The following is a 269,830-nucleotide window of genomic DNA, read 5'->3' as shown; positions in this document are numbered from 1 at the left end:
GAAATAATATTCCATTGATTTACAATGCTATGTACTTGTATGTTTAAGTTGTCACTTCCCACTCTAAATTTTTTGATGTTGTTTCTGATGTTAAATAGTTTGTATTTTGTATTTTTGACGTTGATTGTTTTTTGATGATATATTTTATAGTTATCTTGACATGTATTTTAAACTGCAGGGCGCCTTTGTAAAGCAGTTTTAAGACCTGAACAGGCCTACCCTGCAGTATAAAATAAATAAAATAAAATAAATAAATAAATAATAGGTAATGCTAACTCAACATGTTCAGGGAGGAATTAATCGTTGTATCATTTGACAATTAGGAGAAAATTAGAATATTTCATATAATAAATACAAAAGAAATAGTAAGTGGATGACGTCATAGTCTCCTCAGTTGCATACCAGCCAGGATGTGTATATACCTGTTTTGAGAAATTAAGCGAAACTTTAAAATGTCATAACTTCCTTATTTCACATCCGATTTTGATGAAATTTTTAGTGTTATGCTTGTTTGATTTTTCTCTTTTTATTCGAATCAACTTTTTGTTGGGTTGGGCTTGTCCTTTAAATTGGTATCTTCGAAGACCTTGATTGAAATAAGCAAATATGGAAAGTGGGCACTGACACCCATTGGCGGCGGAAGCAAAAAATTTTAGGAGGGGACAACCAAAATTTTTTTGACAAGCAAAAAAAAAAAGGTTCTCAACCCAAAAATTATAGGGGGACGTAGGAAAATAAATTGACAAGCAAAAAAAAAAAAAAAAGGTCATCAACAACAAATTTAGGGGGGGGGGAACCGTCCCCCCCGCTTCCGCCGCCTATGCTGACACCCAAAACATTTTCTCCAAACAGTCGCTACACATTTGTAAGATTTTAATATTGAATATTGTATATCGCATGGCCTCTCTGAAAACCAGCAATTGGCTGATCGAGGGCTTTTTACCATGTTTAAATAAAATAAATAGATCAATCAATCAATTAATTATGGGCCCTTTACTAAATTTTCCTATTTCACCAAGTATTGATTTGTATGTGGCATATTCTGAATAAATATCCTTTTCATCTCATTGTGTTTGAAATCAACATACTTAAAATCTATTTCAATATTTTTTATTTGTTCAGCCATTTAAGAAAAAGGATGGTAGAACAATTCATGTATAAAAAGAAAAGATCATCACGGTCAAGATGAACCAACCCTATGCAATTTGTTCTCTTCCCACTGCCCCTTCTCATTCTTTCTCCCCGTTTCTCTTTCCCCCTCTCTCATTCTGTCTCTCCCGTTTCTGTCCATCTCCGTCTCTTTCCATCTCTCTCCCCCTACCTGTCTCTTTATCTTTCCCCGTCTCTCTCTACTTGTCTCCTTTCTCTCTTCCCCCTGTCTCCCTCTCTTTCCCCTGTCTCTCTCCACTTGTCTCCCTTTCTCTCTTCCCCCTGTCTCCCTTTCTCTCTCTTCCCCCTGTCTCTCTCCATCTGTCTCCCTTTCTCTCTCTTCCCCCTGTCTCTCTCCATCTGTCTCCCTTTCTCTCTCTTCCCCCGTCTCTCTCCATCTGTCTCCCTTTCTCTCTCTTCCCCCTGTCTCTCTCCATCTGTCTCCCTTTCTCTCTCTCCCCGTCTCTCTCCATCTGTCTCCCTTTCTCTCTCTTCCCCTGTCTCTCTCCATCTGTCAGTCTGTCTCCCCCTCTCTCTTTCTATCTCTTCCTTACCTTTCTTTTCTTTTATTGTACTTGCATCGATTTTATTATATTTTTATTCATTTGTTCTTAAAAGATCAAAAGCAATGATTAACATTAACAACATTGACAAATGACATTAAATTTAAGTTGATATTATTCATATATTCTTTATTTTCAATTATATAAATAAAGACTGAAATATTTACAGGAATAAGGAATTCCATTTGAAATATGAATGATTCCATCATGACACAAACCATTTATTCGTTAGGCAAGGGGGGGGGTGACAAATACCGGTATAAAGAAGAAAAAATATTTTTTGACATGATTCATATCAAAATAAAAAATATACCAATCACAAGAAAATAAAATTCATGTGAGTTTTGGCTCATTATATTCAGTGAATTTTACAATAGTGAAAAGGCATAATTAATATTACATAATGTTTTGATGGGAGGCTGTAAGGGAGGCTACATCAATCCCCCAAATTCAAGGAGAACCCTGAAAAGAACCAAAAAAAATAAGTACACATCTGACCCCACGCACTGTTGCCACAAAAATGTACTGGATAGCCACACCAGGCGTTTTGTACATTAACCATCCAGATCCAGATGGCAATGAATTTATCTTCAATTGATGTGCACATTCAGATGAAATAGTCCTGTATTTTGGTCTATTCCATGAAGTACATCCAACTTCCTATACACTGAATGAAAGACCTTCCTGGAATTATTTGTATCTATTTTATATTTCTCATGAAAAATCGCAATGCTCTCAACTGATCATGACTTGGGAAGGTCATGAAGAGAAATAATATGAAATGAAACATTGAGAAAAACGAGGGTCAGGCGTATAAAAAGGTTACAGGTCATGTGGTTAAGGGGTTATTAGAGCATTGGACTCATGATCATGAGGTTGTGAGTTCAAATCCCTAATCCGCTGTTGTCTCCACTTTAATTAAAAGACTTGTTAGTAATTTCTTTCCTCTATAAAGTCAGCCACTGTTGCTGATAACCAGAGATGTCAAATGTTTCCTGTGTAACTGTTCATACCAACTTGGTGTTAGGCAGCAGAAACCTCTCCTGCCATAATAGAAACAGAAATAGAAAAGTTGATTTCCTTTTAAGGAATTGCCCCATGCTTTCAAATTGCTACAAAAAGCTAAATGATTAAAGCTCTTAGAATTTGAAAACTGGAATGTATATTTTGATGAAAAAGGACAGCTTTCATCTTATCACTCTAAATATTACATGAACATGTGAGTACATTTTTTTTACAAAAAATATTGATGAACATTATTTTTAACCACATTAGACATATTAAATGGTCAGTAATCTTTATAAGAGTTATAAGCAATGGGTTGAATCTGAAAAAAAAAAGAATCCCCAAGGCCCATATTCACAGAAGTCACACTATGCTTTTGGGGTGATGACATTAAACATTTGCCACAAGACGACCATAAAACAAAGCTTAGAAATTGATAGTAAAGTTGATATTAGCTGATTGCACACAATGATCATTATAATCCATCATACAAAAACAAGGTCTGTAATAAATTGACAATGAGATTTCACAGATTTCTGACTGATATATTCCTGTAAAACACCTAATAATATCTACATGTAGGCCTACCATCACCAATCAAAGCCCAGTGTCTTCCAATCTTCAGAAACTGTTAAATACCTAGAAGTTACAGCTTTGTGAAGCTTACAGTTCAGCAATGACGAAGAAATCTCATACTTGAAAACATTCAGAAGCATCTCTTACTTCTCAGTCCTGGGTAATCTGTTGATGACTCTTGGCCATCAGCCACCTATCAAGGTCAGAATAAAACCTTAAGAATTTGTTATACTTCTCAGCAATGGAAACTATGTCGTTGATAAATCGGCCATCGTAACTTGGGGTCTTATTTTACCTGAAAAACTTCTCGGTAATGGATGCTCTGTTGAGAACCAAAAGGCCATCCCAACTCCGTATCTTCGACCTCGAAACCTCTAGCAAGGAATCATGTAATTCTTGGCTCTTGGTGCTCTGACCACAATGTGACCATCGCAACTCAGCATCTTTACCTTGAATACCTAAAGCAGCAAGGAATCTTATACTTCTCAGTTCGTGGAGTTCTGCTGACAACCAAACAATCATCACAACTCAGAGTCCTTATTACTTGAAAAGCTCTAGAGAAGAATCTTATATTTCTCAGCCCTGGGTACTCTGTTTATGACTAACCGGCCGTCGTAACTCAGTGAGGCAAAGAGCCAGGGATCAGCTGTTGACCATTCAGCGGCATAAACACTGTCTTCATGCTCCTCGTAGGTCGCTATTACACCATCCTTTATTGGCTCCTTAGTCCTGCAAACAAATTTATAATAATAATGATGAAAAGAGACGTACAGAGTACCAAAGTGTGACGTCAGTTGCCATGGTGTCGGGGTGTGCTGGTTCTAAACAGAGTCGCAGCTGACGATTGTCCGTACACATTTGTATTCGTCTGAGAAATAGGTTGCAAGCAATCAAATTCTGATAGCAGCCATTTTCTCCTATGAGAAACACACGCTTTACTTTGGCAGGTTCATTTGTTTAGAACCATGCCGCCATGACACCATGGCAACTGACGTCATCGCTTCCAAACTCTATAGTAAGCCTTGAAAGAAATACCAATGGGTGATTAATGCCACCTCAACTCAACAAAGTAACATTAAAAATAAATTAATGTAATTGCAGTTAACACTGATTTTAATGAGAAAGTCTGAAAAAGCAAGTTAAATTGCTACTACATGTATATTGTCCTAGAGCTAGCTCTTGTACAGTTACATAAAATGAACTTTGTGAAATCATAATCTAAGCTGAAAAAACGAACACACTGAAGACTGCCAACACAGATACGCACACGTGGGACAGTGTATTATTATTATTGTTTGGAAAAAGACCTGATAATTTGATGGGTTTCTATGTTTATTTCACTAATTTCTCAGCAATTACTTCCAGATCCTTTCTTGGCACAGATGTTTTATTCATACACAGACACTTGAGTGGTCAATTCCTTGCATTCTGTATCAACTCATTTTGAAATCACTACAACAGTCACCATTTATCTTTAAATATTCAAAGTTAACACATTTTTCAAAATACAGAAAGTAAAGTATGTGTATATCATATTCTCATCATATCAATAATAATCATCCTACTTGTTTTTCTCCTCACTATCCATGACGTCCTCATCCTCCTCCTCCTCATCGTCATCTTCGTCCATGTGACCAAAGGGTTCAGATGAGATAGATGATGCGTTGGTCAGAATAACTCGACTATCACTACTTGAACTTAGGATGAGTTGATCGTGAAATTGGTTATAACGAACGCTCCAAACCCTGAAGAAAAAAAGGTTTATTTCAAATCATCAGATGGGTTTCTCAGAGGGATAATTCAACATAGGATACGAGGCTAGAGGAATTGTTTGTATAAACAAACACTATAAACCCTGAATAAAGATAAATGATAAGCAAGTACTTCAAAGGAAAAGTCCACCCCAACAAAAAGTTGATTTGAATAAAAATAGAAAAATCCAACAAGCATAACACTGAAAATATCATAAAAATCGGATGTAAAATAAGAAAGTTTTGATATTTTAAAGTTTCGCTTGATTTCACAAAACGGTTATATGCACATCCTGATTGGTATGCAAATGAGGAGACTGCTGATGTCATCCACTCACTACATGTATTTCTTTTGTATTTTATTAATATGAAATATTCTAATTTTCTCCTCATTGTCAAAAGAAACAATTAATTCCTCCCTGAACCTGTGGAATTAGCATTGTTTAATACGATATGGTTCAGTTTAGTTGGTCCTTATTGTCAAATCGATAAAAAATGAAATATCGTATAATTCAAACAATAAAAAAAAAGAAACAGCTTATCATGAAATGGATTACAGCAAACACTCCTAACCTTACAAAAAAAGAGAAATCATATCAAAATATTTAAATCAACAGACTGTATATTTCATATAGTTAATTTAACCAGGATGAGTGGATAGTGGAGTTTAACTTAAAGGTCAAATCCACCCCAGGAAAATGTTGATTTGAATAAATAGAGAAAAATCAAACTAGCATACACTGAAAATTTCATCAAAATCGGATGTAAAATAAGAAAGTTATGACATTTTAAAGTTTCGCTTATTTTTCACAAACGGTGATATGCACAACTGAGTGACATGCAAATGAGATAGACGATGTTGTCCCTCACTCACTATTTCTTTTGTTTTTTTATTGTTTGAATTATACAATATTTCATTTTTTGCAGATTTGAAAATAAGGACCGACTTGACTGAACCATGTAGTAGTAAACAATGCTATTCCACATGTTCAGATAGGAATTAACCGCCGTTTCACTTGACAATTAGGGAAAAATTAGAATATTTCATATTTCATGTAATAAAATACAAAAGAAAAAGTGAGTGGATGATGTCATCAGTCTCTGCATTTGCATACTGACCACCAGTCATCATGAAAAACACTGCTTCCATCCAAAACTTATTTCAAATGAAATGTATTTAAAACCTAACTCCTTGCAAAGAGGAATAGCACTTGCATTCATTTCCATCTTTAATCTTGTTTTATTTGCATAATTCACATTAACCATTCATATATCATAATTATTCGTTCATTTTCAAAGATTTGCTCATGTCAGATTTTTAGTACATCAACTTTCCTTCCATCTTGGCTTTAAGTCCACTAACACAGCCTGAAAAAACTTTGTAATGCTGTGAAATAGTGACCACCACTAAAATGGGTCTAGCTAGAACACCGACTGTCACTGGAGGGAAAGTTTGTGAAAATGCAATCATTGCCCTTCATCATCCATGCTGAAGGATGGGTTCAAGAAACAGGTGACAATGGCCCGTATTCTGAAGTCGGGTTTAACTTAAACTCAGGTTTAAAGTTGTGGTTTAAGTATGGAGAGCCAATTGTTACATAAATCAATAACAGTAGAGATATCATACTTCAGCTCATTTGGCTCTCAAATCATTCATAATTTTCTAGAAAAGTTTAAAAGGAAAATTGTCTTCACCATCGATGAATTGGGAAAGAGCACAGTAAACATAAGGAACATACAACTTAATAAAAAATTATGATACTTTTGGTTTCCCAAACTTAAACCACAACTTTGAACCTGAGTTTAAGTTAAACCCGACTTTAGAATACGGGCCAATGTCTGATATTGACTGCCTATCAAAATATCAGGGGCCCGTTTCATAAAGAACTTTACAACTGTTGTAACTTTGCCATAATGGCAACTACCATGCTAACAGGGCTCAGCAGCCAATCAGAATCAACGTTTCCATTGTAGTTACCATAATGGCAAAGTTACAACAGTTGTAAGTCCTTTATGAAACGGACCCCAGGCCTCGTAACGGTTAACAGCGATCTCACGCTGCTCCACTTACCAATGTGAATGGTCATTCTGGACCATGACGGGCCATCCAGTGTTGCGGACGTCCCAGAACTTGACGCTGCAATCGTCCCCGCAGGACGCCATGTAGTATTGCTTGTTTGGATTGAAGTCCAGATCTCGTACCAACTGGCCGTGGGCGTTCTCTATCATGTATGTCTGTCTGCAGCGTATAACAATAATTCAACGTGCTTATTCATTCGTATTTGCAGAGGATGCGTGCTGCTTTGCAATTTTTTTTTGTCAACGTACAGTTAATTGATTAATTTTCATTGATTTTTTAAATTGCAATGCAATTTTGATTTTCTTACAATGTACTTGTCATAGCTACTGTTTTGTCATCTTTGGACAAATAAGTAGATAAGAGTAAAAGCATTTGTAATTTGGCGATGGACAGCAAAGAAATCCCTATGGCCCGGATTCTCAAAAGTGGTTTCAATTGTACCAAGGCACAAAACCATGGACTATGATGATTTGCGTACATAATTACGCTTATTTCATTGCATGCACTAAGAAAAGTCCCATGGAAATGCATGCTTTTAGCAAAGGGAGCCTAATTGAAGCGCAACAGTATATGAAATCTGCATAAACCATAATTTTGTATTATGGTATAATTGAAACCTCTTTTGAGAATACAGGCCAGTGGGTTCACTGAGAAACTGGGCTGTGGCGTGTGCCATAAGCACATCGTTTTGACGTGTGTATGGACTCTGGATCGATCCAACATAAACTCTTTGCACTTTGTACCTTTCTAAGAACAGGCGCTATAAAAATATTATTATTATACTTGTCGCTTGTGGGAGACGGCCAGATCACCGTTACATACAGTATCAATGTGCTACTCACTATACTAAAATTGATTGATACTTTCAATATCACTATATTATCACACCATCGGACAAACCAAATGTAGAAAACTTTGCCAATATCATTTCCTCAATGCACACTCTATGTGCATGCATGACATAAACTAACATAGCAACTGAATGGGTCAGGTCGATCCAGGAATTGTTCTGGCTCAAGTTCACCAGTATTTCTGTTTCCAATTTTACTGCTACGTTACTCCTGAAAATGGGATTAATTTAAGAGTCTGAGCAGTGTTGTCCTATTGCCAAGAGCATGATTACCTAAACAAATATCATTTAATAAAGGATAGACTAAATTTCCCATACTAATAGTTCGCAATGAAAAGGCTATTTCATGGATGCTGAACTGCAAAATATGTTTCCTGAAGTATTGTGATTAATGCTAGATAGTGTAACCTGCTGCCGGTTGGCATAAATCTCTAGAATTAGGTGATCAATCCATCATCACATTTGGCATTCCAATCATGACAAAATATCTTGAAATAATGAATACAATAGTTTTCTTCCTCATTACTTTATAAGTAGGCTACAAGAAAAGGCAAGAAGGATTACAGGGTAAATGAATTCTTGACACTCATAGCTTCCCAAAATTTGGGCCTGGACTTAGACCATGGTCCAAGTCAAACTGGGTCCTGTTGCATTAAAGTTATATCATGGCAACTTAACCATCCAATGGTAACTTCTATGGACTACTTGATTCTGATTGGCTGTCCAGAATCGTCAAATGGTAGTTACAAATGGAAGGCACAATCACCACTATAACTTTTATGCAACGGGGCCCTGGACTTCAGAATATGGGCCAGAAGTTAAAAGCCTTACTCCATTGATCTGAGATCCCATCCTCTGATGGTTGTGTCGTTCGCTGATGCAACCTGGGAGTTGTTATGGTGAGGGTTCCAACGAAGGGAGGTGAACTTTGGATGACCTTTGCCCTCAAGGGTTGCTGAACTCGTCATCTATTATTAAGATAAAAATAATGAATAAAATGAACATGAGTATAAGTCATTAATTATAGGTTTCAAAATCAGAAGTATTTTTCACTATAAGTTGCATGCACTCTATAAAGAAATGCGGGAGGCCTAAAAAATTGTTATGTTTCCCTCATCTCTGAAGTCATATAATCACACTGAAGATCGCCAACACAGATAAGCACATATGGAACAGTGTTATTATTGTGTGGAAAAAAGGGACAATTTAGTGGGATTCAATGCTTATTTTCTCAGCAAATTACACAATATCTTACAGTTAATAATCCTTTCACAGTTTTTTTTTTAATATTTACAGACTCATGGGTGGCCATTTTATTGGATTATGTATGAATTTGTTACTTTGACCCTAAACTGGCAGGGGGGTATCAACACCCACAACATTTTCTGCAACTATTCCGCTACGTGCAGTCTTTCGACTGCGCCGCTCGCTGACTTTTTACTTTGAAGTCTTGAGCATCTTTTGAGACCAAATATAAGATGCCCAAGTATGCGGATGAAAAATTGTGCAACATTACGTAAGTGCATGTCGGACCTTAAATTGGTCCAAAACGTGATTTTGTGTACAAAGTCAATGTTTTCTCATGTTATAAAAAAAAAAAAGATTATTTTTAACTTCATCAGCTGAAATTAATAATTGCTTTAAGCATAATTTTGCTTCACAAAAAGGTTCTGCTATACCGGTATACTTGGCAAAAAATCAAAGGAAAACTTAAGGCAAACAAGTGGAATGCCTCTGGCCGTCTCACCTGCATCACGCGGTTCAATATAGCAGCAGTGCTGACTTTGAATACTACTCTAACTCGTACAAGATGTTCTGTGATACATGGTTACTCTTATGTCCACTTTTTATGAACTAGACCAATAAACTTACAGAGATATGATAGTTATTCAACAAAAAACCCCAACATGGCCAAAGTTCATTGACCTTACATGACCTTTGACCTTGATCATGTGACTTGAAACTCAAACAGGATGTTCAGTGATACTTGATTACTCTTATGTACAAGTTTCATGAATCAGATCCATAAACTTTCAAAGTTATGATGGTAATTAACAGATACACCCAATTCGGCCAAAGTTCATTGACCTTTGACCTTGGTCATGTGACCTGAAACGCGCACAGAATGTTCAGTGATACTTGATTACTCTAATGTCCAAGTTTAATGAACTAGACCAATAAACTTTCAAAGTTATGATGGTAATTCAACAGATACCCCCGATTCGGCCAAAGTTCATTGACCCTAAATGACCTTTGACCTTAATCATGAGACCTGAAACGCGCACAGAATGTTCAGTGATACTTGATTACTCTAATGTCCAAGTTTAATGAACTAGACCAATAAACTTTCAAAGTTATGATGGTAATTCAACAGATACACCCAATTCGGCCAAAGTTCATTGACCTTTGACCTTGGTCATGTGACCTGAAACGCGCACAGGATGTTCAGTGATACTTGATTACTATTATGTCCAAGTTTCATGAATCAGATCCATAAACATTCAAAGTTAAAATGGGAATTCAACAGATATCCCCAATTCGGCCAAAGTTCATTGACCCTAAATGACCTTTGACCTTGGTCATGTGACGTGAAACTCATGCAGGATGTTCAGTGATACTTGATTAAACTTATGTCCAAGTTTCATGAACTAGGTCCATATATTTTCTATGTTATGATGACATTTCAAAAACTTAACCTCAGGTTAAGATTTCGATGTTGATTCCTCCAACATGGTCTAAGTTCATTGACCCTAAATGACCTTTGACCTTGGTCATGTGACATGAAACTCTAATAGGATGTTCAGTAATACTTGATTAACCTTATGGCCAAGTTTTATTAACTAGGTCCATATACTTTCTAAGTTATGACGTCATTTCAAAAACTTAACCTCAGGTTAAGATTTGATGTTGACGCCGCCGCCGTCGGAAAAGCGGCGCCTATAGTCTCACTTTGCTTCGCAGGTGAGACAAAAACAAAGAAATACATGAGGAAATATATGAGGATTACTTTTTGTAATTGTTATGAATGGTATGAAGAATATAAACCCCCCCCCCCCCCCGGCTAGCTCACGCACAAAACACAAAATAGCCTGGCCTGGTTTGGGCTAAGTCTCACAGAACACTTAACATCCCTTCCCACTCCCTCCTGTTTAGACCAGTCACAAGCCTGTATTACAGTAATTATCTGCTGGTACAAGGCTGCATAAATCAGACATGTTTTTCTGGATGAATGATTTCACCTAGCAATTATGAAGAAGTATACCAAATATCCATATTAATTAGACTTGAATAATCAAACAACTTACTCTAGCTTTGCTTCCACTGGCCTCTAGATCCCACATGAGAAACTTGTAATCAGTTAGAGAGAGGATCTTGTTCCCATCTCCTTGAGGCTCCCATAATACACTGTATGAAAAGAATGGTATAATAACTGAGAACATTCTCAATCTCCTCACCCAGGCATATATATATATATATATATTCAGTATTTTTTTTAATGTATGTCTCAAACAAAAAACTAAATTCTAAAATACAAATGTAATAAATCTATTATTTTTGTAAATATTTTTACAAAATATATTTCTTAGGACATCTGTTCTTCCCTTCTCATTATCTTCAGTCTTCCTTTTTTCGACTTTTATCATTCTTTGCATTTTTGTATTTTCCCTTTTTTCTTTTTCTATCTATTCTCCGCATTTTTCTCCCTTCACCTCATTTTTTTTCTTCTATAAATTTTGAATACTTTTATCCATCTTATCAATTATCATTTATTCCTCTTCAGCATATTCACTACTAACCCAACAATGGACATCACCTTTAAAGGACTGACCTACAGAGGGGCAGGGGTGACTGCCAATCTATGATTTTTCAAGTAGTGAAAAAAACAAAAGAAATAGAGGAAGAAAGAGAGAAAGAAGAAAAAACAGCATAAGAAAGAGAAATATAGGTTTGTACTTAATGTATATTACCCATATGATCCCATTGAGGAAAAAATTGTGATGTCTTGCCCCCCCCCCCCCTACAAAATACCCTGGCACAGCTCCTGTGTCTTAGCAATAAATACCTGATAATACTGCCTATGTCTGAGTTGTCGAGCCGACAAAGCACCTCCAGGTTCTTGGCATTAGACGACGTGTCGTCATGGAGACCAATATCTGATACATCTGGATCCTCCTCATCGATTGGTAATCTCCAGATTGCAGCTTGGCCCTGAAGTTTATTGTCTACGACTGGATGGTATTAGATGACAGTAATAGATAAATCACATCAAAGATTTCTATCATACTTCTTGACAATAAAATTGACATGTATTGATAACAAATCTAAAGTGAAGGTTTATTAAATCATATAACAAGCTTTTTATTCAAATGCGTGTGAAAAATGAGATTTTGAAGGACTAAGGACTGCATTTCAACTCTGAAGTGCAACTGAAGGGAAGACCAATTAGGTCCCTCATCAAAAATCTGAGCCCAGTCTTTCAGCAGGAAACCTGTCATGAAAGCATGATGCGTATTTTCATAATGGCTTTCCTGCATTCCCCATTGTTATGTCTGACATGTGACAATTGGTAACGAAAGGCCGAATGTGCGATTCCTGTGGCGATACACGCGGCTATGACTTTTACAAAGGTACCTTATTGAGAATCAGGGGCCCGTTTCATTAAGAGTTAAAACTGTTGTAACTTTGCCCTTATGGCAACTACCATGGTAACCTTGATTTCGATCGGCTGCTGAGCCCTGTTGCCATGGTAGTTGTTTGTTTGTTTGTGTTTGTTTTTTTTGTCATGGTACATGTAGTTGCCATAATGGCAAAGTTACAACAGAACTTTGTAACTCTTTATGAAATGGGTCCCCGATTCAAGCACAAGACATACATGTACATGTTGCTACTATGGTAGTTGTGCTTCACAGTCTTGTATAACTTACAAACAGCTGTATGAAGCAAAACTCAGATGTTTGCCATCACAAGCTGTGCAAATGAGCAGGCCTTACGAGATTGGGTGGTCCTTTTCAGGACAAACACTTGCCCCATGGTGTACTGTAAAAGAAACCTACTTCACTGGGCCTTACATTTTCGTATCAAATAAATGAAAGGCCCCTTCTATATCTATATTACAGCACAATTGGAAAAAAAATTAAAAGGACCCAAATATATTCAAGGCTAATGGTGGCTTTTGGAAAATTTGAGCCGTCAATGAGACACGTTTTACATCTATATTTCAAACGTTTCTGAGGATAGTATACAGTATCAAAGAGACAGATATGACGTAAGGTTCCGCGACATTTGCTTTGCACCACTTGCTCATCAATAAATTCCACACACTAGTCGGATTAAACACTACCCTATCCTAAACCTATCACAAAACCATACTGAGACCCTAACCCTACTTCTCTAATAGACAAGTAAAGCCTGGAGCGATTGTCGCAAGAGCAAATGCGATGTCACCAACTACCAATTAATTCACAGCAGAAATCAAACTAGAAAATCTGTATCCAGAATTACTTTTGTTGAAGCAGGTTGATAACACATCCTTATCTCCAGGACTTGAAGCGATGTGCCAGATTTCTCCATCTTTGTGAAAGAACACTGTCTTGTCAAGAGCATTGTTATCCTCATCAAAGTCTAAGACATGCACCTTAAGTGTGGAGGAAATGAGAGAGAACCGATAACCAGACTGAAAACATTTTGTATTTTGTGATATGATATGAATCTTTTGATATGACATGAACGTTGTGATATGAATTTTATCTTCTTTGTTTAATTTAACTGGACCCCTCGGCAGAACAGCTGTGCTGTAATGGCTCAGCTGAGCAGGGCGATCCATCCAATGATCTTTTATCATGTTTTATATTACATGGTAATTTTACATGTACTGATTTTTATAATGGTAAATCCAATCAAATCAACAAAACTCCATGAGCATATGCACTTACAAAAGAATGTTATTCCATACCAATATCATTGAAAATACTAATGAACATAGATGGAAAGATATGTTTTGTGTATGTCAAAGTGTAAACATTAAAGGGGAATGAAATCTTTGGAACAAATAGGCTTGTGTAGAAACAGAAAAATAAAAGAATAAGAATAAAGAAAGTTTGAGAAAAATCAGACAAATAGTGAGAAAGTTATGAGCATTTGAATATTGCAATCTCTAATGCTATGGAGATCCTCACATTGGCAATGCGACAAGGATGTGTGATGTCACTGATGAACAACTTTCCCTTTGGTGGACTATAAAATACCCTCAAAATGTCTCTTTTTGCTTTTTCTTATGATGATACAAACTCTTTATCCATGATGTATTCTTAAAAAATATGTATTACATGCCCTCATGTAGACAGAACACATGATTTATGGATAGATGTGATAAAAGAGGCAATTCTAGTGAAATATATACTAAAGTAATGGGGAGCGTTGTTCACAAGTGACATCACACATCTTTGTCGCATTGCCAATTTGCTATCTCCATAGCGATCGCAATATTCAAATGCTCATAACTTTCTCATTATTTGTCTGATTTTTCTCAATCTTTCGTTGATCTGTTTCTTTGATTTTCCTGTTTTCACACAAGCTTTCTTGTTCCAATGGTTTCATTCTCCTTTAAGAGTCCATTTGCAAGACTTTGTTTAGACATCAGTGGCAAATCCAGGGGGGGGGGGAAAGCTGGCCCGTGCATCCACCATTTTAAGAACCATAATTGAAATTTTTAATGTAAATATGCCGTTTTACCTAAGTGTGCCCCCTTCCTTTCAAAAGAGAGGACTTGTATGAGTATTTATCACAGTGACTAGAATGTTTAGAGCCCTCTGGAGCCAATGGCCTGTATTTAGAACTTGGGTTTATTTTAAATGCTGTCCTAACGTTGTTGTTTAACTACGAATAGTCAACTGTGAAATTTGAACTGTAATCACCAAGTTTATATTTTGAGGAAAATCAATGATTCTTTTAATAATCAAAATTCGGCAATTCCCCTGGAATATTTGTTTTACCTGATTGTCATACTTAAGAGACTGTGTTCCAACAAGAAAGCGGATAGCATCTGTTTCAGCAACCTGTGCTGTCAAGCTCCGAGCCTATATAAAAACAAACAATTGGTTTTATTAACGTAGAGCTGGCAAATAACCAAACGTTAAAAAAAGGCGATTATATGATGCAACACACCTCACAGACTCTTTGTTTGTTTTTCCTGAAAATTCTATACATTTTTGTTGTTATTATCTAATCCAAAACTTAGGCCTAAAGAAATTGTTTGTTTGCTGTTACAGAGGGGGAAAAATGGGTTGGTCCAGTGTTTTTTTTTAAGGTTATGCATGTGGTGGGGACTCATCGCATATATGGACAAATAAATGTACATGTATGCACTTGAACAGTGCACATCATATGGAGATTAATGATTCAATGGCGAGACACTGGACTCCTCTGCTCATGACCATACTGGTTAGTATTTAAAAAAAAAAAGAAAGAAAGATGTAGGCAAAACAATACAAGTAAGGGTTAGTATATAAAGTACATTCTCTTTTTTCTTGGGGGGGGTTGAATTTTTTTAAAGTCAGCAGGGTTGATATGATTGAGTGATGGAGGGGCTCGAGTGCAGTTACGATGTGTTGATTGTCATGGGTTCGAGCCCTGGTCAAGTCTTGGATGGTGACGTTAAAGGTCGGTCCCAGATGTAAATAATCATATCTGATTGATACACGTCTGACAAAACTCAAATACACACACACAATTTACTTTTTGCTGTATGGCAAATGGTCGCACGTGAGGCTTACAAGTAAATAGGTGTGTAGGTCCACCCAAGGGTTCATTACCATCCTGCCTGTGGGGAATCTACAGGTAGTACTATGGTATGCCAATGCTGTACACTGCACACAATTCAAAAAATCATTAAAATATCACTTTTGTGACCAAAAGTACCAATTTCCATACAGTTGCATTTATTTTTCATTAGTTAACTTGGGGAAATTTTTGTATTCACCAGAGCGCTTGAAAACTCAAATTTTGGGCATATTTTTGTGTACGCCCTCTATTGGTGGAAAGTTATTTGGCAAGACAATTGTAGTTTTTCAATCTATATTTTTAATTAAGAAAATATAATTTAAAGAATCAAGATTCCAAGTTATGAATAGCTGTAATGGAACCTGGCATTTGTCCCAAAGAAAAAGAGAAAATAAACCAAACATTGCCAAACTTATTTCACCACACTGGGAGGAGTAACAGATAACAAGGTTAGGCTATATCGTAACCTTGTTCATGGCACTCATTCAATGAACAAAATAAGGGTGGCAATTTTGGCTTATTTTCTCTTTTATTATGGGACAAATGCTTGATTTTCTTACACTGTCAGTTTCCAATACAGCTATTCATCCTAACTAGGCTCTTATGTAAATTTGATTCTTTAAATCATTTTTTCTTAATAAAAAATAGAGATTGAAAAATGAAAATTTTCTTGCCATATTGCTTTCCACCAATAGAGGGCATTCACTAAAATATGCCCAAAATTCTAGTTTTTGAGCACTCTGGTGAATACAAAAATTATTCCCAAGTTACTAATGAAAAATGAATTGGAACTGTAAGGAAAAAGTATTTTTGGTCACAAAAGTGATACTATATTTTAATGCAGGGTGACCAGACGTCCCTTACTTCCCGTATTTTGCTCCTTTGTCCCGTCGTCCCGACAAACCTTCCTGGGACGCCTATTTGTCCCGTATTTCAGAATATTGAACAAAATATAGTCAAAATATAAAGTGACAAATTTTCATCAAATAACCAACATAATTATGACGAAGCAGAGACTACAATAAAATCGAGAACTGTAAACTTTGGGGGAAGTTCTGCGGTAATTTACTTAACTTCATGCATTGCAAACAAACTGGCCTCCTGCCTTTGTGTGACAGGCTACTAGCTAGGCATGTAGGATAGGAGCAGATTCTCAATGGTGCAAACAATCTCACATGATATTGACAAACAGTTTTTCCACCAAAATAATCACAAAATCGGCGGGAAATGTTCATAATCATATTATGGATTATCAGATTACTGATATGGAGATGTGATCGGTGGAACAAGTTATTGAGTTTTCATAACTAGATCTAGTTGTTTCATCTTTCGTTTTGAGTCTTGTGATCTGTGCGAACTTATATTGGGATGGGAGAGATGTCTGTGTATGATGCCGCAATGTTTCATCTAATTATTAATTTTGACAATGTTTCACTTTGAAATTTGATTCATTTCCAAAACATTTCATTTTTTCAATTTTAAAGAAACATTAAAAAACAACCAATATTATTATGATTTTTGTTTGATTAGATTTTTTTTGCTTGAAACTTGAACTTTTGTCCTCTTTCTTTCTTTTCTATCATTCTTTCTTCATCCTATCCTTCCTGATTGCCGTTTTTGTTCTTTATTTCCTATCTTTTTTTTCCTGATCCTTTTATCCCTCTCTCTCTGTTCATTTTTCTTTCTTTCCTTCTTTCTCTTACTTTTTTTAACTTTCCTTTTTATTTCCTTTATTCCTTCTTTCCTTAAACTTTTCTTTGCGTCCTTCTCCCTCCCTCTCCTTTTTCTTTTCATTCTTTCTCTCCTTTATTTTCTTCCTTTTTTCTTTCTCTCCTCCATTCTTCCCTCCCTCTCTTTCACCCTTTCATTCTTTATTTTTTCTTCTAATTCTTTCCCTTATTATTTCTTTCCCTTCCTTCCTTCCTCCCTTCCCCTTTCGTGTTTTCTTCTTTCTTTCTTTCAAAGAATGAAGGAAACATTTTAATTTCCTTCATTCTTTCTTTCCTCCTTTTATCTTACCTTTTCCTTTCTCTCCTTTATTTTTTTCTTTCACACATTTATTCTCAATTCATCTCTTTTCTTTCGCCTATTCTCTCCTCCATCTCTTCCAATTCTTTAAGATTTTTTTTTCATTTTCCCCTCTATTTTTTTCTTCTCAATTCATCTCCTTTTTGTCTATTATTTCTGTTTTTAATTCTTTCGTTCACCCTCCCTTCCAATTCTTTATATTTTTTCACAAGTCTAACATTGTATCCAGTTGTTTGAAGGTTTGCATGGTGGCATGTACATGTAAGTCTAACATTGTAGCCAGTTGCCTTTTTGTTGATCTATTTTTATTAAGACCTGGCTCGGTCCATCCGCTCGTGCAGCGTGCTTTGACGATTGTCCCGTATTTCATTTTGTGAAATCTGGTCACCCTGGTTTAATGATTTTTTTAAGTGTGTGCTACGTACAGCATTGACATACCATAGTCCTGCCTGTTCCCAACAGGCAGGATGGTTGCAGTGAACAAGTGGTTCATGGCATGAGTGGTGGTGTAGCGAGTCCCTATATTGTATACACAGCACAAAAGTGAGCATATGGGACAATGGTAAACAAACGAACTGAAGCAAAATTAGTTTATTTTTAATTTTAAGCAAATTTACTATTCATAGAGTCTAGTTATTTTGCAACTTATTTACTACAAAATTCAATTCAATTAACTCACTTGAAACTCCAATCCATAAATAACTGGCGCTTCATCGTCCATTCCTAACGTTAGCAATTTTTAAACAGAAACTACTCACTCCCCAGGCTCAACCTTGCCCTGTCTGATCTGTCGATTTGCTGCAGGTCACATGGGTAAGCAATGAATTCCAATGCCCGGAGTTAGAAATGAATTCACTATGAATGACGTATTCTGTAGCGCGCGTAATTTGAAAGCGTTGTACGCGTTACGTAGAGAGACGTGATTATGTGGTGCCAAAGAGAACTCGTTTTTTAGAGAACGGTACGGTGTAGAGAACTTATGTTGGTTACCACAATTATTTTAATTTCAGTCTTCTCGATCTCGGTAGGCCGGGGGGGGGGGGGCACTCAAATTATTTTTTGATGGGGTGTGCCTCACGAAACTCTGAAATGGGGGTCTAAGGAACTGACTAAAAGGGTAAAATACGGGCCGTCTTTTCATTTTTTTATCTCTATTTTTAATTAGGAAAAAAATGATTTAAAGAATCAAATTGAAATAAGAGCCAAGTAGTATGAATAATAGGTGTAATGAAAACTGCCAGTGTAAGAAAATTAAGCATTTGCCCCAAAGAAAAAGAGAAAATAAGCCAAACATTGCCACCCTTATTTTGCCACACATGGAGATTAACCGAGAACAAGGTTATATTATAACCTTGTTCATTGAATGAGTGGGTAAACCCTTGAGCTGAGGGTCAAGTTTGAGAGATAGGCCTAAATAGCAGCTAGACCTACTTAGTGGGGGGGGGGGGGGTTCTTATTTTTATTTGGCAACCAGTCAAATTTGACTATTTTCGCCATCATATTAATTTTTTTAACGTTTTTTTTTTTCCTTAAAAAATAAATGAAAAAAGTAAAATTCAAAATTATATTTCTTTTTCTTCTTTTTTTTCCTTTTCTATGTCTTTTTTATAGGATATATCTACACGTACTAGGATTTAAAGTCAAGTAGGTGTGTCTCTCAGTTTTAAAATCAGGGCTTTTACTGAAAATATGTTATAAAGACCTACAACAAGTTTGCAAGTAAAACCTAGGATGAGATGACAGAGAAAAGAAATGAGGAAAATCACAGCTCCAATCCTACGCCCGTACCGGAGTATGGGGATACGTCTGTCCCGTTGATGTGAACATCAACGTCAGTGAAGTCTCGATCTTTCCCGGAGACAAGACGCCTTTAAATCCTACCTACTTTAGGAGACAAGCCCTTGTAGGATGGAATGTGATTTTGGATGAGTTAGGGGGAAAAAATATATTTATTTATATATATATACATACACACATATATATATATATATATTCATATGCATACGTATTCATAATTTAAGTATAAGTAAACCGTAAGGCAATTATCTGAAGGCTATAGTATACATGTTAGTCATGACCATATATAAAGATGTAATTGCAAAATAAACAGTATTTGGCTATAATGTAAAGTAATTAGAAGTAATCAAGAACAGTCCAACTTTCTATTTTTTCTGTGTTTTTTTCTTTCTCAATTGGCTCTCTTGTAATTCTTTTTTTTTGTCGTGAGTTTGAATATCCCCCATGGAGCTTGGCATATGGTTATGGGAAAACAAAACAAAAAAGCTCAATTTTTTAACTGCTCCTCGAATAGCTGGGTAACTGATGAACTAGATCGACATGGTGCTTTCATCGGCCGTTTTCCTCGAGTCACCCATGACTAATCATCAGCCGAGAAGGAGACTTTCTCCAACCGTTGACCAACATAAATACATTGGCCCCAGTATCCGACTTACAGAATTAATTGAGGAAAGCATCCGGGCTTTCTGTGCATATTGCATTGTTTTCCAAAGGATTATGATATATATTTCAAAACAAACTAGCCGAAAATGCATGCAAATATAAATACATAAAACATTCTTCCTTCAATATTTTTATTTTGTATTTTAGGTAAATTTTGAGAAAATCGAATTGTAATTCTTTTTTTCCCCTCTCTCTCGTGAGTTTGAATATCACCAATGAAGCTTGGCATATGGTTATGGCAAAACAAAAAGCTCAATTTTTTAACTGCTCCTCGAATAGCTGGGTAACTGATGAACTAGATCGACATTGTGCTTTCATCGGCCATTTTCCTCGAGTCACCTATGACTAATCATCAGCCGAGAAGGAGACTTTCTCCAACCGTTGACCAACATAAAAACATTGGCCCCAGTATCCGATTTACAGAATTAATTGAGGAAAGCATCCGGGCTTTCTGTGCATATTGCAGTGTTTTTTTTTTCCAAAGGATTATAATATATATTTAAAAACAAGCTAGCCGAAAAGGCATGCAAATATAAATACATAAAACATTCTTCCTTTAATAATTTTCTTTTGTATTTTAGGTAAATTTTGAGAAAATCGAAAATACCATACTTCATGCCATTCTTTAAAGGGGTTTATATAATGTTCATTGTTTCAGGATTGTTATATTATTTCGTATAATTCAACAAGTTGTACAATTCAAACTGTTCTGAGAAGATATATGTATTACTGTTTGTTATATATTCGTTTCGTTCTAAGGACGAAACGTACGAGTGATTTTTGTTTGTCGGTGTCTATGCTTTTTAGCAGGGAGGGAATCTCTATAGGTTCCGTCAAATTTGTTTCAGCGAGCAGCATAGCTCTTTGAATGATATAACGTGGGCATTTCACGAGAAAATGGTCAACAGTTTCCAATATTTTACAGGAATCACAAAAACCGGTGGGATGTAGTTTTAATCGGAAAAGATCAAAGTTAAGACCTATTATTCCGAAACGAAGTTTATGTAGTAGACTTTCGGCAAATCTGTTCAAGTGGCATTCGTATAAAGAAAGATTCACTCGTGGTTGTATCTGTCTCATATTACAAATGGAATACTTCCACCTGTTTTGCCATTCCTGTGTATATTTTTTGTTATCAATGTTTTTGCTTCATCGGAACCTAAACTATTTTGAATTTCGATTCTCTTCGTTAAAGCTACTTTTGCATGAAAATCTGCTGTTTCGTTTCCACTTATACCACAATGGCTTGGTATCCATTCTAGAAATATTTCTTTACCCTGGTATTGAAGCTTAGTAGTTAAAGTTAGTATTTCAGTTACAAATGATATGTTTTTCATATTTTGAATAGCTAACAGCGCACTTTGTGAGTCACTTAAAATAACTGTTCCAACGTAAACATTAATATTTTCTAACCACTCTAATGCAAGTACTATTGCAGCCAACTCAGCCCGGAAAACTGAAGTATTATCATTTAGTCTTTTTGATTGGTGGTAAGACCATGTGGGTACGAAGAATGAAGCCGCAGAAGCACCTGTATTGGGTGCTTTAGATCCATCTGTATATATGTGTAGTTGATGAGACCATTTCTTGTTAATTAGTCTGAGACTTTCTTGATGCAGAAATGAGGGGTTTTCGTTCTTATTTAAAGAGTTACTAAGTTCAGTGGATACTACAGGGGGTATGAAAAACCACGGTGGAAAATTACTCATATTTGTTTCAATATGGGGGCCCTGGTTTTCTGTTCTACAGCCAAAAGGTTTATTTATTTTTTGTAGTTTGGAAAGTTCCAACTGCCAACATGGTTCGATACCTTTTAATACAGGATGGTCTTTATGCGTTTCAATCTTTTGACGAAAGTTATCGGACAACATCTGTCTACGTAAATCGAGTGGAAGTTCTCCTAGTTCCACCTGGAGAGCTTCCAAAGAAGTGAGTGGTAATGCACCTGCACATATTCTTAGGGCTTGATACTGAATCGAATCTAGTTGTTTTTTAATAGAGGGTGCCGCGCTGTCATAGGCTTCACAGCCATAGTCAATTAAAGATCGTCTATAGGCTCTATAGACCATTAGAAGAGATTTTGTTGAGCTTCCCCATGTGGTTCCTGTTAGATTGCGGATGATATTCAATTTTCTTTTGCATCTAATTATAATATCAGCAATATGTTGCTGCCACGTAAGCTTCTGATCAAAAATCACTCCCAGAAATCGTTTAGAACTTTGGAAAGTAAGGTCCTTGCCATTCAGTTCTAATTTTGGGTATTGTATTTTGTGTTTTTTTGTGAAGAGTACTGGGTTCGATTTATTTTGAGATAGATGGAAACCCCATTTTTCAAACCAATCACTTAGTCTATGTATATATTTCTGCAATTTTCCAGTGATTTGGTCAAGGTTATTACCTGATATCCATATTGCACAATCGTCTGCATAAGTGGAGATAGAAATTGATTCTTCAGATGGAATATCACTTAACATGATGTTAAATAAAATGGGACTAAGGACACTCCCTTGCGGTAGACCGTTGTCCATAGTGTATATTTCAGATTTTGCTTTTCCCACAGCCACTTGGAAGGTTCTATTTTTCAAATAGTTTTGAAGAAAAATTATTATTTTTCCATTGATATTGTTTTTTAATAGTTTGTAAACAAGTCCATCTATGTTGAGCCTATCATAGGCTTTCTCAATATCTAAGAAGAAGGCAAGGGTGTATTCTCCATTATTGATGCTCTTTTGAATATCATTTTCTAGATTAATGATATTATCTGTTGTACTTCTTCCTTTGCGGAAGCCGCCCATATGCATAGGCAATATATCAGATTTTTCTATGAACCAGTCAAGTCTGTCTTTAATCATACGCTCAAATATTTTTATGAAACACGAAGTAAGTGCAATGGGTCTGTATGAGGACAGTAAACTTAAGTCTTTGTTTTGTTTCGGAATAGGGATGAGAATAGAGTGTTTCAGTTCAGTGGGTATCTTTCCAGTGTCCCACATTGAGTTTATTATTTTTAGCATGGATTCTTTTGTTGATAATGGAAGTTTTTTATATACTTCGTAGGGGATTTTATCCTCTCCTGGAGCAGAATTTTTGCAGGAGTTTAGAGCCTTTTCCAATTCGAAGAATTTGTATGGCTCATCGAGGATATTTCCATGTATTTGAGTTATGTTTAGAGGCAAACTTAGACTGATTTTATTTTTGCTTATAGCTTGGAAAAAAGTACCAAAGGCTTCCGCCTTTTCTTGGTCTGTAATAAATTCCTTTTCTTTTTCTACTATAATCGGTATTTTATTTCCTTTTTTAATCTGAATTCCATTCATCTGTTTTATAATCGACCATACTACCGATTCTGGCACGAAGCGATTTAATTTGATGCAAAAATTGTGCCAGTAATTACGTTCCGCTTGACGGAGCGTCTTTTGGGCTTGGGCTTTTTTCTTTTTGAATGTATTCAGGTTTTCTATTGAGATGTGTCTTTTCAATTTGTTACTAGCTTTATTTCTATCCTTAATTGTTTTGGAACATTCTTTTGTCCACCAGGGGATAGGCTTGTGATGTTTCTTGCCTCTTTTAGGTATTGTTTCATTTATAACATTTAAAACACATTGTTTGAAGAGAGCGTAGTCCTCTTGTAAATCAGACCAGGTCATATCCTTGAAAATTTCTTCACATCTTTCGGAGAATTTAACCCAGTCCATGTTCTTGAAGGACCAGAAATTTTCTGGAGTTTGGTTGTCAATTTCAGAACATATGCTTGTAGTCTTTTCCATTAGCACCTTTATTGCTATTGGAAAGTGGTCACTCCCGAGTGAGGTGTCGAGTACTTCCCAAGAACATTTATTCGATATATCTGGGGATGTTATACTTAGATCTAAACACGACATCTTTCCAGTCACTGGGTCCAATCTAGTACCTGTTGCATTATTAAGTATAACAAAATTATTTGAAGCAATGAAATGTTCTACAGCCCGACCGTTGGCGTCGTTTTTCTCACTACCCCATAAAGTGTTATGAGCGTTGAAATCCCCTACGTAAATGAGGTTATTCGTCTTTACGAATTCAGTTAATTTCTTGAGGATATGGTCATCTATTTTTTTACATGGGTTATAATAATTTACTACAGATACTCTAAATTGCGAGATATGTATTTCCACCGATTGAAGTTCAAGCTCTTCATCATATCGAGGGTAGTAAAAGTTTATAGAATGGTGGACATAAATTGCACATCCACCCCTACTTTGTCCACCCTGGTTGGTTCTATTCCTGGGGAAACATGTGTATTCAGGAATGAGAAAAATATTATCATCCGTAAACCACGTCTCCTGTACACAAATTATATGGTAAATTTTTCCTTTTTTTGAAGAAATAAATTTTACTAATTCTTTACCATGCGCACACATGCCCTGCGCATTCCATTGTAAAATGGTGAGTGCTGATAGTATTGTCATAATTTTACTGCCCTTCATTGTTTATATTTGCTTTGATGTTTAAAAGCCTTTGGGCAGTAGCTTCAACAATGTTTATCACGTCTTTTTTAGAGTATCTGTCCGTAAAAAGGAAAATGAGATGGGAGATGAGCTCTATAATCTGTTCATTATTTGCATTTGCAAAGTTATTTTCGGTTCTCCTCGACTCGTCATTATTGTGTTCTTCTCTTGGTATTTCCCGAGAAGGACCGGGTAGCTGTGATGGCTGGTTGTTCTGAGTTTGGATACTAATAGGGGGATCACTGGGATGGTTTTGATCGGGGTTTCTTATTTCACTTTGAGGGGTTTTCGTTTTAGTCATAGGAGTTGTGGTATTAGTAGGGGGGATTGAGGGATGGTTGTCTATTACAGGGATGGGTTTATTTACATTATTCTCGTTCGCTTGACCATTCTCTACAAAAAATTTTGTAGCTTGGGCATAGGTTATGTTGTTTTGAATTTTCAGTTGTTGAATTTTCTTAGCTTTTTTGGCAGCAATACATCCGTTATACGCTGCTGAGTGTTTGCCTCCGCAATTTACACACGTTCGGTCTTCTTTTCGTTTACATTCTTCAAAGGTGTGATTTTCTCCGCAACGGACACATCTAACCTTTGACCTGCATTGTGAGATTCCATGTCCGTAACGCTGGCATTTAAAGCACCTCGTTACCCGGGGTATGTACTGTTTTACCATAAAGAATTGAAAGTACATTGTAATTTTATCTGGTAGGGATGCTCTATTGAAAGTCAGTAGAATCGAACGGAGGGGTATGGTTACACGTGAATTATTTCCATTGTCTGGGTTATCATTTTTAACAGTCTTACTCATTCTTTTAGCCGATGTTACACCCTGCAATTTGAGCTCATCTACAATCTTTTCCGTCATTTCAAGTGGTACATTAGAAATAACTCCTTTTAGGCCTGTTGTTTTCTTTTCTACCTTTACATGGAGATTCCCTATGTTATTTAATTGTAGAATAGCCCTCAGTTGTTTGATGTTCTTGCATTTAACAAGAATCGCCTTACCCTGTTGTATTGGTAAAATACGTTCTACAGGATTAATGGCAACTGCCTTGATTGCGTTAGCTAGAATGGCCGGACTCACATCCTTGAAGCTCTTATGTTTTTCAATAGGGGTAATGATCAGGTCTAAATTCCTATTCTGGTATGGCGATGAGATACTGGGGTCTGATTCGTATGATGACGATTTATCCGTATTTTTATCTGCCCCCAAATTACTGGCAAGTCTCGGCCTTTTCCCAGGTCGTTTTTTGGGACGAGAGTAAGAGACAGTCATAAAATCGTCATCATCCAAATCAGGTCCATGGTCTTCAATGATCTCCGGCGCTGATACCGAAGCTTGTGCCATTATTGGTGGGGACCAATAAGGCGGGAAATACAAAATAAAGAGTGCGTTGTGTTAGTAGTATATGTATAGCCTTCAAGAAAAAATGCCTTACCTTATTTTCTTTTGCCCGTTGAGACAAACTCCTACATATATCTCTAAATCCAAGTATAGATATCCTCGAATAAAGAAAACAGCAGTTTAAAGCTCAAAATTGGGGTAAAAAAGCAGATTAAGGCGGATTTTAAATCGAAAGAGGTGCCTGGGAGACGTGTGATGTGCAGCCCTCGCGCGCTCCTCACGTATGTTCATCACCCATAGGTTATGTATCAACCCAGTGGAGTTCGCCATTAAAGGCCTTTGCACAGTTTCAACGTTGGTGTCGTGATACTTTTTAATAAAGAAAATGTGTGTCGTACCCATGACAACATGTATTGTTGCTGGAATTTCCAGGAATTTAAAATGGATATGGTGTGATCAAACTATGAAAATTTATAACCCATATGTCAATGGTCATATCAAGACTTTAGTTCAGAATATCGTGCACAAATAAAGGCAGATCAGCCTAATTTCATATCATTGTCTAATACGTAATAGATCGGGTGTGGGGGTGGGGGTAAAAAATTTCAACATTCTATTCTACCAAGTTCTCAATTTTTTTTATTCTTTCTTTCTATAGTATGTCATTTTGTTGTTATTTCTTTGTATATTTCTGTTGAGTTTGACAACTCTCCGGTTTTTTTTAATGTGTAAGCTAGATGAATAATCAGTGGATCTTGGGGCATATGGCAATTGAAATCACGTACGTCAAGTGGCGTTATCATCTGATCGGGGGGGGGGGGGGGAGGGGGGGGGGTGAGAGCAATATAAAAGTATCGAGCTGCAATTAAAAAAAAATGTCCCCCCCCCTTCCATAAAGAGCTGTTAGTAGACGGGGATATATAAATCGTGTGTGAAGGGGGTGGCGGTCAAAGCAATATATTGAGTTAAAAATTCAACAAAAATATTTAAGGGTACCACCAAAGAGCGAGCTTTTTTTTTCCAAGTATTTGTCCTAAAATTTAAATATTCTGGGCAATGTTTGTGATCCTCAATGTGTATCCACCAACTAAATAATTACCGCCAGCGCGAAGCGCGAACAGACAATTTATCTTATCAAAAAGGGATTAAAATATTTGATATTCCGATCTGTAAAAGGAACAATTTAGGATCTGTATTTCAAGCACTTTGTGGGAAAATTGTTATAGGTGGATATGGATCACAGTTTGAAATAAGCTGATATGTTTCTATATATTCCTTTGAGCTTTGACATATAGCACCCGGACATCCTTAGAACATTATGTCATCAAATGAAAATGATGACTATGTTCATATTTCTCTTCCAAAGCGCGAAATAGAACTTGTCAATATTCCATTTTTAAAAATGACATAGTAATTATTAAATTGACATCTTATCTATTAATGTAATAAGCCTAATGAGCCCGTGAAAATCTTTTAGTATTATGGCTTGAAAACTGGACATTAAAAACACTTTTGCAATTATGATGCGCGACTTAATATATAAGAGGAAAGGATTAAGACAAAGTAATTTTACAGCTACAACTGTAGTAAAGTATATTCATTTGCGAAAAAAAGGTAATTCTTTTTTATCTTAAAACCGTTCCGGTGATATTCATAATGTAGTTTATATTCAAAGAAGTAAATTGTGTCAGGAACTCGTTGGCTGCAGTAAGTAAAAATAGTTTGTATCATATCCAATTTTAGTTGAAGTGCCGGAATCGAGCTCTTTGGTATTAACACCGCTTGAAAAAACCAATTATGTACATTGAAGACTAAACGCTGACTAAACAAAAGAAAAATATAAACTGATTGAAATTGCCATGCATTGCATACAATGACATACATGCAGTATTTTGTTTCTTTTACACAAAGAAAACTCAGACTATGCAGAAGCGGATCTAGAGGGGGGGGGGGGTTGCAACCCCCCCCCAAAAAAAAAAAAAAAAAAAAAAAAATCCGCGGACCATTTTTTAATTTAATTTTATTCTATTTCTATGTATTCATTTAACCTCTATACCAAAAATAGTGGAGTTTTAGATGCAAGAAAACGCCATTTTCACACACAGATTTTCAAACAAATTTTTATCCTGTGGGAGGGGGGGACACCCCCTCCCACACCCTCTCCCCTCGCTCGGTCCGCTCGCTTGGACTCGGTCGCTTCGCTCCCTCGCATACCACCCCAACCCCCCTTTATAAAAAGCTGGATCCGCCCCTGCTATGACACCCATCATGATTTTTGCTTACAATATGATTATATTTACATCACAATTTAGATGATTATAGACACCCCACGCACACATATGCGCTATGTATACAGTCCAATGTGAGTATGTTACATAATGCAATCTTGACTTAAATTTGCCTTTTAGTAATTCAGGAAAGAAATAATAATTCTCGAAAATGAAATCATTCATGTGTCAGGTTTATTCCGAGCATTTTCGAAAATCGTTTAGCCATCAATTTTCACAGATTAAGTGACAAAATTAAGCATTAAAGTGCAAAGTGATCATTACAAGGGAAAAGGTACGTAGAAAATATGACCTTACACCAGTATGGGACTAGATATCCGTCCCCGCAGACACGGCGATCAGCCAGTGTGCGCACGCTAAAATTTATCATTCTGCGGCTCGCGTGCTAGGAAATAACTGGATTTTTCTCTCAATTACGAAACTCATTGTGGAAAAGGTTATCCCCCATGCATTGATATATTCGTAAAATTTAGCGTCATGTATCATTTACACACAAAAAAATAGAATATAACCCTTCTTTTGGAGAACTATTAGTAAGTTGTTCGAATCTAACTATTTTCTTTTGAAAATAAAAAAAAAATTACCTGATTTCAAATGCCTGTCTTTTCCTTAAAAAAACTGGAGCACAAAATCCACTGCCGTTATCATTTATGAAAAATTCTAGAAAATGTACTAAGATGCTTTTAAAGAAAATGAAAATTTAAGGGGATTCGAAAATAAGGATTTTTCAATGTTATATCAAATTTCTGTTATATTTTCATCAATTTTGGGATTGCATCGAAATGACTGATAATTCGAAGTCTACCCACACAGTGCTTGTAAATTTGGTATATGTTGGTAAACTGATAGTTAACGTAAATGATAAACATTCATAGCCTCACTAAAATTTAACGATTCCACTGTTTTTATGATTTTAATGTCGCAGACATTTTAGAGAGTGAAAAAAGGGATGCTCACGAACGTCTCTAACAATACGGCTAAGCGAGAAGACCTTTCAATGGCGCGCTCCACTGATTTGAGGCCGTGAACATACGTGTCCTTAATATACTTAGTAGGCTACTGAGCCAGAACTAGTCTTAGCCTTAGGTATCGGAGCCTGAGCTGAGACTATGTACCACTAGACTTCAAGTTGATCAGGTGCACTGGCTATAGGAAGGGAGGGGGGGGGGGTGGGGGCTGTTACCACAAATATTTTGAAACCCGGATGGCTTGGGGGTGGAGGGGAGGTGGCTCCACCCCTAGGTTTTTATATAGGCTAATCCCATATAAAAGTGATGTATTCGACCCTAGTTAGGCGCTCACGGTGCCCCCTCCCCCAGGGTTCAATGACCCATAACAAGTTGTGGACCCATAGGCCCTATTATATAACCCCACTACACAGTAAACCTAAAGCTTCGTTGGGTTTATCCCCATCGACCCAATGGAGCCTCAAGGCTCCCTTATGCTGTAAAAACCCTGCTATCTAGCATGTGGGGAGGGGGTGGGGCTCCCTCTAACTCCACCGCCAGGCTTTCATATAGGCATACCCCACAAAAAAGTAAATGCAGTAAAACCTTATTTTTTTTTGGGGGGGGGATCAGGGCTTTACCACTGGACCCACTAGTCAATGCCAATGGGTATTTAAAAAAAGGATTTTACCCCGGCAATGGCCTCTCTTTCAAAGAGTGTAGAAGCCCTCTGGCAAATCCTTGACTCCAACTGGTGCAAGTTTTGCCCCTGGACCACCGGCCGTGGGGGGGGGGGGGTGAGCCGTTTGCTTTGCTTACTTTGCAAATTTGTACCCCACCTAATGTTAAAAATCTTCCTAAGCCTGTGGATGTGCAGTGTAGTGGCCTGGGGAGGGGAGGTAACAGGGTTAACGGGTAACCACACGCGTTACCTGAGACCTTGACAGGGGGGGGGGGCCACTTCCATTCACGAGTGGATACCATGCGCGACCATGGGGGTCGACGAAAAGCACCCTAAACACGTATATTTCCATTTTCTGAAAATACACCCCTCAACAAGTATTGCCGTGTGAAAGCCTACCCTTAACAAGTATTGCAAGGAAACAAAACAATACTCTTATCGGTAATATTCCCTGAAATGAATCCCTAAACAAGTACAGGAATGTTTTGTTACAGGTCCTTCGGTCGTCGGCTTTACCTTATTTGATTTACCTTATTTGATTTGATTTGATTTTTTTTACACCTCGAACAAATCGGACTCTAAACACAAAGTTTTGGGGCAAAAAGGACATCCTTTATAAAACATATTTTAATTTTGTTTCATCATGCCCGCATATTCGACCCTAAACACGTAATTTTCCTAGCGTAGACATTTCTTTATAGAATCTGATATTTTTGTGTCATTTCCTTTACTTTGAGGGTGTTGAACCAATCCGCTTGTTGCCAGTTTTATACATTCCTCCTTCCGCCGTTGCCATGGCAACGGATTAATATGTTTAGAAAAATAACATATTGAGCCTATATGGTATATTCCCCTGTCAATATTTAAATGGTCAATCATCATTCTTAGCCTTCCAAAATCAATTTCTAGATATATGCCTATCAAGTCATCAAAGTATTAGTTGCAAAAGATCCATTGCCATGGTAACGGCTTATCTTTCTCGCAGAAAAATGCAATTGTCTGCAGAGACAGGGCGCCGCTTTTTCCGACGTCGACGCGAGGGCGGCGTCGTAAACATTGAAATCTCAAAACAGGATAAGGTTTTCAAATTCATAAGTTTGTAGTAGGCCTATTGATTTCTATAAGCTATCATGAAACTTAGAAATAAGGGAGTCAGTGAAAATCCTATAGTGATCGAGTTCCGGTCATGCCACGGTCAAAGGTAATTTAAGGTCAATGAACTTTGGCCCTGTACGTTGGGGGCATTTATTGAATTGTCATCATAAATGAACGTTATAGTGGGAAAAGATGAATGGTGGAAAATGCCAAAATCTACATTCGACCAACTCATTTAAATTAAATTTCGAACACAACAGAGTGTTCTGCAGGGATATAAGTTCATTTGAATGCATGGTAATGGTAAGTTACCATGGTAACACCTGATTACTCTACTAATTCAACTCGTGAATCTATTATGAGATGAATGTAGGAATGTCTGAATTTATTTCAGGTCATAATTCAGTTTCGGCCTAGCAAGGGCAGATTATAATACGTGAATAATAAAGTAAGTCTTAAAAAAAGAGATCGAGTTTTATATAAATTCAATTATGAACAAAATTCACAACGGGAGTATTGTATTCAGAGAAAAAACGAGACATTTTAAGCACTTTTGTAATGATGTTTTAACTTGCAAACCGAGAATGACTTGAAAACAAGACATGAATAATGAAACAAACGGGCAATGCAGGCGCGAAGCGCGAGCTGAATAGATATTTTGTTCTAAATGAAATGTATTTGTCGGCCCCCAACTTTCATTTTCGTCTTGTCTTCTTCCTTTTATTTTACTTCCTATTATTTTTATTTTCATTTTTATTATTTTCCTATTCCGGCCTCGATTGATATCCCTTCCGTTGTTGTATTTTTTGCCACGCGGCCATTTTTAATACTCTTACATTTTCCTCTCTCACTTCTCCTTCAATTTTTTTCTCCCCCTCTCTCTTCCGCTTTTCCTTTAGCTGATGGTGACGGCAAATAAAAGCCCCTCGGTCGTCAACGTTTTATCATGGAGCATGCAGATAAGCTGACGTTTACAGAAATTTTGAAAGATAATCAAAAGAATTTGTCAATTATTTCAACACTGTTCACCAGAGGTATATAATCATTGCCCGGGCCCAAAGTGTTTTGGAAAAGGTTTTACAAAAATCTTGCTCTATAACGAATCATCGTAGGGTAATCAATGCTAAAAAAAATGAGACTTCGATGTATATCAATTTCAACTCTTATTTAAGACTGCATACCGACGTACAAACAAGTTAGAGACATTGATAGGGATAGTTTTGTTTTGTTCGGGATGAAGCCCCTCCCTGGTTCCGCGGCCCCTGCAAGTCTATAAAGGCTATATTATCGATCGTTATGCTGTTTTTATGTGGCCTATTCATATTTTGATGATTATGATTACTTACTCTGAGTATGAAATTTAGGGATAATTTAATTGGAATTAAACAAGGATTTGATACAGGTGACATCAAATAGATGTGCAATTAGGCCTTTGTGATAGCTTATGAGCCCACTGATACGTATATGCCCATTATCTGTAGGCCTATTTGATTCATATAAATGAAATAAAGAATTTAAATGAATATAAGAAAAAGTTTCCCGCTAATAGGCCTATAGAAGCCAACTCGGTTAGTAGTTTCCTGATTGATTTGAATAGATGAAACTTTGTCATATTTCTGGAGATTTCCTTTTTTAAAATTTAAATTGACCAATATATTTTGAACAAATCGAATTTTCTAGAGTGTCTTTTTCTCTCTCCGACTATGTACATTGACGGGAGTTCGAATGTGAACTTAAACCAGCGAGTTGATTAAATATTTATTGTTGTTTTTCCAGATGAGCTTTTTTTAATGAAAGTCAGTATTAGGGAATTCCCCCCCCCAAAAAAAAATATCACACATATATATATATATATATATATATTTATTATCGGACTTCAGTGTTCAAGGTTTATTCACATAAACATTTCACATTTTCAAAAAAATCAACAATTCAATACAAACAATAATATTATACAATAAAAGTTTTCATAGATAAGCAAAATATCGTAAAAAAATATATAATACAACAATATAAAAAAGTACTAAATGTATTCTTGTAATTGGTTCTAAAATAATGAAAAGGAAAGAAAATGAGAGTTGTGGATATGAGGGAGATAAACGTAAAAGCAAAGCTTGTTGGTTGAAGGCTCCAAATTGAGAATATGCAGTGAGAGTCCCATAAAATATCAATACCACAAAAAAAAGTAGGGAAATAATTATAAAAAAGAGTAAACGAAAAGTAAACAAAAAAGGGGGATACACGAATACATACTTGTAAATAATCATGATGAGTCAATAGACAGTGTAAAAGCAACAAATTGGAATTAGAAACCGAAGGAGAATGCAAATAATAATTATTTCTAATAGTAAAATATAATAATGGAAATCAATGGTAAATAGCATCAGGGGGCAATGAACGGAGGGACGAAATGGGGAGGGGGACTCAAGTTGATTTCTTTGAATGGTGAATGTGCTAAAAGAACTTTATAGCGTTTTATTTATAAGATGTAAATTATCAATAATGATATTTTAAGTAAAGTTAACTTGACTATATTCTATTATATATATTGTTCTTTAAAGTTTTTTGTTTATGCTGACTCTTTTTATCCGCTTCCGATTTTATGTACAGGGTCAAATAGTCTTTAATGACTACAGTAATTTATTTGATCCTATCAGTCCAGTGGGTGCTCAATCTATACTCTGATATGCTGTAGCCTACAATCATGTTCCACTGAATTTCATATACTTTTCATTTCCGAAATAAATAGATAGATAATAATTATACACTCATAAAATTCATGACGGTAAGAATCATATTCATATAATTAGACAATAAAAATAGGTGAAAAATTTGTCGGGAAACGTTTTTTTAAATATATTTTATAAAAAAATACGGAATATAGTTTGAAGGATAAAAAAAATGATATAGGCGTAGATCAGTAACAAAAGCAACAAAAACCCTAAAAATAATTGCACTTGGTGAAAGGAGCATTTTATATAGTGTATTGTACTATAAAACTTATCAACAATATATTCAATCACAACAAAATTACACACTTTTTCACTCAGAAGTGCAAGTAAAAAAGTTCTTAAAAAAGGTATAGAAAAAAGAAGTCAGGCCTAATATACATGTATGAATGCGCGCGCTAAGTGAGCGGGGTTAGGGCAGTGGTGAGCGGCAATGGGGCAGGCGCAAGGGTGCCGAAAACGGCCAATTACACAGCGGTGCTTTGAAGACATATAATTATTATCATATGAAACGATTTTCCAGCATTTTTTCTTTCAGATGACATATAGAAGTAGGGATATCGTAGCTATTTGAATGAAATATAAAGGAACATACGTAAACTGAGCGACGATTGGGCAGCGTACGGTACGTCACGTCGCTGTAGTTAGCTAGCTACAACGCTATCAAATTACGCGCGCTACAGAATACGTCATTCGTAATGAATATTCATTTCTAACTCCGGGCATTGGAATTCATTGCTTACCGGTCACATGACCTTGCTGTATACTGTGCTCGATGTCTCGGCCTCGGCAATGCAGAGTTGGCAAAAATTTTCGACTTAGACTTTATATTGAATAAACAAATAATTTCAACAGTCACTGCTCGGACTCATTATTTCCGGGTCATTATTGTAGAACTATTCTAGAAGTTGATTTTTCAAGCGAAGTTGAATACGGAGGGGGCGGGGCACATAGCCGCCGGCAGGAAAACGGCGGAAAGGGCAATATCTTAAACATGGCTGCATTGAGGTGCCTTTGAATTATAATTGTTCAGTGAAAACTGATGAATTTGATGTGCATATGCTTTTGGTGAATTTTGTGAAAATCCGCAGTAGGCCTAATATAATGTGAGTTTTAGTGTCGGGGGAATAAGGGGACAACTACCCCCCCCCCCACCGCGCTGCGTACGGTACATTATGAAAGATTTCTGCCTAAATGAGACAGAAAATCGTGTACAACTCTTGAACGCACACACAGGTCACGGAGTGACCCTGAGTGCAAACAGCTGACTGTGTTACAACGTAGGGGTGATACATTTTCGCAATAGGTGTGATCAAACTCACTGGAGGGACTTTAATTCACTTATAACAAAGAAATGTGTACTACAGTACTCCTGTTGAATGCTCTGATGAAAATTATATGAGTTTCACATTCATTTGAACGGATGGACAAGATTATTGTATATATCGAGTGCATTATCCATAAATCATACTACCATTGCGACCCCTGCCCGGCCGATGGTTCAGGCATGACGATCCTGAGTGACGTCACCGATAGAGACCTCAAACATGCCAGGACAGCCTATTCGACAACAAACTTCATCTAGTAAAAAACACGTATTGAAGATATCCAATGGGAAAATGGCTTTCATTTTCATGAAATATACATTCCGTTCCTCAATAAATCTTTAACCCCGTCGTTAACTGCCCATTCATTCTCGAGCAATGGGGGAATGAATACAGAGTGTCTCAAAGTTTGTATGAAAAAAGGTGCATTTTCCATAGAACTTCTGCCAAAAAGCAATGCGTAAGGGAAAGATTAGCCCCAAAACACGAATAGATGAGTTAATCAAATGGAATGAATCATAAAAATCAGTGAAATATAGTTTCTCCTGTACTCATTACTGAATACCCCGACTTGATACGATTAATTTTTACCCCTCCATCAACTTTTAAGAAAAAGGGTGCATATTTTCATAAAAATATCATGTGTTATATCGACGGACGCCCGTGCGTACGAGCAGGAGGAAGCCAAATGTCTCGTATTTTTCATAATGCCTACGGTGATCTTCCGTGTCTACCCCAATCACATGACCCGTGACACCTTTTTTCATTCATTATGTACTTGCAGAAGGAATTAAGCAGAACGTAAGGCGCTAAATAAAGAAACCGGGCGCTTATCGGGCACGAAAAGAGTTTTTTTTTTCAGGACAAGAACGGGCACCTATGAGAAGGCAAAGGGGCCTCGTTAACACATAACATCTCAGGTGAAATGGGCACAGAAGTTCGTTGCAATGGGGGCACTTGTCTTATAATAAAAAGGAGCACTGATACGAGAAAAGGCACCTATAAGAAGGCAAAGGGGCAATTGCTAACGGCATAAAACGGCCTCGATCCTCAGGTGAGGGGCCGGCACAGGACATGTTCCATAGGGGCACTTAATGCAGGGCCACTGATAGGGTACTTACTGGAAGCCAAGGGAGCGCTAACGGCATAAAATGGATCCTTCTAAGGTGAAAGGGGCACAGGACATGTTGGCGATGGGCACTTTTCTTGGGTAAAAAAGGGCACCGATTCGAGAAAGGGCACTTACAAGAAGGCAGGGGGCACTTGCTCAGACATAAAACGGGTCCTTCTCAGGTGAAAGGGGCACAGAACACTTTCGTGAGGGGCACCTTACTTGGGAAAAAGGGGCACTAGTATTCGAGAAAGGGCAGGATGTCAAAAACTAGGGCACAAAACGCATAAAAAAGTCCAAAGTTCTCACTCGCAGGTGAAAGGGGCATAGAACAGATTCGTGAGGGTGATTTGGGGGGTAAAATTTGGCAATGAATACGAGAATTGACCACTGGTTACACCTAAAACGGGCTCTCTTCCGACGAAAGGGGCACAGTACACCTTCGTGATGGGGTATATTCTTTGCGTAAAAAGACACTTTATCAGTGCCCCCCCCCCGATCACCGCCCCTGATCTTATAGCTATAGATCATAGGCATAGGGCTCATAGAGACCAAAGTAGAAAGTGGGCGTGGTCCATCTCGTTCGTAACAATTAAGCAGCAACTCCCGAGCAACTCAAATCGTATGCCATCCACGAACCAAGACAAGAGAAATAAAAATGGAAAGAAATGACGCGAATAAATACATACACTTCTTAGAAGTCTGGTAGTGCACTGACTGTATTCACAGCTAGGCTAATGACTGATTATCATTGAACTCGGATCACCCATCAAAGGGTTTCATTAGAAAATGAAGGTCATTTTGGTTACATTGTTCGATTTCATACACTTTCCAGAATACCTGGCGGTGCTGCCTATGTATGATAATACATGCAGTACCCCCAAGACATTTTTTTTTTTTTGGGGGGGGGGAGGGTTCAGCATCCCCGCTCCCCAGGGCCATGTCGCCAATAAGCGATTTTCTTTATTAGATAATGATTCAGGTAGGTCTATAGGCCTATATGATGATGATATCTGACTGTAAAGAATAAATTATGTTTCAAGAAATTAAATATACATGTAATTCTATGTTGTTCTCAGCTCTGTATAGGCCTGTACAAAATCATTGTTCGCTCATTTTTATCTCTCGTGTATATCAGCAACATGATGATGATTATGATAAAACTTTTGCTCATTTTCTGAAGCGAGCCGTCGGAATTAAAAAAGAAAAAGAAAAGGATACATATATGTAACGGTTCAGGATAACAATGCAAATAAGTATTTAGATATTCTCTGGCTGTGTACACTTTCATTTTTTTTTCTCAAATTCCAACTGACCCGCAATATAAAAGTCAAAAAGTTTTTATCGGTTTTCCAACAAGTTATTGCAAGAAAAGACCCTGCCTTCCGATTTTTTGTTGGATGCCCGGGGTTGGATGCTGTTTTTTATGGTTATTCCAATTCGTCTATAGTGCCAACCCGTCTACTATCATTTGGTCTACCATAAGTTTTTCCACGATCCACATGGTCTATTTACCAATTCGTCCACTCACCATTTCGTCTAATAACCAGTTGGTCTAATAGCCATGTAGTCCATATACCATGTGGTCTAATTGGACTAAGTGTTAATTGTGCACTAAGAATGAAATTAAAACTGAATGAATATTAGACCAACTGGTCATGAGACGAAATGGTGGTTAGACGAAGTGATGATTGGACCAAACAGTAATTGTTAGACGAAATGTTAATGAACGGGCATGAATGTAGACAATGTGGTGAGTGGACGAGTTGGCAGTAGACGAATTGGCGGCAATTTTACCGTTTTGAGGGGGGGGGGTATACCTGCCGTAATGACCAATGATAAATTCAGTCGGGGGGGGGGGGGGGCTCCTACGCTTGGAGAAAAATATATTGGAAAGAGACAATAGAAGAGTATATAATTTGTTTCGGGGCGGGGGCTCGGGGTTCCTCCATGGCCTCAAGAGGAAGGGCGTAAATAGTGTCAACACTAACCTTTTTTGGGGTGGGGGGGGGGCTGTTACAAATCGGTTCACGGGGGGGGGGGGCGCGTTTTTGCGACACCACGCTTTTTGTTGTTGTTGCTTGTCACAGAATTCGATGGGGAGAGTGGGAACATAATTTGTGTGCCCCCACAACTGGCCAGTACAGTGTATCTGCCACTAGTTGTGACTATAGTTTCTGTTTGTTTGTGGTAACTCCCATAGGAACTCGGCAGGACAGCATTTTTTTTTTGCTGGTACACGCCAAGCTGGTATATAACCAATTACCTTGGAAACATTTTACGTCTAGGTTAATCAGTCATAGTGGCTGACATTATAGACGACAGACATCACTCTTGGGCTTTTTTTTATCAAAGTGGATACAATGGCAGAGTTGGGATTCGAACTCACAACGTTACGATTATGAGTCCAATGCTCTAACCACTGGACCACACGACTCACGTGATATTGGATCGGCCCCGTTTTTAAAATACATTATGTTAGGATATGGTTCTCATAATACATGTACACATAAACATAATAAGATCACAAAGGAGTACATGGTATATTATTTTCCCTTTTTTCTGTCTAATTTATATTTGTATCGTTAAGTCAGCAAAATATCAGGATTGGCACATCACGCTATAAATTGCACTATACAGTCTGGTTTTCTATCCCCTTTCCTTTCGAGGCCTCCATTACTTTCAAGCTCCAAGCTTAAGATGGAGGTCTCCCACATTTATATATATGTATGTTCAGTAATTAAAGAAAATTTATATATAGATATAATTTTCACAGTAGAGTTGATATTTTATAACGATTTATGTACATTATTCAATATGTTTAAAAAAAATATTTGCCTATTATGTAATATTGAAAAAAAACTTATTGAATATACTTTGTTTTTGTTTTGAAATGTGGAAATAAAATAAATCAAATCAAATCAAGAGCCAGTGGCGGACCGTGAATCGGAGGAGACAAAGCATTGGAGGGGCACAGCGTTACACTACAGTGCCCTTCCGATGCTTTGTCTCCGCCGCCACTGTCAAGAGCACGCTACGTGAAGAGTGGCTCGAAGTATTAATTGAGATATAATTTATTTTTGAAGTAGTCCAAAGATAATGAGTTAACTATGTCTGCAGGGAGTTTATTCCATCAGTCGAGTATGGTTGATTGATATATTCATATTCCACAATCATCAAAGTACATTTCGTAATCATGTTTACAATAAAAAAAAATGCATAACATAAGCAGGATTGAAACGTAGCAATGAAATGAAAAAAGTGGAGGGGTCTACTAAAAAGCAGAGCTTGTAAAATGTAGACCCCCTATCAAAACTTTATACAAGGGTAATATGATACAAATAGAGTAAAATAATCAGCAAAATTCTATAAAATTATATAGATATAAACACTGTAACACAAATGTATTTACACTATATACAAAATTAAATATTGACTTAAAAAAATAATCAATACTACCGTGGATAAGTATGAAGTTCACAAATATTAGATTGAATCAATAAGAATTCAGGAGAAATTTTTTGATGAGTAATTTAAATCGTATAAGATTAGCTGCCTCTTTCATTTCTCTGTCCAGAGAATTCCAGAGTTTTGGTCCTGTGAAAAATACAGTTTTGCTAGAAAATACTGTTTTACTTTTAGGTAAGTGATAGTCATTTGATTGTCTCGTATTATATGAATGTAAAGTATTGTTTCTCATAAATTTCTTTTGTAGGACATTAGGTACACATAGAAAGATACAAAGAAAGAGTCCTGGAAGGCACTAGCTTTATGCAAGATTGTAAAAAAATCATTTGATCTGTTATTCCTATCAAACCAACGTTGAGGATGGGTGAACTTTCATTTCAAAGGACACATAATTGTAATGATCCGTAATTAATATTACACCAAATTATAATTATATAAGTATAGGCATACATATAATCGCAATTACAACCACATGCATGTCACTTGTAACATACATGAAAATGTAACAGTTCACATAATTTTCAGTTACAATAATTAGAATTACAAACATGATCAAAAGAGCAAATCATATATATACACCATAAGAAAATTTTGCATCCTAGATAAAACACTGGTATATCCCATTTTGGGTGTAATCTTACACCCTAAGTGGAAAGTACAAATGCACCTTATTGACTGCTCATATAAAATTTTTCACCAAGATCAGATAGAAAGGCTTGTTTGCACCATAAATGTGCAACTTTTTCACCTTCTAAGGTTGATTGATATTGCTCATTCATTATTATGCTTCATCTCTGCAGGTGCATAATATCGCTATTATTGCATTCTTAAAGGTTCGCAAAATTAATGAGCATAATAATTTTTACACTCATCAGCACCTCTTGGGGCGCTGTACTAACCCCTAGGGTTCAAATTTGAACCCCCATTTCTTCATGTTAATTAGTGTAGTGCGCCATCTGCATTGACTGCATACTCCTGTAGAGAAACCTTGAAGAAGCCCAAAGATTCCCACCTCTAATCATGCTAATCACAAAAGTGTAAATGCTGTGTTGATACACCATCACCACCAAAGTCACAAGAAATTCCTTCCTATAATATGCCCATTGTAACCCCCTCCCTTAAATTTCGTGTTTTTTTTTCTTCTTCAGCATCAATGACATAATCCTATATATTCATGATATTGAGGCACAGCGGTTCAGCTGTTATAGGTTTGAACAAACTCGGTGCATTCTTAAACCGTTTTGGAAGGCATTTATCTTCATTAACAGGGCTTGTTTCATGAAAAAAATATAAACTTGTTATAATAACATATTTACAATAACAGCTAAAGCTACTGAAATTCTTCAATCTTATTGGCTAATAATTCAATTGGTACAGAAATTGTGTATTAATTTGTCATTGTACAAGTCTTGAAGAAACGGGACCCATGCAGGTCACCGGGAGAGAACTCGTCACAACATAATCATGATGACATGATTTCTTCATGTTCGAAGCAGTCGGGTTAAAAAAATCACCATTACACCATCGCTACCACCATGTCATCATTCTCCACTACTGTCAACGTTGTCATCAACATTCCAAAGTTGTGGTTTCTTCTTCCCCATTCTCGGTTATTTCATGGTACACCACTGGCGTCATCTGTGCTTTTACTTTGGAATCGGGCACCGCTAACGGTGGTCGTATATCAATTTTGACGGGATTGCGTCGCGGTAATGGTGGTACGTCGGCGGTAGCTGCGGCAAGGTTGCGTTCAGGAGCACGACTCGGCTTCGGTCTACGTTCAGAGCTGGGACGCCGCCTTATCATGAAAATAAAATCGGAGTAAGGTCGTTTTGTCTTGCGCCTGACTCTCCCACTCGTCTCTCCTGAAGAAGTGCATCTATTGAATGATATTCAAATTATACATTAATTATTGATTGAAAATTACGTAATCATTAATTCAGGGCCACGTGACACAAATGTTTGCAATTGATCGCTAATTTGAAGGAACAAATCTGATTGGTTCCTCGTCAGTCTAATGAGCAAAATACGAATGAAACGATGATGAGTCCCATTTTTTTATTTATTTATTTTTTTAAACAAGTGCACACCTAGTTACTAATAATGCATATATCATTTCCGTTTATTTGAAAGCAGGATAAAAGAGCATTGTAGATTAAATGCCTTGCTAACGGTATAGGTGCCGCGGCCGGGGATCGAACACGGGACTTTCCATGTACAGCCAGGCGCCTTAGACCACTCGGCCACGGCACCTCCCATCTTGTTACGTTGATCCGATCAACTACAACTATGGAACGCCAGCTACATCAACATCTAAAATGCATGTTTGCTAGATGATGATGTATACTCGTGCATTGAATCGTTGTCTTGAACATTTTAATGTGTGCCTCTTTGGTTATTGTTTCAATGATCTGGCAACAATGCTTTATCAATTTCGTCTGTATTTATTCATGTTCTAATGATATGTTTAATTTCTATCGTCTCTTTGTCTTTACGTGATCATGATAGCAACTTTTAAAAAAAAAATAATGAATTGGAAATAATTGCTGAATCGAATTGAAAAAATAATGGACATTTTGCAAATTTCCTGTATAGAAAATTATGACAATGATGGATTTCCATATAGTTGAGGTTAATCAGATCGATCGCAATTAACTCTTTGTAAGTCGGGCCCCGGGTGTGTGTTATGCATATACTAAGAGAGTAATAAGAATTGTATTTTCGGTCCTAATGTCAAGATTCAAGATTGAGGCTGAGTTTCTTAACTCCACACCGTATACAAGCAAGAATCGCATAACCAGCGGGGGGGGGGGGGGGTCGTAGAACATCTCATAGTATGCAAAGAAACCCTGCCATTCCTTTTAACTTTAAACATGTTAAACAGTAAACATCGATAATTGATGCCATGAAACCGTACACTAGTTTCGAAACTCGTTTAGAATTAAGGATTATGCATCACTTCCTGAATAATGATAATTATGGACCAATGCGTTCTGACAAAATACACTCTTTTAAAAAAGACTAGACTGTTAAAATCACAAATGTGAATGAGACTGTCAGGTAAAAAAATATGGGTCAAGATTGACAAATTTGTTGCTTTAAAAGTATACATGAATTTAGTATTCATTGAGCTATACATTGACCACGATTTTGTTTTACTTATTCACCAACACATTGATTGATTGATTTGACCAATCCTTTTAAGAATGTTTACATTTAAAAAATGTTCATTTTAAAGCTTCGGCACGCTGAATAAATACTCCGGGAAGTGGAAAGGGTTATCAGAGAAACAAAAGATGACTATACAACCCAGACCTAATTATCTGTTCATTTAAAGCTAATGGCCATCATTTAGAACAATTTAGGAGACTCCGAAACCAGACGAGAGTGCTTTTGTGCTCTTTCATTGTCAAGTTTAATTAATTTGCATAAGTTAGCGGGAATTAAGATTGTTCTTTGTTTCAGTGAAAAGACAAAGGAAGATGAAACACGCAAAAATGAGCCTGCTTAAAAAAGGACGTAGTTTAAGTTGTCACTACTGATGGATTAGGACGATTAAGTATGAATAGGGAAATTAAGATCACTTTTTAATGCAGTTCTCGATATGTTCAGTCCATGTATCTTGTATAATATATTCATTGACGTGTAGTGTACACATTTTGTATAAAAGGAATTGTCTAAGTTTTGTTACTTTTGGAAGTTCATTATGCAGTTTTTATGGTCTATAACTTTTATAAGAATGTATCAATAGGAAGATACTCTCCTATTACCAATCTGTTTGTATTACCCTTTTTGCGTATATATTTTTTTTCATCACAATGTTTAATTTTCATTTTTATACCAAGATGTGCGAACCCAAACGACATATTTTAAACGTTGGGAATGGGGAAAGAGCCGAAATGAATGGAAATGAATAAATTGTGTGGATATCTTGGTAAATTGTCCTGCATGTTAATTGTCAGGCTTAACTCTCTTACCACATGTAGACTTTACTACTACTACTACTACTACTACTACTACTACTACTACTACTACTACTACTACTACTACTACTACTACTACTACTACTACTACTACTACTACTACTACTACTACTCCTCCTACTACTACTACTACTCTTACTACTACTCTTACTACTACTACTACTACTACTACTACTACTACTACTACTACTACTACTACTACTACTCTTACTACTACTACTACTACTACTACTACTACTACTACTACTACTACTGCTACTACTACTACTACTACTACTACTACTACTACTACTTCTACTACTACTACTACTACTACTACTACTACTACTACTACTACTACTACTACTACTACTACTCCTACTACTACTACTCTTACTACTACTACTACTACTACTACTACTACTACTACTACTACTACTACTACTACTACTACTACTACTACTACTACTACTACTACTACTACTACTACTACTACTACTACTACTACTACTCTTACTCCTACTACTACTACTACTTCTACTACTACTATTACTACTACTTCTACTACTACTACTATTACTACTACTACTTCTACCCCAACTACTAGTACTAGTACTACTACTACTACTACTACTAAGACGACGACGACCTCCTACCAACCTACCTACCCACCTACTAAAACTACAACAACAACACATAAAATCACAACTATTGCTGCTGCTGCTGCTATATCATTACTACACTAATACTACAATACTACTATTGCTAAAACTATTCTTGCTGCTGCTAATAACCGCTTTAACCATTTAAAAAAGATTATTACTTACCTGTGGACCACAATCATGACAATAGCGATGATTAAAACGACGATGATTATCGCACCACCCGTGGCAATTCCAATTAATTTCCAATCGAAATCAAACGATTTTGTATCTATTAACAAAGTCAAATTATTAAATGGAGAGTAAACGATTATTATAAATTTAATACATTTTGCGAGTTTTCATTAACAGGAAAGTAAAATAAGACAACTTTAAAGGACAAGTCCACCCCAACAAAAACTTGATTTGAATAAAAAGAAAAAAATTCAAAAAGCATAACACTGAAAATTTCATCAAAATCGGATGTAAAATAAGAAAGTTATGACATTTCAAAATTTCGCTTCATTTCACAAAAACAGTTATATGAACGAGCCAGCGACATCCAAATGAGAGAGAAGATGATGTCATTCACTCAATATTTCTTTTGTTTTTTATTCTTTGAAATATGAAATATTTTGATTTTCTCGTCATTGTCATGTGAAATGAAGTTTCATTCCTCCCTGAACACGTGGAATTCCATAGGCGGATCCAGGGGGGGGGGGGGCTCGAGGGGCCCGGCCCCCCCCCCCTATTGGCGGAGCAAAAAAAAAAGAAAAAAGGAAAAAAAAAAGGAAAAAAGGAAAAGGAAGGGAAAAGAGAGGATAAAAGAAAAAAGGCAAACATAAGAGGAGGAACATGATTGAAAAAAAAGCATGAGGGGAAGACTTTGAAAATAATTTTTTGAAAAATCTGTTTGTTAGGATATAAAATTTTCGCTCGCGCTTCGCGTTCTTATTGTCTTTTAGGGGATTTGCACATCTTGCTCAATATGGAGCATGAAGTCAATATACAAAACATATTTCAGCTGGGAAATTGAACTTTCATTATTTGTTTGATTTACAAATTGATTTTAAAAAGGTGCTCTGTAAAAATGTCTGTGTTATGGTCTGAATATTGTAATTTGTCAGGTACCTACTATTTTCCTGTATTCCATAAAGTTTTCAAAAAGTTCCCTATTCAGGTCAGTTGTCAAAACGTATCTGCTAGCGCTGCACGCTAGCATTTTGATTAGTGAGTTATGTATATCCCAATATTAATTCTAAATCAAACTACTTTGATGACAGTTTATCAAAAATTTCGGCTCGCAATTTCGGCTCGCATTGATAAATATCATGCATCTTATGCATAATTACAAAAGTGCTTTAAATTTCTAGTTTTCAGGCCATTATATTTTATTTCGCGCTCTCATGCTTAGGAAGAGAAATAGGAAGATAGTCATCATTTTCTTATGATAACATAATGCCCTTATAGAATGTCCCGGTCCTATGTAAAAACTCAAAGTAATAGTAATAAAATACATCAGCTCTTTTTTAACTGTGATCCATCACAATTCACAATTTTCCCACAAAGTGTTTGCAATACAGAGCTTAAATTGATCCTTTGTTAGATCGGAATATCATATATTTTTAGCTCGCGCTTTGCGCTCGCTTTATTGATTTTCATGATAAGAAAGGTACTTTCTTAAAAGAATACCCAAATTCTAGGTCGAAATCTAAAACACACATTGATTCAGATACGCAGATTGTTCTGTATTTAAATCATTATCCAGTTTCAGATCACAATATCAAAAAGTGTCTGCTCGCGGATAAATAACTTATCCTTTTCACGCTTCGTGCTCGCATCAATAAAGTTTAGTTTATATACTTAGAGTCCATCCAAGATTACAAAAAGTGCTTAGCATTTCCATTATTCAGGTAAAAAAGGTCAAAAAATTTCAGCTCGCGCTTCGCGCTCGCAATATTTGAATGTTGAAATATGTAACGTCTTCATGGCTAAATGCAAGAAGTCCATAACAGGTACAATTTCGAGCAGTTCAAAACGTATACAAAAATGTTCTGCTCGCGCTCTGCGCTCGCATTATGAATGAAAGGAAGATCCCCACTTACTCATCCTTTTCATGATTTACAAAACTAATTGAACAGAGTGTCTTGTTCAGTAGGTCTAAATCTCGAATTCTTTTGCTCACGCTTCGTGCTCGCATGTTTAATTATAAACCTATTCTGTTAAGTTACAAAACGTGCTAAGAATTTCCATTCCTTAGGTGAAAATGTCTAAAATTTCGGCTCGCGCTTCATGCTCGCATTATTTGATTTTTAAAAATGTATAACGTCTTCATGGCTAATTGCAAGCAAGTATTTAACAATACCTTTCCATCACTTCATTTCTGCTCACTCTTTACGTTCGTAGTAGTTATTAAGTTGCATATACACATCTTTTTTTTCAGGAAAACAAACATTTCCCAGAATGTTCAAAATTTTAGGAAAAAGTACATAAGATTTCCAAAAAATTTAGCTCGCGCTTCGCGCTCGCATTATATAAATAAGGGTTATGGTATTATACATTTATGTTTCATAAGAATAAAGCTAAAAAGTGATCATTAGGACTACCCCTTCAAAGAAACAAAAAATCCCGGCAAAAATCATATTAGAGCGGCCGATCGGGGAAAATATGGCTGAAAAAAATTCCGGGCCCCCCTATTGGAGAAGGCTGGGTCCGCCCCTGGAATTCCATCATTTCAACATTTTGTGCTTCAGGCAACGAGGTCCTAATCGTCAAATTCGTAAAAATTGAAATATTGTATAATTCAAACAATAAAAAACAAAAGAAATAGTGAGTGAGTGACATCATCAACTCTCTCATTTGGATGTAACTGGCTCGTTCATATAACTATTTTGTTAAAAATAAGCGAAACTTTGAAATGTCATAACTTCCTTATTTTACATCCGATTTTGATGAAATCTTCAGCATTGTGCTTGTCTGATTTTTCTCTATTGATTCAAATCAACATTTTTCTGAGGTGGACTTGACCTTTAACAAATTTGATTAGTTGCGGGCGAATTTGTTTTCGTGGGGGGGGGGGGCAAAGCCAAAAAGGACATTAAAATTTTATGTCACATTGGGCGTTTTTGTGCAAATGAATATATTCACCATGATATTATCATCTGCGTAAAGTAGTTGTGTGTTTTGAAGTAGTTAAGTTGAGCAAAGCCTTTTTAATGTTATTTCTGATTCATAACATATTCAGCTTTATTAAGATTTCATATCTGAAGTTGTAAAATAAACGTGCAAAGGACTCCATTTAGTGACTCATGAATAGGATACTTGTCTCACTAATCGAATAATGCAAGCACGAAGCGCGAGATAAAAAATGTGATATTCCAACCAGAAAACTGGACATTCTAAGATTTGTTTTGTAACCAGGAACAGAACGAGCATCTTACTAAACAATAATTGATACGAGCGCCAAACGCGAGCCAAATTTGGTGATTTTCCAAGAATTGAAACTAAAAAATGGTCATTCTAAGCAAGTTTGTATCAAGGAACAGGATGAGGACAACAATAAAATAATGTTGCGAGCGCGAGCCAAAAATGTTGTGATTTTCTAACCTAAAATGTTTTATGCTTTACTTCGAAAGGGTATTTCATTTTGAAAAAAGGCATTTTCCATTTTGGAAAAAAAGGAATTTTTTAACCTACGGAAACGTTATTATCGTCAGACAGGTTATCAGATCTGGCAACTTCCTTGATTTTGATTGGCTGAGATGCGATGCCACTGTAGCACTAGCGTACCTAAGGGGGTACGAAATCGGGTACGAAATCCTATATTTTACTATTTTACGAAATCCTTTATTTGTGTGGTTGAAGACCTTGTTTTTTTTTGCTTGTCAATTTTTTTCGCGGACGAAATATCCTCAACAAAAATTGCCCCCCTTTTAGAAAATGCTAGGTACGCCGCTGCACTATCGTAACTGTCGGATAAATGGAGACCTGTCAGATAAAATGTCCGACAAATCCTTTCATGAAATGCTTCCCTGATATTTTAATGGTTGAAAGGCCTTTTGTGTTTGATCTCTGCACTGTAAAAAATATTGGGTTAAATTTTTACCACCACGAGGGTAAATAATTATGTGTCGAACCAATTTTGGGCAGTATTATACCAAACGCGGGAGGCATGTTTTCCAGTAAGGTTAAAAAATAAGCAGCAATTACTTTAGAATGGGCAAAATTTTCATCACACTGGATAAATAAAAATGCCCAAAAGAAATGCACAATGTTGGTTGGACACATAATTACCCTCATGGAGCACATTTACCCAATATTTTTTAGAGTGTGGAGTAACATGTGATCGAAACACTAGCCCCTAATATCTTAAATGTAAAAATCCAAATTATGGGCTTATAAGAACTTGGCAAGAATTTTAATCCTTAAAAAACATAGTGAACCACGATCGATGATCTCGTGTTGCATAACTCGGACAGGTTTGGATGTTTTCATAGTAACAGTTGTAAATTCCTCAGTTATGGAGAAAAATAAATCTAACAAAATAGACAAATAAAACTAGATTTATACAGGTCATCTGGCAAAAACTTACATACTTATATACATGATATATATATATATATACATGTTTTTCAATTTTCCTGTTTCACTCGGGGTTTCACTTCACAACAATATCGTCACTTAATCTATGATTAAAGCAGTTCTCACCACTATTGACTGGAACAGACAGCCAATTCAAGTATTTTAAGATTCCCGTAGTTTGGTATATTGCGAATTATAATTGGCCCAAAATGATTGTGAAAAAATTCATCATTTTAACAGACTTCCTTGTTATCTCTACAAAAGGAAAAACGTACCGCAATCAGCAGATCGATCGAAGCCGAGGTTTACTGAAAAAAATTATGAGAGCATTGAGCAAATTATGTTCTTTCTTAGATTACCTACTTGGCTATATGATTATCATGATTATCATTGTGACGACGACGATGAATCATGACAATAGAGATTATGATGATTGATATCAGTACAAATAGTAGAAAATGTTATCATCTATCATTATAATGCTATCATTTATTACATTATCATTATCACCACTATCATCATTTTTTAAAATCATTATCAAATTTATCATAATTTTTCTTGTGGATTCCACATTCAAGATTATTCTACTGTTCCATTAATGCAAGCATACATAGAAACTTGGTTTCCAGTGGCTTTAAATACATACAAACTCAAAAGATGGAAAATACGATGTAAGTTTCATAGTAGGAGAAAACTATACACAAACAAAATAACTTAATGATGACTTTATGCAACGACTGAATATCTCTTAAAATGTATAATTTATGATTCATGAATAATGATGATTAGATATTTGCGTGCTGCTACATTATCATACACCCTTCTATACTAAGCGGTATTGTAAGTGATGTTTCCGAATACATTCGTAATTCCGAAGCTTCGTTATTCCGAAGGTTCGGATATTCTGAAGGTTCGTTATTCCGAATGTTCGTATTTCCGAAGGTTCGTAATTCCGAAGGTTCGTTAATCCGAAAACGAAATGATTAACGAACCTTATTTCGTTTTCGGACAAACGAACCTTCGGAACAACGAACTTTATTTCGTTTTCGGATTATCGAACCTTCGGAATAACGCCACAAAATAGTGTTCGGATTAACGAACCCTTTTACGTTTTCGGATTAACGAACATCGAGGTATAGGCAATTTACGTGTTTCGGAATTACGAATCTCCGTAATAAAGAACCTTCGGAATAACGAAGTGTAACCGATATTTCACTATCATTATTTTCTTTCTTCATCATTATAATATCATTACCACCACTGTTATCATTATACTTATTATGAATGTCGTCATTGTTGTTGTTGCTCCCCCCCTTTCCGTTTTTTTAAATATCCATATCCATCAATTCTCCACCAGAAGAATTTTGCCTTTCTATCTAAGTGCATTGCAATTGAAAATCAATGAAAGCAACAACAACAAAAATGTAACGAAAAACATAGGACCTAACTCTGGTATATAGACGTCCAGTATAGACCACCACAGAACTGCTGTAAGTCACCGGTGCATGGTATACCACAATACTCTTTATGAACACGTCCAGTTTTGTTGCAGTTCAGGCAAAGACATAGACATTCCGTCTCCCTCAAGATGCCTGCCCACGGATACCCGGCATCGTAGCACAACCCGGTGCAATTATCCGGGGTGTAACTGGAATTGCGTGACACATTAAAGGTGAAACTCATTTTGCTATGACCCATGCATGTAGCATTGTAGCAACCGTCGTACCTCGCATCTAAAAGGGGAAGAAAAACAAACCAGAATCTCATGTAATTTTCATATGTGTACATGTCATTTTCTCAAATTTGGCGCATAGATACTTTAGAACCTGAATATTCGAAATATGCATATAACATTTGTAAAATTAACATGGGTCCATGCACTTGATTTTTTTTTCTATAGAGCTTCAAAGTTCAACCAAATGGATGTTCCTGAGAATTGCGCATTCAAAAGAATTTGGCATTGTTCATTGTTGTTAGACCTCACGAGATTTGATTTGATCACTACAATGAGTTTACATGCACCTCTATTACTCAGTCAAAATTCATCAAATTTCACAAAAGAGTTAATAACTGTATCATTAAGATTGAGAATTTATTTATATATTATATATATATATTTATTTATTTATTTGTTTGCAATTTGAAGTGTTACAGCACTGTCAGTTCTTAAAAAATGGCATAAAGATAACACAAACTTAATCTAAACAATGTGAAAATGTCAATAACAAACTATAAAAGTACAATAAATGCTGCACTTTATTCAAAATCCATGCCATTTTCACCAAACTGCATGTGCAAAGTTGTAGACGAAGGAATACCTAAGCGGTGCAAACATTAAAACATAGGGTTCATGTGCTTGTTTTCAAACTATCAGCTTTTTTATTAGAGCAAATGTGCTTTTTAAAGCACCAAAAATGCGCCAAATGCTTTATACCTAAGTGAAGAAAAATTAAAAACCCATCTACTATTTATTCAAATTTTATTCTTTGCAGCACTGCAGAGTAAAGTATTTTAAAAAAGTAGAAGTATTTTTAAAAATGGCCCATGGAACATGGAATAATTCCAGCTTTTTAGCTTCATGAAATAACGCATCGGATCTGAAGTAAGTTTTAAGTGCAGATAATGGGAAAAATCAGCTCATACCTAAAGCTAATTGATTACCTGGTCCTCCAATGTGACGTCAGCGCGCAGAATTTTGTCTATATATATATATATATATATATATACATATTTATATATATATTCCCTTTATGTCTATTTCTCTCTCGCTTCAGATGTGTTGGGACAGCGTACCGTAAACGATTGTCAGCCCCCTCATTTGCTTTATTATTCCACGATATCGGTAAAACTGAGTATATGATTTTCAGGAAGAGACTCTCGCAAACCCGACCCTCTTTTTGATTTTGACGTGTCCTCTAGAATTTGTGACGACACATTTATCGAACATTACTGAGGTAAAATAATATCAGAATAATTAGAAATGTTAAGAGCAATCCACATCAGAATTTTTTTTAAATATGCAAATGGTCGCATTTCATAAGTTGGATATGCAAAAAGGGTGGCGTATAAACAATTTTCCACACGGTGCCATGGATAAATTGTTGCTACATCACAGTATCTTGACCAAATTTATTGAGTAATATCTCATTTTGAAGCTAGAAGTATAGGCTAAATATATTACTATGAATTAAATCAATACAATATCAGGAACAAAAACTATAGCACATTAAGTTTGAAGTAACAGGGGTGGCGGAGCCGGTGGATGTGGTAAATGATAAAATATTAATTAAACCTAATTAACAACTTACTATAATATGTAATATGACTCTTATTATCATATTTCTGGGCGTTTTAAAGCAGGGAACAACTAAATGTCATAAAAATTTGACAATTTTGAAAATATGCAGCAATGGAATACATGTGTATGTCAGCTCTGATCTGCAACCTAATCAATTAGTAAACCGGAGAGATTTGGTAAATTATCTAATATGTAATCTTAATTTTTAGTACAAATGTTGTGTATCATTGCAACAAACATTTCTACCCATGATGTTGTCATTTTGCCAAGTATATAAATACAGTAACAGGTATTTGGGGGCAAAAATGTGAAATTAAATACTGTTAATTAATTAGTATAATTAATACGCATACAATAATAGATAATTATTCGATTTTTGGTACAGATTTAATTATTGATGTTTCAAGATTATAACTGCAAAATACTAGGGTGATCCAATGTTGCATTAACTTTTGTTTTGACACCATTTTATGTGCAGCAGGTCCAATTTGAGGAAAACACATTTCAAAATTCACATTTACATTGACGTCTATGTAATAATTAGCTGTTAATTAGTTATTTTAAGAAAAAATAAAGGTAATTTAGACTTAAAACATGATAAAGGTATTCGAGACTTAAAACTTTTTCATTATTTATCGAATGGTAATAGCTATAACATATCAAAAAATAATTTTTTTGACCATTGTTTATTTTTACCCTGTTCGCGAAATTGGACCATCTTATGACATGCGACCAAATACAATTTAGAAGAAATTTACAGGAAGCAGTGAAATCTCAAAGGTATAGAATTTAGATCGAAAAATATAATCGTAAAAGTATGTCTGAGTAATATATACTTAGAAAATGACATGGTTGATAAGCACGAAATTCGTTTTGAACGTCTCAATGGGTATACTTATTTTCTCTATATCTTATGAGTTTTTGTGACTTACAGTTTAAGAAGCTCTCGGATCTTCCCGATGATAATCCTGTCACGAATTCAACAAATAACAATGTTCCTAAGCAAATAAAGTGCCAATAAATCCAATCCATGTTTCAGCGGAGTTTGTATTAAATATTACATAATATTTTAAACAATATTTCCTAAAAATATGCAAACATTGACAATATACATGATATAAGTCAAGATAACGTTTCGTTGTTGATTAATTTCCAAGAAAACTGAGCGAATGTAGTGAAAAGAAAAGCCGTGGAGACGTATATTGTCCAAATTAACCCATCATTCTCATAAAAAGCTCGATCAGAAGAAAATATTTGAGCTTGGTGACAAGGCAAAGGCAGTTTGGCATGTTATCCTGTAAGTGATGAGCAGTTCCAAATAACAGCAAGTTTATGGCAATCTAATTTAGTTGCTGAAGATCTCTAAAATTTTCCGCGAGAAGATTTTCCGCCAGCAAGGAGCAAGTTGTAGAATGTTGACCAATTCATAATGCGTTTTAATGAATGTATTACCGAGAATAATAAATAGCTTCAATGAGAAGAAGGGCGGTCCTAAGGGGAGGGTGGGATAGGAATCGACCAAGTCACCCCGTGGCGACATACATTTACGAATGAAAAGAAGGATAAAAAGAAAAGATGAAGAACAAGAAAGAGGGGGGGGATTATGAAAGGAGATATATTATGTACGTTGTCAACAACTTCTATACCCCCATTGATAAGAATGAATAAGTAAATAAATAAATGAATACCTTTTCTTGATATTGACCCCAAAACGTGAACTACAGTGGAATATATTTATATATATATCATAGGCGGATCCAGGGGGGGGGGACGAGGGGCCCGGCCCCTCCCCCTATTGGCGGAGCAAAAAAAGAATAAAAAAGGAAAGAAAGAAAAGCGGGAACAGAGAAGAGGGAAAAAAAGGAGAGGAGGAAGACGATTGAGTAAAAAAAATTAAATGAGGGGAAGACTTTGGAAATAAAAAGAATCTGTCATGTCACTATACAAATTTTTCGCTCGCGCTCGTATTGTCTGTTAGGGGATTTACATAATTTGTTCAATATGGAGCTTAGATATTAAGTTTGGAAGTTACTATACAAAACATATTTCACCTCGGAAATCGAACTTTCATTATTTTGTTTGATTTAAAAATTGATTTTTATAAAGTGCTCTGTAAAAAATGTAAGTTTTATGGTCAGAATATTAACATTTTCTGCTCGCGCTGCGCGCTCATGAATTTCGATTTATCAGGTTCTTATTATTTTCGTGTATTCCATAGTGTTTTCAAAATATCCCTTTTCAGGCCTGATTGTCAAAACGGATCAGCTAGCGCTGCACTTTCGCATTTTGATTGGCGAGTTATGTCTGTGTCAATATTGACTACACAACAAACTTCTTAAAATCCCCTTTCCATGACAGTTTATCAAAAATTTCGGCTCGCGATTTGCACTCGAATCAATTCAGCGCTCTCATTTTGCATTAATAAATAAGATACAAATTTTATAATTAAATTGTCCCTTTTGTTTCATCTCGCGCTTAGTTAGCAAGAGGAATGGAAAGATAGTCATTATTTTCATATGATGACATGTCCTAAGGGTGTCCCGGTCCTTTGTCAAAAATTAAAGTAATAATAATGAAAACTATCCGCTCTTTATCAAGTGCGATCCATATCTACCTCACAATTTTCCTACAAAGTGCTTGAAATATAGAGCTGAAATTTACCTTTCTTTAGATCAAAATATCAAATATCAAAAATATCAAATATTTTAAGCTCGCGCTTCGCGCTCGCCGATTTCATGATGAAAGATGCATTTAGAATGCTTAGATTCTAGGATTAAATGTGAAACACGCGCGCGCATCTGCTCGCGGTTTGTGCTCGCATTATTAATGTAGGAAGATCCCCTATTACTCATCCTTTTCATGATTTACAAAAAATGAATAGAGTGTCCCGTTTTTAGGTCTAGATCTCGAATTTTCCACTAGCGCTTCGCGCTCGCATCAATTGTCTAGTCATCATCATCATCAGTGTACGGAAGAAGAAGGCAAGCCTGTCGACACTTCCGGTCGTTCCTTCTGATAGTACTTGTTCCAACCTGACTATTTTGAATGTCTTGTAATTTACATGCATGCATGTTGGGTGGAGGGTGGACGGATATTTTTTTATATTTTTTTAGGGGAGAATTTGATGATGGCAAGACCAATGTTTGTCCAGCCTGTGTTTGAAAGATTCAATAGAGAGTGCCGACACAACAGATGGAGGAAGATTATTCCATAGGTCTACAACCCTCTGACTGAAACTGTTCCTCCTTAAAGCAGTATTAGACCTCTGTTTAAACAGTTTTAGATGATGTCCTCTTGTTGTGTCTTGAATGGCAGGGATGAAATATACAGAAGAGACAATATTAAACAAGTCCATTCAAAATCTTAAAAACCTCGATCATGTCTCCTCTTTGTCTTCTGTAGTGTAATGAGTACATTCCAATAAGACTCACAAGTCTATCCTGGTATGGCAAATGTCGCAATTCTTGGATTAGCTTTGTAGCTCTTCTCTGTACCTTTTCGATTTTAACAGCATCCTACTTGAACCTTGGATGCCACCTTACATTTCCATATTCCAAAATAGGATGTACTAATGTCTTGAACAAGGTTGGTAATGTTGTATAATGTATAATGTTTGCAATGTCATATTGCTACCCTGATGTTCACGATTACAAATATTGATTATAAATGTCCATTCTTAATGTCATTTTTTTTTCAGCTTGCGCTCGCATTATCTGATTGCTGATATATTTACGTCTCCATGGCTAAGTGCAATCAGCCCTAACAGGTAAGGCCTGTTACAACCGATAATTGGGACCTTTCGCAATCCTCACCGACGCTAATATTGGGGTCCCCTAACACAAAAGTTAACGTTTAATCATACACTTGATTTTTGAGATTGGTTGTGCATTATAGTCAATAGAATCAAACGTAGAAAACTGCTCTACAATCAATATTAAGCTTTGTGTTTCAGGGGGTTACAAGGCCTTACAAATCTGCATTTCGTGTGCAAAATCCTTTCCCGCGACACCCGCATCATAAATACATGTATATTACGACTGATGGCTGGAGATATTCGAAATGCAGGACCTAAAACAGATTATGACATAGATAAGAAAGTGGTTTTTCAAACAAATCAAGTACATATTGAGTGAGGAAAAACTTACGGAATGAAGGCTTAGATATAGATCATAACAGTCCATCGAATCGATATTGCATTTAATGTGGATTATTGGTGGATCACTGGCAATTGATTTCATGGGTCAGATCAACTTCTCTAGCCGAAACCATTTCTGTACACAGCATAATGCAATACATTTGAGCTTACGGGTTTCCTTTGCTCTATTGTTTATGCCTTCTACACAAACGACATGCATCTAGCACACGATGTAATGGGCATTATGTTTTACTTTCCCCAGAAATGGGTTTTAGATTCAAATTCCGGGGGGGCCACTGCCATTGATGAGTGGATACCAGGCGCGACCATGGGGTTTCGAAAAGCACCATAAACAATGGAAATAAGTCTTTTCCAGATTATGAAAATGCATCTCTTAATAAGTATTTGGGCTGTGACACCCTACAAGTATTAGATATATTTCCATTTTTTTCAGCATTTTAAACATCGATTTGACACCCTTATAACGTTAGGCCTATACGTAACGTACTTGCCCACTCTGTCCCCTTTTACGCGTGGTCGCTCCTGGTATCCACTAATCAATGGAAGTGCCCCCCCCCCGGGCGGCCTCTCGAGCTCTAGGAGGAGTCAAATGTGCCTTTTGAAAGTCGTTCTCAATCGGATATATCACTGTTACCATAGTAGCAACCAGAATTTTGTACACGAAACGCATATTGAATGTTTCCGTCGCAGATGCGAAACAAAAAAAAAATTCATGTCAAACAATTTGCATTGCAGGACAGAGTTTTACGATCATGATGACGGGCCCAAAAAGTTCCTTCCAAAATCAACTACCGTTGTAAATTAGCGTGCGCGTCCTCAAACGAAAGGTCGGGACTATCATCCTAAGTCACTCGCTCTGACCAATACCACACCCCTGATACCAGAAAATGTTTGACGGATATCTAAATGTTGACCAATGAGAACATATTTTTATATTGAATGAATCAAATTGAATTGAATAATTTAGATCCGTGATAACCAAATTGTTACATCCCAATTAAAAACTAATGACACAATGAGACTAAAGATAACGTTTACACTTAATAGAGATAGAGACTTACAGAGATAAATACAAAAACAGACTGATTGATTGATTTAAAGACTCGATATCGACATCCATCCAATTAGTTTAACCAACTAAAAACATAATCTTAAAACTCCAGAATTATATTTATTGCCTCCTGTATTATTCAAAAATTCATTGAAATCTACTTCAACTCAATTTGTAACTGCATGTTGCTGATTATCCACTTTGAACAATCAAATTACCTCATGATTTCACTTTATAACTTCCTCAAGTCTGTTCCCTCATCTCAAGTAAATAGTTGAAAAATCCCTTACACGACACAGGGGTCCGTTTCATAAAACTTGTTATAATAACAAAGATACTTAAATCATTCAATTTGATTGGCCTTGTAGTGCCTTGTAGTGTTCTGCAAAACACTTTAATGCTTTGAAGTGGTCATTGATCAGTTAAAAAATACAGTTTGGAGGATTTCTATTCTTGTGGGAGAGCACCTCTATATTTCTTAAGTACCTTTATGGTCATCAAATACGTTATAAAACAACGGCTTTTTTCTTGTTTGGACGTTTGACACTCCAGTTTCAGAAACTTGTACATGTATAACATATTGTGTATTGAACAGTAGCGAATGTTGAAGATTCTGTTGGTTCTTGTACATATTCATTTTAGTTCATTTATTTAAGGAAGCAAAGAGACGATGATAATCTGGAATAGTCTGTATTTTAGTGAATATCTCCATTTTCTCAGATTAATTTTACAAAGAGATAAATGAAAAGGGGCACAATTATTACACTTATTTTCACATTCAATACAAGATAATCGTTTGTTATACCATATCGCATATATTTGATATTCATTGGTATTGCCATCTTCTGCACTGTGTAATAATTTATTTGTTATTATTGTTGAGTTGAAAAAATAATAAGCTTTGAACTCGGAAAATGTTGTTTTGAATAAAACAAAAAATATATGAACACAAATTTGAGGAACTAATTAAGCTAATATGGTCTCAATGAATTAATTTATCTAATGGTCTTCAAACTGACAAACAATATATATGTATTCGTACATAAAAGTTTTCTTAAAATCTTAATTGCAAACAAACATAATATCTCCATAGATAAAAAATACTCAGGTAATATGATCGGGAATATTTGTTTTAAAATGCCGTAATATGGTTTGATCGGGATTTTTTTTTTGTTTATCAATGCTCAAACTTTAAAGTGCCATTGTACTCGCGTCTTGAAAGCATTTGTTTTTACCCTTCTTCTCATATCCACTTTTGACTCCATTGTAGTTTAAAAATAAAATTCCCATTTAATTGATAATTCAAATCCTTCTCACTGCTGCTAATTTCCCCTCTTAAACCAATATTTTGTTTAATTCATCCGAAATTGACTTATATTTTGCTTTTCTCTCTTTTCCGCTAACTTACAGAACTTCCCTGTATATTTCATGCACAGTTATGGATTCAAATTTTGAAAATAAATAATTGGCACGCTTCCCACATTGACTGTGAAATATACAAGTACCGAGTAACTATGGATTGCCTTCCTGTTGGTCCTTATATGTATATGAATTTGTGATCGTAGCCTACGATGGAATATATTCTATGCTATAGACAGGAATATGAAGGAAACGTATTACAGCAGAATTCTCTTGAAAAGTTAATCAGACTAGTAGTTTCACCGTAGAATTCAAGCAAATTCTCAATTCCTCGTGTTTTATATCATTCTTCGAAACGAATCGGTAAAACGGGCATGGGTTTCTATCAATCATTTCGTATCATATTGTTTTACAACGCAAAGATTGATGACATATCGGTTTATCGAGAGCTGAATTTATGTTTTGGAATACGAGTATGCATTACATATTGTGTGTACTGACTATAGCGATTAAGTTACAGTATTCATACGCCGGTAAGTGATCAAATATTGCTTCTTCTTCTTCTTTTTCTTTTTCTTCTTCTCCATTTTCTTCTTCTCATTCTTCTCTTTTTTGGTTCTTCTTCTTTATCTTCTTCGTCTCCTTCGTCTCCTTCTTTATGTTTATGATTAGTTCTTACTTTCTTTGTTATTATCGTCCCTTTTTACCAATTGTTATTACAGGTATTACTATCGTAATGATTACTATAATCAAACTGTCGTGATTATTTTATGCCTATCATAATCAATGTTGTTTTCATTTTCAATAATTTTATTAAAAGGGAAATAGATACAATGAGGGGGACAGTGACGACCGCCTGGTTTTTCAAATAGCTAAAAAATGATGGATTCATTACTTCATCGTTTAAAAAGGCTGATTAAGAGGGAATAGATTACATTGAAAACATAAAATAAATGAATATTACAAACGTGAACGTATACTACTATGGAAAACAGTCGTCATTATTTTGTCGGTTCTTTAAATCGTCATTTTCCCCACAAAATTTGATTTTCTTTTGTTTTAGCTCTTAGATTGCAGATATGTGGGTGATATGGAAAGGGGATAGGACGAATAAAGAGCACCATAGTCCTAGCTCATTTTGATGTAAAATGGTAAAATGTCAGGAATTTGTTCAAATTTGACGCATTAGGCTACGTTATTTACACACACTGTTACGATACTGCAACAAATAACAATGAAATAATTTGAAATTGAATTTCCTTTTCTTTTATTACAGGAAATATAACACTCAAAAACTAAGAAAACATAAATAAATATCTTACGCCTCTCGAGGTGACAGATGTGCAATATATCCGATTAATAATCCAAATGATAAAATCCAGATAAAAGTCCACAATAATGGCGACGATGAAACTGATGTTGAAGCACGATGAATAACAAGAGTCACTGTAACGAGTTGAAATGTCCGTGAAGACGATGTTGATGATGATTAACAGTCAATTTCAGCAATCCATGGGTTGAAGAGTGTTCATTAAACAGGTTTATGATCTCGATGAGAACTGAGAATTCCTCTCTCAAAATAACTGCAAACAGTTCATTGATGGCGGGCAAATAATTCCACAGAAGATAAATATTCCAGGTAGAAATAAAGTCTGGAGTGAAACTCTTAGCTCTGATCTGATCTGGTGAAGTGATCTCATATGATGTGATGATCTCCTTGAAGAAACTGCAGTTTATATATACACATTTCAACTATTCTAGATCATTCTAGTATTCACTGTTCTAGAGGCTTCTACATAGTATTCACTATTATGGAATGTTCTAGTATTGTCTTTTAAAAGAACATTCTCCTTCTTTCAGGAGCAATCACACTCTGGAAGACTCTTGAATGACCTCATTGAAATCAACAACATAGCTAATTCTATTGTTTTGCAGTCTCTATTCACAATAACAATAATCCTTGGCCTTTAAATAGGCAGAGGCCTGCTTAACAAAAACTTTTACAAACTTGTTGTGGAATGCTCTTGATCATTCTAAGCTATCCTTAAAGGGGGAAATTACTAAATAAATGAATGTAATTGCTTTTACAATTCTTCTTATATATAACAACACATACACACCCTCACACATACACCCACCCACACACACACACACACATATATATATATAAATACTATATATATATATATATATATATATATATATATATATATATATATATATATATATATATATATATATATATATCACGCCTATATGACTGATATATATGTGATGACAAGTTTACTTGTACCAAACGCTCTTGAGGTGTGAGTATGAAACGTAATGAGATGAGGCCAATTCAAAAGATGACGCAGGACACCATTCTTAGCTTTAAATCGTCTTTATTAAGACTTTGTCAGAAGCGTCTGTAATTACAGACTATTGTGATAGTAAAGTAGGATGCCTACTGTATCTCGTTCTTAATGAAAGTGTGTGTGTGTGTGTGTGTGTATATATATATACAGTGCTTCTCAAAAACTATATACTTTTGAAATATATATCAATATTATGATTATTATTATCGTATTTTATTTCATTTGCAGAATTTACTTGCAGATTCGGCAGAAATACTGGTTATAAAACGAATTTCACTAACTGTGGTATCGCACGGACACCATTAGAATCGTGGGCAAATGTCAGTGGTCACGGGTATCGTGGCTACGCACCAAGCGGACAGAAAAATGGTTTATACTCTTTGTTTCTTCTATAATAACTTACATACTCACCTCATTTACTGTTCTGCTTCACTAATAACAAAATAGAATATAACACGTATAGTGTTCGAAGAATTCAAACCTCTCCGCCCCCTCCCCTCTATAATGAACATGATATTCCATAATTGACCAATAAATCGATTTTCGACGGACATTGCATATGACCTAGTCAATAACATGAATAACATGGTATCCTAAACATTGGCACTACAAGGTTAAAATATTCAGGGACGGTGGAACGTATTTCCGTTTAGAAATTTGAAGTTTTAAAACTGCTTTACGGCCAATATTGGAGCTAATTATTGTTAAAAGGACATCATCCCTCTAAAAGTTGCTTTGTATGTTAGAAAATGACAATCTACAGTTTTTATCAAATTAAGAGAATATTACCTAAGCAGGGATGGATCTATCTATTACCGAAAGGGAATGGGCCAGAAAAAACTTTTTTTAATATGCACATTTCTGCGATCGGGCGTCTAAAGCTGTTGCTTAATCAATTACTAAAGAATTATTTTTTAGACTTTAAGTTTCAGAAAGGGTATCGCGAATTTTGGCAAAAGTGTACATTTCAGTTTGAATGAGGGTCATTTTTCCTACGTGGATTTTAGGGGGCAAATGCCCTCCTACCCCCTTCCCCCTCAAGTAAAACAAGGTCAAATCTAAAGGATAAGGCTAGGATGGCATTCTGCCCACATGAGGCCCCATTTCCATACCTTAAATTTTTTTTCAAATCGCGCACACAGCTCTGGAAAAGAACGTTGTTTCGGTATCTGATCCTACTTACCGTAATTTCAACGATTTTCATTTCGGAAATTCCCTAGTGTGAAAAAAATATAATGTCAAATTAAAATGTGAAAATTTAAGCACATCACTTACATAACAATAGCAAATTCGAATCTTTTATGAAAATTGAATATTACTTTGGGGAAAAATAAGCTTAAATATTTGTGTTTATGACGTATTTTGTCACTGCGAAGCTAGGCGATACTTGAGGAGTGAAACACTCGATGGATTGTTTTATTTATGTTCTTCGTGATAGATGGGTTCCTAGTCACGAGGTTGAAACGTTCAGCAAGTTTAGAGCTCCCAAGGCTCTACCTTTTACGAAATTCGGGAATTCTTTCATTCCACTACAAGTTCTACTCTCTCTCTAAAAGTATCCTTGAAGTTTCCGTCTGTCCTGGCGGTGTTCGTGTACGCATTCCTGACAATGACCTTGTCGACTGGCAGAAGAGAGAAAACATCGCGGTTTACTGCGATGGACGTGAACCACAGGTAGGTGGGAATATGTGATTATAATTGACGATGACATGATGAAATATGTAATATATCAATATCATCATCATTATTGAAGGTCATATAAATCATTGAAAATTAATCATTATGGCATCATTACTAATAGTAGGAAATTAATAGGCATATACTGAATATGATAATTATCAGTTACCAATTGATAATGATATCAGTGTCATTATTAACTAACAATAATGATAATGGTATTTTCAATATTACTACGATCATTATTGGGATTATTGTTAATGTCGTCATTTTGCCATTATTTATTCATGATGCATATCAATCATTATCATTACAGTAGTAGTCGTAGAGTAGTAGTCTAATCATTGTTATAACTATTATTATTATCATTGTTGTTATTATTTTGTTGTAGTTATCAGTATTATTAACAATGACAACGATCGTATTACTATTATTATTGTTGTTGTTGTTCCAAATATCATTATCATCACCATTGCTATCATTATTATCCTTTATGATTATTTTGTGTTTGTATTAGCAATACCTACAATTTGATTGTTATCACAAATGACTTTCATTCGTGAAATTTCATCTATTCTGATTCGTCTTTCATATTCTGTCTCCTTCTTACCAGATAAGGTTCTTTGCATCAGAGATCAATAACAAAAATCGTATAGCATTTGATAACATCAAGGTTGTGTCAACTTCACCTCCAAGTAAGAAAATGATTGTGGCATTGTATTGGAAATAAGAATGAAAGCTACTAATGTTTTCTTCACTATCTGTTCATCTACCGCAGTATTATTTAGTAAAGAAAAGTATAAAATATACCAAATCTTAACGTAGAAGCCACGGTCGGGTGGGGGTGTAGGAAAAATATCCAGACTACATTTATCCCCTCCTATTCTTCGGAATTTAAAAACAAAAAGATTAAAAGCTATATCGTTTTATCGCAGATTTTCACAAATTTCCAATAAAAGAGCACACCCCTGATACACACACAAACAATATGATCAGCCGAGTCAATAGTTTTTCTCCTAACTGCTATTATTTATTGCACGTCATACATCCACCCTTCTCGGAAAATTATATATATAATATACATAGATACAAATATAAACATCATATAGTTTCACAAAGTGATAAGAAAACGAATCATATCCAGTTAATGAAAATTCATGATGAAAAGAAATGAAAATCCATATTTTATTGTTTGAAATGAAAATCTGAAATATAATAAAATGTAAAGAGGATAATCATCGATAATACGTTTTTTTTTCGTAGAATTACCAAATAATACCGTGACCTACTGTACATAATCAGGACATGCATACATGACTAGCCCTACTATTCCAAGATAACCAGATGAAGAGGAATATTGATACATATTTTGCATGAGAGATATGAAGGGTTTAGTTGCCAAAGGGGTTAGGTCCACTTTGGACCATTCCGAGAAAAAACATGTTTTATTCTCACTTACTGCAATGTTCTTATGAAAAACTAAATTGTCATGATGCACTACCCTATCATGTGAACATACTATTGGGTATAACAGAAATCTACCTCTCTTCATTTTTTTTCTATGTATTCTTTTAAAAATCATCACTGGGGACCTAACTCCTTTTGCAAGTAAACTGAAATGAATCCAATCTAATTTGAATTAAAATGTGATTTTTATTTGCCACTTTTATTCACGTTTTCATTGGAATCATCTTATACAGCTACTGAAAATCTATACATTGAGACAAAAAAAATCAAATATGATGAAAAGTTGACCTAACCCCTTTTGCAAGTGAGCTCTTCATATATTACCAAATATGTAAAATGTTTAATATGCCTCATTACCATAATAACAATTAACAAACATCTCAATATAAGCTATATCAAAGGATTTACTCACAATGTAAAAATCAAAGAAAAAAAAAGTTACAAAATGCAGACATAAAAAAGAAACACAATGCATTAAAGAAAATGACAAAGTAGGCATAGTTGGATAACTCTAACACACAACCTCAATCATCATCAAGATTCTAAGATGGCGTTTTAAAAATTGAACACACCAATGAATAGCCCTTGAATTAATTCCTCTGTCCCTGTAAATCTATTAACACTTAAGCAACGACAACGACACGAACAACAAGGAGAAAAGCACCAACGACGACAACAAGAGCAAGTACAGCCACGACCATCATCACCACCACAGGATCTACGACAGCGACCCCAGCGACATCGGAGCGGTCAACGTCTTCATCACCAGGTAACTATTCAACGTCGACTTCTACCGTTTCCACTGTGGCTATTACTATGATTACTCCCACTCAACCACCGCTCACAACCTCGACTCAATTGAGTAGGCCTGGCTGATAATCTCCCACAAATTAATGTTCAAGATGATGCGAGGCATTAAGGCCCATGCAGCTACACATTGTGTTCCAAAGTCAACTATGTAGTTTTGGCACATCAAACTGTTAAAGACGCAAATTATGTATTTTGAGGTCAATGGGTTGGTGCGACCCAATATAAAAAATGGTCTTTATTCAGAACACTAGTCACGTGCCCGGTAGATGAATGCTTTATTTTTTTTGTTAACCTCTCTATGGTTTTCATCAATAAACCCTCTCAAATTTGCTTTACCAAAACATCGCGAATATTTTCTGGTAACCTTGCGCATATCCATTCAGTTAAATGCCAGGCGAGAGCAGTGTTGTAGTCAAGGCTCAAACCTCCAAGGCCAAGGCTAAGGCCAAGGCTTTAATACCCAAGGCCAAGGCTTCAATAACCAAGGCTGAGGCCAAGGCATGGAAACTCAAGGCCAAGGCCAAGGCCTGAAAACCTCAAGGCCAAGGCATTTCAATTGTACAATATATGGAAAAAATTAGACAACAATGCTTAGGCGGCATACATGACACACAGGACCAAATGTATGAAAGGTGTGAGCGAGCAAAATTTTTGACCCTTGTACATTTAAAATGAAAATAATTTAATGATGTAGATTTAGACATAAAAACATTTAATTATTGTTCTAGGCGATTCACATTGCAATAATTATTGTTACCAAGGTGATCTGATCCTCGCATGCCCATTCTCAACATATGTCTTTCTCCTCTACCTGGTACAGGGGAGGCAGAATTTTTTTTTTTGGGGGGGGGGGAGGTCAAAGCCAAAAATGCACTTACAAAGTCAAAATGAGAATTTTGGTGCAGTTCAGCAAAGCTTCTTTAAGTGATTTCTAATTGATAAGACAGATATTTTGATTTAGGCTTTAATTTCCCGCTATAGAAAGCATAGCGAGCAAGTGGTTTTGAAAAAAATCAATTTTGAAGTTGTAAAACTCGATTTTGGGTCAATTATGGTGCTAATCACTGTTAAAAGGGCATCCTTGCGAGATGTTGTAATAAGATGTAATAATAAATTAAATTTAAATATTTCGAGCTGTTTTTGTAATCATGAAAAAGGTGTGCATCTTACTAAACAAATTAACGCGAGCACAAAACACGAGCTGAAATTTTTACTGACCACAGAAGGAAGCTGTTCTGGACTGCATTTGGTGACTCATAAATAGGATACATAACTCACTAATCAAATAATGCGAGCGCAAAGCGCGAGCTCAAAAATTTGTAATATTCCGACCTAAAAACTAGACATTCTAGGCATTTTTTGTGTGTAAATTGAATGCGAACCTTACTTAACAATAATTTATGCAAGCACAATCCAAAAATTTGTTGATTTTGAAACCTAAAATTTTGCTCTGTATGCCATGCTTGGTCCCTCAAAAACTTTTTGGCTCATCATGCCATTGATGCCATAGCCCATTTGGAAATGACGAAATTGAAGTTTGTGTTCAAGTTTACCGAATCTTTTCAGAATATCATTAAGACTTAAAACATTCTTGTTGGTCAAAGAAAATAATACAAGGAAAACCTAATGGAATAGAAATCAACCTTGTTATCATTCTTTAGAGTAAGCTATTTTTAAAGTATGAAAATTGTTCTCAAAATTGCAGTCAGATCTGTCAGAATTATTCCTGTCATAAAATCACTATAATCAGTGGCGTACCGTGGGTCACGGCATTGGGGGACACCAGCAAAAACTTGGAACTGCCTAGTGAGCTCGCGAAGCGCGCCCAGTTGCCAGGTATACTGACCTAATAGAGATATTTTTATAAGGACAGTGCCAATAAACGGACATGTATCTCACTAGTCAATTAATGCGAGCGCGAAGCGCGAGCTTAAAATTTTTGATATTTAAACCTAAAAAGGGACATTACAATCAATCTTTTGTAATCATGATACGTACCTGTCTCGCTAAATAATGCGAGCGCGAAGCGCGAACTGAAATTTTTGTAAATATTGACCCCAAACAGGAAGATTTTAAGGATTATATTTTAGGAATCTTTTATCTATTAAGATTATACACATCTCATCATAGTCATTTAATGGGAGTGCCAATAAACGCTTGCTGATTTTGTTAGAATTACATCTAAACATGCACATAAAGCACTTGTAATCATGATTAACATACCCATCTCACAATCAAATCTTGCGAGCGCGAAGCGCAAGCTGAAAATTTAGGAAATTCGGACCTGAAGAGGGGCATTTTAAGGCTTGTTTGTAGGAATTCAAGAAGACCTTACATAGTTCACTAACCAAATGATGCGAGCGCGAAGCGCGAGCTGAAAATTTTTGATATTTAGATCAGAAAACAGAAAAAGGGACATTTTAAGGACTCATTCTAGGAATTGATGGAGAGCAGACATCTTTCACCAATCCACTACTGCGAATGTAAGCACGGACAGGAAATGTTTTATATTAAGACCTTAAAATGGGACAATCACTTAAAGTATTCATGAAAAAGAAGCATACTATTGTACATGTAAAAGAATAACTTGAAGTGCGAGGAAATATATTTGGTAGTTTGGCGTATATTGACTTGAAAACGGGAGGTTTTAGTATAACAGGATTATATATCTCGGTAAAAAGACAATGGGAGAACCAGGAACAATGAAGACATATATGCCCTGAGCCAATTATGTTTCATTTATATGAAAAAAATATATCTTATGTAATGTAACATAACATAATTATAACATTATAATGAACATTAATGTCTTCTTTCCCACTACGTTTCTCTTCCTTTCTCCCTCTTTTCCTCCTTTTTTAGTCAGCTGATTGGGGGGGGGGGGCACGTGTCCCCCCTGTAGTTACGCCACTGACTATAATCCTAATCATAATTATTATCATTATTATTGATATTGTCATTATCCTTATTAGTCATGATTACATCATATTACCAATAAAAATATTAATTTTCATCACTTCTCTTTGTTACATAATTATGTGATGATAATTGTAATTGATGGCACTGCTAAGTACACTTACTGCTTCTGCTGCTGCTGACTGGTAGTATTTAGTGTCATTAGATATACAGAACAATTGAAACATTTATAATTACTTTTATAAAACAAATGAAAGTACAAAATACAAAATGCCTTGAAAAAGCCTTGAAAATGCCTTGAAAATGCCTTGAAATTTCAAGGCTCAAAATCCTCAAGGCCAAGGCCAAGGCCCTCTCAAGGCCAAGGCTTTGAAAAAATAGGCCTTAAGGCGCCTTAAGGCCAAGGCCGAGCATCAAGGCACTACAACACTGGGCGAGAGACTGCTCCAACGACCGACAACCCAATAATCTTTATCATATTTCAAACTGAACTATTATGACCAATAATAAAGTTTGATTTTTCATTTCTGCTCAACTACTGGAGACTAAATCTTGATAAGTGTGTCCTACCTTTTAATCCTTGTGAAGTTAACTTTCGATAATCATTGCGATGGAACTTGATTTTTCGGGGGAGAATAATATACATTAGAGACGTACTGTAATTTATTTTCCCCTGCATGGGGAACTAATTAAAGGCATTAATTGTATGGAGGATATGAATGCTGTGAAGATGAGCAAAGACACACGAATGAATGAAAAATGAATATTAAATGAATGTTTGAATGATTGAATGAATAATGGATGAATGAATGAGTGATTAAATGAATAATGGATGAATGAATGAGTGATTCAATGAATAATGGATGGATGAATGGACGAATGAATGAACGAATGGGTAGATAAATGGATGGATTGATGAATGAATGGATGGATGAATGAATGAGTAATTGAATGAATGATTGGTGAATGAATGAATGAACGAATGAATGAATAAATGGATGGATTGATGAATGAACGAATTATGGATGGATGAATGAATAATTAAAACTATCACTCTACTGGACAAAGGCAAGACCTTATGACCAGAAAGTTGTACCCAGGGCTAGGAATCTTATTTTCGTAATATCATTTAGCTTTTACAGGCCTGAATAAAACAAAGACGGTTGCCATCTCTGTCAGTTTGACTGCTGTGGTCATAGCCATGGTCATTGTCGGAATCATCGGGATCTCCAGACGAAAGAAATCCAGGTAAGATAAGTGTGCCTTCGTCCTTAAAATGTTAAGATAATTTTCTTATCTGCGCGAAAGAAAGTTTATAATCTTGTAAAAAGGGTAGATTGTAAAGGTTGGTTCAGTATAATTGGTTAATTCTTGAGGAGGGAATGCTAGTTTCGTTATAAAGGTATTTAACTATGCCTAGAATAGCAAATGCCCGTCTGAACACTCGATCACCAGATTATAAATGATGAAATAATGAGAGCGCCTCTCTGTATTTTCGGTAACCCCCCCCCGCGTGCATGTCACTATTCCACTCCATTGCTAGACCCTAACTATTATCAGAAACCTCTCTGTAAGAATGTCAAATAATCCGTTCCTCTGATTGGTCAAACTTGAGGTCATGTAAACGACCATACCTGCAAAACAACAGATTAAGGTGGTAACCAAAGGCAGCGGGCATAGTTAACAAAATTTTTCACCCGCCCCTTAACGACGGGCATAGCAAAATTTGGCTGAGATCCCCATTTTATTGCATGCAAGCTGTTGCTTTCTGCGGTGATTGCGGATACCACAAATATCCGCGCGTATTGATCGAAATTTTAGACAATTCGCGCAATTACGCGCTTATTGCGGAAATGCGCGGAACGGATATGACATATCGATTGAACGATGCCGATCTTTGACTACGACGACTGCTACTACAGTATGTATGACACTATATGTGAAAAACAACAAAAACAAAACAAACTACAACGACGAAGACTACAATACTATTTCTTTGTTACAAGTACTCCTGCTGCTGCTGCTGCTACAACTACTACTACCACTTCTACTACTTCTTCTACTACTACTACTACTACTGCTACTACTATTACTGCTACTACTACTATTACTACCACTACTACTACTACTAACACTTCTGCTGCTACTACTTCTACTACTACTACAACTGCTACTATTACTACTACTACTACTACTTATAGTAGTACCTACTACTACTACATATAGTAGTACCTACTACTACTAATTCTGCTACTACTTCCACTACTACCATGACTACTACTTCTATTACTACTACTCCCGATACTATTAATATATACTACCACTACCACTAATACTATCACCACTACCTACTGCTACTACTACTACTACATCACATTACTATCCCACTTCTGTTATGCTAAATCAAATGATATCAAAATTATATGTTTAGGGAACTTATTGTGATCGTTGTCAATATAATATGAAAAACATATATGAATGTGTGTACAAATATTACTTTAAAATGTTTATCCACATTTCATATCGATATCAGAAGTTCCTCCTCTTTATAATGCTTTTTTTCCGCTCCGAAGACAGGGAAAGGAAATTCATTCGAATCTTAACGGAATCGAAAGAGATAAGGCTGGTCTCAGTTTTACAAAAGATAGGTCGTGTAATTGATATTTCATTTAGTTAATCATTAGATTGACAGAGAAAGTGGGAAATGATAAATTTCAAATATCATCGACAAAATAGTTACATTGCACATACCTTTAGAATACACAATTTCGATATTTGATTGAGTCCTCATTAATGAGCGAAATTTCTTTTGATGTAAATTTGTAAATTTGAAAAGTACCCCCGCTTCCCAGGGCAACGTAAGGAGTGTCAGAAAAAGAGTGTTACAGTCATGTACATTGATGCGGATATGTATAAACGATCATTGTGTTAACCCTCGCAGGCGCGCCGGAACACTTTCAGTTTTGGGGGGGGGGCAAAATCCTGAATGGGGCACAATATTTTTGACAGCGTGAGATACCGAAGCGATCGAGCGGGAGAGGCTATGGGACCCTCCCCCCCCCACACGGTAAGAATTTTGTGTAAAAATGGAGTATAAAAGTTGCGTTTCTAAGTGCATTCAAAAATAAATTTCTTCAGAATTAAACAGTCTTGGAGTTCCTTTTGCTCCTTCTGTTACCTCTCTTCTGACCCAGCCTGGTGTTTCTTTATGTCCAGGGTCGCAGTTCCAGCAAATTACGAACCTTATTGCAAACGAAATTGTTTCAAACCAATGAAATATAGGCCTTTTAAAGACTTTAAGATGACAAACATGACCGTACGCAGCCGGGGGCCGCCGATCGAGAGGGCAAAATTCACCAAAAGTGTGCACGAAATCCTTCAATTTTATTCTAGAAAATGCAATAGCTCCCCCATCACAAATCCCCTCGCTCTTACGTTTCTTCGAAAACTTAGGTCTTGCAGCCCCACCCACTCCCGGGTTTTTTAATTTTTTTATTTTTGCAAATGTCCATGAATAACAAAAGCTGGGATGAACCAGAGAACATAGCTGCCATCTCGATCTGATTAGTAACAGGTAATGGGGAGAAGTTTTGGAATCTAAAATACATAAGTGCTATATATGAGCTGAAATAGTATCAGACAAAACGCCTTCCAATCATGCCAATGAAAATGAATAGAGAAAAATACGGGGCTGTGAAAATATCTTAAGATTTTTTTTTATACATGCATGTAGTAGAGCAGTACTGTAACGCTTATTTTTTTCTTTTATATTCTTTACATTTGTATTCATATCTCGGATAATATGAGTCCGGTCAAGAAGACACTTTCACAGATGATTTTATTTTTTACATGTCTAAACATTATCTCTAAGTTGCTTTCGAGTGGGATTCACCATTTTTACAAACCATAAATTATAATCCTCTACACATGATTATTCTGTGTGTAATTTTCTGATAACATGTCTATATTGAGTTGAAATGACCTTGGTAGTTTCTTTAGGGCACTGAATTGTTATTATTATTTGTTTGGCGTCACCTGTGCCTGGGAGGCGAAAAGCGAACTGAATCACTATGATCCACAGGTCTCTCCTCCCGATATAACTGATTGGGGGGGGGGGGGGGTGCAGGTGGACCTCGACGCCGGGGTTTCCCCCTACTCTTATACGAATAGTGCAGTGGGTTCTTAACGTGCAAAGGTGGTGACTTTCCTCTACACGGGGCCTCCATTTAACGTCCTATCCGAGGGACGGAGTGTTTTCCATTGAAACATAGCCTGCATCTATGAAACATGGGAGAGACGTTTACACACAACGCACTGACTTCAGTCATCCGCCCAGGGTGGACTCGAACCTACGATCTTTGGTTCGACTTCGACGGGCAGACGCGTTGCCGACTGAGCCAACACCGCTCTCTTGTTATCACTGTATTAACTCAATTTATATTTAGTTGAAAATGAAATAATTGAAACAAGTTTCTCGAGATGTTATGGTTTCTGGGCTTGACAGCTATGACATAGATTCCATATCTTGCTCGAGTAACTAGTGTTCACGCGCTTCAGTGATATCTGGTCCGGTCTTCAGACGTTTCTGGGCGACCGCGCGTTTGTTAGACGACACAGCCAGCATCATAGAATTATAAACCTATATCATTGGTGGACCACTATCAATTTGACATTCGCTTTTAGTCTGAAATGTATTCATTAAAATGTTAAACGTTATCACACTGTAATAAGATGGAAAAGGTGCTTATCAAAGCTATGTTTCACAGAGGAACTGTTCGTCAAAAGACTCGAGGCTTACTATGATAATGTATTTGCCGTCAGGGGCAAATTTTTTTCATTTTTGACAATGGAAATGACAATTTTCAGGCAGAAAAGTGCCGTCATTTACTTTTGTCCTTGAATAATTTATCATTTTTCATCTTTCAGGGGGCACGTTGGGGGGGCAAAATCTCGTTTTGCCCCCAAAAATTTTATTTGGGGGGGGGGGGGCAAGTGCCCCCCCGCTTCCGGCGCCCTTGAACCCTCGAACATACTGTATTTGTCAAAGTTTAAATGGCGCCAAAAATCTCTTTATTTCCTAATAATTAATTTCCTATTTCCTAACCGGTGTGTTGGAGCAGTTGCCAAATGGTAGAACGTCCGTCTCGCAACCGGGAGGTCGGGGGTTCAAACCCCGGCCGCGTCAGACCAAACGACGTTAAAAGATGGGAGTTGCTGCTACCCTGTTTGGCGTTAAACGATTAAAGGGATGGAGCCTCGACGATCTGGCGCTGCACAGCGGCTGCCGGGCCCACGATCAATTGGACAAAGCAAATTTTCGGAGTATTTCATATGTCTATTTCGAACAATAAATTATGGATTTTTTTATTGCTTCATTAGGGAACGTCCAGCGAATGACCGGGCAGATCAAGAAATGACGACGCCAGGGTCACGCAATCCTATTTCTCAAGATGACGACACGATTTACTACGAAACGACGTTCTCTAACATCTATAGTTCGGTAGATAAAGGTATGACCAAGACTTCTTTATTTTGCTCCAGAAGAAAGGATTTGATGATAATTCTTGAATTTTAATTAGTATTTAGGCAATTTAACAGATAAAGGCCTGGTCACCGCCCGAGCGTTGTTCATGTTGTTGGAGCGGTCGTGGAGCGGAGAGAAAAAATCATCACCGCTCGCTACCGTTCACCATTTTCGATTTCGATTGTTTTTTTCTTTCGATTTTTGTTTTCGATTTTCCCCCAATTTTGTGAGCGAAATTCGACCCTCTCTCCCTACCGCTCCACGACCGCCCCAACAACGCTCGGGCGGTGTGACCAGGCCTTAAAGAGGTGATAAATGAGTAAATCTTTGCCATGAATTTAGCTAGTTCCGTATTTTTTTAACAAGCTGTTTGTTCAAGATTGCTCATGAAACCTAATTACACAACCAGCATGACCAGATGGAAACGAAACCAAAATATACTGGTATACATGTTCTCATGTACATGTATTTACCAATGTTTATTAATTTTGCTTATTCATTTCCTGACACATGTTGGATAGACCTTTTAAAGGGGCCAATATATCATTAAAGAACAATCGTAGTTTTACAACAATCAAGATGTATATATTACATGAAACAATAAGTTGTATAAATGGCATGATGTAAGATGATTTTGTGGTAAAGACAAATAAAAAATAGGTACCGGAAATACATCAATCTATTACTGCAAGTACAACAACCAAGATGTATACTACATTAAACATAATTTGGAAATGGGATAAAGATGATTTCTGGGTCATGACAAAAAGTTTCCTGAAATATATTAATGTAGTAATGCAAGATCCATCTTTCAAAAGTGGTGGTCGTGCTTTGGAACAGTATATTCAGTGCGTCTAAAGCCCGTCTCACACTGCGATTCGTTGCGATCCGAGTTTCAAATTAATTGTGATATGTATATTCCAACTAGTAAAATATTACGGAACAGAGTTCAAAATAGTGGTAGGACTATTGAATTCGAAATTCAGTCCAGTTCGGGCCTCTCTGAATGAATTAAAACAAAGTCAATTCTAAATCGTAATGACGTCATCATAAGCTGCGACTTGAAGTCGATTTGGACTTTACTCCGACCACAGGGCTTACCGCAAAGTAAATTAAGTATGATTTTAGTTTTCCTAAAATTATTCCAAACTTTGAACAAAATAATTTTACTTCTTGGAAATTTCATATTTAATGCAAAATTTCTTGAAAAATCGCGTCAAATCGGATTGCATAGTGTGAGACGGGCTTTAAGGAGAGTGTATAAGGATAAGTGTAATCTAATCACACTCGTTTCTATATGTTATGTTACCATAATAACTTGTACATTTTTAACTCCAATTTTTATAAATCTGTCGTTTATAACCTTGCTCTAGCTTAACTTGAGGTTCAACAAGAACACAATGGCTTAGCAAATGGCCTTCTTCATTGCACCGCCACTGTGCATCATTTGTTTTATACTACTGTCTGAATTCCAGGTACCTACCCTCCTCAAGACACCCATCAGCTTATGAAGACTGAAGATTCGAATGGAAGACACAAAGACAAAACACTTGACAATGCCACTATCAACAACGGAATTGGTACCGATGGAGCTGCTGCGTCTGGAACAGGAGGCCATGAAACAGATGGAATGATCGATAACATCCTCTATCAGCCGATGGATAGAATCACTTCTGTTTAATGAAAAATCATTTACCTTTCATTTCAGTTATTGTATAACGTTTGATATAAATGTATTTGTTTTATATTGTTACAATTTGTAAAGATGAACTGAATGGATTCACGAAATATTGTGCTGAAAGAAAATAAAAGTACGAGGAACGTTTCTTAGAAATTAACATGTGATATAGATGTTCAACTAATTAAAATACTACTCCTCTGGTAAACAAAATAAAAAAATCCCAGACAAAACTAAAAATAATAAACACTTAAGAAAAAACAACGACTCACCTGCACAATTAAAGGCGTGTAACCAATACATTCCCACTCACCAAAAGCCGTATACACATCACACACACCCGCGCACCCACTCACAGAATTACAGAGATAATTATTCTCACCCCTTTCTCTCTGTTCTTCTCTATCAATCTCACTCAAACGCCCTACACACACACCGATACACAAACGCACATGCACGCACTCATACCTCTCCCCCTCTCTGTCTTCATTCCCACCTCTCTTCCTCTCTCACTGCCCTGGTGGGTGTTTCATAAGGCTGTTCGTAAGTTAAGAGCGACTCTAAGAACGACTGGTGATCCTTTCTTGTTGCAAATGTTAGCTTAATTGGCGATAGTTTAGCGCGTAAGAAAGGATCACCAGTCGTTCTTAAAGTCGCTTTTAACTTACCAACAGCTTTATGAAACGGCACCCCGCTCTCTTTCCACTCTGTCTCACACACACTGTCCACTTTCTCTCTCTCTCGATTTACCTCTCTTACTTTATTATTTCTACTTCTCACTCTATGCCATATTCACTCTTCCGCTCGCGTAACATAGAAGCAAGTTCCCTGAGAAAATCCACAGTCATCTCAGAAAAATGTTGATTTGAATCAATAGAGAAAAATCAGACAATATTTCAATTTTTACAAATTTGAGGATTAGGATCTCCTTGCCTGAAGCACAAAATGTTAAAATAATGGAATTCCACAATGACGAGGATATAAAAATATTCCATATCTCATATAATAAAATACAGAAGAAATAGTGAGAGAGTGATGCCATCAGTTCCTCATTTGCATACCGACCGAGATGTGCATATAACTGTTATGTGAAATGAAGTGAAACTTTAACTCTTTAAGCGCCATTGGCAGCTATTTGTGACCATAGGCCACTCTTGCCGGTGGCAGCTATTTGTGCCCAACTAACTTTTTTTTGTTTAACCAATTTTACAGCCAGAAAATCAGCACCATATTCTGTGTATTTTATGTTGTTATACTGGCAAGGAATTCACAATTCATTTTATCAAATAAAAAATAGTGGTTTACATAGACATTTTTTGAGTAAAATTGTATTTTTGCATCATTATTTTGAAGAGTTGATTTTGGATATTGCCGCGATCTGAATCAGGATTTCCCCTATAGAAACGTGTGATATAACGGTTGTGTGTAGCAATACACGTACTTCTATGGGCAGAGCAAAGGCGAGTGTGCGAAGGCATTCAGCTCGGAATTGACCAATGACAGAGCGGTACGATGTTCCTCACCCAGCACTACTCGCCCATTCGCTATTGTTACATGAATATTCATGAGCTATCGATTTGGTCTTTTGCAGGCCTGTATGGTAGTATTCTTGTGTCAAGGCTTTTTTGTGCCTGCAAATGTGCACGGTTTGGGGGAGATTTTTTTTTTTTTTGGGGGGGGGAGGTTTTATACTTTGTTTTTTGCATTCTCACAAAATTGTTCTCGTTATGAATATATGAGTAAAGAAGGCTGTCATTTCCCACTCTCGTCGCACTGCAATCACCACACTCATTGTTTATCATTCATTTATTATTGTTATTATTATTATCATTATTAGTATGTGATTATTATCATAATCTTTGTTATCATTATTGTTATTTTGATTATTATTATCATTTTCGATATTTTTCTCCTTCACCTTTTTCTTATCATTAAAGGGATGGTCCGGGCTGAAAGTATTAATAGTTTTATAAATAGGGCAGGATTCACTGGGCAAAATACCGAAAAATTCATCAAAACCGGATAACAAATAACAAAGTTATTGAATTTTAAAAGTTTAGCAATATTTTGTGAAAACAGTCATCATGAATATTTATTAGATGGGCTGATGATGTCACGTATCCACTTGTTCGTTTGTATTTTATTATATGAAATTAGGTTTATTAATTTTTTTTCCTCCAAACAGTACAAATATTGAATTGACAACTGATTTTACTGATTTCTACAAATTGTTAGTAATTTCTACCTTCACACCCCATCGCTTCGTTATTTCTTTTTCCTCTTTAATTTTTCAATTTTCTGTATGTTTGATTTGTCAAGGATTGTAGCCTATACATTTCTTCAATCTTAAATTTCATCTTTATCCTTTATTTCTAAATATGCAAAATAGGCTTCAGCTACAAGTTGATTTAATTATTTTAAACTATTTTTCTTTGTGCTTTTGAGAAGTGGAAGTAACGATGCCAGTGTTTGTGGTGGTCGTGGTGGTGGAGGTGTGCTGTTTCCCCCTTGATTTCTTGTTATAATTCTCGACATTATCCATGACATCTTTACCATCATCCCTATCATCATCATCATCATTTAGATTACAGGAAATTTGAAGCAAATTGTTGATGCTAAATGTCTTAAAGTCAAAACAAATATTTGAATAAAAATTATGTATTTATCCTTTTTCAGGAAGGGCGCTCGTAAAAATAATGCGGATTATTTCCGGAGTTTATGAACGCAATTTTTATTGAATTATCCGCATAGGTTTATGAAAGGGGTATTAGTATTGAATCTGTCCGATCACTCTTTATCTATATTTCAATATATAATCTTTAGTTTTCTATATTTCCTCTCCTTGTGACTGGCAATGACTTTGTTACAGTATGAAAGCCCGTATGTACGACGAATAGACCCTGACAAAATATGACCAAACTTTACACTGATTCATGCTATAGAACGATAGTTGAGTGGGTCGCAAATGTTTGTTGCCGACACTGGATAGAAATCGCCTACATTATCCAAAACAGTATATAGTTGAGTGCATCGAACACCACAAATCGTATCCAGGTTACGATTTTTCTAAAGCATGTTTTGCATTACGACAATATTGGCAAGAATAGAAATGACATAAAATTTACTCTGCACCAATAATTTTGTTGCGGAATACCGCGCATTCTAAATAAACAAGGGTCTTGTTTTGAAGACTACACGAATGTAAGGGTACGGTTGGCTGCACTGTGAAGATACATGGCTCTAATATATTATTGTGTGTGTTTGCGTGGGGATCGCAGCTGTGCTGTGATTGGTCACTTGATCGACGACGATGCCCTTTTTTGGAAAAGGATGGTTTCAATTGTGTGTGTATAAACCCTCTCGTATTTCAGAGGAAATAAATTGAATAGCAAAATAGTATTTCATTCAAAAGAGCATTATTTTTCACATTTTTGTTTGTTCAGTTACATCAATAGATACGTCATTTGAAAGGGTAAACATTGAACTTTCATTTCATTTTCTTAATTTCTTGGTATCTCTACAATTCCTTGGGTTATTTACTCTTTGAAATGTTCATGAAATCATAATTTTCTAGGTTTTACTTATTGAAAAAAACGATGTAAAATATTTCATCTTTTCTCAATTTTTCCAAACGCAAATTTGAAAGGTCATAACATGATCATAAAGTCCATGAACCATGCATCATTTCATGTGCAGAAGGTTTCGTTATACAACGTACGGGTAAAGAGTTATGACCGTTTTAAAATCAGTCTTTGCTTACGTTTCGGTCAATTTAGGATTCCTCGAATATCCCTGGCACTAGAGGGGTATTGGACCTGGCACAGTAAGAGTTAAAATGCCAAAACTTTCTTATTTTACATCCGATTTTGTTGAAATTTTCAGTGTTATGTTACCCAAACCTAAAGTTGATTTGAATAAGAGAAAATCCAACAAGCATAACACAGAACATTTTTATCAAATTCAGATGTAAAATAAGAAAGTTATAATATTTTAAACTTTTGCTTAATTTCGCAAAACAGTTATATGCACACCCTGACTGGTATGCAAAGCAGGAGACTATGACGTCATCCACTCACTATTTCTTTTGTATTTTATTATATAAAATTAATTGAATTACGATTAATTTCTCCCCGAACCTGTGGAATTAGTATTGTTTAATATTATATATATGGTTCAGTCAAGTAGTACCTTGTTGTCAAATCTATAAAAATGAAATATTGTATAATTCAAACAATAAAAAAATCAAAAGAAATAGTGAGTGATGGACATCATCGACTGACTCATCTAGTTGTGCATATCACTGTTTTGTCAAAAATAAGCGAAACTTTAAAATATCCTAACTTTCTTATTTTACATCCGATTTTGATGTAATTTTCAGCACTATGCTAGGTTGATTTTCTCTATTTATCTAAGTCAGCATCTTCTGGGGTGGACTTCACCGTTAAATTATTTAAGGTAGTTAGATTAGTAATTCAGTTTAGTTAAATAGTTGCGTAGTTAGGTTTTGTAATGTAAAGCGCTTATAGAGAAATTCCAATAGGCGCTATGTACGTAAATATTGAATTATTTATTGTCATTATCATAACTATTGTTATTATCATTATCAGTAGAAAATTAAGCAAAATGAGTTGATTTGTCGGATGTCTACCGGCATACGAACATTCTAGCGCTGATAGGTCAGACACTTGATCATGATATAAATTACAATTCTATTCAACACTTTTTTGTGTTTATTTTCCCCATGCCCCTCCTAAAAAGAATATTGCTGATGTGGTTTACGGTGCACCATGTGGAGTATTATTGAAACAGTGGATAGAAGAAGAGAAGAAGTGGATAGGCGAGAAAGTGGAGATTTGAGAATAGAGTTTTCTTTCTTGAAAATAGTCCTGAAAAGGACTGTAAACCACTAGGAATGTTGAGTGAGAACAGCTTGAGTAGTAGAGCTGATGAGGAGATGCTGGCTTGAGTCGGCGAGTAGAGATGATGAGTATAATAGTAATCAAGTATCACTTAAGGCCCCCATCTCACTAGGATGGCGATCATGGCGACCATGGCGATCTGTCTAAATCCGCAAAGCGTAGCAGAATCGTCCTCGAATTCTATTTTTAGCCCGCGAGGCGATTGCACTGCAACTTCACTGCGACGGACCTGCGCTGAAGGCGAGGGTAATACGCTGATAGTACGACGCTGCCACTCTCTTGCTACGGTTTGAGGCGAATATGATGCGCTGCTACTGCGATCAAAGCGACCTTACAACGAGGTTCATACGCTAATTAGGACCTCGGTACAGTGGTGCTACGAATGGAGCGATTGTGTTACGTTCGTGATGGGCTCTTGAAACGATTTCGAGCAATCGGCATATTAATCGCGGCACATGAGACATTTTTCAGTCGATTGCCAACTTCCGGCCAAGATATGGATGTCCAGAATTTGGTTGGACTTATACATCTTAGCATTATACAACAACATCAGTTAGAAGTGGAATACAAGGACCTGATACGAGGACAGGAGAAGGAGGAGGCCAAAAAGATACTGGGTCCGATCCTGGCTTTCACTTAAGTCATAATATACAATATCTAGTAAATTTCATTCCGAAAGGATGTCGATGAGCCTAATATAGTAAATATGAGGGTTCATAAAAGAGCATAAAAATCTTTGATATTCTGTTTATTTTTTCCACAAAAGTTTGTCACTCAAAATTGTTAGGTAAATTCCTTTCAAATGTAACAAGAAGTAGTCCACTGATGTGAGAGCACTCATAAAGGAAGGGGGGCACAATGCAAGAATCCCCATAAAGTGTGCTTTCCTAATCAATACATCAGTGATCGAATCATTAACAAAATTTTAATATTGTCTGTCACTAGTTAGAATTCATTCTATTTTTAAAACATAGTCAATTCATATATTTTTGCGGAGGTAACCTATTTCGTCATCAAGGCTCAGCAGTAAGATTTTCATCCTCCTCCTGTAACCCCTCTTCTTCCTCCTCCACCACCCTAACCTCTTGTTCTTCTCTTGGACCGCCGGCATAACAGCTTGGGCAGCTTCCCCTGTTTGGTCCTTTTTCTGGGAGGTATATTTGAAAACGTCGTGGTGTCGCCTCGTAATCTGTTGAAAATATGATAATCCGCCACCATCGGCACGGTGTTTTATAGCAGCGCGGACGGTCGCTGCTCAATCGCTGCTCAGTCATCAGCGGCGCAGCAAAAGCGCAACGCGAATGCCTGCAGCGGGCTGAGAACGTGTGCCACATGCCACCCAAAGGGAAAGCGTCGCGGTGGAAACGGTGTGAAGCGTGTCGAGCGCAAGGCAGTCGCCTTGTAAACGGAAGCAGCGTAGCAGAATCGTCATTGGGAACGGGCCTGAAAACACGGGCGATCGGTGCCGTTTTTAATGCGCTTCTACTACGCTTTATGCGTTGGAGCTCCGTTACAGCTACGAATATGTCGTTTGTAATACGCTCTTGACTCGATTGTGATGCGCTTTAGCACCTCCGCGATCTCGCTACGTAAGTTTTGAACATGTTCAAAATTTTGTGGCGACCAGGAAGATGGTGGCGATCCTTGCCGCTTCAGAAAAGATCAAGGTACGACGGAGAAGATTGAAAAGATCAAGCCACGTTCAAGCTACGATATACCACGCTTTGTCGATTTTTGACGATCGCAGCGGAATCGCCATCTAGTGAGATGGGGGTATCACTTAACATCCTGTGCGAAATTCAGGTCACATAACCAAGGTCAGAGGTCAATGAACTTTGGCCATGTTGGGAATATCTGTGAAATTGCCATCATAATTTTGAAAATGTATGGATCTGATTCATAAAACTTGGACTTACCAGTAATCAAGTATCACTGAAAATCCTGTGCAAATTTCAAGTCACACGATCAAGGTCAAACGTCATTTAGGGTCAACGAACTTTGGCCCAAGTTGGGGTATCTGTTGAATTAGCATTATAACTTTTATTAAAGTTTATTTGTCTAGTTCATAAAACTTGGACATAAGAGTAATCAAGTATCACTGAACATTCTGTGCGAATTTCAGGTCACATGACCAAGGTCAAAATGTCAATGAACTTTGGCCATGTTGGGAATATCTGTTGAATTGCCATAACTTTGAAAGTTTGTTGGTCTAGTTCATAAAAATTGGACATAAGAGTTATCAAGTATCACTGAATATCTCATGCGAGTTTCAGGTCACATGACCAAAGTCAAAGGTCATTTAAGGTAATTGAACTTTGGCCATTTTAGCGGTAATTATTAGATTGCTGTCATAACTTTCAAAGTTTATAGATATAGTGTATAAAATGTGGATATAGTGGTAAGTGTCACTGAAAAGTCTTAGGTCACATGATCAAGGTCAAATGTCATTTATTGTCAATGAACGTATAAACGTAGTATTGTATCATTATATGAATGGTGTTTTTTGTGAATACCGGTAATCATTTTATAGTAGTTTTCAAAGTCAGCACTGCTGCTATATTGAATTGCGTGATAGAGGTCAGACTGCCAGAGGCGCTCCACTTGTTACTCTTATTTTGTTTAGTTTTTAGGTGGACGAATTCATGAATAAACGTAAATGTAATTTCATTTCATATACCAAAATATATTGAATACACGTTTCGTATACGTGAAAACTACTTAACTTTTAGGTAAATACATGAAATATAAAAGATTTTCTTCAACTTCGGTCTGTAGTACCACCCCGAATCAAATTCATCTTGGTGCCCCTAAACAAAAATTCAAGGCCCCCAGTGCCCCCAACTGCTGAATAAAAATCCTAATTACGCCACTGATGAGGAAATGGAGACTTTGCGATTGCATCATTTCCAAAAGGTTATCAATAACATTCCTGAAAGGTATTCTAAAAACAAATGGTAACGAAATTACAGCTCCCGCTCACATAATTCCAGTAGGGCCTATACTCTGATGAGAAGTTACACGAAATTGAATCCCAAAGTGATTAAAATCATATGCTTTCTGGTCGTTAAGTAAAGAAAATAGAAAAGCTTTGCGCTCGCATTAATGCTTTTCAAAATGTGGGATTAATTTTATTTATGAATTATTTATCATGATCACATTATTTAAAAAAATGTGGTATTCAATGCCCTTTTATCTGATTATGAAATAAGATAATTCAACATGCATTCAGGGCACCTATAATGTTTGCCTGGCAGGGGGGGGGGTGTAATTTTGCTAAAAGTATACAGGGGCGACAAAATCAAATCGAGTCCCCGGGGTGCGAAATCCTGGATTTGTGCCTTGGATGACAGGTTCTCCAGACACCTCTGCCTGTAATAATGATCATGGGCGGAAATCCCAGGGGGGACGCCAGGGGGGACGTGTCCCCCCTACTCAAAATAGTAGGGGGGACATAATATCAAATGTCCCCCCTACTATTTTGGGTCTTTGGTGATGCTAAGAAATATATCACTCAAAATTGGAATAAAACGTGCGTTTTGGGACGAGATGACCCCTTTTTTTTTGCTTGTCAAATATATTTTCGTTGAAATGAGCTTAAATTTTAGATAATAGCCTTTTTTTTGTTTTTGCTTGTCAAATTAAATTTTCCAGACCCTTGTCCCCCTACCTTTTGGGAGAGATTTCCGCCCCTGATAATGATAATCTGGAATGTGAAATATCAGACACCACCTAAAGAAAGGGCCAAAATATACATTCTCTTAAAATATCTTAAGAGATGGATCAGACATACACTCAAGAGACCCCCCTCCCTTCCTCAATTACATCAAGCAATCGGGGGGGGGGGCAACAAATGACAAGAATCCCCAATTGTAATTTGCAAGTATTGCAACTTGTGTGATATTTAATGACATTCAAGGTGACAAAACAATTGTTCTTGCTTCTTGTAATCACAATTCGACACTTTAGTGAAACTTCATAATTATCTACATGTACATTTATATCACATTATAAAGTGCAGTCATCACCGACTAATCTCTTTTATACATTTTGATCCCACTGATATGTGAAAGCTATCAACAAATTAAGTCACATAAATATGCAAATTGGAATAAGGTGAAAGTACACTATGTACTTTCATACTTGGACTAAACACATTAAGGAAGTGATCACAATGAATATATGTATACTTATTTTGAAGAAAACATAATCTTTCACGAAAACTACAATTTAAAGTGATGCATATGACAACTTAAGTATTTTTTAAAGTGAAATATGCAAATTGAATTTAGAAAGGGTTTAAAAAAGGAGTGATGTTTAAGTAATGAGAAACAGATGTAAGCTCCCACACCGATGGTTTATAATAAACATTTTAGATCTCAAATAAATGTTCATAAATGGGGGAATTATGAGAAAAAGCACCACGCTTATAGCGAAAGACTGTAAAATATTTACACAAATTTCAGCTTTCCAGTTACAAACTCTCCCTTTTCCTTAACCCTATCTAGGCCAATGAATCGAGTGATATTTTCGCCACGCAAATTTTTTTGACCGCGCCGCTCGCTGACTTTTTACTTTCAAGTCTTGCGCAACTTTTGAGACCAATTTTGCGTCACCCGGGTACGTGGTTCCGAAATTACGCAACATTAAGTAAGTGCATGTCAGACTGAAAATTGCTCAAAAACGTGATTTCGTGTACAAAGTCAATGCAAATTGTGTTTTCAACCAAAATTCATAAATGTATTATTTTTAGTTTTGCTAGTCTAAATGTATTCATTTTATGCTTTTTATGATCACAGAAGAGTCCCCAACAAATATCATTGAAAAAAAACAATGAAAAACAAAAGGTCCAAAAAACAAAAAAATACATAAGAAATTGCGAAAAACAATATAATACATAAGAAAATGACTTGATATCCCAATTTTTTTCATGTACATTTGCTAAGGACACCACAAAGAGTTTCTATACCAAAAATTAGTACATTTGGAGCTTTATTTAGGGAGTTAGAGGAAAAAGTATGATTTCGCATACTAATTACGCATAAATTAGCATAATCACTTAATAGCGATTCGCATGAATTAAATTACTAAACAATCTTGTAGATTATGTCCCAGGCGACCCGCGTGCCAATTTTCGGCGCGATCGCGCGGTCGACGGCCGAGATCTTAGGGGGGGGGCCTGGGAGGCCCCCCCCCGGCCATAGGAACTCCCAAAATACTCCGGCCTAGATAGGGTTAAAGGACAAATCCACTGCCAACAAAATGAGTATCATGCAAAAAATCCCCATGCTTTGCTTGTCAATCAAAATTGGATGTGAAATAGGGACGTTATGACACTGAAGTTTTTATGTTTAAATTTGCAAAACAGTAATATATGCACATCCTGGACAATGTACAATTGGGAAAACTCATGATTTTTTTATCCTATGATGAAAAATTGTAGTTGTTTCCTCATTACAATGTGAAACCAGGTTTGACTCTTCTTTGAATATTTTGAAATACTGTTTTTGCAAAGTATCAATGAAGATGCTTCCTTATTAAAATAATAACTAAGAAGTGATTAAATACAAAGTAAATAGTGCGTGTACAACATCGACTCGACTCCTACATGTATGACCCATACTATTCATATAAAAATTATGTTTCTGTTTTTCAATAGTGAAATAAGCAAAACTTGAAAATTACATTTCTGACTTTGTGATTTTACATCAAATTGTGATTAAAATTGGATTTAGCTTTTTGGTTTATCTCTCTCCAATCGAATCCCCTTTTTGTAGGTGTGGACTTGTCCATTTAAGAATGTAAATACATGAATTTTAGGTTAGAATACCCCCCCGCATTAATGATGCCCTATTTTGGCTACTTCTAACCAGCATCGCATGTGAGTACAGGTATCAACAACAGAAGGATATATATCTTAAAGGAGTTTACACCTGTACCTTAACTTGGTTCTTATCAATTTAGAAAAAAAATAATAAGAGTGAACAACCAACCTCACCACAGAATTCCCTTGATTTGAAAATGTCAAATCTGATTGAAAACACTGTTATCAATCAATTAAATTTTGTTTCATTCATGGGCCATGACATACAGCTATGTATTATGTTGTCGAAGTTAAGAATACATTGACCAATTGATATAAGGCTTCTCATGAACTACAATAAAGAACATGCCTAATAACCCCAACAATTTTGACTACCTTTTAATCATTCCTGAGGGACATGAAATAAATACATGGGTGTTTCTCATTTAAATGTAAATGTTTTGTAAGTAAATATACAATCTTCAAATGTAAATAACATCCAATGTAAACATTGCACAATTAGCCTTCAGACTACAACATTGTATTCTGTTTTATATCTAATGAACCAAATTGAATAGAACCAAATTGGATCATTTCAAGGTGGCAAAATGGGAATTCACTGTTTATTAATATGAAGGACGGAAAATTATAATTGCACATATTTCTCTATGAAGTACAACTTAAGATGATAACATGATATGTATGACGGAGTAAATTAACCAACATCATTCAAGCGATTGCTTAGGGCACATATCCCTTAAACCACAGAGGACAACTCCAATAAACTTGAGGTGCATCTATGTGCTACTTTTTTTACCCTAGAATCATGATCGCATTTAGTCAAAATTGAAAATAAACGTCTTTCAAATCACAAACATGAAACACGGAAAAAGGGGTGTTTGGACAGATGTTTCCGTAGAATCACGAACAAAAAAGGTTGTATGAACGCAATAGTGATTTGAATCATGATTCTATGACGTCTCTGTGTAGGGCTACTCTTGGTTTGACTCTTGCCAAGCTCAAGGCGCATGCTATCAAAGTTGACCTATTTTCAGTATTAAAAATACATTGTAGCTACAAGTACAAAGATCACAATTTCATATAACATCATGTGAGGTAATGTTCAAAACAATAATTTGACGCAAGAAATGTCCAATGATAGTGCAGTTGCATACTGGTACCACTGCCCCCAAATCATAGGCGGCGGAAGCAGGGGGGGGGGGTCCTGTCCCCCCCTTAATTTGAGGTGGGGGATGCCCCCTCCCCCTAACTTTTTTGTTGATAACCTTTTTTTTGTCAAATATTTTTACCTGTGTCCATCCAAAAATTTCAGGTGGCCCCCCCTAATTTTTTTGGCTTCTGCCGCCAATGCCCCAAATGAATCTTCTAAAATTTCATTTTTTTTTATCTTTGGTCTCTGCATGCACCTGTATGTGTGAGGGTGTGTGTGTGTGTACAAACATAGCCTTAAACATCATCTCCAATAAAGCAATACTTCATCTCGATAACGAATGCTTAAAAGTACATCTTTGGTCTATAACTGTATGTCTGCTAGATTAACTTTTGACAGAACATGTACTTGTGACTAAACAAGCGATTTCATTACCAACATATACGTGTACGTGCGTGGGTTTTCTCAACATGTAGAAGAGCGAATATAAATGGTTCGAATTCATGTAATTCTTCCCATTTAAAATAAGTAATCTGCTCTTCAAAAATGAAAGTTAGCATACGAGAAAAGTAATTTTTCTTCTCTATACTGTCAACATTTGAAGTTCCAAGGTTAAAGTGAATTATTTCTTTCCAGACTGGAAAATTTACCAGATTTGCACTGTATGTACTCCGTCATGCTTGAGTGAACGCCAAAATTAAACCTTGTCCTCTCTCATTTCTTTCTTCTTATGGTTGTTGTTGATCAATTTTGACAAGCTATCATAGCTTGATTAGTCAAACTTAGTGAAAATGTCAACATCAAGTTTAAGCCATCATATTGTGGGTTACACCTATATTGTCATAGCATCTGCATGATTTTATGCTTGACACATGTATTCCATTGCCAGACAGCAAAATTTAATTGCAAAGTTTTTTTATCAAGATGTGGAGAACCTTGAGCCAAAAAGTACATCTCCATTTAATAGAGTGAAAAAAGAAATCTATATTTTTGTATGCACTTTTAAGAATCAGTTGACTCAAATAAAAAATGGAAAAAAAAACAGAGAGAGAATTAGAAAGAGAGTAATTCTAACCCATTTCCAATTTTAAATACCCACAGAAACGCAAGATCTTTTCAAAGCACTTTTGGAAGCATCTTGTTTCCATTTCTCAACAAACTACTTTCGATGCAATAGTTTTTGGTTTCACTTCACACTTTGTTTTTCTTTGAAAACCAGTCTCTCTATAAATGGAAAGCTGAACAAATATTGTCAGTGGGCTGTCGAAACCTCGTACCTCCAAATTGGAATATTTTGAAGACTGCTGAGAAAAAATCTGTATTGTGGAACTACGACAATGGTGGCAATTTTATATTGCGTAAATCTATCCTCCTAATTTCTGAATAGGACACTTTCAAGGCTGCTAAATAAGGTTGCCCCACTTAAGTCATATCTCGGAAATATTGCTGAGCTGTCCTACACGTAATAAATAAAGATACTTGTATATATGAAGATGAAAGGTTTTAACAGCCTTTTTGATAATACATGTACAATAACCACTTCCTTCTTTGTTTCAAAACTTAAGCACCCAGTTTCCTTCTTTCATCCTCAACAGTAGCCTTTCTACACATATTTCCCCCAAAGGTAATGCTTTTATTTTTCATTCAAAACCGCTGTTTGTGCACTTTACTTTACATACATGTATCTTGTAATTGCATAATGATAAGCCACTGGCAAAAGATTTCATATCCTGCAATTTTAAGCCTATTCCACACTTGAGGTGTTTTACATAAATAAGACAAAATACATATGCAGATGTTCTATTCAATTCTGATGTAAATATCTTGAAATTTACCCAATAACGCCTGTATTTTAGCCATGCTTTGGGTCACTTGCATTAATATCTGTAACAACCTGTTAAAGAAATGGAATAGTGACATGCACCTGGGGAGAGGAATTTATATCAAAACTCGGGGGGGGGGGGGAGGGGTACCAGTGTTGACTGTTTAGGGAAAAAAGTACATGCTTTGAAATACTTTTTATATATATCCTCACAAATTTGACCCTAAACACGCTTTCCTAGCGAAATAGATACCCTTTTTCATTATTATTAAATTTGAACTATTTTAATCCTGGAGGAAGCAAATTGTGCAATGGATCAATTTCATCATCAAAATGGGAGAGGAAAGATTACATCAGTCAATTAAATACATTTAACTGAATTCTTTGGTATTACCATTTTTCAATGAATTTTTAATACTACATGTAGGTAGATAAAATGCAGTACACAGAAGTGCGGACTGACAGTTTAGTTTAATTCATTAGGATGAAACAGAGCGTGGTTCATATATACATACTTATCAAGATGCCAATGATGTCATAGTCCTACATGAGTTACAAAATATATTTGCATGTCCCTTTTCAATTAAATTAAACTGCGAATGGATAATAAAAAGGGTTTTTAAACAATTATAATGTACATGTAAACAATTGAAAAGGTGATCTGAAATGGACTTCAATGCAACCCTTGTATTATTATGACGTAATTGACATGTGAATTCAGATACATGGGCACTGTTGGCTAAAGTGCATATTTTACAAGACAAATTTGTGATACAGTGTTTCAATAACACAACTATATTTTATATATTTACGAATACTTTTTTTTTTCTACACACAATATACAAGATACATGTAAAAGAAATCATGGATAGAATAAAACATGTAAGAGTCCATTTAAGTACATGCACCATATTCACATCTGAAGGACATATTGTGTTAATATACTCATTTATTAGCAACATAATGCTTGCAGGTTCGACAGACCTGGCAACATCTTTTGGTGTTTTACTTTACATATTAAAAGACTTGCTAATGTGAAAACTTGTAGTCTGTGCCATTAACTATACATGTACATGTATATGTATGGCCACAACCATGAATTTCTTTTTACTTAGTACAGAAGCCGATTTAAGATCATTTTTTTTCTACACATCTTGTACCTGCATATACATAACATAAAGCAGCACTTGATTAATCTTACTGCATTGGCAATGCGAATTAAAAAAAAAATGAAATTTACAATTATCAGTTTCTCACTTGGGGAGTCTCTCCAAAACAAATGTTACTAATCCTTGTTCATTAAGGGGATTTCCCTATGTTCATTAAGGGGCTTTCCCTGTGTTCATAATTGGGGATTTCCCCTTTTGTTCATTGTGATTATAAGATAGTGATGTAATAAATATTTGTTTGCATTTTACATTATCTACAGTGTACATCAAATACATATGACTGCTATCTCTAGATTAAAATATCACTTCAAGCGAAAATATCCATAACACATTCTAAAATATATAAATCTCTTTTTTCTATACAAATCTACAACGTCATTCAATTCTTTGAATAAAATACATGAATGATTGCCTTTGGTCAATAATGCAACGAATAATCTACAAAATCAAAATATGTGATCATGTGAAAACATTCACAATCATAAACAATAAGTATATAAATGTACAAGTGAATTGTCGAGGCGTTTCATCACGATTGTCTTAAAGGCATGGTTTGAAAACCTTTGCGTCTAACACCAAAGTATATCAAGATGTATAAATGATTCTACACACTTGACTTTTCATCAACGATTAGGCACATGTTACATGTACATAAGCATAATTATATAAAATATTGTAACATACGTACATGTACGTGGACAGATTTCACAAAATTATGTTTTGTGATGAACAATGCTTAACCGATTGATTGCTGAATGCAATCATTCCCATACATTTTGTACAGGGCTCACACGACTCCATATTGGACAATACACATCGTTATCAAAATATTCATATACCATTTAGTGTATGTACATATTGCACAAAACACCAACTTACCTGTGGCGATAAATCATCATGCATATTGGAACCGACAAAGCAAAACATTAGACTATTCAATGGATCACATGTTACTTTGGTAATGTGACAATTGAATGTTTATAACAGGCAAGTGGTGTTTATTTATGAACTACATGTACGCTTCATAATTTTTATCATATATATATATTCAATAAGTGTGTCTTTATCAATAACCATACGGAACCTTTGTTATCCAGATCAGAGGAGCGACTCATATCAACATGAGCCCCAAAATCAATCCTAAATACCAAAACCAAAGAGAAACAGTTACTAACAATATCTGATTATTTTGCATTGATTTTTTGTAACTGTTAGATTACATTCCCCCTCCATAACCAGAGCCCTGCTGCAGTAAGGAATCCTTGATTTTGATTGGCTACTTATCATTGTTACCATGGTAATTACAACTAAATGCAAAGTTATCATCACAGTGTCTTTTATGCAACAGGTCCCTGGGGAGCATTTCATCAATATTTTTGTCTGACAGGTTGTCAGATCTGAAAACTTTTTTTGATTTTGATTGGCTGACAAGCACAGTTCCTGAGGTAACTGTCAGATAAAATGGGACTTGTCGGACAAAACGTCTGACAAGTCCTTTTATGAAACACTCCCCAGGTCCAACATCACACCAACAATGATAGTGTACCCACTACTATTCAAATTCTTAAAATGCTCTAATTTCCCTCAAAATATCTTGATGTACAGCATGCCTGTTACCATGGCAACATGATATGGTCTACTCTTTACCACCATCATCATCCTTCTCTTCCTCCTCCTCTGGTTTTTCTTCCTTTGATTCGTCCTCATCTTTTGGCTTCTCCTCCTCATCGGGTGTGGGCGTGTCCTCCGCAAGCTCCTCCTTCTCATCGGGAGGTGCATTGCTGTCAGGGGGAGTGTCCTCACCAGGGGGAGAGGCTAGAGGGGGCGGGTCTACATCAAGGGTAACTTCCGTCTGATTATCCTCCTTATCAACTGCTAACCACCTGCAAAAGGATGCCAAACATATATCTTAATTTTGGGAATTTCATGATACTTCCGTGCAAGTTGTGCCCAAAATTTGGCACTACACCTTTGTGTTAATCCTGAGAGAAAAAAAAAGAATTGTTCAAAACCCTGCATTAACTGACTTGTTTCTGTCCTACTCTTATGTGGTGTTGCAAGAAACTTGTGATCAATTGCAAGTCAATTTCTTGTCCCAAAATCAATTGTAAGTCTTGCAATTAATTGTAACTGATCACTGGTCTCTGCTTTTCATATCAAGAACTATAAATTGATTTGCTTTAGTCAAAATGTCTGTATCTCTTGTAAATTTTCAACCACATTTTGCAAATGTTTGAAAAGATTTTCTTGCAACACCCCCTAAGTGTAATTCAAATGAGAGAGTTTGGGATTTTATTTTCTTCCTCAAGGGAGAATGGAGACCAATCTGAAAAACAACAATTTCTTTTTAATATAAAAATTGAAAACATTCCCATCCAAGGCCAAATGATGCAAAACATTTGACAAGAAAATGACTGGTCTTTACCATACATGTGAGGTATTCATCTTTCTTCTCATGAGAAATTGCTCATAGTTATAATATCGGTGCTATGTGGGGCATTGCCATCTACATCCAATACAAGGGAAATGGAACAAACCTTTGGCAAGTAAATGACCAGGCTTTATCATCCGGTTGATCGTCTGTATCAGAATTCTTCTCTGTTACTGTCACATTCTCCACATACCATCCTGATTCTAGATGTGAGATAAGCAATTCATTAGAGATCATAAACAGGGGGGGTGTGTATTTCACAAAAATTTAAGTACCAATTTGAGTTGCACTTAAATGCCGATGCATACATGATATGAAGCGCGAAATCTTATTGATGAATACGCAGTACACTGTTAGAAAATTCATCCTTAGAATAAAAGAAGTTCCTGCAGCAGAGTCTCGAGAACACCTGTAATCTTACCAGATTGCGTAATCTTACATTATATCATGTTAATTTACAGGAAATTGGTATTTGGTGTATGGAACCTTACAAATTTCCTTTAATAAAACACCCTTTTCCCCTTTTAAACAGACCTGTTCTGTTAAATTTCAGAAAAATTCCTGTTTTATGAATGTACAGAATGATTCTGTTATTGTTTTCTGCAAAATCTTTTTTTTTTGTAAAATCAGGGTTTTTTTAACAGTGGATAGTGCGCGTCCTCTTGGCATGATCTGACCACTGTAGTCATGCCTTTCATATCGCAGGCAACTAGGCATTTGAGTGCGACTCTAAGTCGTACTTAAATATTTGTGACCCCCAGGTCTTCCTTACAATAGCAGAAGTACTATTGTTATTTTGAAATCACATGTATCACAATGTATGTCAGAAAGGTACAAGATTAATGCAGTTTAATAAACACTTTTTCAGCCATTACATGCTACTTGTTTATAAACTACAAAATTTGCAAAGGATTGAAGGAGGAAATGAACAACAAAAAACATTGAATATTAAAGATAAATTCCAGTTTTGGTAACGATCTCAAAATGACTTTTTACAGAATCTAATATAATGACCACCCAAGTGTCTGTTTGTATGAATAAAAAATATGTGCCAAAGGATTCTGGAAGAAATTGTGTAATTGCTGAGAAATAAGCAAAATAAGCGCGGATTCGGTCACTTCCGTCGGGTCTTTATTCCAGCAATAATAATACACTGTCCCACGTTTGCCTATCTGTGCTGGTGATCTTCAGTGTGAACATTTTTCAGCGTAGATTTCAAGATTTCACAAAGTTCAGTTTATGTAACTGTACCAGATCTAGATCCTCGATGATATACTGACAAGCCTGGTTTTACGGACTTTCTCATGAAATCAATGTTTACTGCAACTACTGGCATTTCTCTTTAAAACAGAAGCTCAATTCACAACAATTTCCATGCATGATATATACAAATGGAGCAGGAAAATTTTGCATTATTTGAAAGAGTAAATATACTTCCTAAAACGTTAATGTACATTACATCTGTAGAGAAACTGAATGCTTAAAAACTTCAAGCATTCAAAAATGCATGTGAGTATGCTTCAAGATTTGAGAGAATCTGTCAAAGCGCAAAATCATTTGGCATAAAAACATTTAATAGCCCTTGTCAAGATGTAACAAAACAAATCAAACAATTCTTTAAACCGAGAAACAAATGATCTCAAAAACAATACCTGATCCATTGGAACTTAACACCATTTAAATACCATTTTCAATATCTATCTCAAATACCTGATTCCTCGCCATCATGACCCACAATGCACTGGGATATTTCTCCAATAGAAACAGCTTCTATGTTGAATGTAGCTCGCTGCGATAAAGAATCAGATAAATGTTTAATCTCTGATTAAAATACATATGCAAATATTGATATAGAGGCAATCCTCTGCTAAAAAAAAACCATAAAAATTAAAATGAGTATGCTCAACATAATAAGCTATATGTTGCGAAGATGGGTCAATGCAACTCTTCTGTCTATCTTCATTCATTTCTCTCTCCTCTTCATCTCTTTCTCTATCCACCCCTTCCCTCCCTCTTTTTCCCATACATTCGTCCAAATGCTGGCACTACACCACAGATCGGCAATCTCCCTTCCCATCTTCCTTTCTTTCTTGAAAGTGTACAATAACTAACAAAATAAATCAATACAATTATTTCAATTAAGTTATAGATGAATTTGGCAAACCCTGTTTCTGTTAATGCCATATGGGTAAGACTTACAGCTCCTTTCTCAAAGGTCTTCTTATCCTCCTCCTCCCAGATGAGCAGTCGTTTTCCTGTGTCGCCATGGCTACCAATGAGTTTCACATAAGCTTGGCTAGATGTTTCACTGTTCTCCTCCTCTCCGGTCCGTACATCAATTTGGTATTTAACAACTGGTGATAATGGCATGAAAAATGATACACAATTCTTACATGAATACCTTGCTTTCCTTAAGGAGCTGGATGTGCCCTACTACATGTACATGAACTTCTCTAAAGAAATACAAAGTTTACAGACATCGCAATAAATTCTGCCTTTGTTTCCCACATGCATTTATCACTATTCCAATTTATTACTACAAGTACATGCAGATTACATGTACATGAATGTGTTTGCCCTGAAACAGTTACCAGTTTGGATAATTAATGCAAATGTGCTTTACAGGGACAAATCTTGCGATTATATCTTTAAACAGGTAAACAGGTAAAATGTTTTTTCTTTTCTACAACATATTACATACATGGAATGTACTGCAAATTACAGTATAGACCTATAATATTTCCCTGAACTTTCAAATATCCAATCACTTCATTTGTTAAATATGTGATCCAAGGGCATTTTATTTAAAGAAAAATAAGAACATAGACGAGAGAGGGCATTAGATATATAAGTATGTATTTTAACCAAGAATCTTGGTTGAAAAAAAATATTGACTGATTTCAACACCCCTGTAAATTTGAAAGCTTAGATAATTGCTTCATATTCGGCATCTCTTTTACCAAAGCTTAAAGCTGGGCTTTAAGGAAAATGCCAAGCGTACCTGGGTCTGGTGCTATGTCGGGTCTGATAGCTGGTAGTTCAAGGATCAAAGATTCCATCTTCTTGTCTTCCTCTCCTTCCTTCTTCTCGTTCTCTTCTTCCTTCTTCTCCTTCTCAACGTTGGGCGTCTGTTTAAGCCATCGGTCGACAAAGAAATGGAATTCCTGGTTTGAGTCCTTATCTTTCATTTTTATCTAAATGAAATACAAAGACAAAAATAATGAAATGAGGTCATATTATTTTAGTTTTTAAATACTTGCAAGCATAACTCTTTACTGAGCAGATGGCAGCTGTAGTTGCCCAAGGGACTTGACACTTTTACTCCACTTAGAATTAAGGACATGGTCATGGAAAACTACAGAGGAAATTTCCTATATTTTTTTCCTATATTTTTTCCAATATTTTTTTTATCTCTATAAACTGTCTACAGGCTGTCGTTGGATTATTTTTCATAGAAAGCTAGCGATAATTCCAATCAAAACTTTGAAAAAAAAGTTAGCAGAAAAAAAGGGAAATGAATGAAATGGATAGGGCAAGGGGAAGCACATTTCTATTTCCAAATAATATTTATGTTTTGATTTTTGAAAACTTCCAGAGATTTGGAGATCCAGCCTTGCTGATTATTTGGTATAATTTGGAACAAGCAAATTCTCTTGGCAATGTAAAAGATACAAGTATACATACATGTACACGTATGTTGCTACTGACATCTACATGTACACATAATGAGAAAACTTCTGAGACAATCATAAAAATCTTGAAAATCATTTGATTTAACCCATCTGAAAACATTAATTACCAAGGAGTATTTTATAAGAGCATTTTGTAAGTGAATTTCTCTGACAAATCTACTATGAGCCAATCAGATGCAAGGATTTCAGTAGCTTATAACAAATACAGAGAAAATCACTCATGTAATGCACCCTGGGTGTATTTGATGACATATCTGGGGCCCGTCTTACAAAGAGTTACGATTGATCCAATCAATCATAAGTCCATGGAAATCCAACAGTGTCATAATTTATTTCCAGGAAATTTGCAAAATATCCTTTAAAAACGAAGGCAAACAGACCAAATTGTCATGAATTGAATGAATTTATGAAAATGTATCACATCTAGAAAATTTTTTTGAACAAAGATGTATTTTTAGATGTGGGTGTTGCTGGCTTTCCATAGTTGAGTTTGATCAGATCAATCGCAACTCTTTGTTAGACGGGGCCCAGATCAGTATTCATTCTTCAGAATGGCAACAGCAGTATTTTTCTATAACCATACATAAGACCTTTCATACCTTCTTGAGGTACATCTGAGGTTGAGTTGCGTCCTTCTCATCCAAAGAGAGTCGTATCTTGTAGATGCTTCCAATTTCACCCAGATTAATCTGAAACAACAGTGAAATATAAAAATAATAATTAATTATTCTTCCTCATGTAATGCTTGACGTTCTTTATCAGAAGTCTCTTAACCCTATCTAGGCCGGGGTATTTTGGGAGTTCATATGGCGGGGGGGGGCCTCCCAGGCCCCCCCCTAAGATCTCGGCCGTCGACCGCGCGATCGCGCCGGAAATTGGCATGCTGGTTGCCTGGGACATAATCTCCAAGATTGTATAGTAATTTTTTTTGTGCGAGTCGCTATTCAGTGATTATGCTAATTTATGCGTAATTAGTATGCGAAATCATACTTTTTCCTCTAACTCCCTAAATAAAGCTCCAAATGTACTAATTTTTGGTATAGAAACTCTTTGTGGTGTTCTTAGCAAGTGTACATGAAAAAAATTGCGATATCAAATCATTTTCTTATGTATTTTATTGTTTTTTTGCAATTTCTTATGTATTTCTTTGTTTTTTGACCTTTTGTTTTTCATTGTTTTTTCAATGAAATTTGTTGGGGACTCTTCTGTGATCATAAAAAGCATAAAATAAATACATTTAGAGCAGCAAAACTAAAAATAATCATACATTTATGAATTTTGGTTGAAAACACAATTTGCATTGACTTTGTACACGAAATCACGTTTTTGAGCAATTTTCGGTCTGACATGCACTTACATAATGCTGCGTAATTTCGGAACCACGTACCCAGAGGACGCAAAGTTGGTCTCAAAAGTTGCGCAAGACTTGAAAGTAAAAAGTCAGCGAGTGGCGCGGTCAAAAAATTTCGCGCGGCGAAAATATTGCGCGATTTGTTGAGGGGGGGGCCTCCGAGGCCCCCCCGGCCTAGATAGGGTTAAAGGACAAGTCCACCCCAACAAAAACTTGATTTGCATAAAAAGAGAAAAATTCAACAAGAATAACACTGAAAATTCATCAAAATCGGATGTAAAATAAGAAAGTTATGGTATTTCAAAGTTTCGCTTATTTTCAACAAAATGGTTATATGAACGAGCCAGTTACATCCAAATGAGAGAGTTGATGACATCACTCACTATTTCTTTTGTATTTCATTATATGAAATATGAAATATTGTTATTTTCTCGTCATTGTCATGTGAAATGAAGTTTCATTCCTCCCTGAACACGTGGAATTCCATTATTTTAACAATTTGTGCTTCAGTCAAGGAGGTCCTAATCGTCAAATTCCTAAAAATTGAAATATTGTATAATTCAAACAATTAAAAAACAAAAGAAATAGTGAGTGAGTGACATCATCGACTCCTCATTTGGATGTAACTGGTTCGTTCATATAACTATTTTGTTGTAAATAAGCGAAACTTTGAAATGTCATAACTTTCTTATTTTACATCCGATTTTGATGAAATTTTCAGCATTGTGCTTGTCTGATTTTTCTCTATTGATTCAAATCAACATTTTTCTGAGGTGGACTTGACCTTTAACTACAGTGTATACACTAATGCAATATAATTAAAAATTACATGTACATGTACCCTGGCTTAAGCAGAGCAGCTGCAGCTACCCACACTGCATTTCAAGGGATGAGTTCCTACCACGTACCCATTTATCTAACCTGGGTTGAGTGTAGCAAAGTAAGGATAAATTAATTGATGACGGGAATTACATGGAGTAGGATTTGAACCCAGTACCCTGTGATGAAGAAACATGATTCAGAACCACTACACCTTGACACCTCCACAAATTAAGTACACTTAAAGTGAAATTATAAACTTTAATTCAAATTTAAAAAAAAAGCATTCAACTATCAAACTAAAAGAGTAAAAATATTTACAGCATGGACCGATTTACTCACATCAAATTTCTTGGTTACTCCTGGTGGGTACATCAGCTTCTCCCCTCCTTCCTCTTCTTTACTTGACCCAACATCTTCCCCATTCTCGAGTGGAACAGTCCTGCTGGATCCTTGACTTCCATAGGCCATCATTGAGAGAAGTGAATTGCAGCCCATTCCATCGTCAGGTCCGGGGGTGAGCCAGAGTGTCCATGAACCTTTGGATCCCGATTCTCCTTCATTATTTACAGCAGGGGTCTGATCAGCTATTTGGAAAAAAGAGGAATATTAAATCCTGGAAATCAGAAGTACATGTATCTTTACTCTTTTTATAATAATTATTATTATCTGTTTTGGTGTCACCTGTGCCTGGGAGGCAAAAAGCGAACTGAATCACTATGACCCGCAGGTCTCTCCTCCTGATATAACTGATTGGGGAGTGCAGGTACCACTACACCGGGGTTTCCCCCTACTCTAGTACGAATAGTGCAGTGGGTTCTTAACGTGCAAAGGTGGAGACTCTCCTCTATATGGGGTCTCCATTTAACGTCCTATCCGAGGGACGGAGTAATTTCCACTGTAACATAGCCTGCATTTATGAAACATGGGAGAGACATTTACATACGACGCACTGGCTTCAGTCATCCACCTGGGGATGCCATGAACATTAAAGCACAACCAAATTCACGTGCACAATAAGAATTATAAGTAAAATGTAGGCTTAAAATTCTTTTTAAGATTCATACTTTTGTTCAAAATATAATAATAATAAAGTAGCATTACCATACCCTAATAATCAAAAATGACTTGGTACATTATATTTTACTTCTCAATTGAATGGCACCTGTGTTATTTAAAATGTATAATAAACCTTGACATGTACTTTTCAAAATATCAAATAATGTATGTTAAACAAAAATGTTATGAGCAGAATAAACACATATTTTTCTTTGATTACATTCATATTTTAGAAAAGCACAAAACATCAAAATTCTAAGAATAACAAATTCCTGTTAAAATGTGTTAAAACTGGAAAAAATGACTCTTAAATAAAAACTGTTGTCATAAATTTCCAAATAATGAGTTTCTTTATCACAACATATTTTTTATTTGGTCTTTTTTTCCAAAGTTCTTTATCTTCTGTGGTTGAAGCACTCACCATCTACCACAAGCTCTTGCTCCTGACTGGCATCTGCAGTCATCCCTATCCAAGAGTTGCATGGAAGCTCTTTTCTTTGGTTACATTCATATTTTAGAAAAGCACAAAACATCAAAATTCTAAGAATAACAAATTCCTGCTAAAATGTGTTAAAACTGGAAAAAATGACTCTTAAATAAAAACTGTTGTCATAAATTTCCAAATAATGAGTTTCTTTATCACAACATATTTTTTATTTGGTCTTTTTTTCCAAAGTTCATTATCTTCTGTGGTTGAAGCACTCACCATCTACCATAAGCTCTTGCTCCTGACTGGCATCTGCAGTCATCCCTATCCAAGAGTTGCATGGAAGCTCGTACTTCTGGGGCGAGTTGGTTGCAGAGACCGTGATGGATTCTGGAAGCCAGGCGTCGTCTTGTTCTTCAGACTCCAAAGAGAGGAGAACCCTCTGGAGGATGCCGACGTCTACCGCTTCTATGATGAAGGTATCCTCCTGAAGAAGATTAAAGATGATGAAAGGCAAAAGTGATTAATTCTGCCACCATTTTCACTTCAAATTATCATAAAACACACCTAATTTCTACCCAACCAACTTGTCCGGGAGGGAAACCATTATCAATACCAAAATCAACATCATAAGTATTAACACTTTCTTCACTTCTTGACTATGGTACATGTAATTTACACTTCAAAATAATCCTAAATATCATTATTGACATACATGTATAAACACCTTAAATGTCTATGATGCCCAAATTTTAGAACGCATCAAACATACCCATATCAATATCATAAGCCATAAACACTTTCTCCTCACTCTTGAATAAGGCAATTACCTCACCATCCACCCTCATTATCACTTCAAAACTGTCACCAATAGTCATCAACAACACCTTGATCTCAAATGTCTTCATGGTATGGCTTATGAAAGACGCAGCTCTCACTTTAGAGAAGGTACCTAAAAGATGCGACACAGACTACTAACATGGTGCCTTAAAGGTCAAGTCCACCCCAGAAAAATGTTAATTTGAATAAATAGAGAAAAATCAAACTAGCAAAACGCTGAAAATTTCATCAAAATCAGATGTGAAATAAGAAAGTTATCACACTTTAAAGTTTTGCTTATTTTCACAAAACAGTGATATGCACAACCGAAATGAGAAAGTCAATGATGTCCCTCTCTCACTATTTCTTTTGTTTTTTATTGTTAGAATTATACAATGTTTCATATTTTATAGATTTGACAATAAGGACCAACTTGACGGAATAGTATAAACCAATGCTCATTCCATATGTTCAGGGAGGAACTAATCATTGATTCACTTGGCAATGAGGAGAAAAATAGAATATTCCCAATTTCATACACATGTAATAAAACACAAAAGAAAAAGTGAGTGGATGACGTCATCAGTCTCCTCATTTGCATACCAACAAGGATGTGCATATAACTGTTTTGTGAAATTAAGCAAAACTTTAAACTGTCATAACTTTTTATTTTACAACCGATTTTGACGAAATATCAGTGTTATGCTTGTTGGATTTTTCTCTTTTTATTCACATCAACTTTTCTGTTGGGGTGAACTTGTCCTTCAGTAAGCACTGTCCCCTCAGGAACATCTCACATACCTGTCCTTGTTGGAAGGCATTCTCTAAGTCGAGCTTCCAGAGGTGCCTCACACCGGTATCCCCTGCATCCCCGACCAGCTTGATGTAGACGTTGGCATTGCTCCAGGATCCAGCCTCATCTTTGGTCTTTGTCTTCACCTCATATTCAACAACTGATCAAGGAGAAAGAACGAAAGATGAAAAATAAGTGATCGAGGATGATTGTACATTAATGTCTGAACAAACACTGTTTTCAGTTGACTCATGAATAAAATAGCATGCTCAACCATGGCAATAAGCGTAAATTTAGCACAATATAAAAAAAGCATGCAGCAGCATTGGACTTTTTCAATATACGCAGTAAATCTGCATAAACAATGGGTTCAGCTGACGGTTTTCTTAACCACCTTCGTGAATTTGGGCCCATGGACCCAAACTTTTTCAAATTTTGTTACAGCTTATAATAGCATTATTCAAGACTGAAAAGCAATCAGACTGGTGACCAGTTTTACGGGCATACCTGGTAATGGTTGTTGACCATCTTTCAATGTAGGAACCTCCTTAGTCAGTGATGATGCACCAGTCTTCTCATCTTCTCCTAGCTTACAGTCCAATCTGTAAGTTAGCTCTTCCCCAGTGTCTTTGTCAACCAACCGGATCTATGAGGAAAGAGAAACCGAGGGTTCAATCAGAGGTCAAAGGTCACATAAGTAATATCACATAAGTTCTTCCAGTGTCTTTATTACCCATTCTGCCTTACATGTACTTTGACAAAAATTAAAACTGTCATTTCCTGTAAAAGAGAAAATTGTGTCATTACATAAATGTCAATGCATTAGCATCATACATGTAGTTAAGCAAAGGTATCTCATTTACGTAGCTGGATCAACATTTTTTCAATAAAATTTTATCTTAAAAGATAAATAAACAATATAGTAAATGCATAAAATAAACTTGACTTTGATTAATATGTCACTTGCTTACTTAAAGGTCAAGTCCACCTCAGAAAAATGTTGTTTCGAATCAATAGAGAAAAATCAGACAAGCACAATGCTGAAAATTTCATCAAAATCGGATGTAAAATAAGAAAGTTATGACATTTCAAAGTTTCGCTTATTTTTAACAAAATAGTTATATGAACGAGCCAGTTACATCCAAATGAGAGAGTCGATGATGTCACTCACTATTTCTTTTGTTTTTTATTGTTTTATACAATTTTTCAATTTTTACGAATTTGACAATGAAGACCTCCTTGCCTGAAGCACAAAATGTTAAAATAATGGAATTCCACGTGTTCAGGGAGGAATGAAACTTCATTTCAAATGACAATGACGAGAAAATTAAAATATTTCATATTTCATATAATAAAAAACAAAAGAAATAGTGAGTGAGTGATGTCATCAGTTCCTCATTTGCATACCGACTGAGATATGCATATAACTGTTTTGTGAAATGAAGTTAAACTTTAAAATGCCATAACTTTCTTATTTTACATCCGATTTTGATGAAATTTTCAGTGTTATGCTTGTTGAATTTTTCTCTGTTTATTCAAATCAAGTTTTTGTTGGGGTGGACTTGTCCTTTAAAAAAAATAGGGCAGTATTATCTACATGATTACTTACTGTATTAACGGAAATGAGCTGTCCTCTTCCTGAATTATCATGCTCAAGTCTTATCTTGGATATGTTCTTGATTTGCTCAGTCTTCATCTAAAAAATAAGATTTCAGAAAGATAACATAAAAAAGAAGTTTGTAACTTGATAGATTTAAAAAAAATCAAATTGGCCCTTTTCTCATTTGGTCCATTCTGTGGTGTGCATAATGCATCTATCAAAATTCAAAATGAATTGTGATCAGAAAGCATGATAAAAATTTTCTGGACACTTTATCTCGTACAACGTTAAAAAAATGGGCAAAAGACATGCAAGTTTGCTGGTTTAGAGCTCCGTTGTACTTACATGTAAATGCTAAAAATTCATCTCTTGACCTACATGTATCATACACGCACATGAATATTTCATAGGTAAATTGCATGTTATTAATATCTGTTGAATCCATTATGGTATAAACAAAAATATCCATAAAAATCATTGAATTATACAAATGCATTTATAATAGCAAATGCAAAATACATGCAGGTTATTAAACATCAATTTTCTATTGTAACCTTTTTGTACATGTAACTCATCAGAATAAAGAGCGCAAGGTTGTCATCAACCCATCGCCTATAGAAACAAAAGGTTCGTGAACGAAGCTTGTGAGAACACTAGAATTCTGTCATGTATAAAGGTTTTCGAGATTGTTCTTACCGAGCTTTCAATTTCTTTTCCTGGAGCGAATTCCTCATCCAGCGCGATCTGGTGTGGTCTTGACGCGATGATGCCATCAAAGACAGTCAGGTACAGATTGGCTTTGAACGAGGCCGGAGAGTCATCACTGACCTTCATGAAAACAGTCCAGTTACCCTCTGCAAAAGATTTTGGGTGAAAACAGGGTATACATGATTTATGCATCAATTTTGAAGGATTTGAAAGAAATGTGCGTGACGCTACTAGGTCTTTACAGACCATCAGATAGTGTAATTTACACATACATGTACTTCTACGACTGACCAACACATCAGAATAAAAAAAAATCCAAGAGACGTGAAAGAGCAAAGTTCCTTGTTCTGAAGGCATAGATGGCAAAACCGGGTATTGAACCCTAAACTCTCTCATCAGGTGCCTCAGACCGTTCAAGAACTGCATCACGCAGAAGCATAACAATTTTTTTTGGAGTAGAGATTTTGTTTAGCAAATACAGAGGACAAAGGCAATAGCACATACATTGTATGAAGGGATATCGCATGAAACTTGTTGCCATGCAATATCACACAATTTCAAATCCCCCAAATCAATCGCAAGTCTTGCAATCAATAGCACATTTGAAACTGATTGTTGGCCTCCAATTTTTATAAGAGTATAGATTAATTTGCTATCCTTAAAATCTATCTTTCAAGTTCAATCTCATATTTACATGATGTAGGCAGTCAGTTACAAATTGTGTTTCTTCCAGCAAAGGACTGAACAATATCATTTCATTTAAATGTCTACTAAAAACAAAACCTCTGAAGCCCAGCGCACACTATACGATCCAATATGATACAATTTTGAAATAATCGCATTTTGCATGAAATGTGAAGGTTCCAAGAAGTAAAATTATTCTATTTGAAGTTCGGCACTATGTTATGAATATTAAAATCATAATTGTGCTTTGCAGCAAGCCATGTATTTGGAGTAAAGTCCAACAAGGGCGCTCAAACTAGACTTAATTCAAATTTCAGTATTCCTTGCCACCATTCTGAACTCTGATCGCTAATATTTTATTGGTTGGAATGTTCATCTTAAATGTTATCATTTCAATTTATTTGAAATTTGGATCACAACAAATCGCATAGTGTGCGCCAGGCATTAAACATCAACCTAATTGTGCTTGTCCAAATACTATTAGAAAAAATTATACATGTACACCTGTACTAATGCAGGAGAATATCAAGGATTTCTTACGTGATTCAGGCTTGGAATTCTCCTGTGTCTTATCGCTTTCTTTGGTTGATTGTTTGCCTGTGAAGAATAAAGAAAAAAAAGAGACGTGAAGATTCTCTTTTAATTCACTCTACTTATGCTAAATCTTAACATGTAAAAAGAGGAGACCAGGGGTCTGCTGCAATAAGAGTTGCGCAAGTCAAAAAATCAATCGTAAGTCCCAAATGCGCGCTGTTGATTGTTGAAAATCAAGTTGCGCATGATTTTTAGAGTTGCGTTTGATTGCAACTCTTTCTGCAACGGGCCCCAGAACAGTGAAATTAATCAAGCAGGGCTTTAAACAAAAATGACAAATAATATCATCAAGTAATTACCTATAGGTTTGAGTTGTCTATGTAGCTTTTTGTCGCCAATGTGATCATCCAGCCAGTTATTAACAGGGAAGAGATATTCATTCTCTGCGTCTTCTCCTTCCTTCACGGTCACATGATCAAGGTATATCCCAGCACCTGTGACATTTACCAAGAATAAAGAATGAACTATTATAAAAAACAGGCATGGATAGTCAAAATAAGAACTGTATTTGTACTTATTTTGACTGTAAGACAATCACTACAAATAAAATCCCACTAAACAGGAATGTCTGTCGTTGTTGTCTGATGTAACATAAAAAATCACATGAAAATGTATTTTTTCCTACATGGGCAATAAAGAATAGGAATTACAATGTACCATACAGTCATGGAAGTAAATGTGCAGTCAAAAGTCCTTGAAACTAAGTGCCCTTTAGCACACAAAATCATGTACTAATTTTAAGACCTTTCTCAATAAAGGGCTGAATCAACCGCCATTATATACAAAATATGCAAACCTCCAGGTGAAACCCCTTTTGTGAATTTGGAATAATATGTATCTAATAGTCAAAATAATGATTCGGTGGAGGACGATATAAATGCCATAACATTAAGTAAAAACAATATTTGGAGATAGGGGCCGTGGCATAACACAAAAAGGCAATTGATCAAATGACTGATTTTTTCATGATTGATTGTACATTGCTGTCATTGCAAATCACTTGTGAAACTTTGTTCTAGGATCAAATGCTTAGCTTTGTGATACAAGAAAACACTAATCAGCTTACCATAGCCCTTGACATCATGGCCGATCTCCATCATAGTGATCTCACCTAGTGATACTGCTTCTACTTTGAAAGTATCCATCTAGAGTGAGAGAGGGATTTTCAATGATTATTCATATTAAGTAAAAGGCATTCAGACAAGGAATATGAATGAAAGCAATCTTTTTATGTAGTAGTAGTAGTAGAAGTAGTAGTGGTAGTAGAAGTAGTAGTAGTAGTAGTAGTAGTAGTAGTAGTAGTAGTAGTAGTAGTAGTAGTAGTAGTAGTAGTAGTAGTAGTAGTAGTAGTAGAAGTAGTAGTAGTGGTAGTAGTAGTAGTAGTAGTAGTGGTAGTAGTAGTGGTAGTAGTAGTAGTAGTAGTAGTAGTAGTAGTAGTAGTAGTAGTGGTAGTAGTGGTAGTAGTGGTAGTAGTGGTGGTGGTAGTAGTAGTAGTAGTAGTAGTAGTAGTGGTAGTGGTAGTGGTAGTGGTAGTAGTAGTAGTAGTAGTAGTAGTAGTATAGTAGTAGTAGTAGTAGTAGTAGTAGTGGTAGTGGTTGTAGTAGTAGTAGTAGAAGTAGTAGTGATAGAAGTAGTAGTAGTGATAGTGATAGTAGTAGTAGTAGTAGTGATAGTAGTAGTGATAGTAGTAGTAGTAGTAGTAGTAGTAGTAGTAGTAGTAGTAGTAGTAGTAGTAGTAGTAGTAGTAGTAGTAGTAGTAGTAGTAGTAGTAGTAGTAGTAGTAGTAGTAGTAGTAGTAGTAGTGATAGAAGTAGTAGTAGTGATAGTAGTAGTAGTAGTAGTAGTAGTAGTAGTGATAGTAGTAGTGATAGTAGTAGTAGTAGTAGTAGTAGTAGTAGTAGTAGTAGTAGTAGTAGTAGTAGTAGTAGTAGTAGTAGTAGTAGTAGTAGTAGTAGTAGCAGTAGTAGTAGTAGTAGTAGTAGTAGTAGAAGTAGTAGTGATAGAAGTAGTAGTAGTGATAGTAGTAGTAGTAGTAGTAGTAGTAGTAGTAGTAGTAGTAGTAGTAGTAGTAGTAGTAGTAGTAGTAGTAGTAGTAGTAGTAGTAGTAGTAGTAGTAGTAGTAGTAGTAGTAGTAGTAGTGATAGAAGTAGTAGTAGTGATAGTATTAGTAGTAGTAGTAGTAGTAGTAGTAGTAGTAGTAGTAGTGGTGGTAGTAGTGGTAGTAATGGTGGTAGTAGTAGTAGTGATAGTAGTAGTGATAGTAGTAGTAGTAGTAGTAGTAGTAGTAGTAGTAGTAGTAGTAGTAGTAGTAGTAGTAGTAGTAGTAGTAGTAGTAGTAGTAGTAGTAGTAGTAGTAGTAGTAGTAGTAGAAGTAGTAGTGATAGAAGTAGTAGTAGTGATAGTATTAGTAGTAGTAGTAGTAGTAGTAGTAGTGGTGGTAGTAGTGGTAGTAATGGTGGTAGTAGTAGTAGTAGTAGTAGTAGTGGTAGTAGTAGTAGTAGTAGTAGTAGTAGTAGTAGTAGTAGTAGTAGTAGTAGTAGTAGTAGTGGTAGTAGTAGTAGTAGTAGTAGTAGTAGTAGTAGTAGTAGTAGTAGTAGAAGTAGTAGTGATAGAAGTAGTAGTAGTGGTAGTAGTAGTAGTAGTAGTAGTAGTAGTAGTAGTAGTAGTAGTAGTAGTAGTAGTAGTAGTAGTAGTAGTAGTAGTAGTAGTAGTAGTAGTAGTAGTAGTGGTGGTAGTAGTGGTAGTAATGGTAGTAGTAGTAGTAGTAGTAGTAGTGGTAGTAGTAGTAGTAGTGGTAGTAGTGGTAGTAGTAGTAGTAGTAGTAGTAGTAGTAGTAGTAGTAGTAGTAGTAGTAGTAGTAGTAGTAGAAGTGGTAGTAATGGTAGTACATGTAGTAGTTGTAGTACATGTAGTAGTAATATTCCAGGCTGTAAATCCGGTTAAATCTCTTGACTCCTGGGTTGATTCACCACGCACTCACAGAGATCACCCTCCCCCCTCCCTCCACTCTACCTAGGATGCCTTCCCCTTCCCCCAAAAAAAACATTTTATCTAATCCATGGTACAGTATGATGATCAGAGATACTAGGCATAAGACTGCTGGGCTCACCTGATTCTGAAGGAACTTTTCCTCTGCTTTTAGGGAGTTGTAAAGTATTCTTTTTCCGGTATCTCCATTCTCTCCGTGTATAATGACCCAAAGGGGGGCATCTGTGTACGCGGCCCATCGGTCACCGGTGTGGACAGAGACGTAGTATACCTCAACTGAACAAGAAATCATTAAAAAAAAATATGAAATACACCATGAGGAAATCCGAAACAGATTGTAAATATAGCATGAATGGAAATATTTTCTCCTTAGAGCAATGGCAGGGACATTAGAAGTCAGGATTAGTAGCTTGGCTCCTAGCCGGACAGGCTTCCTTTGGGAATGACAACCCTACAAGTAGCTTACATGAACATCCATATGAGCTTTCATGGGGAAACCCTGTTTCAGTCCCTGGACCTAGTGGCTCCGGCTCCTGGGTGTATATAAATTGGGTCGACTACCCATTTCATCTGCTTCTGATTGACTGAATAAAAATGGGCCACTTTTAATCACATTATGATGGTAACAGATGACTGCAGTTTGCTTTTCTGCAAAGATGTCTATCGGTGGTTTCAGACCGCCTCGAAGTTCGCCAATTCCAGGTATTCTCTGATCGGGAAATTTACCCCGATCAGAAAATACCAGGTATTTTGGTAATGTGAAAGCAAACTACGCGTAATTTCCCCGAAAGAAAATACCCGCTAAATAGTAGGTACTTGGCGAAATTACGAGAACTTTCGTGGGGATTTTTCCAAGGTCGCAGGTATTTTGGCAATGTGAAAGCAAATTACGGGAACTTTTAGCCCAGCGTGTCGTTGGGCGCGGTGGCATGGGTGGCTGCTGGGCTAGTGATTTTGAATCTCGCGCCTTGCCTGCTTAGCAGACCACACTGCGCATGCTCGTCACTTCGGGAACTTATCCTGAAGGATGTGTTTCGGGGCGGTGTGAATGCAGGAATAATTACCGGGTATTTTTTAGCCTTAAAAAGTTCTCGTAATTTAACGGGGATTCTTGTGATCGAGGCGGTTTGAAACCACCTTCTGTTACAGGCATTTCCAATGCCTTTGACAAAGTCCAGGGTCTACAAATAATCAGGCATCCTATGACTACTGACTTTGAGACTATCTTTTGCCTAGTGTCCAGTTCCCAATACTATCCAAACATTCTATATATACTACCTGGTAGAGATTCTTGGTTTTCTCTTTTGGCTGGTAGCTCCCTGAAGATGTCTTGGTCATCTTGACCCCTTGCCATCCAACGGTCAAACGCAAAGTCCAGTTTCTCTTTGGTGTGTTTGTCCTCCATGTGAACCTTGAGTACAAGACAGAAAAGACAGAAGATTTATTTTTATGTTCGACCTGTTGGCTTTGGCAACAGATAATCGTCAAGGGAAGTAAATTAATTTCAAGAACCACTGAGGTTTTCCATAAACCTGATTGTTCATATGTTAAACACAACCTTATATATTAGTCGGGACCCACATTCTTTGCCAAATAAGACACCCCAAATTTGTGTTTTATCACATTGAGTGAATTTTCTATAAATCCACATCAAACTATGACAAACTTTGCATTCAGATGCTCATTAACAAAAAGGATTCTGTAATGTAAGAACACTGGATTCCTGATGGATTAAAATGACCTAATTAATGTAATAATTAACCAATCAATCAACGTACCTCTTTCAGATGCCAACCTTCCCATGATGCATCATCATGGTATCCAATACGAATCTTAGTGATATTTCCAATATATCCAACTTGGATCTGTAAAGGATGGTTAAAAAAATATATATGTAGTGGTTTGGTTTTGAAAGAAGTCATGAAACAAGATTGAAAAGAAGCAAGTACATGTAGAAATCATAAAACAACACAAAAGAGATGAAAAATTATTAGAATAAGTAGGAGAAAGAGATGAAGAACAACATTATAGTAGAAGACGACAAAGAAGAAGCAGAAGGAGGAGGAAAAGGAGAATGAGGAGAAGGAAAAGGAAAAGGAGAATGAGAAGGAGGAGGAGGAGAAGAAGAAGAGAAAGAGAAGAAGTACATGTAGAATGAAAAGGAGCAGGAGGAGTAGTAGGAGAAGGAGAACAAGAAGAAAAAAGGAAAAGGAGGAGGAGGAAAATGAAAAAGAATAAGAAAAGCAGAAGAGAAGAAGGAGAAGATGATGATGAGTAACTTACATCAAAGCTTTTGGTCTTGCCAGGCTCAAAGCATCCATCTTCCTTCCTCTCTTTGTTGAGTATGAGAGGATCAGACTTTCCATCCTTCCCATAAACCATCAGTTCAACCAAGGCATTGTGGGAAGGCTTAGAGTCCTCATCTGTAACGATGGTTACTGTCCACTCACCCTCTGTGAGAACAAGTTTTGAATGAAAACCCAAAATTTTTATTGTCTTCCAAGAATATTCATGTACATGATTATTTGTCGGGTAGCAAGAACAAATACTGTACATGAACATATATCTCAAATTAAGGGGAAAATCCCCATTTTGTGTTAATGACTAGAATAAAATTATATCCTATTTGCATCCTAGATTTAAACCTTTAATATTCTTAATTTGTGGAGTAGACTATTAATGGATTCAATGGTTTACTATCAAAAACAAGTTACAAATTCAATATCAAACTTTGGCCAAGGTTAACAATTTGAATTATCATCTTACAAAATTGTGTACATAATAACATCACATCTTTTTCATCTGAATTTGATACTCGAAAAAGATATATCACCATCTCTTGGAAATACTATCATTTTTCTTATAATGGACTTTTAAAAAACCTTTTGATTTAATCATTACATGTATATATCCAAAATCTATGGGGCTATGCAAAGATTGTATCCAGAATTTTTCACCCAATTAACGTCCAATTCTATGAATGAAAGGTTATTTATCTTTAGGAAACTGACTTTTTAACTTGAATCTTTCGATTGCTTTATGAAATACATGTAAACTTTCACTTTAATGAAAAACCTAATACAGATTTTAATACTACTGCACAGGACTTTTGGCCTCAGTCTGTATTTCATCGTACTCCCCAGGAAGTGGAGAAGGTGCATAAGTAATCAGCAGCCCAAGCTAAATCTGATGTCCAGGCGCATTTCTGAGAATTGAACTACCAATTCAGTAGGCCAAGTAGTCAAGTGATACATGTATATAAAATTTATATGCGGTATTAAAGGAAAGGGTAAACTCACCGGTTTCTTTAATGTCAGGCTCTGAAAGATTAGAGAAAGAGAAAAGAAAATAAAGATATAGTGCCACTTCATTTCTATTTAATGATTTTATTGAATAAATACCCGAACCCTAAATACACCTTAGTCTTGCTCCAGGGCCCAGTTGCATAAAAGTTTCTATCATGGTAACTTTGCCATTCAATGATAACTATCATGAAATCCTTGATTCTGATTGGCTTTTGAGCACCGTTACCATACATGTAGTAGTAACCATTGGATGGCAAAGTTGCAATAATAGTTACTTTAATGCAACAAGGCCCTGAATCCACTCCCTGGTCTAACCATTAAAATCTACATCCCGACTGATGAGTAACTTGTCTCTGCAGAAATATCAAAGAACGTCTTCCCATCCCTTACCCCAACCCTGTCTCTACTCACTAGTCTTGTCATTAGTTCCACCACTTGACTCTTCAAACCATCCAGTAATGTCCAGATCCTGACTGTGCGATCAGCTTCTGGCTCAAGGTCAAAGGACTTTGTCCAACTCCTAACCCAACCTTGGGCCCGTTGCATAAAACTTTTTACCTGAGAAAACTCAGGTTGTTTTTACTGTGTGTTAAAGTCATTGGCAGAAATCAGACTAACCTTAGTTTTCAGTTTTTACCAGAGATTTCTCAGGTAAAAAGTTTTATGCAACAGGCCCCTTATCTCTACTCACTAGTCTTGTTTATTAGATCAACCACATCACTCGTTAAACCATCGAGATCCTGACTACATGTACATGTATGTGTTCCATGCTGGATCAAAGTCAAGGAACTTTATCCTACCGCTAAACCCCAACCTTATCTCTGCCTCACTAGTTCTGTCCATTAGTTCAACCACTTCTCTCTTTAGACCAACCAATAATGTCCAGGTCCTGATTGTGAGGTCTGTCTCTTGGTCAAGGTCAAAGAACTCTGTCCTACCCCAAACTCAAACCACATCTCTACTTACTAGTCTTGTCTATTAGTTCAACCACATCACTCGTTAAACCATCAAGTAATGTCCAGATCCTGACTGTGTGTTCCGTCTCTGGATCAAGGTCAAAGAACTTTGCAGTGAAGACATCCGCTCGGACCTCCTTGGTGACCCCAAGGTCAACCTTGTTTTGTATCTCTTCTTCTGATTGGTCAGTTTCTGAAAAAGGGATATGAAATGAAACATACACAGGTGTACAGCTGTATGTAAAACTAAAATATGTTTGCCATTCTACTTGACAAAACCAGGATATCCCACCAGACAGTGCACACCTACTGTTCCCTGACCTGAAGTGGCCTTTGCTGCTACCAGTGACCTCTCGCAGCACCACAACATGGAGATCCATGTACACTATACCTTCAGTACAGCTACATGTATAATGTAGCCATTCCAGCAGTAGTAGCCAAGTGTGTTGCAGGAACGGTTGCCAAGCACCACACAAGAGTCTTGAGTAAACTTTAACATCTGTGATAGATGGACGATGATACAAGGATCATTTTGACCAACAGTCCCACCTTCACCTCTGGCGGTTGAGACAAAAAGCAACATGCATTATGATGGTGATGCAGATGAATGGCCTTTCATAAACAGCAGACAATAAATCAGACATTGTATCATCCTTTTCTAGTTTTTTTACCTTCCTTCTCTCGACTCTCCTTCTCCTGTTCAATCTCTTCCTTTGTAAGACACGTCACCCTGTATCCGGTCATCTCTCCTTCCCTAGGTTTCTTCCAGGTGACAACGATGGTCGTTGCTTCGCAGTCAAGCTTGCCTTCCACCACGGGGTGTGGCCCTGAAATAGGAAATCAAGTTCAAGTAAGAATATGGGAAAATTTCCATGTAGTCAGAGCTGCCATCCTGAAAAAGTAGTACTTTAATAGCTGAAAATCAGTATTTTGGTGAGGAAATAAATATTCTCTAAGAATACAAAGGAAAACTTTGGAAATCAGTATTTTGCATGAAACCATCAATATTACTATTTTTCATTGTAAATACTGGAAATGTGCACGACTTTGCACTTCTGTGTAGCTGATGGCTAATTTCCAGAACATTTACATGTAACAGAGCCAAACCAGCTTTCGTATTTCAAAATCTGAAAGTCAGTAGTTTTGGTGAGGCAATCAGCATTCTGCTCATTTTTCAGTATTAAATACTGACAATCAGTTCTACAATGTCCTTAGCACCTCTGTGTGGTTGATGGCTCATTTTCAAAATATTCAGATTCTTCATCAAATAAAGACAGACCTGCTATAGAGGCCACCTATTAGGTACCACCTGGAGCCCGTAACACAAAGCTTATAGCAATCTTATATGTACACAATATATGAAAACTAAACAGATACAAGACAGTAAATTTAACTTTAATAATGTAAGTAAAACTTTGTCCACAGAATTTAAAGAAGAATAATAGTACCAACAATAATCTGATTTAAATTGCACAAAATATACAAATGAATACTCAAGTGCTTGTTTCTGATGTTAAAAATTTTCATGAACTGCAAAGAAGGTGTTTACAGTGCTAGAATTCAAACAGTGCAAAAGAGATACACTCAGCGTGTGAAATATGATAGAGAAAGAGAAGGAAACAATAAATAATCACTTTATGATAATGATAATGGTAACAAACTATAGTCTGTTGATTCAAATAGCTCAAAACATACAAACGAATACACAAGTGCTTGTTTCTGATGGTAAAAACTTTCATGAACTGCAAAGAAGATGTTTACAGAAGGTGTATACTAGTAGTACTACAATTCAAACAGTGTGAGAGAGATACTTGTACACACAACATGTGAAATACGAAAGAGAAAGAGAAGGAATCAATGAATAATCATTTTATACTGGCTTTCTTCTTACATTCAATGTTCATTTATTGCTTTCTTCTTAAATTAAACAGGGAACCGGTTACATAAAGCTTAGCAATTGATCATTGGGCTGGTTTTTATGATCAATCATACACAATAACCAATGTAATCAATTGCTAAGGTTTTGTGCCACAGGGCTCTGCTTACGATTTGTGCATTTTTAAGCTGGACAAACAGTTGACAAACTAAAATCTATCAAAACATACAAAAGTGCACACGCTGAGTGACGAACAAAAGTGTGTTCATTTGCAAATAATACATGTATGCTAGAAATAAATCTAAAATAAACAGGATGAAAAAGAAAATGTTATCAATGATTTGTAAGATATAAAATAAAAATAAAAATATTAATTGAATGTACTAGAGATGGAAGAGAAAATACTACAAATAACATGGATGCTCATAAATGTTGAATATAGCTTTATTGATTGATAAGCCCATTATGGCTATTAAATTACGTCCAGAATATTAAAGAATTTATACATGGTATTAAAAGCAATATTTGAAATATATCTTGAACATGAAAAACTATAAACAACTATAAATGGAAACAATGTTCACATAAATATCCATATGCATGCACTGCACAACAATGAACAAGAAAAAAAAAAGCTTTCTATATTGACTATTGGAACTGAATGTAACACACAATATGCAAAATAGGAAGAGAAATTGAGTTTGATCTGATGTACATGAAAGAGGGTAAATAAAAAAATGAATAAGGTATTCATTTGTACATTTACATGCACAGTAACGATCATAAACTACAGGAATGATGTCAACATCAATAAAAGACAATGACAAACAGAATCTTTGAAATCTACTTTTTCTATAGGTATCGTATCATATGCTGTATATTGAAAAGAAATGACATCGAAGTGAGCGCACCACGTATGAACATGTTCAGGCATGCATATACATTTTGTAGTATTGTATTGCAATGACATCAAAGAAAGTGAGAGAAACATGATCAAGTACATATAAATGCAGACATCAAGAAGAGGAATGCATGAACAAGAAGATGTATAGCTGAAGCGATCTGCATGCAATTTTATAGACTCACTCTCCGGTTCCAATGTCTGTGCCTCGGACGTGGCCGGCTTGCTCTCCAGCTGACCATTGAGTGTGATGACGCTGATGGTGTAAGTGGTCATTGCCCTGAGACCAGAGATGGTCAAGCTTGTCTTGTCGGCATCCACTATCCTGACCTCTTCCTCGTCCGATCCCGACCTGTAACCTTCATCACCACTGACCTGGTCATGTGATCCTTCATGTGATGATCTGTCACCTGACCCATCTCCCAACTGACCACTGTCATTGGAATCAGCAAAAGAATCTTGGTTGGCTTCCACATTGTCTTTCCCACTTGCTGTTCCAACTTTGTCATCAACATCACCTGATTCTGTTCTTTGATCATGAGACCCATTAGCTGGTTCCTTGCCATCCCGGTTTTCCTCTTCTTTTGAGTCTTTCTCAGGAATATCCGTCTTTTCTTTCTCATTGGTGGCATCCTCGTCTTCTTGACTATCTTTGGCAGGTTTGGCATCAACGTCTTTTTCTTTTCTCTGATCGTCCGTTTTCTCCTTCTCCCTATCGTCTGACTTCTCCTTAGTATCCCCTTCTTGAGCTTCTTCAATGGCTTTGTTGTCGGCCTGGGCATCACCTGACTTCTTCACTGGGTCACCTGACTTCTCTTGGTCATCTGACTTCTGCGCCTCATCACCTGACTTCTCTCCCAACTCCCCTGCATGATCGCCATCTTCTCCCTTCTCTTTTGCTTCCCCTTTCTCTGCCTCCTCCTGCTCCCCGGTCTCACTGTCAGCCTTGAGATCACCTGACTGTTCTTCATCACCTGATGCTTCATCAGCATGGTCAGGTGATTGCCCATGTGGTTTGCATGTGATTTTGTATCCTGTGACCACGCCTTCTGGCTTGGTCCATGAAACGGTGATTGATTTGATGGAGCAATCGGTGCTTAGATTCTCTGGAGGTTTGGGGTCTGCGAAGGCAATAGGATATTAAATACATGTTTACTGAGGATACTGAATTTCCAATTGCACACATTAAAGGAGAATGAGACCTTTAGAACAAGATAGCTTGTGTGAAAACAGAAAAATCAAAGAAACTCATTGCTTGTTCAATCTTTCTCAAACTTTCGTTGATATATTTCTTTGATTTTTCTATTTCGACACAAGCCTACTTATTCTAAAGGGTTCATTCCCATTTAAGTTACAGAAGTCTGTGACTGAATTATTGTTCCTAAGCTTTCCTTTCCCAACTTGATATTTAACACAGTGGGACAATTTTCTATCATGTTTAACCATACACTCAGTTCAGTGGCAAGGGCCAAGGATTGAGATTTATTCTATAAACCAAATAAAAAGCTTTCAGACATATATAGCAGATCAATCAGATGTTTTTCAAATACCAAACAGATTGGTTCCTTCATAAAGCTCATGAGAATTAATATGGCAGTCTATGGGCTAACATGCTACAATGAACAATACATGTCAACTTACAATCCAAGACTGTTGTTTTTCCTTGAATGGTAACCCCTTCACTCTCCCTCTCTCCATCCAGGGTCACGATAGTGGCAATGTACTCCACCCCTGACTCCAACCCAGAGAAAGTAACACCAGTCACCTCTGTCTCCAACTCTCTGACTTTTGGCTCAGTCACAGCCTCTTCATCAGGAGGATGAGCATCATCATCAATGTCCTTCTCATTGTCACTGTTCACCTTATCATCGTTGACATCGTTGATCTCCTCAGCTGGAGTAGTGATAGGATCCTCCTCTTTGGGAGATGGTTCATCAGTGTCTTTCACAGCTGGAGGGTTGTCCACTTCTTTGGAGGCAGAGGGCGGTGGCGGATGAGAATAGCCATCGACCTCCTTCTCATCACTGACATCATCGACCACCTTAGAATGATTATCATTGTCCTTCTCAGCAGGGGTTGGGTCATCACCCTCCTTATCAGCAGGAGGATCGGCATGGTCATCGCCCTCCTCATTATCGACATCATCTTTGGCATCATCTTCGACATCATCGACCACCTTGATCAGTGTGACCCTGTAGCCCGTCCTGGGCCCATCAGGGTGCTGCCATGTCAGCGAGATGGCATCATGGGTAGGCACGATCTCTGGACCTGTAACTTGGCTAGGTGCTAACAAAACCATGCATTGCACTTGTTAAGAATGAATGTAACACCTCAATCAAAACCTGTGCATCTATTGATCGTCGCTACATGTATTGCATCACATTGCTGGTGATACAACCTTGAGTAATATGATATACCAAATGACTTTTTTTTTACTATTTCGGTATGTGACCAATCATGTTTCAATCTGCAAGGAAAAAAGAGCATGAACCACTTTTGGGGTGCCATGCCAAAATAGAGAGCAATTGACAACCAACTCTTTTTGACATACAAGGTTAAATCACCAACAAAGCTGATTTCAAGAACATTGTAAACAGTTGTGCTTGAATCATGTACCATGTAAAGGTTACTCTGGAATTAGTACATTGATATTTGAAGTGAATAGTTGAAATTAAACTTGTATTTCACAATTAATGTGACTAAATAAATCAGTTCAAACAGCTAGCTGGTTGTTATTATCAGCACTGAATGGCAAGCCTGTGTGTCACATGTTAAAACTAATTCACTAAACATTATGAATATTGTTATTGTTAGTAGATTTGGTGTTTTTTCCAACCTGGTGTTTTCTTCTTCTTCTTTGATTTAAACTTTTTAAAGTTCTTCTGGATCGTTCTTGCTGCTTCATCTTCGTCCATTTGCTTTGAGGGAGCTTGGAAAGGTTACGTTAAAAGGCAAATTTTGAGTGACAGTTTCTAAAGCAAGTACATGTATAACAGGTCACAATGTACAAGTACTGTGTATTCGTATTACAAAACAAAGAGAACATTGTAGATAAGGGATACATTTTATTAAAAATATAACATAGGTAGTATTTTTTTAAAGAAAATTAGGTAATTGAAACAGAATAATAAAGATTCTCACATGAAAAGACTTGAATTATAAAGCTGATAATAAAGTTATGCATAACTATAGGCAGGAATTTACATGTACATGTATGCACAACTGGAACACGTTCTTAGACCTGTGCTCCATGTTAGTCATTTAAACAAGGATATACATTTAATAGTGCTATGAAATGGCTCCTTGATATCTATTGCACTAAAAATGGGCCCCGTTTCATAAAGACGTGTTATAATAAAAAATTCATGATTTTTTTATAACAGGTTCACCATCAACCAATCAAATTTAATTATTCCAGTGGCTTTTAACTATTATTGCAAAGTTGTCATTATAACAAGTTTGATGAAACAGGCCCTTGATTTGGAAGGTTCAGAAACTACAACCCAGCAACAACAAAATCCTCAGGAAATCAACCAGAAATTTGCCATTCACACCAAAAAATTGATCAAATGCGTAACAAATTTGAGATCATACAGTGTATAATGGACGTCACTGCCGTGCTAAGACTTACTTGTTGTTGCTTCTACTTTAGCAGGCTCGCTGCGTTCTGGTCCGGCTAAGGCAAATACGGTGATGTCATAGGGATGGCTAGTCTTTAGACCAGTCACTTCAAGGCTTGTCACATCAGCTCCAACCTCCTTCCATCCTTCATCTTCCTTCTTTTTCTCATCCTCCTTCTTTTCCTCGTCCTTTTTGTTCTTGGGATCTGCTGATGAAAAGACTGTAAAAAAGTTCTGTCCGATCTTGTATAACAAAATGGAAAATTCCACACACAATTTTGATTGATGATGTACACATAAATGCAGTACCCAACAGAGGTGACTGGATCCCTCATAAAAGGCATAATTTTTTCTGTGCAGCTCTTCACCCAAATGATACTTTTGAACTAAAAAAATATCAAAGAATTGAAAAGAAATAAAAGGATGCCTCATTTACTATGACCATGAATTGACTCATTCTTTTAAGGGAGTCGCATTCTAAGAAATGCTTACTAATCATCTTATCCAAAGGGGGGGGGGGGCATGTACATGTATACAATTCTGCTGGATACTGTATGAAGTCATGCAGGAATACATTTTTATCAGAAAACACTTGTATTACTGTTTCATCAGCTAGGCATGATATACTAGGCTAAATCAATGGTAAAATCATTGCAAAGTCCTAATAAAAGCATAGTAGGACCAGGGCCCCGTCTTAAAAAGAGTTGCAATTGATCCGATCGATCGCAACTATGGATGGCCAGCAATGTCAACACTCATCATGCATGTTTCTTCAAAATATTTTCTAGCTACGTATGATGTATATTCATGCATTCATCGTTGTCTTGAAAATTCACTGTGCTTCTCTTTGTTTTAAAGGACATTTTGCAAATTTCCTGTTGAAAAAAATTATGACACTGATGGATTTCCATAGAGTTATGATCGATTGAATCAATCGTAACTCTTTGTAAGACGGGCCCCAGGATAATAATATATGGTTCCTATGGTTAACACTGATTTGAAAATAGGCAACAGGATGGTACTTCTTGTTCTCTATCAAAGGCCATTGGTAGGAAAGTATTTTTACGAATATATTGTAGATATTCATTCATGCAAATTAAATAATTTTTATACTAAATGCATGCATGAACTGATGAAAGATAGTCATGCATACATTATAAAATAAAATGGGTAAAATCATAGAGCATCGAGGGGGTGTTCTATTTATCAAAACATGAAGCACTAGTACATGATCATTGATAATGTTAAGCTGGAAGGGTAACTACATAATGTTAAAACTGGGTCAACAGGAAATATTAATATACAGCATACATGTATGTTACAAAGTTAATGTAATTCTTCTCCCAAAGGCTGATACATGTGCATCTTGCCAGGAAAGTCTAAATACAAAAGGGGATGTTGGGTTGAGAGTGACTGCACTGATAGTTTAAACACAATGTGTGTTATAAAGATTTGAAATAAAGGTTAAAAGAAAAGGAAAATAAAACCAACTAAATACATATGATGGTAACTCACTGCAAAGGATGACTGTACTTAATAACAGAATGAGAACAATGATAACAGACGTAAGGGCCTTGTTGCATAATAGTTACCATTATGGTAACTTTGCCATCCAATGATATCTTTCATGAAATCCTTGATTTTGATTGGCTGTTGATCAGCGTTACCATGGTAGTTACCATTGGATGTCAAGGATACGATAAAAGTAACCTTTATGCAACAGGGCCCTGTACATCACACATAAAAATGGATTATAAGATGAAAGTTTGTTATAATTAAATGTTGTTATGCACAAATATAGGGCTAGTATCAAGCACTGTGTTTATCTCGGGGGGGGGGGGGGGAGGGGGAGGGGGAGGGGAAGGTGATACACTGAGAATATGGTATCAAAAGAACCTACATTTATATGTGTGGGACTATAGAAATGCTGATCTGTACATCACACACAAAATGGATTATAATAAGATGAAAATTTGTTACAATTTTACAAGCAAATAAAGTTAAAGGTACATGTACTGTATCAAGCATAAAATCACATTATTCTAACACGAGGATTGCTTAAAATAAATTAATGGAATTCTCATTCTCTGTTCTATACCTGTGACACAAAGCTTAGCAATCGATCACACAATTACTTTGTATAAACTGATCACACATACAAATTAATGCAATTAATTGTAAAAATATGCCTTAAAATCAATTGCTATGCTTTGTGTCATTCTGGTCTAACTCAATCATACCACCTGTACCTGTTTTCGCTGGTCCCTTTTTCAACTTAAACTTCTTAAACTGCTTCTGTATTTTCAGAGCAGCCTTTTCAGTTTCAGGATCATCCAAATCTATATCGATCTCTTCTGAGTGCGTGTGTGGTTTTATACAGAAATACATGTAAGCAGTGATGAAAGCAAGTGTAACAGAAGTACGCAAAGGCAAATACTTAAATACAAAATCATTTGAGTGATAATCAGCAGAAAATTGAAGATAAACATAACAAAAATAATGTGCTACTTTGCCTGAATTATGTTGCAACAAAAGAGTAATTGCCTGTCTGGGCAACATTAAAGAGGTTCTTTGAGGTACATGTAACTTACAGCTTTATTACAGAGCTCTGCAATCAAATAATAAGGGGTAAATGTTCTCAATACCTTTCTTTATGATCATTTAATATATTTGCAATATACTGTTTCTGAAAATCTCTATTTCCTTTTCTAACTTGATCTAAAATAGAAATTTTGTTTTGCTTTTGTCAAAGAAACTGTACACAGCGAAAACATGGACTGCGTTTTGCAATTAAGGTACATGTAAATTCAACGACTTTTAACCTGAAAATTGAAGAACCAAAACAAATTTTCTGTTTTGATTTATACCAGCAACGGAAAATCAATGTCCTTAACAATCATACATGTATATGTACATAGTTACAGCAGATGCTGATTGAAGACTGAGAACTTTTACAAAATAAAGGTACATGTACATGTATGTGCAGAATACTGTACTAAGGTGCAGAAGTTCCAGAGGTTCTGGGCCCTGTTGCACAAAACTTTTTATTATGGTAACATTGCCATCCAATGGTAACTTGGACGGAATCCTGGATTCTGATTGGCTGCTGGGTCATGCTAACATGGTAGACCATTCGATGGCAAAGTTACCAGTAACATTTTGCAACGGGACCCAGTGTGGTAGGTTGAAGTATTACAAAATATTGCTATTTGTTTTTATTCATGTATCTACAGGTTCATTCACAAATTAATTTCAATTGCATACCTTCTTCTTTCTCTTCATCCTTCTTCTCTTCGCTGCTCCCCTTCTGAGGCTTCCACTCCACCCTGTAACCAGTCTGTTCACCTTCTGAGGGTGGGGACCAGCAAACTCTGAGTTTGTTAGAGCTAGTTTCTTCAATCTTTGGCTCCACCGCAGGATGAGGCACTGTGGATGAAGATGGAGGGGAGAATACTATGAATAGAATGTTACAAAAGGTTAAACTTTATAGGCCCTTATTCTGATCTCTGGTTTTAACTAAAACCATTGATGCAGTTGTTGGTTAAAGGTCAAGTCCACCCCAGAAAACTGTTGATTTGGATAAATTGAGAAAATTTATGTCGCAAAACACTGAACGTTTCTTCAAAATCGGATGTAAAATAAAAAAGTTATGACAGTTTAAAGTTTGCTTTTTGATGGGGTGGACTTGTCCTTTGACTATATGAAAAGTCTGATGCAACATACACTGTATATCCTTTACTAGTCGATTAAATTATTGTCACATCTGGCAATCACAGCATTGCAAACCGTCTCAAAATGACAATGCATTTCTGCTAGCACCAGTCCAGTCCATGGGGAAGTTTTGATGCCAGTGACTAATAAGCCTGTTCACGGTACGGTAAACTGCGCACGAGCAGTCAAAGGTCATTTGAGATAAACCAAGGAGGCTTTCGAATTCACTGACATTGGCATTTATGATTTGATGATTATTCCCGTATTCCTTTTAGAATAAATATTATTATTATTAAAATATTCCTTTTATCATATCCAAGCTGAAGAGTAATGAGCCTTCATAATCGCTGGTATTTGACAATGCCCCCAAAATATTCAAATATGCCAAAAGCAGAAATAAAACAAACAGATTTGTAAACGTAACCCCCTGATATACACACATGTACACCATTCTAGTCACCAGGTCTATACAATACCTTTCTTTCTTTGAATGCTCTGCCAGTAAAGCTTACACAACATCTTCATTTGGAAATGTTAATGCTCATCCAAATGAAAAATTGCTAACTAAGGTCGTTTGAAAAATAGTTGATCTTGGGCTAAAAACCGTGAACTGGCTTGTAGAGGAGCTTGCAATGCTGGGCATTATGTTCTGTCATACCAAGGACCCTTTAAACCCCTAAGTGAAGAGAGGCACACTAACCTGTGAACTTCTTGATGGTGACTTTCTCTGACTCCTTCTCCCCGTTCACGGTGTATATCTCCATCTCGTGCTCCCTCCCTGCCACTAGGCCGGTCAACTCGTGGGATGTCTCCTCCCCTCCGTCTAGCTTGACCTCCGAACTTTCCCCTCCCGTGGGCTGGCAAGCGACCCTGTAACCTGTGACCTCTCCATCAGGTTTGACCCAGGTCAGGTTGATGGTGTCAAGGGTCGATTCCGCCTTGGGATCTTTGACCTGATTGCTCTCCGATTCTGTATTATCAAAAAAAAAAACCAGGAATAAAAGTATAGGAATTCAAATATATACATGCAGTATTAAAACAGTGTATACTGTTATGACGGCAATTCAAAGGAGACAAAAAACATTGGCCCTTATGAGTAGATGTTCTTGAAAATTTTTACAAGAATAAGTCAGTATAAATATTCAAACTGGGAAAATATTATAGGAAAGCCATGAAATCTTTACATTGAAGATGAATGGACCTTCTATACAGACGGTCATTAAAACAGGTTTGACTGCACCTTTTTGCACATTCTTGTATCACTCGATGTAGACTTAGAGAATATTTCATCAATATTTTCATCCGACAAGTTGTCAGATCTGACAAAATTCCTTCATTCTTATTGTCTGAGATGTGCTGTTACTATGGTAACTGTCGCATAAATCAGGACTTGTCGGATAAAACGTCTGACAACTCCTTTCATGAAATAGTCCCCTGATTACAATATAAACAACAGTATAACAATCGTAGTATTTTTTTATAAATATGCTAATCATAAGTTGTTTACTGAAGTATCATTTTTTTTGTATACTATCATTTTTTTTGCTTAAGACAACGAAAGTATAAATAATCAGGGATACAGGCAAAAGAACCCTGCATGTGACAAAGGCTACAAGCCACTATGAGATGACAGACAATGCTTTTAATACAAAGCGATTTTAATATAATGCAAGAGGCAATTAATGTACATACTTGTTACGATAATATCTAGCATACATAAAAATATATGCTCATCACCATATTTGCACCTGGTAAGAAGAATAGTTACATGTATAAAGGTAATAAAATATCGTACTCAAAACTATAACAAAATTTTTAATAACACTGATACAAGATTATTATAGTATATGTAGTTTTATGAAAATATCATAGAAAATGAAAGAAGAAACATGGGGAAAGGCTCTCTGCAGGAAAACAATTTTAGACAGCATTTTTTTTTGCATTCTTCAATTTTATGAAGGTGTAGGATGTATTGAACATTTTGTGCCAGTCAATTAGTATAAGAATATCATTGTTCAATAAGATAGGAGAATCAAAAGAATCAGAATCAACTTCAAATGTAGATTTTGTTAGAAAAAATACAAAGGGAAATTATTAGAGGAAAGAAGAAGAGAACTACTAGAAAAGTAATGATTAAATGTTCATATTTGATTTAAAAGAACATCTCGCTTGGTGCAAAAAGTTGTTACTGAATATCACCATGGTACATGTATATTATCCGTAGGTAACCATAGCGAGCAGGGATTTGAGGACTACATCAGGACGATGTAGCCAGAAAAATAAAAGTGACTCTACTCTAATATGCAGAACTGTATTCCCTACGGATACTGCAAATGTGTCTCTGTCGGATACGGTGAGAAAAAAATCTGTGAGAAGTCTCCCACTGATTTGTAATACATGTACATCTATGTGAGGTGTCATCAAACCTGTTGTAGTGGCAAGAGATTTTACTTGTTACAACTTACTGATAAAATTGGCCACATGATAATTTGTCCAGCTAAACTCCTGACTGCGTTTTTAGCGAGTTTATAGCGAGTTTTCGCAATAGCAACAGGGATGGACTCTATAACATAGTAAATCTATTGAAAATGCCATCAAATCACAATGGACATCTAAGAGGTCTTTCTTTAAAACTTGGAGAACCGGAATGGCAGATCCTCCCAAAATTTGGAGTGGATGAAAAATAGCAAATATGATCTTTGTTCAGAGTCCTGGGGAGCGTTTCATCAACATTTTCGTCCCACAAGTTGTCAGATCTGACATCTTTCCTTAATTTTGATTGGCTGAGAGTCACTGTTTCTATGGTATCTGTCGGATAAAACAGGACTTGTCGGATAAAACGTCCGACAAGTCCTTGCATGCAACGCTCCCCTGGATGACATGGCTGTTTTGATTCACTGATTTTCAACAAAGCCTGCTTTGTCATAAAGAGCTTCTGACAATAGATTCCATATGTTCCAGAAAGCGTCCGAGGAGTGGTTGGGAAAACTCCCTAATATGACTCAGGACTTCATAATACAAAATAGTGTTAACCCTTTCAACTTTAAGGGGGAAAATCAATGGAGTATCTGGATATCAATGTGTGCAATCAATAGCAGAAGTGGGGACAATTGATTCACTATGTCTGACTACAGCTTTAGTAAAATGTGTGTCTACAAAAACGGAACTGCTTTGACTAGAGAAAGTTAGGTTATTCGTGCATGAACTGTAGTTTAATCTGAAAGTTCCAGTGTACATCAAGACTGGAACTTGGTGAAATCGGGATTAGTCAGTGCACTTTGTTTTTCCAACCTGGTGATTTCTTCGTCTTCTTTGATTTAAACTTTTTAAAGTTCTTCTGGATCGTTCTCGCTGCTTCATCCTCATCCATTTGCTTTGTGGGAGCTTGGAAAAGTCACAGGTATAATATTCATTAAAATAATACATTACATGTATATACATACAGGTGTATACTATAATTCATGTCATAATAATGGTCAAAGTTACCTTGAAAGGTATTCAATGACCCAGACCCCCACCCCGTACCCATCCTCAGAAAAAATCCTAATTGAGAGCAAGAACACAAACCTTTGAAATATCATGAAATTGCACATATCATGAGATCATGTGACATAAAACTTAATAGGTTGTCATCATCATAATGCTCCACAATGCATCTATATGATTATATGTACAAGGGCAAGTCCAAGAATTCGCGCGCGTTACGTATGGGACATTTCAGAGGCTTCAATGACCTGAAAAATAATGTTAATTGACTTTGATTAGATTGAATACCCTCATGATGGTAGACATCTAGGAGAAGAATAATCATGGAAAAAATGGTGGCATATGACCTCGACCTTGACCTTTTAGAGAGAAAAGATGGACCGTTACGTATGGGACGCAGAAAAAAGACAATTTTTAAAACAATTTTTACAAGTTGAGAATTCTCTGAAAGTATTTCATTTGACAACTTGTAACTCAGTGTGATAGAAGTCACAATACTCTAGTATATCTAAGGCAAGTTTCATGTCATAAGCCAAATCCCTCTAATTACAGACTGTAATTAAACAAATTAATGACATGTTACGTATGGGACAGTTACGTATGGGACATTTTGTCTCCATAGAGAATGTACACAATTTCCCCCATAATTAAAATAATTGAAATAATTTAAAATATGGAAATAACAAAAGAGTTTCTGTCTTTTAAAATGTTCTATTGAGACATATTTGATATGACTGAAAAGGAAATTAGCCATTTCCACATTTTTTTTCCTTGTTTTTCATGGTTTCATGGATTTCTTATGTATTTCTATTGTTTTTTATTTTATTCATATTTTTCCATTTTCACAATTTTTTCGCTTCAATTGTTTTCATTAATCAGTATTCATAACAAATCAGTCTTTAAAAACTAAAGAAAAGGTAAATAATCATTTTTTAGAGCACTCTTGAAATTTGTTTTTCTCCATTCACTTTGTACACAAATCTCCCCATTGACATTGTGTGTAAATGTCCCATACGTAACATGTTGTCCCATACGTAACAATTTTTTAATTAACTTTTAATTAAAAAGTAAACTATATTTTTGAAACTTTTTTGGGTATAACATTTTCATACTTTATAAATTAGAACTTCCCAGAGATGCAACAATACAAGTATTGTATTATGAGAAATAACTTAAAAAAACATCCTCAAAATGTTACGTATGGGACATTCCGTCCTTGGACAAGACCTAATTTGCATAATTAATTAGATGACATCACTTCTTTTCCCCAAAAAGTAATAAGATGTTAGGGGGTCCATGTCCCACCTATGACTAAATCTCACAAGTTTTGATTTTATTTTCTATAAGTTTTTATAATTGTCCCATACGTAACACCCATTTTACCAATTATGCAAATTAGGTGCCCCAAATTAGCATAAATATGCATATTATCAAATTTTTCTTAATGAAATTTTAAAATTCAACATTTGGGCTTTCTTACCCAACCAAAGATAACTTCTTAAATTAAAGATGAAATTTTGCCTTCTAGGGTGACCTTTTCTTGGACTTGCCCAGAAATACAACATCATCAAAAGGAAAACAAGTTTTTTTGTACCGGCAATACATGTACATCTTTATTTAAACACATGAAATTAATTGCTAACTTTAATGCCAAATTTCACAGCTAAACAGTAGCACACCCTTGCAATCGTCCTTTATCTTCTGTACATTAATGAATGTTCATGTATACACTTTCCTCTGCCTATTTTTCTTTCCCAATCCCTCCACTCTTCTCTCTCTTTATTTGACTTTTTTTTCAACTAACTATCCATTGTTCTCTAAAGTTTTAAAACACCCTCGTGGTCATTATGTATACTCACTGCATCATCATTAGTAATAGTGCGCCAATCACTTCACTTGTGCAAAATGTTAATATGGATCTCCTGTGAATGCATATGATCATGATCATCATCATGATCACTATCATCCCCATAATGATCATCATCATCACCACCACCATCACCATTATTATCATGATCATCATCATCATTATCACTACCACCACCATAATCATCATCATCATTACTACCACCATCACAATCATCATCATCATCATCATCATCATCTTCATCACCACCACCATCACCATAATTATTATGATCATCATCATCATCATTATCACTACCACCACCATAATCATCATCATCATTACCACCACCATCACAATTATCATCATCATCATCTTCATATTCATCACCACCCCATCATCATAATTATTATGATCATCATCATCATTACCACTACCACCACCATAATCATCATCATCATTACCACCACCATCACAATCATCATCATCATCATCATCATCTTCATCACCACCACCATCACCATAATTATTATGATCATCATCATCATCATTATCACTACCACCACCATAATCATCATCATCATTACCACCACCATCACAATTATCATCATCATCATCTTCATATTCATCACCACCCCATCATCATAATTATTATGATCATCATCATCATTACCACTACCACCACCATAATCATCATCATCATTACCACCACCATCACAATTATCATCATCATCATCATCTTCATCTTCATCACCACCACCATCACCATAATTATTATGATCATCATCATCATTACCACTACCACCACCACAATCATCATCATCACCACCACCATCACCATAATTATTATCATCAGCAGCAGCACCATCACCCCATCACCTAAGCCATTACTACACATTTGGCCATTACAACATTGTAATTATCATCATCATCATCATCAACGATCACAACACAATTGGCACTGATAAAAAGGTTCAAGGTGAACTACTAAACTACAAGTTTTAACAATCACAGATTGCTGATTGGCCAGTCATTTAACGTTAGTAGTTGTGCACTAACAATTTCCTAGTAGTGTAAAATGTGCATCTCCATGTTATCGTTGATTGTTAATGTGCCATTTTTCAAGCTGTTTCTATACCTTTCTTCTCCTCTTTGGCTGCAATTTAAAAAAAGAAATCAGGGATAAATTAGAAATATGCAAAGATACATGTAGCATACTACAGTTGATCAAATATTCTTCTCACATGTATATGTAGTTTCATAACAGGTAAAACTAAACTTACTTGAGTAATGAAATTTGTTAATCGTAAGTGCAAAAATTGTACTATAAACTTTTCAGGTCAATGTAAATATCACAATTCCCTAATTTTGAATTGTATTTTCCTGTTGAAATGAATAATATCTGAATACCATTATCATTATACAGCTGTTCAAGTAGCTAACCTACATGTGTTTTCTAAAATGAAAATTAGCTAACCAAACAAAAATGACAATGTTCACTTAAGCCCTGATTAATCAAAACTGTAATGTGTGTTGCACACCTTCTTAAAAAATAAATGTTTATGGATAAATTTAAACCAATTAAAGGAAATGCTAACCTGTTTTTCCAGTAATTTTAACTCTTTCACTTTTCTTGTCTCCATTGACAGTAAAGATTTTAAGAATGTAGGTCTTGTTTGGCTGCAAGTTGTTGAACGTAGTTTCCGTGACCTTCGGGTCATCAATCTGGATATCTTCTATTTCTTTTTCATCTTTTGGTTTGTTCTTCTTATCCTTCTTGGAGCTCTTCTCATCTTTATCTTCATCTTTATTCTTCTTGTCTTTGGCGAGAGAAGTCTTTTCCTTTTTCTTCTTCTTTTCCTTCTTTTCGTCATCTTCATTATCTTTTACAGATGTCTTTTCCTTTTTCTTCTTCTTTTCCTGTTTATCGTCATCTTCGTCATCTTTTATGGATGTCTTTTCTTTTTTCTTCTTGTCCTTCTTCTTATCTTCACCAACAGTTGTCTTTTCCTTCTTCTTCCTTTCTTCACTCTTTTCTCCTTCTTCTTCATCATCTCCAGTCTTTTCCTTTTTCTTCTCCTCATCTTGATCACCATCGTCATCAAAAGTAGTCTTCTCCTTTTTCTTCTTTTTCTTTTCTTTCTTCCCTTCATCAATATCATTCTCCTTATCCTCCTCTTTCGCTTCATCTTCTGCCGGTCCTTCTTTCTTTCCATCCTTTGTACTGTCTTCTTCTTTAACCTCAATTAGGGTAGCTTCCTTCTGTTTATCCTCCTTTTCTTCACCCTCCTCGCCAACAGTCGTCTTTTCTTTCTTTTTCTTCTTCTTGTCCTTCTTTCCACTTATCTCTTCTTTATCATCTCCCTCCTTTTCAGATTCGTCTTCTTTCGCTTCACTTTCACTCCTCTTCTTTTTATCCTTATCCTTTGATTTCTCCTTCTTGTCCTTCTTCTCTTTACTCTTCTCTCCATCCTTCTTGTCATCCAATGTACAGGTCACCAGGTATCCAGTCAAGTCACATTCTGGTTGTTTCCATGACAACAAGATGGATGTCGATGTTGCTGTCTCGATCACAGCATGTTTGACTGGCAATAACTTGGCTACTTCAGTGGAGGCCACAGGTGCTAAGACAAAAGGAGAGAGAAAAAGATGAAATGAATGCAGTCATATTCTAGAAACACAAATCTAGACAAGTCAGCACATTTCACTTTCCAAAAAAGTCACACACTTTTGGAAATTTTCAGGAAGTTCTTTTAAATTGTGAGGTAATATTTCATACACGTACATTTGCATTTTCTCATCAAATGAAATGTTACGATCTACATTACTTGTGGGTATTGTTTCGAAGGCTGTTTCGTAAAACTGTTCATAAAGTTATGGACACTTTAAAAATGACTGAATATGATGAATCAAATGTTTCTCTCCACCATATTAGATTAACTCAAAAGCTGATTTTAATATTAATATTTCGAACATAAAAATGCATTTGTAGACATCAGTATGTATTTTGAGGCATGAATTTCAATCAAATAATGTGAAATATAGGGACACTTCGTTAAAAATAAAAATAAATAAACAAAGGCTATGGTTCTCCAATCGGTGAAATATATGCTCTACATGATTCAGATATTCATAAAATCATATATAAATCCAAACGTTTCATAAAACAGTCCCCACATCATACATTTGCTCATGTTCAAATACATACCAGGTTTACCAGTCAGCTTGACTGAATCACTCTTAGTCTCTCCATCCAGGCTGTAGATTTTAATCACATACACAGTTTCAGGGTCCAAACCGTTGAACACAGCCTCCGTAACAGCTGGATCATCAAGTCTAATTTCTTTCTTCTCCTCTTCGGTGTTCTTTTTTCCTCCACCATGGACTGATGTTTTCTCCTTCTTTTTATTTCCATCAACAGAAGTCTTTTCCTTCTTCTTTCTTTCCTTTCCATCTTCTTTATCACCAAGAGTTGTTTTGTCTTTCTTCTTTTTCTTCTTTTCTTCTTCCTTACCACCATCCTCATCAAGAGTTGTTTTATCTTTTTCGTTTTCTTCCTCTACACCTGCTTTTCCTTCCTTTTCTTCCTTCTCTCCATCATTTTCCTTCTCCTTGTTACTCTCTTCCTCATCCTCCTTCTTCACCTCTACTGTCTTCCCATCTTCAGCCTCATCATTTTTCTTATCCTCCTCCAATCTCTCCTTCTTGTCCTTCTTCTTGTCCTCCTTTCCAGAGTCCTTCTTTTCATCCCCCTTTCCTTTCTTCTTCTTCTTATCTTCCTTCTCCGGTGAGCAGGTAACAAGATAACCTTTGACCTCTCCATCAGGTGGCTTCCAGGTCACGTTGAGAGTCCCCGGGCCTGCCTCGAGTTTGGCGTTCGAAACAGGTGGCAATTTTGTGGCTTTTTCTGAAACAGGAGGAAAAAAAGAATGCAAGTACATGTACATGTATATCTCAATAAATATCCTCCTATATATTAACCATTGATCATATACATGTACATAACAAAATGGGCCACTTACACTCACAGATCTTATCAAGGAAGACATTGGTTTTTGATGTAAGCAGTTGTTATTATATCATTCAAGTCTACCACATGTACACATAGCTGGGGTTTCTTGTTTATTTCCTTTATGACAGCATGGGGAATACTCACTGATAAAACAATTTTTTTTTAACTGCATGATTTAACAACAGTCAAACAGTATTTATCAAAGGCTCGACACATCATCTAACTTCTAATGGACTCACTTGGTGCAGCCTCAGTTGAGGCTTTGTCAATTTCCTCCTCCCCATCCAAGACAGCAGCTTCCACCAGATATATGACCTTCTCTTGGAGGTCATCAAAGGTCAGAGAGGTCACATCAGGGTCATCGATCTTGACCTCTTTCAGTGATGTTGGGTCACCGCCATCTTTCAGTTGACATGTCACCTTGTAGCCAGTGACTGCTGCCCTCGCTGGCTTCGTCCATGTAGCTTTAAGTGATGTTGATTCAACCCATTCCGTTGCTATGGTGATGGGGTCAGTATTTCCTACAGGCGTCTTGTCTGTTGCTGCGGTGATGGAGTCAGTATTTTCTATAGGCATCTTGTCTGTGAATGTTAAAAAAATTATCAAATAGAAAACTTGGACATCTTCATCTACATAATACAGTATACAATGTATGTATTAAAGCATCAATCACTAACAGAAGGAAATTCAATATATAAACATACATGTATACTACACATCTAAAAATCTACAAGATTTACACAAGTTTAGATGCAATGTGTGAAATCAAGGCTATTGCCACATTTACAATTACATATCCTGATAATAATACTACAGAGATTTGACTGACCCGTCTTTCCTGTGACCTTCACCCTATCGCTCTTCTTCTCTCCAACCAAGGTATATATCTTGACCACGTAATCCTCATCAGCTTTCAAACCTTCAAAAACTGCTTTCAACTCTTCGGGATCCTCTATCTTCCTTTCTTGCTCTTGTCCCAAGATCTCCTCCTTTTTATCTTCCTTTTCCTCCTTCCCATCATCCCCATCCTTCTTCTTCTTGTCCTTGGAAGCCTTTTTATCTCGAGGAGTTGCTGCAGCAGCTGAAGTTTGACAGGTGACCAAATATCCAGTAACAGGTCCTTTTGGTTTCTCCCAAGCGAGAGTCAGAGATGTGGTGCCAGTCTCTGATATCACAGCATTTTGAACCCGATGAATCTTCAAGGTTTCTACACCATGAGCCGGGGGTGGATGGACAAAAATATGAAATTATGTTGCTGAATATGCTTCATGAATTGAATTCTAGGGAAGATACTAATAAAAGTAAGCATGATAGAAAAATTCCCTGAAAATCCCAACTGTCTAATTTGTGGGCCAACTGAGCAACCTTATTGACAACTGGGTAGCTCTTGGATTACTCTGCCACATCCTTTTCTTAAAACTTCTTTCAGTACAATTAAACAACTCTGAGAATAAATGTACAGCTTTTCTTTAAAAAACAAAAACACAGAAGAGGAACACTTCTGGGGATAAAAATTATCTTTTATCTGTTTTCAAAGGTCTGAGCAAGATGCTTAATTTTCTTTCCCTACTTCTTAGATTCTTAAGTAATTGACATGGTACAAAAAACTCACTTGTTTCTGTTTCTACTGAGACAGGCTCACTCTTGGCATCATCCGTTACTGTGACGACACTGATGACGTAGACTGTACTTTCTTCCAGATCATCAATAGAGGCATTCTCAGTCTCGGGCTTATCAAGTGTTATCTGAAAAATGGATAATGGAAGAATATTAGGTGAAAAACATCATCACCATCATAATCATTCATAATTATTGATATCTAAATTTTCAACAGCATTGCCATTATTATCACATTACTCATCCTCATCATCGTCAGCAGCAGAATCATCATCACTATAATCACCATCCTCATCATCATCACAATAATAATCATCATCATCATCTTCATCTTCCTCATCATCATCATCATCCTCCTCCTCCTCATCATCATCATCTTCATCTTCACCATCATCATCAGCAGCAGCAACAACATCATTACCATCGTCATCATCATCATCACCACCACCACTAGCACTATCATCATCATCCCCATCATCATCATAACCACCACCACCACTACCATCGTCATCATCATCATCACCACAACTACCAATACCTCCAACACTATCACCGCCACTACCACCTCCACCACCACTATCACCACTACCAATATCATCATCACCATTGCTACCACCAATAAATGAAACAAACTAACCTCCTTGATGACCTTTTCTGGATCACTCTTCAACGCACAAGTCAGGTGATACCCAGTAACGCCATCCTCACTAGGCTTCTTCCATGTTACCGTGATGTAGTCCAAGGAGGGTGTGGCCTTGAGGTCCCTGACTGGCGGAACCACACCCTCTTCAGGCGGAGGAGCATCTTCCGGTCTAGGGGAGGCATCCAGGAGCTCACTGGCCTCCAGGAGTTGGGCGATATCTTCAGAGTAATCCACTTCAGGTTCTGCAGTATTGGGAGAAATACATGTATCAACAGGAAGCACTTCTAAGTTTCTCAGAGTACCTATTTCATTATTACTACATGTAAATAACTTTTATTTGCAGTGAACGTTTCTTAATATTCATCGCAAAATTCTAAATAATGATTTTGATTTTCACATTGATGAATTTCCATCTTTCCCCCACAACTTAGATTTATCTTAAGATGGTATTTTACCGTGACTTACCAGTCTTTGCAATGATCTTCACACGGTCGCTCTTCTTCTCCCCTACTAGTGTATAGATCTTGATGACATACTCTTCATCAGACTTCAGATCTTCAAACAATGCTCGCGTCTCCTCGGGATTTTCAATCTGTATCTCTCTCTCCTTCTCTTCTTCCTCCGTTGCCTCCTCCTCCTCCTTCACCTTCTCTTCTTCCCCATCCTCTTTCTTTTCCTCCTCGTCTTTCTTCTTCTTCTCCTTCTTCTTTTTGTCCTTGGAGTTCTTATCTCTTGGGGTAGCAGCAGCAGCTGCAGCTGTGGTTTGACAGGTAACCAAATATCCAGTCACATCCCCCTTGGGTTTCTCCCAAGAGATAGAGAGAGAAGTGGTACCGGTCTGGGAAATCTCTGCATGTTGAACTTTGTGGATCTTCAGCTTTTCTGTATCAGAAATGAGAGAGATTAATTTTTCAAACAACTTTAGAGAGCGAGAAAACAAATCTAGACATGTCTATGTGTAACAAGAATAATGCAAAGAATAAGGGGGAAAACCTTGTTTTAGGGTCCACCTGCAAACCCCCATCTCTTAAGTTTAATATCAAGAGGGGAGAGCCACAGGTCACAGTGATTCAGTTTCTTTTTTCCTCCCAGGCACAGGTGATGCCAAGAAAATACTAATTTAAAATGAACGTCAATTTTTATGGGTACCACACTCAATCATAAGTCCTGAAATCTATTGCTAATTTGTGTTTGATTTCTAGTCTTTTTCTTACAATAGAAATTACACATTTGATAGCTATTAAATGCGTATATGATTTACATGTATAGAAATGTCAAATTTGCAGCCAATCAAGTTTATACAAGTCTATTCCAATTCAAGTGAATAGTGTTTCCTGTTGAACAAACAGGAAGGGGGTATACCGAGCGTATACAAAAAACAAAGCTTCGCTCATCAACACATGTTAATCTCAATGAGGTTACCCTCTATTCTTGACCAAACTTTTAACTCTTTGCCTGCCACAGACAGAATCCCTCCTATGCCATATTAATTTCAAGGTGCAACATTGAGAGGGGCTTTGCATGGACAATGCTAATTCAGCTCACAATAGCTTTGATTGGTTTATAGTAAGGACAAATTTTGTGTGAACACAGAGCAATGTGATGCACACATCAAAATTCAAGATTCAATATTTATTCAAACATATGAATGCAGCTTGCTAAGCTGAATTGACAAATGTTTTACGAAAAAAGACATAAAATACACATAAAATCAACAAAAAAGCAATGTTTCAAAATAATCAAGAAATTACAAAAGCAAATATGGTATAATCATAATGAAGAAGTGATCTTAGTTTTGGAAAGCTTTGAAAAAGTAAATATGTTTGAAAAATAATTCACTCCTGAATATAAAATATTGATGTAATATGGGTTTCGAGGAGAATTAAAAGGAAATCTGTTGTAACAGCTTTAAGTAGATTCAGTATAAGAAAAGAGCAGTATTGTAACATGTGTTTGAACTTAATGCTTAATGCACTCTGTGGGTATTGTGAATGAAATGTGACTTGAGTCGAACTTGGCAGTCTGCTGTGTGAGTGACTCTGGTCGAACAAAGCGGGCAAAGAGTCGAGTTTATTCTTACTTGTTTCAGCAGTGATTGTAGCAGGTTTACTGATCTCCTCGTCCTTCAATGAAACTATATTGATAACATACACCTTGCCTTCATCCAGACCCTCAAGCACTGCAGTGGTTGTAGAACTATCATCAGTGGAAACCTGTAGAACAAATAGGCCCAAATTCACGTAGGTGGTTTTGAAAACCCACGGTAGAATCCATGGTTTATGCAGATTTAATTAAGGGCAATTCCATAAATATGTACGTCCAACCCCCCTATATGTGGGACCTTCATGAGATTTTCCGTCTCTGATTTCTTGTTCTTTTGACAGTCTGTAATGTTCTCGAAATATCATGACTTGGTCAGTTTATGAAGTGAAGTAAGACTTGAGAAAAATGGGGGTCGGATGTACAAAAAAAGGTTGATTATTTTATGTAATTGCCCTTAAAGGAAAATGAAATCTTTGAAACAGGATACATATAACTTGTGTAAAAACAGAAAAATCAAAGAAACAGATCAACAAAAGTTTGAGAAAAATTGACTAAATAATAGGTTGTTAGATCATTATTGCAATGTAGATCCTCTAATTGGCAATGCGACAAAGATTTGCGTTGTCACATGTGAGCAACTTTCCCTTTACTTTTGTATATATTTCACTTTTTCATTACTTCTATCAGTATATCATGAATTCTTTCTATAGGAGGGCATGTAATACTGATTTTTGAAGAATACATCATGGATAAAGACTTTGTATCACCATGCACATAAGAGCAAAAAGAGACGTGGGGGGGTATTTCTTAGTCCATCACAGGGAAAGTTGTTTACATGTGACATCACACATCTTTGTCGCATTGATCGCAATATTCTCATGCTCATGACTTTTTCATCATCTGTCTGATTTTTCTCAAACTTTCTTAGATCTTATGCTTTGATTTTTCTCTTTCCACACAGGCCCACTTGTTCCAAAGGTTTCATTTTCCTTTTAATCATGCTTTATTTAGTATGAAATACGGAGAAAGGTCAAATAATGAATGCAAGCTTTTATCACAGGGAGCTAGATTTAATCCAGTAAGGTAATAAACTCACAGTATAGAATTAATGTGTCCACTAAAACATAATTAGCATACTTTTTTTTTTAAATGGACTCTCATATAATTCGGTGCCCTGTAGCATACTGTACATCTATTATTTTAACCTTTGTAAATATATTCACTGGTAAACTCCTTTGATAGCGATTCCTTTGGCATTGTAAACTCCTCACAAAGACCAAGGATTGCTGTCAAAATATGGTTAAAATACATAAATGTCAATGAGAGCAATATACTGTTCTTTTTTATATCTTCGAGGAAAAAAAAAACGGTCAACTGTTTGTCAAAATACGTACAAAAATGTTTATAAATATCAATTTTTATGTACACTCACTGATTAATGATCAATAAACCATATTGAAAAAAATACAAGCGAGAATTACCTCAGAAACAACATCTTCAGGTTTACTCTTCAGGGCACAAGAAACTTTGTATCCTGTGATGTCTCCCTCAGGAGCCTTCCATGAGACAGTGATTGAGTTGGTGGTGGGCGTAGCTGTGATGTCACTGACGATGGGGACTTCCCCCTCCTCTTGTTCATCATCTGAAATAAGAGCAATACATGTATGAAATTAAATTAGTTTAACCGAAACAGATTAATGGTATCGCTGAATTTGTTAATCGCCAGATGCATTGCATACGTGTACATGTATATGGTCTACATGATTTCATTAAGCAAATTAAGGTTAAATACAGTACCATAATACTACTCTTAAGAAAAAACCTACATAAATCCATTTTTTGCATGTAAATACATGAATTTAAGTTAAAATATATTTGAACTACTGTATATTTTCTCAAAGTGCTCCTTAACCCAAATTAGTAATGTGAGAATGAGATAATATATTGTAATTCAGTCATTTAACAGGTTCAGGAAGGTTGTGTGGATATTTTTATTAGATTAGCAAAGTCAAAACACAGCATGCTTTAAAAAATAAAAAACACGTATTAAAAAATCCTCTTTTACTAATGATTGCATCAGATGAAATCTATATCAAAACAAATTTTGTTATAAGAACTGTATTAGTGTGAAAAATAATTCAATTAGGAGCAAAGTGAAACTAAAACGGTGCTATTAAAACTTGACCTACATGTATAATCGTTCAATCTTATTGCATACATATACATGTACTAGACAATGAATTTTCCTATTTTCATGATACTCTGGAACATATCAAAGATGTGTACCATCATCAAATGGTTAAGACAAGACTCAACAGCTCATTAACATAGTCCTATGCTCTTTGAGATTTCATGTATCAAATTTCAATTAGCTTGAACATAATAATCTTGTAAAGCTTTGAATTAAATGAAATTCAAATTAATATTAGTCTAGTGCACTGATGAATGTTTCAATTGAAACTCACTATCTCACACACATCTTCCTAAGCTACAAGTGTGTTAGATCTTTATAAATCTTACGTGTTAAAAAAAGCACAGCAAACTTCAAAGTTATCAAATATAATCCAAGTAATTAAAAAGTATCAGTAAAACAAAAATGAATATCTCACCTGTCTTCCCTTCCACTTTCACGCTACTGCTTTCCGTCCCTTGCGCGGATATTGTATAAATCTTGCAAACATATTCTGTGTTTGGACTTAGCCCGATAAACGTGGTTTCGGTCACACCAGCATCATCAATCTTAACCTCTTCTTTCTTTCCATCTTTCTCAGTTTCTTTGGGTACGCATGTGACGCGATAGCCACCGACATCCCCTTCTGGTTTCTTCCACGAAACGGTCGCCGACGATGAAGTGGTGGACACGGACGCTTTGCGAACCTTGTGGACCTTGCCACTTTCTACTTACCGGAATTGAACGTATAGGTAACAAACATCGCAAGGAAATGCATTGAATATGAAAACAGGAAGGAAGCACAACCATAAAGGGGTTTATATATGGACCAAGCATAATGTAAATTTTAGGAAGAGGTATCCGTATACAACAAAGACAAAAACATTAATATTTTGTACTATGATTTCCACCAATATATAGGTTGAAAGTAAACTCTATGGATAAGTATAAAAGCAAAGAAAAAATATTACAGCGCATACATGTATGGTGCACTAAAAAATTTGAACAAATGTCTACATCTGTCTGAATGCTTGTCTCTCTTTGTCTGTCTCTCTCTCTGTATCTTTTTTTTTTCTATGATCTCTTGACCTCTCTCTCTATCTTTCAATCTCTTTTCCTTTACATTAATTCTCTTCGATAAACTTCATGCATGTTTCCTTTTAATGAAAGCCTTCTAACACACTCCATCTTCATAAATGTTGCAAACATCTTTACAACTGTCCATATACATCTAGCCTTCTATCTTAAGCCAGCAATCCCCATCAATTCCTTTCTTCTCACCTGTTCTTCCAACGACGGTGACCTTCTCGCTCTCTTTATCCTCATGAAGAGTGAAGACCTCTACATGGTATTCCCTGCCTGGTGCTAATCCAGTGAACCTGACGCTCGTCTTATCATCCCCGTCCAATTTCACCTCAGGGTTGTCACCTGTAGAATGAAAATTGCCAATTTGATGTAAAACTGATATGAACACAATGAACATAACCTACGGAGTGTTGTGGCCCGGTGGATTAGTCTTCTAACTTTGAAACACATGGCATAATTTCCTTCAGAAAGGAATTTATCCACACTGCTGCACTCCACCCAGGTGAGGTGAATGGGTACCCAGTAGGAAGAAATTCTTTGAATGTTTTGAGCACCTAGACAGCCCAGCTAAAGTCGGGGTAATAATAAAAGCAGGGCCCGCTGGGAGAACAGTTTTCATAACTGAAGTGGCTTCCCTGGGTAAATATACCTATATTGTTATTATTATTATTATAACCATAAGTCCAAGCAGTGTCTATCAGCAGGAAGCCCACTTTACAAGGTGCTGAGTGTCTTCCAGTGCGGATTTTCAGCCATCCCCATATTGATTTGTCTCTGATAATCTTGGAGGAATGGCAACGAAGAGAGACCTGTGGAATTCCTGCAGGAAACAAGGGGCTCTGACTTTTCAAAAGAGGTGCCTCAAAGCCAGGTAACCTCTGCATCAGCTGTCTTCAAGACCTCAAGGTGATCTGTTTTTAAAATGACATATTATCCCAAACTGTTACTTAGTAGTAACCAAAGATTTAATGAATCTGGGGAGGGGGGGGGCAATGAAATTATTTCGAACATGAACACTATCTACAATATACCCTAAGTAGTAACTGAAATAATGAAAGGATAAAAGCACTAGGTGGCACTGGCACTTTGTAAAATGTACCTCCTGAATGATTGTAGGAATACATTATAGCCAGTAGATTTCTGCCAGAAGGCCTCTAGGTAACACAATGATGTGGGTTCCTAGAATTAAATCTACAACCTATCTTTACTATAATCAAAGGTTAAACGCATTGGGAGGGGGAAAACACAGAAATATCCTTGTGAACTGTACCTTCCGATGGTTGTAGTACAGCCCTGTAGCCAGTAATATCTCCATCAGGTTTCTTCCAGGAAACCTCTAGGTGGTCTGTTCCAGAGGAGGTGGAGTGGTCAATGACGGGAAGGACAATCAGTTCGGGCATTGCTGGAGCAGAAATCAAAGAGTAATGAGAAGGGATAAGTGAAACCCACTTTCTACAACACTACTTCGGTACTGACCGCACAGAAACGTTGTTAGCGCTAACAGTGTACTAACAGTCGGTAATGTGGGAGTGATGCCTAATGTTACATATACAACAATGCATTGCTTAACAATGACATAAATTTTTTGACTTAACAATCTGAAAGATGTGACTGAGCTTACGTTAGTTCTCTGTTAGGCTAACAATGTTTCTGCGCTTTCGGCACAGGTGGTTAAACTCTTAATGGATAACTGTATTGCAGTTTCAGGCAAATCTTTGTTAAAATGTAAATCCTAGTTTTAGTTACTATTGAAAATAAATTTGAATGGAAACAAACTACATTAAAGAGGCCACTCTGTTATCAGTATGTGCACTGTGAAAATAATATGACAAATCATCAAGAATTTAACAAAAAATATAACAATATAAAAGTGCAAGTACATGCAGTTTTCTTGTCAAAGGGAGTTAGTTTAAGATATTTGCTTAAAAGTAGTGACATTATAAAGATAAATGTATTGATCACCAAAATCTTTAAGCTTGAAACATAAATGTAACTAGTGCCCTGTTCTACATGTATGAAACATGCAATCAATTACACATGCAAAATAAAAGCATATACATGTATATAGCAACATTTGCTCTTGGCCAAATTCAGTTAAGTCACTAAAAGCTTGCCAATAATAAGCTTTAAGAAATACATGTACATGTACAGGGAGCATTTCATTATTATACATGTACAGCACTATTAAAAATGGAAACTACATGTACTCATTCCAATGGTAACAGAGTTCAGCACCTAATCACAATCAATGTTTCCAAAGTTGTAACTTCTTACGAAATGGCACCCGAGTGTCCGCATCCAATGAAATGTAATTTTTACTCACTGGTCTTTCCTTCGAGAGTGACCTTCTCGCTCTCGGTTTCCCCGGCAACCGTGACAATCTGAACCTTGTAGTCCTTGTTAGGCATCAGGCCTTCGAATTCGGCCGTTGTCGTGGCAACATCTTTGATCTTGAGTGAAGACTTCTTGGCGTCCGAGGGAGATACCTTGACATGGTAACCGGTCAGTTGACCTTCAGGTGATTTCCACGTGACCTTTATGGAGGTCAGCGCACTCTCAATAGTTGCATCCAGCACTTTGTTAGGTTCTAAATATGGAAACAAAAATGAGTGTAAAAGAAGACATGCTGACATATTGCATCAATTTTTACAAAAATATGATTGACTTAGGATTTTTTTCTGCATTTTTCTGGATCTTACAATAAACAGCTAGATTATAGATTGAAAATAAGCTTTAAATACTACACATACATAAACTGTATGAGTAACAACAGTCACAACAGTATGATAATATACTAAAATCTGAATAATTGTTTAAAAAATTTAAGTATTTGCCTGTTTGACATTAAACAATATCAGGAAGAATAAAAAAGTATTTTCTTTTTACAAGAAACCCACTCTACCATTGCTAACGAAAAAAGTTGGGTAGAGGATTGGGGAGTGGGTTCAGTTTTCTTTTCGCATGGAACCTCCAATAGTCGAGGAGTATGTATTCTTTTGAAAAACGTTTTAGATATTACTGTTAATAAAGAATATCACGATGAGTTTGGTCGTTTTGTAATATTAGATACCATTTTAAATCAACAAAAAATCACACTGATAAATGTGTATGGTCCTAACGACGATAATCATACATTTTTTGATGAAATACTTCATAAGTTACAAGAATTTGATTGTGAATCTGTTCTTTGGGGTGGGGATTTTAATCTGGTTTTGGATGTAAACAAAGACAAAAAAGGTGGCCGCCAAACCACACATTTGCACTCTTTAAATTCAATTGATATAATAATGAATGAATATAATTTAGTAGATATTTGGCGCTTTCATAATGTTGATATCCAGAAGTTTACTTGGCATTCAAGAAATGTATTCTGTCGCTTGGACTTTTTCTTAGTTTCGCACAACTTGATTACACAAATTGATAATTGTGATATCCTACCTGGTTTCAAAACCGACCATTCGGCGATATTTTGTAATTTACATTTTTTAAATAAAACTAGGGGGAGAGGTTTTTGGAAATATAATACTTCATTATTACAAGATGAAACATACACGGAATTGGTTCGTGATTGTATAAAAGAAAACAAGAATATGTTTTTGAATAATTTAGATCCTAATACGTTCTGGGATTTTCTTAAATGTCAAATTAGATCATTAACGATTGGCTATTCAATAGAGAAAGCCAGGCAAGGTAGAGCTCGAGAAAAAAATATTATAGCTAGACTCAAATTCCTTGAGTCCAGTTATTCCCAGAATCAATCTGAAGTGATTAAAAATGAGATAATATCTTGTAAAGAGGATCTTGAGATGTTATATGAGAGAAAGACAGCAGGTGCAATTATAAGAGCAAGAGCTAATTGGATCGAAAATGGTGAAAGAAACACACGTTATTTTATAAATCTTGAAAAAAGGAATCAACGACAGAATGTTATAACTAAATTACAAATTGATAATCATATAATTGTGACTTCACAAAAACAAATACTAATTTCTCTCAGAGACTATTATCAAACTATATTCACATCATCTCATCCATCTCAAATTGATCTTTACGATATTTTACCTCAGGGTGATAAATGCAATATTTTATCACCAGAGTTACAAAAGAAATGTGAAGGTGTTATAACAATGCAAGAATGTGTTAATGCTCTGAAATCAATGAATAACAACAAGACTCCGGGAACGGATGGGTTCCCGTGTGAATTCTATAAATTTTTCTTTAAAGAATTAGGAGATGTTTTAATCAATAGTTTTAATTATTCCTTTATACAAGGTAAATTGTCATTGGATCAGAGGAGAGGAATTATTCATCTCATTCCTAAAAAAGACCAAAATCCTTTGCTTTTAAAAAGTTGGAGGCCCATCTCTATTTTAAACACCGACTATAAACTACTTGCAAAATGTTTAGCTTTGAGATTGCGAAAGGTGTTAGGTGGTATTATCAATAATGACCAGACAGGATTTTTACATGGTCGGTATATTGGTGAAAATATTCGCTTAGCCTTAGATATGATTGAATTTACAAATGAACACGATATTCCCGGTTTTATGTTAATGGCCGACATAGAAAAGGCATTTGATAAATTAGAATGGTCCTTTTTACTTCAAGCTTTGAAATATTTTAATTTTGGTGAAGATTTGATATTATGGATTAGAGTTATGTACAATGATATATATTCTTGTATTTTGAATAATGGACATGCTTCAGAATTTTTTCAAATTTCATGCGGAGTAAGGCAGGGCTGCCCTTTAAGTCCTCTTCTTTATATCATTTGTAATGAAATTATGTGTTTATGGATAAGGGGAAACAGTGATATTAAAGGTATAACAGTGAATGGAATAGAAATTAAGCTGAACTCTTATGCAGATGACACAACATTTTATATAAATGACGTCAAGTCTCTTAAAATCATTATGTATATTTTGGATGAATTTAAGGTTTTTTCAGGGCTTTGCATTAATCGAAATAAATCTGAAATTGTGGCACTTGGTTATTACAAAGCACATCCTCCAGACATATCCTTTTCCGGATTAAGATTTTCTAATGGCCCATTTAGATTATTGGGAGTATATTTTTCACCTGACTTAAAAGACATATTTGAATTGAATTTTATTCCAAAGCTTAAGAAAATAAAGAATGTTTTAAGAGTATGGAAAATGAGAAATTTAACTCCAATAGGGAAAATAACTATTTTGAAGTCACTCGGCCTTTCTCAAATTATATTTCTGTTGTCTGTATTACCAAAACCTCCTGAAGATTTTTTGAAAGAATTAGAACATTTAATTTACTCTTTTATTTGGAATGAAAAAACGGATAAAATCAGTCGTCTTACAATTATTGGAGACTATAGTCAAGGTGGATTGAAAATGTTACATTTACCTTCTGTAATTTCTGGCTTGAAAATTGCGTGGGTTAAACGTTATATGAGCACAGAAAATAAAGGAAAATGGAAATGTTTTTTCGAACACAACTTGGTCACCTTTGGAGGAGAATTGTTTTGGACATGTAATTTAAAATACGATGATCCCAAAATATTACAAATAAAAAATCAATTCATTCGAGAAATTTTAATTACTTGGAGTCGTTTAACATTCTCTCCTAATTTATCTGATTTGAATATAAAGAATCAAGTGTTATGGAATAACTCATTGATCAAAGTAGATGGGAAAGTTTTATGTAAACAACTTTGGCTTAAAAATGGGATCATCAGTATTAAACATTTAATGGATGAACAAAACAATTTTCTCTCACATACAACTTTTTTACAAAAATACAAAATTAATTGTAATTTTCTTGAATATCATTCATTGATTTCTGCAATACCCAATGAATGGAAACATTTTAGTCAACATCTTGTTGAGAGTAAAACAACTCAAGAAGATTTGTTGTATAATTTAAATAATGTTTTTAAGGTATGCAAGTTTATCCATAGAATTTCTGTTGATAAAATCTTAAAGTCCCCCACTTCGCAATCAAAATGGGCATCCATTTTAAATGAACCGGTTAATAATTGGAACAGATTGTATATGATTCCCTTTAAATGCTGTCTTTCTACAAAACTCCGCTACTTTCAATATAAACTTTTCAATCGGATAATGGGGGTGAACAAACATCTTTACGATATTGGCTTGTCTGAATCTAATTTATGTACATTTTGTTCTTCCTCTGTTGAAAGTATTTCACATCTGTTTTGGGACTGCCCTGTAACTCAACAATTTATTCAAAACTTCCAAACCTCTTATTTGAACAATAACGTGTATTTGAATAAGAATTTATTTTTGTTTGGTTGCCCTGACGCTCAATACTCTACTGTAAACCGTTATATTCTTTATGCTAAATATTTCATTTTTTCCACACGTTGTAAGGGTAATCGGTTGTGTTTTAGCTCTTTTAAGAGCGTATTGAAACGCTATTGTGAAATTGAAAGGGTTCTCAGTCAAAAACATCATAACTTTGTCATATCATTAGATAATAGCACGCATGTACAGTTGTTGTAAACATGTTCGCTTCATGATTCTTTTGTAAATTGAATTGCTTTCGTGTTTGATTTCTGAATAAAATCTTTCTATGAAAGAAAAAAAAAAAAGAATAAAAAAAGAAATATGGTAATTATATACATGTATCATCCATCAACAAGCAGTTGAAAGTTTCAAATTTGTTAGGAGTTAAGTTTCGTAGAATATGGACAACTCTATAAGTAATCATCCTTTTGTACATGCCAATCTGATTCCTAATATTCTCTATTCCCACTCCCCTCAGTGAAGAACTTGAGCCATTAATAATTATTATAATAATAATAATCTGCTTTTATATATATGTAGCGATATCCCAGCCATGGCTTAATTTCCTTCAGCAAGAAATTTATCCACATTGTGCTGCACTCGACCCAGGTGAGGTGAATGGGTACCTGGCAGGATTAATTCCTTGAATGCATGAGCGCTGAAAGGGAGCTCGGGCTAAAGCCGGGGTAATAATAGTAATAAAAAACGCGCCTCGGAATAGAATATTTCTAGATAGATGGCGCTATATAAATGCCTATTATTATTATTATTATTATTAGCGCTTATTACATCGGAAAGACATGTCTAACCGCTTTACAGATATATTATTACTGATATATTATTAGATGATTATAATTTGAAAGTATTTTTAAAACTTTTCATATGAACTAGAAAACAGCGAGAAATCATTTCCATAAGGCCATACATGTACATGTATATAGGGGTTGGACATAAATATTTTATGCTATTGTTTAGATCCATCTGGCAAATTTAGCAAAGCCAAAACAACACATTAATCCAGTCATTTTAGTACTCACTCGTTGTAGCCTTAACCGTAACTTTCTCCCCTTCTTTCTTCTTATTAACCGCCACGATACCAAACGTGTACTCCTTTCCGGGGGTCAGGTCACCGAACACGACCTCTGTAGCCTTGGGGTCATTCAGGGTGACCTTTGACTCCTTGGGGTCAGGTGGGTCACAGGTCACAATGTAAGAGGTGACTGGCGTTGAGGGAGCTTTCCATTTTAAGGTGATGATGTCCGTGGTAGCAGATGCAGAGGCCGATGTGACTGTGTTCGGGGCTGCATTGAGCAAAGTTTAAGCAATTCTGAATAAAATGTCTTCTCTCATTTATAAATAAATTTGAAGTGTCACTTATATATTTTAATGCTAATAGTAAAGAATGGGGCTGGTTCAGCCCCCCCCCCCCCACCGTTATTTTGCGGGTAATAAATCTGTAATACAAAAAGATAGAACCACATCGTTCGGTGACTTTTTTCTATAAAATCTTGTGCAGTTTTTGAGAAATTTGCACCCCCCGGCACTGATACAATGTTAGGATGGGGGAGGGGGGGTGGGGAGACTAAATCTCTGGTCTTATTATCCATCAAAATGGGCAGTCATTTCTGTTAGAGATTTGTGTCACAATCGGCTTTTCATAATTAAATCCCAACTTTAGACCAGAGTATTAATCAGAATACAGGTTATTGTCGATAATTTGCTTAAAAATACCTTTTCTTTTATTCTCAATAATGATAAACTCACCTGCTGAAGGCTTGCCAAGGACCAGAGTTCTTTCTATTTTACCATCATCCTTCCCAGTATCAAGCCATCTGTAGACAAAATAGATATATAATTGTAAATGAGAATGTTGACGGTCAAATTAAAAAGTTTTGGGAAAATTTAAATAAATACATGTACTGAGAAATTTTACATTGTCACCCATACAATGTTCATTTATATGGACATGATGGCTAGACATATTATGAATAAAAAAGAATAATAATTATCAAACATACATCTCAATATTGTACATGTATACCAAGAGCTTCTGACCAAAAGTACCGTTTCTCTGAAGACTATAGTACTTATCATGGCTAGTGACCTATGACACATAAAAACAATCATACAAACATGCTTACCTTTTCTTTTATGTCATTAAAATCACCTTAAAAACAATAGAGAACAATAAAGAGCAGAACTTACTTTTCACACGGGAATATGGCTTCATTCTTGGCCGTCCTAGACTCCTTGACAACGATCTTCTCCAAGCACCAACCCTGACCTTCCTCCTTCCCATCATGCCCCACAATGACCTTTGACACCTTACCCAGGAAGACGGCTTCCACCTCATAACCGTCCATCTGACCGGACTGGAAGGGCGTTTTGTTGTTGGTCTTGGGACGGACCAGGTATCGTTTGCCAGAGTCGTGGTTCTTTCCAATCAGGTTGACATAGATGCTGGCACTGGTGGAGGCCTCAGGTTCGGTCGAGGTGAATACTTGGACATAATATCTTGCAACTGTGATGAAAATGAAGAATTGATACAATAAAGTTTATGATTATATTATAAGAAAAAAAAACAAGTCCATGAAAGTTCATTTCAAGAAAATCAAGAAACAAAATATCAGTTTGCTAATCGATTAGCGATCGGCGGCAAGCCATTCGATCAATCGACGTTTACTCCCAGGCCTATACTGGACTGTCTAAGAAGTACACCAACAGCTTGCATACTAAGTGAATATAATCAAAGTTATCTATGTTTGATGTCTGGATAAAATAAAGTATTGATGTAACAGAAGCATTACCAGGTGCAGTTCTCTGACCGGGCCAGATTGCAGCCAATTCCCTCCAGACATCCCGGTCATCATTGCTCCTGGACATCCAACGGTCAACCTCATAATCTTGCCCCTCGTTGGTATTCAGATCAACCATCCTCATCGTCTTCACGTACCAGCTGGACTCGTTGTCCTCGTGACCAAGCCGGACCTTGACAAGTCTACCAATATCGCCAAAATTGACCTACATGCAGAAAATATAATATATAGATCAAAATATAGATGAAATAAAATATAAAGAATTAAAAAAAATACAAAATACACCCCAAAAGTGCTATAAGAGGGGTGCACATGTGACACCTGCATACAGCACCATCATGTCGCACTCGAGCTACATGTGTATGTATATGGTATGCCTCTCAAAGTATATAATGATCTAGCATATTTTATGTGTGGAGTATAAGTGAAAGAAACAGAATAAGATTCCAGCTCTAAGTTGTGGTCGAAAGGAGCACTTAAGGTCAATTCCATGGAATAATCAACTATATGTATGTCCAATCCCCCTTTTTTCTTCAATCTTACTTTACTCATGCACTGCTCAACCCATCACAATATGAGAGGGTTACAAATTTTCATATGAAATAGAAAAAAAATCATTTCAGGAGGTTGACACCAGGTGCAGATCGAGCCAGATATGACACAATAGTTTTGAGAGGCAGATTATTGTGCAGAAACCAATAATTAAAAAAATGGCCCCTGAAATGGTATTGTGTCTCATCCGGCTGGATCCACGACTGGGAACCGTTTCATCAATACATGTAGTTGTCAGATCTGACAGTTTTCCCTGATTGGCTGAGAAGAACTGTTACTATGGCAACTGTCAGATAAAACTGTACTAGTTGGATTAAAACGTCGGTAATAAAGTCTCTTCATGAAATGCTCCTCTTGGTGACACATACATGTACATAAGATCGCACTTACAATGTAAAGTACAAACCTCATGGCATTACCCTGAAGAGCCTTCAACTTACCCTGAACGTCTCAGCACTGCCTGGTTGGAATCCGTCCCCATGAGGGGGTTCCAGGACAACCTCCGTCTTATCCTTGTCTCCGTAGACCACCAGTGTCGCCGGTGAAGGCAGAGCGGCCTCACTCATAGAGCCTGTCACAATGAATATCTCCCAATCATTTGCTGTGAACAAAAGTGGAGTGAATGTTCCACAAATTATCAACATGGACATACAGATGGTTGATTATTGCATTAAAATACTGGACATTTATGAGTATGTTGTTGTAATGAAGCTTGCTCAAGGGTATTTATTGCAAATATTGTAAATGCTATTGTCTTTTTGGGCCATTCTCTACAAGCAATTTGATATTTTTATGGTCCTAGCCATTTCTTGTATTATCTATTGGATATTAACACTGTGTGATTTGTAAATTGATATTTCTATTGTTGAATAAATTGAATTGAATTGAATTGGATAATATGCAACAGTTAAGGAATCGAGGCATGAATATGTGACTTGCACACATGTACACACTAACTCACTATTGGCAGCATCCTTGAATCTATTCAATAATAAACAATGAATGCACAGTTTGCAGAAGTTGTACAGTTAACATCATCTGGGGCCTATTTCACAAAGACTTCTAATAATAACAGAATAATGCACAATGTCATGACCCTCCCTCTCCTTACGAATTTGAGCGGATTTTTTGTTTATATATGATTTTATATTTTTCCAATTTACTATTTATATTTGAATTTATGATGAGTTGTCAGGCACCTTGAGCATTCCTCGGAGTTGATATGTTCGCATTAGAAATATGGTAACTAATATTATCAACTCAAATTAGGATTTCAATCTCTTAAAACTGTTATTGCAAATGTGATATACAAGTATCATTAAAATGGGCAGTCGGTACATGTATAATGCTGGTCACTTTATATGGAAAACCATTTCTAGATATATGAATATATATATTTCTAGATATATGATGTATTTGAAAAAATACATGCAGGGTGACTTATTACTGGCAGCACTTAAAAAAAAATCATCAGACTTTTAAAGCATGTTACATGTTACATCATGGTGTACAGTGGTTGCTAAAAAGTTACTGAACCCCATCAGAAAATGCATTCCTTCATGCTGAGTGTTTAATGGACTGGACAGCAACATTATTACAATGATCGGCGAGCCAAGGGAAACAAACTTCATTCAATGTAATAATTTATATACCTGACTTCACAATTAAACATCTAAAACATGGCAAAAGTTTTAGATACACTTTAAACTTATGTTCATTTTTGTGATGGGGTTCACTAACTTTTTAGCACCACTGTACATCATCATGTAACATGCTACATGTATAAAAGTCTGTTGATTTTTTTAAAGTGCTGCAAGTAGTAAGTCACCATACATTTATTTTTCAAATATCTAGAAATATAGGTTTATAAGTGACCAGCATTACCGACGGCCCATTTTAATCATTTCACGAATCATTTCAAAGATCTTACGTTTTATCGTCCTTGTTTCAGTGAGTGCCAGTTCTCTCTCAATCTCATTGTCGTCCTGTCCTGCATCAAGCCATCTACAATTTAAGAACAAGAAAGATTGAAATTAAAATCTTGTCCAGTATGCACATTTATTCAAATTGCTTGTCATTATTCTAAGTAAGGAGTGAGATACTTGAACATGTACTCTGTTTCACTTTCAGAGACTTTATAATATATATGTACAGTAGATACAGTTTACAATGTACATGTACATGTAACATTTGTTTTGTGTGATAGACTTTCTTAAGTAACGGAGAAGTACATGTACCATAGTTCATTCTACAAAGTCGGATGCTATAGGAGTCTTTTCAGGTGGAAATGATCCACGAAGAAGGTATATTCCAATACTGATTTTAATAGCTTATTTCATGTCAGAAACATGCTATAGTTTGCTTGTCAGAGGATTATTTTGTTCATAAACTTTCTGAAATAATGGAATATTTCCAAGATTATACATACTTTTAAAGACTTTTCATTACACTAATAATGTAGTTTACATTAGCTCATATGTTGTATACATGTACATACAGTCATGTTTTTTTGTAATTTTTTTTTATTGGAAATAAATAAATTGATCTGAACTGATCAATTCTACAAAGATGGAATATTCTTTTCAGGGGTCTTAGCATGAATACTACTAACAATCCAGGGGCAGATTTATACAAATGATTATTACAGTAGAGAATTTTTCTTAAAGAAGAAGCAATGTACCTTTCACATTTGAAGATGTATTCTGTCTTGGAGTCTTTTTTGTCCTTGATGGTGACCTGTTGGAGATACCATCCCTCTCCGGGGCTATCCCCATCATGACCAATCACAACCTTGGTAGGTTTCTTGACCGATACGGCCTCCAACTCAAAACAGTCCACCTGTGAGCCAAGATGAAAGGCATCATCGACAGGTTTGTATTTTTTTTTTCAATTCAATGTTTTATTCAATTCCAATAAAAATCAATACAGAGTATAGAATACAGTAATAGCAAATACAATGTGCAATAATAAAGCAAGAAAATGTAAGGTACATGTAAAACAAGTATTAAACAGATACAAATGAGAATAAAGAGATATAATATTGGAATTAGGAGGTCATAAAAACCTATCAAGGTTTGTCGAGATAACCACCCTTTAATACATAAAAAATAAAATAAGCCAAATTGAAATCATGAATTTAGTAAAATGCTCATTTAAAATTAAATTCAATAACTGAAATCATTTGATGATACATGTACATGTAATAATATAAACATACCGGTAAGTTAAGACACGTTTAACCGCACAAACTCAACATTTTACAAAACTTTGAAACCAACACAAATGTTGCATGAAACGTATATTAGACAGATGGAGGGGGTAAACAGAGATCTGGTGGATGTTTCTTAAAGCTGTTCGTAAGTTAAGAGCGACTTTAAGAACGACTGGTGATCCCTTCTTGTGGTGAATGGTATACACCAACATTTTCATTGGCGATGGTTCAACTCGGAAGAAAGGTTCACCAGTCGTTCTTAAAGTCGCTCTTAACTTATGAATAGCTTTATGAAACGGCCCCCTCGCCCATTAATCCCCATCAGATGAGAAATATTCCAAACAGCTGTTAGAAGATTTGTAAAGCATCACATTCAAAGCTTAACTCAAATTCACACAATCTACAAACATACCCTTGGATATTTACTCTTTTTTTTAATTTTCAATAGCAGACTACTAACATAATACATTATTACTACAACTACATACAGTCATACTCCTAACTATATTTTGATAAGACTTTATGATAAATTGAAGAACCTAAATGTAATGTATTTATGAATCATATGTAAATAATACAATTGGGAAGTGTATTTTTTTATTACTGAGGGTCACTTGACTAACTTCTGCCATTAATCTAATTCATACTTCCTCCATTATAAAATCTATACATCATCATCTCTCTATCTCCTCCCATTATCATCATCACCATCCTTTCTTTATTCCTCTCACCTGGCCTTCCAGAAATGTATCATCATTATTAGATCTATGAAGAAGCCTCTTGCCGGTGTCACCCTTCTCCCCAAAGATGTTGATGTAGACGTTGGCATCTGTCGCCGAGTTGGGCTCCGTTCCCGTGGCAACCATAACAAAGTACTGCATCACTGGAAGAGCAGATGTACAAATTATCGTCGGGGTCAGTGATAATAAGATTAGAATGAATTGAGCGGGAGAAAATACTTACTAACTGAAATGTGTTTATATATAAAGAATTTCATTGACCTTGGATGTCCAGGAAAGATAAAAAGGTTTGATTTCCAATGAGCAGATATGGACAAAACATTAAGAGGATATATGAGGACTTTTCCAAGGTGAAACATAATTGGATTTCATGGTATATCATATTTATTCATTTGACAACAGGAGAAGTCCAGGAGAAAAAGCAGAATCATATGACATGATTTATTGCACACATAGATATGATGTTGTCTTCTTGTTTTGTGTGTGTAAAGATTAAGATGAATACAATAACACGGTCCAAATGTACAATACCAAAGATTCAGTGTAAATAAAAAAGAGAGTAAACAAAATGATCAAATAATGATGTTAAACTCTTGAAGAAAGCTGGACTTAGGGTGTACATGAATGCATTTGATTATGAAGGTGAGTTACATGTACAAATGCAGGAAGGGCAGAATCACAAACAAGAAAACAAAAAGGGAAGTGACAGGGAGAAACTAGTGCTTTGAATGCTGTCATATTTAGCTGCAATAAATCCCTCATGAGAATATATTTCTCTATGTCCTTGAACTTAATTCCAAAATTTGAGTAGTTGACCAAAAAAAACATAAGAATTTGTACATGTATCATTATTTGTATTATTAGAATTTGTGTCATGGAAAAGATAAGAGGAGAGACAGTTATGCTCTTCATGCTTTTCTAAATTGTTTCCTCTGTGACCTTCTCAATCAACATCATCATAAACATCGTCAAAGACGTACCTCATGAAGAAAGCATATTCAACATAGCCCCATTTACAGTGTCCTTGATTTTTTTTCTCTCTTAGTTATAAGATTTCTAATTTCACTTTTGTTTGTATATTTTGTATGTTCTACATTGTAAAGCGCTTTGATATGATTTCATGAAAAGTGCTATATAAGACTAAGTTGTTATTATCATCATCATTACCATCATAAATATCATCATCAATATCATCATCATCATCCACACCAACATTATCATCATCACCATCATCATAAACATCATCATCACCATCATTATCACCCACATTATCATTACCATCATCATCATCATCATCACCATCATTATTACCATCACCATTACCATCATCATCATCACCAACATTATCATCATCATCACCTCCATCATCATCATCATCGTCATCACCCACATCACCATCATCATCATCGCCCACAACATCACCCACATCATCATCACCATCATCATCACCTAAGATTACTTACTAGGTAGAGGTTTCTTCCCAGGTAGAGCTATGGCATGTTCTCTCCAAAGATCGCCATCATCTTCCTTCAGAGACAGCCAACGATTCTTAAACTTACAGACGTGTTTGTCACCGCTGGACGGCTCTATCAGACTCACCTAAAAAAAAATCAAGGATAATTTACAAACATTGAAAATTACATAAATCAAGGGGTGTGAGAGAGGTAATGGGTGGATCTGTATGTGCCAGATTTATCCCATGCACTGCGATAGGATTGTATGTATTTGGCAATCCTATGTGAGCTGACAATGATAATCTATTTGGGTGCATCTGAATAGCTACAGTGCTAACCCATTACATTAGGGGAAACAGGAAATCCTTGTGTGAAACATACGCAACATATGAGAAATTAACAATTCAGTACGCAAAGGTTGAAATGATTTTTGGTAATACTTCATTCATTTTTATAAATTTATTCTGACCCAGCAAAACTATTTAAGGGTTTTCAAATAATCTATACTGAAAAGGGAACTGAAGTATCCCAATGCCCCATGTGTTTACATACAAGCAAAGGCGAGTGGTGATGAGTAGATGGGAGCACGGACGGGCGTGGAAGAGCAACAACGAGCAACAGCGAGGGGCTCATGCAGGCATCGACACAACATCAGTGCTAAATTTTTGTCACATTACCTTGCTTTAGCTCGTATGAACACGCTTCACTGCTTCAACTTCATACAAGCTTTAACGAGCTTGTAACCTGCGTCAAACCATGTATTGCTGTTTTCAGCTACATGTAACCCAGCAATACGCAGATTAGAACGCAAAGGAGCGAGCCAGGCTAAAGGTTTGTGCAACAGGGTCCATATCTTACCGTGTCTAATCTCCAAGAGGCCTTGTAGGAATCTAATCCTATCCTGATCTTGTAGATGTTACCAAGACCTTGTAGGTTGACCTAAAGATACAACATATATACAAAAACAAATGTTATTTTACAGACAATCATTGTACAAAACCAGCATTGATTCAAAAAAAGGAAATAATAGGGTGTTGAATGTTGTCATATTAGTACATTCCTCTTTCGATCAACTCTATCAATGTCATCAAATGATTTTTGACGAATTGGATTGGTCAAATATCTTGGTAGGTCCACCTCTGATATGTGCATTTCATATGCATATTGTACATTACATGTATGTAACTAATCTGTTGGAAACAGTCAGCATAATAGCATGCATGTACACTGTCTGTATGCACACAAAATATAAATGAAGGCCGGTGACCAAACACATCTCACAAACCTTGAACTTGTCTTCACTGCCTGGGCTGAACAGCTTGGGCCCACCTTTACCGAGAGTGAAGGGTTCCGATACCTTCTTGTGTCCATACACCACCAGGATGACACTGGCTTTGGTAGACAGGCTACCAGTCTTTACAAGGCACTTCCATTCTCCATCTAGGGGATGAGAAGGATGAGAAAAGAAGTCAAAAGAAGAGAAATGGTGATACCGGGAAAGGGCGTGGGATGAAGGAGGGGAGGAGAGAGGAGGTTGCAAATGTATAGATATTCAGAGAGATAGAAGAGTGGGCAAGGGGAAAATGGGAATGAAGAAAAGTCAAAGGAAAAGAAGTTTTAAGAAGATGAAGAAGAAGGAGGAAGAGAAGGAGAAGGAGAGGGAGAAGAGGAAGAAGAAGAACAAGAAGGAGGAGAAGAAGTTTTAAGAAGATGAAGAAGAAGGAGGAGGAGGAGAAGGAGAAGAAGAGGAGGATGAAGAAGAAGGAGAAGAAGGAGAAGAAGAAGAAGTTTTAAAAAGATGAAGATGATGATGAAGAAGAAGAAAAAGAAGAGGAATAAGAAGAAATAGAAGATGAAGAAGAAGAAGAAGAAGAAAAAGAAGGAGGAGAAGAAGGAGGAGGAGAAGAAGAGATGAGGAAGAAGAAGAAGAACAATAACAACAAGAAAAAGAAGAAAATGAAACACAGAATAAAAAGAAACAATGAAGGAGAAGGAAGACGAATGAAAGTAAAGGCAAACCAAGAAAAGGGAAAGAAGAGAAGAATGAAAAGAAGAAAGGGGAGGGGTAAGAATATCTCTTTGATCGATAATCATCAAACCAATATTATATTCAAACATACAAAATGATTCTCAATCATACACAAGCAGATCAATCGGAGGTCAATTTTGTTTATCATGATCTGTGTTAACACGCATTTCCTAGCATCATTTGCACAGAAGCACTGTAAATGAACACCTACAAGCAGTACTGCCCAACTTTGACAAAATGAAGCCAGTGACACATCATCAAAATCTAGGTTATTGTCATTTCTGAAACACCCTATGTATGTTGCACGTTCAGGCCAAATTTGGAGAAGAAATGATCGTTCAATGGAAGAAAATATGCTGTTAAATTGCATTGACGCCTACGTAAATGACGAACACACATTGCTCATTTACAACAAATGGTACTTTTGTAACTTGCTTCCTTTTGCCAAAGTACATGTACGGTAGCGTAGACTTCTGAAGTATATTGTAAATAATCTGGACCCCGTCTTACAATGAGTTGCAATCGATCCGATCAACCACAACTATGGAAAGCCAGCACCATCAAAACAAAAAATGTGTGTTCATTCAAAATGCTTTCTAGAAATGAATTTTCATTCATTTATTCATCATTTTCTTGACAATTCAGTATGGTCCTCTTTGCTTACAAAAGGACATTGTGCAAATTTCTAGCAGGAAATATTATGACTGTCACGTGGGAAGTGACTTTTTTTATTTTTTATCTACTGCTGCTTGACACCAAATAAGGAATACGTAAAAACTGAGGATTGCAGTTATGAAAGATTTAATCAAACCTTTTCAATGTTTCTTTTGATTTCTTTGACAATGATTGTACAAGAAAATATATATATATATAGATGTTCGTGTAGGCAGTTTTAAGTTAAAACTGAGGGACTACGTCGGTGACAAGATAACGACCCCAGCTGCCGCCGGTTCTCCACCGACATGACTGGTCAAAATTCATGTCATCATTGGGGGCTCGATCTCGTCCACTAATTCGTTGAAGCCACATCTCTCTTATCTGGGGGCTACTCATCAAGGGGTAACACAGTCTGCGGAGGCCGAGGCCGAGTGGAAGAGACATCGCAAGCTGCGGAGGCCAGGAACTGGACCGACCACCAGGGCCGAGTGGGGCATGTCAGACCAGATAGGATGATGGGGGCTCACATCAACGATTACCGTTAAGTTATATTTTGTTATCCATAATCCACATTCATGTATATTTTCATGTAAATCATTGTAAAAGAAATCAAAGGAGACCACAGAATGATTTAAGAGCTTTGATTAAATCTTTCATAACTGTAATCCTCAGTTTTTACGTATTCCTTATTTGGTGTCAAGCAGCAGTAGATAAATAATTTTAAAAAAAAGTCACTTCCCACGTGACAATGACGGATTTCCATACAGCTGAGGTTGATTGGATTGATCACAACTCTTCGTAAGACGGAAACCCGGTGGATGTCTCATAAAGCTGTTCGTGAGTTATTAAGAGCAACTTAAAGAATGACTGGTGAACCTTTCTTATACGCCAAATAATCACCAATGAACATTCAATTGTGAAATGATCACCAGTCTTTCTTAAAGTGACACTTAACTTACAAACAGCATTATGAAACAGCCCCCCTGGTTTAGCGTAAGAGCATAAGAGTTACCCTCATATTGTGTTTTCTCCTTTTCTGCTATGGTAGCTGCTGCTGCTCCTGCTGCAGGGGCAGCCTCCTTCACCTGCTTCAGCTTGGAACCTGAAAAAAAAATGGAAAATAATAATTCAAACATTATTAATAACGATATTTCCAACAATTACAAAAATAACAATGATAATAACAGTAATCAATAATAATAATAATAACTATAATAATAATAATGATGATGATAATAATAATGATAATAATAATAATGATAATAATAATAATGAAATTAATAATAATAATAATAATAGTGATAATTATAATAATGATAATAATAATAATGATAAAAACAACAACAATGATAATGTCAATAAAGAAATAAAATGTCCAAATAATATTAGGCACTGGACCCTATCCTATCAGAAGTCAGATGTGACACGGGGGGGGGGGGGGGGGGGGGGGGGGGGGGGGGCAGGTGGGGGTTGATTAGAGTTAGTGCTCATAATTTACTCATGACTTCATGAAAAACTGGAAGATGTTTACGAAAGCTTAATCAAATTCTCTACCATTTTAATTTGATGCGTTCAAGTCACAATATGAAAAAGCAAAATTTTGTAAATATACGTACACTGTATAAGGCACAAAAGATCTAGAAATGTTATCCGTTATTGTATGAAAATGACTTTTAGCATGTATTGGACTTTTTTTCTTCTTCATTTTATGCAAACACGGCATAAGTAGTTGTGCAACATATATATAACGTGCTATTGTTAATTTTTGCTATGTGTTGGCAAATTTATGTTGTTTTATGATAAATGCTTTACAATTTTGTTTCCACCATCAGCATTTATTTAATCATAATCATCATTGCAGTCATCACCTCTTAAATCATCTCCACCACCATCCTCACCATCATCATTGACATCTTCCAAAATCAGACAAATTTTACATGTATATATTCAGTTACATTCTGTTAAAGGGGAAGTTCACCCTGAAGAAAACTTTGTCGTAAAAATAGCAGAAAAAATAGTAAAAAATATTGGTGAAGTTTTGAGGAAAATCCGTTGAAGAGTAAAAAAATCATTAGAGTTCAAAGTTTTGGATTTGTGACGTCATAAACGAGCAGCTGCCCCATGTGTTATGTAATATAAAATGCATGAATTTCAAATTTTTTATGGTTCCTGATGTCTTAATTTTGTTTTCTATTCATGATCGGGTGTGAAATGATTTGTATATTGATATACAAAAGGAACAGTGAAAACCATTTTCAATTTTCTGAGAAAATGACATTTCATTGAATTTTTACCATTCGCTATGTAGGAATTAGCTGCTCGCATATGACGTCACAAATCAAATGTGACTCGGCATACCGAAATGAGAGAGAAGTCGCAAATGAAAATTCCTAGAAATTCGACAAACTAATAAAAAAGTCAAAATTTTGAAGATTTTTTTTTTTCATTTTTAGATTCTTCCATGTTTCATAATTACTGTGTGAAAAAAATGAGTGAATTTGATGACGGGAAAGTGATAAAAAAACAGTTTTTCTGCGAGTGTTTTTTTTCGGTCAGTTCGAAATTTTTTTTATACTTGGCACGCTCGATTTCATCGAATTTCGCTTCATACTAAGCTCCGCCCCTAGCAACGTAACGCCATTGTTGATTGGCTATTCATTTAAACTCAAGTACAGCTGGCGGCGTCCGCCGACCGTCCGCTCGATCGATCGGTTCAATGAGCCTCAAAAGAAAGATCAAAAGCATCGCTTTCAATAGGTATTCTGAAATTGAAAAGGGGGCTTCTGAAAGTTAACAAACGGGATTCAACTTCTAAAGGGCTATTTTTGTAATAATGGTAGTTGGTACTAGGCGGGGGCGTTAGCGATAGATTGATAGGCCTACCTGATTTAGAGTGTATAGCTAGCTTGTCTCGCGAAAAAGGTCATGCGTAAACGCAAAGTGTTTATATAACACGGTTTGTTGGCGAGGATTAATTTCATAAAACATAACATGGACGTGATGAAGATTCTCTTATTATTTGCAAGTGATCGGGATGTTTCGATGAGAAAACTCTAATTTCAAAATAAAGGGTTTAAAATACATAAAAGTGTTGTATGTTCGCGAATGTGGGTTAATTGATCTGCAGTATATCATTAACAAAAGAAAAAAAGTTCATCATGAAAGCTTTGTGGGCTTTATTATTTCCAACTATTTTTGCCTTCAATTTTTTTATCATGTTTGAATGAACGATAGAGAAAGAAATAAATGTCAGAACTTCGACAACTGAGGCACGGATCCAGGGGATGGCACGTCCCCCCCCCCCCCCCCGAGAAGAAAAAAAACAAAATTTGTAATGTAAAAATGCCATTGAAGCCGAGATGTACCCCTTTTTGAAATCGAAGACTTCTATTCTTTTTTTTTTGCTTGTCAGTTTTTTGGCGGGTACGAAGTATTAAAAAAAAATATCCTTTTTTGGTAAATCCTGGATCCGCCCCTGACTTTGACCAATGAAATATGGGACCATGCAGTAGGCCTGCATTTTTAATTTTTGGATAATGGTATACGGGACTTACGATATTGATTGAAAATATTAGTCATTTAAAATACACCTATTGAAATTATCATTTCCTAAAAGTCATTGTCATGTTGTCCCATTCGACTTTGCCCAGATCTATTCTCTCTTTCCCTCTCTGTTATTCTCTTACCTTCTTCTTTCGTCTTTCTTGTGTTTTATTTTTTCCTTTCTACTGCTCCCCCTTTTCGTTCGCAATTTTCTTTCAGATCAGTCGGTCTCTTCTTTCTAAATCTCCCCCCCCCCCCTTATTCTTCCTCAACCCCTTTCTCTTCTTTAATCTTATTCGTTAATTCCTCTTCTGTTTTCCGTTCTTTTCCCCTTTCGATCTCTTTTTTTTCTATGTCGATTATTTTCTCCTCTTTTTTCTTCTCTCTGCCCTTTCTTCACCCTCCACCTTTCCCCCCTAATTTCACCTTTTCTTTTTCGTTTCACATAATTCTGTTTTTCGTTCTTCTCTCTTTTTGCCGGTTTTTCTTTCTTCTTTCCTTCCGTCTTTTCTCCCTCCCTCACCCATCGCCTCATTCCTCTTCCTTTTATCTTCGTTCCTCCTTAATAATTTATAATATTATTTTTGTTTTCGTTCTCCCTCTCACCTGCTCATCCCCACGATCTTATTCCTGCCCCTCCATTTCTATTTTCTTCCTCTTTACCTCTTTTCTTCCCCCTTTCCTTCTTTCTCTTTCTTGCTCATCCGAACGTCTTATTCCTCTTCTTTTCCCCTCTTATTTTTTGTTGTTCTATATCCTTCTTCTCCCCGTTCGATCTTCTATTTTTTTTATATATATCACAGCCGTTCTTTATTCTTCCTTGCCACATCCATCGTCTTTTCCTCCACGCCCTTTTTCTTCTTGTTCTTATCTTTGTTTTATCCTCTTCATATTTCGGTTTATCGTTCTTTCCCAGTTTGATCTTCTCTTTTGTGTGTGTAAGCAATTTCGTATGCCAATTTCTACCCCCAAATGCCATCACAAACGTGTTCTGTACGTGCAGCCCATTTCACACCCGAGAATTAAGGGCCCGTTTTTATTCCGTTAAAGGGACCCCTTTGCTTTCTGATATAGGTGACCTTTCTCTTATCAGTGCCCCTTTTACCCAAATAAAGTGCCCCTTACCAACACGCTGTGCCTCTTTCACCTGGGAAGGACAAGTTTTGTCACGGTGTATAACGAGTGCCCCTTTTAAACAAGAAATAAAGCAATATTCTGAGGGAAAAAAATAATCATACGTGCATTAATAAGTTTCATGAGTCAGGTGAGTGGGTAGATGAGTACAGATGGGGGATTATCCCCCCAAAAAAAAAAAAAACAACAACAAAAATCACAAGCAAGAAAAAAGAAAGAATAAGAGAAGGAAAGAGAGATATGACATTATTCTGAATAGGCCTATGTAAAAATCTAACACAAATTGGATTTTCGTTAGAAAAAAAGTTGATATTTGCTCGCTCGCAGCGTCGATACTACAGCCAATTAAAAAAAAAAATTCGCTCACCACACTACTGTAGATGCCTTTCTTTTAAAAAAAAAAGATTTAGTTCCCTTTTAACGAGAAGGTGCCATTTTTCCTAGTGCCCCCCCCCCTCCCTTCAAATTCGCTCCAACGCCCCTGAAGTAAAGTGCTTCAAAGGGCTTGTCATTATAATTTTTTATCTACATAAAATCAAAAGCAATAGAACGGGCTGTGACAGAGAAATAAAAACAAAGGATCCCCCTTATCCTTTCATTCCCGCCCGTGCTTTAAAGAGATTTTAATGTGTGTGCCTTTTAATTATCTTATTTTATCCAAGAGTTTATATGCTAACTAAGATTTCGCCGGTTTGACGGTTAGTAATGGCGAAATGAAAGCCAAGCACAAGAACTGTGAATTGTTTCTGTAGAAGGATCACAGGAGATCAGCGCTTTGTAACTTTGGAAAAAGCTCTTAACAAGAAGTAATTATCATTATTAACCCAAGCTCACAACCCGTAGTTTGGGCGGCCAGAACCCCGTAACACAAAGGCTAACGATCAATTGTGAATACGAAAGTACAATTGGTTGGTGCCGTAATCACCTTTACAGTATAAACAGACCGCGCCGGCGCTGGGCGGCCGGCCGTCGGATCGACCGTTGTCTGGATTTTGTATGTTACTCGCGGGCTACGTCCGGGCTTTTGTTATTTCAAAACGTGCTAAGTGTCGATCATCAACTCAGAAATGGCGTGTTCAGTGCGATATCAAAAGTCGAGACTGCTTTTAAAGACGGATTATTGTAGCTTTTTAATCAGTTCTCGCACAGTTATCATCGTATGCATACAATATTATTCGTCTTCGTTCAAACCGAGTTATTCAACAAGCAATTCCGTGTTTCGCCTTCGCTTCGGTACACTGGGACAAGGAATAAGCGAAAAACGGGGGTGGAGAATGATGGGAAAGATAGAATCACTTTAACCTTTTTTCATTATACCTTTCTGTATTTTGTTCTAATTTTGAATAATTTCAATGCTGTATACCCCCCCCCATAATGGGTACGATATTGAACCCATTTATTGAACAAATTATTCGCGTTTTTACTCACACTGTCTCAATCTAACTTAAATATTAATAAAACATGAGCACATAAGTAAAGGTGAGGTACGAATTATTTTGAAGGCCCATCTTCCATTTTACAAGGGATATTTTTTTAGAACATGCGGTTAAAGTTTAGGTCATAATGACACGCTTGATAGACTACATGTCACGAGTCCGGGTAAGAGTAAACGCCATCGACATTCAAACAAGCCGATGGCACAATCCCTCCTCCATGGTTTTAGGTCCAACTTTTTAACCCCGCCTTTTATTTCATTAATAAGGGAGATCATGGCATTCTTTTTTTCTTTCACGAAGATTATTATAAAACCCCGGTTTAACCAATGATGTGTACGTAGGCGATAATTGATTGACGTGGAACGTTGTTTCGTCTTGCAGTCGCACGTGACTAGCAAGTTGACTATTGTTCTCAATGCAGCCTCCTCATTGGTTAATCGTTTCGCCTTTTTTGGCACGCGGTTACTAGGGCCTTTCGGTTAGCTCGGCGGTGGCAAAATATATTTTTTTCATGGAGCAGGGTCAAAACGGAAGTCAAACTTCGAAGGCGTTTTTCTCTTGATTTTTATTTTCAAGAGCCCAATTCTTCCTCCATTCTAAAGCTAATATCTCCACTAATATTTACTCCTAAGGGTCGAGTGATATATCAAATTAAAGGTAAAGAAACTGGGAATAATAATCACTAAAAAAGTTGGATTTGAAAAATTCCGACTTGTCTCTCATTTCGGTATGCCGAGTCACAAATAATTGAAATTCTAATAACTTTTTAATTATTTGATGGATTTTTCTCAAACCTTCGGCAATATTTTTTATTATTTTTTCTGCTATTTTTACAATAAACTTTTTGTCAGGGTGAACTTCCCCTTTAATCGTTTAAGTTACATTATTCTGTACACTAAACAAGAATATTTTCGGATCCTCATTCAAATTGCATACCTACATGTATGGTTGAGTTAATACTTTACATCAATAAATGTCTAGTAATTTCAGGAAAACTTCTTATTCATTTACAGCAATTTTCCTTGATGATTCTTTGCAATATTTCATGCAAAAGCAGAAAAAACTGGCCAAGATATGAGGGGGCATCATACCCCCCCCTTAACTCCCCATCACAGATCTGCCAACCTCTCGGAATGAAAAAAGTGTATTCTGTGATTAAAAAAGTGTATTTTTCCCCAAAAAAGTGTATTTCATTATAAAATGCGTGGCGCACTCGCTCATCACGGCGCACAAGCTACATGCAAGCTAAAATGTGCAAAGCTCTTGCAGATGAAAAAACAAACCTTTAAAAATGTGTATATCTCACCCTGGTTTTAACAAAATGATTGAAAAAAACCAAGTTACCCGAAATTGCACTGATCTAACAACCATATTTGTGTAAGTTTTATGAAATAGAGACATTAAGAGATGATTTTTCCTAATAAGTTACTATTTTGTACAGAAGAATTTTTTAAAAGTAAAAGCGTACTGCCGTATGTTGGTTGCAAAAACCGCGTACTAAATACGCCACAAACGTACTGGTTGGCAGGTTTGCCCTCAGCCCTATACACCTCTGAAATAGCCCAGCCTCTTCAAGGATTTAGTGCCTTATGGAAGAGAAAGAATTAATCATAGCTTTTCTTCTATTTCAATCATGATCTCCTATTTGTTGTATTCTTACACAATACCCTCGTACATGTAAACATGTGCTGTACATTTTACTTACAATTCAATTGCATTCAAGGTGTGATGAAAAAAAGTTCTTTTCATTAGTTATTATGTTTTGTTAATTTCTGGGGATATAAAATCCTTCTTAACATTTAAATTCTCACTTGAGCTTGCTGCATGAAAAATATAAGAAAATCATGGAGAGTTAAGGGGAGGGTGGTGATTTACACATGCAGGACCTTTCCAATTACCTCATCACATGTGTAATATACAAAAAGTTGATTGATTCAAAAGTGCTCTCAAAACTAATAAAACTGTTTGATATTACCTTCCACTAGTTTCCATTTATTAATATCGCATTTATTTTTTCATCACTTCCCTTTCCAAGTGAGTATTTCTTCTCAACAGTGCCTCAAGCACATCACTAAACTTTACAAAATCATTAGAACTAGTAGGCAAGGTTAGATTTAATATGCTTTTCAACAGCACTCTTCAATGACTGAACAGTCTAGCTGCACTGAGAAGTACATGTAATTACTGATCAGTTTAATATGCACAAAAAATAATAAGTTAGTTGAATGTCAGTCCACTCCAAATCTTGTGCTGAGTGAGATAAGTTTGTGGCTTGTTACCCTTGGTCTTCGCCGACTTTTTCTCTTCTTTCTTCGCTGCCTTGGCAACGGAAGAAATATCAATATTTCCTTCACTCTTCCTCTTCTTGATCGCTTGGAGAGAGAGATGGCAAAATTAAAACAAAATGTGGAATTCACTCTTACTGGAAATAAAATTGACTGGATTGCGCTCTAGGAAATTTTGTTCATATTCTATGTAGCACAGTGTTACATGTATTGTGTACATGATTTAGAAGGCATCAATTCAATATATATTTCCAAACTCATTAAAAAGACCACATCGGGAACAAAGTATAAAAAGACTAAGAAAATGTGAAAAAAAAACAAAGATATCAACAGAACAATACAAACAAATGTATTGATGAAATACATAACTAGTTAAAACAATAGAGATAGAGTTGAAACAAACGAATGAAAATGGGGCAGGCATGTACATGTATGAATTTATAGTAGACTGCATATTGACCTTCAAAGTCAAATTATCACCAAGCTGATGCATTTTCTAACAGCAGAATATGCCAAACATATATGTTATAATGAGAAAGAAAAAAGGAAAGAAAGGGACCGAGTGAGAGGAAGGGTGAATGAGAAAGAGAGAAAGAGAAGGGGGCAAGGTACTTACGTTTCTTAGCCATTTTGGTAGGTTTGGGTGTGGTTGGTGGGGTGGGCGTGGTCAATTTCTTCTTGGTTCCAACTGAAGGATAAATATAGGAAAATCCAAGTCACTTTCTTCTCATTACTACTAATAATATGGTGATCCATTGAAGACTCTTTTACAATGCATATTCCTTTTAAAGTACAAATAATACACAGGGTTAAAGACAATTCACCCCCCCTAATGTAACAAATAATACACAGGGTTAAAGACAATTCACCCCCCTAATGTAACAAATAATACACAGGGTTAAAGACAATTCACCCCCCTAATGTAACAAATAATACACAGGGTTAAAGACAATTCACCCCCCTAATGTAACAAATAATACACAGGGTTAAAGACAATTCACCCCCCCTAATGTAACAAATAATACACAGGGTTAAAGACAATTCACCCCCCTAATGTAACTAATAATACACAGGGTTAAAGATAATTCACCCCTATAATTTCAAAAACAGCCCTCTTAAGCTCTCAAAGTTCCCCAGTAAATTGCAAGTGACTTTCACATAAATTATTACGGCACAGACAGAGCGAAAAATGATTTCTTTTCAGAATCAAATAAAAAAGTAAAACAACTACTCCTAAAAATCTACTTTGACTACTATAATGAAAATGATAATAATATTCATATCAATAAATAGAACCAATCATCAGCATAACTGTTGATAACAATGCTAACAAATATAATAACAGTACAGAAAGAAACAACCAGTAACCATAACAACAATACTAATTATAAAACAAAAAATTACGCTTTCAAGCAGAACTACTCACATTCAATGACTTCTGGATATAGCCTCACATTGGGTTCTCCACTGTCTATCGTTGGTCTGACTGAACCGTCTGGTAGGAATCCAATGCTAAGGTTCCGTAATGTGTTGGACTGAAGGGTGATGTACCCCTTCTCCTTGAACTTGTTTATCAAAAAATGGCAAGACTCATCTCCAATCCCCTAATAGTGAGAGAATATTTTTTGTAAACTACATGTATTATGTAATTCCACATTTCAATAGATTCATATTAGACACAACTAAGCTTAATTGTCTGTCATTAAGTCTTTTCTTTGTGTTTCATGTTTTATCTTTTATCAATTTTTTTCTTCCCATTTGACCGAGCATAGAAACACCAGGTGGGGTGTTTCACAAAGATTTAAGTATGACTTAGAGTCCAACTTAAGTACCAACGTGAACATTATATGATCAATAGGCAGTAGTATGCGCCCAGAGGGGGCACTCACATATATTAGTGGTACGGGGACGTGCCGCTTTGATGACCCCCTTTTTCAGACCCAATTTTCAGTTCTCTAGATACTCCGAATGCACAAAAGTTCAGTTCAGAAGCCGCCAGCCCCACTCGCAAGACTCCCGTTACGAGACATCTCAGTTCTCCAGCCCTACCAAAATTTCCAGCGCGAGCACCAACACGCGAGAGATGCGGTACATCTTTGCAACTCCCTACATAATAAGTAGCCGCTCTATGCATGGCGAGTGCATGCACAACGCCCTATGGTGCAACGTATTTGCTGTGCCGTGATCCCGTTCCGTAGACCCTGTTTTTCACACCGCTTGGTATATATTTAGTTCCCAAGACCCCGTATTTTACCCTTTTAGTCAGTTCCTTAGGAAGAGCGACTCTAATTCATACTTATATCTTTGTGAAACACCCCCCAGGTCCTTGGTGCCCAATCGGTTTCACAATCAGTTTGATTAGATTCTTTCTTCCAGTCTTTCTAGATTTGAATTTGTTCTCGTTAATAATAAGCATCTGGATGCAAAGTTTATCATAATCTGTCAAAATTTTATTAGGATTTAATATAAACGAATTCAATCACACTGGGTTAGAACAGAAATATTGAGGTACTATACATGTAATTTCTGCAACACAAGAACAGGGGGTGTTTCACAAATATTTAGGTATGACTTAGGTCGCACTTAAATGTTGACGTGTACATGATATGCAATGCGCGATCTTATTGATCAATACGCAGTAGTGCGCCTCCTCTTGGCACGATCTGACCAATGTTGTCATGCCTTTATACAGCGCACAACTAGACATTTAAGTGCGACTCTAAGTCATACTTAAATCTTTGTGAAACACCCCCCAGATCCCCAGTTTCTTGTAAAGTCATGCGTAACAAATTAATAGTTTTATGAAACAGCCCCCTGACCATCTAATGGCTTATAGCAATTTCATGGTGTTTGATCACAAGCAGCCGTTTCCACAAATCTAAAGAATCCACTCCTTACCGTTACATTGCATTTCCCATCTTTTATCCTAAGGTACTGATCAGGCCTGGTCAAACTCTCAAACATCCTAGTCTTCTGGCCAGGCACTCTCCTGACCCGCCAGTAGGCACTTTCTGTCTTCTGCCCGGTGGCAATGAGGCCATCCTCGCCATCCACGCTAAGGGTCTGCGTGCGGGAGGTGTAGAAGACTACTAACCCGTTGTCACTGAATGTTCCCTGGTGATGTAGGAAGATACCGGTAGACAATATTATGTTCATGAAGAAGGCATCATAAGGAGACAATATCTGTTTGTTTTTCAACAATATTTGTCTGGTTTGTTTTTGTACTTTGTCACTATAAGCCAGACCCCTATATCACTCTATCCCTTTGTTAGAGGTAAATTGTCAATTCGTCTATTGCCAACTCATCCACTCATCACACGGTCTACCTCCATTCAGTCTGATGCCATTCTGTTCATCAGCATTTCGTCTAACATTTGGTCCAATCACCATTTTGTCTAATCAACATCTTGTCTATGACCACTTCGTCTCATAACAAGGGGCTCGTTGCAGAAAGAGTTCCGTTTAAACGCTAGTCAAAAATCAATCGCAAGTCCAAAATGCACACTGTTGATTGGTTGAAAATCAAGTTGCGCATGATTTTTAGAGTTGCGATTGATGGCGACTTTCTGCAACGGGCCCCTGATGGGATTGTATTAATTTCATTTTCATTCAGTTTGCACAATTAACACAAGGTCCAATTAGACCAAATGGTATATGGACTATGTGGCTATTGGACCAACTGGATATTAGACCAAATGATAGTAGACGAGTTGACAATTGGATTAATTGGCATAAGACGAATTGGAAATAAACCATGTCAGAAACCTTTGTCACTGTACATTAGACCTGTTTGTCACTACATGTATGTACATCAGAACCTTATTTTTCTCAAATCTTATTTCCCTCTATGAACTACAGTGTATTAGAGCCATTATAAGTTAAGATCATTATGACGTTTCATACAAACTAGAAAACAATGAAAGATCATTTTAGTGAGGTCCCAAATAGAAGGGTTCAGACATACATGTACCGCCTTTTTTAGAATAGCCACATACATGTAGCTTGAAGGAAAAAAAATCAAGAAATATCCATAATATATTACAGAATTCCTTGACATACATGTACAACAGATTTCCTTTAGACATTGATGGGGCAGAGTGAGGTGATTGTGAGTGAAAGGGGGAGGAGATGGGACAACTTAAAGCAGACATCATTTTATTTCTATTTCAATTGAATAATAGGGTGACGTATAGTTATATAAACCAAACCTCTTTTAAAGATACTCTTCTTTCTTCATGTTACCCCCCCACATTTCTATTTCTTTTTTCCCTCCTCTACGCCCCCCTCCATTCCTGTCCTGCCACCCCAGAACCTCTTGACAATTTTGACTTAACTCACTTTGACATAGCAAAAGAACAGCTTCTGAGGACCTAGGCCGGCACCTCGGGGATCATGGGGTCGTCCACTCTGGACAAAGGTCAGCATCTGATTGGGTGACTTGACCGACTCGATGGCCACAGAGCGGTCAGCTTGGACCTTGAGTTTGAACTCGCATGGTAAGCCCGATTTCTTGACCCCGCTGGCCTTGTTGTTATCCAGGGAGAGGTACAGCTCCGGCTTTGCGAGGGTCCGGAAGATGCGAACGTTGCCTCTCACTTTCTCAACAAGGAATATTGCTGGGGAAACGAAAGAAAATTGGTATTATCATACGTGTACGTCATAACTGAGGTCCGCATTATTACCAGGTTTCAATTGTACATGTACCATGCTACAAAACCACGGACTGTGAAGATTTCTGTACAATTATAAATGCTCTCTTTGGCAAAGTATTCCTAATTGAAGAACAATAATACAAGAAATCTGCATAATCCATGGTTTTGGACCATGGTACAACAAAAACCTCTTTAGAGAATATGAGCCTGTCTAATCAGTCACTTCTGTTATGTATTCAATGGTCTTCTAGCCACTGCAATAAAAAAACAAAGAGTCTCAAGATAATATTCGTCTTCCTCAATAAATTTGAGAGCGAATTACTAAATTAAATTCAAATTAATAGATTTTTCTAAAGTCCTATCTCTAAAATACATCGTATAAGATCAATCTCATTTTTAGTTTGAGTCAAATCTATCGCAACTCTTTGTTAGACAGACACCAAGGGCCTGTTTCATATAGACTGAGAGCTAACTACATGTATCAATGGCCCCACAGCCAATCAAAATCAAAGTTTGTATGGGAGTTTATAACTTAATGGATAAGTTACCATGATATTAGTCTCCATGAAACTGTCCCCACTGATCACACTAAGGTTTGGAGGGATGGGATATTATCAGCCTGTCCCTCTGGGCCCACTTCACAAAGAGTAACAACTGATTGAATCAACCACAACTATGCAAGCCAGCAACGTCAACATCTAAAATACATGTTTGTTCAAAATATCTTCTACATATGACGTATATCCATACATTCATTGTTTTCTTGACAATTCAGTATGCTCTCTTTGTTCAAGGGATATTGTGCAATTTTCCTACAAAAAAAATTATGACATTGATGGATTTCCATATACTTGAGATTGATTGGATTGTAACTCTTTGTAAGACGGGGTTCTGATCTCTTCCCTCCTTCAGAGTGTTCGGGTGCCATTACAGCAAGATCCTTACCATTTTTATTGGGTGATTCTGGATCGCCGCACGCATCCACTGAGTTGTCTGTGAGTACTTGGAGAGCCCGTCCGCTGACCTTTGACACAAGGGTCACATGACATCCTGTCTCGTACTTCCACTTCTCCTGGTCCCACTAGGTATCAGAAAGGAATCAAAGACAAGAACATGTGATCAATATTTCTTTACAAAATTCCCTCACACGTTTATTTTGTTGAAGAATGTTTGTAATAATAATAAAAATAATTATAAAAATAGAATTTTAATGTACAGTATCTGTACAGTACAATAAATAATGCAAACTCATGCAAAATGTCCATCCCAAAACACACACCCACACACATTCCATTCACAAGAATAAAACATATTTTTAGTTCTCTAACTGAAAATGTTCAGAAAAACAAAGAGTCACACGGAAAAGGTCCCATAAAATAATGAAAATAGATGAAGCACTTGAAACTTACCATTTCTTTTTCAACTGTGGAAAGAAAGAAAATTGGAAGAAGAATGACATTAAAATCAATTTGGTAAAAATATCTCACATAACAGTAAAAGCAATCTGAGAGTAGTGTGTAACATACAATTTAATGTATGTTCCACATATTTATTAAGCACACAGAATCTGAGATTATACATGTAAAGCACATTAGAATTACCCTGAACATTTATTTTATATCTAGTGTAATTCTCATTTCATGAAGCTTTCAGAAAAGGATTTTCGGAGAGAATTAAGTATTTAGTAAGGTACATGTATTAGGTACAAGAATTCCCAGGCTTTGCTATGTAAATAAACCACATCTTATTTTACATGCAGATGTGCATGTGTAGAAAACTCCCACTTTTAATGAAGCACAAAACACAAAATGTTCACGGGCGGCTGAAAACCAAAATAAATGGAGAGTTCCCAAACCATCAAGTTACATCCATTTACAAGCACTTAAACAAAACAATCATTCATTTTATTTCCGTATGTGCATTCGAGCATATGCTCATGCAAAGTGGAAGTACATGTATAAAGCGTTAAGCTCGAAGCTGCAAAACCACATCTCTTTTTTTCTTTCTTGTCTCACTGTCAAATGCGCACTAATGGGGAAAGAGCCTTAAACCGCAAATCACTTTTCCTTCTCATTTTCTTTTTACGGTTTTTGGTGTTAGCGGGCTCTCTCTTTCCTCTTTTATCGATTCATGAGGGAGATGTTAGCAAGCTGATTTCACTTCACTTGGATGATCGCAAAAAATTATCCAGGCACCCCATTAAGCTGATTAACTCAACCAGGGTGTGTTTCTGAATGTGTCATAAAACAGGTATTTAATGAAATTATGAAAGTTCAAGAAACGCTAATCAGTCCACCCCTGAAAGAGTTCAAATACTCTGGATGCATGTGCCGTATATATGGAAAGATTGCAATATATTGAAGAATGAAAGAGATTGATACTCACAGCTAACAGGTTTATTGTTTGTAAAGAGTTCCCGTACAGTATTTCCATCATCTTCACCAGCATCTAACCACCTAAGGTCAAAGTTCAAAGGTCAAATAGTGTCAAAGTTCAAAGGTCAAATAGTTACAAGGTAGGTGTTACATAGAGCTATTCGTAAGTGACGAGCAATTTTACTAACGAATAGGGAATGTTTCCCAAAGGTTTAAGTATGACTTAAGTCGCACTTAAATGCCGAGGCGTACACGATGTGCAACGTGCGATTTTATTGATAGATATCCAGTAGTGCGCGTTCTCACGACACGATCTGACCAATGCGGTCAAGCCTTTCATAACTTACGCAACTTGGTATTTAAGTGCAACTCTAAGTCATACTTAAATCTTTGTGAAACACCCCCCTGTTGTGCTAATGATTGGTGATCCTTCCTTGTGGTAAGTGTTACACTCTAGATATGCAATGGTGTTGATATATTTACTTGAAATGTGTCACTAGTCGATCGTAAAGTCAATTGTACATGTATTTATAGTTACAAACAGCTATATAAAACACCCAAAAGAAGACAAAATAGACATAATAATAAAATTTCATACATGTCCAAGTATCACTATGCTGTTAAAGCACTATCTTCATTCACTAACAAGATATTTTATTGGACAAAAATAATCAACTTCATCAAAATCTAACAGAAAAACACAATTTCCTCAAGAATTGATACTTAACAAATATGCTAGATGGATTTTTAATCAAGATTCCAATAAAAAAAAACATTGCTGCAAGATTTAAAGACTGGAAAATATGACTTTGAATGGGATCACATGGCATTGTACTGAGATTGGCTGTAAAGAAGGCACAAGAATTATATTGGGGGGGGGGGGAGCAAAGAACTATAATGTGGGAGTCTATAATATCTGAAGATTCTTGGTATATACAGGTAGGGAAGGATAGCATCATTTATACATTGTACTCCCTAATGAGCAGAGTAATGAGCTTTGTTTTGTTTTTGTTTTTATAAATATTCATATATTTATAAATATTGATTGACATTAATTGCATTTATTACCAACTTTCACTGAAACATGTATGTAATGATTTCCTTATCATTGTAACATACATGTAATACATAGTATTTGGCAAATTGGAGCTAACAAAAATAGTAACATGGTATAAACAAGGTTTGCATACAGCTACATGTAGTCATGTAGACAAATTACTTCACCATTAAATACTATCAATAATCTACTTGTGAAACTTTACATCATCTTAAGGAACTTATGTATATTATTTATATAAAAATACTTACTGTCATTATATACAAAAAAGAAAAATTCACAATAAGTTGGTCGTTGGCATATACACCTGTACACGTACATATTACGTATTAATTCTTTTGATATAACTGTTTTAGAACAAACCTGTAGCAAGGGAATACTGCTTCTGGTCCACCTCCGTCCGTTTCCTTGACAACCACTTTGTCAAGAAACCATCCTTTGCCTGAAGTCAAAATCATATTTTGGAACAAGATTTAATAATTTTACATATGCGTGCACAGTCCAATCTAAAAGGAGAGTTTCCCTGAGGACTTTGTACGCATTTTTGTTTTCTTCCTGTGAGAATCTTATCTAAATCTGTCAACGCCTCTTCATGATACATGTAGTGTATATATTGGATTTTATTGCAATAAAAACTATCAAAATACAATCACATGCAGTCAAAGACTGAAATATTAAAGTGAATGTTTACATTCAAATAGAATCATAACAAAATATAAACTAAACATTATAAATAGATATCAAATACAGGTACAATAAAAATTCATATAGATGAAAAAGAAATGTACATGTATCATAAATAAATACAAAAGGCCATAAGTACTATAAAGTGTCACCAAAGAAGAAAAAAAGAAGAATGAAAGATTAAGAAGAAAGAGGAGAGAGAAGAGGAAAGAGGTGAGAGAAGGGAAAGAAATTGGGATAAGACAAAGAGAAGGGAGAGTAAGAGGTGGAATTTGAAAGGGAATAAGAGGCAACCTTAAGAATAAAAAACTCATTATGCAATACAAGACAAAAATGGTTACAAGTAAATAAAGTAGTAATTGAATAGATAGTTTTCATTTTGCCTTGCTTACATACATGATTTTTTAAGAAAAGGAAAATGGGCTTGAGACGAAGGTAAATTTAGAAATAATGTACATATACAACACCCACTGGCAACATGAACATAGTGTTCGTGTGTGTATTTGAGTTTTGTCAGACGTGTATCAATCAGATGATTATTTACGTCTGGGATTGACCTTTAACGTCACCATCCGAAAGACATGACCAGGGCTCAAACCTCGACCCTCTGCATCAATTTGTAACTTCCCCACAGCTTGGATTACAGGCGCACGCCACAACGCCCAGTTCATACTAGTTGTAATAATAATAATATTCCGCATTTATATAGCGCTTAATACATCGGAACGACGTCTTAAGCGCTTTACAGACATATTATTACCCCGATCATCGGATCCTTGCATGCCCGCATACAATGTATGCACCTAGTATATATTTGTATTGCACAAATTTCTATGTGTGTCTGCCCAATTGCTCTTACAATACAAAGCAAGTAATATGAAACAATATTTAACAAGATACAGTACACATGTATAATCAGGTCACAATAAAAGAGAAAATAAAGGAAGCATATTACCTCTACAAATTACATGACAAAAATTGACTATTTCACTGTTCATTTGGAATCTCTATAATGAATAAATATAGGTGAAATGATGAAAAATTAGGAAAAAATGTCTGACCTTGTTCAGCTGTGTCGTGACCGATCACAATCTTGTTTACGGTTCCCAAGGAAACGGCTTCCAAACTAAAGACATCAGTCTACAATTGAAAAAAAAGACATTTAATGAAAAAAAATGTAAAATATCTTGAAATAATTTTTTCTATTGTTAGTACAAAAATGCTCCTGTCATTATTTCGAGTATTGGTAAAAATGGTTAAAAGGTAAAAATCACATGGAAATACAAACTTCTTTTCTATTATCAAAGTAAACACTAACTCTAATTGCAAATAAGGTTTTGATCTTCTTATTTTCAATAACAAAAACAAAAGAAGTCTAAAATGTTTTTAAATTTGAATTATGCAGAAAAAAAAACATTTTGGTTGAGAAATGGTAAACAAAATAAAGTTTGGCTTTTCAACTATTTGAATTTACATATTTCATTTCTGATACACATTAGTGATACAAGACTGTTTGTCTATTTAATATCATATAATCAGAATCAGTTATGGGTCAATATTCTATTTTGCTTTTTTCGTTTCAAAATAAATTTAAAAAATCATCTGATAGTAACTCGACTGCACAGAAAATATACATAATCTTTGCTTTGGCATTTCTTATGACTTCATATTCATACAGGAGATAATAAAAACTAAGAGTCACTCTCTCTAGGAAACCAATTTATGAAATCTGAATTTTGACATCCAAGCTTTTAATTTGGTTTTCAATCAACAGATTTCCTGATGACTTATTGTAGGATTTGAGCTGTAGACAGTTACATAATTTACCTTGTAAAAACAAATAATGATTATAAAGGAATGCCACATAACAATCACAAAAAAGTCTAAGAAAGTGGAAAAGAAAGAGTCTTCATTCATCAAGTAAAACACAGGTGGCTCGGCAAGATACTAATCACCACCAGGGTCCCGTAACACAAAGGTTAACGATTGATCATACGCTTGACGTTCACGATTGATTGTACATTGCAGTCAATGCAATCAATCGTAGAAAAATGTTCTACGATCATTGCTAAGTTTTGTGTTACGGGCCCCAGGTCTTTGTTATTTTCAGAAATAATAATGCATTTTTCACCCGCAAATCAGGAGAAAAACAACCTGATTAACGAGGCTCTCCTTTTCTTCTGAACGGCCATAAGCTCAGGCTTTTTAACAACCCTCTAACTCATTAACAAAGCATCATTTGTTGGAAAAAACATTCGGAAATAAACAAGGCCAAATCCTACCAATTATATTCATGTATCTTTTTTCCCATCTACCTTCGACTAAGATGATTATCAAGAACTGATAAAACTATTCTTAGAGAATCTTTACATGTATTGAATACCATACCCACTTAATACGCAGATTTCTTTTCATTGTATTTTAAACATCAAGCTTCGGGCAATCTATATGCATTCCATTCTCTTTTCAATAGTATTATAAATTTTAATTTAACAAAGATGTAGACATTGAAAAGGAAAAATATTGGAATTATATAAGTTCTAATACATACAAAAGCATAAAAATCTATTCATCAAATATTTCTTCAAAAAACAACAAAGTGATTTCTACAATGAGTACCAGGCAAATAATACTTAATAGCCACAAAAAATAATCGTAAGCCCTCACTTACTATCTAAGAAAGTTTTCAACAAAATAAAAAACAAATTTGACTCTGCAAATTAAATAATTATAATTCATGAACAGTTGTACTCATCAACTCTCTATGGAAACAGGAGTTTGGAATGGGAATGAGAGACCATACAAGTAGACCTAGAGGGGTTAACGTTTCTTTGCAAAATAAAAAATTAAAAAATAAATAATTCTAAACCATCACCTTTCCCTTTTCAAACTTCTGCTTCCGTTTTGATCGAAGCAGTAACCTCGGTCCCGTGTCTCCTCTCTCTCCATAGAGCGTGATGTAAACATCCGCCTCCGTTGATGCATTCCAATAGTTACCCGTCGTCACAGATACCTGATAAAGAACCACTGGAAAAAAAGGGGTAAAATGTAATATAATAAATCGTTAACTACATGTATGGGTTTGACGAAAATGATTTTGCAATTACTCTACATTGTGTAAACATAACGCAAACAATAATGATAATAGTTACATTTATATAGCGCTTATTACACTTTGTTTCTAAGCGCTTTATATTGTAATCATTAATACCCTAGTCATCGGATCCTTGCATGCCCTCACACAATGTATGCACTCTCTCTACACCCTGGGGAGCATTCCAACAAGAGTTCAAAGACTCAATTGCTAGGCACACTACATAGGTTTTTGCATCCTATCGCGTATCAATTTGACACCTGGGTGGAAAGTGGCAAAGTGTGGATTGATGCCTTGCCAAAAAGGACGCTAGGCCACGGTGGGATTCGAACTTACGACCCTCTGATTGCAAGGCGAGAGTCAGAACTGCTACACCATGATGCTTTAAGAACACAATGAATGTAAATACAAATTAAAATTTAAATAACATGAATAAAATAATGCAAAGGCATTGTTACAATGAGATCTACATATATGCATTGCTCTTTGATTTTTTTTGGCTCCATATTACAGACATACATGTATTCTTCCAAATGTCCGTCTTGGAAGATTTCATACAACTTTCATTTTCTTCTGAAAAAAAATGGACACATTTAGAAAGTGATTTCTTTTACATGTATCATTTGTACAGATCAGGTTAAAAAGACTTGTGGTTGATCCGATAAAACTCAACAATACGGAAATCAATCACAATGCCATTTTGTTAGCACAGAAGAGCATACTCAATTGTCAAGAGAACAATAGATCCGTCATCATAATTATCTAGAAAACATTTTGAACAAACATTCATTTTGTATAATGACGTTGATGGTTTTCCATAGTTGAGGATCAACTCAATCCCAAGACTTTGTACAATGGGGACAGATGTCATTTTGATCCTATCATTATTACAAGTTAATTGTCTTCATACTTCTCTACTACATAAAAGTGTAGATATTTTTTTTTTCTCTTTATACATGAAAGATACCTTCACATCTACTGTAGATGGCTCAATATGTACACGTACGATTTGGTGCCCAAACTCTGCAGCGGTCCCTTTTTTGGTTCAATTTTTTTGGGATATTTTTCACAACTTACCAGTAGCGTACCTAGGATTTTCCACGGGGGGGGGGGGGGGGCAAAATCGTCCACCAAAAAATTTGACCAAAAAAGTCTTCAACCACAAAGGATTTCATGCAAGAAAAAAATTTAATAGTAACATTAAACAAGTGGAATGCCTCTGGCCGTCTCACCTGCATCACGCGGTTTAATATAGCAGCAGTGCTGACTTTGAATACTACTCTAACTCACACAAGATGTTCAGTGATACATGGTTACTCTTATGTCCACTTTTTATGAACTAGACCAATAAACTTACAGAGATATGATGGTTATTCAACAAAAAACCCCAACATGGCCAAAGTTCATTGACCTTACATGACCTTTGACCTTGATCATGTGACCTGAAACTCGAACAGGATGTTCAGTGATACTTGATTACTCTTATGTACAAGTTTCATGAATCAGATCCATTAACTTTCAAAGTTATGATGGTAATTCAACAGATACACCCAATTCGGCCAAAGTTCATTGACCTTTGACCTTGGTCATGTGAACTGAAACGCGCACAGGATGTTCAGTGATACTTGATTACTCTAATGTCCAAGTTTAATGAACTAGACCAATAAACTTTCAAAGTTATGATGGTAATTCAACAGATACCCCCGATTCGGCAAAAGTTCATTGACCCTAAATGACCTTTGACCTTTATCATGAGACCTGAAACTTGCACAAAATTTTCAGTGATGCTTGATTACTATTGTGTCCAAGTTTCATGAATCAGATCCATAAACTTTCAAAGATATGATGGGAATTCAACAGATATCCCCAATTCGGCCAAAGTTCATTGACCCTAAATGACCTTTGACCTTGGTCATGTGACGTGAAACTCATGTAGGATGTTCAGTGATACTTGATTAACCTAATGTCCAAGTTTCATGAACTAGGTCCATATATTTTCTAAGTTATGATGACATTTCAAAAACTTAACCTCAGGTTAAGATTTCGATGTTGATTCCTCCAACATGGTCTAAGTTCATTGACCCTAAATGACCTTTGACCTTGGTCATGTGACATGAAACTCTGATAGGATGTTCAGTAATACTTGATTAACCTCATGGCCAAGTTTTATTAACTAGGTCCATATACTTTCTAAGTTATGACGTCATTTCAAAAACTTAACCTCAGGTTAAGATTTGATGTTGACGCCGCCGCCGCCGCCGTCGGAAAAGCGGCGCCTATTAGTCTGGTCTGTTAGCGTCAAAAATGCCCTACTTGTGGACACGGTGGACAAAAGCATGATTTTTTCTCCAGACCTTTGTTTATGTATAAGAATTAAGAATGGGGTATGCTCCAAAAAATCTGGCTGCAGGAACAGTGAAAAAATGGGTGAAAATGTCAGAATTTATGAGTTCAGATTTGTCTGATATATAGACTAGCGCTAGTGCAAAACTCAATAGCAGTGCATTATTTTGCATTGGATTAGTTCTTGAATTCAGACCCTTTTTGAACAGATCTTCTGTTTGTCCTCGCATCTCAATGCACCAAGTATCTGAATGAAGATGCTAACCAAGCCGACGGGTGACGGTGGAGGGGGTTGAATGTTGGTGTGTATGTACATATTTTGGTCTTGGGGTAAAGGTGTGCAAGACACATTTTTTGCATGTGTTGGAAATTGTGTTGCCATGGTAACAGTGTATTATTGCAAAAATAAGGTAAAAATCTTGCAGTTAGAACCAGTTCCTCTGTTTTTAACCGATTCTCATGAAATTTGGCACACACATCGGTCTTGAGGTAAAGATGTCTAAGACACACTTTTGTGTGTCTTTCAGAAATCTTGTTGCCATGGTAACAACATATTATCTGGTGAAAATTGGGGAAAAAACCTTACAATTCAAACTGTTTCATCAGTTTTCAATCAATTTTCATGAAATTTGGCACACACATTGGTATTGAAGTAAAGATGTACAAGGCACTTTTTGTGTGTGTTTCCAAAATTGTGTTGCCATGGGAACAACATATTATATGGCAAAATTTAGGTAAAAACCTTGCAATTTGAACTATTTCATCAGTTTTTTTTTTAACCAATTCTCATGAAATAATTATGGCTCACACATTGGCCTTGAGGTAAAGATGTGCAAGAACCTTTTGTCAGAGAGTGCATTGCCTTGGTAACCACATTTAGCCAGAAATATGGGGAAAACTCATTGTGGATCAGTCTACCTCTCAGTTTTCAGCCTGTGCTCATAAAAGTTGACACAAATATTCATTTTGGGTAAAGATTCATATTCAGTATTAAAAGGGAATCAAGCCTTGGTCATAATGTTGTGTGCATGGAAAAGGAGGAAAATAAGAATGGTGAAAGTTTTAATCGGACAAGCAAAATATAGTTATGGCTGCTTTAAAATTAAGATCCCTAAGGCTACACGTATGTAGAATTCAAATTGGTAACTGGGTAAGTAAATTATGACAAGGGGTGGGGCCGCAAGGACAACTTTCCCATAAGACTAGTAGTTATCAGGATTTTTGGTTTTCTCCTAAATCCCTATTCCATTGGGGCCGTAGTATAAACCCGGTAGTATGTTTTATGTCCTCATGAAAGAAAGATATAATTTGAAGTAAAACTTTTGAAAAAAGAAATTTTAGCTAATTAATTATTCCAGTGCATGGAAGAGTGGTCCTTGCCTTCTTAAATCACTGTGACATCACATATGCGGTCAATTTGAAGTCTTCATGGGTATAGTGATTACCAATGTTTATAAGTTTAATATGTTATTTTTAATATATATATATTTTAATATATATATTTGTTATGGTTTGTCCGATATTGTTCAAACTTTGACCTATAAACTTGTCTGATTTTTCATTTTCCTCTAAAAACAAGTGTTTATTTGGGTTTGAGTCCCCTTTATAATGTCATATAATAGTGCAGGGTATTAATCACCTTCAATAATATTTATAGGCTTTTTTGGGGGCGGAGAAGGTCCTTAAAAACTGACAACATAAAAATATAGAAGGTTAAAGGCCATGACCATGAGGAACTTTAACACTCTTAAAAATCACCCCTTACATTTTTTATTTGGGGGGGGGGGCTTTAGAAACTTGCCACATAAAGATTAAAATGAAATTATAACGACTAGGAACTTAACCCCCCCCCAAAAAAAAAAGGGAAATCCTTTACACTTCAGCATATTAATTTAAAGCCTCAAACATTCTGCTTTGAAAAAAAAGTTTCCGGTGTCCAATTAATCAATGTTTTATTTGAAGCATGAAGCAGGGGCTGTCACAGAAATATACTGAAAAAAATTAAATGAAAGAAAATATGAGGCTAAAATCTATTGTGCACTTAGGTATATTTTTGATATGGTATGTTACTGAGTCATGGATTTGCAAGTGAATTTCTAAAACAAATGCAGATATTTTTGTATATATTTATATTTCTATAATAATTAGTTGCATGATTAAAGGTACACTTTAAAATATGTCAGAAAAAATATACTTAAAGAGAGACAGGAAACAGAAGGAGATGGAATGGTGAAGCTCAAAATCAAGAGTGATGTGAAAGTTAAAAAGAAAGAGTAGGAACGGAATATGGATAAAAGACTGAGTAGGAGAATATAAATAAACAATGGTTAATTGGGTACTGTAAATTTTTTTTTATCAAATCAGAATGCATTAAGCTTCAAATGAATGGTCTGAAGTGCAAAGGACTCTTCTTATATACCTTTGGAGGGGGGGGGGCATTTTCTGCTAAAAAGTATTATCAGCCCCCTATTTTTTCGGGGGGGGGGGTTAATTTCCTAGTCATAATCCTTTAACTGTAATTTTAGTGAGGTCATTTTCTAAAGACCCACCCCCAAAAAAAAGAGTAATGTCTAGCTTTAAAAATGCATTGACCCCTGACTGAGGGACAAAGGTGTAGACTGGTTTGAGCATGGGGAAGTAGAACTAAAAGTGGTATGGGGAGGGGTGCACATCTTGGGGAGGTGGAACTAAGGTTTGGAAAATCAGCTGTTGAAAGTAGAAGGGGTACACATTTTGTTTTGCTTGCCAGTGTTGGAACTCCTCTGCTTCAGCAGAAGGTTTCATATTCACCCAGTGTACCTCCAGCCTATATGCCCTTAAGGGGATGCGTTTTTTTAAGAGTGTTTATCATTCTTATGTTTCTAATGGCCACTGCCTTTAACCTTCTTTGAAGTCAGATTTAAAGGACTAATCCTGCCCCTTCCCCCCAACCCAGAAATATTAATGAAGGTGATTAATACCCCCACATTCTAATACAGAGAAGACATTTAGAATTTAATATGAATCCTTACCCTAAGATGAATATTTCTTCCAATTTTTATGAGCACTGACTAAAAACAGGGGAAGAAGTTTGATCCACAAGTTTTCCTACATTTCTGGCTATCATATGTGGCTACCCTGGTAATGCACTCTCTGACAAATGCAAAAAAAAAGGTTCTTGCACATCTTTACCCCAAGGCCAATGTGTGAGCCAAATTTCACGAGAATTGGTTCAAAACTGATGAAGTAGTTCAAATTGCAAGGTTTTTACCTAAATTTTGCCATATAATATGTTGTTCCCATGGCAACACAATTTTGGAAACACACACAAAAAGTGCCTTGTACATCTTTACTTCAATACCAATGTGTGTGCCAAATTTCATGAAAATTGATTGAAAACTGATGAAACAGTTTGAATTGTAAGGTTTTTTCCCCAATTTTCACCAGATAATATGTTGTTACCATGGCAACAAGATTTCTGAAAGACACACAAAAGTGTGTCTTAGACATCTTTACCTCAAGACCGATGTGTGTGCCAAATTTCATGAGAATCGGTTAAAAACAGAGGAACTGGTTCTAACTGCAAGATTTTTACCTTATTTTTGCAATAATACACTGTTACCATGGCAACACAATTTCCAACACATGCAAAAAATGTGTCTTGCACACCTTTACCCCAAGACCAAAATATGTACATACACACCAACATTCAACCCCCTCCACCGTCACCCTTCGGCTTGGTTAGCATCTTCATTCAGATACTTGGTGCATTGAGATGCGAGGACAAACAGAAGATCTGTTCAAAAAGGGTCTGAATTCAAGAACTAATCCAATGCAAAATAATGCACTGCTATTGAGTTTTGCACTAGCGCTAGTCTATATATCAGACAAATCTGAACTCATAAATTCTGACATTTTCACCCATTTTTTCACTGTTCCTGCAGCCAGATATTTTGGAGCATACCCCATTCTTAATTCTTATACATAAACAAAGGTCTGGAGAAAAAATCACGCTTTTGTCCACCGTGTCCACATAATTCCGCTAACTGACCAGACTATATAGTCTCACTTTGCTTCGCAGGTGAGACAAAAAAGGATCTTCAACTTCTTGTTAGCGGGGATAGGTCCCTTGCATAGATTGTGAGTCGTCAGGGAGTGGGGGCAGTCTGCCGCACCTACCCCTTCCCCCCATAGGTATGCTAGTGCAACTTACTGTCTAAATCAGCAACATTTATAGCTTTAACTTGCAATGAATGGGGTTGTTCTAGGGCTCTTTTTTGAGCTTTTGGGGGCTAAGTCAACCTGAGCCCCTTTTTCCTGGTCTACACAGTGCCCTTGTCTGTGCATACGAGAGACTGCACAATTCTTATCAAAGAAGACGTGCAATGTAATAAAAAATTTACATCTACAACTCAGAGAAATATTAGTAGACATATATATTCATTGATAAATCTGATTTTAAATGGTGAAAATAATCAACTTCAGACATTTCACTAAAATCCAAAAGGCTTCAAAGTTCACTTTCCCTGATCAAAATCCATGTCTTGTGTTTGATGTGTAGTCATGCAAAGACATGGAAGACCATTTTGTTTTCAATCTAAAAATCGTCTGAATAATGGCCAGTCAAACTCCAGATTTAATCTGAATCGTAAAGATTTATTTTAGAATCTCAAAGGATTTGACTCAAAATCATAAAGCTTTAAATTCATTCAAAATCCACCGATCAGCAGGTTACTATTCAGAGCTAAATTTTTGATTTTTGTAAAAATAGCAATAATAATATTGGTGAAGGTTTAATGAAAATCCATCAAGGATTAAGATAGTTATTAGAATTTTAAATTTTGGATTTGTGACATTATAAATGAACAGCTGCCACATATGTTATGTAAAATTTATAAAATGAATAAATTTCCATTTTTTATGGTTACTGATGACTTATCTTTGTTTTCTAATTAGGAACGGTTGTGAAATAATTTTTCTATTGATATACATGTACTGAAGGTACAATAAAAAACATTTTCAATTTTCTGAGAAAATGACCTTTCATTAATTATTTTTCAAATGATATGTAGGAAATCTGCTCGCATTTATGACGTCACAAATCAAATGATTGAAATTCTGAAAATTCCCTGATGCATTTTTTTCACTCTTCTGCAATATTTATTCTCATTTTTCCTGCTTTTTTTTACAAAAAAACTTTTTGTCAGGGTGAACTTCCCCTTTAAATTAAGAATCCCACTTTCTGACTATCAATTACAACGTGTCTAGAATTCCAAACAAACCCTGAATTCCCAATAAATCACATATCATACTCTCTATCTGATGCCAGCCCATGCATTCTACCGTGTGCACTTTGCGTGAAAGCAGGCTACTCACGTTTCCTCCTATACTGTATAAACTCACTGAATATTTAAAGGCCGCAAATTGGCAGTAGAGTCACGTTGTCGAGGTATAATCAGAGACGGGTATTTAACTTAAAACGGGTATGCGGGTGATGGATCTACTGTTGGCAAATTCAGCTATGCCCATTTTTATTGCAAGTTGTAGTAAAAAATAAGTTTGGGAATTTATCACCTAGGGTCTTGCCTTTTGCTATATCCCAGCAAAAAAGGAGATCTATTTGATTAGGTGTAGCCAGGAAGGGAAGGGGGATTTCTCCTTTTTTCTTTCTTTTTTGGAAGGGGCAACAGATGTAGAAGCATGGAAACAGACCTAAAGACATCACAGTACTACTTGAGCAGGGAATTTCAGAGAAAGTCCTTACAAAAGGAAATATCTATTATGCTATCACAGATTTTTAATAGTTGGATGAGGTTCTGATAATGTTTACAAGAGCTTTTAATGATGCAAAATACAGAACAAAAGAAAATTTTGTTACTTCGCTGAAAAAATCCCCAAATAATTCAAGCACACGACATGTACCTAGGCATATGATTGATTATAAGGTGTAAATCTTGTGACAAAATGCGTGCTTGTTTCATGGTAATCAAGTTCATGATCATAACATGCTTGTCTTGATTTGGTTACTGGCTAACTAGAATCATTCATTGACAACATCATCAATACATTATGCAAATCAAGTTCACAGTATTAAAGTAGAAGCAATACAAAATGTACACCTCTTCAGAACCACTACCCCAGTGACAAGCTGAATACCCCCCCCCCTCCCCCTCCCCGAGCCCATATCTACAGGGTATATAAGAGAGAAAATGAAGGAATGGTTCAACATCAAAACAAATGTATGGGAATAGAATCAACGTCGAGCTTAACTGTCTTTATAAAATCATCCATTACATTCTCTGTCACTCACGTGAAGCCTAACAACCGAACAACACACCCGCAAGCTGCACAAATAAAATCAATTTAATTCATTGCCGCTACTGCTGACCCATATATAACTTATGCACGGCTGCTTGAAGCATTTGATGAGACGTTATATGTAGTCGCTCTTTACATTTGTTGTATTTGATTAATCTGATCATGTTGACACACCGAACAGCATGGAAAGACACCTGGATTTGAAGATGCAACTCTTTTCATTTTGAATAGATTTTTCATATTTGATAAAAACGCAAGAGCTTGTAAAGTACATAGAAATAGCCGTGAAGAGTGCAAGTTTACATGAAATTATTAAGCATTGTCCAGTAGCATTCATTTTCCTTTTTTTATAGGTCCCTCATTTTAATTTTCATATGTTAACTATAACCTGTAACTTTCAATTATTTCATTATCAAAATGTGTTTGAAACTATTAAAATAATAATACATTGTATTTATATAGCACTTAATACATGGTGTTTCTAAGCGCTAATATTTACTGATCACTTTTCCATAACATTATTTGTAACTGAAGTATCTTATATGATGTTTATTCTGCTTTGTTTATTACATGTACATGTATGATTTATATGTTACCATATTTATTATCTGAAAGTGAAAAAAAAAAATTGAATTTCCCCCTCCTCCTATGTCTTTCTACAGTTTTACCCTCTCCTCTAATCCTATTCGTTTCCTCCCCCCCCCCTTCCTCACTGATAGTCTCCTCTCCATTCTCTTCCTCTTTCATCTCAAAGTTTAAAATTTACGTTAATTTCAAAATCAACCATATAGACCTACAATCCTATCTGGGGCCCGTTTCACAAGGCTGTTCGTAAGTTGGGAGCGATTTTAAGAACGACTTGTGATCCTACATGTATCTTGCGGCAAATGATGTTCACCATTATATGTTGGTGATTATTTAGCACGTAAGAGAGGATCACCAGTCGTTCTTAAAGTCGCTCTTGACTTTAATACGAACAGCTTTATGAAACACCCACCTGGTAAGAAAGATCATTTGCAAGTGGATAGTCTCCTCTCCATTTTCTTCCCTTTTTCCTCAAAAGTTAATATTTACATTAATTTCACAATCACCCTGAACCATATACACCTACGATGCTGTCTGGTGGTAAAAATCATTTGGAAATGCATAGTCTCCTCTCCATCCTCCTCCCCTTTCTCCTCAAAAATTAATATTTACATTAATTTCAAAATCAACTATATCCTGTCTGGTGGTAAAGATCATTTGCAAATGCATAGTCTCCTCTCCATCCTCCTCCCCTTTCTCCTCAAAAATTAATATTTACATTAATTTCAAAATCAACTACATGTATATCCTGTCTGGTGGTAAAGATGTGTGTGTGTGTGTGTATTGAGTTTTGTCAGACGTGTATCAATCAGATATGATTATTTACGTCTGGGACCGACCTTTAACATCACCATCCGAAAGACGTGACCAGGGCATTTGCAAATGCATAGTCTCCTCTCCATCCTCCTCCCATTTCTCCTCAAAAATTAACATTTAAATTAATTTCAAAATCAACTATATCCTGTCTGGTGGTAAAGATCATTTGCAAATGCATAGCCTCCTCTCCACTCTCCCCTTTTCCTCAAAAGTTAATATTTACATTAATTTCACAATCAACCATATACACCTACAATGCTGTCTGGTGGTAAATATCATTTGAAAATGTATAGTCTCCTCTCCATCCTCCTCCCTTTCTCCTCAAAAATTAATATTTACATTAATTTCAAAATCAACTATATCCTGTCTGGTGGTAAATATCATTTGCAAATGCATAGTCTCCTCTCCATCCTCCTCCCATTTCTCCTCAAAAATTAATATTTACATTAATTTCAAAATCAACTATATCCTGTCTGGTGGTAAAGATCATTTGCAAATGCATAGCCTCCTCTCCACTCTCCCCTTTTTCCTCAAAAGTTAATATTTACATTAATTTCACAATCAACCATATACACCTACAATGCTGTCTGGTGGTAAAAATCATTTGAAAATGCATAGTCTCCTCTCCATCCTCCTCCCTTTCTCCTCAAAAATTAATATTTACATTAATTTCAAATCAACAATATCCTGTCTGGTGGTAAAGATCATTTGCAAATGCATAGTCTCCTCTCCATCCTCCTCCTCCCATTTCTCCTCAAAAATTAATATTTACATTAATTTCAAAATCAACTATATCCTGTCTGGTGGTAAAGATCATTTGCAAATGCATAGCCTCCTCTCCACTCTCCCCCTTTTTCCTCAAAAGTTAATATTTACATTAATTTCACAATCAACCATATACACCTACAATGCTGTCTGGTGGTAAAAATCATTTGAAAATGCATAGTCTCCTCTCCATCCTCCTCCCTTTCTCCTCAAAAATTAATATTTACATTAATTTCAAAATCAACTATATCCTGTCTGGTGGTAAAGATCATTTGCAAATGCATAGTCTCCTCTCCATCCTCCTCCCTTTCTCCTCAAAAATTAGTATTTACATTAATTTCAAAATCAACTATATCCTGTCTGGTGGTAAAGATTGTTGTTGTTGTTGTTGTTGTTTTAGCTTATACAGCGCGTGTCATTCAGTAGTGAATATTTGCGCCAGAGTGGAGATCATTTGCAAATGCATAGTCTCCTCTCCATCCTCCTCCCATTTCTCCTCAAAAATTAATATTTACATTAATTTCAAAATCAACTATATCCTGTCTGGTGGTAAAGATCATTTGCAAATGCATAACCTCCTCTCCACTCTACCCCTTTTTCCTCAAAAGTTAATATTTACATTAATTTCACAATCAACCATATACACCTACAATGCTGTCTGGTGGTAAAAATCATTTGAAAATGCATAGTCTCTTCTCCATCCTCCTCCCTTTCTCCTCAAAAATTAATATTTACATTAATTTCAAAATCAACTATATCCTGTCTGGTGGTAAAGATCATTTGCAAATGCATAGTCTCCTCTCCATCCTCCTCCCTTTCTCCTCAAAAATTAATATTTACATTAATTTCAAAATCAACTATATCCTGTCTGGTGGTAAAGATCATTTGCAAATGCATAGTCTCCTCTCCATCCTCCTCCCATTTCTCCTCAAAAATTAATATTTAAATTAATTTCAAAATCAACTATATCCTGTCTGGTGGTAAAGATCATTTGCAAATGCATAGCCTCCTCTCCACTCTCCCCTTTTTCCTCATAAGTTAATATTTACATTAATTTTACAATCAACCATATAGGCCTACGATGCTGTCAGTTGAGAAAAATCATTTGCAAATGCATAGTCTCCTCTCCATCCTCATCCCCTTTATTCTAAAATGTTAATATTTACATTAATTTCAAAATCAACTATATCCTGTCTGGTGAGAAAGATCATTTGCAAATAAACTGTTTCATTGACAATTCATCATTTTCAATACAAGTATTCATCAATAAAGCATTAATTAGAATTTAGCAAAAAACATCCATTATATTAATCAGAGCCTTGGAGTTCAATATCAATCATTGAATGTTTGTGCTCTTTAAAGACACAGACTCCATGAACAAGCTGATTGACATAATTTAAAATGGCATTAGGATTTCTTTTTCAAAAAGCTTTTCTGCAAAAATGAACTACATGTCAGCCTTTCCATTGTGACTCGCATGACATTTACACAAAATTACAACTTCTTAAGGTTAATTTCTTGAAAATAGTATATCACGGACTTGTTTTTCCTATTTATTTCAAAATATTGATTAAACACATTGTACAAGAATTTTTGATTTACAGTCATTTTTGTTAGAGATATGTTTCAAGTGACTTGTGTGATGCGACACTATTGAAAAGAAACCTTGCAAAATATAACTTGAATTGACATTTGAAAATGGAATTTAATTTTGATTTGGTTAGGATGTTTATTCACACTTGAATTTAAATATTGAATTGAACTTCGATTCAAATTTGAACAATTTAGATTTGAATTTAAATTTCACATCAGATATGAATAAGAATTTTCATTTTAAATCCATATTTGGAAACAAAGTTGGATTTAAATTTAAGCTTGAATTTGAGTATGAAATATGAATATCAGTGTGGGAATAACAGAATTGAAATTTATATTTGGAGGGGCTCGGGATTTGGATTTCAAAATTGAAAAGGAGACTTGAAAGAAAATTCAAACTCTATTTTGCATATGTACAGTATGTGAATTAAAATAAAGATTTGAATTTTATTTTGAATATTACTTTCTTTATATAAATCTTAACAAAAATTTGAATTTAAAAATGGATTTGAATTTTAAAAGAAACTTGAATCTAAAATTTAAATGTAAATTGGAATTGGAATCTGATTCTAAAACTGGATATGGATTTGGATTTGAATTTGAACTTTAATTGGAGTCTAAATATAACTTTAATGATTTGAATTTGAATCTGAATTTGAATGAAACTGCTTGCATCTTACCTGGGTAGACAGGTTCTCCGTCCCTCATGACAGGAAGCTCTCGGCAAATCTCGCCATCATCCTCATCACGTGACATCCATCGTTGGCATGGAAACACAATCTCCTCCCCCGTATGGGTATCTTGCATACGAACCTAGCAAGGGAAGAAACAAAGAAAGACAGAGGTGCAAAACAAGTTAAAGGGATGATTGATTCCCTATTTAAGAAAGCAAATAAAAAAAAAATGTGCATACATTTACATCAGGAATTACAATTACAATAAACACAACATTTACATGAAAGTACAAGTGTAAAAAATGATTAATGAAAAACAAAGTATTTCTACTTGTGGTGTACCTTGTTTCTAAATTCAAAGTCAGAATGTGCATTCAAAGGTAATTTTATCCCAATTTTGAATTTAACTGATTTGTCAACAATAACTATTTAAACACAGAGGTACACATGTACATGTATGTCACTAAATCTTCCAATTAGATGTAGTAATAGTCAGGATGATAAATGTACATGTAATGTTACATGTTTTTTTCTAAGTGTTTCTTTATTTCTGTTTTTAGATTAAAGGTCAAGTCCACTCCAGAAAAATGTTGAGTTGAATAAACAGAGAAAAATCAAACTAGCATAAAGCTAAAAATCTCATCAAATTGGATGTGAAATAAGAAAGTTATGACAATTCAAAATTTCGCTTATTTTTCACAAAACAGTGATAAGCACAACTCAGTGACAGGCAAATGAGACAGACAATGACATCCCTCACTCACTATTTCTTGTGTTTTTATTGTTTGAATAGAATATTATTTCATTGTTTACAGATTTGGAAATAAGGACCAACTTGACTGAACCATACATGTGTAGTATTGAATAATGCTAATTCCATATGTTCAGGATGGAATTACTTGATGTTTCACTTAACAATGAGGAGAAAATAAAAATATTTCATATTTCATATAATAAAATACATAAGAAATAGTGAGTGGATGACGTCACCAGTCTCCTCATTTGCATACCAGCCAGGGTGTGCATATAACTGTTTTGTGAAATTAAGCAAAACTAGTAAATGCCATAACTTTCTACATCCGATTTTTTTTACATCCGATTTTGATGAATTTTTTATTGTTAGTTTGTTGGATTTTTCTCTTCCTATTCAAATCAACTTTTCTTTGGGGTATCTTGTCCTTTAATAAAGATAATTGCCATTTAATCCTCACAAGCTTAAAGTTAATTGATACATGATTTTTATTCCAGAGAGTATAATGATAATAATTCTTTATTTCATTGAGATAAAGAAAGTAAGGATATTTACAATGAATAGCTTTAAAATCCATAACATTCTTAAATTCAAAAACATACATTCATAAAATTTCAGTTATACTTGTTCAATTTTCATATTCAATCCACACTTTTAACCTGAATTGTTTTGAGATTCTTTATTAATGACAATCATTCATGTATATTTGTTTTGAAATCAAACTACCAATTTTTCTACAATGAAAATTAAAAAGAGAAAACTATGAAGAGGGATGGTGTTTAAAAAAAATCAAGTAATTTGACAATAAATGATTTATGAGTACACTACACCATACATGTAATAGAAGCATTCTATTTTCATCTGCGCATATTTTCAATTTCACTCTTTGAAAGAAAATGCCACAGAATGAAGCGAATTTTATCTTCTTATTAACTAATCCACAACTTCGATAGACCATTTGCTTTGTCTCTTTATAAATGAAAATAGGAACATTCCCTGCATTTATGATGGTGAAATGTCAAATACTGATGAAGCCGATAACATTATGAACATCATTTTCCACTCAGATTGATCACAATACTCGCTTCTCGCTTTTTTCAAAGAAATCAGTCAGATCAGGCGTGTGCCAAAGAAATGAAAGCTATACTGTAGCCGATCCTTTCATGAGGCAAAGGAGCAAGAAAATCAATAAGTATTGACAATAGATGAAATAGGTTTCTGTTTGGTTGGATGTTGTCAATACAGTGACTTGAAAACACTGGAGATGGACGGATGTGCTATATAAAGCAAATATATAGGAACTCAGTATACAAACCTACATGTAAGAGCATTCATGAAAACCTTGAAGATTTCTTTGATAGAACTTTGCAGTTGAATAGGAAAAGGGTTGTTTTTTGTTTTTTTACTTGAGGAAAAATAGCAAAATTGTGTTCCAGACATATTATATCATGGAGGTAAAACTCCATGCATACACTGCCAAATTTGTTTTGCAGAGGAGATAAAGGGTGTGGTGATGTGGGGAAGGGGTGGGGATGTTGTGGGAAGGGGTGGGGATGTTGTGTGTGAAGGGGTGGGGATGTTGTGGGAAGGGGTGGGGATGTTGTGGGGAAGGGGGGGGATGTTGGGGAAGGGGTGGGGATGTTGTGGGTGGGGAAGGGGTGGGGTGTAATACATGTATATGGAAGGGGTGGGTGTTGTGGGAAGGGGTGGGGACGTTGTGTGCAAGGGCTATAGGGATGTTGTGGGGTACAGGATGTGGTGTTGTGGGGAAGGGGCGGGTATGGGAAGGGGTGGGATGTGTGGGAAAGGGGTGGGTGTGTGGGGAAGGGGTGGAATGTTATGCAGGAAGGGTAGGGATTTGAGAAAGAAAGGATGGGGTGTTGTGGGAAGGGGTACGGTGTGTGGGGAAGGGGTGGGGTGTTTGGGGAAGGGGTGGGTGTGTGGGGAAGAGGTGGAGTGTTTGGGGGAAAGGGATGGGTCTATATAGTATCAGGCTGCCCAAACGTCTTGGAATACACTTCCAGCTTCCCTTCATTGTATCCCAAATATCACATTGTTCAGATCCAATTTTATAAACACTTACCTCATGAAGAAAGCATATTCAACATAGCCCTATTTACAGTGTCATATTCAATTTTTTGTTACATAATTTCTAAATTTTTTACTTTTGTCTACATTTATGTTGTACATTGTAAAGTGCTTTGATATGGATTTCATGAAATCCGCTATAAGACTAAGATATTAATATTATAATTATTATTATCAACATTATTATTGTTGTTATTTATCATTATTATTATTATTATTATTAGTAGTAGTATTATTATTATTATTAGTAGTAGTAGTAGTAGTAGTAGTATTAGTATTAGTATTATTATTGTTATTATTATTATTATTATTATTATTATCATCATCATTACCATTATCATTATTATTATTACAATTATCATTCATGACCAGTGTACTCAATCATGCAATTATAATCTCTACAAGTAAACAAAACTTAGAATCTCCTCGTGATATATTACTATGTACAGTATATTCTCATCTCAGAATCTCATCTCACGATACATTTTGATCAAACTTTATGCACCAAACTACCCAGCTTAAACTCATGGGACATGCACCAATATACATACAACACAAAGGCCAATGTAAAATAGTCTTTTTACCTTTAAAAATAAAAAAGGGCATTTTAGACAAAATGGAATGGTACATATATGGAAGAGTCATTCCCCCTCATACATTGCAATTTGAGGCCATACAATTTTATTTTTACAAATTATATACAAAAGTTATAAATACTGTATGGACATCTTAAATCTTCCAACCTACACTTTCCATGTTTTCTGTCTATTTTTTAATCAAAATATAGAGTATGAAGCCCTATTCAGCTATAATTTTTTATTCCATTAAATCCAAAAAAAGGAATTCATGTAGCAACATGTTTTAATACGTAATCATTGTTTTGTATAAAGGGATGATGTGGATTTTGTGTACGCCGACATGTGGATTGTAATTTGTTTTTTTATTCATGCGTGGTGGTATGGTCCATGGATGACTATTCGATCATGCCACAATCAATGGTTCTATGCATTCCCCATGCAAGGGTGGTGCCACCACTGGGGGCAGGGGTTGACTACCCCCCCCCCCACCCCTCGAAATAAAAAGAGGGGGTAAGAGGGGAGGGGAATAGGGATGAAAGGGTCAAAATATTGGAAAAGGATGGGATTTTTTATATTTATGTCTTGATCACACTTGTTAAAATACACTTTTAGGGCAGTCCTCAGTTTACATAGATGACGAAGTGATATTGAAAAATTGCAATTTATAAATTGAAGTTTGAGTAATGAAATAATATTAGGAATCAAACTTGAGAAGGCTTTTCTATTTAAATCAGATTGGACAAAATGAAAATTCCAGTGATGCAATATTGCACTGTTCTTACATGAAATTACCCTAATCCCATGGAAGATGGAAGTTTTTCTACCTCCATGCCCTTACTATTCATTTGAGAAAAAATACATCATTTTTTAGGTTTTCTTGCCTGCCCCTATATCAAAATAACTCTAGTGTTGCCCCCTTCACCCACTCATGTATTGATAATCGCATTAAGAATTGGTATCTATGTAGCGATTCCTAAGTTGCCAACATAAATGCGGTTCAGGGTTGCGTAGGATAATTAACCAGGAAGAAATTTTCTAAGCTCTATATAAACAAGTACATGTAAGAACTTTCTCTTTGACACGAAAGATATTCACCATAACTGGTCACAAGAAGGTTTGATTAAATTGTCAGCTACAGTAGATGTATTATAGATGAATATTATACTTGCTTTCTCACAATTACTTTAAATATCAGAAGTACATGTATGTCTCTCTATTAAAGCACTCTGCTGCGATTTTGATTTCAAAGTTAGCTATTAATGAAGTGAAATGAGCAATGCATGCTCATGCACATTTAATGTATGCACTTATCAAACCATTGAAACTCTATATTAAGTACATCACATGCGTACGTGCAGACATTCTACATGTAATTAACTCTTATGGCACGCTGAATTAATTCTGAAGTGATATAATAATATCCACTGTTCATTTATAGTTTCTATGAATCTTTATTTCCTAAATGCACCATTAATATCAAAATTATCAACATTTCTTTTGCACATAAAATTGTATTATTGAACAATCATAGCTGTAAACTCTGCTGGTCTAAAGATGAAAGAAATCTATATATTGCAGTTTTTAATAATTGTATGATTGTGCTATTTGCAACATTTGCATGCAAAGGGTTAAATTTCTACATCTATGTCAAAAGCTTGTGGGTGGAAGATCGTGACTGAAGTCTTGAGATTCAAAGGATCACACTTCAAATTACAAGATGGAGAAATGAGATTCATGGCTCAGTCACAATTCCCCTACAATGGCTGTACGAGTCGAAAACAGCAGTTTTTAACATTTTTTGTACCAGCTACATGATATAATAGGTGGTCAGAATAAAAATGAATAAAACTGCTGCTTTCGACTCGTCGTACGACCGCCGTAGGGGAAATGTTACTGCAGCATATTAGTAATAATGTACTCTGAATGGGAATCACTCCAGACAAGAATCTTGAGACATTCAACTCAAAAAGACCGACAAAGGCCTGCATAAGAACTACTTTCTTTCAATAGCATCAATGATTGTGACAAAAAAAGTGGGTGAATCGAGTGGCTTGAGAATCTTGAGACGTTCACTTTAAAACCGACAAAAGCCTGTATAAAAACTACTTTCTTTAATTATAAAAACAAGTGGGCGAATAGAGTGGCTTGTATAGTTGCTGAAGACATAAATTGGAATGCCCTACATGTACATAAAGCAGTCTACTGTTCACTCACTGTGCATACCATGATATAAGTCGGCACATTCACATACTTCATGTAGATAACGCAATGATTCATACTACATGTAGTTACAAAAGCACATTCATATTCACATAGAAAATGCAATTATACTGCAAGTATGAACGGGGTCTCAATCTTAAGAACACGAACCTGTTTTTTTTTAAGGACAAGTCCACCTCAACAAAAAGTTGTTTTGAATAAAAAGAGAAAATCCAACAAGAAAGACACTGAAAATTTCATCAAATTCAAAATAAGAAAGTTATGAAATTTTGAAATTTTTTCGCTTAATTTCACAAAATTGTTATGTGCACATTGTGGGCTGTATGCAAATGAGGGAACTGATGATGTCACCAACTCACAATTTCTTTTGTATTTTATTATATGAAATATTCTAATTTTCCCCTCATTGTCATGTGAAAGAAAGTTCTGTTCCTCCCTGAACATGTGAAATTACCATTGTTTTAATATTTTATGGTTCAATCAAGTTGGTCCCTATCGTCGAATTTGTAAAAATTGAACTATTGCATAATTCAAACAATAAAAAACAAAAGAAATAGTGAGTGAGCGACATCATCGACTCTCTCATTTGCATGTAACTGACTCGTTCACAGAACTGTTTTGTGAAAAATCAACAAGACTTTAAAATGTCATAACTTTCTTACTTTACATCCGATTTTGATGAAATTTTTAGCATTATGCTAGTTGGATTTTTTTCGAATGATTCAAATCAACATTTTTCTGGGGTGGACTTGACCTTTAATGTGAATTAAAGAATGGATACCAATGTGAAGTGATATTACATAGCTACAGGGTGCGTGGTACATGTGCATCTAAGGAAAAATACACTATATACATGTCGTCGCACGCACCACGAACCGTCCTCTCTGCTCACTTCTATGCGAAAGTTACTTTTGCAGAAAACGCATTTAAAGAAAAGTTTTTTTTTAAACCAGCAATAAGTGCACCTACTAGGAGAGAAAATTATTTACCAGTGTCTTCGTTAAAAAGTTCAGGTTCCAAAGTTTCATCCCGTATCTTTATATTTTCTTGAAGTTGATTATTTACGCCACAGTGGGCTACGTAACAGAGAGGACGGTTTGTGGAATAGATACAGTGCGCTTAACTTTCGCATCGAAGTGCGCAGAGAGGACGGTTAGTGGTGCGTGCGACGATGTATAGGATGTCCTTGTTGACTTTCAGCAAAGAATGCATATGGAATTACAGTAGAAAATTGATACAACAGAACTGTGACGGGCAATATTTCACGATGTACTCTGCAAGGAAAGTTAAACACTGTATGCGTGGTGCCCACGCTTGAGAATACAAGCATGAAATATGGAATGAATTCAAAATGAAGGTCATGTTTTGATAGGATGCGAGTGTCCTTTAATAGGATTATCGAGTATCCCATTTCTTTGGAAGCATACAATACAATCCACAATGTAAGCAAAGGTCCTTTTTAGAATTCAGAATTCCATCCTACCTGTGTGATTATATCTTAACTTGTATGTTTTATCACTTTATGACAGTTTGAACCTAGGTCTATAGCTCAATTTTATATGAAGGTCGCATCTTGATAGACTGTGAATATATAAGTATCGATTATCCCATTTATTTGTAAAAATAAAGAAAGCATGCATGCTGATAATCAACTTTGAAAACATTTTTAGTGCTACAGTGATGAAACCTTAGATCCAAAGAAAAAGAAAAGATATTCATGTCAGTGGCCTCACCATGGTATTTTCCTGGGGGAGGGGGGGGAGATGAATCAATGTTGAAATTATTATTTTCTTTCAGTTGAATGATATGACAGCATTACAAATATACGCATGTCCGGTTCCAGCCCAAGTTTTCGAAACCCATGGTTTTTGTTGGTTCTTACCTCTTCGCAAAGCCATCCAGCAAACTCCGTCTGATTATCGTGACCAATCCTAATCTTGTAGATCTCACCGATGTTGCCAACTTGAATCTGAACAAAGAGAGATCAATAAATAGATGTCATTGATCACTGAACAATTCTACATACTAACTATCAAGACCACATTCTTTTCTGGTCAAACGTGCATTTTCTATTTTCATTTCATTATCATCTTTCATAGGCGATATCGATATGATTATCACATTTTGTTATGTTTCACAGCTTCTTCAAAAAACAGCATATTCTTGAAAAAGCTTGCATGGTAAAACAAACAAAAAAAATATTTACAGTATATAAAAATGAAATGAACAATGTTTTGCCTTGAATATTCTGTACAGATTTTTTACATATAAAGTATAGACTAAATGAGCTACAGTAGCCATGAGAAAAGGGATCAACATAAAAGTTTTTGTATTAAACTTAAACTAGACCTTCGGAAATTGGAAGTTGAATGTAACCATTAAAACCATAAAGTCAACAATCTAAAATATAATGTTCAGTTTGGAAGCCACCAAGTTGAAGGAATGTTGAGACATCCAATCCAAACTAAACATCATCTCCATTTTATAAACTAAGCTACATAAAAATCTAAACCTAATTAAATCTCTAAATTATCTCGTGGACATATAAACACAAACCTTTCTGAAAAATTCAAAGGCTAATCCAAGTTTACTGTCGCAGCAAATTTATTGCACTTTTCATCATGAAAAACAAGAACAGCATTGGGGGCAGGCAATAAGGAATTTTTGAAGTCTATTTGAGGATGAACGGTCGATCAATCCTTTCATGAAGAGATTGATTTTCAAGGTAAACTCCAGCCTACAGGCCAACCTTAACATTTAAAAACATGGATCAATCACAAAGCGAGCCTAAATGCACATACTCCAAGCCTATTGCAGCTGACTGAAAATCAATGGCATAGCCATCGGCTGAGGCTTGAGGTGAAGTTTGGAGAGCATGTTTAGTTCTCGGAAGATACATTCTTTAATACACAGTAATATTTTTTTTCCCACTTGAAAGTGTTAAAGAGAAATTCCAGTAGTTGCAGTAAACACTGATTTCATGAGAAAGTCTGTAAAACAAGGCTTAATTGTCAGTATATCATCGATAATCTAGATCTGGTACAGTTACATACACTGTAAACTGAACTTTGTGAAATCTTGAAATCTACGCTGAAAAATGTTCAGACTGAAGATCCCCAACACAGATAAGCGCACATGGGACAGTGTATAATTATTGCTTTGAATGTCGGGCCTGACGCTCGATCTACCCAAATCCTGTGCTTATTTGCTGATTTCTCAACAATTACACAATTTCTTCCAGAATCCTTTGGCACATGTACGTTTTATTTATACAAACAGACACTTTGGTGGTCATTTCATTGGATTCTGTACGAACTCATTTTGATATCGTTACCAAAACTACCTTTAAGCTAGTACAGTTGTGCTAGAAAGTTAATATGAACCCCACCACAAAATGCACTCCTTCATGTTGAGTGTTGACAATTAACTCTACAATTTTGGGCGAGCCCAGAGAAACAAATTTCATTGAATGTAATATTTTGTCACCTGACTTCACAATGAAATATAGATAAACATGGCAGAGCTTGAACACTTCAAGGATATTCATCTCCTGATGAGGTTAAAATTTGAAGCACCACTGTACAGGTACATTGTATGTTCAAAATAATGAAATGAATCAAAAATGTTGATTTGATTGTCTTGTGAGTTAAGATTCCTTGATTTGGAGTTTGTACATGTACCTTTATCACAGTGTCATCACTTTTTCAGCAGGTAAAACACAAAAGGCATTTGAGAATATGGAAAGTGAAAATGGTGTAATTTTAACCAATGAATTGCAGAAATTATCAAGAGGTTTTGAAAACATATGGTAAAGGTTATAGCATAGTTGAATGGCTTCCCTCTTATCCCCCCCCCTCATCCTGAAAATGCTTAAGTTTCTGAGTTTGTTTTATTGCATCCAAGAGTTGCTCAATAGACCTATTAAAACGCAGTAACATTTTCTTGGAAGCATTTTCCTTGACAGTGATTTTTCAATAACTATAGACTGTGGGATGGTCGCTAAAATTGTGACTTTCCGTGGGGCGGCAAATACAACCACGGTTCTTGGACATGATAATATGTAAAATATTATTAGTGAATACATGCACAATGTTGCCATCGGTTAATTTTTGCTCCTGACCTCAAAATTAAAATAATAATATGCAAAATCGTACCATTGATTCGACTGGAAATTCCGCCATTCACCCCGTGTGTTAAGGACTTCCGTGAACGCGCGCAAGCGTGCACAATGCATGTAACCTCGTCCGCGTTTTATTTTTTTTATTCGCTGTACATGATATATACGTTATATACAGAATGTACGATGGCGGATAAGATGTCGTCGTCTTCGTCGTGTTTTGACAGCGAAAATGATAATTTATCACTAGCCAATGTATGCTACACGCACGTCTTACCCAAGGAAAGAGGGCCAGTAAATTCCTTTCAAGTAAAGAGCTAGAACAAATTTAAGCCTTTGCTGCATTTGTTGATGTAGACTACCAGGGACTTCATAGCTATTCGTGCAGCAGAGAAGTTTGCGATTGACTTGCATGCAGCCCGGCCCCGGGAGACCAGCCCGACGTCCGACCAGCATTTCAGCAAGATCCGAATGGATCAAAATAAATAATAGATGTTCGATGTAGGCCTACCGTGTTTACATCTTGCCCAGAGCCAGGTCAAACATCGTTTGTATATCACCAGCATTGAGCAATCAAGCGATCGAAGGTAATTTGTTTTCACTTTGTGCTCTTGCATTTCACTCTCTGCAAAAGTGAAGCGGTGCAAACTTTGATGATTTTTGTATAGGTCTACAATACATCTAGATTTCTTAATTGAGTCGATGAATAATGTGACTCATGACTTACTTCGTCTTCTATTCATAGGCTTGTAAATGTGGCGGTGAAGTAAGTCATGACATGAGTCACATTATGTATCGATTCAATTAAGAAATCTAGACCTATACAAAAATCAAAGCTTGTACTGCTTCACTTTTGCAGAGAATGAAATGCAAAAGCACAAAGTGAAACAATTCTGGCATGGACAAAGATCGCTATAACAAGGATCACCATCTCAAAATCATCCTCTGTATCTTTTTCACCTTCGATTGCTGGAATGCTGGTGATACGAACGATCTTTGACCTGGCTCTGAGCAAGATGTAACGCGTTACATCTATAACGTTAGTTTGATCCATTCGGATCTTGCTGCAATGCTGGTCGGGCTGGGCAGGAGCGTAACGGGTCGGTGGCCATGCAGGAGGGGCAAGAGCAAAAAAATCTCCGGTCTTATCAGGGGCAGATCCATGATTTTCCAAAAGGGGGCTAATTTTTCAGAGGAAAGTTTCGACCAGCCCCCCCCCCCCCAAAAAAAAAAAAAAGTTTTTCAACCAATTGACAAGCAAAAAAAATAAAAAATAAAGGTTTTCACCCACAAATGAAGTATATTTCGTACACGAAAAAAAGGGTCTTCAATTTCAAAAGAGGGGGCACACCTTTGTTTTAATGGCATATTTACATTACAAATTTTAGTATTTTGCTTCTCAAAGGGGGGGGGCAGGCAATGGCGTCATGAGGCAACATTTTGAGGGGCGATATGGTGTATCGGGTAAAAAAAACAATGCGAGTGAGCAAAAAATTATACATTTTTATTACAAAAATCCAATTTCAGATTTTGACATAATGTTAAAGAAGATAACATATTTTTCACCCTTCTCTCTTTCCTTTTCCTTTTTTTTTTCTTGGTCTGTACGCCACGGTAAACAAGATTTTGTTTATGATTTTGCATGCTTATTTTAAAAAAAATAAAATCACCTTTTCATGACAATCTATCTGTTCTTCTTTCTTTCCTTTTCCAGTTCCTCGTTTTCCCCTTTCCCTTTCATTCTCCCCCTTTTCTTTTTTCCCCTTTCATTCTCCCCCTTTTCTTTTTTTCCCCTTTAAGTTCAAGATAGCTTGCCCCCCCTGCACTGTTAAGCCACTGCTCCCTGGGATGGGCCGGGTTGCATGCAAGTCAATCGCAAACTTCTCTGCTGCACGAATAGCTATTTTTATTCTGAAGTCCCAGGTAGTCTACATCAACAAATGCAGCAAAGGCTTAAATTTGTTCTAGCTCTTTACTTGAAAGGAATTTACTGGCCCTCTTTCCTTGGGTAAGACGTGCATGTAGCATATATTTGCTAGTGATAAATCGTCATTTTCGCTGTCAAAACACGACGAAGATGACGACATCTTATCCGCCATCGTACATTCTGTATATAACGTATATATCATGCATGTACAGCGAATAAAAAAAAATAAAACGCGAACGAGGTTACATGCATTGTGCACGCTTGCGCGCGTTCACGGAAGTCCTTAACACACGGGGTGAATGGCGGAATTTCCAGTCGAGTCAATGGTATAATTTTGCATATTATTATTTTAATTTTGAGGTCAGGAGCAGAATTTACCGATGGCAACATTGTGCATGTATTCACTCATAATATTTTACATATTATCATGTCCAAGAACCGTGGTTGTATTTGCCGCCCCACGGAAATGAAAAACTAGAGACATTTTCCTTGTCCATCCCACAGTCTACTAGGCCCTCCACCAATCATATGCAAGGATTTCAGTAGCTTATAACAAGAATAAGTGAGAATCACTGACTGGATGGTTCATGAAACCCTCTCTCAGATATTGCATTCGATAATTCCTGAGAAGTAAGCCAGAGCAAAGTTTTCATTTCCTGGGAAAGATTGCCTGAAGAAATCATGATTGATAGAATAATTCAACTGCTACTCCTTTTCTATTCCTTCTTACTCAGTCTGCAATTTAGAGTGTAATGTTGTGAACAAATGCACATTTTGACATTCACATGGTGAGCTCTTTCACATCTTTCCACAGCTTGGCAATCTGTATATGCTGAGTTGATTTCAAGGGGAATATAACGGTTTTCATTTCAATATTCTATTCACATTGTCAAACCTCCCATTTAAAGAAAAAAATGATGAATAAATATAAAACAAAAAGAAAATAAATACACATTAAATAAATAAACGAATAAATAAATTGATTAATTTATTTAACTAAAAAATAAATAATTCTAGAAAAAAATTAAAGAATACACAAATAAAGTTTTGAAAATAGAAAATCAATTTATTAATTAAGAATTGATCAATTTATTAATTAACTCTTTAAAATGTGTCCCTCATCTTATTTTTTATTATAGAAAAGTTGAAAATGCCACAGACAAGAATCCACTTTACCCTCCCACCATTTCTGTACATCTCCCCCACGCATCTGACATTTCAATTTCTGTATATAATGTAAGCCTACAATCCATTGTCTGTAACCATGTCAATACATATTCATCTCACGAGGCAGGCCTAAAATAGAGGCAGCTAATAAGTAATCTTCTGCATTGAATATGAAAGCAAGCATATATAAACCTCACTCTGTGTTTCATTAAAGGACAAGTCCACCCCAACAAAAACTTGATTTGAATAAAAAGAGAAAAATTCAAGCATAACACTGAAAATTTCATCAAAATCGGATGTAAAATAAGAAAGTTATGGCATTTTTAAAGTTTCGTTTCATTTCACAAAACAGTTATATGCACATCTCTGTCAGTATGCAAATGAGGAACTGATGACATCACTCACTATTTCTTTTGTAGTTTATTATATGAAATACAAAATATTACTATTTTCTTGTCATTGTCATGTGAAATGAAGTTTCATTCCTCCCTGAACACGTGGAATTCCATTATTTAAACATTTTGTGCTTCAGGCAAGGAGGTCCTAATCGTCAAATTCGTAAAAATTGAAATATTGCATAATTAAAACAATAAAAAAATGAAACAAAGAGTGAGTGACATCATCAACTCTCTCATTTGGATTTAACTGGCTCGTTCAAATAACTATTTTGTTAAAAATAAGCGAAACTTTGAAATGTCACAACTTTCTTATTTTACATCCGATTTTGATGAAATTTTCAGCATTGTGCTTGTCTGATTTTCTCTATTGATTCAAATCAACATTTTTCTGAGGTGGACTTCACCTTTACACTATAAGCAGAATACAGCTCAAGAGAAGTGATTTCTTTGTAATGCACAATTTTGTTTGTTACATGTACATGTACATGAATAACATAAAATCAATCACACCATCACAGACCTAGATCAAGAAAGTTGTCTTTAATTGTTCATCAAGCAGGCCAAATATTGTGATATAACGAAAAGTAGCGGAAAATTCTGGACACAAATACACAGTAAAAACGTTGTTTAAAATTTTTATACAACGCTGTTTACTATATGAACCTTACAGTAATTGTTTAAACAGTTTAAACAAATGTTTAAAATCTTAAACAGCAAAGTGTAACTTCAATATCTAATCTCCAATAAATATAACATGGTTGCTTAAACTTTTAAACAACTACTGTAAGGTTCATATAGTAAACAGCGTTTTTACTGTGTACATGAAAGCACACATGGGCACATGAATTAGAAGTAAAATATGTAAATTTTAAAGGTACATCTGCCCACAGTATGGAATGTATTAACCCTAACTAGGCCAGGATTTTTTGGCTGTTCTGTGACCGGGGGGGGGGTTGAATCAACCCCCTCTGAGATCTCGGCTGCCGATCACGCGAGCGCCGCAAAAATTTGCACGCTGGTAGTGTGCGATGTAATCTACAAGGCTGTATGGTTAAATTTTCCAAAATAATGAGATTTTATTTATTTTATATGAATTGATTATGCTAATTTACGCATAAATCATACTTTTTGCTCTAATTCACTTAAGCTCCTACAATGCTAATTTTTGGTAAAAATATTCTTTGTAGCATTCTAAACAATCGCAATCGAGAAAAACTTCGTTTTGAAAAATCAATTTCCAATGTATTTTATTGATTTATGAATTTCTTATGTATTTCTTTGTTTTTCAACCTTTTGTTTTTCTTTGTTTTTTTTCACCAGATTTATTGCACAACCTTTCTGAAACATAATTATGCTAAAATCAATTGATTTCTGCAGTTTAAAGTAAAAATAATCATATTTTTATAAGATGACAAAACTCAATTTGCATTGACTTTGTACACAAAATCATGTTTTGAAACAATTTTTGGTCTGACGTGCACTTACAAAATGTTGCATACTTTCGGAACCGCGTACCCGGGTGTCGTAAGTTTGGTCTAAAAAGATGCGCGAAACTTTATAGTATAAACACTGTGAGTAGGGCGGACGGCGGAATGATCGCAGAAAATGTTGAGGGGGTTGATTCAACCCTCCCCCTGCCATTTTAGGGTTAAAGGCTTTATATGAGCAATCACTCATTTTCTATGACAGTACATTGACACGTTATTCTCACAAACAGACACTTTGATGGCAATTTTTTTTCTCATGAATTTTATGATCGCCACCAAAACCCGGTACGTGTCTTTAAAGCACACATCAAACCTGATCCGGTGCTTCATACATTCACGTCCATTAATAGCATCCCATACGTGTACCTATCTCTCTCCCTGTCTGCAATGCAAATACATTCAAGGATTATCCTTGTAATTGAAAAGCATACTCCAAGACCTATAATACAACACACTCACAGAGGTGCTGTGTGGATCAGCGGCTAAGTCTTGACCTGTGAACTAAGAGGTTTGAGGTTCTAATCTAAGCCAGCAAAGGTGTAAAGGCAATAATCTACACCAGCCACCCTCAACCCAGGTATTAAATAGGTGGACTTGGCTGCTAAAAGAAGCATGCAGAAAACAAATTAGTTCACTATCAAAGTATAGCTATGAGAATGCAATATCACAGCACTTGAAAAGCTCTACTGGGAGTGGATCGTGTGCATACTGTACATAGATTATAGGCCTGCTATAAAACAGGAATGATGTTCAGGGTAGCAATATTTGTAATAGAGGAGAGAATAAATTCATTTAGTCCATGATTTGCATGCATATTTATTCTCCTGCATATCAAATCACATAGACAGATATAGTACACAGGGAAGGCAGTTCATGAGGGAGGGACTCAATGAAAGCCCCCCCCCATACACATCATGGTTTTCCAAATGCATGCTCCCCCCCCAAAAAAAAGATGAACCCTCAAAAAAGAAGGAAAACAAAAATGGAAACAAAGTATGAGACACAGTGTGCTTGTATTCAATAACAAGACAATAGCCCTAATTTCCATTTTTACAACAAAATATAATAAAATTTTGCCTATGGGTCATTTTACCCCCCCCCCCCACCTCCATCACCTGGGTTTATTCCAATTTGTCTAATGCCAATTCATCAAATTGCCAACTCTTCTACTATCATTTGGTCTACCATCAGTTCGTCCACTCACCACATGGTCTACTTTCATTTTGTCTAAAGCCAATCCATCTGATAACCAGTTGGTCCAATAGCTTTTTAGTGCATACCTTTTGGCCTAACTACATGTAAAGTTAAATTGAGCAAAATGACTGAAAATGAATTGATAATACACCAACTGGTTATGAGACAAAATGGTCACAGACAAAATGATGATTAGATGAAGTGATGATTGGACCAAATGATTGATGGACCAAATGGTTGTTAGACGAAATGTTGATGGACGGAATGGCATTAGACTAAAATGAAAGTAGACCATGTGGAGAGTGAACGAGTTGACAGTGGACAAATTGGCAATTTACCCCCGGCTCTACCCCTGTCTACACCCTAATACCCTCATAGAGCATGTGACACGAGGGTACACGAGTTCCTCCTGTAACTGATTATCCAAGCCAAATCAAATAAAGACTGATGGATGCATTCACTCCCTGTCACGTCTAGGCCGCGTCTATGTTTACAGAACAACAGGCACGGCTAATATGGATCATCTATAAACAGCCTAGTAGTGGCAATAAGAATTAACAGCCGACTTGACGTGTGTGGATGGGTGGGGATGATGATGATGTTGGTTCTGTTCACAAGGTGCATGTTATTTTGTCTTGCCCTTATTAGAACTGCTGTACATGTACCATACAAAATCCAAGGGTATGGTAGATGAACATACATGTAACATTGTTTGAGGGAAAAGATGATAATTGGTTAATCTTTGGGGATTTTTTTATTGAATATATTGCATTATTTATTCACTTTTGGGGGAGGGCTATCTAATTTCTACACATTTTTTTACCCTGCTGCATGCATGCTATTATTCTCACCACTAATCCATTTTTCTCCCTGGGTCTTGAACTCTGGGGCTCGTATTCTGAAGTAGGGTTTAACTTAAGCTCAGGTTTAAAGTTGTAGTTCAAGTATGGATAGCCAATTGTTACATCTATAGATCACTAACAGAAGAGATATCATATTTCAGCTCATTTGGCTCTCTAATCATTCATAATTGTCCAGGAAGTATAGATATATGATTGTCTTCACCATTGAAGAATCAGGAAAGAGCACAGTAAATATAAGAAACATAATAAAAATTTTGACACCTTTGGCTTCCCATAATTTTACATATGTACATGTATCACAGAGTTAGACCATGGTCTATAAAGTTAAACCTGACTTCAGAATACAGGCCTAGGAGTATATGGTTTTTCTCTCTCTCCCTCCTTCCCCCCCCCCCCCCTCCTCCTCCTCCAATCTCATCTCACTCTCTCCATTATTAATGTCAATTGGCTCGAAGGTTTCCCCATACATGTATTCTTTGTAAAGTTAAAATTTTGTCTTTTATGTACAGACTCTATGACCCGTATTCTGAACTCGGGTTTAAATTAAACCCTGGTTTAAAGTTGTGGTTTAACTATGGAGAGCCAATTGGAGCACAAATCCCTTTAGAGTACACATTAAATTCATTAACTGATATGACACCCAAATCGTTTTGGGAAATAGAGACTCCTTGTGGTAGTGGAAAAGGACAATAGGATTGGCTATGTTGTTTGCATTGTTAATTTCACTGAGGTCATTCAAGAGTCTTCTAGAATTAAACTGCTCTAGAAAGTAGGAAGATGTTCTTTTTTGATAAAGAAAACTCTAGAAGCTTCCAGAATAGTGGAAATTCAAGCTGGCAGTTTCTTCATCATATCAGAACTCTTGAGTTTTACACCAGACTTTATATCAGAGCATAGTTCATTTCCAACAAGAATACATCATATATCTTCTGTGGAATTATTTGCACACCATCAAAGAACTGTTTGCAGTAACAAAGGAGGATTTCTCAGTTCTCTTCAAAATCACCAACCTGTTTTAATGAATGCTTTTCAACCCACGGATTGATAAAATTGGCTGTTTATCATCATCTACATCATCTTCACAGGCTTTTCAACTTGTTACAGTGACTCTTATTATTCATTGTGTTTCAACACCAATTTCATCATCACCAGCATTGTGGAAATTAATAAGGAACCTTTGCCAGCCAACCTGGATACATATATCATTTGGAATATCAATCAGAACTGACACTTCAAGAGATGTAAGATCATTATTTTTGTTTTGTTCAGTGTATGATTAATCTATTTCCTCATCATCGCCTCATCATCACATGCAGTATTGCAACAACCTGACTGCAGAATACGGGCCTATGTCTTTCAAAGAAATTTCATTTTATATAAAATCTTGATCATGAACTTGAAGGTCAGCACAAAAGTAACTTAAAATTTCACATCCTCAGTAGACTCATAAATGAATGCATATTTTTTCAATCTCTTCTCCAGATTGCGAAACAACCTCTTCAATAACTCTCCTACTTCAACACTTTTTCATTCATTTTTCATTTTTTTTCTTTTTTAATCAATAAGTGTCAAATCTCCTCTCTACACTCTCCTATTTCCATGCAATCAACACTCTAATGTACTCACATTAAACTCATCTTCATTGCCAGCTTCAAACCTGCCTTCTCCTGATCCCAGAACGATGTCCTCAGACTTGCCCTTCTCACCGTACACCGTGACGGATACTGTCGCATCGGTGCCGGCCGCAGGGTTCTCATCTGTCACTACCCAGGCACGCCATTTACCACCTGATCAAAAGTTATCAATAGTAAAAAGTGTTCTTAAGAAATGTAAAAAGCTTTTATGAAATAAAATTCATTCAACTCTTGTCTTGACTGGTTACGACCTGGGCTTTGTTGCAACAAAGAGTAGCGTTTACTAAAGTGCATTTAAAAAAATCAAGTGCAACACCTGGGTCCCATAACACAAAGGTTAGTCATTAATTGTATGCTTGATATTCACGATTAATTGCAAATTGTAGTCAATGCAATCAATTGTTAGAAATGTTCTACGATGATTGTGAAGTTTTGTGTTACTGGCCTCTGATAGGTGGAATTTCAAGTTACATTTGAATTTCGGAGATGTGTTCCATTGCAACTCTTGTGCATGAAATGTGGGGAGAGGTCAAAATTAAAAAATTGGAAAATGAAAAATATTGAAAGTCACTGTTCTTTTTTCCGTAGTGATGAGTAAGTTTCTCGGCAGTTATTCAACATTAACATGGAATCAAACACACCTCTGCACAAGTAAGCATATAACAAACAAACATGCATGGATATTTCAAACCATGACTCAAACCATGTTATCTCACAGAACTATCACTACATAAACCACAACAAAACATCAAAAATGAAGAGCAGAGGCTTGACTTGAATGGATTTTCATCTCTATTGACACAAAGAATTGTGTTCTTTATTGACCCTTCATGACTGTTTCTGCTCGTTTTGCTGCTTTTCAATTCAGACCTCATCCAACACTTTTGAATCCTGCTCTTTTCGTGATAAGCATGGTATCATTTTAAAGAGAATTAAATGATCGTTTGAATGATATAATATGTGCATTGTGTAAAATTGGGAGTTGGGAGAAATTAATGGCCAAAATCAATTTCCAAACTTTTTTGAGGGGTTTATATTGGATTATTGACTTACGGCTTTTCTTCACAATCTTCTGGGGCGGTTGTCCTCCGATATCTTCTGATTTTCTTCTCAGATTTTGTCTTGTTGAGGGCACTGTTTTGAACGGAGAGCTGTCGGAGTAGGCAGCAGGTTTGAAGGATCCCGTAGCCTGGAGAGCCACAAATAAATCAGGACCTTGAAATACTGCTGAAAGGCTTGGCACCTGCAAAATACAAAAAAAAAACGATTTCTTTTTTCAAATGATGTAAAATGGGTGTTACATTGAAGCAATATACATGTACAAGGGTACGGTGCACAGAGGACATGAAATTTTAAGAAAAGCAGAAACAGTTTGTTGCTGTGAATAGAATTTTATCATTCTGGCTACATGTATCATGTTTAAAAATTCTTTCAAACTTTCAGGTATATGCATATGATATGGACACTGGTGAATCCGGGGGGGGGATAGGCAAAGCTGGCCTGTTTGCCCCCCCCCCTCCTTTGAGAGGCACAATTAGAATTTGTAATGTAAAAATGCCGTTAAAACCCAAGTATGCCTCCCCTTTTGGGAGTGAAGACCTTTTTGGGGGCTTGTCAAATTTGATTTGGGAAAATGTGCCACCCCCCTTATGGAAAATCCTGCACCATCCCTGAATTTGGGTTTAAGGATGTGAACAGGTTTAATGATATAGTCCTGGCCTACAATACCACCCCTACAAAGTATTTGTAGGGGTGGTAGATATGAATAAAGTTTTTGTTTCTTTAACTATTTAAGAAAACAAAAATATTGTATTCATATCTACCAAAGATAGGAAAATTGGAGGGGGAGGGGAAATGTACAAAAAACAGAGAAATAGTGATACCGGGAAAGAAGGGCATGGGAGGAAGGAGGGGAGGAGAGAGGAGGTCGCAAATGTATAGATATTCAGAGAGATAGAAGAGTGGGCAAGGGGAAAATGGGAATTAAGAAAAGTCAAAGAAGAATATTAATGAGAAGAAGGAGAAGAAGAAGAACAAGAAGAACAAGAAGAAAAAAAGAAGGAGGAGGAGAAGAAGAAGAAGAAGGAGAAGAAGAAGAAGAAGAAGGTGGTGGTGAAGAAGAAGAAGGAGAACAAGAAGAGGAGGAAGAAGAAGAAAATGAAGAAGAAGAAAGTGAAGAAGAAGAAGAAGAAGATGATGATGATGATGATGATGATGATGATGATGATGATTATGATGATAATGATCAAAAAGAAGAAGAACAAGAAGAGGAGGAAGAAGAAAAAGAAGAAGAAGAAGGTGAAGAAGAAGAAAATGATGATGATCAGAAGAAGAAGGAGAAGAAGATGAAGATGATGATGATCAAGAAGAAGAAGAAGAAGAATATGGAGAACAAGGAGAACAAGAAGAACAAGAACAAGAAGAACAAGAAGAGGAGGAGGAATGAGAAAACAACAAGTATAAAACGATTAGGGAGACAAATAAGATGGGGAAAACAAAGATGAAGAGAAGGTGAAAGGAAGAGTAGAAAGAAGGGAAAGTAGAAAGAAACAGGGATACATATATTAGGAAAATTTGGGGGGAAAAGAGATAGGGAGAAACGTCACAGAGCGGATAGGAATGATATGGAAATATTCAAAGAAAGCAGGAAATTGGGGCTGAGTATTTATTTTCTAAGAATTGCAGACTGAGGTGTTCCATCAAATCAGATTATACAATTATACACCACAAGCAGTCCCAATCAAGCCATCTCAAAGGAACACGTCCTAATACAAGGGATGCGGTTGCCATGGTGACAAGACAACCATGTGTGAAATCTTATCCTCCCTTCAGGGTCATCTTTAATGTCTTTGTAACAAAGAGAAAAATAATCACGCGTAATAGGTAGGAAGGAAGTTGAGATGTTTGCCATGCTATTAAAGGGTCCATCGACTTTCATTTTTGTCTATTTTACCGATGCGAAATGTAAATGAAAGTGTACATGTACAGAAGACTTTGAACAAACGCCGAGAAATCAAAGGCATGAATTGAGAACCCTTCAATCTATATTGAAATGCAAATGGTATGTTCAATTTCATTGATTTAGGCATGTTTGAAAAGGGCGGAACTCAAAATAAAAGACAGCACATGTAATTACACAAATACTGACAAAAGTAGGGTGTTTCTCAAATTCAACAGCACACTGACTTGTACCAAGTTCCTCTGTCCTCCAAAATAATAGAAGGAAACAAGTCATGATGCAGATAGTATCCTTTTCAAATGAAATAAATAACATGGATAGTTTTGGATACAGTACATTGGATGAAATCTTATTATATTTGACAAATTTGATTTGACTCTGGCCCATAACATAACTGAACAGAAGTAAAATTGGGTTTTTGTTTTGCCTATTTGTCGATTGCCTACCTAGAGTGGATCCTATACAAGGTCGACTGGTATTTTAAGAAGTCAGTAGACATGGGGTATTATTTGATGGAGAGCTCATCTCCCTGAGTGTATAATTGCTCAGTATACTGTATGGATATGTGCATACATGTAGTCATATAATACCCCTTTCATAAACCCCATTAAAATGAATTAGGCGGCTAATAGCAGCATAATTTGGTCGTAAAATTGGAGGAGGACAAGAGTTATCCGCATTACTCTGATGCTGCTATTATCCGCATAATAGCAGCATCGGGACAAGATTTTGAGTTTATGAACGCATTTCCAAATAATGCGGATAATTGCCATGGTGCGGTCACAAGGTCACCCTTTTCCAACACAACCGCATCGGAGGGGGCGTGTCCAGTTGTCATGGCGATTATCCGCCTTTTTCAGGACGGGCGCTTGTAAAAATAATGCGGCTTATTTTCGGAGTTTATGAACGCAATTTTTATTGAATTATCCGCATTACTCTTAGGCGGCTAATTGGAGGATAGGTTTATGAAAAGGGTATTAAACTGTTTGCAGTGCAAATAAATTCAACATTAAATTCAACAACCGTAATAATCAGTTTTTCCCCTACCAGTACATTAAAATTAGACATGTTAGATAAGCTAGTAAAAGGCAATAGTTCTTGGATAACAGACTACATGTATATGATAATAATAAGTATCAATTGTAAAATATGGAAATCTTGAATTAAAGAAAATAAAATGGAAAAAAAATTGTCATTATGTTCCCCCAAAAAATAATTCAGGGTGCAAAGAGTTGGAGAATGTGATATACATGTACTACTATCTAAAGTATATAATGCACATGTAGCAAGCAGAGCAATCATGCATTCCAGCTGATTAAAAGCAATTCTGTTGATTAAAAATTATTTTTTTACAATATTTTTTATATCATACTTGATGAAAACCCTCGTCTGCACTCCAAAGCACAAGTTTCCCAACATTTTAAAAACCTATCGAAAGGAGACATGGAAGTACATAGACAGTTCTATTTTATTTCTGTTAAGGTAATTAGTACCCATATATCACAAATCAAATCTCCCATTTTGATATGAAATATAGTAGCCCAATTGCCTGGTGCAAAAATTCCTACAATTAGGAATAGGAATTGGAGTAATAGAAAAAGACTGTCAGTTGAATCCCTGTTGAAACCCTTTTGTTATCTCATTTCATTATTAGAGTTCTAAATTATGAATGAACTGAATTCTTTCAAATGTATGGCATGATTTCAAAATGTTGGCTTTCATAACTATTTGAAATAAGGTATAAAGAATTGCATTGCATATTAAAAAGAACAAGTATTAAATACTGGCATTTTAAGCAAATACTAGCATAACCTTTTCAAGACGCTTTTAGCAAAAACACGTTAATATCACTTTATACATGGAAGCAAGATTGTCTATCAGATATATATTTTTAAGTATTAATGGGGTCAAAGAAAAAAAGGACCAGTTATTATTCATTTTTTATTATTCATTCAGTAATTACTCATATCACAGCAAGCCATTGGCATCCATGGTCTCTTTCGGTTCAATATTATATTGTTTTGCTCTAGCATTCTGTTCATTCATGCGATTCATACTCCAAAGAATGCATATCAAAAAGCTTCAGTACATGTACATATGTCCATTTTTAAGGCTATTTTATTTGTTTTTCAATGGTCAGTAATAAAAAAATATTTCTGGACATAACTAGACAATAAATACAAAACATACAAAGTAGATTCATCTCCTAAAAGGCAATAAAAGGCAATGGCACTAACATCTAGAGTGAATTCTCAAAGAAATTCTCAGGCAGAGTCTTACCCAGTGCATTTATTGTCCATGGGGACTGACTATTCAATGAAGACGTAATATTCAAAAAGACTAAGATAATAGTGGGTAATGGCATTTATGTTTTCGTTAAAAGGTTTAGTATCCATAAAACTGGGTGTAGCTCATTTCCCTGGGGCTTATAAGTAGGTAAAAGAGAGCAGGAAGAATTTTGTTTTTCAAAAAGCTGCATTTTACAAGGACACATGTAGGTCTACACATACAAATAGTATGTATACGGTGGTACAAGGGGGTGGGGAGTTGACCCCCCTACACTTCCAGTAAAAAATTTTTTGAAGTCACCTTTAGGTCACTGCCACTATACATATAGTTGTCTCCTTATCATAGAAGCAAGTTTAAATCATCCTCACATACACATGAGTAAAAGCCAATTAAAGATAAAATTCCCCCCCAAAAAAAAAGAAAAAAAAGGAAAAAAATTGAAAAATTGAATAAAATAAAATCTCACATTTTCAGGGTCTTTACATGTAGCTATATCAGGCAAACGATGAATTGGAGATGCAGTACACAGTGAATTGTTCCTGTACTAGTGTAAAATGGGATTTAAAATGATCTATACAGTGTATGTGTGTAACTGAATGTATATTTTTTGCGTTGTGTGAACGAGGACTCCTGTTTGCATTGTGTGAACGAGGCCTCCTGTTTGCAGGCAAATACTTGCTCTACAGAGTTCTACGTTGTGAACCCATTAACTAATCACCTTCCATAATAAAAAAAAACAATTGATACATTGCACTCCTAAAAATACCTATATGTAACAGATAATTGATTGGAAGGGAAAAAAAATGTTTTTGACATTCAAATTCACTTTTATAGTCAAGTCTACACCAAATTGAAAAAATCCAATTATTTGTCAAGATAGATTAAGGCGTTGTGAACTGGGCGTTGTGGCGTGCGCCTGTAATCCAAGCTGTGGGGAAGTTATAAATTGATGCAGAGGTTGAGCCCTGGTCACGTCTTTCGGATGGTGACGTTAAAGGTCGGTCCCAGACGTAAATAATCATTTCTGATTGATACACGTCTGACAAAACTCAAACACACACACGGAGCCATTATAATACAAAAGCGGACCTACATGTACATGTAATTAAACTGTTGATTTTTGGCATTTTCTTAATCTCCTATGAAGGTTTATTCAAGGATTACAGTGTCCAAAATGGTGCTAATGGGTTTGAAATGTGTAAACTGATGAATAATGGAGAACTATCTGATGAGCATTCAGTGTAAAATGGAAAGGAATATTTGGAAACAAAAATTACCTTCCAATGCTTACAATACTTGCTACATTAGCAGTTAATTGGATGCTTTAAGTTCGCTACAAAATGATGTACATGTAGCTCGCTCATGAATGTTTTAATACTCTGTTCTTTAATAGCAGAGAATTTTATAATGCCCTTAATAGAACTACATATATGATGCCAGGAATAACTGCTACAATTCCTGCTAGGTCCTCATTTAACTGACGAATATTAAAACAAAAATATGGATAGATTTCTTGCCAAAAGAAATTAGCATCTGGAGAAGGATTTGAACCCACAACCCTCTAATCAAGAACAGAGAATGGTCCTCACAACAAGCAGCCGGTGCATTTAATAATAAAGTTAATGCATTTCACATTATTTTTTTACTTTCCTTCTACTATAACAAGTCACTAACATTCGACATGTCGTTAATAAGGAAATCAATTGATGAATTCATTTTAAGTTTCTTGTACGGTAAGATTTAAAATGGAATAACAATAATTGAATGAGAGATGTTAACTTTTTTGGACAGATCCTAATCCTAACCATGGTGTAAATTCCTTCAGAAAAAATTTGATCCATAATTATCGTGTTTGCACTTGATCGGCTTTTGCATCGGCTTTTTCATAACATGTAAACGCGATTAACTTGCATCAGCTCGCGGTTCAGAACCGGCAATTTTGCACCATCAAAGTAGTAGGTTCTGAACTGCGAGCCGATGCAGAATGTTTTTTTTTACTACCTGTTAAAACAGAAAGCAGATTCTGCATCAGCAATTGGTGCGCATTTCATTTAATTCACCATTGTGACATAATTGCAAGCGCACGGTTCCAGCGTTGTCTTTATTATGACATATATTGTTGGTGTGCGTATCATTTCAGGTTTTTGCATAGGCTTGTGGTTCTGAACTGCCTGCTGTAACAGCCTGTAAACGCAGTGCAAGATAAACCAAAAGCCGATCCTGCATCGGCTTTTGGTTCTGAACCAAAAGCCGATCAACTGTAACACGGTAATTGTGTTGCACTCAACCCAGGTGAGGTACATGTACATGAATATGACATGCCAATGGGGACCTGGCAGGAAATTCTTGAAATAATTGTATTAAAAAGGATTGCCAGACTAAAGCTATAAAGGTAATACTCTCCAAGGCCTCTTTAGAAGCCCTTACAGAAATAATGTGCTATACAAGAACTATTATACTTGTGGGCATATTTTATTCAACTGATGGCTGTTTTGCATTTGTACAAGGATGTAATTCTATTTCGTCCTTAATAGTTTTCCTTGATTATTCTCTTCCACCATGTTTGATGATATCGCCATAACAACCACATCCTGTCCTCCATTTTAACCACGTTACTCTTTGGAACCATCTGATTACTTCATCTTTATTTCCATCCAAGCTTTACTTGATAGATTCCACATCATTGATTTTGAATTCCATTGAAAGCTTTTTTTTACCAATTTGAAATAGAGCCATGAAAAAAATGAAAAAAATCTATCAGGAAGAGTTGTCAAGCAAGGACGTACCTGGACGTGTTTCAATCATTCTAAAAGTTCTTTCTCACTCTCATCCTCCGTCTTCATCTCAACGTCTGTATCTCGCTCTCTCTCTCTTTACATCCTTATTCATTTTTTTCCATCTTAATATTACACAGTGCGTCCCAGAAAGAAAGAAACCAGGATTCCTATGTCTATTTTCTTCAAAAGCAAATAATTTATTTTATTTTATTAACATGGCCATATAATTCAATTATTTTTCTTTATTTTGATACCTAACATAAGACAAATACTTCTCGCATTAATGAGCAAGACCAGTTTGAAATTTAATGTCAAAACCAGGTTGCGCGGACAAATGGGATGACATTGGTTCAGGATACAATGACCATCTTTCGCTGAACCCTGAAATGAGAGTGGATTCAGATTCTTCGCAAATTATTTGTTTGTAATCTGCTATGCGTGAACAATTTGCTTTATCATGTAGCTGTTCTGCTGTTGGTTTCAAATTTGAGATGAGAATCCACTCTTGCCATGAGTATCAAATTTATAATGAAAAACTTAAAGAGTTGTGAAATCTATCTCTGAAAGCGGGTTTCCTTTTTTGTGGACGCATTATATATTCAGTATAAACATAAAGCAAGGAAAAGCACTATCAAGAAAAGAATAGACTGACAGCTAGACAGCTTTAGATAATTAATCAAAATAGTCCAATGACCTTGTAATTTGCCAACTCCCATTTTTATTTCATTAACATGATTTTTCATCCTTAATTTCAATTAATACCCTGAAAATTACGTTGAACTCCAGAATGTAATTATAAAGACGATATTATTAGACATTAATCATGAAGCGAGGCTAAAAAATTATATTATCAATTTCCTTTAAACTTTCTATCAAATTTGAGTATTAAAGACACTTTTATCCTCAAAAATGCAATTAGGCACAAGATGCTCAAATTATAGCACCAATTCCAAGACTATATGAGATCACAAAATGCAAAAAGAACTATAGGTAACTGTACTTGTACAATACAAGCTAATAGCTATTTCCAACATGTTTTTTTAGATATAAGAAAAAAAGTAAGATAGATGGAGAGGGGGGTGTTAAGAGGGATGATGTATGGAAAGAAACCACGAAAGTACGGAAGGGCTGAATATATGAGTTTTTACTTTCCTTTTCTTTTAAAATTGCTCATCACGCACATTCAGATTTTGAGCAAATTGCAATTATGCATTATTGAGCGAGAAGAGGGTTACAAAAGCTCAATAGTTGGGACATGACATTTGTTCTGTGAAGTCAGAATGGAAGTCAGGACTCTCTATCATAGAGCTCAACCGAAAAGTGTGAAGTTGTTCAAAGGTATAGCGAAGCAGTGGCAATGTGAACCAACTTCATTATACAGAGGAATGGAAACACTTGGCACACATGCTAAACGCCTCATGGACTTGATGAATTAATACTCAATTGGTGCAATGTGAACAGGCATAACTACCTGAAGGGAAATAATACTACTCAATTCTATAATAATCAAGAAGTGAGAAGCAACCTAAAAAGTACAGAGAAGATGAAGGCCATACAGAGTGGGAGGAAAATGGGGGAGGAATGACAGAGTTTCCATCCATTTTTTTCAAATGTGTAGTCTATCTGAGGCTCTTTTCATCCTTTACACCCTTTCATTTTTTAGTGTGTATAAACAGGAATACAGGCAAGGAAAAAATTAATGTCCTTGAATAAAAATGAAAGTGAAGAGGAAGAGAATCATAAAACCATATTAGAAATTGGAGGAGAGCAGACATGAACAAAAAACCTAATACTCAAAGGCATTCTACAAAAACTTAACCCACTGGCCACTGGAACCCGAATGTCCCTGTACAAAGCCTATGGTAATTACGGTACGCAAATTCAGTACCAGTAGTCAAGAGATCAAGAATAAACTCATAGATATGTAAAAGTGAACAAGGGAAACTTACATTATATTGGAAAATACATTAAGTTGAATTTTAAATCGAAGTGTAAACTGGGCAAAAAAGATGGGTCGGCCGTTTAAGGATATTCTTAAGATTCCTTTTAGGCTGCTTCCCTCTCAATGCTTTTTTTTGTATTTAAATACTTTTATGTCTTTGATGTTATGTAAACTTTGTTCCTATGTATTTTAACACATTTGTGTTCATTTTTATGCAGAGAGCAAAATAAACTTGAATTGAAATTAAATTGAAAAATTCTTTTTTTGTGTTTATCATTAAAAGCTATACTTTTCACAACCTACAGTAAACATAAAATTACCTTTTAATCACAACATTCAAAAACTTTTATGGCAGATTGTCCAAAGCTCTTATGTGCGTTTCAGGGCAAACTCGCTCCCAGCACCCGTGTAACTTTTTTTCTGGTGTGAACAGGAACACATCAAAGGCCACTTTCCAATGCGTAATAGGATTATGTGTGATTATCTTTTTATGCATCTGAGAGGACTCAAGAAAAAGATGAATTTTCAGAAATAGGTTTTGTAATATATGCAATAATAGAAGACACTTGAGTATAATTCACATCACTGACCCATTGGCATTTACCAAAGCATTACACAGGCTTTAGTCTCAATTTGCGGAATACGAAAAAAAGGAGCAACAATCCGTTAAAAGGAACTAATCTTCATGAAGTAAACATGAGAACAAGAGGAAAGAAAAAGAAGAAAAAACTCGGAGGGATGAGGAAATTCAGGTAAGTACTGACAGAAATGTATCATCAAGGGTAAACATACATAAAAGGAGCAATATAATACACCTTCCATTTTAAAGGTAAATGCTAATTTTGGTAACGATATCAAAATGAGTTCGTAAAGAATCCGATGGAATGACCACCAAAGTGTCTGTATAAATAAAACGTATGTGCCAAAGCCAAAGGATTCTGGAAGATATTGTGTAATTGCTGAGAAATCAGCAAATAAGCACAGGATTCGGGTAGAGCGTCGGGCCCGACATTCGAAGCAATAATTATACACTGTCCCATGTACGCTTATCTGTGTTGGGGATCTTTAGTCTCAACATTTTTCAGCGTAGATTTCAAGATTTCACAAAATTCAGTTTATGTTACTGTACCAGATCTAGATCCTCGATGATATACTGACAATTAAGCCTTGTTTTACAGACTTTCTCATGAAATCAGTTTTTACTGCAATTACTGAAATTTCTCTTTAACCTCCCTTGTAAAATACCATAGTAATACCATAGTAATATCATATACTATATGTACCTTAATAGCACATGTACATGTATACTAGTACCATAGTACTGTATGGTACTTTTTGACAAGGGCTATTTGAATGAAAATGGGAATGAAAGTGGGGAATTGGAGAGGGGTGAATAAGGACAGAGTGTAAGAGGGGTGAACTATTTAAGACAAGTCCACCCAAACAAAAAGTTTATTTGAATAAAAAGAGAATAATCCAACAAGCAAAACACTGAAAATTTCATCAAAATCAGATATAAAATAAAAAAGTTAAAGTTTTGCTTAATTTCACAAGAGAGTAATATGCACATCCTGGTCTGTATGCAAATACTGATGACATCATCCACTCACTATTTCTTTTGTGTTTTATTATACGAAATATGAGATAATCTAATTTTCACCTCTTTGTCACGTGAAACAACGATTAATTCCTCCATGAACATGTAGAATTAGCATTATTTAATACTACATGATTCAGTCAAGTTGGTCTTTATTGTCAAATTTGTGAAAAAAGAAATATTGTATATTTCAAACAATAGAAAACAAACGAAATAGTGAGTGAGGGACATCATCAACCGTCTCATTTGCACGTCACTGAGATGTGCATATCACTGTTTTGTGAAAAATAAGCGAGTTTAAACTGTCATAACTTTTACATCCGATTTTGATGAAATTTTCAGCATTATGCTAGTTTGATTGTTCTCTATCTATTCAAATCAAAATTTTTCTGGGGTGGTCTTGACCTTTGAAGGCGGGAATCTTGAGGGAATTGGTGACATACAGGCAGATGATTATGGCAAGTTACCATGGTAAATGCAAAAATTGATCAATACAAGACAAGAGAAGATATGCTAACATTTATCTAGAGTAGGGGGAAGAGAGGGGAAAGAAATAGATGGGCAACACAAAGCATCTCAAATATTTAATTAATCAAAAAATAATATAAAGATCCGAAGTTATCAAAAATGTAGAGTAAAAACAAGTTGTTCAGAGGAAGAAGGGTGTAACTGTAATTTCTACAGCTGTGGACCCTGCATTTCATTTGCCTAGTCATGGATCTGCATGGATGATATTTAAATCTGATCATTGCAAAGTCGTAAGTTCTTTCGAATGTGAATAGGATGTGAAAGCCTATATGTAGTATGCCTAGCAACTGAGTCTTGGAACTCTTGTTGGAATGCTCCCCAGGGAGTGGAGAAGGTGCATACATTGTATGCGGGCATGCAAGGATCCGATGACCGGGGTAATAATATGTCTGTAAAGCGCTTAGAGACGTCGTTCCGATGTATTAAGCGCTATATAAATGCGGAATATTATTATCATTTCTCTATCTGCTATTCATATACAATGATTTTTTTCATTTGACTCTGCAAATGTAAATTTGGAATTTACTTCATGTATACATGTACCAATTTTACTACTTCTCATACTTCTCCTCCTCCTACCACGTGTGGGTATATGCAAGGAATGCTCCCCAGGGAGTGGAAATTGTGCACTTTTTGGGGGATCGAAATTAATACAATGACCGGGGTAATACATGTAATATGCTGTAACGTGCTTTGAGCCATTCTGGGAAAAGCGCTTTATAAAAATTGAGTATTATCATTATTATTATTATTATGTACTACTGCTACTACTTCCACATACAGTGTACATCAACTGCATAACAAACACATGCCTTTCTCTTCAATTTTTTATACAGGAACATGTAGATTGTCGCAAGATATGAGCACACTTTTTTTTATTATTGTATGCAAATAATACTTGCACATGTATGAATTCATAGTTGCTATGACAAATAAAATTACTTTACAAATACTTGGTGTAGAAGGTGCACTGGTATGTTATAATTTATTTTTCTTTTCAATGAAGGTACTTCATCATTTTATGTACATGTATTCCTTTCTGTATGTACATCTGAAAAGGAAAGAAAATAGTACCAGTTTACACATTTGGCTTTTCTACAATCTTTGTTAGATGTGGACACACTTTTTGTCTAACAAAGTCATCTGCAAATATACAGATATAGGCCCGTATTCTGACGTCGGGTTTAACTTAAACCCAGGTTTAAAGTTGTGGTTTAAGTATGGACAGCCAATTGTTACATAAATCATTAACAGTAGAGATATCATATTTCAGCTCATTTGGCTCTCAAATCATTCATAACTGTCTAGGAAGTATAAGTAGATGATTGCCTTCACCATCGATGAATCAGGAAAGAGCACGGTAAACATAAGAAACATGAAAAAATTGACACTTTTGGCTTGCCATAATTTTAGCACAGAGTTAGACCATGGTCTAAGTTAAACCTGACTTCAGAATACGGGCCATACATGTATTGTTTAAACCAGTGGCAGATCCAGGGGGGACACATCCCCCCTCCCCCTTTAAGAGCCACAATCCAAAATTTGCAATGTACATGTAAATATGCCGTTCTTACACAAGTGTGCCCCCCCCCCCTCCTTTTGAAAGTCACAGGTTGATGGGAATATGCATTTCATAAACGGACCATTTTTTTTTTGCTTGTCAAATTTTCCTCAAGAAAATGTGCCCCCTCCATTGGAAAATCCTGGATCTGCCCCTGGTACAAACTCAGAGCTGCTATGGCAAGTTGGCAACTCATTTGAATAGCAAGTATTAAACACCAAATGTACATACTGTACCGACATGTGTGTTTGTTTGAGTTTTTTATAAATCTTATTTCATGGAATTCAATTCATTTTTAATACGTGGCCATAACAGATCTGTCTTTTTGTTTTGTGCACCTCTTCAGAATACATGTACATGTACATGTCTCCTTCATACCGACAGCATTTTAAGAAAAAACAAATGTAAAAGTATACTCTTTAATACACATTCATTCAAAAGTGATATCTTACTCAGATGTCAACACTTAATGTTTCTAATTTCACAAGTGGTCTGTAAAAATACTCTTGGAAAAGGTCTTGCCTTTCATTGAGCAACATTATTCATTTATTTCATTCATATTCAACTGAAAAATAATCAACCTTTTCTCCTCATATACATTCTGACAAGTCACCAATGCTGGTTTGGTTCTACTGACTGCCATTGACATTTAAAAAAAAAAAACAGTGTGCTTTTTAAATAATTTTACTTTTCACAATCACTCTTGACCTATCCTGTACATAACTCAATACCCATAGAAGTTCTGTGGTTTAACATGAGTGTCGCTATTGGAGTTGTTGGTCCTGAGATCCATGCTTGTATCACATATAGCACATTATATGAGCCTACATGTAGGTTAAGTTCAACTAAGTTATTGTGTTTACAAGGACTGCAGAAAGGTTACATGAAAATATGTCACTGTGACCTTGACCTTTGACCTTTTGATCTCAAAATTAATAGGCTTACTGAGATCTAAGCTAGTACCATACACACCAAATTATATGAGCCTAGGTTAAGTTAAACTAAAGTTATCACGTTTACAAGGACTGCAGAAGAGTAAGAGGAAAATATGTCACTGTGATCTTGACCTAAGACCTTCAGACCTCAAAATCAATAGGCTTCCTGGGATACATGCTAGTATTATACACACCAAATTATATGAGCCTAGGTTAAGTTAAACTGAAGTTATCGCATTTACAAGGACTGCAGAAGGGTAAGATGAAAATATGTCACTGTGACCTTGACCTTTGACCATTTGACCTCAAAATCAATAGGCTTCCTCAATAGGCTTCCTTTGATTCAAGCTACATGTAGTACCATACACACCAAATTATATGAGCCTACAGCGTAGGTTACGTTAAACTGAAGTTATATTGTTTACAAGGACTGCACAAGGGTAAGATGAAAATATGTCACTGTGACCTTGACCTTTGACCTTTTGACATCAAAATCGATAAGCTCCCTGGGATTCATGCAAGTACATGTATCATACACACCAAATTATATGAGCCCAGGTTAAGTCAAACTGAAGTTTAATATCACATTTACAAGGAAAAGTTAACTGACAGACGGACGGACACCAAACGTGATACCATCATTCTGTATGTCCCGTCTAGACAGGCCCGTATAAAAAATGTATTATTTAACCATTTTCATATGATTTGGGGTCTGTGTTTGCATGTGCATGTATCCTATGGCTTTTATAACATGAAGGTGACTGTTATGGCTCAGCTGCAGTATTCCTTCATAAAATCAAGATGCAACCCATAGCACACTGGAAAAGCATTGACCCTCCACAATGTCTATGGGAATGACAGAACTCGGAAGTCAAAGGGTTAATGTTATATCTCTACTCACCTTTTTGCCATCAGCTGTACAAAGCCTCTTGATCGGTACTTTGAACGTTTCGCTGATGTCTGCAAGAACGTCCTCAAAACTCTGCGCAGTGCGTCTGTTAAGGAGCATCATATGCTTGGTCTGGGGGTCTCCATTCATCATAACGATGATCTATAAAAAAAAATTAAATTAAAATGCTACAAGTAAATCTCAAAGGTCAAGTCCACCCCAGGAAATGCTGACCTAAATGAATAGAGCAAATCAAACTAGCGTAGTGCTGAAAATTGCATTAAAATCAGATGTAAAATAAGAAAGTTATGACATTTTAAAGTTTTGCTTATTTTTCACAAAACAGTGATATACACAACTAGTCCATGATGTCCATCACTCACTATTTCTTTTGTTGTTTATTGTTTGAAATATAAAATACTTCATTTTTTAAAGATTTGACAATGAGGATCAACTTGACTGAACCATACCCCCACAGAAATTTTCAAGCTTGCGGTAAGCAAGCGACTAGCTTGCCCAAGCTTGCGGCATGCTAGTAACTAGCATGCGGCCAGCTTAATAAGCGTGTAATATGCGTGCAGAGTAATAGTTAAGCGATCTTTTAGCGAGCAGGGACTGTTCGCTAGCATGTACTTGCTTATTAAGCGAGCGCCCTGCTAGTCGCATGCTAGTTACTAGCAAGCGGCACGCTTAAATTTCTGTAGGGGCATATAGTATTAAACAATGCTAATTCCACATGTTCAGGGTGGAATTAAATTGTTGTATCACTTGACACATTTCATATGATAAAATACAAAAGAAATAGTGAGTGGGTGACATCATAGCCTCCTCATTTGCATACCAGCCAGGATGAGCATATACATGTATCTGTTTTGTGAAATTAAGCGAAATTTCAAAATGTCATAACTTTCTTATTTTACATCCGATTTTGATGAAATTTTCAGTGTTATGCTTGTTGGATATTTCTCTTTTGATTCAAATCAATACCAAAGATATGAAAATAATCACTTTCCTTCATTGGGCTGCAAAAAGCTGTATATTTTTTTCAGTGATATATTTTTCCAAATAGTTATTGAACAGTATAACTTTATTAAAATATCAGTTCTCAGCCTGATAGGCACATACAGGTGTACGAAGAAATCTAAGAAGGGTTTTGAGTTTAAGGGCTTGGGCAATTTAAGGATGCAGCGATTCAAGGAGAGGGCATCAAAATAATCTAAGCAATTCATGTGGACTAAACCAAATTCAAAGCTAAATGAAAGTAGTTGCAGTAAACACTGATTTCGTGAGAAAATCTGTACAACCAAGGTTAAGTATTTATCATTGTGGATCTAAATCTGGTACAGTATTTAAACTGAACTTTGTGAAACAATAAAGCTGAAAAACGATCACACTGAAGATTGCCAACAGTCATTACCGTATATTGGATTATGTTAAAGTCATCTTGAGATCATTACCACAACTGGCGGCTGCTGCTACTACTGCTACTACTTCTACTGCTACTACTACTACTACTATAACTACTACCTCTACTAATACTACTACTACTGCTACTACTTCTACTTCTACTACTACTACTACTACTACTACTACTACTACTACTACTACTACTACTACTACTACTACTGCTACTACTACTACTACTACTACTACTACTACTACTACAACTGCTACTACTTCTACTTCTACTACTACTACTACTACTACTACTACTACTACTACTACTACTACTACTACTACTACTACTACTACTACTACTACTACTTCTACTTCTACTTCTACTACTACTACTACTACTACTACTACTACTACTACTACTACTACTACTACTACTACTACTACTACTTCTACTTCTACTACTACTACTACTACTACTACTACTACTACTACTACTACTACTACTACATATACAGCTACCACTACTCACTAATAACTACTACTACTACTACATGTAATATTATCACTACATGTACACGTACTACTACTTCTACTACTACTACATGTACTTCTACTATACTACTACTAAAACTACTAATGCTAATAATTGAGAGGGGCATAATGCCCTCCCACTATCCAACCCGCTAAAAAGAGGAATATCTTTACCTTTTTTGGTGTATTAGGTACCCTCTGTTGAATGCTCCCAAGGGTATCTCCTCCAGCTGCTCCATTTGGAGAGCCATTCATGTGAGGGGGCGACACCGATGACGATCCGCTAGTCTTTGCAAAACCATTCTGATAGTTCAAGGGCAGTGCAGCAGCCGCCGCTGCGAGCTTGGAATCATGTTTGCTGAGTTGTTTTGTGTTCCTCCAAACCCGTGGCTTCTGCACCTTGTCAATGTTCAAAGGCTTCTTCTTCTTCTTGTCCGAGACAACGTAGGAGCGCCCATCCTCCAGGTCTGTGATGTCCGTGACATCGTGGACTCCGCCGGGGGTGAAGACGTTCCTCGCCGCAAACGGCAACGACACCTTCGATGTCAACTCCTGCAGGAGAGCGTCAAAGCTGGGGTAACGCCGCTTCGTCACAGCCAACCGTAACCCGCTGAAGTTGTTGTCATTTTTGTAGAATGTTATGACTTTGGCTTTCGAGGCCCGGGCCTTTGCATCAGATCCCTGGCCCGGGCCTTTCTGTGGATTCATCTTAAAAAAGTGTCAAATACTAAGTCTTTATAAAGTTATTAATTGTTCCTCTTGATCCAACATCATGCAGGTTGCATGAAATCCTGGAAAAAGAAAAAGAAATAAATTATCAACATTTTGGTAATTATAACATATTTGAAATAACTTATCAGCATGATCACCACAATTTCAGCCAAACAATCCAACAGGAAGCACTCTAGATTCTGTGATGCATAAGATTCAGTTCAATTCAATATTATAACAATCATTGAAAACATGCAAAGAGAGCACAACAATTTCATTTTGCTATTGTGAGATTTAAGAAAAAACAATCACAATTTTTTTAATGAATTTTAGGTTTTGGGATGAGCGTTCCTCCATTCTAAATTACAGAGAGCGTTCATGATATCCAAACAATCATACATGAATTGGTAGAAAGCATCATTCATATTTTAAGGACCACAGTTTAAGAAAAAAAATGTTTGCAGATCAATTGCTTTATGTTGTTTGTTCTACATGTATTTATTATACACAGTAGAATACCATGTAAATAGGTCAATGACATCCTTATGATATATGGCTGAGTATAAAGCCAATTTATGGAATGAATTCAAAGATTTTATTAAAGGTTAGTAAATTAAACCATCACAGATACAAAGCAATTTTTAATGGCATTAAAACACAATTACAAGAGTGGCTTGTGAGTAGGCCTACACACAAAGTAACCAGATACCATGAGCGAGGTTGTCACGTAGAATGAAATCAGCGGAATTCCTCTTTAGACCAAAGTGGTAACGGTACAACAAATAAAATCAAAACCTGCCAATTTTCTATCCCCGCACGAGATGCACCAAGCTAGGGAGAGGACTTATTAAGAAACTGGCCGGCAATGTAAAAAGCATCTTCCGCCTATCATCTAAAACTCCAGCCACTAATGAATTCTTAAGACAGTTCCCCTACTCTGGTGTGACGTTCCCATCGCCATGGCGACCAAGATATAAATCACCCTCTCATGAGCAGCTAATTGGAGGAAAAGCCATGCTGTTACCATGGCAATGTAAATGTGCACAATCAAGGAAATTTCGAAAGCGGAGAAGAGAAGAACCTCGTAATGCAAAGATATTGTCAATATTTACTTGATGCTGTGTAAAGGTAAAAAAAAATTAAAAAACGAAAATAAACACTGTACTTTCCCAAGTCAAAAAAGGAATATTATTTTAAAAAGTATTCTGTGTCACTTCCAGGCCATGAAAGAAAGTGTATTCTACAAATGATGTTGGTTCTGCATTTATCTAAATTTATATTTTTGTACTTCTTGGTAACCTCTATCTCTGGATGTGTGAAAATTCCTACCTGTGGCCTGCTTTGATGGTCAGAGTACTCTGATTGAAAAGGGGTGGACTAATAAGAGAAAACAGCATCATTTTCCTTTATATTAGCAGTAGTACATGTAGTATGTACATGTATGGTTCATTGAGTCCCCTCCCGTCCCTCCCTCCCTCCCCCCCCCCCCCCCCATGTACATGTACCTCCCTCCCTCCCTCAGTAAGCCGGCATGGGAGGGGCACTGGGCAGTGACATTTAGTTTGACTGCAATGTTGCAAACTTTGGTAACTGCCAAAAAAATGTGAATTAGGGCCCGCCTTCACTTTCGATTTCAATTCATCCCCCCCCCCTAAAAAAAAAAAAGAATCAATGAATACCTTAATACTCTTGCACTCTTACATGTAGATAAAAAAAAATTATAAAGCAATGCATAAACTTTCCGATGAAATAAACATGTATACTGTACACATATTGTAAATGTGAATATTTATCTTTAAATTTTGTCAGTTAATACCATTCCCTCTGTAATAATTTGTGGAAAAAAAAATATTTCAGTTTCTTTTAAAGGGGTACTCCGGGCTGAAAATATCTAAATGAATAGAATAAAATTCACAGAGCAGCATGCTGAAAATATTTTCATTAAAAATAAAAAAAAAGTGAAGTTGGTCAATTCCAGCCAAATGTTGCATTTTTCCATTTTCAAAAATTTCTTTTTGGAGCAATTTTGTTTATACTGTTTATAAGTATACAGTTTAAGGTTTACAAAAACACACTTATATTTACTATACCCTCATTCATTCATAAAATACGCAATGTACACTCTGTTGCATTGTGGTAATAAGATTTCATAGAAAATGTACAACTTTCACCCATCCTTGGCTCCTGGCAAGCAAAGGGTGCTGATGAAAAATCCCACTGTCCATGTGACCTCCAAGCAATAATTTACCATTAGCTGTATTGTTTTACACGCTGCAGTGAAACTATGAGGCACAAAATACATTTCAAGGTGTGTATGTTTGATGTCCCATAAGTCACAGTTTTGAGCATTAAGTTTCCCTCATATGCTGCCATAGACTCCTGGAGACAAGTATTGGACTTTTTTATCTACCATAGTACATGCTTGCATCAACAAATCAAGCTGCATCTGTATTGGACTTGAAATAGCAATACTGGGGGGACATACATTTCAGTCCCATAAGTCACATGTCCCATAAGTCACATATACAGTTCGTAAACCATGCCACCTTATAAAGCTGTCCATGACAGCAAAGAGAGAGACAAGAATGCTTAAAAGCTGGAGAACAGTATGCTGACTGTCAGAAAAAACAGTCTGAATATCAAAGGCAGTGCATTGAACAACAAAAAATAAGTTTGCATTGTGTGCCCAGTCCAGAAAGGAGAAAACTGAATATGATCGCTAAAATGCAAAGCTGAGTGCAGGTAAATTGGGTTTGTTTCACCCTAGCTTTTAGTCATTTTTTTAGGTCCAGATCATTCTCTTGGTTTTCTTGTCCCCTTAGAGTATGCATCAACTGTTTTACATATGATGTGAACTTGGTATATACACGTAGTTCCATGGAAACTATTAAAACCTATGTCAATGTCCCATCAGTCACAAATTTTGTAGTTGAGCGACCCTCTGGATCCTGTCAAAATAAGAGCACCAGTCCTCAGATGCATTTAAGGCTACCATGAGCAGAGCTATTAAAGCCCCTGTAAATGCCAAAAAGTTGTTCAGAAGCTTGCAATCAAGTTTTCTCAGAATCATTCCCGCCGCCTGCCAATAGAAAGGAACATGCGCATTTAAAGAGGACCAAAGGGTGGTGTCATAATGTCATGAACATCGAATCGCCGGTTCTAAACCTAGTCGCAGCTGCATGATCGTCTTACACATTTGTATTTGCAAAAATAATGATTTGTGTTGTCCTTGGTTGTTACCATCATTCTGATAGTCGTAAAAGGGCACTGGTTCATAAAGCTTTTCGTAACTTAAGAGCGACTTTAAGAACGACCGATGATCCTTGTGGTAAATGTCATCATAAATTGGCAATGTTTTAGCATATAAGAAAGGATCACTAGTCATTCTGAAAAGTTGCTCCTAACTTACAACAGCTTTATGAAATGGCCCCAGGTTATTTTGTTTAGAACCAGGCCGCCATTACACCATGACAACTAACATCACTTTGGTACTCTATAAATGATGATGTCCTTACAGGCATTCAGAATTTCTATGAAAGAGATGACATATCAACCCAAGCAGCTGGCAAAAAAAAGTTGTGATAGGGTGCATCCCCATGGTATATTATTTAACCAACATTTTTTGTATTGCCTGAAGTGTATAGTTAATGAATCTTGATGTTCCCTTTGTCAAATCGTGTCCCATGGGGTTCCAAATTGGCAATTTTGGCAGCCATCTTGGATTTTTCATGAAAATCAATTATTTCATATTTTTTGCACAGACAATGGTAAATCTTCCATGTAAATGAATACACTTTTTACTATACAAGTATACATGTACATGCAGTTTAGATAGTAGAAAGCGATTGCAACTGTTTTCTAGACAGTCCAGTTAATGAATTTTTTAAAAAGAATTTATGCCAAAATTTTAATATTTTTTGTCAAAAATTTGCCTGTGCACTGATATCCATCTGTTTTATCATAAACATCAACAGCTAAAGAAAAATATGAGCATTTGACACAAAAGAGAGTATATTAACAAGAATATTGATTTAGTTCATGGCAGCATTAATGTCTTAATTTCTCACATGTAATACACTGTAGTGTAAAGGTCATTTTCTTACCATACTGTATGAGACAGATAGAGAAAAGCCACATTTATTTGTCCCATCTGTAACAAATATGTCCTATCATTATGTCCCATCAGTCACAATTGAAAGTGTGTACATTCTTTCTAATTGTTCATTTTTCATCTGTTTGCTAAATATTTATGATTGTAATTGTTTATTGATTATTTTCTACTTATTTGATTACAGTTCTTAAAACTTGATGACAAGTTAGGAAGCTTTTTTTTGGTTAATGTTCCCTTTATATAAATGAAGTGCGTGAAAAGATGTTTCTGCCCTTTGTTGAATTTATTTCTGACACAATGGCATGAATTATTAAAGGTGTCATCTTATTAGGGAATATTTATTCATGCTGAAATTAAGTTTGACTTAAAAAGTCATCGAGAGGAAATGTTAATTCCATGAAATGAGATAGGGTCCCATCAGTCACATTCACTTGTCCCATAAGTCACACACGATTGCACACAACTACTGAAACAAATGAAATGAATGAAGTCCAATTCAAGTACTGTTAGTGAGCCCTATCACTAGTTAATCTCCAAGCCCAAATCTAAAAACATTGTCATAAAACTGAGATAGATATGGCACTTTGAACAAAAGAGCCCAATTTGTGTGGTCCATCGATGTCCCATAAGTCACAATGACATTTCTGAATATCTAGCACCCAATGCAACCAAGCTGAAAGCATACATTTTTGTATATAGTAAGTTTAAGTATTCTTCTTACAGTTTAATAAAGTAAATCCATGTTTGTGCAGCTACTATTTCAGATATGCACCTCAGTTATGTGGAAAAAAGTATCAAATGTCCCATAAGTCACAATGGAATTGACCAGTTGTGAAAAACAGTTATACGCATAACGTCATATTTATTAGGTTGGCTAATTAATGTCACATTCCCACTTTCCTTTTTTTATGTTATTACATGTACATGAAATCATAATTGTTTCATTTTTTCATACATGTGTTAATAATATGTCTCCCTTATTATGAACTACATATACATGTAGGGGAAGGCGGGGTAAGTTGAGCATATGGGCAAGTTGAGCCACCAGCCCCAGGCCAATGATGAATGAGTCAGACATTGTGGTGGTGTCATGTATTGATGACCCATAGCATAACCCCTAACCCCACCACATTGTTTTCAACTTTGAAACAAAAAGTAGTTTTTTAGAGGGAAAAATATGAATTTCAGCCAAAAAAGTAAAAAAGAGTGTGAAATGGATAAGTGCTTTATAAACACACACATCTTTAAATATAATAAAGACATGATAACAACATTATTAGTCCAGGTATGGATCTTCATTCTTGTCATAGTCTTTTATATGATGGATGCATAATAAATGTGTGGATACAAAATTATCGCACTAAGTTCGGACTGGGGTAAGTTGAGCCAAACAGCATGGGGCAAGTTGAGCCATGGTAATTCCTATGGTAATGTATCTTAAAAAACAAACAAACCATAAAAAATCGATTGAAATGCTGGCTGAAAGGAGCAAATTTACATGACTGCTCTTTTCCTTTTAAAGGATGTTAGTATTTATAGAGAATTAGCAAGTGAAAAGACTTTAAACAAAAAATTGACATGCTGGTTCTCCCCTCATACATTTTGTACATAGTTTTTGTGGCTCAACTTTAATACCCCAGAAGGTGGCTCAAACTTACCCAATATATGGGGCAAGTTGAGCCATTTGACATCGTTTTTTTCAAAGGTCACGATGACTTTCAGTGTGGGGATAGAAAGTTATATATAGGTAGAAAATATTTCAGAAGAATTAAATTTCAAGGCAAGGTACTTATTTCGACAAGATTAAAAATCATATCAATTCTAATGTATGCAAAAAGCAAAAACTGTCACAACTTACCCCGCCTTCCCCTACATGTAAATTGCAGCAATGAATATCTAACACACTATCAGTTGTCGATCGAATTTTGTTGGTCCTTGGAGAAAAAAATGAATGAACCTAATTTCTTATAATAAAATACAAAAGAACAAGTGCGGATATGACATCATCAGTTTGCTCATTGAATATTCATGAAGACGTGCCTAGAACTGTTTAACCAGAATAATGCAAAACATCAAAATGCCAAATTTGTTCTTCCTTTATATCGAATTTTTGTTTTTTTTAGCTCATCAAATCACATTATTTACAGCCTTAAGTACCCATTTTATGATTGTTCATGAGTGGCATTTACAATGAGCATGTACATGTATATGTACATGCTGACTGTAAATGCTAACTTCTTTTAATGGCCTACGTATGTATAATCTTTACACAAATATCATCATCATACTTAGTCCTTGTTTGCACTACTCAAAACAGATTGGCAGTAATATCATATCAGTTGAGTGTTGCCTAGCAACGCAAAACCTTGAGCACACACTATGGACGCATTAAAATCTTCTGTTTGCTCTCGACAGGATTCTTTTGAGATCTTGTATTAAAGCGGCCATGCTCTGTTGAGTACATGTATGTATTCCATGAATATAATGAGCACAATAATACAGGCCCATAGAATAGATCAACTTTGTGTCACATTGACATTTGTGTATCTTGTAAAAAGCATTTTAGCAGACAGTGGCGGACCGTGACCCCGAGGAGACAAAGCATTGGGGGGGCACGGCATTGTTCACAAACAATGCAGTGCCCCCCCCCCCAATGCTTTGTCTCCTCCGGGACATGGTCCGCTACTGTTAGCAGATAATGCACTAGGGATTTGAGGTGGAGGGGGGGGCAAGATAAAGATGTGAAGTTGTTCTTTCTTTTATAAAAGTGCATTTACGGTGTACAGTAGATGCAGGAGTACATACATGTATAACCATAGGTTAATTTTTTGTTTTCCCCTTTTTCTTATTTCTTTCTGTAATCATTTTTCCTTTTCAGTACATGAAAAATCATAGAGGGAACCTGTATATAACTTTCTACCCCCACACTGAAAGTCATTGTCACCTTTGAAAAAAGAGATGTCAAATGGCTCAACTTGATCCATCTGTGGGGTACATGTAAAGTTGAGCCACCTTCTTGGGTATAAAGTTGAGCCACAAAATCTATGTACAAAATGTATGGGGGAAGAACAAAGTCTTTTCACTGCAAATTCTCTATACAGTCATGTGAATTCGATCCTTTCTGCCTACATATCTCAATGGCTTTTTAAGGTTTGTTTGGGTTTTATATATATTTGTATAAGAATTACCATGGCTAAACTTGCCCCATGTTTCTTGGCTCAATTTACTCCAGTCCGAACTTAATATGACAATTTCGCATCCACACATTTCTTATACATCCATCATGCAAAAGACTATGACAAGAATGAAGATCTATACCTGGAATTACATGTATTGTCATTATCTCTTTAATATAATTCAAGACGTGTGTGTGTGTGTGTGTAAAAAGCATTTATCTTTTCCACACCCTTTTTTACTTTTTTTGCTGAAATCTGTATTTTTCCCTCTAAAAAAGCACTTTTTGTTTCATAGTTGAAAACATTGTGGTAGGGATAGGGGTTATGCAATGGGTCATCGATACATGGCACCATCACAATGGATGACTCATTTATTATTGGCCTGGGGCTGGTGGCTCAACTTGCCCTATGCTCAACTTACCCCAACTTCCACTCCTTTTTATTTTAAAGGTCAAGTCCACCCCAGAAAAATGTTGATTTGATTAGATAGAGAAAAATCAAACTAGCATAACGCTGAAAATTTCATGAAAATCGGATGTAAAATAACAAAGTTATGGCATTTTAAAGTTTCGGTTATTTTTCACGAAACAGTGATATGCCCAACTCAGTGTCATGTAAATGAGTCAGTCGATGATGTCCATCACTCACTATTTCTTTTGTTTTTATTGTTTGAATTCTACAATATTAGTTTTAATATTACATTTTTTACAGATTTGACAATGAGCTCCAAGTTGACTAAATCATACATTATTAAACAGTGCTAATTCCACATGTTCAGGGAGGAATTAATCATTGTTTCTCTTGACAATGAGGAGAATATTATAATATTTCATGTAATAAAATACAAAAGAAATAGTGAGTGGATGATGTCATCAGTCTTCTCATTTGCATACCGATCAGGATGTGCATAACTGTTTTGTGAAATTAAGCGAAACTTTAAAATGTCATAACTTTCTTATTTTACATCCGATTTTGATGAAATTTTCAGTGTTATGTTTGTTGGATTTTTCTCTTTTTATTCAAATCAACTTTTGTTGGGGTGGACTTGTCCTTTAATAAGAAGCTAAATTTATCCTTCTAGCATTGATTTTATGTAGTACTTCCCTTGGTTCAAGTAAACATTATGGATTTAATGAATGTTCTTCCAAGTAGGTTTTTAAAATGATGACTTGATAGATTAAAGTCCATCAGTACAGAAATACTCCTGCTGACTCACAAATTTACCATTTTATCAAGGGGAGGGGCATTTAAGATTTAATATTTGTTGTGTATTGATTTTGCTTTGGAAAATGTGTTTTTCTTACATTACTTTGAATTAGCAAACAATGCAACATCTGTCTGATGACACAGGACATACAATGTACACATACAACTCAGACTTTATCAACACTGAAATCACAAAATCATATTTTATGTTAAGAAGTGCAAATATCAAGAAAATTCGGAAATTGCATGTATATTGAATCAGAATTGTTGAATTTTAGAATATTCTCCTAAAATAGCGTGAATGTTTGTATAATATCTGATTCTGGGCAATTTAAAGTTCAATATTGATGATCTATCACATTTAAATTTCAAGTTGAAGGTGATTTTTTTTTGGGGGGGTGTTCTAATTGGTATGGAAAAACTCTTTAGTAATAGTATAGATCGATCTCTCACTCTCTCTCTCTCTCTCTCTGAATCTCTATTTTATTAAATCCTGTAATAAAAAAGTAAACTAAACTTGATCCAAAATAAACTTGAACATCAAAATGGATTTATTTAACTCTTATTCTGTTCAGTCTGCAGTAGCTATTTTAAGGCCATACAGTAGAAACAGAGCGTATCAAGCTCGATGAACATACATGTACAATTACATATTTACATGTATGCAAAAACGGGAAAACAAATTGAAGGAAATGATGAAAAGCTGAATGCTCTGTGAATTGATGACAAAATCAATCAAGAAAAGATGCAATCTACACAAGAATCTGTTGAGGAATTGTCACTTCCATTGAACAACCTTGAGCAATACTCCAGGAGAAGCAACAGCAGAATCTTGGGAATAAAGGAAAATACCACCGATAACGTCCTGCAAGTAGTAGCATCACGTATTGGTATCCACATCTCTACACAGGACATTGATCGATCACATTGCATTTGAAAAAAGAATCTCCATTCCACACGTGAAAATTCATATGCTAGTGCTGCCAAGGAAACCCACAAACCACGCCCAATCATCGTCAAATTTATGTCATATAAGACCAAGTATGAGTTCATCAAGAGCCTGGCAGAAGTATAAAGTTAAAGAACTCTGGGATAGTTGTGATGGAGGATCTGACGAGGTTCAACAGTCATCTCTTGTCACAAACTTTCAAGCATCAAAAAGTGAGTTCCCCCTGGTCCTTGGACGGCAGGATATTTGCTTCCATCAAGACTACAAATGGACATGAAACAAGAAATTTAATCACCTCTATCAAAGACCTTGAACTTTTGTAATGTATAAGATTGGAACTCTGTTTGATCTGTAGCTTGCAATCATTTTTAAGTACATGTACTGTATGTCGAAGGTTTCTGGTCCTTATTTTTTCATATTTTCTTTAATACTTATTATTTCTTTTATCTATGTATTGTATGTATTTGTGGGTAGGTGTGTGAATTATTGTGGATAAATGCCTATTTCTGTCAGTTCAAGTCAATCTGTTCATGGTGTAAATATCTCTATTTTTTCTTAACAATTTTCAGTCTCCAAGTTTCATTAAAGATTGTGACAGTGAGCTCGCCAAAGATTTACATGTATAATTACCAGAGGAATTCAATAGTTGCATTAATTATCTTGAGTTGAATGAATATAAGAGACATATTTTCATGCATCCATGTAAATTGTATAAGTACAGTACATGAATAGTGGTGATTTTTTTTATTATATTAGATTTCACATTTCGTGCAATATGAGTCTCTGAAAGTTGGTTAAAACCTGATGATATACCATTTGTGGGTACAAATTTATTGGAAAATCAAGAGAAAAGAAGAGGAGGTGGTGTAGGGATTTTCATTCGTAAAATTTATCTTTAACATTATACATAGAAAAGATCTTGATGTGAATAATGATGTACAATAGGCCTATAGAATCCATTTTTATTGAATTTAATACTTTTTAACAAAAAAAAACAGTATTTGGTGCAATATATAGACCTCCAGGTCAATCTACTCTACATGTATGTATTCCTACTTTTCTTAGAATGCTGCATGTTATTCTAAAATGTAGAATCTGTTAATAAAGAAAATAAGATCTCTTCTTAGTTGCGATTTTTATATCGATCTAATGAATTCCCTTAATAGTGCAATAGTTGACAAATTTCTATATTCTCATGATCAATTCTATGTATCATATCTTATTTCCAAACACGTACCACTCATAATACAAGTTAATATTAACAATATCTTTACTATAAATAAATCTGTACATAATATTTCAGGTGTTTTGGTTGCACACAGATCAGCGATCTTTTACCTATTTTTAGTATTTGTAAAAAAGAAAAGAATAAAAGTCAATCATATTCCTTTGAAAAATGTGACCTTAGTGAAGTGGATATAGGCTGGTTTATGGATAAAATCAAGGATATCATATATTAATGAAGATCCAAATCATAGTTATAGTTGTTTTCTACATCAATTTTTAGAATGTTATCATTAAAGTACATCTATTATGTGCAATAAAAAAAATCAGGTTATATAGAAAACATGTTCAGAATGAAACAGTTTATAGACATAAAAAATATAACAAGTTTCGAAAAAAGTAGAACAATGACCTAAAAAAGGTAAACATAAATTTGATAATGCTATGGGTGACATGCATTGAACATGGAATGTTTTACAAGACATACATACTTGGTACAAAAAGAAAAGATAGGAAGAAAATAGTAGAAATTTATCATGATATCAATTTGATTCAAAATGAAGCTGTAATCTCTAACATATTTAATGAATATTTTGTTGAAATTGGTTTCAACCTAAGGGGAAATGTGCAATATTCTGATGAAAATTATCAATCAATAGTTTTGTTTGTAAAGAAAGATAAAAGGTCCACCAATCTATGCCTACTCTTTTACTCTATAATTATGCATCTTTTACAGTGGCATTTCCCATGGCATTAAATTGTGCTGAAATTGAAAGATTAGCATTTAAGATAATCCTTGAGCAGAATACAGCAAATATCTTGTTCCCAGAGACACTCTATCTATGAGCAAGTTCCCACGATATTTACATTAATTTTCAGCAAATACATAAAGTCTGTAAAGATGCTCTACATGTATTTTGCTCATTTTTCAGTCCTTACATTAGACGAAGTTAGACCTACACAGTAACGAGTAGGTTCTATGCGGACTTTCTGTAAAATTTAAGTAATTACATGTATTTTGACGTTTTTTGGTAATGAAGATTATCTTGATGTCTATTATGACAAATTGAGAACTTTCCCGGGGGGGGGGGGGGGGGCCACTTCCATTCACGAGTGGATACCATGCGCAACCATGGGGTCTTGAAAAGCACCCTAAACACATTATTTCCATATTCTGAAAATGCACCCCTTAACAAGTATTGGGGTGTGAAACCCTACCCTTAACAAGTATTGGAAACAAAACGATATTCTTGGCAAATATTCCTTGAAATGAACCCCTAAACAAGTCCAGGAATGTTTTATTGTTACGGGTCCTTCAGTCGTCGGCTTTGCCTTATTTGGTTTAGTACGACCCCACCTTCTACACCTCGCGCAAATCGGACTCTATATTAACAAGAAGTGTTGGGGCAAAAAGGACATCCTTTTTATAAAACATTTTAATTTTGTTTTATCAGCCTCGCAAATTCGACCCTAAACACGTATTTTGTCCTAGCGAAATAAATACCCTTTTTTCATTATTTTTGTGTTTTTGACACCCTTATCAAGTGACATAAGTAACGGGCCCTATCGTGAAAAAGACATCCTTTTTACGTGTTTTTTTGGTCGCGCATGGTATCCACTCGGCAATGTAAGTGGCCCCCCCCCCCCCCCCGGGAACTTTCAAACTTCCAGAGTCCTCAAATAAACACTTACCATTCAGTGATTTAGCAGTTTTATTTCTAGGCTTATTCCGTCTAAATTTTCATTTTAGACAGCAATTTTCCAACATTGCAATGCACCCTCACTGGTCCTGGAGTCTCCATCATTAACAATTTCGTCATTCTATTATTGCCTGGCTTCCTGCACAACAATCACAACTAACCACGCATTAGATCTAGTATGAATGCAACCACACGATAGCTGTTTGTTAGGCAATAAACGTTGACACCACTGATTTCCATCATCAATGGTAATTTTTTTTTACGGGATGTTAAACTGAACTAGCGCCAATCTAAAACTTTGAAAGTCAGTCACTGTGCAATGTCATTCTGATTCCATTATTTGTAGTTGCAGTTTTGATGTTGGCCTTTTCCATTTTATTTAATCCATGTTCTCTAACGTTAGTCTGTTTTCATTCAGAAAGAGTGTATAATACTTCAAAAAGATGCAAATAAACACAGCACATGCACAGATGAGTTTTGCAAAAGGATGGGGCACCTTATAAATATCATCCGGTATCGCGATGCGATGGCACGCGTACGTGTACCGCGGTACCGTCAGTGTACGTGTGTAAACTATTTCGCCGAGACACAATTCGACAACTCAGCTCAGAAAACTCAACGATCATGAAATGTCACGATCAATGGAATTATTAAGGAGATGAAATATACGATTAGAAACTTACCAATCCACTTTCCGTGCGTAAAATCTTCGGGCATCAATCAATAATCTGCATCGATTTGGGCGTCTTTCAGGTCAGTCCCCCATATGAAAACGAAGAAGCAGCCGCTTTCATCGAAATCGAAAATTAGTCTAAATTCAACCGTCACTACACTCACTTGTAATTTTTTTTACAACCACTGCAGTATGATTTTATTATAATCAATTTAAAGTAGCGTTTAAAACTTTTATATACTTAAATTTCATCAAACGGTGATAGCAGTTTACTTTTGACATGAATTTACTACTCCTTTCTTTCTATTCATTTAGTTTTATGTTTAATTTTCTCCTTGAATAAAATCTATCATCAGGTATGCTAGCTGTGTGCATTGATTATCATGTTGTCTGCATGCATGTTGTGTACAAATCGCGAACGGTGACCGTAGCGACGAAATGCGATGCTAAACGGAGAGGGCGGAAGTAAAGATAAATTAGAAAAGACATTTATTACATTTTGGTGCACACATGGTGCTAAACCGTTTGCAACTTTTGTTAAAACGTATATAAATAATAAAACAGAAACGACAATAAAACAATTTTAGGACGGAAAGGCAGAAACGATTGTAAGAAAACAAATAAAAGATAAAGCTGAAATTGAAACGTAAAACATCAGGGAAAAAATAAGGACCGACGACTCAGTGGCCAGTTTTGCCCATTCCATCTCCCTAACATAATTACAGGCCAAACTTTTAGATATGGAAAAGGTCCTATTTTGTTTCCGGCGGCAGATAGATAGCCATTTTCCAAGTAATTTAAAAGTGAGAGAGTAAAACGACCAAGCCTGTTATCGTTTTTTTTTCAATTTCTGAAGTAATTTTGAAAGATTTAGTGGATCGACACTTTGGGTGAAATATGGGGGGAAATCGCTCTTTCTTTTCCCCTTCCACATCAGTGGTTCTTTATTTTCAAAAATTCTCTTCATAACATGAAATATTCCATAGAAAGAAGTGAATAAAAACAAGACAAATATGTACATAACACTCTTAACATGTACATAACACTCTTAACATGTACATGCAAAGAAATAGTCAAATTGACTGTACAATATCACAACCAAAGCCATTTTTTGCAAGAAAGGGGAAAATATTTATAGAAGATTTATGCACAAAAATCATGTTCGTTGAAATAACATATCGTCAACTTAATTGCTCCAAAACAATCTAACATGAAAACATTTCTTTTTAAATTTATTTTCTCTGTATTAAATTTGTTGCATACATATTTCCATTTCATAATATTGCTTTAATTCTGACATAACAGTGTTAAATAAAGGTAACTTATTTCTCAATTTAGCTGAATATATCTCGTTTCTTACCATGATCATGATACAGTTATAAGCGAGTTATTATTTGTACAACAAAACTAAACAACTTAATTTTTATATGTTAACATCATCTCTTCCATAGTAAGTTGAAATATCCACGATTATAATTTCGACCAAATTACATTAGAATGGTTACAAAGGCAAAATATGTGAAAAATTATTGTTTCATCATGATCATCGACGCAAAAAGTACATTTCACATTTGTTACTATATACCAAATTTCAAAAAAGAATCTTTTATAAAATGTATACAATATTTTGATTTTGATCTTGATTTTAAACCATCCCATGTTTACATCCATTGTTGCTTGAAAAGGAATCAAACAAAAAGAAATCTATACAGTGCGTCCCAGAAAAAACGAAACCGATATTAAGCGATGATTTATCATAACTTAATCACAAATACAATAGACAAAGATGACCTACCAATGTAAAGCTTAGAATCTCCTCTTTCATCTGGTATTACTTAGATTATTCCTCATTCACGCATGAGTGAGCAAAAACACTTTGAAGAAAGGATACCAAAAACTCATTTTCAAAAAGAAAATCACATGCCTAAATAGATGAAAATCTGCTCTTTTATTTGATAACTTAATCACAAAAAATGGTCAAGAAGTAAAAAAGTAAAGTTCCCTCGAAACAATGCTTGTATTTCCATAATTTCGTTAAATAAACGTGTTTTCACCGGTTTCCCACAGAAGCTATCGAAAAAAAAGACTTAATGCTTGGCTGATCGTCTAGGAGTGTTGAGTGAGTTTGAACGCTAACCTGTAGAACCTCTTCATTTTATGAAATTACTGAAATTCAAGCCTTATTTCAAATAACCAGAACTTTCTTATTTCTCGACCATTTTCTGTAATTGTGGTATCAAATTAAAGAATAGCTATTAAACTTTTCACAAATGTGGTTTTCTTTTTGAAACCCAGATACAGCCCGCCAAATCACTTTTTGGTACCCCCTTTTCAAATTGTTTTTGCTCACTTATGCGTGAATGAGAAATCATTTTAGTAATTTCAGATGAAAGAGGAAATTCTATAAGCTATACAATGGTAGGTCATTTTGTCTATTGTATTTGTGATTAAGGTATGATAAATCTCGGTTTCGTTTTTTGTGGGACGCACTGTATATAAGAGACTTTAATTTCCAGCTCGCAAGGGCGTTACATTCTCTTGCTTCTAATTTTAGAAAAGAACAATGTAAAATTTAGGCCTATGTGCAGGGCACCCCGATTGGGAATCTGCGGGAAAACCAGACCTAATTTCGTCATACTGTACACAATTTGTTTGTCTAGCGATACGCGTTGAAATGCAAGTGTTATATATGGGAAGAATTGTAAGAGCAATTACTTTTATTTAGTTAGTTATTTCCTCTTTAAGGATATTTATCGCATAGAATGATCAAGAATGTTCTAGTACAGCTTTGTTGGACACTAATCTTTGAACAATCTTTGTTATCCCTGGAATGTCCAAAGAGAGACCATGCAGACTTCTAAACAATAGATTGCTACACAATAGAGCTCCCCACTAGTAGTGAAAAGAACAATAGGCTTAGCTATGTTTTGTTCACATGTTAATTTCACTGAGGCCATTCAAGAGTCTTCCAGAATGTGATTGCTCCAGAAGGAAGGAGAATGTTCTTTTTAAAGTGAATACTAGAAGTTTCTAGAATAGTTTAAATTTGTATATTTAAGCTGGCAGTTTCTTCAAGGAGATCATATCATACCATATCACTTCATCATATCAGATCAGAGCTAAGACTTTCACGCCAGACTTTATGTCAGAGCAGACTTTATTTCCACCTGGAATATTTATCTTCTGTGGAATTATTTACACACCATAAATGAATTGTTTGCAGTTATTTTGAGAGAGGAATTATCAATTCTCATCGTGATCATCAACCTTTGTGGAAGCGTCGTGGTGTAGCGGTTCTGACTCTCGCCTTGTTATCAGAGGGTCGTGTGTTCGAATCCCACCATGGCCTAGCGTCCTTTGGCAAGGCGTTAATCCACACTTTGCCACTCTCCACCCAGGTGTTAAATGGGTACCCGGTAGGATGTGAAAGCTATATGTAGTATGCCTAGCAATTGAGTCTTGGAACTCTTGTTGGAATGCTCCCCAGGGAGTGGAGAAGGTGCATACATTGTATGCGGGCATGCAAGGATCCGATGACCGGGGTAATAATATGTCTGTAAAGCGCTTAGAGACGTCGTTCCGATGTATTAAGCACTATATAAATGCGGAATATTATTTTATTATTTAACCTGTTTTAATGAACGCTTTTCAACCCATGGATTGCTGAAATTGACTGTTAATCATTATCAACATCGTCTTCACGGACATTTCAACTCATTACAGTGACTCTTGTTATTCATCGTGCTTCAACATCGGTTTCATCATCGCCATCATTGTGAACTTTTACTTAAGGAATTTAAGCCAACTTGGACTTTTATCTGGATATTATAATTTGGAATAATTGCCAGAACTGATTCCAAGAGACGTAAGACCATTATCATTTATGATTTGTTTGTATATGGTTAATTATTTCCTGTATAATAAAAAAAGGGAAATGAAATTTCAAATTATTTTTTGTTATTTGTTGCAGTATCGTAACAAAAGCATGAAAAGAACGAACCATCTGATTCATTAAAATCAATTAATGTATTCTTCGTAAATCCCAAGACCTGTAATAAGTTGCTTTGTTATTCATTTTTATTCGAGGTTTATTCCAGAGGGTTTTGCGGGCTATATGTCATCAAAAATTCGAGCAAGTCTGACAAAGGAAGTAAAACTCCTTTACAAAGTACACTGTAATTCATTATTGCCAATGTTCTGTGATAATGTGAGCCCATATACAAGTAAAAGTTATGTGTATGAATTAAGAAAGCATTGAACTCATGAAAAGTAAAACTATTTCGAGAATCGTAATAAAAGTCTTCTTATCCATGAAATCTTCAAAGATTTTTTCAGGTTTGTTACCCCATATCCATAAAATGAACGATTTATATCTTTCATTATTGTCAGTTATGTATTGGCAGTTTTGGTTCTAGAAGTGAAAACATTAAGTATTTTAATCTAGGTACTAACAAAGATTTTACAACAGTATATAATTCTTCCCAGGACGGATAAATTCCTTTTAGACCATGATACAATTTGAAGCTTAATTTCTTTAATTTTTTTCAGTGTAGTTATTGTCGACCAGGGGCCCGTTGCAGAAAGAGTTGCAATCAGTCGAAACTCTAAAAAATCATGCCCAACTTGATTTTCAACCAATCAACAGCGCGCATTTGGGACTTGCGATTGATTTTTTTGGCTTGCGTTTAAATGCAACTCTTTCTGAAACGGGCCCCAGTTCTACTAGATTATCTTGAGTGCCATCTGATACCCAATTTAATTTATGTTGAGGAAGAAGCTGCTTTTTACAGAATCTAGTTTTCCCTAAGTATCCACGTTGCAGAAGATTTTGATATATAAACCTTGAGGCCCGATATTTTTTTTCCAAAAATTACCTAATATTTCAAATGCACCAAGTAAATCTTCTTTTGAACCATTAATTGTAAGAATTGTGCCGTATGCATATTGTTGGATTTTACTATATTTTCATTGTACATGTATACCAATCATTAGAATGCATAATTAAAATTCCTAATATTTCATTAGTAGAAACCTGCTGACACCCTCGTCCTATATTAAATATTTGTGTAAAAGAAAATTCATTGTAACACAAGAAGAAGCATTAGAATAAAACACATCAATCCATTTCTAAATGACGAACCAAATGGAAAAATATTAAGGACATTAACATGATTAAATAGGAACTTATGAGAAATACAATCAAAAGCTTTTTAAAATCAATCATTAAAGGGAATGAAACCTTTGGAATAAGCAGGCTTGTGTCAAAACAGAAAAATCAAAGAATATGAACAAAGAAAGTTTGAGAAAATCGGAAATAATTAGAAAGTTATTGACATGTGATTATTGCAATCACTACTGCTATGGATATCCTCTCATTGGCAATGCGACAAGGATGTGTGATGTGTCACATTTGAACTTTCCCTTTAATGGACTAAAAAATACCCTCAAAATGTCTCTTTCTGTTTTTTCTTGTGGTGATATTATCCATGATGTATTCTTTAAAAATCTGTATTACATGCCTAGATAGATGTGATAAAGGAGGCAATTTAAGTGAAATATACTTAAGTAATGGGGAGAGTTGACTTCACACATCTTCGTCGCATTGCCAATTTGAGGATCTCCATAGCATTAGTGATCGCAATATTCAAATGCTCATAACTTTCTCATTATTTGTCCGATTTTTCTCAAACTTTCGTTGATCTGTTTCTTTGATTTTTCTGTTTTCACACAAGCAAACTTGTTCCAAAGGTTTCATTCTCCTTTAACAACATAACAGGTAGATCATTGAGTTCAGTGTAAAGGATAATATGATAAAGCAATCGAATGTTTTCCCAAATGATTTTCGTTTATCAAGTAGGGTAATATATGCTTTAAGCGAATTGCTATGCACCCAGTTGCAGTTTTATATTATAACATTTAAATGTGAGATTGGTCGTCAATTTTGTAATAAATGTCTCGGGTTATTTTTCTTGGCTTATTTTTCTGGCTCGCTCGCTGGCGACTTTTACAAATTTTCCCACATTTGCTATGGTGTGCACCCTCAAAATATTTGGATGATTACAGGACCCAACTGCACTAAATTCATGTGTTGTGTGAAAGCTATATAAATATACACACAATTTGATTAAAATTAATGGACATCTGCAAGGTTTAAAATGGCGTTCATATCAAGAGGTTCTGGGGCACCGCCCCACCCACATAGCACTGTTGTATAGATGAGTTTAGACCATGGCCCCCAAAGTTCTACAAACAAAAAGGAGGAAAGAAAGGAAAGCAAAGGAAGTGTATTATATTTTTCTGAATATCACGTCAAAATCCATCTTCATGTTAGATTCTCACAAAAAGGTGATTTTTGATCTCGCTCGTTTCGCTCGCTCGGGACTTATATTAAGCTACTTCGGCTTGCCACACGTGCCATACTGGGCCCCCTCGAGCATCACCCTTATGTGCACAATCATAACGAAAATCATATTCCCCGTGGCGTATAAAAAAAGGAGAGAAGGGTAAAATTTGATATTATCTTTTCTTAACATTACGTCAAAATCTATCACAAAATTGGATTTTTGTAAGAAATATGTAAACAAATTTGCTCGCTCGCTACTACGCTCGTATTTTTATTTTTTTGCCCGATACACCATATCGCCCCCTCAAAATTTTTGCCTCATGACGCCATTGCTAGTTTCATGATACGACAGGGAAATTTTTAGCTCTTGCCCCCCCCCCCCGGTCACCGACCCCTGTTACGACGCTGTTAATCTTGAAAAACATATACCTATGTCACTAAATAATGAAAGCTCTTATAGTGCGAGGAAATATATTTTTTTTATATTGACTTCATTGTGCATCTCACGAACGAGGCACATCACACTGGAAGGAGTGAACACACAGACCATAAGCAAACCGTGCTTTATCAAATTCTGAAAATACACATTATTTCCTTTTCCCGTTATGATTCTCTTTATTTCCCCTCAATTCTCTCTTTTCTCAATTTTTTCTCCAGCCAATCGGGAAGGGGCATGTGCCCCTAATTGGTAAACCACTGAATTTCAGAGGCGTCGATTATGGGGGGCAGGGGGGGGGGCGATCGCCCCACCAATGAAATTATTGGGGGGCAAACATATCGTTTTGCCCCCCCCCCCCCAATAATTCGGCATGTGCTAAAAATAAAATAAGATTGTAATGTTACACAGAAATCAGCAAGCGAGATTGAGATACACAACTCGTTCTTCGTCTAAAATCGTGCTCAAAATGTCCACTTTTCAGATTGGAATATCAAAAAGTTTCAGCTCGCGCTTCGCGCTCGCATCATTTCTGTAACAAAACCCATACTTTTCATGATTAAATAGGTGAATATGGTCCCGTTTTCAGTTCTAAACCTCAAAAGAACTCCCACTTCGATTTGCGATAATCTTTCGTTGGATATATATATCTTGTCTTTATTAAAAACGTCCATTAAACTCATTTTTTTAGATCGAAATATCAAAATTTTCAGCTCGCGCTTCGCGCTCGCTGGTGGGAAATACATATATATATATATATGTGTGTGTGTGTGTGTGTATATACATATATATATATATATGTACACATATATTTAGGCATATATGTGTGTGAGTTTGTTTTGTGTGATCGAGCGCCTTTGGACATATTGGGAAATTGATTCATGATTTTGCCCCCCCCCCCAATCTGAAAAATGGATCGTCGCCCCTGCCACTGATTATGATACGACAACAACAAATGTTTCTAAAAATCGATGCCATTTAGGAAACATCAACATAACATACGAACAATTAGAGTTCATGGTTATATCGAGGTTGTGCCTCCCAGGCACAGGTGACGCCAAAAATATAATAATAATAATTAATTCTTTTTTTTACACGAATCTGTACGCCACTGCTGTAGGCTGGAAGCCACGTTGAACATGTAGTTGTATATTTTGGAGAAATATGTGATTTTGACAATTTTTAGGGCCTATAATTATATTTTATTTGTGCATTGATACAAGATTTAAACTGGTTCAATGCTCCGACATAATTTTATACCTAACGTCTAACTCAGTTGTTTTTATTGGCATTCATTCACACAGTGTACCGATATCATAAGCTGAAAGAGGGACTCGAATACATTGAGTTAGTGGCATGGCAAGTCCCTAGCTTAAGAAGTATTAATTTTATTCGTAAAGATACAGATTTTGTAGAAACCATGATATGAAAAAAAAACTTTCAAAATAAAGTTTTGGTATAGGCTGCTCATCTGCACAAAGCGAAGAAGATTGCCATTCGGGCGAGAAGATAGGAACGCCCACTTTCAATTAAGTTAAAATTAAACTTAACTTACACTCTAAAAAATGAAGTGCTAATTCAGCTCTTAAAGAGCGTGTATAGTGACTGCACTTCGGAGTGCTGTTTTGTCTAGTTCAAATTTTTAACGAGGAAAATCAGCACTCTGAAGTGCAGTCACTATACACGCTCTTATATAGAGCTGAATTAGCACTTCATTTTTTAGAGTACTACCGCTTATGAGTCAGAAGTCAAATGAAGCACGCGACACCTTGTATTCGTACCAATAATGCTCCAAACATGGTCCCACGGTCAAGGGCCTGACATGGCGTACAGGGCATAATCTCTAAGCAGCTGCATGTGAGGTACAGATTTCGACATTTTTTTATACAAATAACAAATTTATGAAAGATTTTCGCATAATATTCAGAAAACAATATATTTCTCACCTGTTTGTTCGTTTTGGTTCGTTGTACTAAGTTATTTTTACCTTGTTATTAATGATTTTGTTTGAAATGTATACTTTTGCCAATGCAATTTGGGCTTCTACCGCAAAGAAAGTATTTTTGATAAACCATTTTGAATTTATTTGAATTTTTCTTTCCTTTTCAATCTTTTTTTTCTTCATTTTTCTCTTGGTCGTAGAAGTTTTGGGGTCCACGATCCCGAAAGCGCCCATCTGTAAGCCAGTGAAAAGAGGCGACGTATTTAAGATCTATAGTCTGTTGTATTTAAAGGGATGGTCCGGGCTGAAAGTATTTATAGCTTAATGAATAGAGTAGAATTCACTGAGCAAAATGCTGAAAATTTCATCAAAATCGGATAACAAATATCAAAGTTATTGAATTTCAAAGTTTAGCAATATTTTGTGAAAACAGTCGTCATGAAACGCTGTTTAAGATTTTAAACAACGCTGCTTACTATATGAACTAACAGTATCTGTTTAACCGTTTAAACAATCATGTTTAATTTATTGAAGATTATATATTGAAAATTAAACTTTGTTGCTTAAGATTTAAACACTTGTTTGAACTGTTTAAACAATAACTGTAAAGTTCATATAGTAAACAGCGTTGTATATTTTTTTATTGTGTAGGTGGGCTGATGATGTCACATCTCCACTTGTTCTTTTGTATTTTATTATATGAAATTAGGTTTAGTCAATTTTTTTCCTCCAAGAACTAGAAAAATTGGATTGACAACCGATTTAGTGCATTAGATATTTATCGCTGCAACTTATTTCATTATAAAGCGACATATTATTCACACAGTCAAGTAGGAAATAATGAAAAAATATGATTTTAATATGTAATAACATAGGAAAAACGGAAAGTGAAGATGTGACATCCTCAGCCCACCTAATGAATTTTCATGACGACTGTTTTCACAAAATATTGCTATACTTTAAACTTCAATAACTTCATGAACTTTATTATTTGTTATCCGATTTAGATGAAATTTTCAGCATTTTGCTAAGTGAATTCTACCCTATTTTCAGCCCGGACCATCCCTTTAATGCAGAGCTCTATCTCGTAGCATCGCATTCACCAGCGTAGAGACAGGCGAAGAAAGGCAGTTACAACAGGGTCATATATAGAGATAATTAACATTGAGTTTTCATTGCAAGTACAGCGGGGGAGGATTCAAGAACACAGTAAATATATTGAAAATGCCCGTTGAAAAAAAATGACAAAGAACAGCTAGGGGTTCTTTCGGAAATCGGCGAACCCCTACAGCAGTTACGTCCTAAGTTTCGGAGCTGATGAAAAACTGCAAATTATGTAGTAGTAAAGAGTCCAGGACCCCGTCTTACAAAGAGTTACGATTGATCAAATCAATTGTAACTCTATGGCAATCCATCGGTGTCATAATCTATTCTACAGGAAATATGAACATTGTCCTTTCTAAACAAAGAGAAGCACAGTGAATTTTCAAGAAAACAATGAATGCATGAATATACATCAGAGTTAGAAAGTATTTTGAAAAAAAAACATGCATAAGAGACGTTGACGTTACTGGCCGTCCGTAGTTGTGATTGATCGGTTCAATCACAATTCTTTGTATTAAGACGGGGCCCCGCACAAAACTGCTATTTTGATTACCCAACTTTCGACAAAGACTTGAGCTTTCTCTTGAATCTTTCCTTCGCCGTGGAAGCGAAAACCATCTTGACTATATAATTATGTCGGGATAAACTTTCCCTGTGTGCTGGTAATCGCTTAGGTAACTTCAACGGGTAATTGGGAAGAGCTCTGTAAGAAATAGGTGTGTGCGTGTGTGGATGGGCTGTGAGTGTGCGTGAGGGTGGGGATGGGCTGCGAGTGTGTGGGGCGCTGTGCGTGAGTGGACGGTGTGTGTGTGAGAGAGAGAGAAAGACGAGGCAGAGGGTAGATTATACCATTCCAAGCAGCCTAAAAAAAAAACAATCACGCGAAAAAGCACACCCAAAATATCGTAAGCATGCATACTTCTTTTTTACCCCTTTTTACCATTCCCTTTTCTCCCCTTTTATTTATTGCATTACGTTCCTGATCCCCGGACTTTTCCTTTAACTATCCACTGTCCTACTTCATACTCTCTTCCATCGATCAAGAAGCAAAAAGTGACGAAAGTTCCTTCGAAAATGCACATTTGTAGCAGCATATATAAACGGGTTTATGGTTGAGTTGCACCAAGCTAACAATTCTAACAGTTCCCATGTAGCGACCGGGATGCAACCCGATCCACAAAACGGGAAAAATACTGTCATTACTTTGTAAGGGGTCCATAAAAGAATAAAGCATCCAGTTATGAGACTGAGAACAATCGCTGATTTCCGGTGCCTTGCAAAGTGCATCTTCTCACTCTTGTCATGCTTGTCGTCAACCGCAACGTCAATGTTGTTAGGGCCAACAACGTCCAAGTTGCTCGTATTGTCTCCGATATTCCGAATGGTCACAAGATAGCGAGTGGATTCTGTCATTTTGTTGCTATTTCCATCAAGTTTAATTTCCTTTAGATCTCCCGAATGCTGTGATTGCTCGCCTTGAGTACCCTCACTTTCGCCAGGTAATCTGTCCGCAATTTTGTCTGGACTTTGTGGACCGATATTTGGTGAGGATATATGCACAACCGTAGACTTTCGACAAGATCTTCGCCTAATTTCCTTGAAAACGTACAGATTCAATATTATCGCAATTGAAAGTAAGACGGCAAATGAAATCAAGTTGATGAAAACAGTCCAGTAGGGATCGAAAAGGAATTCCATTCTGCAGGCTCTGGTATAGTCAACATTTTGTCGTCCAGATATCAGAGTCCATAAAAGCGTGAGCAGTGAGAAGAAACCGATCACCCCCGTCCAAACAATGACCAGAAGCACAACGACACGCCTTCTGGTCTGAAATGATTTGTACCTGAGACCCTTGGTGACCAAACAGTAGCGGTCCCAGCTAATAAGAGCCATCGTGATCATTGATATCCAACAGACACTGGAGTCAATGACAAGCCAAAGTTTGCAGACGACCTCGCCATGTTGCCAGTAACCTTTGAGGAACCTTGAGAGATTCAATGTCAGGCTCAAAGAACCTACCAAAAAGTCGGTTATGGCGAGATTGACGATAAAGAGGTTTCCCACTTTCGCCTGGAGATGAGGGTCACGAAGGTATGATAAAATCACCAGGATGTTCCCTATGATAGTAACACAGATGATGATTGAAACAACCGATGCAACTATGGTGGTTGAAGTCAAGGAAAACAACCGTTCGTCCTCATCTGACGAAATATTGAATGCGGATCTGTTTGCGATATCCATGTTCACTGCAAGTGTTCTCGGGGAAATGGCATCACAATCATGTTCAGATGATGGACAATCTTGTGTTGTATGACGTATCTCATGAATGCATCTGAAGATTCGTAATCAAATACTCTGAGAGTTTCTGGGCGCCAAATGAAATTTTTCTTTTAGATTTGTATCAGACAGGGAAATGCGTATTTACCCATCGAAAATTGAAATAAGGCGAGTGTTGAATAAATATGTAGCTTTTCAAATCTCCACCGAGCAAGGACCGAATGTAAGGTATAGATATTTCCGCACCGTCCATTAACAGGGGGAGAAATTCAAGAGATTCTCCCTTTTAAATTTGTTTGTATTTTTGCGTATCCGTAAGATTGTGTAAACAACGCAAAGTTAGGTTTTATCATTTCAGTTGGATATAGTCCGGTGACTCGTCGGATCTTTTATATCCAAATTCGAAGGGTACTCGCCTAAAGCTAACAGTGTTTTACGCAAATTGAGATGCATCTATCATGTCTATTGGATATATCATTTATCAAGTCGAATAAAGGTCACCTCCCGTTCGATGTGCACTTAAAAGTCGCAAATTATTGTCAGTATCTACATAAAATTAATCTGAGATTAATGGCCTCCCGGGACAAATCTGTGAACGCGTGTTGATCTTTCATCACTAATGCTGTGCAGATTGGAAAGATAGTCGTCTAAAAGCTGCCAGTTTAAGGTCTCTCAATATTAGAGGTTCGACGCCACAAGTTTGCCGACGTGTCAAGTATGCAACGTAGGCATAACAACGGTTTGTGATTTTACGTGCAGATAATCATCAAAGAGGTCTCCCCATTTGGCTCGATCTAAGAGAATCTTCCACCTCTGTTCTGTAAATGGGAAGGGAAAAGTTATTGTAAATAAAGAGGTATACTTACAGAGCTTCATTTCATCTTAAGTATATCACGTGATAATCACGTGTACACACATCAATTTCCAAATTTGAATGAAAGCGGGATCGCAGCTCGATGATATCTAATCGTTTCTAATCGTCATACAGGCCTACATATATATTTTGGATATCGTGGTCGAGTGGTCTAACTGTCTAAATGCGTCTGTCTATAGAGACACAATATTCAGTGGTTCGATCCCAAGCCACGCCACCTTGAGCAAGGTTCACGCCACGCCACCTTGAGTAACATTCCTCATTTATCCTATGTCCACATGAATTGTAATGCTAAGCATTCTTGGTAACTATTGTGTGCACTCTTTTCTTATTGCCAATTGAACTTTTGATATCAAATAATTCACTGTAAAAAGGATTCGTTTATTTACATTGATTTTCTTAATTTGAAATACAAGTTTTAAATTGCAGTACTTTGTTTAAAACTTGTAAATGAAATCTTACTGAGTCAAAATCTAAGTGTATTTGAATTTACTTGGCAATTTATTTTTACAATATACTCTGCATGAAGAAATATCATATCTAGCTTCAAAGTATATAAAAAAAATACTGATTATTGATGTATATTTGTGCTAATGTATTTCAAAGTTTCAATTAACGTCTTATTGAAAGCTCATACGTATATTCAGTACGAGCAGGTAGGCCAATACACTTGGTAACTTTGTGAAATAATTTTCATATTGTTGCGATTCAAAAGTTATTGTGTGTGTAAACTAGTTCAAATATGTTTAATCAAAACAGAGCGAAATTCACGTTCGTTCAGTTGATAATTCAAATGGAGGTGTTGAAGACATGTTCCTACCGTTTTATGCGCCGACCAAATATAGCCACTTCATCACCAAGTGCATAAGTAACAATGTGAAATGACAAATGGCTTAAACATATTACATAAGTTGACTTTAGTGCTTAAAAGAGCCCCCATAGCCTCTCCCTTTATTGACAAAAATACCATTACAGTGATCATTTACTCATTCAAATGAATGTGAGGTTGGTAAACTTAATTTAATTAAGGTAACAGAGGATAAAGAAAATTAATATCAATTTTCCCTAAAACTGCTCGAGTTACGAATTCTTAAAAATGAGACAACTTAGTAACAAAAGTATCAATTAATTAACTAATCATTAAGTCATCAGAATTAACAAGTGATCGGACAATTCTCAATCAACTAAGTAGATAATCATTTTTATACAGTTAATTATTAATTAATTAATAATAACGATAGATGCAGTGCCTTGTATATTATATTAAACTATTGACTAGCCAAACTATGTTGTGAATAATCATTAAAGTCAGCCGACGATGTGTCAATTACCAATCACCTAAATACTTATGTACTGGGCAGGAGAAATCAAATTCTGTTTCCATGGTAACCGAATAAAAAGAATTTATTTCAAAAGAAAAGAAAAAAAAAGAAACTTACGTACCCATGCATCCAATCATGAATCACATGATAGTGCTGTCGGTAGATATAATGGTTTATAACCTAGTATACTCATTTTTCTCCCGATCAGACGAATATCCGTTCTCCAACGTTCAGTGATTTTTCGTTACTCCATCACGTTTTAATAGCAGTGCTGATGGTCGGGATGACAGACATTCAAGTTTCAAGTCACTCCAGCTTTTAGGTATTCCTCAGATCGTGACTTATCAAAAGGAAGTAGGGTTTGAAAATGAAATGATCAGTCAGCTCTGATTGATGTTTCGCGGTGCAGTATGCAAGCTTTTTTAAAAAAAGCAAATAATCTAGCATCGCCGTCACATGGCATTGTGGGTCTTTAGAGAAGAATGGAAACTTCGCTGCATCCAAGCAACTCCCATGAGATGTCTCAACTTGAAGATCAGACTGCGCCTTGGATTTTCTTCCATAGTACTATTGATCAGTTGTTCCGTGGGAGTGAAATACTTCAAAGAAATTGTCACGGTTGTGCAGGAAGTTTTTAATAATAACGTACGGTAAAGAACTAAAAAAAAAACAATGACAGTTGATGGTTGACAATCGTCGGTGTTAAATAATAATATGCAAATATCACTACGCAATTGCCTGTTATGAATGGTGGATGAAAAAGCGACGATAGAACAAATTGACTGGTGCCAGAGAAAGCTATCCTCATCTACAGCTGGAGTGATTCTACCGCACTGTCAAACCCGGATAAATACAGGGAAAAAATATAGCATCAATAGCGTACCTAGGGGGGGGGGCAGGTCGGCAGACTGCCCCCTGACGAGTCACAACCATGCAAGGGACGTATCTCTGCCCCACCCTGACGAGCCACCAGTCGCCCCTCATTTGAAGTTGAAGACCTTTTTTTTTGTAGGGGGGGGGTTTTCAAATTTTTTGGCGGACGATTTGCCCCCCTGTGGAAAATCCTATGTACGCTACTGTATAGCATATAAAGTTCGTTTATAAAAAAAAATGTTACCTTTTTCTAAGAAAACCGTAATTTTGATTGATACTTCTTATGTAGGCTTTTTGTGTACCGAACTCCTTAAACATGTCATTCAATACAGTTCGTCTGGGTTGAGTACGTCTAAGATTAACTTGAAAAGTGAAATTCTCTTTCCAAATGAATCGGTTTAAGAATAAATGACAACTTCAAATGGATCATTAATACTTCTTTCTTGAATTTTTTTCGACCAAATTTTGTTTGCAGAATCATAAAACCATTTTTGATCTAATTTTATCCCTATTTCTTCCTGCACATACTTATTTCCCTTTTTCCAGAGGCCTATACAGGTGCCTATGTCCCTTTTTATCTTTTATTCATTTTTTTATGTACTACACTACCGGTCAATATTCTTTGACTCGCAATTAATAATAATAATAATAAACATTTATATAGCGCCATCTATCTAGAAATATTCTATTCCGACGCGCACAAGAAAAGAAAGAATGAGAAAGTTTGGATGAGTGTCAAAGTGCCAATAACTAATACTGTTAGAAATGATGAGATTTGAGTTTAGATTTGAAGGTCTCCAGTGATTGTATAATTCTTGAATTCAACGGCAAATTATTCCAGAGAGAAGGTGCTGAGGCTGAGAAAGCAAAGCTCGTGCACCTATTGCCTGTTGGAACCGGAGAGCAATCAATTCAGTGGACCGAATCTTATTGTTCTCTGGTTTTGGCAGGTGGTGGTTGGTCGGGGACCCGGGCTTGGGAGTTGCAATATATATTAAATAGACCTACATGCCAGTTCGGTTTTCTGCACTTGATTCAATTTGATTCATTATATGCACCTGGACTTTTAATTTCACTTTGCTATTTTAATGTTAATGCATTTGGAACGTTTTTTTTTCTTTGTAATTGGTTTAATTATGATTACTGCATGTCATATTTATTTTATCTGTCATACTATACATTGTTAGTATTCGGACTTTTTGATGAGTACATTTTAATAAAATCGAATTGAATTTGAATGTTTTTTACTTTTATCTTTGAGCGACAGTGGTATTTTCTTAATATATTTTCATTTTATTCGATGCTTTTTTTAAAGGACAAGTCCACCCCAACAAAATGCTGCTTTTGAATAAAAAGAGAAAAATCTAATAAGTAGAACACTGAAAATTGCATCAAAATCGGATATAAAATAAGAAAGTTATGACATTTTAGTTTCGCTTGATGCCACAAAAACAGTCGTATGCACATCCTGGGTGGTATGCAAATGAGAAGATCGATGACGTCATCCACTCACTATTTCTTTTGTATCTTATTACATAAGGTATGAAATATTCTAATTTTCTCCTCATTGTCAAGAGAAACAACAATTAATTTCTCCCTGAACATGTGTAATTAGTATTGTTTAATAGTATGTGGATAAGTAAACTTGGTCCTTATTGTCAAATCTGTAATAAATGAAATATTGTATAATTCAAACATAAAAAAAAGAATAGTGAGTGATGGATGGACATCATCAATCGACTCATTCACATGACCCTGACTTGTGCATATCACTGTTTCGTGAAAAATAAGCGAAACTTTGAAATGCTATAACTTTCTTGTTTTATATTATATTTTTTTTTGTACCTCTAAACGAGGGATTTATTCATAATTCATCACACATGTCATAATAAACTGAACATCACAATATATTTAACATTTTCTCCGGCAATCTCTTATCTGGCTTCTTCAATTCTTTGTTTGTAATTATTCTATTTTCCATTTTTCTTCCAAAAAGGTATTTCAAACTTGAATCTCTTCTGTCTATACCATATCTATTTCTATTATGTAACATTTTATGTATACACCAAAAGGCGACTGTCATTGTTATATCTGTGTTTATATCAGTATTGATTTTTAGTAAACAAAAAGTATTCACATGAATTTCGACTTTAAAAGTATACATAACAACACTCTTAACATAAGAAAAGAACTGTTTGTTCAAATCACATTCAATAAAAGCGTGTATTAAGTCTTCTTTTACATGACAGTGCGGACAATAGTTATCGTCAGAAAGACCTCCATTTAAAAAGATTACTTCTAACGGGTAATAAATTGTATAAAAGTTTAAAATTAAATTCTCGTAAACGAAGCTCACCTATACATGTCAAGTTTCTTTTAAACACAGAAGACCAGTAAATATCAGTCTGCAGTATATTTTCCCAAAAGATACAACATCTATTCGTATAATTCGGTGTTAAACAAATCAGATTATAAAAACGTTTACTACTTATGTCACTCGCTGCGACGAGCCTTTCTCCAATTAAAAAAGTAGGGGTTTCAAGAAAGTAATTTAAATCATTCGCTGTCTGTATATTTGTATAAAACTCTTTTGACCACACTCTTGGAATAGCTTTCTTTAACTTTGCATAATCAAATAAAATATTCTGCTTGCCTTTCTTTGTTGTAAGGCGAACTATAATTTTTTCCATAGAAACAAACTGTCCTTCCTCAAAAAGATCCTGTACATAAATAATCCCATTCTTGAACCAGTCTTCATAAAACAAAGACTTATTATTCCAAACAATGTTCTTATTATGCCATAATACTTGTTTGTGAATATTCATGTTTCTAACAGAACCAGTTTCACATGTAGTATTATTGTTTACATAACTCCATGCTTTTAAGATTTCCAGATAAAAATCAGGTATATGAACACTTCGAAAGTCTAATAAATTACAATCATAATTACAGTGCAACAGAAGATTTAAGCCACCGATACAATTATAAAAGTAATGAGACATATCTTTCCATGGACCATCACTATCATCTAACAGTCTTCCAAGCCATCTTAAACGAAAACTGAGTATTTGGTGATATCAATCATTCGTAATCCACCTTGGCTATAGTCTTGTGAGAGTGTAAACTTTTTTACTTTTTCAACCTTAGAATTCCAAATGAAATTAAAAATTGATCTATTCAGTTTCTTGATATATATTTGCGAAGTCACATCTACTGTCATAAGATGAATTACTTGACTCAAAGCAAGCGATTTTACAATGGTAATTCTTCCGAAAAAAGTTAAACATCTGCTCCTCCAGTTATCTAGGAGTTTCTGTAATTTCGACAATTTGTTTTCCCAACTTATTTTGATTGAGTAGTAGAGGTCTGTGGATATAAAATACCCTAAATATTTAACAGGCTCTGTTGTCCAACTAAGATCCAAATCAGAAAGATGCCATCTTTTACTGGTATCCCCAATCCAAAAAACAACAGTCTTGTCTTTATTTAATTTTGGACCTGCAATGTTTCCAAATAAATCTAATTCACTTAATATATTAAGTAACTACGGTTTATCGTTAACGAAGAAAGAGTGTCATCGGCGTACTGTAAAAGCTTTAAGACAGAAGTGCATCCTTTAAATTCAATACTTTTAATTCCATCATTTTGCCTTATTCTATTTGCCATAAATTCAGCTGCTAATATAAACAAGAGTGCCGATAGGGGGCAGTCTTGACGTATCCCTCTTTTGACAGAGAATGTTTCCGAGATCCAACCATTTACAATAACCAACCTTGTGATATTAGCATAAAGAACCCTTACCCACTTCTGGAAGTAAGGTCCAAAATTCATTTTTTCTAGACAACTGTTTACAAACTGCATATTAATAACATCAAACGCTTTACTGAAGTCTACCAACATGATCGCTCCAGTTTTCTTATTCTTTTTTGTATAGTGAATCACATCTTTTACGAGTCGTACATTATGGGCCGCCAGTCGACCTTTAACATAACCAGTTTGATTTGGGTTAACAATCCGAGATATAATTTTTTGTAATCTGCACGCTAACACAGCTGCTATGACTTTGTAATCACAATTTAAAAGTGTTATGGGTCTCCAATTCTTTAAATTCAGTCTGTCTCCTTTTTCATATAAAAGTGTAATGAGACCTTTCCTGTGAGTGTTTGACATAGTTCCATTACTATAACATTCATTCAGTGCTTCGACAAGCATATGACTAATGTCGGACCAAAATACCTGATAAAATTCGACGGGAATTCCGTCACAACCGGGAGCTTTATTCTTTTGCATGGAGAAAATCGCACGCTTACATTCCGTAATTGTCAGCAAACCTTCATAGGAATTTTTATCATTATCATTCAGATACGGTATATTTTTTGATTGCACATATTCTTCAAAACTATCGTCATTTGTATTTTCATCAGTATATAAAATACTATAAAATTTCATTGTTTCTTTTAAAATGTCATTTTCTTTATTGAGTATTCTTTTCCCATCTACTGATCTTGTTTTATATTATGATTTTGATGAAATTCACAGCGTTATGATAGTTTGATTTTTCTATATTTATTTCAAATAAAATATTTTGTAGGGTGGACTTGACCTTTAAATAAAAAGAAATAAAAGGCAAATTACACACCTTTTTTTACTACTTATACTAATCAGACATTTTTATTTATGCTGGTAATGCTTACTTAAACCTTCTTTAAATGTCATTCAAACCGTTTGTTTGTGTTGAGTATTCTGAATTTTCACTTGAAAGTATTAACTTCTGTGAAAATGAGAAAACAGTAAAATGATAATGTCGTAAACGTGTACTTCAACTGATATTACATGTCACTCAAACATGTCGTCTAGGTTGACTTCTTTTCTTAATTTGAACTTTTCCTTTGTATGATGAATACGCTTAAAATAAATGACAATTTAAAGCGTTTAATATTTCAGTCACATTTGTCCTACGGCAGCCATACAGCGAGTCGGAGCTGGTACCAAAAAATATGTTAAATAGGTCGTTGCGACTCGCCGTACTGCCGCCGCAGGGCAAATGTGACTGAGGTATTAATGTATTCTGGTACTATGGAGACTATATATCCCGAGTATAGAACTTGTATTTGCTATATACAAACGTTTCTTTTCTCTACGTGCCCATCCCCTTTCCCTTTCCATTCCAATTTTGTCATTTAATCTATCATTATATATCAATTTTTGTTTGTTAAAACTTTGTTTTTATCTACCACGGTGTTATTTACTTTATTTGATAAGATAAAAACAAAGTTTTATCTAGTTGTAAAAAACCTTATACTCACAGCATGATGAACTACAGATTAAATAACGATATTAAAAATACGCATATAACCACACCCACACACCCGCACACACACCATCTCTCTCTCACACACACACAAATATACATTGTATATTTGTGTGTGTGAGAGAGAGGGAGATGGTGTGTTTAATAGGTCCATGCTGAGATTCACATGTTAAAGTCAAAATACTGCACTAAATATTCAAATTCAATAACGCATGAAATTTTCATAAACATCAAACTGCATGATCACAACTGATCATTTATTCACCAAATTACCCTGAACTTTAGAAGCAAAGTACCCCCCCCCCCCGAAAAAAAAAATTAAAACTGAAAGAAATTGGAAGGCTAATTCCGGCCAAACACTAATTTAATTTTCATGCCCTTTGTTTCAGTGGGCAATGCTCGCTCAAGCATGAATTGTTTTCCATCTTTTTTGTGTCATTTGAAAGTTTACTTTATTGGCTTACCATATATATATATATATATATATATATATATATATATATATATATATATATATATACATATATATATATATATATATATCCTTTTCCGCAAAATTATACATTTTTTACTTGGCAGCCATTTCAAAAGTGTAAAAAAAAAATTGGGGGGAGGCACTGTATATATATATATATATATATATATATATATATATATATATATATATATATATATGTATATATATATATATATATATATATATAAACCCCTCAAAAAAGTTTGGAAATTAAATTCTCCCGACTTCCAATTTTACGCAATGCATATTTGATATCGTACAAAAGATCATTTAATTCCATTTAAAATGATACCATGCATGTTATGATCATGCCATCACGGAAAGAGCATGACTCAAAAGTGTCGCATGAGGTCTGAATTGAAAAGTTGCAAAACGAGCAGAAATAGTCACAAAGGGTCAATACAGAACATGATTCTTTTGTCCTTGTCAATAGAGATATCAAGCCCCTGCTTCTGTAGTGATGGTTCTGTGAGAAAATATGGTTTGAGTCGTGGTTTGAAATACCCATGCATGTTTGTTTCTTTGTTATGTGTTTGTTCGTGCAGAGGTGTGTTCGATTCCATGTTAATATTGATTTTTGTCCAATTTCTTTTTCACCCACAGTAGGGTGTTTTATTCAATATATAATCAGTTTACATGTAGATCTGCTTGCACAATCAATATGGCTTCAGTTTACATTTGTTTTCAGTCAATGTACAAAAATAATCAGAAAGTGAGTGTTTAACAGTATAAAAAGCTGAGTCTTATTACAAAATGAATCATTTACGGTACCAAAAGCAAAAACATAGCTTTAATTTATGTAGAGAACGAAAGAAAAAGATGCAAAATTGTATCTCGCAAACCGTTGAAAATCTTGTCGACATTAGTTGACAATCTTTTCGACATTAGTCGAAAAGATTAATAAAATTTGACCAACACTTTTCAAAAGATGCTTGCTGCATATTTTCACATGAAATAGCTTTTTCGTACAAAAAATAATTCTTTAACTCGTTGAGGATTTTCTGTGGCATAAGACGAATTCCAGCTAATTTGATTTTATATATCATCCATTTTATCCAAATAATCAGTGTATTTAAGGCTCTATTATATTTAATGGGAGTAATTCCAAAAAGAACATTTTCCATGGTTAATTTTAATACTAATTTGCATCTTTCAAACAGTCTCCTTTCAAAGTATGCCCATACTTTTTTAACTAAGTGGCATTCAAAGAACAGATGTTCAATAGTTTCAACTTGGGAGGTACAGAAAGTACAAGTACTACTTGCTTTAGCTTGGATTTTGCACAAATACAAATTCGTTGGAATAATACAGTTAATTAAGCAATATTGAAACCACCTGATTGAAACATCTGTCATTACTTGAAACGGTATAGAATTAAAACAACGCCATTTCTCCAGTGAGAATTGTTTTCCAATTCTCTCTTCCCATTTTTTTTTTCTTTGAAAGTTATTTGATACCTTTTTTTTCACCAATGGAACATAAATATTTTTACAACCTTTATTTTGCTTCATCAATACAGTAATGACATTTGGTCTCAATGGAGTGGTTAACTTCACAAAATCGTTATCAGGTTGCGAAAAACTCTGTAACTTTTCACTGATCTCTTGTTTTATAATGAAATATGTAAGGTAATCAATGGAAACATTGTACACTTCAATAATTCTTTGTCTACTTAAAACCTGACCATCTGTTCCTATTAAGTCGTTGACAAATCTTAAACCCTTTTGACTCCAGTGCCTAAAGTTAACTAGATTTCTGTTAATAACTATGTCTTCATTATGACATAGGAGTTCAGAAAAGAATTCTCTTCTACTGGAACATCTATTTGCTTTCCGAAAAATACACCATGAGGACAGTACATCTTTCCAAAAAGGGTTTGTTATTGTATTAACAAACTTTTCTAAATAGCCATGACTATAAAGTAAAAAATTGGAGTCTGAAAAAGGGATGGCATGCAAAAAAGAATTGAAGCATATATTATCCATGAATCCATTATGCATTCTTCGTATCCAGGTTAATTTCAACGACATAAAGAAACATTCAATATTTACCATTTTCACACCACCTTCCATATAGGAATTACAAATCTGAATTCTTTTGATACGATCAGGTTTTTTATTCCACAAAAAACTGAACAGAACCCTTTCCAGCTCTTTTATAAACACAGGTGATGGATTTGGTAAAGACAAAATTAAATAATTAAATTGTGAAAGAAAAAGAGTTTTAACAAGAGTTACTTTACCTAGTGGGGTTATGTTTCTATTTGACCAGACTTGAATTAGGCGCTTCACCCTGTTTAGGGCAGGTATGTAATTAAGAGATACAATGTTATCTAAATTTAAAGAAAAGTTTATACCTAAACAAGTGAAACAGCCATCATCGACCCACGAGAGTTTCATTTTTGTTTTAATTCTGTATGGGCTATATTTTTTCGATCCAATCCAAACAATTTTAGTTTTACCTTCATTAATTTTCAATCCTGAAAGTGAATAAAAAATCGCAATAACAGAAAGGGCACTGTTCAGAGATTCAACCGAACCATCTAAAAAGAGGGTTGTATCATCTGCATACTGAGTAATTTTCCGAATATTTCCTTTAATATCAATTCCTTTAATACAATCATTTTGACGAAGCATAACTGCTAAAATTTCAGCACATAACAGAAATAAATAAGAGGAAAGGGGATCACCCTGCCTACAGCCTCTATTTATAAAGAAACGTTCTGACAAATGACCATTTATGTATACTGAAGACATATTTTCATTATAAAACGTTTGAATCCACTGATGAATGGAAGGCCCCAAATTAAATGTTTCTAAGACTTTGTATAAAAAATTATGTGAAACTGAATCAAAAGCTTTCTCGAAATCGAGTAATAACAACATCCCAGGAGTATTCGATTCTTCAGTTTCATGGAGAGTATCATAAATAATACGAATATTTTCTCCAATATATCTATTCTTCATGAACCCTTTTTGATCTTCATGGATAATTTCATGCAATATATTTTTAATTCTATTGGCTATAGCAGAAGATGCAATTTTATATGACGTGTTCAAAAGAGTTATAGGTCTCCAGTTTTGTAAATATTGTCTAGGTTTCTCTCCTTTGGGTATTAAAGAAATAATTCCCAATCTTTGTGAATTTGAGAGCTTCTTTGTCTTATAAGAATAGTTAATTGCTCTGACATAAAAATGTCCCAATTCTTTCCAAAAACACTTGAAGAATTCTACTGTAAATCCGTCCGAACCAGGGGCCTTCCCATTCTTCATTTTTTTAAGACTTTCAGTCACTTCTTCATAGGTTAAAGGACCACCTAGTCTTTTCATGTTATGGTCTTTTAATTTGTTTAACTCCAAATTCTTTAACCTGTCATAAAAACTTTCTGTGTCTAAAGTATGATCTTTGTTACAATATAATTTTGAATAAAATTTTTTACATTCATCTGTTATTTCTTTTGGGTTGTCAACAACTGATCCATTGCTCAAAGTTATAGACGACATAGTTTTCTCAACATTTCTTTTCTTCTCCAAATTTAAAAAGAATTTGGAAGGTTTTTCTCCATATGCAATGGCGTTTATACGTGCTCTTATCATTTGACCTTTCAATTTCACATTTCTTATTTCTTGAAGTAGAATACGTTTTTCTAATACTTGTCTTTCTAGATCACTGTTGGGATTAAAGCTCAGTTCACTTTCTAATCTTTGTATATTCTTTTCTAACAAATCCTCTTCTTCAATCATGTCTTTTTTCTTCTTCACAGAATAAGATATTGTTGAACCTCTTATTTCCATTAGTAAGACTTCAAAAAACAACTGGTCATTTATAGTCAGCTGCAGGTCTTGACTTGGTATATCTTGAATTTTCTCTTTTATGTATGGAGATACAGCATATTGTTTTTTAAGATCAATAATTTTTTCAACTATTAAGTTTGCATACGCTTGATCTTCTAAGAGGGAGTTGTTAAATTTCCAGTATCCCTTACCTCTTGCAAAATCAGAGCATCTAAGACTTAAAGTGACCATTGAGTGATCTGTTCGATAACCAGGCAATATATCTGTTTCTTTTAAAATAGACAAAAGCTCTTTTGAACACAAAAAGAAATCCAAACGGGATTGTTTTACTGGAGATGTTCTCCTCCATGTAAAACGTTTAACATATGGATTTTGTTGTCTCCATGGATCAATTAATTCAAATTTATTTTTTAATTCTTCAACCACTCCCTTAGCTCTGGGGTTGTTTATGTTTACATAATTATAGTTATCCATATTTTGATCCTGTGTTAAGTTCCAGTCACCACATATAATGATATGAGGATTATCAAAATCAGTTACAATTTTCCCTATCTTTTCATAAAAATCAGGATTATCTTCGTTTGGTCCGTACAATGATATCAATGTGAATTTCAGTGAAACCATTACCAAATCCAAAATTACCCAGTTTCCTTCAGGATCTATTTTTGTTTGATTTACTGTAAAATCAAGTTTAGGATTGAATAGAATGGCAGTTCCTCTTGATTGTGTATTTCCAAAACTGAAAAATCCTTTTCCATTCCATTCTTGTTTGATTATGTCAGATAATCCTGCATCAAAATGAGTATCTTGTAAACAATAGATTGAGCCATTTTTACGGCATAAGTAATCAAACACATCCTTCCTTTTATTCTTATCACCTAGTCCTCTACAATTTACCGTTATTATTTTGACATCAGCCATAATAAAACAACATTCTTGTTTCCTTATACAAAACACTCGATAACTTAACATAAAATGTTTTCTGCAAGACATTTCTTCCTAAAGTTGTAACACATCTACTGTGGGTTTTTTCTTTATACGAACATAGAACAAAGACATCTACAAATTCATGTACGTAGACAATATATCGAACATACATGTGAAATCCTTCCATAAAACTTGACATTGTGACAAGGTATCCAACCCACTTAAAGTCACAACTTTTCATAATACTTTACAGCTGAAATAATAAGTAACTTTCTTAACTTCTCAATTCATAAGACTTTTCCAATTTCATACTGGCCTTCACATTGCAATATGCAGCAAGAAGAAAATGGTATGCATGTGTAGATAAACATGTCTAGAGTAGTTTACGTTTTGTCACTGCACAAGACATGTCATTAGTAATTTCAAATAATGTAAATTACATTAAAAACAGGTGAGGCCTGAAAAAGAATTTGCAAATATAGTATAGTCTCTAATGTCAGACCTGAAATATATTGAATACTTTTCACTGCATGCGTATACCTGTAGGTACTCCTTACCCATGCACCCATGGTTACTCCAATGCATAAGCAAAATAAATGAATAAATTAAAGCTAAAAATAAATTTTTAAACCATTGTTTTTCTTAACTGAAAACATGAAGTTATTTACTTCATACATATTACTTTAATCCTTTCACTAGTTTTAACAACTTGCTTCATACATGACATTGTTACTTTGGTCCTTTGACTAGCTTTAACAATTTTCTTACTTCATGCATGTTACTTTGGTCCTTTGACTAGTTTTAACACTTTTCTTTTCATCTACATGCAGGCACACTGAGATGTACATGAACAGCAATAAGCAAATTTCAGTTTATTTGCATAAGTTTGTATAAAATCCCAGTTTGCTTTATTTTTGACCAAAGAAAGTTGTAATAAACCAGAATACACCATGCATGAGTCACATTTACCCGACCCACCATTAACTGCCCCAGCCAGAGCTTTATACTCTCCGGCCGAAAAGCCAACAGTGAATCAGAAAAAAACATGACCGATTTTTGATGTAATATCAAATGAAAGCAAAATATTATTGATATGGTTTAGAAATAATGAGTTCTTTCACTTTAAAGTGAATAATAGCTGACTTTGAAATTCAACTCAAAAGATATCAATAAATCTTGGTATAGTCTATAAAAAAGTGTCACGAAAATACTATCTTAGTATCTATCCAGATGTAGTATGTCAGCTTATCGGTAGGCACAGGCTTGCCATAATTTAGTCAACATGTTTAACCCATGGTGCTTCTTTTTGGCCTTTGTTACGCGTTTCAAGAGAAAGATCAGTTCCTACTAGTCGAATTCTGGTAGATTTTCCTTGTTCTTTCCTAAGCCTATAAGCACTAATCTCCAACTTGTAACGCTTCTCTTTCAATTTGGGAGGAAGATCTGTGCGAAGAGTGAAAGGCATCTTGGTTCCAGGGGGAAGCTTTCGCTGCTGTTCGTAGTATGCTTGGAGTATGGAGTCACGGTCGAACATCGTTACGAATCTTGCGATGATCGGATCCGGTGTTGACGGTGTCGCATCAGATCGAGCCTTCTCAGCTTGAATTCTTCGGGGTATGCGGTGGGCGTTCACTATCGGGATATCCTCCGCTTGCTGGGGCGAAAATCCAAGCTTGGAAATGGCGCTGCGTAATTCGGTGACTGCTTTCCTCTGGGACTTGTTGGTGCTTGTGGTGGGGATTCCGTAAAACAATAGATTCTGTTTACGGTCATGTATTTCCAATGCTGTAATGGCATCAGTCAGTCTCTTGGCAACATCCTTTCCCTCTTTCTCAACATTTGGTATTTTCACTTGCTCTATTTCAGTCACTCTATCTGCTGTATCTTGTACTGAGATTTGTAAATCGGCTAGGGTTGAGTTAATGGTCTTAATCTGCTGTTGAATACTCAAAATGCCGCTACTCAATGTATCTAACTTACTTAGTACTTGCTGAGCGAAACCATCAAGATCTGTACGTAGACTCTTAAGCGCCTCCTCAGTTGTGTTCGTCGACGTTGAAGACATAGTGGTTGAATCTTCAGAACCAGAATCCGACACAACCGCACGATTTCTGAGCAAATATTGTTTACCATGTGAAGGTTGAGAAGAAGCCATTGCTATTATTCATCTTTACAAAATATTATCAGCTGAAATAAATACGATTCGGGTGGATTTTGTCCCGGGTTTGAGGGCCGAAATCAAAACAAGTCCATGCTGCTCTATGGTCGCGAAAAAAAAAAAAAAAAAAAAAAAAAAAAAAAAAAAAAAAAAAAAAAAAAAAAAAAAAAAATAATATTAAAATGTTAATATTGATGTTAAGGTGCTTGAAAATAATCAAAAGAAATCGCTGAGAAACTTACTCATCACAACTGAAAAAACCCCAGTGATTTTCAATAATGTGTCATTTTGCAACTTTTGAATTTTGACTTTGCTCCCACATTTCAAGGCACTGCACCTCCATTGAACCATAATCAGATCATGTAGGGTATCATTTTGAAGAAAATTAAATAATCTATTCATTGATATTAATAAAACATTGATATTTACTAAGAACCGATGAGGAATTATCGATCAAAGTCAAAAGAAACCGCTGAGAAACTTACTCGTCCCCATGGAAAAAACAATAGTGACTTTCAATATTGTGTCATTTTCCAACTTTTTGACCTTGGCCGACATTTCAAGGCACTGAACCTCCATGTGAACCATAATCATATCATGTAGGGTATCATTTTAAAGAGAATTAACTGTTCTATTTATTAGTATTAATTACACATTGATAATCACTAATACTGAGGAAGGATTATCGATCAAAGTCAGATTCCCAAACTTTTTTTGAGGAGTTTGTATGCTTGTGATGGTGTGTGTGTCTATGGGGTCCTAAACCTTTATTGTCATATTCTTTTTTTTCAAACTTTGTATTATAAGAAAGCCAAGTTCAGGCTGGTTTGCAGTAGTACAGGTATTTTATTCTACGAAAGACAGCCTTGCTGCAGAGACAAAGAATAATAAAAATACAATTGATAAAATCACATCATATGACCCATGTACAACATTTATTCCATGTGATAATTTACAATTATTTCAATAAATAGTTTACACAATTAGATGATTATAAGTCTCAATATGAAATTTCTTTATTCTTGCTTCACACATGAGGGTTGTTAAAAATATACATTTATATCGTCTATAACTAAACTGCAGTTTGGATAAAAATGCAAAAAAAACAATTCCTGAATATTATATAATAAGACAGGTTTTATTGCAATACGATCCAAATAAAATAACTCACCGCCCACTATATACTCTCAATATCTCTAGGTTACCATCATGGTTACTGTACTCTGGTAGTTAGGCCTACAGTGTAGATGCAAACATCCTCTAGTGAGGTTGAGCTAAAGGGAAAATAAACAAACTACAATCAACATCATGAAACAGATCTGACGATAAGTGGGTTACATTAATGTAAAAACATTTATAAAAATCTTAACTTCAGAGGCATAAAATATGTCAGTTTACATATAAAATTTATATAAAGTAATCCTGTAGGCATCTATAATTATTTAGTAAGAGTAAAATACATGATCACACAAAGTTTACAAGTATACAGTAGTATAATAACAATAATAATTAACTCACTTGTACTTTTGACTCAAACTGACACGGGGAAGACAACCTTCTTCTTCAAAAGCTCAATCTCTTCTGCCCTCTTCCCGCCAAATTCGTGCTCTAGCTGGCTTGAAAAGAAAGCCTCCTATAGGCCTACCTATTGGGGGTACATCATTGTTACCCCCAACTGACTCTTGATTGGTCAAGAGATCAACCCAGCCAAGTATATCCAGGGATACTTAAATGCATACCTGAATACACTTTGAACAATAGCCATTGTTCACCAAACTTCAGCAAATTTAAATAGCCTGATGCAACCTAATAGGGGTAGCCAATTTCACATTACAACAGTATAATATATCACATTATTGATTGGTTTAAGTAGTCAGAGGATAGAAAATATTCATTATGTTGTTCTCATCTCTCACATAATAATGTATCGTACACTTTGGTATTACGACTCATTCTCTGTTGCTTATAGGGCCGTCACTTAAGTCA

At 35.7% G+C, this 269,830-nt stretch overlaps 5 protein-coding genes across 15 annotated transcripts; 2 read left to right on the top strand and 3 right to left on the bottom strand.

Moving 5' to 3' along the window:
* Positions 1 to 2,237: 2,237 nt before the first annotated feature.
* On the bottom strand, positions 2,238 to 18,587 carry LOC121430642 (EARP-interacting protein homolog). Its single transcript, XM_041627962.1, has 9 exons — positions 18,461 to 18,587; positions 14,967 to 15,050; positions 13,477 to 13,609; positions 12,038 to 12,203; positions 11,280 to 11,379; positions 8,806 to 8,942; positions 7,116 to 7,283; positions 4,859 to 5,038; positions 2,238 to 4,022 (listed from the first exon to the last, which is right to left on the bottom strand). Exons 1-9 carry the CDS (start codon positions 18,500 to 18,502, stop codon positions 3,848 to 3,850), a joined length of 1,185 nt encoding a protein of 394 aa, XP_041483896.1. The 5' UTR covers positions 18,503 to 18,587; the 3' UTR covers positions 2,238 to 3,847.
* A 22,431-nt stretch (positions 18,588 to 41,018) lies between these two features.
* Positions 41,019 to 53,289, bottom strand: LOC121431362. Its single transcript, XM_041628900.1, has 5 exons — positions 53,130 to 53,289; positions 50,348 to 50,632; positions 49,175 to 49,207; positions 44,505 to 44,610; positions 41,019 to 41,594 (listed from the first exon to the last, which is right to left on the bottom strand). Exons 1-5 carry the CDS (start codon positions 53,227 to 53,229, stop codon positions 41,285 to 41,287), a joined length of 834 nt encoding a protein of 277 aa, XP_041484834.1. The 5' UTR covers positions 53,230 to 53,289; the 3' UTR covers positions 41,019 to 41,284.
* A 5,695-nt stretch (positions 53,290 to 58,984) lies between these two features.
* Positions 58,985 to 65,037, top strand: LOC121431261. The gene is made up of 5 exons (XM_041628770.1): positions 58,985 to 59,296; positions 61,349 to 61,489; positions 62,559 to 62,794; positions 63,411 to 63,514; positions 64,893 to 65,037. The coding sequence occupies exons 1-5, from the start codon at positions 59,221 to 59,223 to the stop codon at positions 65,035 to 65,037; spliced, it is 702 nt and encodes a 233-aa protein (XP_041484704.1). The 5' UTR covers positions 58,985 to 59,220.
* A 4,083-nt stretch (positions 65,038 to 69,120) lies between these two features.
* LOC121431376 lies at positions 69,121 to 76,262 on the top strand. The gene is made up of 3 exons (XM_041628920.1): positions 69,121 to 69,238; positions 73,370 to 73,500; positions 74,990 to 76,262. The coding sequence occupies exons 1-3, from the start codon at positions 69,192 to 69,194 to the stop codon at positions 75,193 to 75,195; spliced, it is 384 nt and encodes a 127-aa protein (XP_041484854.1). The 5' UTR covers positions 69,121 to 69,191; the 3' UTR covers positions 75,196 to 76,262.
* Positions 76,263 to 87,495: 11,233 nt separating this feature from the next.
* Positions 87,496 to 240,108, bottom strand: LOC121430484. Of its 11 annotated transcripts, none has more exons than XM_041627754.1 (74): positions 239,977 to 240,108; positions 226,391 to 227,007; positions 224,300 to 224,449; positions 209,864 to 210,053; positions 208,803 to 208,963; positions 197,906 to 197,992; positions 190,393 to 190,525; positions 177,092 to 177,243; positions 175,278 to 175,356; positions 173,896 to 173,974; positions 172,486 to 172,556; positions 171,510 to 171,523; positions 171,046 to 171,181; positions 169,787 to 170,064; positions 168,347 to 168,562; positions 166,875 to 167,052; positions 166,065 to 166,136; positions 165,443 to 165,535; positions 158,063 to 158,152; positions 155,650 to 155,804; positions 155,223 to 155,303; positions 154,374 to 154,509; positions 152,902 to 153,053; positions 151,640 to 151,797; positions 150,890 to 150,963; positions 149,400 to 149,560; positions 148,399 to 148,612; positions 147,797 to 148,112; positions 147,356 to 147,423; positions 146,629 to 146,892; positions 141,634 to 141,897; positions 140,581 to 140,712; positions 139,506 to 139,652; positions 138,664 to 138,951; positions 137,536 to 137,696; positions 136,092 to 136,224; positions 134,477 to 134,893; positions 134,006 to 134,253; positions 133,364 to 133,496; positions 132,581 to 132,958; positions 131,991 to 132,332; positions 130,948 to 131,646; positions 129,338 to 130,363; positions 128,878 to 128,895; positions 125,699 to 125,791; positions 123,108 to 123,377; positions 121,961 to 122,122; positions 120,946 to 121,050; positions 118,708 to 118,905; positions 116,718 to 117,362; positions 115,262 to 116,197; positions 112,971 to 113,126; positions 112,310 to 112,492; positions 111,338 to 111,358; positions 110,322 to 110,491; positions 109,817 to 109,903; positions 109,317 to 109,449; positions 108,160 to 108,314; positions 106,117 to 106,195; positions 105,350 to 105,484; positions 104,997 to 105,053; positions 103,761 to 103,918; positions 103,074 to 103,160; positions 101,972 to 102,110; positions 101,473 to 101,624; positions 100,165 to 100,339; positions 99,847 to 99,879; positions 98,709 to 98,953; positions 96,796 to 96,885; positions 95,506 to 95,698; positions 94,704 to 94,858; positions 94,215 to 94,293; positions 92,611 to 92,707; positions 87,496 to 91,956 (listed from the first exon to the last, which is right to left on the bottom strand). In XM_041627754.1, the coding sequence occupies exons 2-74, from the start codon at positions 226,922 to 226,924 to the stop codon at positions 91,710 to 91,712; spliced, it is 14,313 nt and encodes a 4,770-aa protein (XP_041483688.1). In that variant the 5' UTR covers positions 226,925 to 227,007; positions 239,977 to 240,108; the 3' UTR covers positions 87,496 to 91,709. The 11 variants fall into 11 exon arrangements, with proteins under 11 accessions (XP_041483688.1, XP_041483687.1, XP_041483689.1 ...); XM_041627753.1 differs by lacking the exon at positions 239,977 to 240,108 and adding an exon at positions 239,286 to 239,955; XM_041627755.1 differs by lacking the exon at positions 239,977 to 240,108 and adding an exon at positions 239,286 to 239,955 and having other exon boundaries at positions 99,847 to 99,902; positions 100,188 to 100,339.
* Between the last annotated feature and the right edge of the window lie 29,722 nt (positions 240,109 to 269,830).

The sequence above is a fragment of the Lytechinus variegatus genome, chromosome 17 (genome assembly GCF_018143015.1).
Source record: "Lytechinus variegatus isolate NC3 chromosome 17, Lvar_3.0, whole genome shotgun sequence".
NCBI lineage: Eukaryota > Metazoa > Echinodermata > Echinoidea > Temnopleuroida > Toxopneustidae > Lytechinus > Lytechinus variegatus.
This window is presented reverse-complemented; position numbering and strand designations above follow the sequence as displayed.

Coding starts and splice junctions, on each gene's coding strand:
- LOC121430484 (XM_041627754.1), bottom strand. CDS start 226,924: ATGAATCCACAGAAAGGCCCGGGCCAGGGATCTGATGCAAAGGCCCGG. Junction 210,054..224,299: donor GTACAGCTGATGGCAAAAAG/GTGAGTAGAGAT, acceptor TGTATTTTGCAG/GTGCCAAGCCTTTCAGCAGT. Junction 94,859..95,505: donor CGACATAGCACCAGACCCAG/GTACGCTTGGCA, acceptor CATTATCACCAG/TTGTTAAATACCAAATTGAT.
- LOC121431376 (XM_041628920.1), top strand. CDS start 69,192: ATGGTCATTGTCGGAATCATCGGGATCTCCAGACGAAAGAAATCCAG. Junction 69,239..73,369: donor TCCAGACGAAAGAAATCCAG/GTAAGATAAGTG, acceptor TTGCTTCATTAG/GGAACGTCCAGCGAATGACC. Junction 73,501..74,989: donor CTATAGTTCGGTAGATAAAG/GTATGACCAAGA, acceptor TCTGAATTCCAG/GTACCTACCCTCCTCAAGAC.
- LOC121431261 (XM_041628770.1), top strand. CDS start 59,221: ATGTTTTGGAATACGAGTATGCATTACATATTGTGTGTACTGACTATA. Junction 61,490..62,558: donor ACCAAGCGGACAGAAAAATG/GTTTATACTCTT, acceptor TCTTCGTGATAG/ATGGGTTCCTAGTCACGAGG. Junction 62,795..63,410: donor GCGATGGACGTGAACCACAG/GTAGGTGGGAAT, acceptor CCTTCTTACCAG/ATAAGGTTCTTTGCATCAGA.
- LOC121430642 (XM_041627962.1), bottom strand. CDS start 18,502: ATGGACGATGAAGCGCCAGTTATTTATGGATTGGAGTTTCAA. Junction 13,610..14,966: donor CTCTTAAGTATGACAATCAG/GTAAAACAAATA, acceptor TCCACACTTAAG/GTGCATGTCTTAGACTTTGA. Junction 8,943..11,279: donor CCAGTGGAAGCAAAGCTAGA/GTAAGTTGTTTG, acceptor TCTTAATAATAG/ATGACGAGTTCAGCAACCCT.
- LOC121431362 (XM_041628900.1), bottom strand. CDS start 53,229: ATGGATTGGATTTATTGGCACTTTATTTGCTTAGGAACATTGTTATTT. Junction 50,633..53,129: donor ATCCGAGAGCTTCTTAAACT/GTAAGTCACAAA, acceptor TTCCCCTTTTAG/ATGCGAGGTACGACGGTTGC. Junction 49,208..50,347: donor CTGGACGTCTATATACCAGA/GTTAGGTCCTAT, acceptor AATTTTTTTCAG/TAAACCTCGGCTTCGATCGA.